Here is a 282,869-nt window from a genome sequence, read left to right on the forward strand (position 1 = left end):
CCGAGCCCTCGCCGACGCGCGGTGAGTTGTGGCCCGCGGGGAACGGGCAGAGGGGACCGTGCCCTCCGGCCTCTGGGGCACGAGCTGCGGCGGGGACTCCAGGGCTCGGGGATGTGGCCTTTGACAAGCTCCCGGGCTCGGGGCTGCCCAGAGGGCCGGCGGACCGGAGCTTTCGGGGCTGGAGGGCGCGGGACCCGGGCTAGAGGGTCTCCCCTCGGGGCTGGGGCCGGCTGTCCCACCGCCCCGAGACAGGCAGTAGGGCAGCGGCTCTTTCGCGGGCCTGGGGGAAAGTGTCTCTGTGCCTGGGGTTGTTTCGGGTTCCCCCGATTGGGGGGTCGAGCCCGCGCTCAGGTGGGGGCGGCGGCATCAGAGCGCCCCCTCTGCGGAGAGGCAGGGCGGGCGGGGGCGCGGGCCGTTCTTTGCCCCCGTTCCCCGCGGTCTCCCGGCGGGAGAGCAGCGCCAGCCTCGCGCGCCTCTGCTCCCTGACCCACGCCAGCCCCGCGTCCCGCTCCCGTGGCCGCCCCAGCGTCGCCTTCGTCTCCGACCGACCCCGGCGCCGGAGGCTTGCTCTCGGCGGAGGCTGGATGGGACGGCACCCCAGGGTCTGGGGTCTCCCCGCGGCCCCGGGACTTCACGGTCAGGTGCTTCTCGGATATTCGGGACCGACCCTCTCCGGGACCCTGATGAACCTTTGCTTCTACGCGGCCGCGGGGCGGGCAGCCGGGCCGAGTGTCTGTGTGTGTGTCTGTGTGTGCGTGTTTTGTGTGTGTGGGGGGGTCCCCTCCGGGGTCGGCTTTCCCCGGCGCTCAGGAGCTGAAAGCGCCCCCTCCCCGCGCGGGGGCGGGGCTGGGAGGGGGAGGCCGCGACTGCGAGAGGCGCCCCCGCACCGGGACGGTCTGAGGCTGTTTGTGCTGAAATGGGGCGGCAGTGGCGGCGGCAGGGAGTCCTGAGGCCCGAACCCAAGAGCGCCCCCTCCCCCAGGCCGCGAGTGACACCCCCGCCTTCAGACTTTCCGTCCTTTTTGGAGGAGGCTTCTTGTCTCTTTCCCTACTCCGGTCACCCTCCCTGCCCCTGGTGCGGAAGAAAGCTGCTTTGCGGGACTGAGCTGGTCTTGCTTAATGGGGTGCCCCAAGCCACGTGTCTGTTGGAGCCGTGGTTAGTCTGTCTGCTCCTCTGTCAGTCTGGCAGAAAGCCAGATGATGGTGGAGGGAGGATTGTGTGTGTGTGTGTGTGTGTGTGTGTGTGTGTGTGTGTGTGTGTGTTCCTCATAGTCCCTCCTCTCCTCCATTCTGGGGGGAGGTTGGGGACTGAGGGCTGGCAGGGCGGCCAGCTCTGTAAGAGTCTCCACACGGGGCACCCCATTCCCACAGCCTCCCATCCCTGGGCCAGCTCATGGTGGAAGTGAAGAATGTTCTAGTTCCCATTGCCCCTTCCCCAGGATGTGTCCTGGGTCTGCCTTGCTTTCTCCCTGGCTCCACATTGGATGCTGGGCCCCAGGCTCTGGGTGGGCACCTCTGCTCCTCAGAGGCCTCAGGGCGTAAGGTGGTGGGAGAACTTCCATGAAAAGGTGAGGACTTGCAGGAGCTTTTCTGATGACCCCTCCTGACGTGGCAGAGAGAATTCCCACAGAGCAGTCTGGAGGCTCCTGGGTGTGGACATCCAACGGACAGGGCAGGGGGCTTATCTCCTCTCCTGGGCAGGCCCTGGGACTAGTAGCAAGGGCCCCCAAAGAGGCTACAGAGGGGAGTAGGGGTCAGAGCCCTTGCCCCTCTCCCTGATCCCCTAGAGGACCACTTCCTGGAGGGCCTTCCCAGCCCCTAGTGTTCTGTCCTTGGGATGGGGTTGGGAACCTTTGGGGATGGTGCCTCTGAGCCTCTGCTTAGCCCTGGATGGGCATGCCTGTCCACTTGTGAATTTGGTGACCACTGTCTTCATCTCCCCCCAACTTTTGTCATTCTAGCCCTCAACTTTCCCTTAAATGTCAACATCTTCACACATGTCAGGGACAAAAACATCATAAAGTTCTTCCCTCCTGAGATCTTGCTCACTTCTAGGGCTACCCATCCCAGGGGCATTTGCTGTGAAGAGAGATTCAGAGAGGAAGAAGGCAATGCTTAACCCAAAGGAATGCTCTACCGGTGGTGGATTTTCAGGAGAGAGATGTATGGGATGTTGGGGGTGGGGCATGCAGCACATCCCATAAAATAGGTCCTGAGCTGGTAGAAGGGGAGGAGGGAGCATGCCAGGAGTTGAGCTGCCTTCTTGGCCTCAGTGGTCCAGCATAGGCTGCTCCTCCCACCTCCCTCCTCTCTCCTCCCCCAACTTTCCTCTGTGTGGCTTCATTCTGTTGGAGGCTTGACATCTCCAGGAGGGAGCGCCTTGCACAGCGGCAGGCAGGCAGCTGAGGTAGGTGAGAGAGTCAGCGAGCAAGCCTGTGAATGAGCAGTGTGCTGGCCAGACAGGTTGGGGGTGGGCCCAGACCAGAAGGGCTCTGCAGCCCCCACCTGCTTCCTGAGGGGTCCCCTGCCCAGCTTCCAGGATGCTTGGCCACACCCGAACCTGTCCCGCTGCAGGGGGACAGCTGGCAGGAAACGATGGCACCAGGACCATGGGCTTCTGAGCTTTATAATTACAGCCACTAGACACATCCTCTCCCTTAGACAAGTGTGGGGCTGGCAGCCCCTAATTACCAGTGACCCCAAGACATCTGCCCACCCCTGCTGTCCTCCTCTGCTCAGTCTAGCACCCCATTTTCCAGTGGGCAGGCCCCACTGGCAGCCTGGGTAGCTGGGCCTGCCAGCTGCTGGATGGGAGATTATCTCACTTCTGCAGAGTGAGGCCGCCTTTGCCACCCAGAGAAGGCACGGGGGAGCTGGCATCTGGGCTCTGGCCCTGCTCACTGGGGCTGGCAGAGCTGCTGGCTGCCCAGGCCAACCTGAGGGAGGAGGCCGAGGGGCTTCCCCTGGTGGGCAGCGGGCCCGAGTGGAGGGCACCAGCTTTCTGTTCCCCCCCCACCCCCCCACCGCCCAGCCTGGTGGCGGCTCCTGGAAAGAGCAGGAAGGGCTTGTTTCCGTGTCCACTCTGCCCTAGTTAGCAGGGGACTATCAAAAATTAATTTCAAGATCTCACTGCCTTTGGTCCTTGCCAGAGTGCAGGCTGCCTTTTCTCTGGCTCCTGGGAGCTCTGTTTCTTTCCTGGCTGTGCAGCTTCTGGCCTCCCTCTGTCCTCTGCTCTGCTTCTCTTCCACTGTCTCCCTGCTGCCTCTCAGCCCAACCCCAGGCATATAGCTTTGCCTTCCCAGCGAGCTTCTGCTCCCCGCCAGTCCTGGAGTCAAGCTCTGGGGGCTTCTGCCTCAGTACCGCCCCCCCTCTGCTCCCCCAACCTCTCTTTCCCTGCCTGAGCTTTGCTCCTGAAAGGGAGGCTTATAAAGGGAACCTGCTTAGGAAAGATGAAGCCTGCCCTGCAGCCCTGCCTCCCAGCCCCCCAGCCCACAGGGCAGAGAGAGTCTCTAGCCGCTTGTCCAAGTTTCTCTTGGCTCCTTGGAAAAACGAGCACCACAAGGATAGTAAAAATCACCCTGAAATGAAAGCTGATGACTCCCGTCGAAATGTTTTATAATTAACCTCACCGTTTAGCAATCTCGTGGCAGCAGTGAGGCATAAATATATGTGTACACACATATATTAAATAAATTGGGGAATGCAGTGCATAATGACATTATCTGGACCCCATTCAATTAAGGTAGATATTATCTGCAGTAATTGGGAAATGCCAGCCCATAATGACAGCCCGTGCCATTTCGGCTGGAGCCATGCTGACGAGCAAGCTGTGGTGTCTCCCTAAGCCTCCCTCTTCTCCTGGAGAAAGCCCTGGCCGCCCAGGGGCTGTGATGACGCCCTGGGGAGCTCAGCTGGCTGGTGGTCCCAGGCTGGGCCACCTGCATCGGGACCAGGAGGTTGAGTCCTCCCCGGGTCCCCCACACTCAACCCGCCCAGCCACCCCTCTGTCCCTCAGGGGGACAGACTAGTCTCTGGACCCGTGTTCTGGTTGGGCTATGACTTCTAGTAAAAACACTTCATCGCTACAGGGTTATTTTTAGATTTGAATATAGAAATAAAGATTGGGGACTTGACCTGGATTCTTAAGTTTTTGGCAGGTGATTGCTTCTCAGATGTCACGGCCCCTTCTTTGTGCCTGGCCTCAGGGTGCCTTAGGGTGGGAAGTCTCCCCCACCGCTGTGGTTCTGTTCGTGGCTGTGCAAGGCAGTAGGGTTTGGACATGGACTCCCTAAGCCAGTGGGCCCCCGCTTTCCAGGGCAGTGCCGGGGTTCAGGAGGGGAGACAGGAAGAAGGAGGAGAGAGGAAGAAACAGCATTAGCAGGAAGCCCACAATAGCAACAACTGCAAACAAAGGCACTTGCCCACTTGGATGTTGTGCTGGAAAACTGGATGGTCCTGGCAAGTGGGGGTGGGGTGAGTTGGGGCCAGAAGGAGAGGCCTGGGGGTCTGCATGGGGGCTGCTGGTTGGAGGAGACCTTGAGCAAGCGTGAGCTTGGTGGCTGGCCCTCTGGCTCTGGGAGAGTGGGAAGGTCAAGGCTGGGCATTTTCTGAGCTGAACTGGTGGGACCCAGTGCCAATGAGGTTTGCTTGCTTTGCCTTCCAACTGATGGGAGCTGCTGTGGCCTTAGCAGGTGGCTGCCTTTGAGCCTCTGGTTTCTCTAGTCCCGAGTCCCTGCCTGCTGTGCTCACAGTGGGCCCTCCTTTTTGCATCCACACCATGGCCCACAAGGTCCTGCTTGATCTTGTGCTTGGAGCCCTCTCTGACCTCCTCTCCTGCCTCTCTCCCTTCCCACTGCCCTCCAGTCATGCTGACCTCCTTGCTGTTCCTTGAACAATGAATGCTAATCATATGCCCACCCCAGGGCCTTTGCACTTGCTGTTCTCTCTACCTGGGATGTTTTCCTCCCAGATACATGGCTCATGCCTTTACTGTTTTTAATCTCTGCTCTAATGCCACCTCCTCTGAGAAGCCTTCCCTGACTATCTTTTTCTGAAAAAGCTCCTCTGAGTCATTCCCTTTCTGCTTACCTGCCTTGTGTGTCTTCATAGCCCCTTGATCCCCTGAAGTGCCACCCATCTGTGTGTAGATGTATTTATTGTCTCTCCTGCGCCACTCCCCACTGGGATGTTGGCTTCACAGGGCAGGTGTTTGTATCTGTTTTCACTTCCAGCGTTTCCCCAGTGCTCAGAACAGAGTCTGGCACACAGCAGGAGCTCAGCACGTATTCGGATGGCACCTTGGATAACTGAATGGTCATGGATTATATTCCATGACTGCCCACACAAGAGGGTTGTAAGAATTCAGGGTAAGGTCTGAGTCCCACTCCGGGAACCTGGAATGCTGCTGCAGACCCCCACTCCCTGCCCTGGGCTCCACACTGGTGAGGGTGGTGCTGTGCTGGCTCTGGGCAGGGACCTGGCTTTGTCTGGTTGTTGATTGAGAATTTCCTGCATTCTGAGCCTTGGGCTGGGCACTGGGACACCGAGATGAGGGCGGCCCTTAACGTGCTCCCAGGCTTATCAGTGCCAAATAACAACACACAGAGAGAGGCTTTATGGCATTGGCTGTGGAGGAAGGAGATAAGGGGAACTAGAATCATCAGGGCAGGCTTCCTGGAAGAAGAAGTATCTCAGTTGCTCACTTGAAGGGTAAGCCCCACAGGGAGGAGGCTGGAGGGAATCCAAGGGTCAGGGAAGCATGGGCAATTGGTTTGTTTCCCCCTTCTTAGTTTCCGTTGGCATGAAGCTCAGGAATTATGTCCTCCATCCCTTCCTTCTTTCCTTCCACACTCATTTCTCAGTGCCCACCGCATGCCCAGCACAGAGCCAGTCACTTTTGAACCAGGCCCTTGTTTTGGAACAGGGAGAGGATGGCTTTTGAAGTGAGGTCTGGGGTGTCTGAACTTGGGAGGTTCCTGATCAGGCCAGGGAGCTGGAACAGCTCAGGGAATTGAAGGGAAGGGGGCATGGGGTCCAGACCCCCACTCTTCCCTCCTTCTTGCTCTTAGAACATGGCTCGGGCTGGGTCAGTGCCTGGAGCAAGGCTACTCTTCCTATTATTCTAGAAATAGATTATCTGGGAGAGAAGGGTGGAAAGACCCCAGGGATCATTCAGTCACTTCCACAGACCCTGGTGGGGGATGCGAGGCACCGTGCAGGCTGGGATGCAGAGATATCAAGATGAGGATGATGTGATCCCCCCAAGTTGTGGTCCAGGTGGGGAGAGGGTTGTTCTGCTGGGGTTTGAGGGAGATAATTGGTCACCCCCTTTCCTTAAGGACCCAAATCATACAGGTGGAGATTTGTTGCTGGTGCAGCTGGTGGGGAGCGGGCTTCTGATGACCTGCTTCCTGGGTTAGGCTTTGTCCATTTGAAAGGAGACTGTCTAGCAAACCACACCTCTGCCCAGCCAGCGCAAGTCCCCAGGGGGATAGGAGAGAGGGGGGCCTTAGAGGTGACCTGCAGTCCCAAGGGGGTGGGGGTGGTGTAGGAAGGAGGGGAGAGGCCTCAGGTTCTCCCTCACTGTCCCCTTTGGGGAGTGGAGCTGCCAGCCGCTCCTTTTGTGGAAATGTGAGATGTGGGCAATGAGGCGTCTAAACAGCTCAGGGGGTTCAAACCCCACTCCACCCCTCCATTCACAATCCCTGAGTTCTCCCAGCACCTGGGCTGGGCTGGGCCCAGCAGAGGTCAAGGTGAAGAGAGCTGAAGTAGGTGCTGGAGGGAACTGGGGCAAGCAGAGGGGGAGGGCCACCATAGGTCCGGAGGCCTGGCTCAGGAATGTCGGGAGGGTGTGCTGGGGACCCCGGGCAGGCGGGGAGTCCTCTCTGGACCTGGCTTTCCTCGTTCCACACGCTCATCCCTAGGGGCTGGGCTGCTGGCCTGCAGAGGAGCCAGGAGGCTGAGCGTCCCCTCGGAGGGCTGGAGGGGAGACGGAGCCGCTCTGGTTGTGGCCCCCACCCCTGGAAGCAAAGCGCAGGGTCCCTCCCTCCGACTCTGCCCTTTATTTCGTGTTTGGGAGAATTCTATTTCTTTAGCTTTGGGAGAAGAAAAAGCAGCTCAGTGAAAACTAAATTGGAGCTTACTAAGTCACAGTAGCTCTCTTCTGGTTGTTGTTTTGTGGTTTGTGGTTCTTTCTGGCCCAGGCCCTGGCTGGAGAGGGAAGGGTTGAGGTCAGGCAGGAGAAAAGCCTGGAATCCTGCTTGTTAAGACTCGGAAAGGGTCACTGAGGTAGGTTTGGCCAGTTCCTCGGGCGTCTGAGAGACCCTCAGGTGGTGGGGCTGGCTGGGCTAAGGGAGGGGCCAACTGCAGCTCTTCCCCCAGCCTCCCCTCCCCCATCCCCTTTCACTGAGGAGAATGTTCTGGAAAATGCCATTGGCCAGTGAACTATTGCTCTACCCTGTGCTCCTCATCCCTCCCTGTCTAGTTCTGTCCTCCCCAGAGCGAAAGGATCTAGCAGGGACAACAGAGGGAAGTGAGTAAGGGGCTGAGGAGGGAGGTGGGAAAGGGAGACTGAGGACGGGAGAGGAGACCCATCTGGGGGTGGGTGGCCATCCTGGTGATTTCACCCCCTCTAACTGTCCCGGTTTGAGCCTTCCTGGCTGTTTTGGACCTGGGGGGTGGTGGTCTGAGGGCTCCCAGCTCCCTCCTCCCCTGCAGGTGGAGGTGCCCCGTGGGGGAGGGAGGATCAGCCTGGCTCCCCGTCCGCCCCACCCCCAGCCTCTGCTCTCCTGGCTCCTTTCACTCCCAGGTATTTTTACTTTTCCCTGGTGCCTGTTATGCAGGATCAAAGGAAGGAGGGGAGGCTGAAAGAGGCAGTGGTTTGCCCAGCTCTTGGAGAAGCTCGGAAAAGGCAGGCCTGTTAGGTCTGAGGGCTGGAGGGGACTCGCTGCAGGCAGGCTGGGACCCAGTCCAATGGAGGGAGGCCTTGCGGGTGTCTGAGTAGCTTGGGGCAGGGCCTGGGGCCTTGCGGTCGTGATTCTCATCTTGCAAGTATTTGCCTTTCTCCTCACTGAGGCCTCCTTCTCCTGTGTGGCCTCTGTCCTTCCCCTGCCTATGGTGTGTGTGTGTCTGTGTGTGTCTGTGTGCGGGCACTGATCAGCCCAGAGGTGCTCAGGCTTCAAGAGAAGCCAGTGTTGAGCCCTCACAAAGGATCTGGAAGCCTGAGCAGGGCCTGACTGTCAGAAGCTGCTGTGCATTGGTTTCCCAGCCTGAATCTGCCCTGTTGCAGCCTCGGCTCACCACCTTGTCCTGATGCCAAAAATCCCTCCATTTGAAATTCAAGAAAACCAAGCCTGACTTCCTAGGATGTGGGAACTGGGCAGGGCCTGAGAGACCCTCGGGGCCAGCGTGGTGGGGTGGTCAGGGCCTGGGCGGCCTGCACAAGCTCTGTGTCCCTGGGCTGTGTCACTGTTTGACGTTTGGTGCCTCAGCTTCGTCATCTGTGTGATGGGGATAAAAGTCCCAACTGGCTCATAGGGACGTGAGTGTCACCTGAGAAGCACTTGCATGGTGGCTGGCACACAGCACTGTGTTGTCCTTTGCTGTTATTTCTCCAAGGGGCACAACTGGCATTTGGACAAGACAGTGTTTCATTGTGCGGGCTGTCTCGCCCATGCCATCTCTGACCCTGCCTGGACGCAGACTAGTAGGTGACTCTCTCCCATCATTGTGACAACTGAAATGCCCCCACAGGGACGGGATGGCCTCCAGACTGGGTCTTATTCCAGCCCATCCATTTTACAGATGTTGAAACTGAGGACTCCCCGGGGGGACAAGTGTGGCCTCCAGCAGGGCAGCAGCAGGACTGCGGGGTGGTCTGAGGCTTCTGCTGTTTCTCTTCTGAATCCCCTAGAACTGGCCTCAGCAGCTAGTATCCCCCATCCCCTCACTCCCCTCAGCCCCCTGGGAGAGAGATCTGATACCTTACTCACACAAAGGGGTGAGTGCTGATGAGGGTTCCACACAGGTGTGGCTGCCCCTCTCCTGTATTTTAACAGCTCTTAAGCCTTCCCCAAAGCACAGACCGCCAGCCCTAGGTCACTGAGTCCTGGCTTCCTGCCAGCTTCCCCAGGCTCTCGCAGCGTGACCGGTGCTGGCTTTGAATCCTCACCCGCCTTGACTTGCTGTTTGACTTTGGCACAGTTACATGGTCCCTCTGGGCTACTGGTTCACCTGCAGAAGGGGGCTGAGGAGAATTAAGAGCCATACTCTTGGCCTCTGAGGAGCTAATGGAGGAGGGAGCATTCTGATGCGGGGGTAAGATGTGAGGTGAGGGTTTAGAAGAAACCCGGGAGCTGAGGCTGGATCCTGGGCTGTGCCCCCTCTCCTCCTCTACCCCTTGCACAGACCTGGAGCAGTCAGGGACTCTGTGGGGTGGGGGATGGGTGGTTCTGAGACCACCACTTGGTCTTGATAGAGGGACCATATTTCCAGGGACACCTCCCAACCCAAACACAAGCTCTTCTTCCAAATGGCTAGGGAAACTGAGGCACAGAATGGGCAAGTGGCTGCTGGTCTTCATTTGACAAACCCATGGGGAAGGGGGCCTTGGGGTCTCCCCCTAGCCAAGCCCTGGCTCAGCTTTCCGCCTTTCTCCCTGGGGCCTCCTGAGTCGAGGGGAGGGAGGTTGCTGGTGGTAAGGGAAGGCTGGGCCCACACAAGGAAGTCCTGGGGAAATTAGCCCAAATTAGCCATGAGAATGAGGAAGAGCTGGTACTCTCTCCTCCACCCTTGCAGATAAATATTTAATCACAACAACAATAATTAACGACGATCATCATCACAATGTGCACTAGCTCAGGCCAGAACCCAAGCCCCACTCTCAGAGGGAGGAAGTGGGGAAGAGAGAAGGAGCAAAGAGAAACTAAGAGAGAAAGACCCTTAGAGAGGGGGAGGGGAGGGGGAGGGGAGGGGGAGGCCCAGCAAGAGAAAATGAGCCTCAGTTGGGTTGACCGCCCCCCACCCCCCGCCCGGGGTGGGGGTGCAGCTGGGGTGGAAATGGGAGGGTCCACCTAGCCCTCCCCAATTCAGCAGAAGAACCCCAAACCCCGGCAGCCCCAGCTTCTCCCTGGCCTTCAGGCTGAGCAGCTCTCAGCCAGACTTCTCCTGGGGCTTTGTTGGCTTTCCTTGTCTCTGAGTCCTCAAGGAGCCCAAGTGTGTCTGGTTCCAGAGCTGGGAGCCAGAAAGCTGGGTTCCAGGCGGCGTTCTGCTGCTCGCCCCCTAGTGTGACTCGGGTCAGGTGCTCTCCTGCTCTGGGCCTTGGTTTCCTCATCTCTGAAATGGGCTGTGCCCTGTGGGACCGGTTTCTGCCTGCTCCTTCCTGTGGGTGAGTGTTGAGAGGGGTCTCTCTTCTTCCCAAGCCTCCCAGGCTGTTGCCTGGGGAGAGTGCTCTCTGAGGCCTCGGGTTTGATGGTAGTGGGCACAGGCCTTAAGAAATCTTCAAACACCACCCAATTTCTGCCTCAAGTTCTCCCATTTGGACCAAAGTCGAGCAGCAGCTGGGAGGAAACCAAGTTCAGGAGATTTGTGGAGTCTTTGGCTATAACCTCCAGCATCTCCTGCTCTCAGGCTCCTGATGAGAGATCCGAATTGCTAATGTCTTCTTTGGGCTTCTCTTTGATTCTCTCTCTCTCTCTCTCTTTAAGGTTGGTAAGAGGAGAGCATTGGAGCTGTTTTCTCCTTGATGCCAAGATCTGCCAAGCTAGGAGCACTCTCCTGCTTTCACAGTCATCCGCCAAGAACAGGCCTGCAGGACGTGGGGACCAAGCCCAGAGCTTTGCTGCACCCCAGGCACTCCCTGCCGTCTGGGAGCATGGCCTGTGCCCGTAACTGAGCGTTGCCTGCGGGGCGAGGACCACCAGTATGGTTCAGCCTGTTGGCTGCCATCAGCCGCCCTGCTGCTGAAGCTGTGCTGGAGAGACTTGTGGGGGCTGCTCTGCCCCTGCTCCCCCAGGCTGTGGGCCAGGGGCCCACCACGGCTAGGAGGGAGGCCTGCCGTTCATGGGTCCCTAGGGATTTCCGAGATGCCTGGGAAGAGGGGCTGGGGCTGGCAGTGGGCCCGGCTGCTCCTTTGCCTGCTCCTCAGCCTGTCTGGGCCCTGGGTGCCTTCCTCCCTGGGGAAGCCCAAAGGCCACCCTCAAATGAATTCCATCCGCATAGATGGTGACATCACTCTGGGAGGCCTGTTCCCGGTGCACGGCCGGGGCTCAGAGGGCAAGGCCTGCGGAGAACTCAAGAAGGAAAAGGGCATCCACCGGCTGGAGGCCATGCTCTTTGCTCTAGATCGCATTAACAATGACCCGGACCTGCTGCCCAACATCACGTTGGGCGCCCGCATACTGGACACCTGCTCCAGGGACACCCATGCCCTGGAGCAGTCGCTGACCTTTGTGCAGGCGCTCATTGAGAAGGATGGCACGGAGGTCCGCTGTGGCAGTGGCGGCCCCCCCATCATCACTAAACCTGAGCGCGTGGTGGGTGTCATCGGTGCTTCAGGGAGTTCGGTCTCCATCATGGTGGCCAACATCCTTCGCCTCTTCAAGGTTAGTGCCTGCCCAGCTCCTTTCTCTTCTTCTCCTCCTGAATCCGAGGGAGAGAGTGTGTTTCCCAGCACCCCCAGCAATATCTGAGAATTTGGGGCTGACCTGTGGTGAGGAGGGACCCAGCCCCGTGGTGCTGACCGTGGTGCTGAAACAGCACCTGCTGCAGGCAGCTCCTTGATCAACTCCGCTCCTCTGCGGGGAATTCTGAACCAGGAGGGGAAAGGAAGTACTGGCGAACAACAGAAGGGAGGCGGAGATGGGCAGACAGAAATATAAAAAACCCAGACAGATGGACGAATAGAAATTTAGGTAGATAGAAAGGTAGACAGGTTAAAAGCTAAACATAGAATGGGAATGTGAATGTTGGAGATTGCCAGGGAGAAAAAGCAAGACTTTTGTTTTGACATTGTTTTTCAATAATTGCAATTGCCAAGAAAGATCTGTTTTTCTCCTGGGTAGTTGAGAAAGCCCCGCGTGGCCCTCCTGCTCCACCTCAAGATTATAGTCAGAAGATGTGTCCTGATTTTTTGGATGAGGTGTTGGCTACTGAGCCCGCAGTGAATGGAGATGAGGACGGGAAAAGGCCTGGAGGAGCGGGCAGTCCCTGTTTCTGGTGCCCTTGGCCCTGAACTTAGCTTCCCTGGCTCATTACCTTCCTTCTGCCCCTCTTCCTTGCACACCTTTCTCCCTTTCCTTCTGGAATCCCTCCCTGCCCCCTCTTTGCCGCCTCCCTTCCTCTCTTCCTGGGGCCGGAGCTGCTGATTTGCAATTCAATTGGAACCAAGTGCTTCGCTAAGCTGCTAAAACTACTGAAAGCTACTGGGTAGAGAGAAAAACATTACAAGCATTTTACCAATAATTATGTGCCTGCTCCTCTCTGGGAGCCTCCTCGTTTGCTGCGTGTGCGTGTGCGTGTGTGTGCGTGTGCGTGTGTGTGTGTGTGTGTGTGTGTGTGAGAGAGAGAGAGAGAGACAGAGAGAGAGAGAGACAGAGAGAGAGGGAGAGAGAATAGGGTGAGGAGGAGGAAGGGAGGCACAAAGGGAGCCTCTGGGTCCCTTCTTCACTCTGGTGTTAGATTCTTGGCCTCTGGAATTGGCCCCTTGTCTCCTCAAAGGCTCCAGAGTTAGGGAGTGGACGGAGAGAGGCTGTTTGGCCTCATGCAGGATGGGAAGTGCTGAGGCTGGAGCCGCCTCTCCTGGACCCTTTCTGGAACACGTTTGCCCAATCCCATGATGCCTCAGTACTTGGGGGGCATTTCTGGGGAGTGGGGTAGAAGTGGGGATGAATGGTGCGAATGTCCCTGTGTTGGCTGCGGGGGTAGGTGGGAAAGAAAGGTGGTTGGAGGTGTCCTGTCACAGCAGGGGCGGGGTTGGAACTTTGCCATAGGCTGGTCTGGGCCACGTGTGCTGTGCAGTCCTTGCCTTGGGGCCTTCTTCCTGTAGTGCTGGTTTTGCTTGATGATCCAGATGAAAACACTATTTTAATTTAAAAACAAATGGCTGCATTCTGAAGGATGCAAAATCATGCTGAAGCCGGAGACTTGAAGGAGACTTTGCCTTTGTAGTGAGCAATCTGAACAACCCCTGGGGAACAGTGTTGCTCGTGGGCATTTGTTGCTGGGATGGTTGGGGAATGGGAAACCGGTCCAGTCCCTCCACCTGCCCGATTCTGCAGTGAGGAGTAGAGACCCAGAGGGGAGGGGGAGCAAGGCTCTGTGGTCCCAGGGCCTAGTGATGGCTTTCGTGAGCTGTGTCATCAATTCAGCCTGCCTTCCCTGGGCTTGGGAGGTGAGGCGACCTGGGTCAGCAGATGTCATCCTATCTGAGTGGGGCACAGTCCCCCAGCCTTTGAGAAGGCCAGACTACAGGTGGGGCTGCTGCAGTGTCCTTTTCTGAGCTTTGTATTAAACACCTTGGTGAGTCTGGGTGTTTTAAAAAGTGTTTTATAAAGATGATAAATCAACGTGATTGGGCCCTTGGGGCTATGACATTGGTGAGGGTCCTTCCCCACCATGTCCCAGAAGGGAACCAGTACCCACTTTATAGGGAGGTGGAAAAGATCAAAGGAGCTGAGAGGTGTCACCAGACACATGGCAAAGGCTCTAAGAAAGGTCGCTGCCAGCGTTAGGCCTTGAAGCGGGCTCTTGGAAGCCCCACGCAGCAGTGGGCTGTGACTGCTATGCTGACCTCTCCCAGGATGGGGAAGGTCGCTGGTGGGGTGAGGGGGTGTGGGGCCAAAGGGCCTCACCAGCCGAGAGCTCTTCCGCTGCCCATCTGGTCACATATGAATGTGGCCGTGGCCTGGGTTTTGTCTGAGCCTCCTCAGATCACAGGGAGATGAGTGGGTGGGGAGGTGGCGGGTCGGGATTCCCCCAGCCTGCGCAGAGAGCAAGATGGGACTGGGAGGTAGAGGCCTAGGGAGGGGAGAAGGAAGGGGGACGGAAGGGGCCTGTTGGGAAAGGAAAGGGAACGGGCGGTGGGGGAGATGGGGAGAGAGCCAGCAGGAGACAGCTGGCTATGGTCCGAAGTCCCTGGGTCCCTTTTAACAGCGTTGATGTTCCAGGCTGGCGACAAGAGGGCTCCTCAATAATTAAACTGATAGAAATGAGAGGCTGGGCCAGAAACTGAAAAGCCATTTACAGAGACCAAAAGGTTGAACTTTGAGGAGGGAGGTCAGGTGCAGAGCCTCAGGCAGGGAAGGATGAGGGAGGGGCATCTTGGGGGCCGGGGGAGCTGCGGTGTCAGGTGTCTGTTTCAAAGGGCATCACTGCGCCCCAGTCCCGCTCTCCGCCAAGGCTATTAGTGGGGTCTGCTGGGAACTTCTCCCAGAGGCTGTGATTACAGCTCTCTGTCCTCCGTGAGGTGGATTTCCTGTGCAAAGCTTAGAGAGGAGCTCTGGGTTTGGGGGCACGAGGGGTAATTTCCTGCCTGGAGAATGCTGATGGGGTTCCGTCAAGGCCAGGGTATGAGCAAAACTCACACCTGCCAGAGCTGGGAGGGGCCAACTTCCTGTCGTACAGATGTGGAAACTGAGCCCTGATTAAGGGACGGGTCAGGGCTGTGGTCAGGCCCCAGCTCCCAGAACTGACTCCTTCCAGACTGCCTGCCCAAAGCAACTGGGTTGGAAGTGGGCCTCAAACCCAGGCCTTCATTAGGGATCAGAAGCCCTGACTTTGGGAAGTTGTGGGTCTGACAGCTTATATCCTTTACTCCCCTGTTCCCACCCTCTCCTTCATCTTCAGTTTGGCTCCATTCTCCTTGTTAAGGGAATATTGATGGAGGTAAAGAATACTTTTCAGAGGAGAGCCTAACGCAGAGGACGTGGCCTCTACAATACTATGTCGTGGGGACAGCCCAGGTTCTGAAGCCAGTCAGATCTGGGTTTGAATCGCTGCGCCACCAGAGTTACCTCAGCATATCCACCATATCTACTCACCCTACCAGTCACTTACACCATAGTATGAACGAGCCAGTGAGATCTTCTCCTGAGAGCAGTTATTGTTGGGGGGAAAAAGAACATAGTAAGTGCCCTGGAAGGAAACAGTTTTCAAATCCTTGACCTGTAAGAGCTCAGAAGGATCCAGAAATCATTGCATTGAGTCCCTCATTAATCTTGCAGTGGAGAAAAAAACAACAACAACAAAAACTGAGGCTTGAAGATGGGAATATGGCCTAGCATGGTGGTTAAGAATCTGGACACTGGAGCCAGACAGCTTTCGCCACCTTGGCAAATCGTTTAGCCTGTTTGTGCGTCAGTTTCCTCCTTTGTAAAATGGGGATGATAGTGGTCTCCTAGGCCTGGTGTGGGAATTAAGGGTTAATGTCCAGAAAAGGCCTAGCCTGGTGCCTGGCACACAGTCAGCCTGCAGGAAATGTCATTGCACAGCTTGTAGCTGGGCCTTAAGTCAGCATGGGAGACTCCGTTGATGTGGAGAGGCTGGACCGGGTGGGCAGGGACAGATGGTGACCTTTGAGGCTGATCCTGGAGAGGACCGACCATCTGCTGGGCCTCAGGTGTCTCCCTGCAGTGTGGAGACTGAGTGGCCAACTTAACTTGCAGGTAATGAGGGTTTTCTGGCTGTCACCACAGTGGGGTTTGAGCACTAAGAGTGGGGTGGAGTGGAGGGAGGGCAGGAAGGGGCAGGTGGGAGAGGGGATGCCAGCCAGCAGGTGGAGGGCAGGTGCCCAGCTTCCTAGGAGAGGCTGGGCCAGGGACACTGGTGGGCGACATTGGCTCTCTGGGCCACGTCAGCCTGGCCTGTGAGGGCTTGTCCCTCGCAGGGCTGTGAGTGCTGTAAGGGTTTGTGGTGCTTTTTAGAGAAAGCTGCCTGCCAGGTGCTTGGCTTGTCTGCCCCTCAGTGCCAGGCCCAGGGCTCCTGGGGAACCTTTGTGGCTCAGCTGATACCCCATGTTCTGTTGAGGATGTGGCTTTCCTGTCTTGAAAGTGTTTTCACTGCACAACCAGGAGGAACTTTCAAGAGGGTCCACCCACTCTCCCACAGCCTGCCTGTCTTCCTTGAAGACAGCTCTGTCCTTGCAGCGCCCAGGCCAAGAAACTTGGTGGCATTTTTGACCTCTGCCTTTCTACCATCTGCAAATCCTGCAGGCTCTCCTTTAGGACACGTTCTCATGCTGGAGTCTCCTCGACCCCCACCTTGTGCGCTCTCACCCGGATCCAGAAGAAACCTCTCTCCTCTCCCTGCTTCCAGACAGGCCTTTCCACAGCCCAACCTTTGCTCAGCTAACAGAGTGATCTTGCTAAAAGCCAAATCCAATCTGCTCCCCACCCTGCTTAAACTTTTTCTTGACTTTGCATTGCTCTTAGATTAAAACGCAAACTTCCAAAATGCTTGCCAGTCTGACAGACCCTGTGCTACCTGGTGCCCTGACCACATCGTTTTGCCTCTCCTGGGTGCACTCCATACCAGTCCTACTGTTTTCTTTATGTTCCTTGAAGACACTGTGCTGTTTGCCCACCACAGGGCCTTTGTACCTGCTGTCCCGTCTCTATTGGAATGTTCTCCTCCTACTCTTTGAGGCTGGATCCTTCTCATTCAACCTAAAGTTTAAGTGGACTCTCTTCAGAGAAACACCCTCCATCCCCCAGTTATTCTATATTATTTTCCCATCTTCCCCTTCATGACCCTCACCACAGTTTGTAGTCATGTCCATATTTCTTTGTTTGTTTTCTTGTTTCTCTTGGCTTTGCCTCTGGCCTGCTGCCTGTTTTTGTATGGCCCATGGGCTAAGAATGGTCTCCGTGTTTTAAATAGTTGAAAAAAAATTAAAAGCAATATGTCATGACACAGGAAAATTATATGAAATTCAAATTTCAGTGTCTGTAAAGTTTTATGGGAGCGCAGCCATGCCTGTTCATTTACACATTGTCTAGCACTGCTCTTGAGCTATGCCCTTGGAATTAAGTAGATGAGACAGAGACCATCAGCTGACCCCTGCTGGCCTCTAAGTTGCGCCTATAGGACCCCAACAGATGCCAGATCCATGGGGGGCCCTCAGGAAATCATGGCTGAAGGGACTCATGGAGAGTGAGCCATTTGCAGCCCCCATGTCTCCCCAAACTCTGCGGTGACAGCAGGGTGGCCCCCGTCTGCAGAGCCTGCATGAGCTCCTGGCTATGGGGATAAGTGTAGCTAAGCTCACCTTACCATGGGGTCCAGCCACTGGCCACCAGTGCCCACCACTTTGGTGACCCCTGGGCCACCTGTTTCCTCCCCCCAAATACCTCCAGCTCCTCGCTGACTTAACGGAATTCTTTTCGCTTAATGCTTTGTTCCCCGTTAAAGGGTATCCCCATGTCCCACTGTTGGCTGTTATTAGAGATTTGTCCCAAGACTTACTCAGTAAATGTTCGGGAGTGAATGAGGGACCCTCCTGAAGAGGTCGTTGGGGTAAAATAATCACAGCATTTACATGGCATGTATCCTGTGTCAGGGTCTGCCCCAATCCTCACAGCAACCCCCAGGGGTAGGTGCACAGTGGTTATCCCCATTTTACAGACGGAGAACTGAGGCTCAGAGAAGCTAAGCAAATTCCCCAAGGTCACACAGCTAGTAAGTGGTGGAGCTGGGATATGAACCCAGGCTGTTTGGCCCTGAATCTACCGTTTTCACTGCTCTGCTCTCCTTTCTCTTGGTCATCAGATATTCTTGGGTGAGATCTGGCCCAATACTCACTGTGTGGCCTTTCTGAGCCTCAGTTTCTGTATCTGTAAAAAGGAGTGTAATGATACTCATTTGGCAGCAGTGATAAAGTATGCAAAGCCTTTAGCGGGTGCTTAGGGGATGCTGGTGTTACAAGAACAGGTTGGATAGACATTAAGGTGTCTAGCCAAGCAGCCGAGGGGGGCGGGGAGGGATGGAAGAGGTGCAGGAAGTGGTCTTGCTGAGGGTGACTGTCAGGGCCTGTTCTCCTGAGGTGAGGACCACACAGCCCTCCCTCTGCTTTTACAGCATTTCTCTTTCCCCCAAACCCTAGGTGTCCCTTTGTGGTGGGAGTCTGGGTAGGGGGCCTCAAGACCCAGGGTCAGGCCAGCATCTAAACAGAGTGGGGAAGGAGGTGAGGGGAGGGAAAACGTGGCCCTGGGCAACAGCCCTGACCACTGAGTTGCCAATTCTCTCTGTGCTCCCGGCAAGTCCTTCCCTGTGGGTGGGGCACTGGGGTACAGATTGCATCGCCTGGTGGTTCTCAAGCCTGGCAGCTCATCATAGTCACCTGGGGAGCGTTGGATTCCTGGGCCGCCAGTGGTGAGGAGCCCTGGGGCTGGGTCTGTATTTGCACACCTGCTGGGAGGCTCCGCTGGCCGCTGGCTGAATGCTCTGGGTCCTCGTGGGCGTCCCGGTATTCCCGTCCCATCTGGCTTCTCCAGCGAGCGCCCCCGCCCACCCCGCAGCCCTCTCAAGCCCACTTCCTCTGATGTGCACCTTCGGGTTGCAGGACCTCTCTGAACACGGGAAGTTTGGGAGTGGAAACAAGAGGGTTTCAGCTCTGATCACTGGACTGGCAAACAGGCTCATTACTGGGAATGAAAAGGAGTGGAGGCCTTTGGGGGGCCTCTGGGTAGATTTCCTGGAGATGCCCTGGAGGGAGGCCTGGTGGGCTCCTGGAGCCTGGGTAGGGCTGACAGGGCCCCTGGGCGAGGTGTGTGACATTGTGGAGGGGCCAAGGTGGGGCTGAGCCTGGGGAAGCTCAAGTTCATGACTGCTGGTTTCTGGCTCGCTGTCCCCCATCTGGACCTTGGTTGGCCCATCTGTAAGAATCCATTCATTCGTTCACTCACCAAGTGTGTATTGAACATCTCCTCTGGGCCTCGCTCTGCTAGAGCTGTGGCCTCCATCTGGCTGCACATTGGAATCAGCTGGGGAATTTAAAATTCCCGGGTACCCGAGCCCCACCTCAGGATTTTGGATTTAATTGATGTGAGATGGGGCCTGGGCTCCCCAGGTGATACTCACGTGGAACCCCAGGTGGAGAACCGCCACGCTAAGCAACTTTACAAAGCAGGCAACAAAGCAGATGGAGGCCTGGCCCTCGTGGGCTTCCACGTTTGAAGGGAAGGCAGGCAGTGAACAGGTAAAACACATAAACGTATAATTGTCACGGGAGAGCAGTTCCTTGCAGGACAAAGCAAGGAAGTGGCTAGAAAGCCATGGGGGGTGGGGGTGCCAACTTAGGATGGTTGGAGGTGGACTTTTTGAAGTGGGACATTTGTGCATAAACTTGAGTCGAGTGAAGGAGGTCGCCCTACAAATATCTGGAGGAAGAGTTTTCCAGGTAGAGGGAACAGCAAGTGCAAAGGCCCTGGGGCAGGACTGTGCTTGGTTGATGACTTGACCTAGGAGCTCAAGAGGGAGGACCCAGACAGCCCTGGGGGCAGGGAGAGGAGGATCAAGGGGGCTCCAAAACCCACATCTGCTCCTTCTAGCTGCAAAGGGTATTGGGGGAGGAGGGTTACCAGGATTCTGGTGACCTTGGGCAAGTCACTGAACCTCTCAGGGCTTCAGTTTCCTCACCTGTAAAATAGGTAGGTGGTTCTTGACCAGTCCTTGTGAAGCCACAGAGGTGATGGGCAGGAGATGTAAGGGTAGAGCCCATGTGAGAGGCTAGTTCTTTCTCCTGGCTCTCCCCGTGCTGGCCTCTGGCCTCCCCCTCCCAAGCCCCCTGTACCTCTTCTAACTCCTCCCCCTTCATTTCCCTGCTCCCCGCTCCCTGACCTGAGGATGAACAGAGCTGGAGACAGGAGGGAGGCAGACGGGGACCCTGAGGGGCAGTAGCTTTCAGTAGTCAAAGCATGGGCCCTGGGCCAGATGGCCTGGTTCATACCCCTGCTCTGCCATTTATTACCTGGGAGGCCCCTCTCTGTGCCTCAGTTTCCTTGTCTGTAAAATGGGGACCCTTGTAGCCCCCACCTCATAGGGCCTTGTGAGGATTACATGAGGAATACACAGAAAGAGCTCAGGGCAGTGCCTGGCATGGGACTCTGGATATTGGCTGAGTGCCTGGCCCTGGGGGGGACAGCCCAGAGCAATGGCCTTGCAGGCAGCCACACAGTAGGTCACTCAGATCCTGGCCCCAGATCACTGGGCCTCTCTGGACCTCACCATCTCATCTATAAAACGGGCAGAATCACATGCACCTTTCAGGGTGCGGATGCAGAATGATAAGAATGGGGAGCGGGTGGCAGGGTGGGCGCACAGTAGGGTCAATAATATTTGTCCTCATCTCTTGCTGACAGAGTATCCAAGGGGCCTTCGAGGAGGGGTGTGGTCTGGGCCATGCTGGGTGGGGGGCTCTGTGGGGCAGAGAGGCAGGTCGCTGGCTTTGGGCAGAGGAATGACTCTGGTGAGTGTACCCGAGTCCCCCTGTGTGACGGTCCTGGGGTCCTCCCGACCCTCCCAGTTAGGTGTGGGGGATGGTAGGGAGATCTCCGGCTCCCCCCTTGGGGAGGGCTGAGGGTCGCCTTACCAGAAGTCTCCCATAGCTTAGGGACCTGCGCTCTGGGCCTGGCTCTGCTGCTGACTCACTATGTGACCTTGGGTGGGTTGGCTGCCCTCTCTGTGAGCCGAGGGCGTTGGATTAAGTGGGCTCTGACCCCGGTCCTTTACCTGGAGCCTTTCCTGCAGAAGGAGCGACGAGCTGACTCCTCAGGGTTCAGGCTGACCACCCGTGGCCTTCCTTGATCGTGGGCCGTGCTTTCCAAAGCCTGCCTCCCCGCCTTTGCCTGGGCCATGCCCTCCTCCTGGAATGTCCTCCTTGATGCCTGACGGGCAGAGTTGGGCTCCTCCTCCAAGCCCTGACTCAACATCCAAGACTTTCCTGACCCTCCAAGGTCTGAAATCCTGGGGTACATGGGGTTTCTCGTGTGGCATTCTTGGGTCTCCCCAAAGTTCATGAGCACGTTGAGGGCAGGACTGGGTTGGACCTCTCTTGGTGCCCGGCCTGGATACAGACAGAAAGACAAATCAGGGAGCCTGCCATCCTTGGGACCAGGAGTTGGACCACACGAGGGAGCTGTGCCTGCCGTGTGGGTGGGGCGCACAGGCTGCAGGGCTAAGCCCACTTTACTTCCCTCTGCCCAGCCCGGTTTGAACTGTGTACTTTTCGGTTTCCCCCGAATTATTAAACTAGCATTTTTATGACCAAGACATGTTGGAAATGAAAAGAAGGAGAATTCTGCTTTATATTCCAATTGACCTTTTCACTTGCCACCCGCTCAGGGGGCCTGGGCTGGGGCGAGGTGATGAGACACAGGCCCAGGCCTCGCCTCCTGGCGCTGGTGCTGGGGCTGCTGTGGAGAGTCCTGGCCGGAAGCTCTGTCGGGGGAGGGGAGCAGGGACACCCTTAGTCTGAGGCCCTCTTTCTCTGTACATGTGTCCCCAGCCCTCTGACTCATTCTGTCTCGCTCTGCAGCTTTCTCTGTTTCCCTCTCATGGCCTCCCCCATCTCTCTCTTCCTCCTGGTCCCTTTTGGACTCTCTCTGGCTCTGTCTGGGTCTCTCCCCGGGTGACCTGGGGCAGCCTCATCCCGGGGCCCCGTGGTTCAGGTAGGATGTAAAGCGGCTGCCAAGCCCACCTGCTCCCGGCCGGGCACCCCCCAGCCTCGTGCCAACTCTGGACACCCACCTGCCTCACACCTGGATTACGGTCGTCGGTATCTCAGCGCTGAGCACTTCCTAGTGGGTGCCCAACCCACCCAGGCCCCCACTCCTGACTCAGGTTGCCTCCCACAGAGCTCCAGAAATTTCCTTGGAGGTATGGCCTGGCCGCGGGTACACCTTGATGCTGCTCTGGGCTGCGCTTTGCTTGCCCGTGGGGTGACAAAGGCTGGCTCTGTGTGCTTCGCAGGGCTGTGGGGAGACCAGGCCAGGCACAGGGGTGTGGACCTGCTTCAAAAAGGGAAAATCCTGGCTCTGCCACGTACTGCTCTGTGACCTTGGGCAGGTCACGTAACCTCTCTGAGCCCAGTTCCTGGTCTGTGAAATGGAGAGGGTGGTTGTGAGGGTTAAATGGGATGATGTAGAGTGGCCAGCACAGGGCCTCGTGCCCAGAGGTGCTCAAGGACAGTAGCTGCGGCGCCCTGTGTTCATGCGCTACTCTCCCCACCCCCTCCTTTCATCCCTCATTCCTGGACCTCCATCCTCCCTGGGCCTCCCTTTCTCCCTGGGGTCTGCTGAGAGGTGCCCCAGGGTGACCAGGAGGCCTGCGCTCTGCTCAGCCCTGGCCCAGCGCAGGGACAGTGAGGGTGCCACCAGGCCGGGGGCCCAGGGAAATTTTAAACTCATCACAGCTGAACTGTCTGGAGGGCGGGAGCCCCCTGGGTCCTACCCCCGCCCTGGGCAGAGTGGAGAGGGGCCCTGATGGTCCTCCATGTCTCCTTTTAGGGCTGCAGAGCAAAGAGAGGCAGCTCTTACCTCATTCTCCATCGCCCTGGGGCTGTGGTTTAGGGGAGAAGACAGGGCTGCGTTAGCCTCTGTCAGGGCTGCAGGCGGCAGGGGGCGTCTGTGTTCAGTGTAGCTTCCTCCCAGGCTGAGCAGCCTACCCCCTTCCAGGCTCAGGTTCTGGAAACTGCCAGGGAATCCAATGTGGCCCCCACCCCAGAGGGGCAGGAAGAGGGCAAAGCTTAACCCTTAGGAGTGAATTCCAGGTGGGAGACATTTGAAGTTTAGGCCTGGGGGGGTGGGGCTGTGAGGGGCGTGGCTTCCACCATCAGCTCAGTTCAGAGAGGAGACCTACGGAAAGTGGGGTGCAGGGAAGTGGGGTGCACCCAGCTCTCACAAAGAGTCTTTTATTTTACTAAAGATGAATGGCATCTCCCATGTGGGTCTGAGAGGAAGGGGTTTCCCTCGTTCACCGGGCATCATATATTTTAATAATGCACTCTTTCAAGCATATGGAAAATTATAGAGAATAATATAATGAACTGCCCTTGTAACCACCCCCTGGCTTGGTCAAATATTGATATTTTTACTCTAATTGTGTCAAAACTTGTTTTCTTTTTAAAAAAGAAAACATTGCAAATATAATCAGAGGCCCCTGCTTGCGTCTCCTCATCCCACTCCTTTTCTTCCCCCCACAGAGACGGCCCCAGCACTGTCCTGTATGGGTTGTTTTTAATTCCTTTAATTCCTGTGCACTTGAAAAAATATATATATATACATATATCTCTCCATAAATAATACTTAGTTCTGTTTTGCCTGTTGTACACGTGATAGACACAGGATCACACTGTGTGTTCTGCAGGTGCTCAATGTCACATTGCTCTGTGGTTTTCTTTGTTCCTTTCCTTTTCCAGGTAGCTCTCCACTGCAACAGTGCCCAGTGTGATTGCTGTCCGTTTTGTGTGGTCACCTAGGCAGGTCCCCCGAAACTGGTTCTGTGTAACCATCCTTGCCAGCGTCTCCTTGTGCTCTTGGAGAGTTTCTCCTGGGTCACACCCAGGAGCGGAATTGCAGACTCATGGGGAATAAACCTCCTGAACTCTCCCAGAGGCTGCCATGTTGCTCCCCACTTTCTGTGCCAGGGCACTGGTTTCCAGACCTGCCTCACCACTGGGATCCCCAGGGGCTTGTTAACACAGGTGTTCCCGGGGTGCCTGGGCCTAAGCCAGCCCTTCTAAGGAGACAGTCATGGTGTAGAGTCTTATTTCATCAAGGCCCCGGGGGCTTCTTGGACCTGCATTTGGAAGTGCCCCTCCTGGCTCTGCCACAGACTTGCTGTGTGGCTTTGGACCAGTTGCTAGATCTCTCTGAGCTAGGATACCCTAATCTATAAAATGAGGATGACGATGATGGTGAAGACTCAGTCAGGGCTGGCCTTTACTCCCTAGGGTATAGCCTGTGGTGTCTCCAGGGTGGCCGCAGCCTGGCTGGGCTCTGGCTTCATCCAGAGGAGGGATGTCCTCTTTGACGCCATCTGTGAAGTCATGCTTGGATTCATTGTTTTGCTTAACAAACATCAGGGCCCCCTGCTTTGTGCAGACTGTGCCATGCTTTAGAAACTCGGAGTCTAGGCCAAGGACCCTGACCTTGGGAGTTGAATGGGGCAGTAATTCAATGACAATGATGTGAGTGCTCTAATGGGGGTGGACAAGGTGCCCTGGGGGTGGGTGAGGGGGGCCTCTAACCTGCCTGGGGGGGAGGTATCAGGGAAGGCTTCCTGTAAGAGGACAACTAGCTGAGGCTTACCAGCCAGGACACAATTAGCTAGGTCAAGGGGAGTGCTGGTGGGCAGGGGAGGGCATTCCAGGCAGAGGGATCTGCGTCCAATGGCCTGGTGGTGAGAGAGAGAGAGAGAGAGAGAGAGAAAGAGAGAGAGAGAGAGAGAGAGTGAGCCTGGTGTGCTTGTGGGGGCCTGGCTCTCACACCTGCCTGGGGCTGCAGGAGCTGGGCCTGACCAGGCGGCTGCCTTCCCCACAGGGGTCGCTCTTGACAGCAGGATGGCCTTGGGTCGCAGCTGGAAGGGGTTTATGGGAAGCCTGAAGTGTGAGGAAACGTTAAGTGCCTTCTAAGTACTTTGATTATTTTAAATTGCTTAAGTGGTTTCTAAGATGGTCCTAAGTATCCCGGTGACATAGACACAGAATCAATTAGGAAAGTACAACAAACTCAATAAGAGGAGAGTAGCCCCCTCACCTGCCTTCTCTGCCCCCATTCCCACCTGGGCCTGGCCGCTCAGCCTGGACCAGGATCCCCTCCTCTCGCCTCCCAACACCAGACTGGGGATCCCCCACCGCCTGTGCTGGGCTCTCCCGGCCTTGAGTCCTGACCCCTCTCTCAAGCATTTCAGTTGGGGGTCGGGGAGAGAGGGCGTGTGTGTTTGGGGACCTGACAGGGTCTCCTTTAAAGATGCTTCTCTCTCCGGAATGAGCCTTTTGTCTGGCCGCTGGGGGACCTGGAGCACCCTAGGCACGGCCTCCTTTTCAGTGACGGCATTATTGCGTGAGTGCATCAGACCTTCCCCTGGGTGTTCAAAGGAGCCAGAGGACGTACCCCAGCCCCAGCCTCGCCTGCGTGCCACCGCTCCCTGCGTGCCTTCCAGAGAGCTCTCAGCCAGGGCGTGGCTGCCGTGTCACCCACTCCAGGCAACATTCACCAGCACGTGGGGGGTGTGTGCACACGTGTGTTCTCCCGCTCCATTTTCACACATCCGCAGCCCCTGCTGGGTGAGCTCCCAGTGCTCTTGGGGTTCGCCTCTGTCAGCGCGAAAGGGCTTTGTGTGGCCCCCAGGACTGCCTGCTTCCTGTTTCCTCAGGACGGACACTTAGTAGTTTCTGATCTTGTGCTTTTACAAAGAACCACGATGGGTAATTTTGTGATTGGCCACTCCGCGGGTCTCTGTAGGGTGAATTCCTACAGATACATGCTGGGGCAAAGGGCAAGTGTGTTTGTAATTTTTTGTACTCTTGCCAGCAAGGGGTGACGGCTGGACTCGGTGGCGCCCTGTGGCCAGGAGCGTGGCCCCAGAGGAGGTCCTGTGGCTGATTCTGACTTGACCTCCGTGCAGCCTCGTGTAGTGGATCGTGGGAGGTAGGGCCAAGCTGGCCCCTGGGCCTCAGCTCAGGAGCTGCCCAGAGGAACGAGTGGGCTTCTGTCATGTCTCACTGGTGGCTGGTGGGGTGTGAGGTTTCTGAGCCGCTTCCTCGGCCGTGTCTGTGCACGTCCAGGGGGCTCTCCCTCCACAAGGAGTCGTGGCAGTGAAGGCTGGGGTTCTGGGTGCTGGGAAGCAGGAGGTGGCAGGGTCCTACCTAATTGGAGCGGTTATCCTGGGAGTGACGGGTGTTCAGGTGCTCCCTTTGGGGGTGGGTGGAAAGGTGGATGTGGCAGGTGCAGCATAGGAGGCAGAACCAGGTGTCCTCCGTGATGCCGTGGGCATAGAGCACGGGGGTGGGGAGAGGTGCCCAGCTGGACTGCCGGCCTGAGGCTGGGGGACTGTGGCTTCACTTGATTCCTCCTCAGGAGGAAAGCCCCCAAAGCCCAGGAAATTCAGCTCCAGGACTGCAATCCAGCATGGTGGCTGAGGGAGGGCGTGGGCAGGGGGCCAGTCCAGCAGGGAGGGGAGATGACCTCACTCGCACCATTTGCTGTGGCAGCAGGAGGAGTCTGGGAGAAGGAGGCAGGAGCCCCAGGGCTCCCAGGGTGGCCTTGCCTTGGTACCCTTCTCGCCCACCTCAACTCCAGCCCTCCCTCCAGCCCCTGCCAGCTCCAGCCCAGTTCCCCTGGGTCATTCCCTGACCACACCCCCTGCAATGTCCAATCTGCTAACCTCTGCTTCTGATGTTCCCTCAGCCCCTGAAGAATGCTCTGTCTACCTTTTCTTTACATAAAAAATAATTGAAGTATAACTTATACACAGTGAAGTACACAAATTTCAGGGGCATTACTTGATGAGCTTCTATAAATTAAGATACAGAACATTTTCAGTCCCCTAGAACATTCCCTTGAGCCCCTCCCAGCCCACATCCCTCCCTCCCCAAGGCTAATCAGTAGCCTGATTTCTAAAAGCATAGATTAGTTTTGTCTGGTTTTGAGCTTCATACAACCAGAGTCACACAGTCAGTCTTTTGTGTGTGGCTTCTTTCACTCACGTTATCTGTGAGATTCCCCCATGTGGTTGGGTATTTTGATGATTTGCTCTTTTTCATTGCTCTGCACTATTCCACTGTGTCATTGTTTGTGTAGGTCAGCATTCATTTACCCATTCTGCTGCTGCTGGACATCTGGGCTGAATTCAGTGTTTAACTATTAGGAATAAAGCTCTTCTGAACATTTGTGTACATGTCTTTTAGTGGACATTAGTGCTCATTTATATTATATATATAAATATGAGTAGATATGATTGCTGGCTCTTTGGCTGCATGAATGATTAGATTTAGGAGAAACTGCCAAACATTTCCCTAAAGGGATTATAGCTTCCTGCCACATTTTTTTTGCTTTGGAAATTCCACCTGTGCTTCAAAGGCCCATCTTGAATGCCACCTCTCCTGACATCCTGATGGATAACAGCATTGGTCACTTGGATGTCAGCTCTACAGGGCACGGTTGTGTCCCTTTTCTTGTCTGCTCTATCTCTAGGGCCTGGAACCTGATAGGTGCTTCATAAAATGAATAGTTGAATTTATGTGCCTGGCCCTGTGTCAGGAGTTTCACATAGGTTATCTAATGTAAGTCACTGGCTAGGAAGTCTGTCGCACTGGCCCTATTCTACAGGTGAGGAAACTGAGGCTTGTCCAGAAAGCAGCGGAGGCCTTCAGCACTGCCTATCCCTGAAGCCTCTGCTCATTCCACAGTTCTCAGCGGCATGTGTTTGGAATTTCTTGCTCTTTTTCAGCTCGCCCACTTTGATTTCACTCGGCCTCATATTCTAGTCCGGGGGTTGTTGAATTAAATCTCGTGGGTGACCTAGTTAGCTTGTGACCCAGCCAGCTCCTGAAGGATCTGTCAGCTTTTTCTTCATCCTGAGCCTGTGCCCTAGAATCAGGGTTTTCCAGGTTGGGATAGGGGTGGGAAGGCTGAAGAAACCCACCCGTATGAAATTAAAGCCCTCTTTTGGCATGGCCAACATTTGTACCTTGTCAAAATCCCTTTCCATTGGTTGTGACAATCCCTGAGGTCACAGCCTGGCCACCCTCATTTGCATTTTCCGAGTGAAAACATTGGAGCCCAGGGAGGTGGTGTGACCTGCCTAGAGTTGTCAAGGAGCCTGGGGAAGAGCTGGGGTGAGGGCCTTGAACTCCTGCCTTCCAGCCATGTGCTGTGGTATTGTAGCGGTGGGCTGGGAGCGGATGGAGAATGGGAGTTAGGCTAAGAACCCACCGAGGCTTGTCCCAGGGCCGCTTTGGGAATCTGGAAAGGCTCTTTCAGGTCATCGATTTACTAAATGGTCTTTTAGAGCCCTGAAAGGTGTGCTGGGTGTCTCAGGGGCAGAGCCCCAGAGGAGCCTGGAGGCCACTGTCCATGGTGCTGAAGCAGGACTTGGCTGTTGGGAAGCAGAGGAGGGGGCAGTAGAGCTGGCCTTGGGGGCGCTATAGCTTCCCAGGAGGTGCTATCCTGCCAGTTTTGGTGGGAGCTGGGCATGTGGCTGGGCAGACGGTGCAGGCGCCTTGATATTTTAATTGAAGCCTGGAGACACGGTTACTCTGTCTGCTGTGCTAACAATGTACGGAATAAATAATTCATTGGTGGCTGTGTTGTGCCTGCTGTTCTCACCCATGGGGGTGGCCACACGTGTGCTCAACATGCAAGCTGCTGGGTGGGCCAGGAGCTGCTATAATGGGCTGGTGGCTGGACCAGAGGCGGTGCGTTGCCATTTTAACAGGGCCCTGGTCACCTCTCAACCGCCGTGAATCGGTTTCCTCCCAGGCAACCCCCAAGGAGAGGTGAGCGGAATGCGGGGCCAGCTGCTCCTGTGTGTTGCAATTAAGTGACACTTAAAGGTCCATTTGTCCTCAGAGCAGCCTGAAATGGCAGCAACCTGGAGGAAAGGCCCCTCTTAATGGGCACTCTCCCTGGGCTGTGTTTGAACTGGTTCCATTGGATTCAGCAAATATGTATGGAGCTCCAAGTTTGTGCAAGCTACCGGAGCAGGTGGTGGGGATGGGAGAGATTGCCAGTGAATAAATCTGGGTCCTTCCTGGATGCGGAGGTATGACATGCATATGATTTGTCACAGCTCAAGTTGGGGGTGTGGGAGGGCTGTGGTGGAGGTACAGGAGAGGGTGTGTGGGGGCTCAGAGTAGGGAGAGGTCGGTTCTGACAGGGCATACATGGGGTGGCTGCCTGGAAGAGGTGTCCTGCAGGCAGAGAGGGAGCCATGACAGTGCTCCAGTGGAAAGGACAGGTATGGTTGGAACTTCAGGTATGTCTGGCATGGATGCAGCAGGGCTCTTGGCATGGGAGAGGGTCAGTGGAGAGGGAGTTGGGGTGGATTAGGGGCTGAGGCCAAGAGTGTGGGCTTGATCCTGCAGGATGGTGCCTTGGTCCGATTTGGGGGTTAAAATATTCCTTTGGGTGTGGAGTGGAGGTTTGGTTGCAGGCCGAGGCCTGAGGCTGAGAGAATGGTTAGGAGACTGATGGAACATTTCAGACTGGAGGGCCATATGGTGGCCCGAATGATGGCCTTAAGCATAGTGTCATTCATTCATTCGTTCATTCACCAATCAAATAATTAGTGAGTCATATGTTAGGCTAGGTTAGGAATAGAGCAGGGAACAAAAGCACGCGCAAGCACGCGCAATCCTTGCCCACGTGGAGCTGACCTTCTAAAGGGGGAGAAAGACAGTAAACAAGCAGTAATTCAAGAGGTGACAGGTGCTGTTGAGGAAAATTGCAGAGGGCCAGGGGTTTCGAGAGTGATGGAGGAGGTGAAGAGCTCTTTTAAACCAGGTGGTCAGGGAAGGGGCATTTGAATACAGACCCAGGCAAGTAAGGAAGGGAACCAGGTGCCTGGATGGTATTGTGGGTGAAGGGCACAGCCAGTGCCAAGGCCCCGAAGCAGGAACATTCTTGGTGCATCTGAAGAACAAGGAGCCTGTTCAGAGAGGAGGAGAAGAGGTGGCAGGGCTGGGTCAGCAGGAGCTCTGGGTCCCAGGACAGTGTGGCTGTTCACTCCAGATGCATGAGTGGCCTGTGGAGGGCTTTAAGCAGAAAGTGATGGGTTCAGATTTATATTGTCAAAGGCCCCCTGGCTGCCCTGTGTGGGCTGAAGGTGTAGCCGTGTCAGAGGCAGGCATGGAGGAGTTTATGTGTAATAACCCTCCCTCCCTCTCCCCTCCTCCCAGGGGGCAGTCAGCCCCCAGCCCTCCTCCGCAGAAAACCCCTGAGGAGGCTTCCAGGAGGCCTGGCAATTCTGCAGAGCCCTGTTCTTCCCGCCCCCCTGCCCCACACCCCTGGTCCCCAATCCCTGACGCGCTGCAGCTGTGACCCTCAGCCACTGCTGGATGTGCCTTGTTCAGGGCCCTCTCTGGGCCTCAGTCACCATAAGGTGAGCCTCGTGGCAAACGACTTCCTCACTGAGTTGATGTGAAGTTTAAATGGGAGAATGTCTGTGAAGCTGTAGAGGGAAGGCCATTATTATTACAAATTTCAAAGCTAGAGGGCAGACAGAAGGGAATGGTTGAAGGGGGCCCTGAGAGTAGTTATTTAAAAACCTGTGACTCCAGGTGGTGGCCCTGGCTGAAATATGCATGGATTCAAAAGCTGCAGGGAAGAGATATTTAGGGAAGCACATGCCAGACAGACTGCCCAAGGAAGTGGTGGGTGTGGGGTGTACCCTTGCCCTGAGGGTGACGCCGTGACCCCCTGATGCCTGAGCCCTGGGCTGAGTCCTGTCCTCACAGGAGGTCCTTCTTCAGCTTCCCCTGAACCCTGTGCCCCCTCCGGCCCCTTCCCACCAAGAGGTTGGGGCCAGGAGGGTGTTTCCAGCTGGAACCTGCTGTGGGCACCAGACTGTCCTCATCTGGGGGGCTGCTCACGCTCCCCACCTTCCATACCAAGCCTTTCTCTCCCCCACAGAGAACCTGGGGACTCCCCAGCCTCCAATCAGCTCAGGCCCAACCTCAGGAACCTCCCTCCGTCCCTCCTCGGGAGGGTGGTTGAGTTATCTGCCGCTCATATGTTTGGCAGAGAGCTGGCGGTGAGACCCAGACTGGCAGTGCGTTCACTGTGGGGCTCCTTCTGGGGAAGCCCCTCTGATTGCTGTCGGGAGCCGTGGATCTGCTGAGGTCCTCCAGGAGCTGCTTATAGAGCTGTGAGCGGGAGACACTGCCTCCCTGGGGCTGGGGGAGAGGACTCAAAGTAAGGACCTGTTTAATTTAATTCTGTGTTCTATTGCGCGTTGGATAAATAACCTTCATTGAGATGGAAGGTGGGGGGATGGACAGGGAAGTTTGATTAATTTCGAGCTGGTTTCTCATTTGCTAATTTTCTCCCAGTTCAGCAGGATTATTAAAACAAATTACTGACACTGCTCTCTCCTCCCTGGGCTGGAGCGGGGCTTGGTTCACAGGAGCGATCCTGCCCCTCTTTTCCACTACAGATATTTAGGTACGACTTGCAGTGAGGGATGAGGCCTCCCCTGTCTTGGGGTCTCTGGGCAAGGCCCCCATTTCTTGTTGGGGATCTTCACGTCCCTGCAGCCTCATGGAAGTGCTGGACACCCGGGGAACAGTGGGAGGTGCTGGCCAGCCAGTGCGCTCTCCCTCCAGCAGTGCCAGTTACCTGGGTGGGCTGGGGCCTGGAGTGAGGGACAGGCCTGCCAACTCGAGCCCTCTCCCCAACCCATGGTATCCAAGGGAGCGGGACAGGTGGACGAGCATGGCAGGCGGGCTCACAGTCTCTGGGCTGCCCCTCCCCGTGGTGCCCAGTCCTTCGGTCCCCCTCAAACCCCACTGACCCTGTCTAGGCTCATCAGCCCTCGCCCACCTTGAGCTCTGCCCCTGCCAGGCTGGATCTCCTATTGGTTGGATCAACCCTGCAGAAAAACCGCCCCTTGCCGGGTGGTAAGGGGGGAGAGTGATCGGCACTTTCCTGCTCACTGTGGGCAGTTGAGAGTTCCAGCTGCTTGATGGGCAGCTGGGCAGGGTGGTGACAGTTCAGGGGGTGTTATGAACATTCTTTTGTGCTCCCCAAAATGCACAGTAAATGCTGTCCCTGCCCATCCTGATTATACAGGAGCGTGTGTGTGTGTGCACGTGCACACACACACACACATTCAGGTATATTTAGCACCATGAGCCACTGTCAGCATGTGTGCTTGTGTGTCCAGGATGTGTGTGTGGGACTCAGGGCGTGCTTGTGTGAGCTTGTGCTCCTGAATATGGGGGCGGGTGTCTCAGGTACACTCAGGTAGACCTGGTGTGCATGCCTGGCTCAGAGCATACCGTCTGCCTCTAGGTGTATCTGTGTGTGACTCATGTAATTCTGTGTGTGGAGTGTGTGCTCTCGTGTCTGTGTACCTGGGTGTATGTGGAGTGGGCAGGGGCGAGCACTTGTGTGTGTGTGTGTGTGTGTGTGTGTGTGTGTGTGTGCACGCGACGCCCTCGGCACATGAATGTGAGCGGGTCCTTCAGTTTTGGTGGACTGAATCTGCCGGCTCCTGGCAGGGCTGCCAGGTGTGTCCATGTCTGTGTCCGTGTGTGCGTGTTTCCTCCTCCCTGGTCCCTGCCCCCATCGGCTGATACTCTGGAGCCTGAGATTGGATTACCTGGAGTGTCCACCTGGGCAGGACTTGGCTGCCCTGAAGGTGACCATGGGGGGACCTGTCTCTGCTTGGCTCCGTGTTGCCTGGGGGACACAGGGGTCCCCTGGAGAGAGGCTGTTCCCTGTGGCCTCCTGACCCTCCACTCCCCCAGCCCGCCCTAAAGGACCTTCTTGCAGTCTTCATCTCCAGGCCTGAGCTGGAGGAAGGGGCGGGTGAAGGAGAGCTGCCAGGCAGGATAGATGGCCCTGAAGCCTGGGCTAGGGGAGGGGCACCAGCTCGACCTCTAACTCCTGAGGCTGGGCGGTGGGTGCGGGACGCCCCAGCCCCTGTGACTCACAGGCTGTTGAGGCTGCCAATCCTGTGAGGCACAGCACCCTCCAGACACTTCCTCCAGCAGAGATGTGTTATATCAAGTCGAGTGAGAAGGGCCATGGGTCAGGGGCCAGGGAGGGGTGTGGGGCTGCTTGAGATGAGCTGTTCAGTGACAGCCTCTGAGAAGGTGATGTTTGATCAGAGATGTGAATGAGTGAAGGGGTGTATGTACTCTGTGGCTCTGCGGGGGGAAGCCAGCCGGGCAGAGGGCACGGCACATGCAAAGGCTGTGAGGCTGGACCATGCTTGGGGCTCAGGGGCTGTTTAAGGAGGCCAGTGTGGCCAGAGGGAAGTGAGTGGGGGGAGGGTTGGTAAGAGCTGAAGTCGGCCAGGCAGCAGGTGTTGGGGACATGCTTGGGAGGCTTTGGGCCCTTCTGAATTGTCCCTGCAGGTGCCCGCTGTCTGCTGGGCCTGGCTGCGCTGGGAGACGGGACCCCTCTCCGGGCACTGCTCCCAGCGGCTGCCCCCAGTGGGACCTGCTGAGGCCCGGGCTCACGGGCAGACCTTTGTCAACTCTCTGGCTTTATGGAGATTCTGGGGAAGGGGCTTGAGTCGGGGGGACCAGATGGGAGGGGTCAAGATCCGCTCCGGGCTTCCCTCTCAGAGAGAAGTGTCAGCTCAGATCACCAGTTGCTGGAAACTGGACACGTGGGCTGGGACAGGGGGAGTCTGTGGGCATGTCCTGCCTGTCCCCTCATTGTCTGGACAGGCCCCAGATGTGCTGGTGGCTCTTGCTGTGGGCTTGGAGGGAGGCCGGGCAGCAGGATGGAAGGATTCCTGCTCTGGCATTGGTGGGCCTGGGTTTCCATCAGTAGTTGAGGGATTGAGGGCCAACGACTTCTTTCCTGTCTCCAGATCCTTGCCCATAAAGTGCAGAGAGCAATGTCCACCTGGAAGGGGTGTTGTCAGAATTAAATTAGTGAGGTTAGAAGGCCCAGTCACAGGTCAGACCCCAGAGCAGACCTGAGATGAGCATGGCGGGCAGCTTTCCTGGGAGGTGCCCTCAGGATGGAGGAGAAGAAAGAAGGGAAGTTCCAGGGCCACTGCCTTCATGAGCTGGTACCTCGGTGGGTGCCCGGGACTCATCCCACCTGGGCTGCTGGGGGAAGAGCACAGAGCAGGTCCTCAGTACTGGGCAGGACCGTGCTGTCCCCATCCCATCACAGTACCAGGCACACTGTGGGCAGGTGGGCTGTGGTCGCTGAACGGAATCAGACATCTGCAGGTTTCTGCAGTAGATGGAAGGAAGCAGAAGGGTCTGGGGAGAGATTCCCCCCCAAATCCTACCTGCCATCCTTTGGGAGGAGCTGGGACCTTCCAGGCTGGAGGCCGAATTTCTGGGCTGAGAGGCACAGAGGCAGCACAACAGAGCTGGGGTGTCTCAGAGGTGATTCAGGTCAATCCTTACTTCCACGGGGAGGTGGCAGAGGCTGGTGGCAGGTGGAGCCCAGCAGCGAGAGTTCAGATGCATGTCTTTGGGCAAGTAATTCAACTTCTCTGGACCTCGGTTTCCTCACCTGTAAAGTAGGCGGAATGCTAGTACCTTGATGACAGGTGTCTGGTGAGGACGAAATAAATGAATGCTGAGAACAGAGCCTGGCACATAGTAAGCATTCAGTAAATGTCAGTTATTACTGTGATTGTTATTTTATGATTATTAGATGAGAAACCTGGGGCACAGGATGGAAGAGGGTCTAGTTTGAGGTCACACGATGAGTTAGTGACAGACTAGAATTCAGGCTCTTTCCACCCTGGCCAGATCTCAGAGCGGTAGAAGGTGCCAGCAATGGGGGTGAGAGGCGGGGTAGCTTCCCCTCCACTCTGGGCTGAGTCTCTGGCCCCTCCTCAACCTGCTATGTCACTGGGGCAGCTGGAGAATCCCCAGGAGCCCACTTATCTTGAAGGAATGGGCTTGGCCCAGAGGAGAAGCGGGCAGCTGACCCCGGAGAACTTGTTTGCCTGGCTCCTGGCTTCAGGCTCTTCATTTGGTCTTGGGTGCGCTCAGAGTTCAGGGGAGGGCTCACTGAGAGTTTTGTCACAGAGGGAGACACTTGGAGCTGGAGGGCTTTTGGCGGGGGGGTCATACGTTTCTCTATCTCCACACACACCCCTGGGCCAGGCCACCCTCACCTCTTACCTGGACTAGTGCAGTAGCCTTCCCAATGCACTTGGTGGTTCCCATCTTGCCCCGGATCTGTTTCCAGTACAACCATGTCTCATGCTATATTCTCCCATCCTCTCTGTGTTTTTGCCTTTCCTTGAACCAGCCACAGGGCCTTTGCACCTGTCTCACCTTCTATCTAGGTTGTTCTTCCCTCTTTACCTGGGTATTGCCTACCCATCCTTCAGGTGTCAGCTCACTGCCCCTCCTCAGGGAGCACTCCTTGGGTGCCCTGACCGGATTCAGGCCCTTATTCCAGGCTGTCACAGTTGCCCCCCCGCACTCCCCCGACCTCTTCCCAGCCCATCTCAGAGGTTGTGATTATGTATGTGTTGGTGTGCGTATCTGGTTAGAGACCGTCTCTCCCACGGGACTCAGCTCCACGGGAACAGCGGTTTGTCTGCTTTTGCTCACTGTGGTCTCCCCGGTGCCTACCATGGCACTGGACACAGAATGAGTGCTCAGTAAATATATTTTATTTTTGTTTAATAAATTTATTTGTTTATTTTTGACTGCACTGGGTCTTCGTTGCTGCGCACGAGCTTTCTCTAGTGGCGGCGAGTGGGGGCTTCTCTTCGTTGCGGTGTGCGGGCTTCTCATTGTGGTGGCTTCTCTTGTTGTGGAGCACGGGCTCTAGGCGCACGGGCTTAGTTGCTTCGCGGCATGTGGGATCTTCCCAGACAGGGATTGAACCCATGTGCTCTGCATTGGCAGGCAGATTCTTAACCACTGCACCACCAGAGAAATCCTGTAAATATATTTTAAATGAATGCACGATGGGATGGGAGGCCCATATCACCTCCACCCTTGCCAGGGCCCAGAAACCCTTGTTTTGCAGATGGAGATGGGGCTTCCACAGCAAACGTCCCCCAAGAGGGAACCCTGGGTTAGAACAGCACCCCAGGTACACCTGCATGGGGCCCCCTTCCTGAGGGTGCTGGTGAGAGATGGGTCAGTGCCAGGGGCTGCCAGTGCCTGAGGACAGCGGTGGGGGCAGCTAGGAATCAGAGAAGCCCCTGGAGGTTGGCGGTGCCCCCTGCAGGCTGGGTTCTCAGCAGCTGGCTCCATCCCAGGGCCCCGGGAGGCAGTGCTGGGTCAGAGGGGGGTGGGCAGGGGAGAGATGAGCTCTGCAGGTGGCTAGTTGTCAGCCTGCCCTGTGGTCTTGGCTAAATTGCTGCACTTGGCCCACCCATTCCCCTGTCCAGCCCAGGGCTCAGGCTCCCTCGCTCCAGTGGGGCCTCCTCCCTGCCAGCCTGGCTGTGGCTGAGCTGTGATGTAAATTACCTGAAGTGATGGTGATGTGACTTTTATCGGCTTGTGTGTTCGATAATGTTCGTACATCCCATTATATCATATTATATTAATACAGAGCCATATATTCCACGCAGCGCAGCACATTTACCTGACTTGGGAGAACACTGGGCAGACGCTGTGGTTCATCTCTCCCCGCCTGGCCACGCCCCCATCGCTGGCCAGCAGGACAGTTCCGTTACAGATGCTCCAGGGGCACCCCGTTCACTGAGGTCGTCCCGGCCCCACCCCCGACACCCGCAGCTTGGGGGTGGGCTCAGCGGGTTCTGTGGAAGAGGCTTCTGGATGTCACCCCCACATCGTGGAGGCCCCGTCCTCTATCCTTACTTGTGAGTCCAGGGCTCATTAAACCTCCATTGAACAGATGTGGAAACTGAGCCTCGGACACGGGAAGTGTGTGTCCAAGAGATGTGGTGAGGAAAGGCCAGGAGCAAGGACTCTTGGCTCCCCATCCTGGCTGCTTCCCAGGGGCAGGGATGGTGTGGGCAGAGGGCAGGAGGCTGGCAACGAAAACGGAGTATGTGCCAGGCGGGGCGTAGGGGTGAGAGCGCCCAGGTGCCGGAGTCAGACAGACCTGGGTTCAAATCCTGCCTTGCCACTTGCTGTGTGATTTTGTTTCCATATTTTCTTGGGCCTCAGCTGTCTTATCTGCAAAATGAAGGTAATAATAGCATTCACTTCGTGGGGTTATTGTGTGCAGATTAAATGAGAGAATCCCTGTGGAGCGCTGGGCGTGGTGTAGGAGCTTCTGAAACGGTAGCTCCTGGACCTGCTTGGATTCCGCTAATACCTGCGCAGCCTCCTGCCTTCTGCCGCCCTACCCGGCTCTCAGGATGCCCGGCCCCGGCCCGGCTGGTTCTGAGTGCCCGGTCCCTGCTCAGCCGCACCCTCACCTCGACGCCCTGGGTGGGGTACGGCAGCCCCCTGGGCTGGTCCCGAGCCCCTGCCCCTTGGACACTTGGGTGTGGCCTGGTGCCCGGTGCTGCCCGGCTCCCTGGCCCACAGGCAGCCTCATGGCATGGAGAAAGCCCAGCTTGGCCATTAGGTGGGCCTGGGTGTGGCTCCTGGCCCCAACGCTAGGTGACCCCAGGCATGGGCCTCAGCTCTGAGCTGCAGCCTCTTGTGTCAATCGGGGCGAAGGAAACCTTCGTGCTCCCTCAGGGTGTGGTGAGAATCAACAGGAGAGTCTGTATCAGTAGCTGCCGCACCTGGTATGTATCAGACACAATAATGGCTCCTGGCAGCTTGGATGTTTGTGTCTCTTTCCAAGCTTTCATGTCTGTGGACAGAGGCTGGTTCTCACCACTGTGCCCACTGGACAGATGAGGAGACTGAGGCTAACAGGGGCGGTGACTTGCCTGCAGTCTTGCAGCGAGGCAGTGGGCAGAGGGTGTGGTGGCCTGCTTCTCACCTCCGGAAACCTGGGCTTTGGGCCCTTCTAGGAGAAGGGGGTGCAGGCACTGCAGCCCCATGGGGCTCCCCTGGCCCCCACCCTTCCTCCCCAGACTCTGGGCTCCTCCGTCCCTCGGCCTCCCCCCACATGTTACTCTTGACAAGGTTACGGAGTCAGCATGTAAAACCTGCAAAAGTGAGTGTAATTTATTGATCTAAATTTTGCTTATGAAATAGGACAAGTGCTGATTTGAGGATCTTGTTTCCTCTCGCCCTTACGCCGCCTGCTCCCCCGCCGGCTCTTATCTGCGGTAATTCCCCCGAGCCTGCATCAGAACCTGCTCCTTTGTCAGCCCTGCGAGGCTCTCCACTCTGCGCCCTCTATTCTTTTCCAGGCTCCGTGCCTTATCGGCACCCCCCCTTTTTTCCTGGGCTCCTAAGAAAACATATAATGTTTAAAAGGGTGAGACAAGGTACTGAATAAAGCACTTTCTGGGGAAATATTTGTTCAAAGGCGTGTTGCCTGCATCTGTCTGGTTCTCTCCTGGAAAACATAATTCAGAGCAGGCCTGGAAATTAATCCAAGTGTCCCCTTGCTTTCCTGATAAGAGGCTGGGTGGGTTCCCGGGAGGGAGAGACATAGGTGGGTGGGGGATGGCCCCCCAACGAGTGCCTTCTAGGATATCACTGTGAAATCAGGGGGATAGGGCCCCAGGAGGTGCATGAGCTGAGCCCTGGGGTGGGAGGAGGGAGACCTCAGAGCATCTTCCGTGAGCAGGGCGCTGCTGTGGAGTGGCCCCCTTCCGCAGAGCAATGCCCTCCACTTACCCAGGTGAAGTGTCAGACCATGTGAGAATCAGAACTCGGTCGTCTCTGTCACCTTGGCAAGGCCCCAAGGCTCTGAGCCTCGGTTTCCTCACCTGTCTAAGGTGCTTGCGGCCCTGCTGAGCTTGTCCTCAGGCTGGCTGTGTGGAGGGAATGAAGTGGCCCTTGAGTTTATTGAGCCAAGTGCTGTGCCAGGCATCCGAAGACACAGTGAGGAATAAAAAAAGGCCCCTGGATTCATGGAGCTGATGTTTTAGGGGGAGGCGGATAATAAATGAAATAAGCAAGTAAATCTAGAGCATGTTAGAAAGTGATCATTGTTACGGGGAAAATCAAAGCAAGGGAGGTGGAGATAGGGTGCAGGAAAGGGACGCTGGATTGGTATTAAATAGGGTGGTCTGAGAAGGTGATATTTGAGTAGTCTTGAAGGGAAGGATGTGAGAGAGCGAGCCACATGGGTCTCTGGGGAGACCTGGGGGAAGAGCAGTCAGGCAGAGGGAACAGCCAGTGCAAAGGCCCTGAGGCAGAGTGTGCCTGGCATGTTCAAGGGAACAGCAAGGAGGCCAGTGTGGCTGGAGCCACGTGAGCGAGGCCAGGATGGTAGCTGGAGATGAAGTCAGAGGTAATGTGTTGAAAATGCTTTGTTAAAATGCCAAGTGTTGTTGATCATTTTGACAGATGGCCCTAAGCTGAGCTGTAAAGGGCATTTTATTAGCACCCAGCAGGGGGTCCCAGAAGAAGGCTGGTGTGTGAGTTTCTCAGGAAGAGGGGAGACCTGTTATCTCTCCTGTCTTCTGCCACCTTAAACATTTCAGTCCTTCCAGCTGCAAGATGATACGAACTCTTCCCAAACTATTTCCCCATTACGATGCCAGCAGGAAAAAGATGCCCCTTGTGACTGTGGGGCCGTGCTGTGGGTGGGAGGTAGGTGAGGGTCCTGGTGAGGGGCCCTGACCTGGGCAGCGGGGCCCTGGTGGCAGTGGAGGGACCTACACATGCTGGCTGTGCCTGGGGCCTCGGGGGGAGTCAGGGGCCATGAACCCACTCTCTGGCAGCCATGGGTGGGGTTGGTGACCCTAATTAAAAGCTTGGATCCAAAAGGCTTGATGATGGAATTTCTAATTAAATCAATTTCATCTCGTCTGGGAGACAGAGGTTTGCATATGATAAGCATGAAATTAATAATTATGTTCAGAAATTAGCTGTTGCTCAAAGCAGAGCCATTTACACAACCCTCTGGGGCCCCTGGCCCCCACCCCCCCTGCCCGATCCTTTGTGATGGGGATGGATGGACCATTTCAGCCCATAGTGTGATAGCCAGGAGTGGAGGTGCTGGCTGAACACAGAGGGGTAGTAGGGCTGGCTCTCCCCGCTGCGGCCACAGTCGATGTGGGCGGCCCTCCTTGTCACTGGAGGCTACTGCCGTCACTCTCAGATTCTGTGTGTGTGTGTGTGTGTGTGTGTGTGTGTACGTGTACATGTATGTGTAGGCCCACTTGTGAAGGGGGGAGGCTGAGGTTTTACATGGTAGTAAAATGGGCTCTGGAGCTCGTTCCTCTGGGTTCAAATCATAGCTCAATCACTAGCTGTGTGCCCTTGCACAACTTACTTAATGTCTCTGTACCTAAGTTTTGGGAAAATGGGGAGAATAAGAGGGCCCACTTCATATACAGTTATTGTAAGTTTAAAGGTGTTAGTCGTGTAAAACCACTTTGCACAGTTCTTGGCACACAGTAAGCACTCAACAAATGCTCATTCTCAGGATGACGATGATTACATCTCTGTGTGTATGTGTGTGTGTGTGTGTGTGTGTGTGTGTGTGTGTGTGTGTGAATTTTATTCAGTTCAGCCCAAGCCAGCCTGTGATGGGTGTGAACCAGACACATCCAGGCTCTTGAAGTGGAGGTAAATAAGACCCATTCCTTGCTCTCCTGGAGCTAGAGCTTACGCCCCCTGTGTCTGTCAGCATCAGGAGGAGGTGCTGCAAGAACAAACAGCCCCCGCATCTCTGTGGCTTAAAATACGTAAACTGAATACTTGCTATGTTACATGGCCACATGATTTGGCTGAGTGCTCTGCCCACCTCCTCAGGGACCAGGCTGGCCTGGAACATTGCTGGTCATGGTAGCAGGGGAAACATGTACCCTGTAGGGTCTCACAATGGCAATGAGGTGCTCTGGACTAGAAATGGTAGCATTTTCTGCTCCCAGCTCAGTGGCCAGAACATGGCAGGTGGCCCCGGCCAAGCATAAAGGGCAGGTGGTTGGATTTTGCCAGGTGCCAGGAAGTCAGGGAGCTGGAAGTGCCTCTAAGGACGAGCACCTATGTTAGTCACGTGCGGGCTCATTTGGTGGCATCTCTCCCGCTGGAATGTCAGCTCCATGAAAGCGGGGATTGGTCTCTGTGTGTTTACCCCAGTGCCAAAGATTGTGCAGGGTGCTTAGTAGGTGCTCAGGAAAGCACTGAGTGAGTGAATTCATGATGGAATCAACAGAGTTTCTGAGGTGTGTGGGTGGGCTGGGAGCCTGTGGGGGGAGGGGAGGCTGGTGACCACAGAGCGGCCCAGGCGAAGGGACCACATGGCCTTGTGGGCAGATTTTACTGTCTTTTAAGATAGCACTTGCAGCCTTGGAGACTGATGTCCATTTCTCGGTCAAGGAGGGGAACGACTGCTGGCCTGAGGGGCCTGTGTGACTCGGGCAGAGGAGGACACCCCATCTCCGGGCCTGGGGAGGGGGCAGAGCCGGGGAGGCCGAGTGCCCTGGGCAGCAAGAGGGGCAGAAGGCCTAGTCAGGGCGCCCAGGGTGGGCTGGGCAGGCTGATGGACTGTGCTGGGGCAGAGGTCGGCGGGCCCAGGCCAGGCCGGGGCACGTGGCCCGGCCCCCAGTGACCTGGTGCTCGGGGTCCGGAGCTGGCGGCTGGGCTGTGTCCGCAGGGTAATGGGATCTGATTAATGACGGTGTCCTGAAGTGAGTCGCCCTGGACCGGCCTGTCCTTAATTCCCACAGGGTCTGTGGGAAAGTGGCCAGTGGCCCCCAAATGGCCCAGTGGGTTGGGGGGAAGGTGGTTGTTGAGGGGAAAGGCCACAGCGTGTGGCTGGGATGAGGCCCAGGGCAGCTGGCAGACCATCCTTCCATCTGGGACCCATCCCAGCCCTTCCACAGACCACGCTGACCACAGACCTCCCAGACGCCAGCCCAGCCCCCTGCTCAGGGCATCCCCCACTTTCCAGGCTTTGGAAGCCTGCTTCTCTGCTCTTGAACCCTGGGGTCCCTCTCAGAGTCGGGCTGGGTCAGGACTGAGGGCAGGTGCCCCTCTGCGTGCTGGGTCCCCCCACTGTACCCCCCTCTGCCGTACCCCAATTCCTTCACCTGACTGCCCTTCCCAGCTGCCTTGAACTCCCCCTGACCCCCCTCTCTGCACCGCCCCATTTCTCCTCTTCAATCTGTCTACACCCTTGACCCACCCTGCCAGCCTCTGCTCTCTCCTCAGGACCCACAGTCTGACTCTCCCCGCAGTGAATCCCTGTTGCCCCCAACCCGGCACTTCAGCCTGGAGGCATTTCACTCCGAGGACCTCCTCCCCCCACCCCCCCAGCAGGCTGGTTCTCTGAAGGTGGGTTATTTATTTATTTTTTAAAAATAAATTTATTTACTTATTTTTGGCTGCGTTGGGTCTTCGTTGCTGCATGCGGGCTTTCTCTAGTTGTAGCGAGCAGGGGCTACTCTTCTCTGCGGGGCACAGGCTTCTCATTGAGGTGGCTTCTCTTGTTGCGGAGCACGTGCTCTAGGCACTCAGGCTCAGTAGTTGTGGCGCACGGGCTTAGTTGCTCCACGGCATGTGGGATCTTCCCAGACCAGGGCTCAAACCCGTGCCCCCTGCAATGGCAGGCGGATTCTTAACCACTGCGCCACCAGGAAAGCCCGGAAGATGGGTTATTTAAATCCGTGTCTTCAGCGCCTGGCTGAGAGGAGGTGGTCGCTGATCCACAAGGGTATGGGGGGCGCCTACTGTGTGCCTGGCTCTCAGTGAGATGCCCTCCTGTCCCCGAGGCCCTGGGGAGGGAGGGAGGTGGGCTGGCAGCACCTCTGCTCCTCCCAGGCACCGTCTCTGCAGCAGAGGGCGTGTGGCTGAGGCCATGAGAGGGGTCGGGTGGGAAACGACGGCGCCCCAGGCCTTTGGAAGCTGGCCTTCTGCCCTCTCGCTGGCTCTCTGAACCGTACATTCCTGCCTGAGCAGCTTTCATGTACCTAAAACCTGGCTGCCTTTTATCTGCAAAGAAAACAGCCGATGCTGAGAGCTGGGCAGTCGAGGCCTCATGCAGCCAGGATCAGAAGGGCAAGGAGCAGGCAGCCATTACGGGGTCTGACCGGCCCCATGCAGGGTCCTCTGCTCCCCGAGTGAGAGGGGCTGCGCCAGGCAGGTGGGGGTCCTGGGGTCTGCCTGGGTCCTGGCCTGGGTTGGGCTGGTGGCCAGAGGGGGCTTCAGGATCCCGGCCTCAATGTGTGGCTGCCCGGCCTGGCTTGTGGGTGGAACAGAAAGAGCAGAGTCGGCTGGGAGGGTGTGCAGGGTCTGAGGCCAGGACTGGGGGATGGTAAACAGGGAGGCAGGGGAGCTGGGTCTGTGCCTTGTTTCTGATTTCTCCTGGCTCTGATACTCAGAGGGCAGTTTCATCTCTCCGAGTCTCAGTTTCCTCATCTGAAAAATGGGCACAACGGTCCCAGTCTTGCCTCCCTCTCTAATAAATATCTAGTATTTGCTGAGGGCCCCCATGTGCTGGGCACAGTTTTCAGCCCTGTGTGTGTTCTCACTAATGCAGTCCTCTCTGTTGTTACTGTGACTGCTTTATAGGGGTGGAAACTGAGGCCCAGAGAGGCTGCCTGCTTGTCTAAGGTGGCACAGCTGGATGGCAAAGCTGGGTGGCACAGCCCTGGGCAGGTTGGCTCCAGAGAGTGCTGAGGCAAGGGTTAGGGAAGAGGAGGGAGGAGGAGGGGCTTTTAAACACTCACGCTCACAGGAAGAGCATTGGGGTTCCTGTCAGGTGGCCCTAGGTGTCCGTGGTGACGGCCCCGGACATCCAGCTGCTTGACTCGGGGTTCCCCAGGCCTTGCACAGGTCAGGGTTGGGGGTTCACCCCTGACTGCTATGAACAAAACCCTGGCCTTGACAGAGCCCTGGCCTTCAGAGGCCGTGGGGACTGGGCCCTTGGGGCACTCTGAGATGTTGGGCAGCTTGCTTATCCCCTGACACTCCTCTGGATGGGGTGGGATGGGGACCGGCCATTCTCAGGGGGTCCTCAGATTCTGCTGGTTGGGGAGCCAGTGACCCAGAGCCTGAGCTGTTGGCACCTGGGGCACCACGTTCATCCCAGCCAGTGTCTCTGTGCCCCGGGGGGTGTTTGGGGCTGCTGGCCAGGCCTGGGGCAGGTTCAGAACAGATTCAGGTTGGAACACACAGATACACATGCATGTACATGCTTACACACATGTGCATACACGTACATACGCGTGTTCCCTCTGCCTAAAAAGCCCTCCTTCAAATACCCAGGGCTGCCTCCTTTACCTCCTTGGGGTCTTGACTCAAATGTCACCCTGCCAGAGGGGCTTCCCTAGGCCTTCTCCCTAACAGTCCCCTGAACTCTCCTGATTTCTTTTTCCTCCTGGGCCCCATCCCCATCTACCAGCTCTGCATCGCCTTTCCATCGCCTGCCCCTGTCTACATGGGGTGCCCCACAGGGCAGTGTCCACCGCCTACCCCTGCTCTCAGAGCTGTGCCTGGCAGGTTGTTGGCGCTCGGTGACTATTGGTAAGAGGAATAAATCAATGAGTGTGCTGTGTGCTCAGGGCATATGCTCCAGCATGTGCTCGCACGTGCACATGTCACACAAACACACATGTGCTTGACATTCATCTTCACTGTTGCTCAAGCCCGGAAGCAGCTTTTGTCTCCCATGTGGCAGGGACCTCCTTGTCACTCCAGAAGCCAGAGAGAGAGAAAGAGAGGGAGGGAGAGAGAGTGTTTATTCATGTATTTCCCCCTTCAGTCACTCACCCCTTTCGTACTTTTGTAGGTGTGAGGCTCTGCTGGGTGCCAGCTGCAGACACACTGTGTGCCACTCATGGGCATCCCACCTGCCTCCTCCCCAGGGTGTCCCCCAGATGCAGTGAGTTTTGGGTTTGGGGGTGGAATGAGCCCAGTTCCCCTCAGTGTCTCCCCAGTGGCCTTGCCCAGCACAACGCGGGGTGCCTCAGAATGCTTGTTGAATTGTTAAGTGGCCAAATACCTAACACCTGGGAGGACGGGGAAGATGTGCTCAGTGCCCCTGGAGCAGCCCGACTTGGTGCTGTGGGAGGTCTGAGCAGGCTCTCTGGAGGATGAAGGCTCCTGGGGGGCTGCTTGGAGGAGGTGGCACTTGAGCTGGGCCTTGAGCACCAGGAAGATTTGGATGTGGGGAGATGAGGTCTTGGGCTTTGTGGGCAGAGGAAGGCAGGCAGAGAGGAAAGAGAAACAGGCGGACAGATGGCCCCAGAGTAGGACAGCCGTCGTTGGTCAGGGCTGCTGGAGTCTGACTTCTTGCTGACTCTTGTCCCATGAGGGCGCAATAGGAAGGTGTGGCATCCCCAGCACCTGGAACAGTGCCCAACACACAGTTTGGTGCTCTAAGTGTTGGGCGACAGCAGGAGGGAGGCGGAGAGGGAGGAGCTGGCGGTGGGACAGGATGGGCATGGCTGTTGTGAAGGAGAGGAACGTTTTCTGAGGAGGATGTAAGCCAGCGCCTCCCTCCCTCTCGGCTGGGCTGCGGGGACAGTGAGAGCTGCGGAGATGCCAGAGCCCCACTAGGGCCAGGTTGTCACAATCCCCCTGCCCATGGGGTCCCCAAGGCAGTCCTTGCCTCTGCCCCTCCACTCCAGGCTGGGGTGGGGACGGGAGGGAGGGGAGCCTGGGGGGACCTGCCAGCCCCAGGAGGTGTCCCCACTAAGCAATAACTCTGTGACTACAGAGAGAGAGCTGGGGGTGGGAGGGGGAGGCACCAGGGACAGTCCTAGAGCGTAAAAACAGAGAGAGAGCTGCCAGGAGGAAGTGCAGGGGGCGGGATAATAAGCCATATCAGCGCTAACCCTTGAGTGCTGACTGCCCGCCAGGCGCTGCCCCAGCACCTCCCGTGAGTTCCCACACGTGACCCTCAACCTTATGAGAAAGGGATTGGAATTATTCCCATTTTGCAGAGGAGGAAACTGAGGCCCAGAGAGGTGAAGTAACCTGCCCCAGGTTTCCCAGCCGGTGCGTGGCAGACCTGGGATTTGAACCTGAGCAGTTTAACTCCCAAATCACTGCTTCAGGCCATCCTCCTGGGCGCCTCAGGAGGGCCTGGAGCTGAGGAGGGAGCCTGAAGGGGGCAGGGTAGGAGGAGCTGGCAGAGGCGATGTGTAAGAGGATGCTGGCTTATCCCCTGGACCCTGTTCAGGAAGCTGGCTCTACCCCTCCCCAACCCTCATCATCTCAGGGCAGGGTCCCTGTTCCAGGATCTCAAGAATGGTTGGGGGCAGCGCAGGGGCCCCTCCTGGGCTTCAGAAATCAGAGGCCCTGAGCACTCCTGCAGGCTGACACACACACACACCTGCAGGAACCCCATGCTTGGCCCTCCCACCCTTTATGGAAATGAGGGTGTGCAGGGGGCAGGGGCGGCGCCTGGGTCTGAAGCCGGCTGACGCAGGCTGAGCTCACTGGGGGAGGCTCTGTGTCCCGGCACCTGGACAGCCAGCTGTCCATCCGCTGTCCCTGCCCAGGCCGAGTGCCCGGATGGGAGGGGAGGGGGGAGGTGGCTTGGAAGGAGGACCGAGGGATGAGAAGTTGCCTCATGTGAGCTTCTCTGGCCTGTTCGGCCACCAGCCCCAAGACCTCCCTGCACCTGCTGCCCCTCCTCTGAGCGGGCACTTTTGACTCCGGCCCTATGGCCCTGTGTTGGGAGAACACATCAGAAGTAGGAGACAAGCTGCTTCTAATCAGGAGGCGAGTGGATTTCTGGGTGTGTGATTAGGGCTGGCAGAGGTGAGCTGGCAAACAAACAAACACGGCCATCTTCTCTCAGGGACCTGCTGTGGTGGCCCTGCATCTCCATTGCCAGCTCCAGATTCAGGGCGCTTCTCTTCAGAGGGATGACCCCAAGGGTGACATTTATTTTGTTCTGTTTTACTGTCAAAAATGTTAAATGTAGACATTTCAGACACGCACAAAAGTACAACAAACAGGGCAGTGTACCTTCACGTCCACACCAGTCAACAGTTGGCAGCTCTTGGCCAGTGTTATTTCTTCTTCCACGTGTTCCCACAGCGATTATTTTGAAGCAAATCCCAGACCTCATCATATCACTTCATGCCTAAATATTTTAGTACGTATCTCTGAAATGATGGGTCTCAACTGGAGACAGTTTTGTCTCCCGGGGTACATTTGGCAATGTCTAGAGACATTTTTGGTTGTCACAACTTGGGGAGGGGTGTGCTACTGGCATCTAGTGGGTAGGGGACAAGGGTGCGGCTAAACATCCTACAAGGCACAGGACAGCCCGCCAACAAAGAATCACACCCCACTCCCCTCCACAAGCGTTAACAGTGCTGAGGTGGGGAAACCGCGCTCTAAGAGCTAGGGACTCAAAAACCAGCCAGCCAACCGCACCTATAATACCATCGTCAGACCTTAAAAATAGCGATACTTTTTGAATGAATCATCAAATGTCCAACAAGAGTCCGCATTGTAGGGGGTGCTGCTTTCATGCTAAGTGTCCTCCAGGGCCGAGAGGACTGGGCTAGTTTTCAGACACTGCTGACTCAGGCAGGCAGAGGGATGCATGTGCTCTGGAACATTCCAGTGAGGTTTGCTTTCTAAACATGTGCTGTATTTGCGTGGTTCTACATGGAAAACATACAGAGAGTCTAAGGTGGAAGGTCCTGCCCAACCCCGCCTCTAGCTCCTGGCTCTCTCCCGGGAGGCAGCTTTGCCCCTGTTTAGTTTCAGAGCAGGTTGAGTATATACCCCAGTGGAAGGTGGATCCCCCCACTATCCCTGAGGATAGCCACACCCTAGGCAGACGCCAGGTGGGCAAACCCATGTGCAGGGGGCTCCTGGAGTCCTCTGGCTCCCGGAATATTTTCCCACCCTCAGTTGCCATGTGGACTAAAATTCTGGCCATTAATTTTTTTCTGCCAGGATTGAATCTTAATTATTCCTTAGGGGGATCAATCTTCGATTTGACATCAGCCCAGATCAGTATGCCCAGCCCTTCACCCTGTCACCGTGGACGACTGAGAGCAGGGTAAAGGGCACACAGGAAGGGTACATGTCGGTGTGGACCAAGGCAGGGGGTGGAGAGCACGGGCCACTGGCTGGTCCTGGGGAGCCGGGAGCAGACGAGAGCCCTGTGAGGAGGGCACCGGGGATGTGGGTGGGGGGAAGGTGGGGGAGGCTCAGGAGGGTCCACACGGCCCCTTTCATGTCCCTTGGGGATGTTGGATGTCAACCACAGGAGGAAGGGCAGCTTGAGAGCTCCGTGTCCCACCTTTGCCTGGGGGGCCAGGTGGGAGGTGTGAGGGCAGGAAGGTGCCCTGTGACTGGGGGAGCCGGGCTGGGGCCAGGAGGCCCGGAGTCTGCCGTTGAGAGGCTGTGGCACCGGGTGGGTCCTGTGTCCCAGGCTGCAGAGAGAGGGTTTCCTGGAGGCCCCACTCTCTCTGGCCTTCTGGGATTCAATCTGTGGGGTGGGGCGAGGGCTGTGGGAATTGGAACCTGGGCTCTGTCCCCTCTGAGCTGGCCAGGAGGAAGGAGCCTGGGCCCAGAGGGAGCTGTGGGGATGGGGTCTGCTGGGGGGTGACAAGAAAGGCTGCCTGGGGGCAGGGAGTGGACCAGATAAACCCTCAGGCTCCTCTCACCACCCTCATCCCCACCCCATCCCAATTCCCACTCCATCCCTGGGCCAACCGTCTCAGCCACCTGGGGATTCTCTCCAGCTGGGATGTTCCAGCTCTTTATGTAAATTGAGGCACCCAGAGGATCCCGTGGGGTGTGTGTGTGTGTGTGTGTTCGCACGTGCATGTATGTGTGTACATGCATGTGCGTTATCCCCTATGACTCTGGGGTGTGTACGTGTGTGTTATTGAGGGACCACCGGCCACAAGACCCAGGTGAGGTGGGTTGGGAGACTTTCTAGAGGGCTTGATGCTGACATGCCTCTCACTTCTCACCCTGATGCCAGCCTCACTCCTGCTGGGAGTCGGGAGAGGCCTGGGGAGAGATGGGAGCAGGGGAGCTGAGTGGGGGTGGGAGGCATTGGGACCCTGGGTAGAGCCAGGGGCGGGGCTGACCAACCATTTGCCCACCCTCTCTGGGCCTCAGTTTCCTCCTCTGTCAAGTGGGGCTGGGACCTATTCAGCCCATGTCAAGGGGTGTCCCCCAGGACGAGAGGAGGCAGTGCCCATGGGAAGGGCTGGGGGTGGGGTCCCAAGGCCATGGGGTGGGAGGCAGGTTGGGGTGTAGGGGCTGGTGCTGGCCAGGCAGGGTGAGGTGCCAGCCGCCCCCATCAGTGGCCCCTCTCGCCCCCAGATCCCCCAGATCAGCTACGCCTCCACAGCCCCCGACCTGAGTGACAACAGCCGCTACGACTTCTTCTCCCGCGTGGTGCCCTCAGACACGTACCAGGCCCAGGCCATGGTGGACATCGTCCGTGCCCTCAAGTGGAACTACGTGTCCACGCTAGCCTCAGAGGGCAGCTACGGTGAGAGCGGTGTGGAGGCCTTCATCCAGAAGTCCCGTGAGGACGGTGAGTCCGGCGCCCGCCTGCAGGGTCGTGCTTGGGGCCGGGGGGATGTCACAGCGTGGTGGCCGAGCACTGCTATGGAGCCAGTCCCTGGGTTCTGCCTTGGACTCTCCTGCCCCGGGCCACCCCCTCATGGGCCTGAGTCTCTCCTCTGAGCCTGTGGCCTTGTGGGCGGGTGGCTGGGTGACTGCTGGGGCCTGGGGGTGGATGTGAATGACTTTTGCGGACATGGCTGGGCAGACGGAGGGACTGTCAATATTCCCAGCATGGAAGCTGATGGAACAGCCCCTGTTCTCAGGCAGAGAGGAGGAGAAGGAGGTGGGGATGGAGGTGGGCTTGTTCAATGACGTCTCAGGGACCCAGGAGCCAGAGGCCAACCAGCAGCTTCTTGGAGCAAGGATTTGTTTGAGGGACTGGGAATTCAGAATCCTTAAACTTGGGCCGTGTGGTGAGGGGCAGGGGCTGCGGTGGGGCTGTGCCGGCCTCAGGGAAGTAGGTGCCCTGTGGGTGGGATTCGGGGAAGGGTGGGAAAGTGACTTGCTCTCCTCCCCACTTACCACAGGCCCCCTTGCCCGCCGAGCTCACTGCATTCCTGAATTGCCATCCTCAAAGTGATAAAGCTTCTGGTTATCAGCAAGCAAGGAGAGGCTAAGCAAGCAAGGGTTACCTCCACGGCAGGCCCAGACCTGGGCCTCTGGCCGGTCCTTTCCGATGGTCACACTGAGGCAGGACAGCCTGCGTGGGACTGTGTGTGTGTGGGCGTCTGGGGCAGCAGACAGGCCCCTGGGTTGGGGGCTCCACCTGGGCTGGTGAGCCCTGCCAAGCTGATTCAGAGCTGTGGGGGCCAAGGGATGGCTCCCGTGCTGCGTGGGGCATGGAAGGAAGCAGGGAGGCCCTTCCGCTCCTGGCGGACCCTCCTCCCCGCAGACGGGGCCCCTCTGCCTCCTCTCCTGGCCTCTCCCAAGGCCCTGTCTCTAAATAGCTCACTGTGGCGCCCTTGACCTTGGGGGATGGCGTCTCTATATTTATACCCGAAGAGCCCCGGGACTCTAATTGCCTTTCCTAAGGACCACAGAGTGTCCAGAGGCTGGCGTTGGTAACACCCTGCAGGCGTAATCCTGCTATAAATCTCAGACAAGCCCCTTTAATTGTACAGCCGAAGCAGCTCGGGTGCTTGTAACCTGGCGGCGAGGGCGGTGGGGTGGCGGAAGTGGGGCAGTGTGACTGATGGCTGCGGCTCCAGCAGCTGGGCCCCCGCGGAAGGAAGCAGGGGGTGGACAGACCCCACTCCCACCTGCAGGCAGGCTGGGCAGTGTCAGACCCCAGCCCCCCCGCCCCTCCCTCTGACTGCCCACAAATCCTTTCTTTCTTTGCTCAGACTTGGGTACCTCTCTGCACTGGCTCCACCCATCCTGCTCTGCAGGTTCCTCTCCTCCTTGATGGCTTGAGTCCTTCCCCAAACAAGCCCACTGCCTTCCTGATTCAGGTGCAACCTCTGTTGGATTTGGGGACAAAAGTGCTGGATGGGGGCAGGGACAGAGGTCCAGAATCTTAGTGTTCAGTTGTGTTTGGTCCCTGCCATAGGGACCTGGAAGCCACCCCCTGTGCTCAACATAGCCTTCCCTATGCCACTGGCACATGCTGAGCCTCTGTTTATACCGGGTGTTCTGGGTAATCTGTCCTACCAGATGAAGCAGGTACCCCTGTTTTACAGGGAAGGAAGCTGAGGCTCAGAGACACCAAATAATAACTGGCACCAGGTCACAGAGCAAGTTAGAGGTGGAGAAGGGATTTGAATCCAGGCGAGCTGGCTCCAGGACTAGAGGTCTTAACTACTTTGCATTTTTGTCACTCTGTCTTCTGCCCATTTCCCACTGCAGTAACTGAGACCCATGTGGACCAGTCCTGTGCAAGGGATGGGGGTATGACAGTCACGCGTGCACACACACACACACACACACACACACTTGGCCTGGTGGGACACATGCTGATGTGTTAAGCGTGGGAGAGGCATGGGTTTGGGGTGAGGTCAGGGCATTGCGTTTTGGCTGAAGCTAAGGTTACTGTTTGAATTTTCTGCAAGCATCTAATCAGGCATTGAGTAGTTAGAAAATAGAAAGTCTACTCAAGATTTTTAAAAGGACCCCTAGAAAAGTAAGAGAACTAGCTGCTCTGCCCGGGCCCAGCGCAGGGGCACAGCTGTGCCCCTGCCCCCTGCACTCCTTCCCATTGCTGAGGGTCTGGCCTCCCACCTGGCCGGACCTTCCTCATCCGCAGACCCCCTGGCAGGGTGTGCAGCCCCGGGGGCCCTGGCTGGGCATCTAGGTCTTCCCGCCCCGCCTGCTAAATGAAATTTGATTTGGAGAACCATCTTTAGGCAAATGAAAAGAAAAAGAGAGAGAAAGCCACGCTCCAGCTGCCCAAATTGAAATCAGAATCGAGCGGCCAGTAGAAAGGGGCCGCTGTACCTTTTGCCTAATCCCTGTGAAAGATTAAAGATGTCTTTGCTGTATATCGTATTGATTCGTCCTCTGAAGTATAAATCATCTTCGCGTTGCTCAGAGGAGTGCCAGGGAGCGGGGAGGACGGGAGGGTGCGCTCGCCAGGCTGAGGGTGTACGTCAGAGCCCTGGTGAGAGCTCAGCCAGCAAGTCCTGGGTGCCTCCTGTGTGCTGGGCTCTGGGTCCTTCAGGGAGCATAATTATGGCCTTTTTATAGATGAGGAAACTGAGGCCAGAGAGGGTAGGTCACTTTCCCAAGGCTACACAGCCAGAACGTGGAGGAGCTGGGGTTGGAACACAGCTCCATCCTCTGGGTGGGGAGCTCCTGGGTAGCACCCAGCACTATTGAGCCGTTGGCACAGGGCTTAGAGAAAGCTCTGGCGCTGCACTTTCCAGTCCCCATCAGCAGTGCCCTCCCACCCCAGTCACTTGGTCATGTGGATTATGCCCTGAGCCAGCCTATGGCCCTTGACTGAACCCTGCACTGTGCCAGGCAGCCTCACTGCACTTTTGTGAATCCTGATGACAATCTTGTGGGCCCAGTGTTTTGTCCCCCTTTTACAGATGAGGAAACTGAGGCTCAGAGGGGTGAAGTGGCTGGACCAGGCTCACACGTTGAGGTGTTGGAGCAGGACTTGGAGCCAGGCTGTGAGACCTAGGCCCTTTACCCCACGCTATCCATCTCCCCCAGCTTATATCGCAGAGATGGCAGTGCATGGTTAAGGAACAGGCCTCGACAGACAGACCTGGGCTCCGACTCAGCCACTTACTGGCCACGTGATTCTGGGAAAGTCACTCAGCCTCTCTCGGTTTTGGTTTCCTCATCTGCGAAATAGGGATGAAACTTGTTGTTATCAGAATGAAATGTGCTCCCGGCCCATGGAGGTAGGCGCTCAGGAATGCACATAGGAGGGTTGTTATTAGGGGTCTGGCTGCCTGGGCCCCAGCCCTCCCTGGTGCCAGCCGCTCTTGGGGAGGCCCGGGGAGTGATGGAAGGCCCGAGGGGGTGGTTCTGGGCCCTGCGTGGGGCCACAGGCAGTGTCCAAGGACAGGATGAGGGACAAAATCACAGGAGCCCAGGCCAGCCTGCTTGCCCTGGTGTCTGCAGCAGGTCGTGGGCATGTGTGTGCTTTTGTGAGGTGTCGGGCGCATCCCCCATCTGTGTGGTGTGCGCTGCCTTCTGGCTGCAGGGCTCCCCCTCTCCCTGCCAGGCAGAGGCTGCCCAAGGGAAAGGCTAGGGACACAACCAGGCCTGGGATTAGGTATGTAGAGCAGGCCCTGCCTGGGCTCCAGAGATAATGTGAGTGAGTCACCCTTGGAGGGAGATGAAGGCTAGAGGGGGTGGCACAGATGCGGCCCCGCCCTCGGTGCCTCCCACCACTGTCCTGAGCGCTCTCGGGGGTTGGGGTCTGGAGTATAAACTTTTATACCCCCACAGCCTTTCCGTATCAGTGGGGCCCTGTGTGAGCCTCAGTTTACTTGTACTAGTGCTCCATTTCACAGATGAGGACAACCAAGGCTCAGGGAAGTCAAGGAGCCTGTCTAAGATCACAAGGAAGTGTTGAGTGTCAGAGCCCAGGGCTCCTGTGTGGGTGACAGGACAATGGATAATATTAGTAGGTAACATTTATGGAGCCCTCCTGTGGACCAGACCCCATTTTATGTGCTTCATACATGTTAACTCATTTGTCTTTCAAGACAACTCCATTATACAGATGGCAATACTGAGGCTCAGAGAGGTTAAGTAACTCCCCTGAGGCCACACAGCTGGAAAGTAGCAGGAGTGGGATTTGAATCCAGCATGGCCTCCTGATCTCTGGTGCACGTCATAGGAAGGACACACAGGTCAGCTCTGGGCAGGGGCATCTCCATGGGGCCACCTTGGGAGTTTGGTTCTCTAATGAGTGATTCCAGCACCCTGGGCACATCTAGGCCTGTACTCCTAGGGTGAGAATGGGAGGGCCTTTCTAGGTGTGGCGGGAAGGGGCGTGGGAGCCTCAGGCCTGCTCCTTGAAGGATGTCCTGTCCCTCACACGGTGGAAAATTTAAAGCCTCATCTCCCTGCTGTGTCCCCGCATCCACCATTGGTATTCCGGAGATGTTGGTGAGTCAAGCTGTTGCTGGTCTGACCTCCAGCTCCAACTCCCAGGGCTGAGCGTCAGACTTGCATTTAGATGGGCCCGTCCGTGCAGCAGAGTGGCAGGGCTGGCAGCTGGAGGCCCAAGGCTGGGGCACCTCATCCCTCTGGCTCTGTGACATCTCTAGACTCAGCTTCTCCAGCCATAAATGGAGGTTCCAAGGGGAGCAGGGAGGAGCTGGCCATCTGGAAAGAGCCGTGCCACCCGGAGGGGCTGGCACTGCTCATCTTTCCAGGAGACCAGAAAGGAGAGAAGTTTGCACCAGGGCACCCCCAGGATCCAGAAGCTCCCCTTTCTGCTGCCTCCCCTCCCGGGCCTTGTCTCCTTCTACTCCCCTCTCAGCCTCTTCTCCAGTCACACCAGCCTCCTCATGGCTCCTCTAACACTCCAGGCACAAGCCCACCTCAGGGCCTTTGCACTGGCTGCTCCCTCTGCCCAGAAAGCTCTGTCCCTGGCTGTCCATGTGGCTGCATTCTCAGTGCATTCAGCTGCCTTCCCAGGGGTCCCCTCTTCAGAGGGGCCTCTCTGACCACTGCGTCCCCAGTCCACTACTCTCCATTCCATGCTCCCTGCTGTGTTTTTCTTTATAGCAATTGACAAGTACATTTTTATTTGTTTATGGTCCATGACAGCAGAGATTTTTTGCCTGTTTTGTTCTCTGGTGCCTCCCCAGCCTCTAGCACAGTCCCTGGCACACAGTAGTTGCTCAGTAAATGTTTGTGGGATGGGTGATCATGAAATCCAGCCACCTACTCACTACTTTAGCCCTTCTTCCCATCCTAGGCCTGAAAGGTTGCTCTCCCAGTCTATAGAAGGGCAGACTGAGGCTGACAGAGCACGGGCTTCTGGGATCAGGCCGCCCTGGGACCCTGCCCTCCCCTCTGAGCTCCTTGCTACCCCCAACCCTATCCTGACTCATTGAGGACAGATATCCTTTCCACTGCAGCGCCTGCCTTGGGATGCTTTGTTCTGAGGTGCTGCCTGCCCCAGAGGGCAGGAACGGGAAGAGGTTCAGCCTTCCAGACCCCGCTCGAGTCTCCCACTGGCCTGGACTTCATGGATTTATTTCACATCCACTGGGTACCCAGCCCCTGCGCGAGGAGAGGAGAGAGGCAGTGGGCTCTGCCAGCGCTCAGCGGGCGTGGGAAGAGCAGTGCCCAGCCAGACCTGGCACCCTGCCCTCCTGCAGGAGGTGCCCAGGAGAATTTGCCTTAATAATTGAATGAAGGGATGTGATGACGCATGTGTTGAGGTGAAGAGATGAACTCCAGGGTTGCAAGGGGCCCAGCGCATCAAGATGGGCAGTCCAGCAGGGCTTGGAGGAGGGGTACTTGGACAAGTGGAGAGGAAGGAAGGGGTGTGCCAGGCGGGGGAACAGCGTGAGCAGGAGCCTGGAGGAAGGAGTGAGCAGGCAGATGGGACCCCAGTGAGGGGCCTGGCCTGGTCCTAGTAGCCGTGGGATGGGGACCCATGTGAGATGGAGCTGAGCGGTTTCTTTCAGGTCAACCCTGCATTTAACAGTTTTTTGGCACTTGGGATTGTTGTGTCCACCTGCCATGTCCAAGTTACTTAGGGCCCTGGGGAGTCTTCTCTGCCCAACACGGCTCAGTGCCAAGGCCCCTCCTCCCTGCAGACTTGCTTACCCAGGGAGGCATGTGATCTTCCCCTAGGCTGGCCTCCTGGGAACCCCAATCATACCTGCCCCAGTGCCTGTTGAATTTCCCCTCTTCCTCTTCCACTTGACTGGGCCCCTTGAGGCCGTGGAAGCCAGGACCCCCTTGGCTCTGTGTCCTTCGCCGTCCCTCGCACACAGTGGGGCCTCAATAGATGTTTGTAGGATGAACAGATGACCAGCCCTGTGCCCTTGGGCACGTCATTGCCCTTCTGGGGCCTCCGTCTCTCATCTGTGACAGGAGTGGGCACGTCAGCTCATCTGCAGGTCCAGCTCTGACATCTGGCAGGCTGGGTCCTCCTAGGCCGAGGCCCCTGACGCCAGGCATCCTTCTCGTAAGCAAAGGCTCATCATGGGGGCCCTTCAGGCTTGGTCTTTTGGTTCAGGGACGAGTGGGTCCAACTGTATGGGGACAGAGCCTGGAGCATGCGACCTTCTCACCCTCAGTCAGGTGAAATGTGGTTGAGATTAGCCGACGGGGCAGGGCACTGGAAGCAGGGAGGCGTCCTGCCACTGGCTTTGGGTTGGTGTATAAGAGAACAGAATGGCTTGTAGCATCTTCTTGAGGGGAGATCTCTGGGCCTCTCAGCCCAGGGACCCACAGCCCTGCCCACTGACCATGCATTTTCCAAGAATGTGGGCGGGGAGTGGACCCCACCCCGGAGTCAGTCCCCACCATTCTAGCTTATCAACCAGGCTGCCCCCAACTTGAGACAAATTGCATCTTCCTCTCCCTTGGTCTGCTGCCCGTCACTGCTCTGTGGGTGGAAATTCAGTGGACTTGGTATGGGCATCCCCTGCCAAGCTGTGAGGCCCACCACGTACCAGCTCGGTCTCCGGGCTGCTCTGGGAGATTGGCAAGGTGCTGGCATCAGTGTGACTGTTCAGTGATTACCCAGTCAGTCTCTGTCCCGCTTTGAAGGTGAACCCTGAGCTGTCTGGCCTGCCGTGGGGACTTCGCCTGTCCGTTCTAATTTCTCTGCCCTTCTGGCCTTCGGTGCGGTGCTGGCACTTCTTGATTTTGTGAGTCCCGTGGGTTGGGTGTCATCAGGCCACTTTTCCTCTCTCTCTCTGACTCATCTCTGATGTGTTCGCCCTGGCCTATCACAATGGGGACATGCGCCTATCCGAGTTTGCCTCTAAGCTTGACGGGATTGACAGGAGGAAGGAGACAGAATGGACACTGAACCCTTTTTGCTCTGAGTTTGCACCCCTTCCCTCTTGGACAAGAAGCAACATTTTCTTTCACTGGGCTTCTTTGTGGAACATGTTTGAAGATTTCTTCCAGGTCTAAAAAAGTTTTCCTTGGCTGGTTGCAGCCCCTTTGTGAATCCTGTCCTCCCTGGATGATACAGTAGAGTGGAGGGCTTAAGAGCCCAGATGCTGGCTTGGCCACCATGAACTGTGCAATCTTGAGCAGTCACTTAGGGGCTCTGGGCCTCAGTTTCCACCTCATGAAATGGGAATATTTATAGCACTTCCCTGGACTTTCCTGGCAGTCCAGGGGTTAAGACTCCATGCTTCCATTGCAGGGGGCCCAGGTTCGATCCCTGGTCAGGGAACTAAGCACATCCCGCAAGCCATGCTGTGCTGCAGAAAAAAAAAAAAAAAAAAAAAAGAAGCACTTGCCTTCCAGGTTGCCATGAGCATTAAATGAGTTAATACATGTAACGCACTAACTAGCACAGTCTGGGCCCTGCACTAAGCACTAAGCTTCTGGAGGTGTAATTTTCACCATTATTCATCAGAGTAGGAAGTGGGGATCAGGACCCCGTTGTAGTCCTGGCTCTGTCTCTGGGTGGCTGTGTAACACTGGGCTGGTCACTTTCCCTCTCTGAGCCTCAGCTTCATCACCAATGTGAAGGCGATGGGTCAGGGGACCTCTGAGGTCCCCCATGATGTGGGTCTTTGCATCTCTCACCCATCTCTCTTGGCTTTTCTGTCCTCACCACATGGAGGTCCGGGTACCATGGGGTTGGCCTCTGGCTTCTGCTGTGTCTGTTCTTGAGCCCAGACCTGAGCCCACAGAGTAGCCACATCCACAGCATCTGTTTCCTCAGCTCCTTTGGCCTCTTTGGTTTATATATATATTTTTTACCTCTGAGCCTTTTGACAAACACATCTCTAAACCTGGTCTGAACCCCATTGTCTTCAAGTTCCTTTTCCTGCCCTTGTTTCTTTTTCCTCCCCTTCCTTGAGCCTCTGCACTGGAGCACGTTGGGATCTGTCCTCCGAGGCTCCCACATTTAGGGATCCCTTCTGATTTCTTCCCCTTTGTTAAAGAACAGGTGGCAAAGGCTGTTGACCTTTCCCTGCCCCCCACCACCCCCAGCTCCGGGCTGGGCCTGGACCTCCAGGAAGCCCTCTTCACCTGTTTGCTGACTACTGGGTTTGAGCCTGTTTTCCTATCTGAGGCAGGGTTCCAGCACCCACAGCCCCCCACTCTGAGCTTCTTGGAGGTGTCACCAAAGCAAGCCCTATCCCCCCTTTCCCTGCACTGTGGCTTCCTTCCCACCCTACCCTGAGGTTCCTACTTCAGGCCAGTATGGGGCTGCTGAGTGTCCTGGGCGGGTTCTGGTTTCAGCCTCATCCCCTACTCCTCTGTGACCTTAGGCAAGTCACTGCCCCTCCCCGAGCCTCCAGTTCTTCATCGTAAGACCGGGAAGGGGCTGTGCGCCTTTTTCAATGGGCGCATGCATGTCGTGGACACACGGAGGGATGCCCGCAGCCATCTTTGCCTTATTATCCTGTGTCACCCACCCAGCCCTCTTCCCAGAGCCTTTTAGCCCCAGGCTCTGCCTCCTGCGCCAGCCCCTCAGCCAGCCCGGCCTGGTCTGTGTGAAGACCCCTGGACCTCCTTTTGTTTTAATATACAATTTTCTAGGGAACATTTCGTTACCCATCCTCATCGAAGCTACCAGACCCTGGCCCCAGCTCCTACACAGCCGTCCTGAGAATTGTCCCCGTTTTACAGAGGAGGTGACCGTGGCTCAGGCTGCCCAAGGACTGGTGCAGTCCCTCACAGCTTGTCGGATGCAGAGCTGGGATGTGCATTCTGGTCTGTGTGACTCCCGGAGCTCAGCTGGAGGGAAGGAAGGTGGGTGGAGCCCTCCTTTCAATGAGGTGTCTGATGCCTTTCACCTGGCTTCTCCAGGGAAGCGTTGGTGGGTCAGTCAGATGGATGGACCTCGGAGGACCCCCCCTTCCCCCTCCCCCCCGACACCGCCGCACACAGAGGCCAGAGGTTCTCTCAGAGCCAGGGAAGGAGGAGGGGGAGCGGCTCCTGTGACGGACAATGTGTGTGTGACAGGAGTCACCAAGTCACGTGTGGCCTTGCATGAACCTGTGAGGGGCTCTGTCTAAAAGTGGGTGTAACGGGGCCTGGAGATCAGGAGGAATGCATCCCCTGATGCTCACCTTTTCAGTGATGGCTTCCCTCGTGCTCCTGGGGTTTTTAGGGACTCAGAAGGAGAGAGTCCAGGCCTCCAGATCACAGAGCCTTCTCTGGGGGGATGTGGCTGGTAAGGAGGGCAGTGGGGGCATTTCTTCAGCCCTTTCACCCCTCACGTCTATACAGTAATTAATTCATTTGCTGGGTACATATTTACTGAGCACCTATTATGTGCCAGGCATTGAACCAGGACATGGGGGATGCAGCAGTGAACTAAACAGATGAAGATCCCTGACCTTGTGAGCTCATATTTGGGGAGAGAGATAGAGGCAGCTTATAGTAAACAAGTAAATACATCACCGTATAATAGAATTTCAGATAGGAACTGATGGGCATTTCTATGAACAAGAACAAAACAGCATAAGTAGACAGAAGGCGCAGGTAGGGGAGACTATAACACAGGTGGTCAAGGAAGGCTTTTCTGCAGAGGTGACATTCGGGCAGAGCCCTAAATACAGTGAGGGAGTGAGCCATGCAGAGATCTGTGGGAAGAGTGCCCCAGGCAGGAGAATCAGCAAGTGCAAAGGCCCTGAGGTAGCAGCCTGCCTGGCATTTGGGGACTATAGCCAAGAAGAAAGAAGGAGCAGAGTGAATGAGGGAGAGAGAAGTAGAAGGGGAGGAGCATATCACAGGGGGCCTTCTGGGCCACTGTGAGGACTTTGGCTTTTGCTTTGAGTGAGATGGGAACCATGGGAGCGTTGTGAGCAGAAGAGGGACGTGAATGGACTTGGGTTTACTAGGATCCCTCTGGCCATTGTGTGGGGGAGAGACTGTGGGCCTGAGGCAGGAAGGCCAGTGAGGAGGCTGCTGCCGTCCTCCAGGCTAGAAGGGATGATGACTGGGACCAAGGGGCTGGGAGTGGTGAGAAGAGACAGATCCGGGGTATGTTTTGAAGCTCGAGCCCACAGGACTTGCTCCCGGGTTGCGTGTGGGCAGAGGGCAGGGGCGTCGCCCAGGCGTTCCTGGCTTCAGCACCACGGACAGCGCCAGCACCAGACACCGGGGAAGCCCTGGTTGGCTCAGGTCCCCAACAAATAAATGGCCAGTCCCTGGATGCTGATCGGAGCCTCATCTGTAAAGTGCTGGTCCCTTCCCCTCGATTTTGTTATCCATTTCTCTTTTAGCCAAATATGTTTATTTCTGGGCACTGCTGCGAATCCATTTTGGGATGAGGCAGGTCTGAATGCAATTATATAGCTGGGATGAGAGGTTTGGAAGCAGTTGTCTCCAAAAATCTCTGCATCTGGCTAAATTGTTGTTGTATGGAGGGGGGTGCCAGGATGGGAACTGGGGGAAGGGGAGCTTCCTTGAGGAGGGGGTGATGGGAAGAGAGCCTTGAAGAACGGTGGGCCGGTCTCAGAGGAGCAGCAGGGTGCTCTGGGTAGGGGAGCTGAGTGACTGACTGTGGTTATTCACGATGCCCTCCTTCTGAGAGTGAGGAGGGGGCAGCATTCCTGACAGTGAGCGTGGTAGGTCGGCCCATGGCAGACAGTGCTGACCCTCAGGGCTTCTACGGACTTGCTGTGTGTCTGTTCTTTGGCTCTCAGTTTCTCCAACTGTAAAATGGGGTAATTGTAGTCCCTACAGTGCTGGTTATTGTAAGAATGACAAAAATGGGTGAATTAACCATCAGAAAGGCCAAGAAAGGGCTGGAGGGGTGAGGGGCTGCCTCTGAGGCCTCAGACCCCAGGGGTGAGCACTTGACCTCTTCCTGGTTGGGTGCTCCCGGTCCCTTTGTGACCGTCCTCCTTGTTCTCCCTGACTCATGTGGCGGGTTATATCTGTGCCCCATTTTGCTATAGACAGAATGATCATATGGATATTCTATGCAAATTCTCATTTTTAATGAGCCAGAAGGAAAGCTAACGACCATCTTGCAGATGTATTGGGGCCCGAGGGAGGCCTTAAGATGGGGGAGGAAGCAGGGGACAAAGGGACAAGCAAGAGGAGAGAGGAGGGAGGAAGGGGAAAGGAAATGGAGCGGGGTTGGGGTGGACACAGTAGGGGCTGCAGAGTGGTGGAGGGGAAGCACGGGCTCTGTTTACCATCTCTCAGAACCTCTCTGCCTGCCCCATTTTAAGATGGGGAAACAGGCTCGGAGAGAGGTGGAAACGTGCCAGATATCCCAGAAGCTGGGAGAGAGAGAGAGAGAAAGGCAGAGGAGAGGGAGCAGATGGGCTGGAGAAAGGGAAGGTGGAGGCAGCTGGGACTAGGCTCTGGGACTCGGTTTCCTTATCTGTATGATGGTCGTAGCACCTAAGACGTGGGCTGATTGGGAGGAGCTAATGAGAGAACATGTGCAAACATTATTCGACTGAAGAGTGCTGCCTGAATGTGAGGGGCCGTGGAGTAATGTGTGTGCGGGAGAGGGAGAGGATGGGGCAGGGGACCGAGTGGGGGAGACAGGAAGACGAGGGTGGAGGGACATGAGCTGGAGATGGGGGTAAGAGGCCTTCTGGACAATAGGCCAGCTCTTAATTAATTAGTCCATTCAGTCATTTGTTCATTTATTCATTCATTCATTCATTCCTCAGCATCTATAGTCTACTTCATAGAGGGAAGTCAGCTCCCAGAGGGCAGGATTCTTGTCTGTCCTATCCGTGGCTGTCCCCGTAGTGTTGAGGGCAGCACCTGGCACCAGGAAGAGTTTAAATTGTTGCTGAATCAGTGGCTGTTCTGTGCCCGGCAGTGGGCCCAGCAGTGGCCATCTCCCTGGAGCTCAGAGGCATCTAGTCCAGTAATTTCCCTTCCCTGTGCTAAGTGCAGTGCTTGAGACATTGCGATCGTTACCGGCACCCAGGGGAGAAGGAGCCTGGGGACAACTACGAAGGCTTCCTGGAGGAGGGGGCCTGAGTTGAATCCTCAAGAACTGACAGGAGCTGACTTGAAGGAGTCTGGGAAGGGGAACTGGGCATAAAGGCAGAGGGAACAGTCTAGTGTTGGGAACTGCAGGTGCCCTTGGAGGTGGGGAGTGATGGGAGCTGAGACCGCAGGGCCTCAGGACTGGGCTGAGGGGTTTGGATTTTGCCCTGAGCCCTGAGGGAGGTGAGAGCCAGCGAAGGTGGGAGGGAGGGGTGTGCTGGGGTGGGATCAGTTTTGGTGGAGAGGTGGGGTGGCCAGGCTGGGCAGGCTGAGGTTTGCATGCAGGTGTGGGGCTCTGGTCTGGTCAGGCAGTGTCGACAGGAGTCGGGGGACACAGGGGATTCGGGCCTGAGGGGTCAGCTGGCTGCTGCCAGGTGAGGCTGGACCCCCACCCCTGCCCGGGGCATGGAGCCAGCCTGGAGAGGGGCCAGGGCTCTGGTTTAGATTAATTAAAAGACCTCTTAACTTTGGGCAGTCCCACCGGGGCTGGAGTGCCTGGAGAGCATTTAAATGTCAACATAAATATCACAATGACCCGAGTCCCTCCTGATACTTAGTGCCCAGATTCCCAGGATGTCCCTTGTATTACAACATGGGACAGTCTCTCACTATGAAAAATGTCCGACCCCAAATGCCTATTGAGAAAAACTAGCAGATGGTAGCATCCCCTGCCCCAGCTCTGGCCTTCCAGAGGAAGGGCAAGATCAGCTGAGCACGCTTCTCCCACCCCCCCTCCCCGGATGCCCTCCTGAGGCCCACTCAGGGCTGCTCCCAGGATCCAGGCCTGGAGTCCCCTTTCCAGCCCTCCCTGGTTCCTGTCTCTGCACTCCCAGATCTGGCCAAGCAGGCCCTCAGGCTGTGGGGCCCCAAGCTTTTCCCCAACAGCGTCGGGAAAGCCTGGGGCAGGTTTTGGGGGGTGGGGTGAGCGCTTCTCCAGCTCAGGGCCACATCTGGGCCTCTGTCCCTGACCTTTGTCTACCAACTCTTAACTAACCCGAGTCCCAGGCAGCCCAGCAGCTCAGGAAAGCCTCCGGCGGTCCACAGGGTCGGGCTGGTGTCTGCGCTGTCCTCACCGCCCTCCTGCACCACAGGCAGTTTATGGAGAACACTCACGCCCACCGTCTCATCCTCCTTCCCAGCCGGGGGCGTCAGCAGCCCCATTTTCTGGCTGAGGAAGCTGAGGCCTCACCCCAGGTACATCCAGAGCCAAGGCTGGGCCCAGACCCCCCCATTCCTTGCATTTCCTGCTGTTCTTCCATCAAAAGTGTCGGCTTGGAGGAGCCAGAGCTGGGCTCCTCACCGTCCCTCCCCCTGCCCTGGCCTGAAGAGGAGGGCTGGTGTGGGAGAGGGTCCGGGAGGACTTCATTACCCAGTGCCTGCTTGTGGCACGTTGGGGGGGCCTGAGCCCGCCGCCGGTGGGGAGACATGCTTGGCCTATCTGGGTAATTACATCTCAACATTTCATTTTACTTGTCAGTTTCCACTTCCTGGGGATGTGGGCTCCTAAATATTTCATCCCAGCCTGCAGCTGCCTGTTCCTCTCTGGCCAAACCGCAGGCCCGGCTGCCGACCCCGAACCCTGGCTCCTCCCTGCCCAACTGAGCCTCGCTTCCTGTTCTGGGCTGGAGCTGGCCAGAGGTCATCTTCTCCATGCCCCTACCCCACACAGAGGTCTCTACCACCAGCCCAGCGCTGTCTTCTCTTCCCAAGGGGTTTGGGGTGAAGAGGCCAGGCAGACAACATTGCCAGAAATTAGGCTCAGTTCAACCAACATTGATTGAGCACCTCCTGTATGCCTGACACTCTGCTGGAAACCAGGGAGTTAGTTAGGAAAGAGAAAGGTACAGTCAAGAAAGAAAGTCCCTTGAAGGGGCTTATGGGCTAATGGAGGAAACGGACAACCGTGTTAAAACAGCAAACACTTATTGAGTACTTATGTGCCAGGCACTGTTACACGTATTAACTCACTTATTCTTCATGCTTTGTTATGAGGAGACAAGGCCCAGAGAGGTGAGTAGCTTGTCTAGAGTCACACAGCTAAGAAGTGGCAGAGCCAGGATCTGAACTCAGGCAACCTGGCTCCAGCCTTCATGCCCTGAAGCACGAGAGTCACAAACCGACAGCCTAGGCAGAGGATGGTGGGTGCCAGCGGAGAGGGGTGAGGTGAGAGCCGGGGTGGGTAGTGATGAGTCCCCACTCTGGGATGTTTTGTAGGGGAGGAGGTGGAGAAACTGAGCCCCGAGGTGGGGTTGGGCAGGTGGGGAAGCAGGAGGGGTATTTCTGGCAGAGGGACCAGCAAAAGCTCCAGGGTGGGAAAATTTGAGTTGCGTTGGAGAAAGTGGTCTTGCTGTAGAGTGTGGAGTCGTGAGGCTGAGGAAGGGGCTGAAAAGCTGCTACGTGATCTCAGCCCCTAGGTGTGTCGCTGGAGCTGGGCCGTCTTGTTCTGAAAGGGGTTTTTCAGCAGAGGACTCTGAACTAACACTCAGCAGTCCTGTTTCTGGCTGCTGGCTGGCCTGACTTGCTGTGTGAGCCTTGGGCAGACTCCTTTCCCTCTCTGAACAAAATCTGAGGAATGGGGGTGATTCCCTCAGTTGAAGAATGCCCGGTATGGCCACTGAGAGTGGGGGGAGGTGGGCCGGGGGGACAGGGGTCTCCTGGGAGGCCTTGGGGTGGGGGCGGGCCAGAAATCAGTCTTAGGGCCCCTCCCCCCTCAGTCCCCTCCTGCCACCACCTGCCTCCAAACACCTTTGCTTCCTTCTCTCTCTCTCTCTCCTTTTTTCTGCTTTTCTTGCTTCAAAGGTGTTTTACCTAAATGGGTTTGTGTTAAGATATTAGGTCGATCACTCAGCAAATTTCCCTCTGCTCAGAGCTGAGTGCCATGAATAATGCAGCTCTGAACAGCTTGCGCTGCTTAGCGGCCTTCCAGCGAGGGGACAGCAGCACTCAGCTCAGGGGCTCTGAGCCCCACAGCTGCCCTGGCTGCCCCCTCCCCAAAATATCCCCCCAGGGGCCAGGCCTGTCCACAGGTGATCCCTTTAATCCTCACAACACCCCTGTAATGTCTCGGGAGTGGCGAGAAGGCCGTCCCATTTTACAGATGCAGATGTGGAGGTTCAGAGAGGTTGGGTGACTTGGCTCTTATCACATAAGGGATTGAGGTGGGATGAGGGCCCCATCTGTGCCCAGCCTCGGCCTCCTGTGTCACAGCAGGCCAGCTCTCTGATGCCTGTGCCCCCGTATCTGCAGGTCCAGCCTGATTCTCTATGGGGGCAGGTGGGTGTGAGTGGACGGCCTGGTTTCAGAGGAAAGTTGAGGACTTTGCCCGGATGGGGGCACTGAGGCTCCTCGGTAAATAGCTGTGGATGACAGAGGTGCCGTAACCCTCCACCCTGTCACTACCCCATCCCCGTTAGCACCCCCCAGCCAGGCTCCCCTGCACCAGTAGCAAAGGCGAGGTGTTGATGGTGCTAAGGTGTGGCCGGGCTGGCTGGCGGAGATGTGGACAGCTGACTTGTGCGCCTGGGTCTGCGGCTGTGTGGCTGTGTGGAGGGTGTGACTTTGGGAGGTTGGGCGTGGTGAGTGTGGCTGTGTGGGGCGGTGTGGTTAGTGTGTGAGCCTGTGTGGCTGTGAGATTGTGTGAGGTTGTAGTGATGTGTGGTATGTGACTGTGTGAGGGGGTGTGTCACCACGTGTGTGTGGCGGGGCGGGGCTGGGAGTGATGCAGGGGTGGGGAGATGAGCTGAGCGTGTTCAGGAAAGAAAGGCTGTGTGTCCTGCCTTGCATAGTCCCTGGGCCTCTAGGCTAAGGCCCCAGGTTCTGCCCAGCACTCTGTCCCTGGGGACAGCTCTCAGTTTCAGCTGGTGTCTCTGGTCCCCAGAGCATCTCTCACCAGCCCTGGGTCCCGACCCGAGCTGGGTGATGAGGTCCCTGCCCCCCGGCCTCAGCAGCCCCCACCCCCACTAGGACTTGCTCCCCAGCGGCTTTGGCTCCAGGAGGCCAACCCAGGCCTTCACAAACACCATCGCATTTGACCCTCACTCCAGCCCCACTGGGCTTTTTTCCCATTTTACTGATGGGAAGCCTGATGCTCAGAGAGGCTAAGTAACTTGTCCAAAGTCACACAGCCAGGAAGCAGTGGAGCAGGCATGTTCCCCTCTGTCTCAGACTGGAGGGGAGGGGAAAGCTGAGGGCAGGTGCAGTATCCACGCTTTGCACAAACCTTTGATGGGGTATATCAGGGAGACATCTGCAGCTGGGAAACCGGAGTGACTGTTTCCCCCTCATTGTCCCTTGGTACCTGGGTCTTCCTGACTCCAGCCAAATCTCTCACAGTGGGCCCACCGTGTCCACAGGGCTGGAGTCGCCCTGCCCTCATGCCCTTCTCTACTGGCCCAGCTATCTTCGGCTCTGGGCCCTTGGGGCCCGGCCAGTTTGCATGGCTATCTTATACTTCTCCACTTGTTCTCTTGCATGTGCATTTCTTGAGCGCTCGTAGCAAGGAATTTGCATCAAGGTGGAGAAGTAAATTCCCAGCAGAAGGCAGGACTGAGAGAGAGGTCCCGGTGTGCATGACGCCCAGCACCATGTGTACTTGGAGCTCACCAGTGTGTCCTGCAGGCGCTGTGCATGGATAACCTTTGCAGCCCAGAGCCCGGCACAAAGTGGGTGCCCAGAGCCTGTGCATGCAGACATTCGGGCACTTCGTGTGACCAGGTGGTGGCTCAGAGGGGAGGTCATAGTGGGCTTTGGGGGTCAGGGAGGTTCCCAAAGGAAGTGGGAAGGTTTGAGCAGGTGGCTACCTCAGATTCCTACAGAGCCTCTGCCCCTCTGCCCGTGCCTGCGGCTCCTGCCCCGCCAGCCCTCCCATCCCTGTCAGTCGGGCACTCAGTGACTCATTCAACTGGCAAGCGTGGGTCACTGCCTGACCCAAGCAGGCAGAGCATGTGTGCTGGGCCCCATGAGGGATGGGGTGGAGAGACAGACACCGAGGAGAAACTGGGACCCAGCAAGGGAAGGGCTGGCCGAGGGAACAGCCTCTGCTAAGGCCTGTTGGGGCAGCAGACATGGTTGGATGGTGGATTTTTGTAGGGACCAGACCTGAGGAGGAGATGTGGCCTTGAATGTCACACACACACACACACACACACACACACACACACACACACACACACGCAATGGTGGGGAACCACCAAGGGTTGCAGGCAGGGAGCCACGTGTCAGAGGGATTTGTGCTTTAGAAAGAGGCTGGAGTGGACACCGGAGGGTGGGGAGTCGGGCCAGGAGTGGAGCAGACAGGGGGATGGTGGGCGTGAACCAGGCTTGAGTTGCCTCCCGGAGAGCCCTCAAGCCCTCTGTGGGGCCAGAGCCAGCCAGAGTGCGGGTCCACCCCTCGCTGTGCCCCCCAGCCCCGCTCACCCCGGACAGCCACAGGTTAGGGGGCATTCGCTCAGGGCCTGGGTGCCTTCCTGACCTCAGACGCCCTTTTAGCCACAGCTCTGCTGCCTGGAATCTGCCACATGGCTCCATTTACTTAGACAAGGACTTCCTTCCTGGTTGAAAACAAAAGTAACACCATGTTAGTCACTGAGTCCTCTGAGTAACTCCCTTTCCTGACAGCAGGTTTGTGGGTAGGGCCTGGCTTTGGAGTGGGAGGGAAAGAAGGGAGGACCAGGGAGAAAGACCTCTGTGTGTGAGTGTGTGTGTGTGAGTGTGTGTGTGTGTGTGTGAGTGTTTGTGTGTGTCTGTGAGGCCATACAGTCCAGGGTAACTCCCAGCCTCCTTCATGCCTTCCCCCCCAACTCCCTCTCTGGCAGGAACCTAGCGGAGCCTGGGGGACCCCCTTGGGTTGTTAACAATCCCCACTTTCTCTCCATGTTGCAATTTGCTGCCTTCACGTTGTTTTGCCATAATGTAGATTTTTTCCACTTGGTTTCCTCGGATTTGTCTTTCATTGTTTTTCTCCCTTTTTAAATTTAAAAAGACAAAAAAAAAAAAAAAAGAAAGAAAGAAAGAAAGAAGAGGGAAAGAGAGAGAGAGGAGAAGAGCCCAGTCTTGCTGGCCTCCTGCCCTGTTTGTCTGCAGGGAAATTGCTCGATGCTCTGGAGGAGGATTTTCTCCACCCACCCTGGTCTGGAGCCCAGAGCCCGGGCTGCTGCTTGGGATGAGGGAACAGCCTGGGTTGCAGAATGTGATCCCAGGGCCCTGGGTGTTAGAGCAAGAGGGCTTTGGAGCTGTGGACACAGTGCCCTGTCTGGGTCACCTCGCTGCCCACCGCCTGCGGGCTGGCTGCTTAGCTGCTTCCTGGCGAGGGTGGGTTTCTTGGTGAGTGAGAGGATGAAGGATGGGGGAGCAAGAGGATTCCCAAGCCTGGAGGATGTGGCTGAGGGCTCTGGGAAGGCACAGCGGAGCCCAGGTCCCCAATTGCCCCCTACCTGGGGTGAGCTTGGGCAGAAGCGGGCTGCTCCAGGGGGAGGCTTTTTCTTTTTGCCTGCTCTGGGCCACCGGGCTAAGCTCAGCCCACAGGTTGGCGTGTCGTGAAGGCAGGGGGTCTGGGGGCTGCTTGGAGCGAGTGGGGAGGACTTATTTAGATGGGTGGAGTGGAGAGAGCCATCCCGTGGGGGACAGGGAGGTGCCAAGAGAAGAAGGAAGCTGAGCACAGGTGCAGTGATCATACTTGGTGTAACCTGAGTCCACCAGGACATTAGGGAGACACCTCAGGCGGGAAACTGGGCTGATGACCAACCCCCCGCCCCCCCCCCCACCCTGCTGAGTCCTTAGTGCCTGCAGGTCTCCGTGGCCCTGCCCTCAAATAAGCTCCCTGGGTCATCTCTGCTGATGGAGGGAGCCAAGTGTGGACAATCCCACGCAGCGAAGGGTAGAAAAATGAGGGCATTTCAGCAGCGATCTCTCACTTGCGGGTGGAATTTACAAGTCCAAAGTGTCTTCAATTCCTGGCTCTCAGGCCAGGCAGTAGCTCCTGGAAAAAAGTCTGAGTAGAGTCCACATCTGCTGCTGCCACTGTGTGGCCCGGCCTGAGCCTCCCTGCCCCTAGGATGCAGCCCCCAGCTTCCCTCCATCACTTCACTCCACCTGTTTCCTCCTCTGCCCTGCAATGAGAGCTGTATGGGAGGAGGGGCTCTGTCCTCCTCACGGCTGCATCCCAGCATCTAAACAGTGCTCAGTAAACACTTGACTCAGTGAAGGAAAAGCAGCGGTAGCACGCAGGACAGGGTGCGTTGTTGGATGGCTGGTGTCTGGGGAAGCGTGCGGTGGGCCTGGCACCCAGGGGGCCTTCCCCACCACCAGTGTGGCCAGCAGTGCTGTCTCCTGTGCCCCTCCTAGGGCTGGTCGCTCTCTCTTCCTGTCTTGCTTCCCAACTAGACTGAGCTCCCAAGGAAGGGGTTTTACTTGCTATTGTTTCTTTCTTTTCTTTCCTTTTTTAAAAATTTTATTTATTTATCTATTTATTTACTTTTGGTTGAGTTGGGTCTTTTGTTGCTGCGCGCGGGCTTTCTCTAGTTGCGGTGAGCAGGGGCTACTCTTCGTTGTGGTGCGCGGGCTTCTCATTGCGGTGGCTTCTCTTGTTGCAGAGCACGAGCTCTAGGTGCGCGGGCTTCAGTAGCTGTGGCACGCGGCTCAGTAGTTGTGGCTCGTGGGCTCTAGAGCGCAGGCTCAGTAGTTGTGGTGCACAGGCTTAGTTGCTCCGCGGCATGTGGGATCTTCCCGGAGCAGGGCTAGAACCCGTGTCCCCTGCATTGGCAGGCGGATTTTTAACCACTGCGCCACTAGGGCAGTCCCTACTTGCTCTTGTTTCTTAAGGACCAAATGTGCCAGGAACTGAGCAGGACACTTCTTGAATGAATGAATGAACGAGTGAACGAATGAACAAACATGCAGAGCTGGCCCTGCCCTTGGGGAGTGCAGCTGGAGGCAGACACTGACACAGATATATTGGCTGGACCCACGGAACACCGGGAAAGGTCACCAGACTGCAAATGGAAAGGGCGCAGAGACCACAAAATACAAGAGGAAACCCATATCAAGTTTCACTAGTGGAGTCTCCATGTCACGTTCAAGTCAGGGCAGGTGCCTGGAGCCTGGGGGAGGCGCAGGGTTCCAGCGCCGGGGAGGGCTGGCCAGGAAAGAGCCTGTCCCCAGGGGGAGGTAGGATTTCGGGAGCCAGATGGCTGGCAGGAGGAGGGCAGCCCCAGGTGAGCTCCCCACGTGCTTCCCCTCCAGTGTCCTGTGGATTCCACCGGGCCGGGAGTGGCCGAGTGACCCCGTGTCACGGATGAACAAAGAGGCTCAGGGCAGCACACAGAGGGACTGAATGCCTTCACTGTCACTCGTGTCTGAAAGTTTGGTCTGGCCTGGGTTCTGGGGTCCACATTTACCAAGCATTTACATCTTTACATCCTGTATTTGCTTCTGATTTTTTTTTTCCAAGAAATAAAATGGGGATTGCCTGGAAGCCCTTTCACGGAGCCCTCAATCTTGTTCCATCCCTGCCTCCCTTGAGGTACCCTCTACCCACGACTCTGAAGGGGATGAGTTCCCTTCTTGTCCCTGTTTAGTCATTCAACAAGCATTTATGGAGCACCTAATGGCACTGGGAGATCGCAGTGCATACAATAGACCAAATCTGCCTTCATGCAGCTTTTGCTCGTATATATGTGTGTGTCCATATAGAATAAATCTTATTATATGTGGCTTTGAATTTCTACATAAATGGGACAGATTGTGCTGCACTTTGCTTTATCAGCCAACTATGTTTTCAGGGTTTTGTCGTGCTGATACATGAGAGCTACATAATATTCCATTGTGCAAACACACCACAGATATTAGCTATTCTTCTGTTGTAAAATGTTTAAGTGGTTTCCATTTTTTTGCTGTTTCAAACAGCGCCACAGTGACCATCTTTGGGCATGTTCCCTTGCACCCGTGTGTGACTTTCTCTTGGAAGGATGTGGAGGGGGACACGCTGGCTTGTAGGATTCTAGACCCGCTGGTGCGGTCTGCCCTCAGTCTCCTTGTTCCCAGAGCACTTGGGCCAGGAGCTCTCCAAGGTCCCTACTGCCCTCAGGCACTCAGATGCTCCTGGCAAGTGCTTGTGGCTTCCTGCCCCTGGCCCTGCACGGAGGCACTGGCTGGGCGGACGGTGGAGCTTGCAGCTGGCATGTGGCAACTGGTGCTGGACAGGGGGCTGGGGCTGTGTGTGGGGTGAGAGGCTTGCCAAGGGCGACCCAGGAAGGCCTAGGGGAGCCACGGGGAACCCCAGACTCCTTCATGCCCCCCTTCTTATAATCCTGTTCCTGGAGCCTGGGACAGGTGGAGGGTTCCAGCTTCTGTGCAGAGATAGTGCATGGGCTCGTTCCTTGCTGCTTGGGTTTAATTTGATTATATTTGCTCTCAGTATGGACTCATGGATTTTTTTTTTTAAATCCAAAGAGAAGGTCCTTGTGGTAAAGGAGGAGGGGTGCAGAGAAGTGCCCCCGCCCTGGTGGAGAGGTTTGAAGAGGGCGTCCCAGGGGAGTGCTAGTCATGGTCCCCACAGTGATGGGGCTGCAGAGGCAGGGGCTGGACATGAGAGGGCTGGCGGGCTTGGCATGAGACTTGGGATCTTCCCAGGGGTGGGGAGAGGCTGCAGGAGATGGGGGTTAACAGAGACTCAGCGACTGGGGCCTTCCCTTTCTCTGCCGGAGGGAGGCTCTGGACACAGACCTGGATTACAGGCCCACTGACCGGCCATGTGACCTCCGTCAGGCTACTTAGCACCTCCAAGCCTCAGTTTCCACATCTGTAAGATGGGGCCATTAGCCCCTGCCCCAGGTTGTGTGAGGATTCACTGAGTGCCAGACATGCCGTGGGTGCTTAGTAAATGCGGTCCCTCTTGGGCCACTCCAGTCCTCTCTGGCTGTGGCATGGGGTCAGGAGGGCCGTGGAGACACTTGGTTTCTCACTGTGGGGCCAGTGACACCAGTGGTACTTAGCCCAGGGTAAGCCTTGTGCCCAGCCATATTTATGGGTCCCAGGTGGTCCCTGACTCCACGTGACCGGTCGTGACACATTGGACTGGGCGAAGGGGTGGTCTCGGGAGCCAGACAGCCTGCATTCAAACCCCACTCTGTGCCTGACTGTGTGACCTTGGGGAAGCCACTTAACCTCTCTGCATTTCTGCGTCCTCATCTCTAAATTGGAGCTGTGCTGATGATACTGACCTCAGATGAGTGAATCCATGCAAAATATGCAGAATAATATTCAAAGGCATTAGGCACTTTATAAACGTTCACTGGTATTGAGCTCTGCATAAACCCCCAAACTCCCCTCCAGTCCCCCCACCCTTGTGGTTGTAAGAATATCGCATCCCGCTCAGACCAGCTCTCATCTCGAGTACCTTGTGACTCGCTCACATTTGAGCTGACCGAGCTGTGGTCACCTAATTCTTCTTTCACCAGCAAAACGAAGCCTGCAAGATATACCCTGGCGTGTCAGGTGGGGCCATTCTATGGAACTTCTTAGGGGAGCATTGCCCAGAAATATGACTTAATCTAAAAGTTTCTCCCTCCTTGAGAACAATTAACTCCTATTCTATGCCTGCCTCCCCTCTGCCCCTTGGCCGCCTCCTCCCTCCTGGAGCCAGGTGGCACGTCCTAACCCCTCAGCCAGCCTCCTCCTCTTGTCCATCTGTCTCCCCAGATAGGGGGAGAAATGTAGCAATTGGGCCAATTTCTAACTGGAAAGGAACCATATGGAGGGTTTAGCTGGGAGCCGAGTGTCTGCCCGGCCTCTGTTAGGGCAGAGCCAGCGCTGTGGGCAGCAGACTGGCTCCCCGGGCTCTCTCTGTGAGCCGGGACCAGAGGGGCCCCATCCTGCCCCCAGACCCTCCCTCCTTCTCTCCTTCTCTCCCTCCCCCATGAGCCCCTGGTCGACCTGCTTTTCTCCTGTGCTTGGGGCTTCTTTGGGTGTCTTAGGAGGTCTTGAGGAGCTTGGTCTGCCCGGAAGTGGCAGAAAGTAAGGGAGGTGGGTGCTGGTCAGGGCAGGGGGCAGAGGGCCGTGGCTGCCTTGACTGGTGCAGAGAACCAGGGGGACTATTTCCTGGCGATGTGAGAATGTGTCTGTGTCGTGTGGCTCCAGGCCTTGCAGGTGCCTGGCACAGAGCAGCCCCCATTCTAGTGTGAGTACCTTGTTCTCCCAGAATGCCCCACCCCCGGCTGCTTGCGCCTCCTCCTGCTAAGACTCGGCTCAGGGTCACCGCCCTTGGGCAGCCTTCCCTGGTTGCCACCTACGCCCAGGAGTAAAGGGCCCTCCTTGGGTGGAGCCGGGGGCTGGCACCTTTCCCCGGGGGGCAGGTGGGTGTGTTACATCTCCCTGCGCTGGGAGCCCCTTGCAGCCAGTCCTCCATGCAGAGGCGCCTGGAGTCTGTGCGGAAGGCTCGGGGGTGCCCAGGGGTGACAGCCAGGTGCGCAGCAAGGTGGATAGTTTGGCTGGGCCCTAAAGGGCTCCTGTGTGAGGTGGAGTTGGGCTGAGACCCTTGAGTGGGACCCAGAGGAAGGTAGTGGTCTCAGATAAAGGATCTGCTTTCATCAAGAGTAATCCCTCATGTTTTTCCATCAGCTGAGCCCTGACTCTGCCACCTGGGGTCCTGGGGGGGGGTCTTACTCCCTGGAGGCCCCCCCATTCTGTACCTCAGTAGGGCAGGGAATTGTGTGGCTTTGGGTAAACCACTTCTCTTTTCTGAGCCTCGGTTTCCTCATCTGTCAAATGCAGTTGATAGAAACAGTGGTCCACAGTGCTTTTGTAGCAGGAGATGAGGGGAGATTGAAATACACGCATGATACCTGTCCCCCGCCAGCACTGGAGAGACATGTCTGAGGCTGGGGACTGGCTGGGTGAAGTGGAAAGTGCTCCCAGGGTTTCTGTAAGCCACATGGCCAGGCTGTGAATTCCCGGGTGTGTTGACTGCATCCTGGCTCCTGCAGACTTGGGGGCTGGGCTTCTTGTAGAGGCATGAGCTTGAGAGGCAGGTAGGCCCTGGGTCCCCTCCCCCAGGACCCAGCCAGGTAGGCGGTGGCCCAGAGAAGAAGGAGTGACAGGAGGGCCCCTAAAGACCTTCTGACCCCAATCAGAGCTCTTCCAGTCCCTCCACCCAAAGCACTCCGGTTAGAATGACCTTCTGGGGCTCTCCTGAGCTCCCTGCTAGGAATCTGATCACAAATAAGATGGGCGGGGCCTCGAGTATCAAGGCACCCTGCCAGGCCAGGGTGGGAGCTGGAGAGACTTACACACTGAGTGGCCTGTGGGTTCCTGGAAGGGAACCTGGGAAGACCTGGATGAGGACTATAGCTGGGCTTGCAGCATCGCTGCCCAGGATGTGTGGGCATGAGTCAGCAGCTGTGCGTGCACTGCTCTTACCAAGGGGCCTGCTGATGAGCATGGGGCCCGGGGACAAGAGCCCTGGTAGGTGTGTGTGGATGTGGGTGCCAGAGGCACTAATGGCCCAGGGTGGGCAATTTGCTCTTGTTCTCAGATTTACTCCTCCAAAAAGCCTTATGAGGTGGTTACATTGAAAAGAACCAATGTTTACTGAGCACTTACTATGTGCCAGATATTATTGTATTTATATGCATGAACTCACTTAGCTTTATAACAACACTATGAAATAGGTAGTATCACTATCTTCACTTTATAGATGATGTATTTGAGGCACAGAGAGGTTCAGTAACCAGCCTGAGATCACACAGCGGTAAGTAGCAGAGCTGAGATTTGAACCCAGGCAGTCTAACTTTAAGCACAATGCTGCATTGCCTCTTGCTAACAACCTATCTTATTTATGAAAACTGAGGCACAGAGAACCTAAGTGACATGTCCAGGGTCACCAACCTTGTGAGTTGTGGAGCCGAAATTCCCACTGTGGCTATGCTGACTGCACAGCCCGTGCCCAGAGATGGGGACCTGGGAGCTAAGAGTCAGACTACAGGGCCGTGAGCAGCCCCCAGGAGTGTGGGTTGGGGTAGAGACTCTGTCCGCCCCAGGCTGACTGGTACCCTTCTTGCAGGGGGTGTGTGCATTGCCCAGTCGGTCAAGATACCTCGGGAACCCAAGCCTGGGGAGTTCGACAAGATCATCCGGCGCCTCCTGGAGACCTCGAACGCCAGGGCGGTCATCATCTTTGCCAATGAGGATGATATCAGGTGAGGGCAGGTGGGGCTTGGGGTGGGGCTTGGGAGCTGGGGATCCCTGCTGGAGACCTTCCTAGGCAAGCCTGACCCACCCTGGGGTCCAGAGAGATGGGGTGGGCCAGTGAGTGGGTGGTGGGGAGACCCTTCTTGCTGGGGCACAGGCTACTGCTAATGGGCTCCCCTTCCCCTCGCTGTTTCCTGCATCCATTCTACCAACTGGGGATGGTAAGCAGGTACTTTTACAGAGGGGCTAAGGCCATGGGCTTTGGGTCAGAGCACCTAGGTTCCTCGCCTGCTCTCCCTCCTACTAGCTGTGTGACCTCAGGCAAGTTTCTCAACCTCTCAGGGCTTCTATTCTGCTTTTAAAAAAGAGAGAAGCTAATTATGCTTGCTTGATGGTGTTGCTTGAGTACTGAATGCAGGAATGTTCATAAGGGGCTTAGAGCAGAGGCTGGCAAGGTTGGCCACCTCTCAGCCCCTCCCTCCTTTCTTCCGTGAGCTCAGAGTAGTGGGAGGAGGCCTGGGCTGAGGTTTTAGTCCTGATTTGGGCACGCACTCACTGTGGGCAGTATTGTCCCCTCCCTGGTCCTCAGTCTCCACATCTGCAGATTGGGGGCAGGTGGACTCCGGGTGCCAGAACCATGCAGCGCAGAAACCCTGGACCACCCCACCTCTCTGCACATCTGCCCCTGGGTCCTGAGTCGCAGGTCAGAAACTCAGGTGCCCTTAAAAGGTGACCCCTGAGCACCCCTCCTAACCCACTTCCCTTCTTCCTGCCTTTTCTCTCACTACTACCCCTCTGAGACTGTATGTTAGGGCCAAGAGGGGCCGGCCTCCTTGATTCCCTAGTCTGAGTGGGAGACACAGCCCCTGCTCAGAGTCTGACTGGCAGAGGAGATGTGGTTCTCCCCAGGCCTCCTCCCTCAGATAGTTGGCCTGAGCTGTCAGAGCCCGCTGTGTCCTCCGGTTGACCTGCCCACCTGCCTAGCCCAGCCTGCCTGGTCCACCCCCCGTACACCCATCTCCCCATTGCTAACCAGCATCTTCTCTGGGTCGCATTCTTTCCAGCACTCTTTCCCACTTGTGAAGACCCCATCCTGGACTCCTGAGTTTCAGCAAAACAGATATCCCCCCAGGAGACATTGTTGGGTCCCTGGAGGGGTGGAGGGGGAAGTTTGGGAAGGTCATTAAGGCCTCAAAAGCCACAAGGACCAACTCTAATAGGTGTTTCTCAGGCCTCGAAGGACCAGGGTGTGGGAGTCCTCAGGATCCATCTGGCACCTCCAAGCTGAAAACAGAGGCTGCTCCTGACCCCCTCCAAAGCTTTCAGGTCCCCTAAATTCCTGTTGCCACAGGTCTGCTGGCAACTGGGGCAGGAGGGGCTCCTTCTGAGCTCTTTCCCTCCCTGCAGTCACCAGTTGCTGCCCCCCTGCCCCTACTCCCACCCCGAAGCCCAGCACTACTTGGGTCCCACTGCACCCCGGGACGCACCCCACTCCAGGCCTCCTGTGCGGCTCTGATGGACCCACACGCGGGGAGGGGAGGATGAAGGTGCCACGAGTCCCAGAGAAGAGGCCCCTGGGGGAGAGGGGGAAGGGCCTGAGACTGACTCCCTGAGCAGCTGCGGGGGGTGGGGGTGTGTGAGGGAGGGGGGCACATTTCTGGAAATCCACAGGCGGTTCAGAAGCAAACAGAAGTAAAAATAAACCCAGGTGACTTTACAGAGATGGAGCCTTGGGAGCTCTGGTCGTCTCTGGCTGGCCGGATGCAGGCGGGTATCAATAGGCTGTGGTGTGGGTTCTGAGAGCAGCCTCACCTACAATTACTGGGTCCTGCCTGGGCTGCGGCAGCTTTGGGGGTCTGGGAACGTACATCAGGAGACGATGGAGGAGGGCAGGTGTGGGCCCCGGGGCTGGGAAACATGTTTCTCCCTGGCAGCCCCAGGCGGTCCTGCCCCAGCTGGCCACCTCCTGCTCAGGCCCGGCAGCCACCCCAAGCCCTGGAGTCTGTCCTGGCCTTGTCCATGGGAAGGGCCTGGACAGTTTCTAGTATCCTGGCCTCTCGCTGTGTGATCTTGAGCAAGTTGCTTGCTCCAGTCTCTCCTCGTGGAAGGAGGTGCTTTGGGAGAATTCTTCCCAGTCCTTCCTATTTTTCTCCTCCTAGATGTCTCTGAGGGGCCGCTTAGTTCAAGCATCCGTTAAGCACCGACTGAAAGCCTCCTGTGGGCTGGGCCCTGTGCTGGGCTCCAGGGCCCCTGACTTGACTAGGACCACTGTCACTGGGGGCCTGGGGAGGGGTGAGGCCCTGGCTGCCCGCACCCTTTCATCCATCCAGGAGGGTGTGGGGAGCAGCTCTTTGAAGCACCTGGACTTTTGGCACAGAAGGAGGTGGCATGCAGAGGGGGAAGGGTGTAGTGAGGTGTGTGTGTGTATGTGTGTGTGAGAGAGAGAGACAGTGGATATAAATGTGAGAAAGGGCCAAGGGATGTGGGTCTGGGCTTAGGACCAGGGTGGCATGTACCTGAGAGGACAGAGCCTGGGCAGATGTGGTTCTGGGGACCTGAGTCAGACATGGAGCAGGTCCAAACTGAGGGAAACAGCTGTGGTCTTTGCAGGGACTGAGGTAGCCCTAGGGTACAGGAGTGGGTCTGGGAGACAGAGAGGGGCTAGGGGTGCCGTATGGGTGAGAGGGGAAGCCGTGGGCCTATGGGCAGGTGTGGGCCAGGGCAGCAGGGAACTGTGGGCCTGGGGGTACGACATGGGTGCTGGGGCGGCTATGGGCCCTGGGCTCATGTGGGTCAGGATGGGGGATCCAGGCACAGGCTGGGAGGGGGACAGGTGTGGGCCTCGGGGAAGGGGGTCAGCCAAGGGCAGGCGTGGCCAGGGTGGCGGCAGCCGCGTGGGCAGACACGGCTGGGTTGGGCTGGGCTGGTGCGTGTTCCCACAGGCGTGTGCTGGAGGCGGCCCGGAAGGCCAACCAGACCGGCCACTTCTTCTGGATGGGCTCGGACAGCTGGGGCTCCAAGATCGCCCCTGTGCTGCACCTGGAGGAGGTGGCCGAGGGTGCCGTCACTATCCTCCCCAAGAGGATGTCCGTGCGAGGTAGGCCCGGCAGCCCGGACGGCACGCCCACCGCCCTCACCCGGCACCATCCACCACCGCTGTCACTGTCACCCCGGTGGTTCCTTCTTATCGTCGCCCCGTGCCCTTCCTCTCCCGCTCCTCGTCTCCCTGCATCCTGTCTTTCCTCTTCCTTGGCTCACAGCTTCTTTGTGCTCGGGTTCTGGGATAGGAAGCCTTTCTGGCCACAGTTAACCCAGCGGGATTCAAATCCAGATTCAGGACCTTTCTTCCTTCCGTCTCAGATATTTGTGGGTGTGGGAGATGGTGGCAAGTATAGGAGGCTCATTTATCAAGGACTCTCCTTCATCCCTGTATACTCTCATCCCTTCTCCCATCTGGGATAGAAGAGGTGAGATCCCTGCCCTGCCTGGAGTGCATCCTCTGCCAGAATGGGGCCGGGCACTGCCAGCAAGCTACAAGAAGAGGGTGCCATGCCAGGGGGCAGGGGCCTCCCTGCAGAGCCCGCCTGGGTCTGGCAGGCCCCGGGTGTGGGGGCAGGGGTTGCGCCTGCCCTGCCCGGCCTCCCATCCTCTTGGGGCAGAACCCAGTCACCCTGGGCAGGAACAGATTGCTCTGGCCAGAACCTTGCTGTGCGTGAGGCGTGAAGTTCCTATTAATGGCTCAGTTTGGCAGGGACCTCACTGTCCTCCCCATGGGGGAGGCAGGCTCCCAGGGCCTTCTCCCCTGCTCTTGCTCCGGTCAATAGAATCCAGCATTGATGGAGGGGGAAAGGCCTGCAGACATCTGCTTCCTCCAAACTTTCCAAGAGACCTGAGCAGGGGAGGGATGTGGGTCACACCGCCGTGTCCTCTACTCACCCTGAGGCAGAGGGAGCATAGGCCGCAGAAGTTTCCACACCTCCCCTCTCAGCCTCAAGCCATAATAAACACAAAATAACAATAACTAAGGCTCTTGGTACCCGCAAACACCAGGCCCCTTACAGACATCTCATTCAATCTTCCCTGCAACCCCAAAAGAAACTTTTATCCACATTTAGTGGGTGAATACGTTTAAGGATCAGAGAGATTTAGTGACATGTAGTGGCAGTAAGTGACACATACTTGCTATTAAGTGGCAGAACTGGGATCTGAACCCTGGACTTACCAGACAAATCCCTTTACTCTCTGGGACATTAGAGGAGCCTTTAGAGCAGTGGTTCTCATCTGGGGGTGATTTTGATCCCTAAGGGACGTTTGGCAATGTTTGGAGACATTTTCGGTTGTCACGATTAGGGAGTGATGCTTCTGGCATCTAGTGGGTAGAGGCCGGGGATGTTGCTCAATATCCTGAAATGTACAGGACAGCCCCCTGCCGCTCCCGCCCCCCACCCCAGCAAAGAATGATCGGGCCTAGTGTCAATGGGTCAAGGTTGAGAAACTCTGCTCTAAGGCCAGTCCCCCACCAGTGCCAGCACCTCCCTGACAGCTCCGACAGTCAGACAACTGTGCCCATGACACGGAATGATCATGATATATATAGAAGGGGCACTGGTAGGAGACAGAAGGCGATATTCACTCACCAGCCTGCCTACCCTGGGATGGGGTTTTCTAGGCTTAGAGCAGAGTGGGTAAGCCCTTAGGAGCATTTGGAGAAGGAGGCTGCCTCTGTCAGTGATGGGGAAGTTCTGGACTTGAAGGAGGAAGATCCAGCTCCCCATCTTATCTGTGTGACCTGGGTCATTCCCTACCCTCTCTGGTCCGGTCTCCTCTTCAGAACTAGAATGCTCAGGTGCTCCCAGGATTGGGTGCCTGCCCCCCACCAGCCTCTCTGCTCTTATCTCAGGGCCCCCAGGTGACTCCTTCTCAAAGAGGCCCCATATTACCATTTTGGTGGTTAAGAAGCAGCGGAAGCACCCTCATCCTGTACGTCTTCCATAAAGGAAGCAGTTGTAAGATTACACAGGCTCTCCCTGGAATTTAATACAGCTCTTTTCATTGTGCAGAAAATGAAATGGTCCACATTTTGTTTTTTCCGGCTGGGCCCTGGATCAGAGGATGTGCTCTTTCCTTCCGCCTCCCTCTGCCTGGGCCACATGAAAGCTGCGGGAAGCGGGAAGGGGAGGGGGCGGGTGGGGAAGGGAGGCGCGAGGTCCTGATGTCCTGGTTCCCTGCCAGGCTTCGACCGCTACTTCTCCAGCCGCACGCTGGACAACAACCGGCGCAACATCTGGTTTGCTGAGTTCTGGGAGGACAACTTCCATTGCAAGTTGAGCCGCCACGCGCTCAAGAAAGGCAGCCATGTCAAGAAGTGCACCAGTGAGCACGCGCGTGGGGCGGGGCGTGGGACTGAGCCTCAGGGGGCGGGGCCAGGGTGGGCCCTGAGTGGGTGGGGCTATGGGGGAGAAGGCTGAGAGTGTCAAGTGGGGTGGGCTACGGGACACTACCGCAGGGCTAGCAGTTTCAAGGGGCCCAGGCGGTGCTGCCTGGGGGCAGAGTTAGGGGCCAGAAGGGGCGGGGCCAGGACTGACTCAAGGTCTGACACCAGGGCCTTGCCGATGGGTGGGCTTAGGGTAGCTGAAACCTCCTCGATCTCTCAGACCATCAGCCGTAGGACGCTGCTGAGTAGGGGAAGGGGCTCCTGGGTCTGGGCAGAGGTGCCGTCTGGCTGCTCACCTTGGGCTTCATCTGGACGCCCCTCTGGCAAGCCCACAGAACTGACTGACCCCAGCTGCCCTGTGAATCCTAATGCTCACCGGTCTGAGCACTTTAGAGAGAAACGATCTCTAACCCCTCCAGGTTCCCACAGTCACTCAACAGACACCAGTTTGACTCCCAATCCCTGGCCCTTTTCTTTTTTTTTTTTTTAAACACAGTCCCTACCATTTATTTATTTATTTATTTTTATAAATTTACTTATTTTATTTTATTTATTTTTGGCTGCTTTGCGTCTTTGTTGCTGCGTGCGGGCTTTCTCTAGTTGCAGTGAACAGGGGCTACTCTTCGTTGTGGTCCACGGGCTTCTTATTGCAGTGGCTTCCCTTGTTGTGGAGCACGGGCTCTAGGCACACGGGCCTCAGTAGTTGCGGCATGTGGGCTCAGTAGTTGTGGCTCGCGGGCTCTAGAGCACAGGCTCAGTAGTTGTGGTGCACAGGCTTAGTTGCTCCATGGCATGTGGGATCCTCCCAGACCAGGGCTCGAACCCGTGTCCCCTGCATTGACAGGCGGATTCTTAACCACTGTGCCACCAGGGAAGCCCTCCCTGGCCCTTTTCTAAGCACCATGGATATAGCAGTGAATGAAAGAGCCAAAAAGCTCTTGGAGTTTTTATTTTAACAGGGAGACAGACAATAAACAAGATAAGTAAGTAAACTATAGACTATGTCAGAAGGAAAAAGTGCAGTAGAAACAAAATAGATAAGAAAGAGGATGGCCTCCCTGCAAGGTAACGTTTCAGCAGAGTCCTGAAAAGGACAGGGAATGAGCCATGGGAGGCTGGGATGATGGGTCTATTTTACAGATTGGAAAACAGAGGCTCAGAGAAGGTAAGTAAAGGGACCTGAGTTCCCGCGGATGAAAGGTGGTGGAGCAGGATGTGGACCCAGGTCTGAGCTCTAGGCCCTCAGACCCCTACGGTAGCCATCTTGGCACGTTCACCTTTGATACAGTTGGATGTGGGTCCTTGTACGCTCTTTGTCTGGGTAGCTCTGCAGCAGGACCTGGCATCAGGGACATTAGGAGGGCTCTGTGTACCCCTCAACCGTGAGTGGTGCCCATGCAAGGATGATGAACTCCCTCTTATAGTCTCCTGATCTGATGGGTGCAGCTTGGGCAGAGGGCCAGATGAGCAAGGGCCACTGGATCAGCTGCATGGACATGCTGCATGCAATCACTGGCAGCTGGGGGCGGGGGGGTTGGTCCACTAGGGCCAGGGGAGGAGGGAGCATGGTGAGGTGGGTGGGCCAGTGGGGAGCATGCTGACTTCTGGTGGCCAGGGCAATCGTGGCTACTTAGGACTGTGGGTATCCCCTGGGGACGCAGGCAAACTCCTGTGGGTGTAGGCAGCAGTGTGTGTACACCTTTGTGTGTGTGACTGTGTATGTACATGAGTGTCTAAAAGAGAAGGTATATATGTGCATGTCTGTCTTACGTAGGGGCGACGTTCTTGGGTGAGCTAATAACCATAAACACCTCTCTTTACTATGCATTTACTATGTTCCAGACATTTTAACATCATCTCATTTCACCCTCACAACAACTCTAGGGGCTCTTATGACCCCCATATTATGGAGGCTATGGAGAGTCAGAGAGGTCAAGCAACCTGCCCAAGGCTGCACAGCAAAGGTCTTTATGAGGCAGTAATCACAACAAAGGTGTAAGAAGTACAAACATGCCTGGGTATGGGAGGCTGGGCCCTCATGGGTAGGAGCATCCTGTGTACTTCTCTTTTCCTGGCATAATTATTGAGAGCATCCCCTTTTATTCTCAAAAGTGCCCAAGTGGGGATGGAAGATTGTATGTTCACCCTGATTATAGGTCACGAGACCTGGCTTGGAGATGGGGCTGGGTGAGACTGAAAGTGGGGGCAACATGGATAAGGGGGTGTCTCGGCCCCTGTGTCTGGCTCGCCAAGGGAGAGGGGCTTTCTGGAGTCTCCTCTTGGTCTGGGAGGGGCAGGCAGGGAGAAGGCCTTGGTCAGTCCCTGTAAGCTCTTTCCAGACTCCCAGTCCTCATCAGGACTCCCCAGCTGCTGGTGAACTGGGCGGGGGGGGGGTGGGCACCTCTCTAGGTGCCCTCAGGGAGGTGTGTGGGCTGTCAGAGCAGGTGGGGAAGGAGGGCTTGATCAGGATTCAGGAGAGTGTAGAGCCTCACTGGGAACCTGAGGTCAGCTGTACCCTGTCAGGACCTTAGCTTTCTCATCTGAGAAATGGGATTGGTGGTGAGCCAGCCCAGAGTGTGTCTGGGGATGCAGATGAGAAAGCTGATTGGAGGCACTTGGTGAACTGTAAGAGGGAGGTGCTCAAGCCTGGCTGTGCATCAGAATCACCTAGAACTTTTAGAGCTCTACTAGGGCCCCACCCCCAGACCCACTAAGCAGAACCTCAGGGGTGGATTGTTTTTCAAGCTCTCCCGGTGGATTTTATGTGTATTTAGGGCTGGGAACCTCAGGCAAGAGCAGCTTTGTTCACAACGAATCACCTGGGGATCTTTTCAAATGCTGACGCCTGGCTCCCAGCCCCAGACATTCTGATGTAATTGGCCCTGGGTACCACCTGGGCATCAGGATTTTTAAAAGGTGCCCTTGTGGTTTACTGTGCAGCCAGGTATGGGAACCACTGCCTCAGAAGGAGAGGTGGGTGATAGAAGGGGTGACGGCGTGCACCCCAGGCAGTGGGGAAGGCGTGAGCAAAGCATCAGAGCCTGGAATGAGCCTGGGGTTGTGTCACAGGGAAGGGTGGAAGGACAGCATATTCCAGCTGACCTGGATCCTTCTCGCTGCATCTGAAGCCCCAGCAGAGGCTGGTAAGTGTCCTTGGGTGGCCCCACGTCAGGCACAGTGAGCCCGTCCATCTCTGGGTGAGATGAGGGGCGGGGGAGCTGCTGGGAATGTTTGTGGGCTCTCAGACCCACCCTGGGTGAGGGGGAGGCAGCTCTGGCTTCTCATGGCCCCACCCAGGTTTGAGCTGAGCTTGTCCCTTAGGCCAGGAGGGCTGGGGTGACACCCATGGAGTACGGGCTCTGGACCGGGCACCTGTCAACGTGTCAGGGTCTGGGTCCGACTCTGCCTCCTCCCTGCTGTGTGACCTTGGACATGTTATTTAGCCTCTCTGAGTCTCAGAGAAGGCAGGGAAGTCACCACCCATCTCAATGGGTTGTTGGGAGGATTGGTGATGTGTTTGAAGAGTATGAAGAAGCTGGCTGAAAAAAGATGTGTATGATCAGCGCTGATAAAATGGTGGTTGTTGTTGATAGAGAGGGAGGGGGAGAGGTGGGATTTACCTGCAGCTGGGTAATTTAACAGCTCAAGTCTGCCGTAAGGATTCTGTCGGTTGTAGGATCCCCGATGGGGAGGACACCATCCTGAGGGTGGGTGGTATAGGCTGTCACAAGTGTTGCATCCATTTTACAGAAGAGGACGCTGAGGTGATTGGTGAACATCGCAGTGCTAGAGAATTGGCAGAGCTGGATTCATACCCAGGCAGCCTGGCTCTCCAGCTGGTGCCCCACCTGCCTCTCCCACTTCCTTTCCTCCCACGCCCCCAGCCACCCTCTCGCTTGCCCTCAGCTTGCCCTCAGCTAGCCCTGTATTCTCCACCTGCCTCACTCTGTCTCCCGAGCCTAGCTTCATGCTCACTTCTTCCAGGCTGCCTGCCCATCCACACTGGGTGGGCCCACTCTGGTCCCCTCAATGCTAACGGTTTCAATGGTCAGCCTCTGCCTGTCTCAGTCCCTCAGGCCCTGCCCACGATCTCAGCATGAGCGAGTGCCACTCCTGTGTTCCACTGCCCTTTGCTGTGCCAAGTCCGTGCCTTCCCTCCCCAGGGCAACAGATGGGCCTGATGACCTTCTCAGAGGGTGGGAAGGACCTTCTCATGCTGGGGTCTTACACTTGGGAAGATCCGATCCATCCTTCAAGGCTGTGTTAAGTTGAATTCCCCTCAGGAATTCCCTGGTGGTCTGGTGGTTAGGACTCCACACTTTCACTGCCAAGAGCTCGGGTTCGATCCCTGGTTGGGGAGCTAGGATCCCACAGGTCGTGCAGCGCGGCCAAGAAAAAAAAGTTGAATTCCCCTCAAGACAAGGAATTGAGAGCCAGTCGTTTCTTTGGGAGAGAATCCCAGGAAACATTGGTAGGCGAGGGAAGGCAGACATAAAGGGTGTGATACCAAGCAGGTTACCACTGTGAACAGCTGGAGCTTCACTCCCCCCGGGGGCTCTGGAGACAGAAAGGAGCACGCCTGGCAGTCATCCCACTGGAGGTGTGAGGGAGCTGGGGTGTGTGTACACCAACTCCTGTCAATCATTGCTGGCTGTTCCCAGAGGGTGTTAATTCCTCAGTGCCTCCAGATGCCAAATGGCTGGCAAAGAGGGCTTCTGTGGCCAGAGAGTCTCAGAAGAGTGGCAGTTACTGGCAGTTGGAGACTGGGCTGGTGTGGGCTGGTGTGTCTCAAAGTGGCAAGGGGTCGTGGGCACCCATTCTTTCTCAAATACACAACTGTGAGAGTCCCCCTGAACTGGGTGTGAATCCTCGTGCTGCCACTTCCTAGCCGTGCGACCTGGGGCAGGTCACTTCTTGAGGCCTCAGTTTCCTCATCTGTAAAATGGGGATCATACTACCCACTTCCATCTCCCAGAGCCCTGTCCCTAGCAGAGCTGCCTCGCCCATGGTTTCCCAGAGAAGGAGTGGAGGTGATCTGCTGGAAGCACTAGAAGATGGCCTGCGGGCTGCTGCACACCTGAGCGAGATAGGGGTCACTGAGCAGGGCGTCTCTGCAGCTGTCAAGGCCTGCGGGAGGGCAGTGCCCACCTCCCACCTCCTCTCCTGGCCCCCTCCCCAGGAGCCTGCAGAGCAGGACTTGGGAATTAAAGCTGTAAACAAGGCAGATGTGGCATCCGTCTTTTTGACAGGACTGCCAGCCAGGTGATGGCTGAGCAGAGGAAGGCCTGGTTTATGAGGAGATAGGAGAAATTTACTGCCTGCTGCTCCCAGGGGCCGGGAGTTCTGAGAGGGACGGTGGCCACATGGCAGCTGGGGATGTGTGGGGAGATGCTGATCACCCAGCCTGGGCTAGCAGCAATAACAATAATAACAGCTGATATTTATATAGCATTTATTACATGTCAAGCTCTGTTTTAGTGTTTTGCATTTGCTTTTCACAGCAACCCATTTTACAGATGAAAAAGCCGAGGCACAGAGAAGTTAAAGACTTTCCCAAGGTCATACAGGTAGTAAATGGCAGAGCTGGGATTTGAACTCTGGCCATCTGGCTCCAGGGATGTCCTGCCTCAGGCCAGCTGATATCCCAGCCCCATGGCCCTCTGGCTATTCCAGCCTGGCTTTGTGGCTCTTTTCACCTCCACATTCCTAAAGGAACCTGGGGAAAGGAAGGAAGACCCACATTTGGGATTACCTACTATGCGCCAGGTTGTGCCACTCATTAGAGGAACTCACATTTGCCCAAGCCGACAGCCACCTGGTGGCCACAGGGGTCCTGAGCCCTTCCCCTCAGTGCTGTTTCTTACTTGTTCAGCTGGCATTTACTCAGAGGCTGACTGTGTCCCCAGCCCTATGCTGGGCTCTGTGAAGGGGACAGACCTGCCCTGGGGAGCTCCCCCTGCAGGTGGGAGATGATATGGCCTTGAAGACAAGGTGGTACATGATGGTGTGGTCCCAGTAGTCAGAGCTGAGGTCCTCCAGAGAGCTTAATCATGAGACCAGAGAGGACAGATCCAGGAGGCCTCCTGGAGTGTTCTGGGAGACTAGGGATGTTGCACCTTTAAATCAGGAGGTCAGAAGTCCTCACTGGGAAGGTGACTGGGAAAGAGCATGCCAGGCAGAGGGCACAGCATGTGCAAAGACTCTGAGGTAGGCTCAGGCCTGGCAGGTCTGGGGAGCAGTGAGGAGACCCATGTGGTTGGAGCAGAGAGATCAACAGGTAGGAGATGAAGTCTGAGAGTGGGGCGGGGTGGCACAGGTCTGTGGGCCTTGTTGGCAATTTGTAAGGATTTAGTCTTTTAATGCCAAATGAGACAAAGCCATGGCAGGGTTTGAAAAAGGATTGACGTGATCAGATTTATGTTATAATGGTCTCACTCTGGCTGCCTCCTGGAGCAGAGATGGGGGTGAGGGCAGAGCTGGAGATCAGTCAGGGGCCGGGGCTGTAGTTCAGGTGGGAGGTGATGGGAACTTGGAGCAGGTGGTGGCCATGGAGATGGTGAGAAGGAGTCTGATTCTTTATCAGTTTGGAGTGTGGCCTCAGAGTTTGCTAAAGGATTTGAGGTGAGAGAAAGATGACAGAAAATCAAGGATGACTCTGAGGTTCTTGGTGGTGTGCTGAGATGGGGGGGGTGGGTGGAGGGTCAGGCATAGCCACGTGGAGATTCCTGGGAGAGGTGGGTGCAAAACCCAGACTGGAGTTGGTCAGGAGAAAAATGGAGGAGAGAAAAATTGATGACAGTGAGTAAGGACAACCCTTCTGAGAAGTTTTGTTGTAAACAGGGAGAGAGGGATGCTAGCTGGGGGAAAAGTGGGGTCGAGAAACGGTTTCTGTTTAAATGGAAGAAATTAAAACATATTTCTATGTTGACAGCAAAGATCCAGTAGAGGAAAAACTAGATGCTCCTGGAAGGAAAAGGAGCATGGCTGGGTGATGGGGGAGAAGGGGCATCCACATGGGGAGTTGGCTGTGACTTCGGCCCCGCGAGCTGCCTCCCCTTCACCCCTGGCCCTAGTCTGACCCTGTCTGGGAGAGCTAAGCCCAGGCCCCTGGGCTGGGCAGAACCAGTGAGGGGTAGAGAACGGCCTTCCCTGGGAGCTGGCCTGTGCAGGTGCCGAGTGTGGCTTCTGCTGCAGGTATCACTCTTCTCTAATGGTCCCGGGAGCCGACCTCATTACAGACAAGGGGATCGAAGCTCAGAGATGCTAAGCAACTCGGCAGGCCAGTGAGAGGCTGAATGGGGGGGCGGGGGAGTGGGGTGTCAAGTTGCTCCCATCTGGCCGGACGTCCACGTTCTGTTTCTTGAACTAGGGTCTGTGGACATCTGGGGATATGTTCTTGAGGTCAGACTCTCAGGGACCTAGGAGTTCCATCCATGACGATTCTTGAACTTGGCATTTTCATTCGACGGCCTTCCGAAAGCGGTCTTTACAGATTGCAAAGACAACTTCTCTGCTCCTGTGATCATTAGCAGTTGGCAGTAGCTGTCACTGCCAGGGCTTCAGCCTCTGACATCAGTATTTTCATCCTGGGGCCATATTCATCCTAGGATCATCCTGGGACAGAATTGTTTTCCTTCAAAAGGGGCCTGAGGCTGGCTCAAGTTCGGGGAGCCCTGGGCTGTACCACCACTGAGAGCCAGAAAGAGAGCACCTGGGAGACAGTCAGGAGCCGCCACCCCCCGCCCCCGCTGCTGGGCAAGACCCTTCACCTCCCCGCCCCCGAGGGGGTGACCGTTACGGGCCCCCACCCCTAACCCCCCAAGACACTGGGGCTGGCTCAGGGGTCCCCAGGACGGGAGTTGGCGGAGAGCTGTGGCAGAGTTTGGCGGAACAGATCTAGGGGTGGGGGGACCAGGCTGAGTTGTTTAGAGGTGCCCTACCCGGAAAGCAGGTGGTTTGATGGAGGTTGAAAGTTCAAGGGGAGGGGCTGGCAGACACCGTGGTGTGAGTGGGGTTGAAGAACAAGGGTGCGACTCCAGACAAGGAGGGGGAGCCTGCTCTGTGACTTCTGGGGATGCCGGGGTGGTGGAGCCTGGCCTCCGGAGAGGACTCAGGGACCCTCAGAAAGACCTGCGTGTTCCAGGGAGGTGACGAGGAGAATGGCTCAACCACAGGCAGAGTCAGGAAAGAGGGGGACTGGCCAGGAAGCACAGGTGGCAGCTTCCTCCCCCATCTGAGTGTCAGTGGGTAAGCTGACCTGGGCCCCCCACCCTCATCTTTTGGGGGTCTGGGAAGACCCAGCACATGCCGGGCTGCAGACAGGATGGAGGGGCGGCCAAGGGCTGCGGGGGGAGGCCTCCGGGGGTGGGGAGTTATCCACGGGGAAGTGTTAGGGAGGAGAGGGAAACGGAGGCTTAGAGAGCCCTATGTATAAGGCACGATGCTGTGTGTTTTACGTCTGCGCCTCCTTGAATCCTCTCAGTGGCCCCTCAAGGTAAGTATTATTACCCTGGATTTACATCTGGGGGATGTAAATTTTACTTGACCAGGGTCTTATGGCTGGTCCAGGGCAGAACCACACACTAGACAGCTCTCCCTGGGGGGGGGCATCCTAGGACCCTCTTATCCTGCTCCCTGGAAGTTTGCACAAGGGATGAAAACCGGTGTGTATGTTTGCGCATTTGTATGTAGGTGCAAGTTTATATGTGTGTAGATGTGTGTGGTATGTCCACACACCTACGCCGATTACACGTGTGGACTTGAACCTGTGGGTGTGGTGCCCCAGGTCCCCTCGGCGCTCCCGAGCCCTGCTTTGGCAATGGAGTTAATGCCCCCGGGAGCAGTCTGCAGCCTGAGACTGGTGGGAGTGGGGCTATTTATCCCCTCAGATGGGACAGCCCTGAGGCATAGGCTACACAGTTTTCTAGAGCCCCCCACGGGGTTGAGCCTCACACCTGGCGTTAGTGTCTTCCCATCCCTTCCCGTCTCCGCCTCACTTCCTCACCACCGATTTGTGCTTCCAGCCATCACCACCCAGATGAAACACTTGTACTCACATCCTTGTCAGGACCTGCTTGTGGGGCTTCTCAGCCGACAGTGAATCTGAATGACCACATGCTTGTAGGAGTGTCATGCTAATTGTGTAGCTGTGTATTGGGTTGGCCAAAAAGTTTGTTCGGGTTTTCGTAAGATGTTACAAGAACCCGAACGAGTGACTTCCTTTATGGGCCAGTGGTTAAGACTTCGCCTTCCAGTGCAGGGGGTGTAGGTTCGATTCCTGGTCGGGGAGCTAAGATCCCACATGCCTCGCGCCAAAAAACCAAAACATAAAAACAGAAGCAATATTGTAACAAATTCAATAAAGACTTTAAAAATGGTCCACATTAAAAAAAAAAAGAATCTTAAAAAAAGCCCGAACGAACTTTTGGTCAACCCAATATATAGAGTATGTGTTTATATGGACACTTATGTTTCTACATGTTTGAACATAGATGTGTGTATAGGGATGTATATAAATGCATGCAGGTTTGTGTGTTGCTACTTTATATGTGTAGATGTGAAAATATGTGAGTGTATATGTGGCTGATTTTGTATACCTTTATGTGAGGGAGTGTGTGTGTGTGTGTGTGTGTGTGTGTGTGTGTGTGTGTGTATACATGAGCCTAGAACTCAGGAGGATTGTGGCTGGGTGGGGTGAGTAGTCGTGGAGAGGTGAGCAGGGAGACAGGGAGGAACTCTGATTATTTCAACCTTGAAAACTCATTTCAATTACAATTTACAACCTGCAGACAAAGGCTGCAGTCGCTGTAGTAACCACAGCTGCGGGGTTTGGACGGAGAAAATCCTCTCCCGGATGGTTCCGGGGCTGGCTGTCATCCGTGGCCGAGCCAAACACATCTCCGGCTCACTGTGCCTCGGGACACAATTAGGACATCTTCAAACTGTTGCTGCTGTCATTGCTGCCATGTGTCTGGAATTTATCTCCTCTAGGAGCTCTCAGAAATGTGTGTCTTGTTTCCTGCCAGAACTGTGGTTCCCCTGTCTGGGCCTGGGGGTCCCAACCACTCATGAAAGGGGATTCTCTGACCCCCACCCCCCGCTTCCCTCCATGGCCATCTGCCTCCTCCAGCCCTGGCGACAGGGATCCTTAGCTCCTGGTTAGGCCTGGCCAGACAATTGGGGCAAGGCCTGAGCCCCAGAGAAGGGGAAAGGCAGGTCGGGGCTGGATGGAGGGAGAAGAAGGAGGCAGACAGTTCAGGGTGGTGGAAATTCTTTGGGAGCCAGAGAGATCCAGGTTCAAATCCCAGCTACTCACCAGCCAGGCTAATCCCCAGGTGGGTAGGAACACCTGCTGGGGGCCAGGATTCCCTCAAGGCTCTGGGTACCGTACTCGACCACCTGCAAATCTCAGTTACCTCCTCTGTGATGGGGGCCAGTCTGGCCTACATCCCAGAGGCTCGGGGGAGAGGAAGCACCAGCCATGCTGCAGGGTTATTTGCTGAAGAGTCGAGGCTGTGCGGAGAGCTGCACTGGTTATGGGCACAGCTTCCGACGTTCAGGACAGCATGTCCTGACCTTGTTTGACTTGTGTTTGTGATCCCTTCCCCCTCCCCCAAAGGGAGCACACTTAGGCTCTGTCATTGTTGCTTCCTGTGGGGCTCAGGGGAAGTGCCCTTGGAGTTTGAGGGGTGTGTGTGTGTGTGTGTGTGTAGGGAGTCACACTCAAGGCCCGCCGCTCCCTTTCAAATTAAGACCCTTTGCAGGGCACCTCACTGCCCTGTTATCTCATTTGTATTTGGGGGCAGACTTGAGACAAAAGTCAAGGACATGAAAGTGTGTTGGGAAATCTCTAGAAGTCCATGGCTGGCACCATGACAACTCTGGGGTGGAGATCCCAAAGGGGCAGTGCTCAAGGGCTGCTGACAGCCCACAGCCCACAGGACCCCAAAGCCCTTCCCACGGGAACCTCCCCAGGCAGAGGTGGGCTCCCCTGGTGAGGACCTCCTGTGGGGTCATCTGTATTCCAGTGCCAGTGCAGGTGGCTTCGTGACCCCAGTGAGAGCACGTGGTCCTGGACCTGAGTGGCCCAGGGATGGATGCTTCAGCTGGACCACTGAGGAGGGATCCCTGGGAAGATAGGGAGAGGAGGGGGCTGAGGGCAGCTCAGCCAGGGTCCCTTGGCCTGGTGTGTCTTTGGCCTTGGGATAGAGCTGCTTCTTCTCTGCAGTGGCTGCAGCCTCCCCCTCCGTCCTGGTTAGTAATTCAGTCTCTCATCCATATGAAATGAGGGCGTGATGGGAGCTTTGGGAGCATGGAGCAGCGGAATACAGAGGGCAGGACCTGGGGGCTGGGGGTGATGGTGGGGTCTGGGGCTGGAGCCTTCCATGCAACCCTGCCTCAGGCCCCTCTGTCACCCTTTGGGGACAGGATTGTCCCTTGCGCTTCTCTCCTGGCTCTCAGAAGCTGTGATCAGAAGCCTTGAACAAGAGGGCAGGCTGCTGAGGCTGGAGAACTCGCCTCTCTTGTCCATCCATCTCTGTTTGTGCCGTGGCCTAGAGAGAGCTTTGCCTGTTAGCAAAGCTCTGTTGTCCCAGGAGCTCCGAGGCAGGCAGGGCTTAGAACTCTTTGTACCCTTGTGTTTAACAAACTTCTGCAGCACCTGGCAAGCATCAGGCCCCTCCTTATGACCCGTTGTGAATATAAACCCATTTATCCTCATAGGGACCCTATCCCGACCTATGAGGTAAGTACCATCATTATCCTCATTTTGCAGATGAGGAAACTGAAGCCCGATAGATGAGGTGGCAGGTCCAAGATCACAGCTAGAGTACGTGGTAGAGCTGGGGTTTCAGCCCAGACAGTCTTGTGTGAATGAAGTGTAGTGAGTAGCCAGGGGCTTAGCTGACCCCTGAGAGAGTCAGGTGAGCCCCCTTGAAGAATATGCTGTCTCCAGCCCCAAGGCCATGCCGTAAAAGCTGTGGGCTCTCTCTGGACCCAGCAGTGCCCCCAGAGCCAACTGGGCATCTGCCCCTAAACTGTCCAGTCTGTGTACTGGGGACCTTTGATCTCTGACCCTGAGGTTGGGGTACTGGAGTCAGGTTCTGACCTTGGTCACAGAGTCTTGGTGGCCAAGACAGGGATATGAGATGTGCCATCAGCTCCATGCGAGCCCTGGGCAGCAGGGCACAGTGACCATGCATTGGCTAAAAATAGAGGAATCTAGGGGGTGATCTGTGGATCCCTGGGGCCTCAACCTGACCCCCCACATGACAGACATGGGACACCCAGGCCCGTGGCCCATGGGGTGGGACACAGGTGCAGCCACTCACCCTGCTGGCCGCTGGGGAATTACTTCTGTAAGGTGCCGCACTGGCCCTCTAACAGGGAGGCATGGGTGTGTGTGTGTGTGTGTTGTGTGTGTGTGTGTGTGTGTGTGTGTGTGTGTATGAGGGTAAATTTCATTGTCCTGGCCTTGAGGGAGGAGGCTGCAGGCCATGCTGTATGCAGGGGCTGTGGGAGGGGAAGCTGGGGTTCCCTAGCACTCTCCCTTCCTCTCCTCTGTCATCCTCCGGCCCCTCTGTCCTCACCTCAGAGCCCCTGCCCCATACCCCCCCCCCACTTTCCTGCCCTCCCCCTGCAGTCAGGCTCTTACAATCTCTCAGGTGTAGTGTGGTGCACAGGCTGGGATCTGGAGCACCTGGTCAAATCCAGCTCTTTGTGGTCCTGGAATGCCAGTGAGCTTTTCTGTGCCTCAGTTTTTCCATCTCTATAATGGGGATAATTACTCACGTCATAGCATTGTTCTGAGTATTCAATGACTTAATATACATAAAGAGCTTAGAAGAGTGCCTGACACAGAGTGGATGCTCCATAGAAGTTAGCAGCCCCTGGGACTTCCCTGATGGTGCAGTGGTTAAGAATCCACCTGCCAATGCAGGGGACACGGGTTCGATCCCTGGTCTGGGAAGATCCCACATGCTGCGGAGCAACTAAGCCCGTGTGCCACAACTACTGAGCCTGTGAGCCACAACTACTGAGCCTGTGTGCCACAACTACTGAAGCCCATGTGCCCTAGAGCCCACGCGCCACAACTGCTGAGCCCACGTGCCGCAACTATTGAAGCCCGCGTGCTCTAGGGCCCGCATGCTGCAACTACTGAGCCCACATGCTGCAACTACCAAAGCCCATGTGCCTAGAGCCCGTGCTCTGCAGCAAGAGAAGCCACCACAGTGAGAAGCCTGTGCACCGCAAGGAAGAGTAGCCCCTGCTCGCCACAACTAGAGAAAGCCCATGTGTAGCCACGAAGACCCAATGTAGCCAAAAATAAATTAAAAATTAAAAAAAAATAAACAGGAGCAAGTTAAAAAAAAAAAAAGAAGTTAGCAGTCCTTATTCTTCATCATCATTATTACCCAGGGCCCAGGCCAGGAGCTCCTTCTCCTCCAGAAAGCCTTCCTGGCCTGCTCTGTCCCCGGGACCTCTGTAGCCCACCTTAGAAACCCTCTATTCTGACCACTTAAGCATAATAACAATGTGGCTTAGTCAGCCACTATGTGCCACATGTTTTCTGTATCTCATCTCATTTAAGCCTCACAGCACTTCTGTGAGGCAGGATGATGATCTTTTTACCAAGAGGACATCGAGACCTCCGGCAGCCAAAGAGTTTGCACAGGGCCCAGAGCAGAGGGGTTGGGTGTGCCCAGAGCCCAGAGGGTGAGGATGGGAGGCCACGGTGCCCTGGGGAGCCACTGCTGTTTGCAGTGAGAAGGGGGTGAGTGGGGTGGGTTCCCCATTTTGCAAAGCTCACTCACTGTGGCTAATGGGGGGATGTCACTGACATGGGGGAGGAGTGGATGGGGATGATGGTGCCTTCTGGTGTCTGGGGCATCTGGAAGTCATTGAGGGCATCTGGTGTCCTGAATCTTGAGGGACCTGTGGCAGGTCCCTCACCCTCTCTGGGCCTCAGTTTCCCCACCCCTACCCTGTGCTGGGGCTACCCATGGGTGAGCTGCTGTAGGGCACCACTGCCCTCATCGACAGTCACAGCTCCTGCCTGTTTGAGGGCCAGCTGCTCCCGTGTTTGGTCCAGGCCAGGCTGGGGGAGGGCAGGCAAGCACCACGGCCACAGGGAGACCCGCAGGCTCACTGCCCTCCAAGGGTGATGGGGACAAGGGAGCCTGCCCTGGCTGTTCTGGGGCCTCAGGGCACAGGGTCCAGTGGTACAGTAGGGAGGGCAGCAGACCTTCAGGACCATCCCCCAGGCCCTCCACAAGACCATCTCCTGGGGTGATGGAGCAAGCACTGGGCCAGGGGCCCGGAGACCTAGGTGTGCCCAGGTGGGCTCTCCGGGCCCCACGGGGCTGCTGTGGTTCCCACCATACATCTGTGAGGATGGTGAGCCTCATGGGCGCCCCCACTCTGAATATTTCGTTGCAGACCGCGAGCGCATTGGGCAGGACTCGGCGTACGAGCAGGAGGGGAAGGTGCAGTTTGTGATTGACGCCGTGTACGCCATGGGCCACGCGCTGCATGCCATGCACCGTGACCTGTGTCCGGGCCGCGTGGGGCTCTGCCCGCGCATGGACCCTGTGGACGGCACCCAGCTGCTCAAGTACATCCGCAGCGTCAATTTCTCAGGTGGGGGCACCACACAACCCTGGGGAAGGGGTCCTGGGGCTCCATGGGGTGGGAGTGTGGGGGGGTCTCTTCAGATACTTCCAAGGGGGTTCCATACAGAGGTGTCTCTGCCCTGGGTTCACGATCCTTCCTGACTCTGGGTGAAGGCTCAGCAAAGAAACTGAGTGTGTGACCCCCACGGGCCCCCGCAGGCATCGCGGGGAACCCTGTGACCTTCAATGAGAACGGAGACGCACCTGGGCGCTATGACATCTACCAGTACCAGCTGCACAACGGCTCTGCCGAGTACAAGGTCATCGGCTCCTGGACTGACCACCTGCACCTCAGAGTAAGCACCTGGCGGGAGGGCAGGGAGGGGTCCCGGGGGGCTAGGGGGCAGAGAGAGGCCACCCCAACCCCGAGAGGGGAGGCCAAGGGGAGGCAGCTGCTGACTAGCCCTGCCCCCCAGGTTTGCTGCTGTCAAGTTGGGGCTTCCTTCCATGTCCCACCGTAGACCTCAGAGGGCCCTGAGCCCCCCAACCCTGAAACAGAAGAACAGGGCGGCTGGGCTTCTGCTGCCCTTCCTGCCCCTGCCCTTTCCCTTGGCCTGGGGTCTTCTTGCCTGCTGCCCCTTCGCAGGGCAAGAACTCTGGATAGATGAAGTCACGCTGGAGTTCAGGGGCTCAAAGTTTTGGGGGGGTTGGGGGGGAGAGAGGTGAGGAAGGGGAGGACTGCGTCTGGACAGAGGAGGACGACATCTTAAGGCAAAGAGCACAGCCTGCTGTTCTCTAAGCATGAACTCTCCTAAGAGCCACTTATTTAGAACTGATGCTTTGAATACGGCTCCCAGGTGTAGTCAGGCGCCATTTGCCCAGTGCCTGGAGCTCTATGGGGCTCTCGCTTACTTTCCAGAACTTTGTGACACATTCAGTAGGGCGTGCCAGCTTCTGTCGCTCCTTAGCTTGCAGCAGTTGTGTCTTCAGAGACATGTAACAGTGACTAGCACTCATTTAGAGCAAGATGCAAAGAAACGCTAACCCGTGGGCACACATTAGTGGTCCTCTGATTGAATGTTTATTCGTTGTTCTCTTCTGAACCCAAGTCCCTGTGCCGCCTGGGGGAGGCCCAGTGGGCTGAGCCACAGCACATTTCTACTTGAGGGTGCACAGGAGTCACCCGCAGGGTCTTGTTAAAACTCAGATTCTGTGTCAGTGGGTCTGGGGTGGACCAAAAATTTCCATTTCCAACAAGCTCCTGGGTGATGCTGATGTGGCCGGTCTGGGGACCACTTTGAGTAGCAAGGCCTCATGGGGCTGGGAGTTGGGACTGCTGGGTTCTCTCCACTCTGCCATGTGACCCTAGGTTGTCACTGCCAGTCTCTGGGCGTTTCTCCATATGACCCTTGGGAGTTTTGTATTCCAGCAGGATTCCCCCATGGTCAGCTGGGTCTGAATCCTGCCCCGGGGAGCTTATTTAAATGCAACTGTTGGATTCAGCTGATCCTGGCAGGGCCCGGGCAGCTGGATTTTAGCCATCTAACTAAAATCACTAACTAAGTGATTCAGATTGGTGCCACCAGTGGGGCGGTCCAGGGCACTTGGCGGCACGTCCTGAGGCCCGCTCCTCTGCGCTGTTGTTGCCAGATAGAGCGGATGCAATGGCCGGGGAGCGGGCAGCAGCTGCCCCGCTCCATCTGCAGCCTGCCCTGCCAGCCGGGTGAGCGGAAGAAGACGGTGAAGGGCATGCCCTGCTGCTGGCACTGCGAGCCCTGCACGGGGTACCAGTACCAGGTGGACCGCTACACCTGCAAGACGTGTCCCTACGACATGCGGCCCACAGAGAACCGCACGGGCTGCCAGCCCATCCCCATCATCAAGCTTGAGTGGGACTCACCCTGGGCCGTGCTGCCCCTCTTCCTGGCTGTGGTGGGCATCGCTGCCACGCTCTTCGTGGTGGTCACCTTCGTGCGCTACAACGACACGCCCATCGTCAAGGCCTCGGGCCGCGAGCTGAGTTACGTGCTGCTGGCGGGCATCTTCCTGTGCTACGCCACCACCTTCCTCATGATCGCCGAGCCCGACCTGGGTACCTGCTCTCTGCGCCGGATCTTCCTGGGGCTCGGCATGAGCATCAGCTATGCGGCCCTCCTCACCAAGACCAACCGCATCTATCGCATCTTCGAGCAGGGCAAGCGGTCGGTCAGCGCCCCGCGCTTCATCAGCCCCGCCTCGCAGCTGGCCATAACCTTCAGCCTCATCTCCCTGCAGCTGCTGGGCATCTGCGTGTGGTTTGTAGTGGACCCCTCCCATTCGGTGGTGGACTTCCAGGACCAGCGGACGCTCGACCCCCGCTTCGCCAGGGGCGTGCTCAAGTGTGACATCTCGGACCTGTCGCTCATCTGCCTGCTGGGCTACAGCATGCTGCTCATGGTCACGTGCACCGTGTACGCCATCAAGACGCGCGGAGTGCCTGAGACCTTCAATGAGGCCAAGCCCATTGGCTTCACCATGTACACCACCTGCATCGTCTGGCTCGCCTTTATCCCCATCTTCTTTGGTACCTCGCAGTCGGCTGACAAGGTGAGCGGCAGGGGCTGGGGGTGGGTGAGGGCGGTAAGCAGGGGGCAGCCTCCTGGGGCTAGTTGGCCTCCCACCTTGCTCTGGAAGTGCCTTCATTCCTGCCTCATTCTGTCTTCTCTCTGTCTCAGTTTTCTCTCGAGGTTCTGGGTTTCTCTCCTCTCTCTCTCCCTTTCTCTTCTCCTGCCTCCTCTCCCTTTTCTCTCTGCCCCCCACCACCTTCCGCTTCCTCATCTCTCTCCTTCCTGCTCCTTCCCACCCTCTCTCTACCCTCCGCCTCTCCTCTTTCCCTCTCCTCTCTCGTTCCCTATCTCTCAATCCCTGCCTCTCCCGCCCCACCTTTTTCTCCTCCCCATCTCTTTCCCACCTTCCTCTCTCCTCTCTGCCAGCCTGGGATGCTGCCCCCGCTTTCATTCTTTTTTTTGGCTGTGCCACGTGGCTTGCGGGATCTTAGTTCCCTGACCAGGGATCAAACCCCGGGCCCTCAGCAGTGAGAGCGTGGAGTCCTAACCACTGGACTGCCAGGGAATTCCCCATTCTTTTCTATACTCTCCCTTACCTCTCTCCCTACTCAGCCCATCTTCCTTTCTGTCCACTCCTCTTTTCTTCCTCCTCTCTCCACCCTCTTCTCTGCCCTTGCAGGATACCCATGGGTCCCTGAGGTGGGTGATGTATTGGGCACTCGCTCCCTCTCTCCCTGGCCCCAAGCCAGCCCGAAGGCCAGGCGGGGGTACCTGGCAGCATCAGCTGAGGGTCCACCCTCCACTGGCCGGAGCTGCCGATGAGCCGCCTCTTGCTGGCTCTGTCAGGCCATCCTGCCAGCCTGGCCTGAGGGTCTAGATACACCCCAAGGGCCCCGTGGACTTTGCCCACATCACTGCCCCAGTGCTTCCTGGGTGCTGGGGGGGTTTATCTTGAAGGATTGGGAGTCACTGAAGTCAGAGGCCAGAGATAGGGAGAATCAGAGGGACCGAGGACCCCAGCTCTGTGTCTAACTGTGGGATCCTGGGCAAGCCAGCTGGCCTCTCTGCTTCAGTTTCTTCATCAATAGATTGGGGCCATGACCCTTCCTCTGCAGTCCTTACAGGTGTTGTAACAATCACACAACATGAGGGGTGTAAAAGCCGTTTACCCACTGTAAGGAGGCTGGGGCTGGGAAGGAGGGTGGAGGGGACGAGGTCAAGGGGCAGACAGAGCGGATGGTGTAGGACCCAGAGGCTGTGGGAAGGACGTTGGCTTTTACCGGGAGTGAGAAGGGAGCCACTGTGGGGTTCTGGGCAGGGAGGGATGCGTTGGGACACAGGTTTAAAAGGATCCCTCTGGCTGCTGGGTGGAGCCCTGCTGGAGGTGGTTGTAATGATCCCGACAGGAGCTGCTGGCAGCAGGAGTGGTGAGGAGCGGGGATTCCTGCTGTGTCAGGGGGTGGGGCTGGCTGGGCTTCCGATGGAGTGCATGTGGGATGAGAGGCGCAGAGGGGAGTCAGGATGACTCCACAGTCGTTGGTGTGAGCGATGGGAAGGAAGGAGTGTCTGCACTGGGGTGGGGGGGGGGGTTGCGGGGCGGGGTAGAGACGGCAGCGGAGCCTATGGGGGGCGGTGATCCGGAAGTCCTCTGGAGGTGCTGAGTTTGGGATGCCCATGAGACGTCCAAGTGCAGCTGTTGAGTCAGTGGTTGACTATGTGAGTCTGGGGTTCAGGGATGAGGGCTGGGTTAGATCTGTACCTGGGGGAGTCACCATCCTGTGGACAGCATTTGAAGAGTGAGCCTGGGTGTGAGCTCCTAGGGATGCTTGGCCTCAGTGAGGCGGCAGTCAAAGCAACCACGGATGGCTGCTTGTCATGTGTTAGGCACTTCACCAGGTGGTCAGCAGACACCACAAGAGTGGGCTAGGGTAGATTCACCATCCCTGTTTACAGATGAGGACGTGGAGGCACAGAGAGGTGAAGTGACTTGTCTAAGGTCACACAGCCAGTAGGAGGCACGGCTGGACTACTTGAACCTACTCTGTCTAACTCAGGAGCCCCTCCCAAGCCCACACCACTCCCTGCAGCTCTGGGGCACCTCTCCCGGTGGGCCTTCCTTGGTAGGCGCCCACCCCTTCTCCAGCAGCTCCTCAAGGGCAGGAGCTGCGCCCTCCACCCCAAATCCCTTGGGTCTGGTGCAGAGAGGCCTGTGGCCTGTCTTGCAATGGTGACCCAGCAGGCTGGGGGTTCTGAGAAGCAGACCTTGAGGCTGGCAGTGAGCGCCCTGAGGTCTGAGACCAGACCTGGCTCCAGCCCATCCTGCACACTTGAGCCAAAGCCACCGCCGCTGAGGAACAGCTCACATGGTGGGCTGGGTCTCCACCCCCAGCAGGCCAGCGAAAGGCCTTCCCCGCTGCAGGCAGAAGCCCGCACGCCCCACAGCACCCAGGGGGCCCATGGAGCCATCAGGGGAGGCCGCCCACGCCCCAGGAAGCTGGCAGCTTGAGACATTACCCTCAACAATCCCAGGAGGCCCCTTCCCTCGCCTCCTCAGGGTGTAAAGGTACACAGCCAGGTGGCCGACAGCATGGTGGTTCAGGCCCTTGCTCTGCCTTCCCATTACTTCCCCTGGCTGCCTGCCAGCACGCTGCTCCCAGTGCGGTCCCTGTCATCCTGCTACCAGACCCTCCCACCTCCAGGCTCTGGGGCCCAGCCCCCCTCTCGGCGCCCTCCCCGCATCTCTCCAGGCCACCCCACCTGCCTCTGATTTCTCGCTTTTTAGGAGGCTCCTCTCAGTACAGATTATGAAAAGGAGCCTCTGAGATGATCTCCTCTGAGGCCCAGAGAGGGCGAGGGACCTGCCCAGGGTCACAAAGCAGGCTGGCCCACACAAGCGTATGGTCCTGAGACCCAGCTCTGCCCCTGATGGTGTCAACATGGGATACGCCCCCTCCTTCTCTGGGCTTCTGAATGAGGCGAGGGTGGGAAGGGGAGCTCTGAAGTCCCTCCAGTTCAGACCACCAGGCTTCTTAGAGGCTCAGGCAACCCTGGGGCTCTATCTGTGCTGTGTCATGTCTGAGCTACAAACAGCCCCAATGACTGCTGGGTCCTGGGTGCTAGTGTTTGTGTGTGTGTGTGTGTGTGTGTGTGTGTGTGTGTGTGTGTGTGTGTGTGTTTGTGTAGATGGAGTGGAGTGGGGCTACTATGGGGAATTGTGTTATGGGTACAGAAGTGTGTGTGTACAGAATGTGTGTGTGCCTTTTTGTGCACATTGAGCAGTGGATGGGCAGTGTGTGTGTGTGTGTGTGTGTGTGTGTGCAGATTGAGTGGGGATGGACAGGTGTGTGCACTGAGGGTTCATGGCTGCTAGGGTGTATTTGGGTGTGCAGATTAAGTGTGCATGCTCAGCAGTGTATGTGCAGATGTTTGAGTGTAGGTGTGTGTGTGCACAGGTGTATGTGTGTGTTCAAGTATGTGTGCAGGTGTGTTGAGTGCATCTGTGTGTGTGCACACGTGTGTGTACCCAGGTACATGAAGGGGTGTGTGTGTGTGAGAACCCAGGTGTATCTGAGTCAGGTAGGAGTGTGCGGCTGTGAGTTCAGGTGTGTGTGTGTGAATGCAGGGTTGCATGGGTACATGAATGTGGATTTGTGAGCATCTGTGCGTGCCCTGGTGTGTGCGCACTCATACTTGCAACCCCGCCTGTCCCCCAGGCTGCAGGTGGCGCCGAGTGAAGCTGTCCATGTTGCTCTGGTGAGCAGGCGACCGGATCTCTCATGTTGGCCTGGATTTCCAGGGCTCACCTGCGTAGCCGCGTGCCATTACCCTGAGCTGACTGGGGCATCGTCTCTCCACCGGTTGGGGTTACTGCTCAGCCAGGCTGGGGCGGGCCGTGGCCTCAGAGGCCGGCCAGGTTGTGGGGAAGGTCATTTGTCTGGTTTGTTAGACTGAGGATCTCAGGACCCACCAGAGTCAGCCTGGGCAGAAACACGAAGCAGGCGGACTCCTCTGTGCCCCCCACCAGACCGAGCACAAGACAGGAACTGCCTTGTCCACCTCCACAGCAGCTCCTTTCTTTGCCTTTGGCCCACCCCAGGTGACCTTTGTCCTCCCCCATCAAACCCAGCTCTGACAACCTCCTTCACTCTGGGGAGCAGTGACTCGTGAGGCTAAGGCGGGATTCCTTGCAGAGGACGGAGTGTAGCAAGGGCCTGACCAAAGTCAAAGAGGGGAGCAGGAGGGGTGGCAGTTCAGGCTGGAGGATGGGTGGATGGGAGAGAAGACGAAATCACATCCTGGAAGAAGAGAGAAGGTAAAATCACATCCTGGAAGCCGCCTCTTACTCTGCATCCGTTTGAGACCTGCATCCGCGCCTGGGCCCCATCCCTGCAGGCTAGAGGTTCCAGAGGACCGCTGCTTCTCTGACAGGGTTAACACGCTACCACCTCCTGGTGATGACATGCACCTTCACCCCGGGGGGCCCCAGAACAATGCTGGAGCCAGTGGTGGGGTGAGAACTCCAGACCCTGGGGCAAGGAGAGGGGCTGGGGGTGCACAGCCCCACTTCTGTGCACAGGGCCAGCCGCCCCCAGCCTGGGCATGGCTAGAGGAGCCCCCAGGGCCCATGCTGGCGGGGAGGGGCCCCAGCAGACGGGGGCAGCTTTGTCCAAGTTTGATCTCTTTACACCCCTCCTTGTATTTTGTGTGCAGAAATGCTCCTAGGCCGAAAAGCAGATTAGAACAGAACACCGAGGCCTGCGCTCGGGGCTGGCTCCATAGTTTTCAGGGACAGGAGGAAAATGAAAACGAAGGCCCCTTGTTCAAAAATTATTCAGGATTCAAGGTGGCGGCCGCAAGGTATTAAACCGAGTGTGCATGCCCATGGAGCGAACTCTGCCTGTATTAGTGGAGGGGGCTCAGCATCCCTCAGTGGGTCAGGGCAGAGTGGAATCTGGAACCCAGCCCCCTGACCCCCATACAGGGCTGTGTCCACTGCAGGCCTCACTGTGCCCAGAGAGGGTACTTGACCCCTGTCCCACCATCCCCATATTGGCCCAACTATACCTCCTTCCCATCAACAAGTTGGGGGCAAAAGACCTAAGATGGATATCTGCCCTGGAAATACACCCTTATACCCAAGAACCCCCAGTGCAAAAGGAGAGACACCCCTGCCCTCAGGAAACCCCCAGTCTAATGAGGGAGACACACCTTGTCCCCACGGGACCCCCAGTCAATAGTGAAGACCCAGGTAACAAGCCCGTTCTTGCTTAGCCCAGATTTCCACTGTCTTCTCCAAGGGTCTGTTATGATATTCTGGAGACTGTCCCCCTTCACTCCTTCCGCCCTGGCCCCCAGTGCCATCCAGGGGGTAGGAGAGGTGGCCAGCACCCTCCTACTGGCTTGTCATGACCTCTCCCAACCACATGCTGGGCGGCAGCACTGTGCCTGTCGGTGAGAGTGTGGGTTGCATGTGAGGACAGAGGGTTGTGTGCTCACTAGGGAACAAGCTCTCATTTCCCCAGGCCTCTGAATGGTGGCAAATGAAACAGCCTCTCTACACTCCCAGCCTCCTTCCCCCCCACCCACCTCTGGTGCCCTGTAAGTTTCATGTGACCTCACAGTCTGCACTTGGGTAGCCTCATGGTTTGGGTAAGGTAGGTGCTATTATCCCATTGCGCTGTTGAGAAAACTGAGGGCCGGAGAGGGGATGAGACTTCCTCAGGGTCACACACCTCTCTCCTCTCGGACCCTAGAGCTTCTCCAGCCCCTCTCCCAAAGGAGACCCGGGGAAGGGTGGCTGGGATGAAGGCCTTCAGAACCAGGTCATGAGGTATTTACAAGAGGGGCGAGAGATGGGGAGGAATGTGAGAATGGGAGGACCTGGCCCCTCCTTTCGGGAGACTTCCAGATGAGCTCAGGGCTCCTGTGACCTCAGGAGGCAAGTCCAGACCTCGGTCCCCCACTGCTGGGCTGGGTGCAAGGAGTGAAGGCTATCATGGGGGATTGGCTAGAGCTGAGATTCAGGGAGAGCTTCCTGGAGGAGGTGGTACATTAGCCAGGCCCCAGGGGAGGGGCCCAGGCCCGGAAACGGCAGATCTGGGCGCAGAGCATTTCCTGCTTTCCCATACCCAGACCTGGGGGCCACAGCCTGGGCTTCCCCTGGCCCCACCCTGCCTGAGGGGGCCAGAGGGGCAGCTGAGGCCTGGAGGACCCGGAGGGAGGGAGGAGGTGGGGAGGGGATCCCAGGCGGGGGTGGTGGGAATTGTCGGGCCCTGCCTGGAAGGCCCCACTATTGAAGAATGGATTACCCGACACCCAGATTAATGGACTTTCATTTTGCTAAACATCTGTCACCGTTAGTGCTGGTGAGTGAGCGTGAAATGAGCTTTGACTGGGCTGCCATCAGTGGATCACAATCAGGCCACGGCTCCTGTGCCAGCGGCCTGCTCTGCACAGGGTGGCATGTGGGGGGACAGTCACTGAATGGGGGGCGCGGTTGAGGGGCTGTGCCATGGCCACTGGGAGTTACTACAAGGCACCGACAGATGTTCATCTCACTCCCAGCCCTGTGCAGGGGGCGCTGCCCCCAAGGAGGGTCAGCTGTCCCCTGAGGGCCCCTCCCTAGGGGCCTCTACCAAATAGCACATAACAGTGGTGAACACTTTTGTGCACTGACCATGTGCCAAATATTATTTTACATGTTTTTGCCATTTATTAAGTCATTTCAAACTCACAACAGCCCTATGAGGAAAGGGCTATAATTATCATGCCCATATTATACCCGAGGAAACTGAGGCCCAAGGATGTGACTTGCCCCAGATCACACAGTGACAGTGGTGAGCCCGGCTGAATCCAGGGATTCTGGTCTAAGGTCCCAGCTCTATACCACAACTCCCTTCTGCCCGAAGCCAGCGGGACACAGGGCAGTCCCTGGGTTTGTCCCGCACTGTGTCTGTCTAGGGCGTGGGCTTCAGACACGGCCCCCGAGAGGCCGGGGCGGAGCCCGCCCTGACACCGCCCCCGGCCTGCCCCCAGCTGTACATCCAGACGACGACGCTGACGGTCTCGGTGAGTCTGAGCGCCTCGGTATCCCTGGGGATGCTCTACATGCCCAAGGTCTACATCATCCTCTTCCACCCGGAGCAGAACGTGCCCAAGCGCAAGCGCAGCCTCAAAGCCGTCGTCACCGCCGCCACCATGTCCAACAAGTTCACGCAGAAGGGCAGCCTCCGGCCCAACGGCGAGGCCAAGTCTGAGCTCTGCGAGAACCTGGAAGCTCCAGGTGAGTGCCTGGCCCCGCCCCTCTCCCTCTGGGCCCGCCCAGGCCCCGCCCCCTTCCTGGAGAAGGTCAGCCCCCCCCAAGTCTGGTCCAATGAGGGCACTGGGAGAGCCCTGAGACCGCAGGTGAGCCGTCCCCACCCAGAGGAGAGGCTTGAGGCTCTAGCTTAGCCCCCCTCTGCCCCACTCTGTCTGGGTAATGGGGTCTCTCCAGGTCCCGCTCCACACACCTCCCTGCCCCGCTCCAGCCTCTCCTTTCCAGGGATCCCTGCCTACCTAGGGAGAGGTGGGGTGGGGGGGTGTTGGGGGGGCCTCGGTTCAGGCAGAGTGACCTGAGACTTCGGGATTTCTCTGCCCTGGAGTCCACATCTGGGCCTGTGCCCTTTCAGTCTCCCTGGGGAAGGGATTGTCTGGAGGGCCACTGCTCTGGGGCCCTTTGGTAACCTGGGAGCTGTGGCCCTGGTGCCAGAGCAGTTGAAACCCCTCAGCTTGGCTTTGCTCAGCCGCCCCCTGGCAGGGCCCTGAGAGATGGGGACTCAGGATACGGGCCCTGGGATGGGTAAGTGAGGGCTGGTGTGGGGAGGAGGGCCCGCAGAGCCATGGTTCTCGGGGAGGTGTCCAAGGAGACCTCAGCTGTAGAGGGTTGTGCTTTGAGAGGGTTGGGGGAGGGGAGGATGTGGGACCCTTAGCATCTGAGGGGCAGACCCAAAGCCTGGGCAGGACTTGGTCCCTCAGTGGTTGAGGGATGTGTACAGGAGGGAGCAGGGCCACCATCTTTGCCTACCTCCCTGTGCCCCCTGGAGCTGGCCCTTGGTGTGACGAGAAGGGACAGAGAGGTGAGAGGGGCAGGGCATGTGAGGGACAGGTTAGGCCTTGGGGGACCAGTAACAGTGGTGACCATTACTTGAACCCCAACTGTGGGCCACACCTGCTAGGAACCAGTTTTCATTTTCACAGCCACCTTGAAAGCAGTGATTTTTAGTTACTTGCTGCTACAGGTGAGGAAAGGGAGGCTCAGAAAGGCAAGGGACTCACCCAGGCCACACAGCAGCACGTGGTATCCCCGCTGCCTCTGAGCAGAGACCGAGGCCTCCGGCCTGTGGGCTGGGCCTCCAGGGGCCTCGCTTCTGGTTGCTCCCGGGCGGACAGGGTTGAGGTGTTGCTGTGGTCACCCCTGCCCCACTGCACACCTGACTCCCTCCCTGGACACCCTATAAGTGTCCACATGGTTAACATGGCAGTGCCTCCCCGCTCTCTGAGAGTCTTGGGGGGCTTCCGTTGGTGGGGGAGGAGGAGGAGAGCCCCTCTCCCCAGGAGAGTTTCAGATCCTGGAGGCACCTGGGGTTAGCACTCTGCTTTCTCCCTCTAGTACTGGGAGAAAGGCCAGAAGTGGACATTGTTGGTGGCAGCAGGAGGGACATTGGTGAGCGTAGGCTCCAGAGAGGAGCCCCTTTGTCACCCAGCAGGAGATCAGGAGAAACAGGAGACCTCCCCTCGCAGGTGTGTTTGGACTGGGACAGCCCCTCTTACAGGCTCCCCGCGCTGGGGCTCTGGGTGAAGCATCTTCCATTCTCAACATCATTCCCACGTGTAGAAGGAATATCAGCCGTGGAAAGGAGGAAAGTAGCTTCCCACATCCAAACAGGATTTTTCACTTCCCAGAGCTCTCTCCCCTGTGAGTGATCTTCACAGCAGTCCTGTGAGGCCCGGATTGGGCTGGATCCCCAGCTGAGGCCCAGAGAGGGTGAGTGACTCTCCTGAAGTCACATAGCAAGGTGGTGACTGGCTGGCCCCACCCAGTGTCTTTCCCTTGACCCTGACTTCATATGGCCTCCCTCTCTCTCTCTGCTGAGCAGTGTACCTGGCTTCCAGCACCACCCCCCCTTTTGATGGACACCCCTGATGACTCTGTTGGCCACACCCTCCACCAGATGACATCTGGTTCTCTCCAGTCCTGCTCTTTCTCCCAGAGCACCAGCTTCCCTGTACCTACAGCCTGGGATATTCCCTTCAGATGCCAGGTGGGCCCTCTACTTGCAATGGGAAGGGGCAGTGTCTTTGTGGGCCTCCCCACCTTTGGCCTTTCTTGTCGACGCGGATGTGCAGAAACCCCCACTGCCGCCCCTAACCAGGCCCTCCTATCCTAAGCACGGACCCCTCGCCACTCCCTGCCCCAGGCTCCTGACTTAGTTTTCCTCCTTCCCACGGACACTCGCCCTTGCTGGGTCCCATCCCTCCAGGCCCTACTCTGCTCCAGGGCTCTTGAGACTGAGTGGGGCATCAGCCCTCTGGAGACCATGGGTATCTAACAGGAGATAGCACCCTGATCCCAGAGGGTGGCCCTCATGGTGCTGTGACAGGCCAGAGGGGACCACAGGAACAGGGCTGTCACAGAGCGCTGATGTCACCTCATTGACACTGTTGCCTCTGCCTCTGCTCCGGCTGGTCACCTGGGGACAGGGGACAAGGAGGGGTGTGCAGGCATGGCGAGGGGAGACCCAGCCTTCCCAGCCCCTGCTTCCTGTGAGGGAAGGGTGAGAGCTGCCCCTCCCCATGGCGCCCTGCACTGAGGACCAGAGGCCAGTGCCCCTTGCCCCCACCGTCTCAGCTCGGTAACAACAGGGGCCGTGGAGGCGCTGGGCAGGAGCTGGGTGATTAATTCTGGGAACAGCCAGATGGAGGGGGTGTGAGCGGGAGGAGTGGGGAGGTGTCACTCCCGTGGAGCAGAGACATTTTTCACTCTGTCACTGGCAGGCCACGTATCTTTAAACAAACAACAGAATAAATAATTCAGGGAGGCGATTGCAGGCAGATTAGGCAAGGAAACATGGGGCCGACAAATGGGGGCTGACAGCTCTGCCTGCCGCTGCCCAGCTAATTGTTATCTGAGGCGGTGGGGACTGAAAGCCAGCAGCCAGGGCCTGTCGTCGGCGAGGGATGGGTCGGGGCCCTCTGCCCACACCCTCCCCCTCCCCCCCATGCTGAGGCTGCCCCTGGAGTGTCGCTGTCCCCATCCTGTCCTCATCACTGTGGTTATTCAGCCCTGCCCCTTCGCCTACTATTTTGCAGGGTTTAGAGAGTATTTCTATCCATGCCGTGGCTGAAAGCAGCTAAGGGTTTATGATCATCCCATCTAACATGAGGGAGTTGAGGCTCCGAGAGGTTCAATTTGTTAGAAAGGCCGCGTGGCAGGTGCTGAGATCCCCTACACCAGTGAGGGCAGGGCTGGACCTCAAGTGTCCTGACTCTTGGCCAGAACTCTTCCTTTTGAGCCTCACAGCTCCTGGGGGCCCCGGGCACAATCATTGCTCCCATTTTCCAGACGGTCAGACAGAGGCTCTGCTGAGGGACTCTGGGGCTCCTAGCTTACAGCTGAGGGCCGAATGTGCTTCTAGGTTCTGAAACCTACAGATTGGGTTTTCTAGAGGAGGCAGCTCTGGTGTTTCAGGGAGAAGAGGGGCCCAGCTGTCCCTCACCTCCCCGCCACTTTCTCTCGTCCCTACTGCTCTCGGTGCCGCTACGGCCGCCCTCAGGCTCCCGTTTCCCTGCAGTCAGTGGAGATTTTGCTGCTGCTGCTGCTGAGGTTTTCCTTCACCTCTGAGCCAGGAGCTGCTGACAGGTTTACAGGTTTAGAAACTCAATAATTATCAGTTCACCCAAGGGGTGATGGAGCCCTGGGGAATTGATTCTCACCAGCCTTGGCCTGCGGGCTCGTGATTCACAGAGCCAGCTGCCGGCTCTTTTTCTGGTGGTGGGGGAGAGAGTGGGATGGAGAGGTGGGGGTGGCCAAAGCCCCACAGGGAAAGAAGTCTAGGCAAAAAGGGCTACTCCTCTCCTGCTACTGGCAGGGAGACCACAGCCTCGCAGGGCAGGGGAGGAGCTGCTTGAAGTCACAGAGGGAGGCTGAGGCCCTGGTCTCCAGAGGCTGATCTGCGCTGGCCTCCCACCTTCCGCCTCCTTTTCAGCACCTTGTGCCACCCCCAGGTCCCAGCCTCCTGTCGCTCAGCTCTCTTCCCCTGGTGCCTCCCAGCCCAGGCCCCTCCTTAATGGTGCCCGGTCTGTGCTTCTTCTCCCCTCTTGGTCCTCCAGCATCCTGGAGGGACCTGGGCCATTTTAGAAATGAAGGTGGGCATTCTTCACAAACTGTAAGGCGCTGTGCTGTGTTCTTAATGTTGTCTTGTGTGTCGTGGGCACCATTTCCTTCCAGTAGCACCTAAAACATGAAACTTCCCTGCCCAGTGATTGTTCATCTTCCGCTTGAATATTTCTGCTGACAGGGAACATTTCAGCTCACCTACCGCACAAAGCGACCCACTTCGCTCTCAGCTCAGGCCAGGAGAGAGTTCTTCCTTTAGCTCAGCTGCACTCTGACCCTCATGCCTCCGCACTGGTCCCATGGTGTCCCCTCTGCTCACCCCACCCCGGCAACTTTGCTTCTTCCCACACTGGGGGGAACCCCTGAGAGGGTGACACAGTAGTCCTGCCTGTATGAGTGGGCTTCTAGTTACGCTGCTGTGACAAAGAGGCCCCAGGACAGAGTGGCTCAAATCAGACAGATGTTTGTTTTTCTCTGATATCGTAGTGCATGGGGGATGGGCAGGTGCAGGGACCCGGGTTCCTTCCATTTTGTCATTTCATCAGCTCCGAGAGGGTTGTCCTCATCCTCATGGCCGAGGCTGGTTGACCTCAAATGTCTGTTCTGGCCCTGGAAGGGAAAAGAGAGGAAGTACAGGGGAAGCAGTCTATTTTAATCAGATGACATGGAAGCTGCACACAGCCCTTGACACTTGTCATTAGCAGGAATGTAGTCACACAGGGCCACGTGGGGCTGCAAGGGAGTCTGGGAAATGTGGTCCTTAACTTGGCAGTGAAAAATGGGGAAAGAGGGTTGGGGGTGGTCAGCGTGCAGCCCACCACACTGCTCCCCTCCATGTCACCTTCTCCAGGCAGACACCCCTGGCTGCGCCTGGCAGATGTACCCTCTTTTCTGAGCTGTCAGGATCCTCACGGAGTCAAGGCAGTTTTATGACCAAGGGCACCAGGGCTTTCCCCCATCTAGTCTTCTCTCTCAGCGCCAGCAGACCAGCCTTAATTACTCTCACTGAGCTGTTCCCAGGCCACAGAGGGAGACCCTGAACCCTGGCAGGACAGGACAAAAACCAGGACCTGGCTGGGCTCCTCACCCCTCTGGCCTCAGCTCCTCATTTGTCAAATGGGGGTGCTGCTTATCTGGCCTCCTTGCGAGGCTGCCGTGAGGCGTGAACCCCGGCGGGGTGGAGGTGGGGGCACTCGTGCTGCCCAGGGGAGCTGACGTTGTCACCTGGCTGTGGCGGGGAGAGGAGACACCCAGAGAGGCAACGCTGGTCCCAGTGGGGGTGAGCAGGGGCCAGAGTGTTGGGTGCAGATAAGAGAGGCTCAAGGCTGAGGCGAGTCAGGACACCCGGAAATGGAAAGCGTGGCTGCACGGAGGCCTGAGGGGCCCTGGAGGACTTCCGTTTCCCTTGGGCATGGGGAGAGGGCCAAATCAGTCATACGCCTCAGTTTCTAGCCTTGCAAGACCCCTCTCTGGTTCCATTATTTATCTCCTTTGTTCCCATTTTCCACTCACTTCCGCTAGGCTGCCATCTACGTATATTCTTCACACGTGCTCTTCCAGAGTGTGTGTTGAACTTCTGAAAAACTCCCCCTTGATTATACTTGAAGACAGTATATCACAAATAAAAACGATTCTCTTAAAGTGTGGTGGAGCCAGGAGGTGGCAGGGACTCCGTGTGGGGTGTGACACTCACAGAGGGTTGGGGTCGGGAGGCAGTGCTCCTAGAGGGACAAAGTGAAGAGGGAAGTGCCCTCCCGGCCAGCAGCCCAGGTGTGGGTGTGGGTGGGATGAGTCTGGGGGAAGTGGTGCGAGGGGCGGGGTGGGACCCTGCCCCGGGCTGGGGGATGCTCACTTCAGGGGTCCGGACTTGATGCCGTGGGCAGGGCCACACCCCTGCGGAAGGGGCGTTGGAAGAAGACAGCCCCTGACTCCTCCTCCCCCTATCTCTCTCGTTCCAGCGCTGGCCACCAAACAGACCTACGTCGCCTACACCAACCATGCAATCTAGCTAGGCCACCGGAGCTGCACAGGAGGAGGAGAACAGACCCTTGTGGATGGTGCGTCGGGCCAGGCCCCCCGCCCCAGGGGGGCCCAGCTGATGTCCTACCTGCCCGTGGGCACCCACGGACGTGGCTTGGTGCTGAAGATAGCACAGCCCCCAGCGGTCACTGCTGGGTTGCCTGGGCAAGCCGGGCTGGTGACAGGAGGAGGATGAGGGGCCGGGGAAGCTTCAGGCCATCCCAAGACCCTGTGTCCTGGACCAAAGCCCCTCCCAGCCCCAAACCACAGGAGGGCCCCCACGCTGGTTTTCTCTCTCCCTCGTCTCTCTCTGTCCTATTGGTGACCTTCTCAGTCTGTCTCCATCCCTGTCCTTATTTTCTCTTCTCTCTTTGTATCGCCTGTTCTCTCTGTGTCTGTCTGCTTTTTCTGTATCTTCTTTCTTTCTGTCTCTGCCTTTTCTCTGCCGTCTCCAGCTTTCTCCTGTCTTTTCTCTTGTGCTCCACCCAGGTCTCTCCTCTTGCGCATTTTTGTTTCCTGTCCTCAGCCGCCTCCTCACCTTCATTTACATCCAACCTTTGCTCTCTCTCCCTGCCATCTTTTCCTAATTCACCAAATCTTACATGTCGCAAAAGAGAAAAAAGGAAAAAAAAAAAATCAAAACACAAAAAAGCCAAAACTAAAACAAATCTCGAGTGTCTTGCAAAGTGCTGCGTCCTCCTGGTGGCCTCTGTGTGTGTCCCCATGGCCCGCAGCTTGCCCGCCTGCCCCCGCCCGTCTGCCATGTGTCCTGCCCGCCTGCCCCTCCTGCTGATGACACGGAGTTCAGTGCCTGGGTGTTTGGTGATGGTTATTGATGACAATGTGTAGCGCATGATTGTTTTTATACCAAGAACATTTCTAATAAAAGTAAACACATGGTTTTGCACCCTGGCTTCACATCCACTGAGGGTCCTGCGGTGGGACCCCTGGCCCAGCCTGAAGCTGGAGAGCCTGGAGTTAGAGGGAAGGAGGAAATGGCTGATAGGGACATAGGGCTTGGGGGCAGTGGAGGCTGCTCCCTGGGCTGGCATCAGGTGGGGTCTTGGAGAGTCCTTGGGCAGGGAGGGTCCAGGACACTGTGGGAGGTTCCAGAAATCAGCCCCTGGTACTCCCCTAAGTAAGGGAGATGTTCTGTCCCTGTCCTCCGTCCTGCAGCCCCTAAGGAGGGTACCATTTCTGCCCTGCCTCTCTTCTGGCCCACATCCCTCATGCCTGAGCCCCACCCCCCCATCCCATAACCTGAGCTGCTCCTCCCCTTCCAGCCAGGAAACTCTGCTCTTGAGAAATCACCTTCCGGGGCTCCCAGCATCCACAGCCCTCCCCTCCTGCCTGTCCTGTCTTCAGGTCACAGGTGCTGGGCTGACGTGTGACTGTCTTGGTGATGAGTGTGCGGTGCGTGGCCAGGTGGGCCAGGTGCACGGCACAGGTGTGTGTGTGTGTGTGTGTGTGTGTGTCTTCCCCCATTCCTGTGCGTGTCTGTTTTATCTGTGTGGGGGTGCTCCTGCACTTCCATATTCAAGCTTGTTTGTCTTGTGGGAGTGTCTGTCTGTTTAGGCGCACGTGGGTGTGAGTCCACATCACACCCATGTCGTGAGGATGCCTGTCCTGGGCAAGTGTGAGAGTGCGTTCACAGCAGCTGGCTTCCGTGGCAGATTGGGAGATAGGGAGCGCGAGCCGCTCAGGGGCTGGGCCCTGCCAGGGGTAAATTATAGAGCCAGTAACACAATGAGCCCACAGGCAGCAGCTAGAGCCCTGGCTGCCTGTGCCGCCCCTTCCTGCCGCACCCCCAGGCCCGTACCCCCTTCCACCTCCTCTGCTACCTGACGGGGGGCGGGGCTTGGAGGGACCCGGTCGGAGCAGGAGGGGACTAGGTGTGGGCGTGTGTGAGAGGTGAGGCTGGGGCATTCAGTCATGCCACGTGTTAGTGCCCCTCTGTCAGCCCATCTACTCCTGGGGGCGGGCTGCACTTGGGAGTCCGTTCTCCCCGAGGGTCTGTGTGAGACTGCGTGTGTGTGCAGCGCCTACTGTATGCTCAGTAAATATGTGTGTAAGGGAAGGGGCGGGGAAGGAGGTCTCACACTGATCATCTTGCTTTCGAAGAATGGTCCCTGAGACTGCCACCCGGCATAGATTCTACCCAGTGCCCCAGGATAATCAGGCAAAACTAGGGTGTCAGTCCAAGAGCGTCCTCCAGAAGCTTCCAGGGAAGTATATGTGGGGGTGGGGTGGGGAGGAGCTGCATGTAGAAGGGGAGTGGGGCCAGCTCTCTGATAGCACCCCCAGCCTGGGCACCTTGTTCCCTCTCTGGTCCATGTCCCTCTACAGTGATCGCCATGCTGGGGCCCAAGTCTAGACTGAGGGTCTGGCCTAGACTGAGGGTCTGGCCTGGAACTCAAGGGTTTGATGCTCAGCCCAGGACTTTCCCAGGTCCCCCACATCTGTGGAGCCCCCTTTTAGGTTCTAGGGAGAATCACCTTCCTTCCAAGGCGGGTGCTGCCCCCTCTGCTCCCCTCCCTTCAAGGCCTCCTAGGGGGAGGAGGAGGCCGAGGGCCAGGCCAGGGTGGGCTCTCGGTGGGGCTTAGGCCCATCAGGCATCCCCGAGGCTTGGCCGAGTCCAGCCTGCCTGGGGCTCTGAGAAGGGGCAGGTGGGAGGCGGGCCATCCAGGCCCTGCCCTCAGGAGGCCACCAGTTGGATGGGGGAGACAGCCCTCAGGGAGCCAAACAGCCTAGAAATGCTGATGGTCCCAAAGAAACATAATTATGGGAACGAGTGAGTTAAGTGGGGAAGACTTGGGTGGGGTGTGAATGCTGAGCCACTGGGTCTGGTACAGAGGAGAGGTGTGCAGGCTCCGTGGTCCAGAGCTGGAGAGGAGGGGCCAGTCCCCAGCAGGACTTGTGGAAGTCAGGCCTGCAGCAGCAGTGTGGGACGGAAGACATCTAGGCCCATGAGGCCAGGGCTGGGATTCCACAGGTGGGCCCAGGTGGGGCCTGCCCTGATGCACATGGTGGGGAAGACCTTCCTGGGCTAGTTGGCTGCTCATCTTTGCTCTCCATCCCATATTATTAATTCACCAGGCTCATGGGACACCCAAGAAAGGTGGACAGATATTTGTATCTTCAGGATTTTCTATTTCAATGAGATGGGGGGTTTGCAGTGTCCCTGGCTCCCTGGAACAAGCCGGCAGCCCCCAGAAACCTTTGCTCTGCAAGAGGGGTGATGGGGTCTCCACAGGCTCTGTGCTCACCCCTCCTCTGGGGCCTCAGCCTCTGAGTGAGAGGCCCAGGGGTGAGGTCAGGGGCACACCCCATGGCTGCTCTCCTCAGGGCAGGATGAAAGGATTAGGCTAGTGGAGATTCTAACCCCACCAGAACTTTTAGACTATGCAGATGCTGGGCCCTCCTCAGAAGGATGATCTGAGGCCCTGTGGGTGGGTTGGCACAAGTGTGCTTTACAAGCTCCCCAGGAGATCGGGGGCAGCCCAGTGGGCCAGGTGAATCAACGTTCCAACAACAGAACCTTAAATCAGCATCAGCATCCCTGGGAACTTGTTAGAAAATCAAATTATGGGCTTCCTCCCCACCCCCACCCCAGGTGGGCTGAACTGGAAGCTCTGGGGGTGGGTCCTTAAGCCCATTTTATAGACCCTGCAGGTCACTTCTGTGCAAAACCAAGTTTGAGAACCACTGCCTAAGACTAACTGTGTGTTAAAAGACCAATGTGTGAGATTGAAATATGTTTGTGGGAGGGCAGGGGGAGGGTGGAGTTCAGGCCTAGGGTTCCTGGGGCCTGGGGGAGTTCCTGGGATGCAGGACTTTCAGTGCTAAAACCAAGAGAGTCCTGGAAAAATCTAGACAAATCTGATAAGACCCCTTTCCTTATTCATTCAACAGATATTAAGTACCTACTATGAGCCAGGCCCCGGGTATGCAGCGGTGAACGAGCCAAGTGTGGTATCAGACCTTGGGGTTTCTGCAGCCAGTAGAGAAGAATGCCATTCAAGAGCTTTTTGAGGCTCAAAACCAGGACCAGGCTACTACCTGCCCTGAGCAGGAGCCCACTGAGCTCCCAGGCTGGCTGGCACACGGGACACCTCTGGAACTCCCAGTATCCTGGGCACTCAGCTTCGGAAGCAGTATCTAAGCTTGGATACCTTCCAGCTCAGATGGGCTGGTTCTGAGTTCCAGTGTCCTATGGTCAGTTTCTCCCATCCTGTCTCCTTGGGCCCTAGAGGCGGAGGCAAGGGGGCCAGGGAGCCTGTTAGCACCACGCCAGGTCCCCTGTACCACTTCAGCCTCCAGGCCCAGGGAGGGGTCCTCGGGAGCCCGCAGGAGGAGGCTGAGCTTTTAGGAGGCTGTGGGACCCCTCCCCGGCCAGAGGTCAGACCATGGACCCTTGTTTTTGATGCTCTCACTTTTTTTGACGCTGCTCCCTCCCCCCAGCCTGGGGTTTCCATCCAGCCACTGAACACTGAGGGGAGACTGAGGGGCTCTCCCTGGCACGAGAGCCCCTCTCTACCCCTGTGCCTGCCCTGCCCTGCCCCACTGCCCCACAGGCCTTGGCCCTGGCACTCTGAGCTTCCCAGGGCTTCGACTTCCCTGCAGACACCCCGGCACTGAGTGGTACACGGTGCCAAAATCTCACTTCAGTTGGCTAAAGCAGCAATTAGCATCTAATGAGGCTTCTTGCTTTATTTTTAGGTAACGGCCAAGGCCCTGCCTGTGTAATTCAGCCCGCCATTGCTCGGCAGATAATTAAAGCATGTCACCGTAATTTGCCTTTTTTTTTTTTTTTATAAAGCCCATAATTAGAGGGAAAAAAGCCAAAAAGAAGAGGGAAAGAAAACAAAGAGAGATGGAGTTGGAGCAGGAAACGGGGCTTGGCTGCCCCAGCCAGGATCCTCTGCTCCATCGGCAGGACCAGGAGCCCCATTCTGGGAGCACGTACCCCTGGGGCCTCCCTAACTTCAGAGTCTGCCCCAGGTACTTCCTGCCCAAGACTCCCCCCTTGTTGGCTGCCCTTGCTTGCACTTCTGGAGTCTTCCTCTTCCAGGTTAGGTTTGGGGGAGACGAGCTTCCTGTTCTTCCAGTTCTTTCCTTATAAAACCAGCCCCAGTATTCCAGTAGTCCAGAAAGCCAGAGGATTCCAGTGGGCAGAAAGGGTGTGGAGCTGAAACCAGAGTAGCCCTGAGTTGATGGTTCTTGAGCTGCGCTTGGGCATCTGAGAATTCTTGATACTACTCTCCTGCTACAGATGTTTGAAAATTTCCTTAATAAATAAATAAAATTCCTTCACCAGGAAGGGGTCTGCTAACCGAGGCTGGCACCTGGTATCTGCTCTCAGGAGCACTTGTGACTTGATGTTCTCTCTAACTCTGAGCTCCTTATGCACCAGGAACTGCATTTCAGTCATTATTTTGGTGCCGGTGACTGGTGGTGGGTGATCCTCTTGGAGCCTGTAGGCCATGCTGGGAACAGACAGGGCAGCTGCCCATGTCATTTCAGGGAGGCCACTGCCCCCAAACGTCTTCCCACCTGCCATCTATGCTACCTCAAATTCTACCGCTAAAGCCTCAGGCTTCTGGGTCGAGGCATGTTCTCCTAAAACACGGCAATGGTTGGCAACCATATAGGAGTCAGGTTTCAAGACACCAGCTGCCCTGAAGGCATGGAACGGAGGGCACAGGTAAGTTTTGAAAGACTTGATTTTGAAAGAACTTCCCAGATCCCCTTAACTCAAGTAGCAAGCATTCCCTCCACCACTTTCTGGAGACCACCTCACCCCAGACATCATCTTACGTTCATGTGGTTTGTTCATTATCTTCATCCTCCCACCAGAAGGTCAGCCCCACCAGGACAGGGATTTTTGTCAGTTTGATCATAAATCACAAATGTCAGTTTGATCACAGCTGAATCTAGAACAGTCCCTGGCACACAGCAGGCATATAATGAATACTAGTTGAATGAATGGATTGGGGGGAGGGGGTGGGACTGGAGACCCAGAGGAACCTATTTAGCTGTATCCCCACCTCCACCGCCCCACCCCCAGCCCCCAGCCCTCAGCTCTATCACTGAGTCCCTGCCCAAAGTCCAATGGTTCATTTCTTCATTGTAGCTTCCCAAGGTCTTCCCCAGAGGCCTGAGGGGAGCATGGTTGTACAACTCTGGTCACTGGATAGGGAACTGGCCCCCATCTGCCCCCTCACCCCCACCCCAGGATGACAGGCAGCCTGGAATTGGAATCAGGAGACCTGGATTCTAAGTAAGGCTCGGCGGCTAACTCAATGTGTGCCATTGGGCAAGTTGCTTTCCCTTTCTAGGCCCCAGTTTCTTCATCCATTAAATGAGGTATTGAGCTCTGAGCCTTCAGAGGCTGGGTAAGCAGCCAGCATTCCAGCGGTACAGAAAGGTGAGGCAACTGCAAAGAAGAGTCTTTTAGGGTCAGTTGCTATGGCAACTGTGCACACACTAAGGCCTGCAAATCAGGCCCTTCGTTTGGCTTCCCCAGCCCTGGTGGTCTGTCTGTGATTGGAGGAAGAGGCTTTATTAACGTTGTGGGCAGTGGAAGAGGATGGAGAAATGATGGGGGTTGTTGGGGAGCTGGGGACCAGTCTAGGGTGGGCCTGCCAGCCCCGCCCTCCACCACAGTGTGGGAGATGGACTCGCTGGTGAAGTAGCTATAGAACTAGATGTCTGAGCTGGGCAGGACCCCAATGACCATGCACTCTACCCCCTCACATGTACAGTAGCCGAGGAGGAAATTGAGCCCAGAGAGTCAAGAGGTTTGTCAAGAACTGAGAGGCCCCAGAATGACCCTCCCCACCACCATCCTGGTCAACCTAGGAAGTTAGGGGAGGAGTGCTTTTCAGGGAGCCCCGCAAACCATCTTCCTGGTAAACGCTGTCCTTTCTGAGCTTGTACTTGGGAAAGCAGGGGGCCGAGCTTGGAAGGCAGGAGCCACCTGTGCACGCTGTCCGGGGAGGTAGACAGCTGTGCCAGGTCCTGGCTGTGCATAGGCGGGGGAGGGGACACAGATCCACTGAGGGGTCTGGGGCTAGAACCCTGGCTTTGGTCTCTGTTACTTGGGCACCAAAGTCACTCAGCTCTCCCAACTTTAGTTTCTGCATCTGCGAAATGGAGATAAATATCTACTGAAGATAATTACAGAAGCATCGTGAAAACACAGGAGGTCAGGAGGGGACATGAGCCCACCCTGGAGCCCTGGTTGCCTTACCCTCCAGGACAATGTGCCCTCCTTTCCTCCTCTGCCCACCCACCCACGCTCATCTGTGGTTTGGGGCTTCTTTTCTTCCAACCACTCCTCAAATGCTAGGGCTCCCTCTGGGGCTCCAGGCCAGTGTCCATTTGCTCTTTTCTTCTTCCACCTCAGTACTTTCCCAATATTCCATGTCCTCCCCCTACATGTCCCAGCCTCCCTTGCAGTTGGGTTGAGGCCATGTGACCAGTTCTGGCCAATGAGCTGTGGGCAGCGACAATGTCCATCACTTCCGGAAGAGCACAGGTGTACTTCCTCCAGACTTTTCTTCTCTTGCTGCGGCAACCTTGGAAGTCACATGTTGAGACGGTGGCACATAAGATGGAGGTCACCTGGCTCTCTGAATCACGGATTGGAGGAGAACTTCTGCCAACTTTGTATGCACAGGAAATAAATCTCTTTTTTACTAGGATGCTGAGATTTCAGGATTGGTTGCTAAGTTATAGCTTTTCCTATCCTGCCTAATAGATCATCAAATAAATGCCAAATTTATCTCTCTTCCAGCTTCCAAACCTCCTTCTGAGCACCGCACTAGCTACAATTCTCCAGGGTTCTCTCTCTGTGAATGGTCCACGGTGGAACTCAGTCTTCTCCTAAATGTGGTCCGCTTCCTTGCTTCCCATTTTGGTGATCAACAGCCATGAAAACCAGAAACCTGAACCTTCCCCTAGACCTCCCCTCCCCACTTCTCATGTGTGGCTAAGTCCCCACCATCTTCTCTGTGCCCACTTCTTCTTCTTCTCTCCTCCATGCCCACTGCCACCTCTGGACCTCACGCTCCCACCACCTCTCGCCCCTGGGTGGCGGGCACAGTCTCCCAGTGCCTCTCCCAGCTTCTAGCCTTTATCTTGGTTCTTTAAAGATGTTGCTCCCCATCTTCCAGCTTGTGTTGTTTCCAAGGAGAAATGTGCATCATCCTTATCTTTGTCCCTTTGTATATAATGTCACTTTCCTCTGGCTGCTTTTACGTTTTTCTCTTTATCACTGGTTTTAAGCAGTTTGACTATGACGTGCCTTGGTGTGGTTTTCTTCACGTTTCTTGTACTTGCATTTTGTTGAGCTTCTTGATCTGTAGGCTAATAGTCTTTGTTATATTTGGAAAATTTTTGGTCATTATTACTTCAGAACTGTTTCTGTCCTCCCTCTATCTTCTCTCCTTGGGGGACTTCTATTACATGTATATTAGACCTTGTTCCAATAACTCAGGGATGCTCTGTTCTTTTTTTTTCTTCAATCTTTTTTCTCATTGTGTTTCATTTTGTATAGTTTCTATTTTTTAAGTTAAAAATTATTTAAGTAAAATTGACTTACAATATTATATTAGTTTCAGGCATACAACATAGTGATTCGATATTTTTATACATTACAAAATGACCACCACGATATGTCTAGTTACCATCTGTTACCATACAAAGTTATTACAATATTATTGACTATATTCCATATGCTGTACATTATATCCCTGTGGCTTAGTTATTTTATAACTGGAAGTTTGTACCTCTTAATCTTCCACACCTATTTCACTCATCCCCCAACTCCTCTCCCCTCTGGCAACCACCAGTTTGTTCTCTGTATCTATGAGTGTGTTTCTGTTTTGTTCTGTGCATTCGTTTGTTTTGTTTTTTAGATTCCACATACAAGTGAAATCATATAGTATTTGTCTTTCTCTGTCTGACTTGTCTATTTTAGTTTAATATGCTCTAGGTCCATCCACGTTGTCTCAAATGGCAAGATTTCATTCCTTTTTATGGCTAAGTAATATTCCATTGTATATGTATACCACATCTTCTTTATCCATTCATCTATTGATAGGCACTTATGTTGCTTCCATGTCTTGACTTTAGTAAATAATGCTGCAGTGATATAGAGGTGCATATATATTTTTGGGTATTTAAAAATTTATTTATTTTATTATTTTTGGCTGCATTGGGTCTTCGTTGCTGTGCATGGCCTTTCTCTAGTTGCAGCGAGTGGGGGCTACTCTTCATTCTGGTGTGCGGGTTTCTCATTGCGGTGGCTTCTCCTGTTGCGGAGCACTGGCTCTAGGTGCGCGGGCTCAGTAGTTGTGGCTTGCGGGCTCCAGAGCACAGGCTCAGCAGCTGTGGCGTACGGGGTTAGTTGCTCGGCCGCATGTGGAATCTTCCTGGACCAGGGCTCGAACCGGTGTCCCCTGCATTGGCAGGCGGATTCTTAACCACTGTACCACCAGGGAAGCCCCTTTATTTTTGAATTAAAGTTTTTGTTTTCTTTGGAAAATGCCCAGAAGTGGAATTACTAGATTGTATGGTAGTTCTATTTTTAATTTTTTGAGGAACCTCCGTACTGTTTTCCACAGTGCTGCACCAATTTACATACTTGCCAATAGTGCATGAAGGTTCCCTTTTCTCTCACTGCTTTTCTCTCTTATTCTTTAATTTTTGCCATTTTAATGACCATGTGTCTTGGTGTGGACTTCTGAAGGCTAATCTTGTTTGTGACTCTTCGTGATTCCTGGACCTGGATGGATGTCTGTTTCCTTCTCCAGGCTAGGGAATTTTTCAGCTCTCATTTCTTCAAATAAATTCTCTGCCCCTTTCTCTCTCTCTTCTCCTGCTGGAACCCCTATAATTCAAATGTTAGTATGCTTGATCTTGTCCCAGAAGTCTCTTAAACTATCCTCATTAAAAAAAAATTTTTTTTTGTTCAGCTTGGGTGATTTCCACCTGTCTTTCAGTTCACTGATCCGTTCCTCTGTATCATCTAATCTACTGTTGATTCCTTCTAATATATTTTTTATTTCAGTTATTGTATTCTTCACCTCTGGTTCTTCTTTATATTTTTCAACTCTTTGTTAAGTTTCTCCCTGGGTTCATCCATTCTTCTCCTGAGTTCTTTAAACATCTTCATGATCATTACCTTGAGCTCTTTTTTTTTTTGGTAGGTAAGAAGTGGACATATTTAGAGATACACATTCCATAGACAGAATGTGGTTCATCTCAAAATGTGTGAATGGCCCTGGGAGAAACACTCTACAGATGTGGCCATCTCAGAAGGTGAGAGCACCTTGAACTCTTTATTGGGTAGATTGCTTATCTCCACTTAGCTTAATTCGTCTAGGATTTTGTCTTGTTTCTTCATTTGTGACATATTCCTCTGTCTCCTCATTTTGCCTAACTCTCTGTGTTTATTTTATGTATTAGGTATTAGGTAGGTTGGTTACATCTCCTAATCTTGGAAAAGTGGCCTCAGGCAGGAGATGTCCAATGGGGCCCAGCAGCATGCTCCCCTCCTGTCACCAGAGCTATATAGTCTAGGGTGCCCCCCATGTGGACTGCATGGGCCCCTCTGTTGTGGCAGGGCTGGCTACTGTGGGTGCACTGGTGGCAGGGCCGACCCCTGGCCTGGTTGGCTGCCCCCTGCTGGTGGGTGGGGCCAGGTCCTAGGGCTGGGGCCAGCCCATTGGTGTGCGGGGCCGGGTCTGGTGTGGCTGGCTACTTGGTCCAGGGGGTCCTTGGCCTGCTGGTTGGCAGGCAAGCCCCAGGCACTAACAGGCGAGATGGAGGACTCCAAAATGGTACTTGCCAGCACTAGTGTCCTTGTGGTAGAACAAGCCTCCCAAATGGCTGCCATCAGCATCCGTGTCCCCAGGGAGAGTCCCAGTTGCCTCCTGCCTCTCCAGGAGGCTCTCCAAGATCAGCAAGTGGGTCTGACAGTCCCTCTGTGCTGGGACTCGGAGCAGGTGAGATTTTGCGTGTGCCCTTTAAGAGCAGAATCTCTATTTCTTACAGCCCTTCACCTCTCCTGTAGGCAAGCCCCGCTGGCCTTCAAAGCCAGACATTCTGGAGGTTCGTCTTCCGGATGCAGAACCCCCAGGCTGAGGAGCCCAGTGTGGGGCTCCGCCCCCTCACTCCTTGGGGCAACCTCTGCAGTTGTAACTACACTCCTGTTTATGTGTCACCTACCCGAGTGTGGGCGTCTTGACTATACCATGTCTCCAACCCTCCTACCATCTCATTGTGGTTCTCTCTTTACATCGTTAATTGTGGAAAATCCTTTCTGCTAGGCTTCAGGTTGTTCTCATAGACAGTTGCTCTGTAAATAGTTGTAATTTTGATGTGCCTGTGGGAGGAGGTGAGGTCAGGGTCTTCCTACTCTGCCGTCTTGACCACACTCTCCATTGTATAGTTTCTATTGCTGTGTCTTCAAGTTCACTGACGTTTTCCTCTGCAATATCCAATCTGCTGTTGTTTGTGTCCAGTGCATTTTTAATCTCAGCGTTGTAACTTTCTTTTACTCTAGAAGCTTGATCGGGTCTTTTTTAAATTAATTAATTAATGTGACTGCCTCGGGTCTTAGTTGCAGCATGCGGGATCTTCGTTGTAGCATGCAGTATCTTTCGTTGCAGTGCGCGGACTCTTTGTTGCAGTGCGCTGGCTTCTCTCTAGTTGTGGTGCGTGGGCTCACTAGTTGCGGCATGCAGGCTTAGTTGCCCCGCAGCATGTGGGATCTTAGTTCCCCGACCAGGGATCGAACCTGTGTCCCCTGCATTGGAAGGTGGATTCTTAACCACTGGCCCACCAGGGAAGTTCCCTTGACTGGGTCTTTTTTTAATGTCTTTCATATCTCTAGTTAAATGTTCAATTTTTCCTCTACTTCCAGAACACATGGAATACAGTTATAATAACTTTTTGAATATCCTTGTCTACTAATTCTGTCATCATGTCATTTCTGGGTTGGTTTCAATTGATTGATTTCTTTTCTCATTATGGCCTGCATTTTCCTCTGTCTTTGTATACCTGGTAATTTCTTACTGGATTCCAGATACTGTAAATTTTACCTCCTAGGGGGCTGGTTATTTTTGTGTACATACAAATATTCTTGAGGTTTGTCCAGAATGTGGTTAAGTTACTTGGAAATGGTTCAATCCTTTCAAGTCTTGCTTTAAAGTTTTGTTAGATGGGACCAGAGCAGCATTTAGTCAAAGACCCCAAGGGGAGATCACCCAGGACCTGGCACCATGCAGGCAGAAAGCCACTGGAAAGCTTTAAGCAGGATGGGGCATGACATGCACTTTTAATGACCTCTGGATGCTTGTGTGTCCAGGGCTCAGGCCACAGACTCCTTTCCTTCTCCAGCTGTACCCTCTCCCTAGGGGCTAGTCCTGTGGCTTTGACTCCCAGACATGCATCTCCAGCTCTCTGTTCTTGCACCTGAACTTGACTTGTGTGGCTCCTTCCCCATTCCCCAGTTCTGCCAGCATAGGGGAGGGAAAGTTTTCCTTCAGCCTCTTAGGACCCCTGGCTGGGTCTGAAAATTAAACGGACAAAGACAGATTCCCATGAGAAAAGCATACACATTTATTTAATGTAAGCTTTACATGACATGGGAGCCTTCATAAGGAAAGAAGAGCCGAAGAAACAGAACCGAGTGTTTTTATGCTATATTTGATGAAGAGAAGCCAGCTGCATAGAAATATGACAGGTTAGAGGGACTTCCCCCATGGCGCAGTGGTTAAGAATCTGCCTGCCAGTGCAGGGGACACCGGTTCGAGCCCTGGTCCGGGAAGATCCCACATGCCGTGGAGCAACCAGGCGCATGCGCCACAACTACTGAGCCTGCGCTCTAGAGCCCGCGAGCCACAACTACTGAAGCTGGCGCGCCTAGAGCCCGTGCTCCGCAACAAGAGAAGCCCGCGCACCGAAACAAAGAGTAGCCCCCGCTCACCGCAACTAGAGAAAGCCCACGCCCAGCGATGAAGACTCAATGCAGCCAAAAATAGAAATTAATTAATTAATTTTAAAAAATCACTTTAGCCTCAGCTTTAAAAAAAAACAAAAATATGACAAGTTAGAGAGTAAGAGGTAAGTGTAATAAACTTAGGGGAACTTAGCAGGGCCTCTTTGTTAGGTTCCTTCTTGTCACCACTTTGTCTTCGGAGATGAGGAAGCTCCTTTCATGGGGCGTAGGGAGAGCACCTGTCTCAGGAAGGTTTTATGACCTGTTTCAGGGAAGGAAGGTGGGAGGTAGGTCAGGGTGACCTTCCTGCTTCTGCCGTTTTTAAACACACTCAGCTTAAAATATTCCATATGCCAAGGTGCCATATTTTGGGATGGCCTGTTCTGAACCCCATCACCAGGCACCTGCACCTTAGCATGTGCAGATCCAGACCTTCGACCACCCCTCAACCTGCTCCTCCCTCTTCTCTCCTCTCAATAAAAGGCCCCACCAGCCTCATGGTCAGAAACTATAGGATCAACCTTGACCCCTAACCCCCACCCCTCATCCAGTGTGTCAGCGAGTCCTGGTGGCTTGCCTTTAGGAGGTGTCTCAAAATCCAACCGCTCCTTCCCATCTGGTGCAAACCACCACTATCCTTATGAAATTGCACAATTCAGATGGGACTCAGCCAATACTCAGATTGGGACTTGAACTCACGGGCTGGGACTCGAACCCACTGTCTTTTAATTAAGATTGCACACCTGTTCTCAGGACTTAATGAAGCTCAGGTTCTTTATGTCTCAGTGCAGAAGAAATTCAGCGAGAGGCAAACTGAAAGGTAAGTGGATTTATTTAGAGACATACACATTCCATAGACAGCATGTGGTCCGTCTCAAAAGGCCAAGAGCAGCTCTGGGAGAAACACACCCCATAGACAGAGTGTGGACCATCTCAGGAGGTGAGGGGCCCCAAAATATGGGGTGGTTAGTTTTTATGGGCTGGGTAATTTCATAGGCTATTGAGTGGGAGGATTATTCCAACTATTTTGGTGAAGGGGCGGGGATTTCCAGGAATTGGGCCACTGCCCACTTTTTGGCCTTTTATGGTTGGCCTTGGAACTGTCCTGGCACCTGTGGGTGTGTCATTTAGTTAATGTATTACAATGAGCGTATAATGAGGCTCAAGGTCCACTGGAAGTCGAATCTTCCACCACCTTGGACTTAGTCCTAACCAGTTTATGTCATATCCACAACAGCTGTGTGGCTATGTAATTCTTAAAGAGTTGTGCCCTGCCCCCTTCCCTTGTCTTTCACTTAGCCTGGGTTATTTAGGCCCCCTGCTTCAGCTCTTGCTTCCTCATACAGGTCCTATGCAGCAGCAAGAGGGACCTTGTGAAAATGTAAATCGGATTCTTTCATGCCCCTGCTTTAAACCCTCCAGGTTTCCCATCACGGTGAAAATAAACCTCAGATCTCTAGCCAAGGCCCATGAGGCTCAATGGGGTGGGGCCCTAGTGTTTTTCCAGCTTCCTTTCCTTCCTTTGTTCCCCTTTCTCTTCCCGAACTTCCCTCCCCTCCACCAATTCTGGCGCACTTACTTTCACTGAACGAAGTTGTCTTCACAGAGAGGCATTTTCTGATGCCCCTCAAACGGCATTCCCACCCCCCCATTACTCCAGCCATAGATCTTATCACCCACCTGGCATAGTATATTGATTGTGTCTCTCCCAGGAGAATAAAAGCGCTGAGTGGGCAGGGACTTTCTTTTCTACTAAACTTCAGATGCTTGAAACGGTGCACACGGAGATATTCTACAAATATTTATTGAATGAATGAATGAATGGAGTGAATGACCTTGGAATTCCAGGGACTGCTCTGACCATAAAGACCTTGTTTTGCTCTTTCCAGGGAGAGTGTTGGGGGTTGCGGCAGTTTGAGTTTTTGGAGGTGGAGAATTAAGGCTTTGGAATGTGCTCCCTTTGCTTTGTCTGTCTTCATCCCAGGCTGGGCCCTGTATTTACAAACAAGCAAGAGTCCGCCCTATTTGTTCTCGGAGGAAACTGTAAAGTCACCACAAATTGGAGCACAGATACGGCAGTTTGCAAGGTTAAGTGAGCTGTTTAGTTATGGAAATCAGGAGCTCCTCTAGCCCGGCTGGCTGTGCCCTTGAAGCATTAGAGAAAAGTTTTCCCTAAATGTGCACTGTGGCTGTCCCAACGTGGTGTCACTTTGAAGTTGAATAACCCAGAAGCCAGGAAATGTACGTTCGCTTATTATAATGGCCTTGCTGGCTCCAGAAGCAGGGCCTCATTCATTCATTCAGCAAGTCAATACTGAGCATCTCTTGTGGGCCAGGCTCTGGATTCCAGAGTGGACAAGCCTGACACAGACTCTGAGGGATGGGATGCATATTCTTGCTGCAGGAATGACTGGGGTCTTGGGCTGGGGGGTGGTAAGGACATTCTCTCTGAGGTTGTGAGCGAGGGGGGTGAAGAGACCTGGAGGTCAGGGGAGGAGAGGTTGTGGAAGAGTAACAGCTATTGCCAAAGCAACTCTCTCCTCCAGTTGTGACAACCAGAAATGTCTTCTGGGGGACATGGTTGTCCAGGCCCAGAAACAAAGGCCTAGAGTCTTGTTAAAGGCTCCACAAGGAAGAAGGAGACAGGTTGTGGGCACTCATGGTGGGGAGCTGAAACTGAGACCTCTACACACACACAAAAAAAACGAAAAAACAAAAACCAGGACTCTCAAAGCTACACGTTTTGTGAAAGGATAGAGAAAAAAAGTCTCCAGTGGCAAAGAGAAATGATAAGAATATTTGTTTATTTCAGCTTGTGTTCTAGATAGAAAAAAAAAGCCTTTTTGTTTGTAACCACAGGCCTGCCCACACAAGGGTTTAGGATAAACATTTGCATTACCTGTGTTCAAGGAAACTTCAAGTAGTGAAATTAACTCCACGTGTATTGGTAGCCCCTGGGGCACAGGGCTGAAGCAAAAGCAAATTCTCTTGGGAGGGACACACCCTCAACTCCTGCTGTGCAGGAGTCCCATGTGTAGAACCCAGCTAAGCTTGAGTTTGCAATACAACATTACAAAGCACATGAGGAAACAACTGCTCATGAGTGAGTCAGTAAAAACAACAAATGGCCAAATTAGACCTTCAAGACTTAAGATACTGGAATGATCAGATCCAGAATATTAAAAAAACAAAAACAAACAAACAAAAACTTGTTAAAAGTGTTTAGAGAAATAAAGATGCTACCAGGAAAACCAGGCAAATATGAAAGTGAACACATAGACTCAGAAATGAAAACGATAACATTGAAATGTAAAACCCAATGCACAGGTTAAACACCAAATTAAATACAGTTGAAGAGATAGTTACTGAACTGGAAAACAGATTTGAAGAAATCATTAGCCATAACACAGCACAGAGAGAAAAATATGAACAAGAGGAAAAAAAGACATGGGTTATAGAATAAGGAATTTAACAAATGTCATCTAGGAATTCCATAGGAGATAATTGAGGGAATTGGGGGAGGCAACACTTAATGATATTGATTAGGAATTTTCCAGAAATGATAAAAAAGACAAATCCTGGGAAGGAAGCATGAAGAATTGAAGCAGAGTAAATAAAGAGAAACCCAGACCTAGAAACACTGTAGTGAAACAGCAGAAATCCAAAGAGATCTTAAGAGCAGCTGGATAGAAAAAAGTCAGATTACAAATGACTCCAGGATAAAACTGGAGACATGAACACTTGTCCTTGGGAGGCCCAGAAATTGTCTAGGGAAGTGTACCTCAGGAGAAATCCTGACTACTGCCAGCATGAGCAGGTTGGGCCTCAGACTGTTACTGGTAAATTATTAAAAGAAATATGATCTTAGTGTTCTCTCAAGCTGAGTCTGCTGGTTTCACAGCCCAGTCAGTGTGTGTGAGTGTGCAGGGTGGACACACTCGGTAACTTCTGGACAGAGGTCTGGTCCACAAGCTGTGGGAGGTTACTTTTGCCTGTAGAGGGCAGAGGGCCACTTTTGGAACACTGCCTGGACACAGCTGGGGGGTGGGCAGTGAACATGAGGCAGTGTGAGAATTAGGGTGCCTGGAGTGGGCCCTGGGGGCAACAGAGATGGCCAGGGAACTAACTCTCGACCTCCAGCCCTGTTTGTGGCCACTGCCTTCAAGGGACTCTGGAAGACACTAGGGGCCACTTTTCCAATCCCCAAAGGCTTCCTGGAGGAGGTGATGGGCTGCAAGAGGGAGCTGGGAACGGTGCATTGGGGGAAAGGAGAGGTGGGTCTGGGTGTGTGCTGGAAACTATGGAGGGCAGGAAAGAGGCTGAGAAGGCTGAAGGGAAGCCCAGGAACTGCCTCTATTTCTGGATAAGTGCACCATCTCCCACCCCCTTCACACACACACACACACACACACACACCCCTTATACACACACATCCCCTTCTCCATTTTTGCTATGAATTTCTCACCAAATAAGCTTCATTAATCATCTAATAACCAGATTAATTAAGGATGCTGAAAGTAAACAGCAAGAAGGTAATTTGCTCCTGATTACTGCGTAATTGTGGGAGGATGAATTTATTTGCATATGCAAAGAAGGCTCCACACACAGCCAATGACAATGAAGAGAAGTAATTGTGTATCTGACCCACACCCCTCCATCCCTCCCTTCTACTTCCTGCCTCCTCCAGCCCCCCTCAGCCTCTCTTGAAAGCTGGTGGAGAGGCCAGCCCTGCTCCCTGCCCGCAGCCACGTCAATCTGACTCCCTGCTTACCAAGCCCTCTGGCCCAGGCCGGCTCCTGCAGCTCCTTTCCCTCCCAGAGACGTGGGTCTCACAAAACAGAGACTGGGAATTCTAGCCTGGGCCCTGCCTGAGTGATCTTGGCAACACACCTCCTCCGCATCGAGTTCCTTAACTGTAAAACGGACTCACACACCCGCTGTCTGTAGCCCTTAGGAGGACTCAACTAAGAGCTAGCGAGGGAGCCTTTTATAAATTGTAAAGCGCTGGGCCAAAGCTCGCTGAGCATTATTTTTGCCTGGACCCAGTATTTGCTGAATGTGAGTTTTCAAAGGCCCCTCAGAATTCGGCCTCGTCCAGGAAGACTTCCGGTATTGTGCCCTTCAGGAGAACTGGCTTCCCTCTGGGGCAGTAATGTGCTCTTTTCTGTGGCAGAGCTGCCCCACGGCTAGATCCCCTTACCCTGGGGACTGGGGAGGGGTAAAGGCCCCAGGGTACCTCCTCCCGCCGCCCTCACCAAGGCTAAGCTCAGGCTTGGGGGATGGGCACCTCGTTCTAGGGCGCCCCCTGCCCCCCAGGGTCTTAGACGCCAAATTGTTTTCTGATGGCGGCCTCCGTCTCTCCTGAACTCAATTTGCGTTTTCAAAGCAGCTAATAGACGCATTAAAAAATCCATTTTCACTCGGGATTGAATCTGTCTGGCGCGAGATCAATGCGCAGAGGCCTCTCTCCTCCCCCTGCGTCTCCCCTCTTCCCCCAACCCCTCGCGTTGCCATGGAGACCGCGGAAGCCCGCCGCGCCCTACTCGACTCCCGCGGATCTGCCGGGGCCCCTCTGCTCCCCAACATCCTTTCAGCGCCTTCCTCCACTCCCCATCCCCGCAGTCGTGGTCAGCTTGGCTACTTGGGTCAGAAACCTGTGTCTGCCACTTAACTACTGTGTGGTCTTGGGCATGTTAGTTAACATCTCTGTGCCTCAGTTATCTCATCTGCAAAGTGGAGATAGTAATTGTACTGACCTCATAGCCCTGTCATGGGGATTAAATGAATCAAGTATACAGTACTTAGAACAGGGGTGGTACACAGCGAGTCTTCAAGAAGTGTAAGCTCTTATTACTCAAACTTCATGCCGCAGTTTTTAAGGAGGGGGAAGTCCCTGTGTGCAGGTCTGTCTCTCCTTTTCCTTCTGTTCTCTCAGAGCAGCCCCAGCCCAGGAGCTCGTGGGCCTCCTGCAACTTCTCTCTCCAGATGTCCTTGGCCAGAAGCACACAGAGGGCAAAAATCTCTAGTGCTTTCCATCTGTGTTCCAATCTTTGTGAAATAGGACACCTGTGTGGGCAGAGAGATCACCTCTCGTCACTATTCCACCACCCCTCTCTGGTCTCTGGCCTCTCTGACTGTCATCCTCTCCCCCCTGTGCTCCCTTAGTTTTGCCCTCAAGCCCTCTGGCTGCCTCTGAAGCCTCTTGCCTTTGCTCTGGTCTCCAGAGAGATCCTTAGTGGAAAGGTGGGGCTGGGAGGGGGGAATGATTGGCCTGGCCTGGGTTTTGGATGAAGCAGATTCTGGAGCTGGAGGGACCTGGGCTGCCCAGGTCACACCCCCGCTGGCAGCGGCTCCTCATTACCAAGCACCTTTGATTCTGTGTGGCTCAGCCCAACAATGCAACAACCTGGTGTCCCTCTGGGGAAAAAAAACTGCTTTTGATGCCTTAGGAAGCTGTTCCCACACACACACACACACACACACACACACACACACACACACACAGAGGACCAGCCCCTCTCACCAAAAGCTGGGTGAGTCCCCTTCCCCCATCATCTCCTTTCTCAGCCCCCTCCCTCCCTCTGGTGCCCATGATGGGACCAGGCTGGTTGGAGGGACAAAGAAAATCCTTTCTCCACTGAATTGCAGTGGTGTCTTTGTTGTAAATCAATTGACCATACATGGGTGGGTCTATTTTGGGGTTCTCTCTATTCTCTTATACTGGTCTATTTATTTACCCTTACACCAATATCACAGTGTCTTAATGGCTGTAGTTTTATAGAAAGTTTTAAAATCAGGTAGTTTAAGTCATTCGTCTTTGTCCTTCATGATCCTCTTGCCTATTTTAGGTATTTTGCACTTTCATGTATGTTTTAGAATAGGCTTGTCAATTTCCACAAAAAACTTGCTGGAACTTTGACTGGAATTTTGCTGAATCTACAGATCATTTTGGGGAGAATTGACACTATCGATATTGAGTCATCTAGTCTAGGAACATGGTGTAGCTCTCTATTTATGAATGTCTTCCTTAATTTCTCTCGGCATCCTGCTTTCTCTTTTTTTTTTAAACTTTTTTTATTGCAGTATAACAGAAATACATGCAGTTTGGGAAAAGAAAAATTGCTCATTTGTAATTTTTGTTAAATTAATGATGTAAATACTCTCTTAATGGTTAATTTTAAGCTACCAACAGTTTGACACTTGACTCGCAAATTCCTGTTTAACAATTGGCCCTCATGAACTAGGGTGAACCAGCTTTAGCACACCACTACAACATGTATACAGAAAAATGTACAAATCATTAGTTTATAGCTCATTGTATATCAGCAAAGTGAACACATCTACCACCCTGGTCAGTAAATATAATTATACCTTTCTTTCTTCCTTAAAGGTGACCACTGTCCTAACTTCTAACAACACCATAGCTAACTTACTTTTGAGATTTATTTTATTTTATTTAAGGGTGATTTATTTTACTTAAGGGTGGCAGTGGGAATAGTCATAGATTTCTAATACAAATCAAATACAAAAATCAAACCTGCTTTCTCTTTTAAACCCCACTGCATTCTGGCACTTGGTGGAAATTAACTTCCATCCCTGTGACTGCTGTTGCTTGAAGGGAGTTTGTTGTCCGGTTGCAGCTCTTCAGGGAGACACCAGGGACGAGGTCCTGGGAGAGGGAGAGGGGCAGGTGGAGAGATCTAAGAGGGAAGGGGACACCCGGGACCCCAGCCTCAGTCCTGACCATTGAACACCCCTCTTGTGGAAAGTCTGCTCTGTGGGAGGTCTCTGAACTCAGCAATTTCGCGGAACTCTTAACCTCAGTTTTCCTATCTGTGCTTGATAAATCATATTGGCGTTTGTTTCTGCCCTCAAGGGAAGACCGATGCCACCAACGTGGATATAGAACTGGAAAGCACCAGGCTCATGACTAGCACCCTCCAGTCGTGCTTTTTTCCCCCTTTTAAGGACAAACTGAGAGTGTGCCTTAGTAATCAAAGAGATGGAAAAAGAAAGATGATATCTGTGCAGAAAGTTTGAATAGACAGTGGAGGCCTGGTCCAAGTAGCTTGCTGACTTTCTATTCCTCTTGTTACTACTGGACTTTTCATTCTCTCAATACACTTGCATTGTGTTCCATCCATCCATCCAGGCCCTGGCACCCACAGTCCCCCTCGCCTTGGGCCTCCTTGGCTGTTGAGGGTCAGATGCCTACAGGCTGAGCCCCCGGCTCTGCCCATTCAACTCAGCGTGTTCACCGAGGCTGGGGTGGGGGGTCCCTGCCAGCTGATGCCCCTAAACCAGGGTGTGCTGGCCCCTCCCAGGCTAGTCACTGCTCCCACCTGTACAGGCCTCTGGGTTTGGCCTTAAGCGCTAAAAGGAACTAATTAAACTGTTGGCAACTCTTGCTTTGTTTCCTAATCACTGACTTTTGTGCTGACAGAAGCAGTTTCTTCCAGATTATTCTTAAAGGGGGTGAACCCTTTTCCTACCGAACATTTTCGATACAATTACATGGAAGAGAGTGATTTTAAAATACACTTCACTAAGCACTTTCCTTTTTACTTAAAAAACACTTTTATAGCACTTGTCATGGGCTAAGAACCTTACAGATATGATCTCATTTAGACCTCGCACTCACCCTGTTATTATCACCCCCATTTTTTAGGTGAGAGGCACCCACAGGGTAATCAACCTGCCCATAGTGGGCAGCTAGCGGGGGACAGAGCTGGAATTCAAGCCCAGGCCACCTGGCTCCACAGCCTTGTGGTTTAACCCTAGCCCTGGTGGCCTCCTTGGAAACATCGCCCTTGGCCAGCTGGCCTCAGAGTGGAACACTTGGGGGCTTCCCCTCCTGTAACCCTGTACTGGGCCTTTAGCCCCAAGCTCCAGGCCCTCTTCAGGAACAGGACTTGCCGCAGTCTGGTTCCTGGCCCACAAGATCCAGGCTGCGGAGTCCCATAACAGGCAGTTAGGCATTATGGCATTTGGCTTTGAGTAAAAAATCAGGGGACTTGGCAGGCAAAGAAGGCAATGGTCTGGATTCCTGGCACAAAGCAGCTTATGTGGATACCTATTAACTAGGGATGGCAGGCAGGGCTGGCAGAGGGGGTCCAGGGCTGTGGGTTGGGGGGACTCAAAGGGAGGAAGTCCCAGGGCAGCCTGCCTGATTCACTCCCTTTGAACCTCGTCCAACATTGTCCTTCTCCCTAGCTGCTGAAGAGAGCGAGGGAGACCGAGGATACACTCAGGATTCAGGATGCACCACCAGGTGCTAAGTAGACTCCTACCTCAGGACCTTTGCACTTGCTGTCACTTCTGCCTGGACCACTCTTTCCCCAGATACCCACATGGTTCACTTTTCACCTCCTTCTAGTCTCTGCTTAAATGTCATCTCCTCAGAGAGGAGCCCCCGACCACCCCATTTAAAATAGCACACACTCCCCAGGCCTCTATCCTCTGGCTTTGCTTTTTCTTCATAAGTGCTGTGAAAACATTATATGTATCTGTTGCTTATTTATTTATTGCCTGTCTCTTTCCCACTAGACTATAAGCTCCATGAGGGTAGGCACTTTCAACCATTCTTCATTACTGTATCCTCAGTGCCTGGAACATGTCTGACATAGTATGTGCTCAATGAATATTTGTTGAATGATTGATTGGTGAGTGCTGAGAGGCTGGATGTGCTGCCCTGTGTCTCTGTGCCCACATCTCCTCGACTACACAAAGGTGAGACGGTGGCTGTTCTCCTATCTGACCGGGCAGTGTCTGTAGTTGTCAAGATAGGTTGAGTTATGCTGTGGTAACAAACAAGCCCAGAACCTCGGTGCTGAGCTCTGATTTCCCTGGGTCTTTCCTCTATCTCATCTTTCATGGTGTTTCATGTCTTTCATCTCTCCTCATGATAAGAAAATGCTGAGAGAGGGTAATAGGGCAATGACATGCCATTGTTCTTTCTAGATCAGTCATATCTGTAGGTTGTGAGTTCTTGGAATTGCCCCTGATTGCCCTACCCTCCCAAATCTGACAGCTAGAAACTGAATCAACCACTTGTCCCACTTGAGTCTTTACACCTGGGCTTCTGACAGCTGTGTCTTCTTTTAAAGGAAGCACAGAGACAGACCCTTTCACGAGCAGGGGCAAATCCATGTTGATGGCTGAATAGTTATCAGTGAACTTAGGGCCTAATAGGAAAGACAGACAACAAGCCGCAGGAAGGCCACTTTCCCAACCCCTGCCACACACACACACACACACACATACACACACACACACGCACACACACACAGAGGACACAGCTAATGGGGGCCCCACCTTAAGCCAGGAGTTGCGACACACAGAGATAGGCTAGGGTGGGGCAAAGCCCGCGCAGAGTGGGCGCACAGAGAAGGGGCTCCTCACCCCTGGGTGGCGGTTCAGGTAGGGCTTCCTGGAGGAGGCGATGCCTGGGCTGAAGCTCAGAGGTTGCAGCTTTGAGCCTGGTGATGGGCAGGGAAGCTGCAGGAGGAGGATGGAAGGGAGGGAGAGGTAGAGGGACTGGGGCTTTGGAGCAGTGCCCCTGGCGACCCGAGGATTGAGCGAGGCTTCTCTGCAAATCCGCTGGGGGAAAATCAATACCTGGTCGGTCCCCAGGTACTGTGCCTTAGCACCATGTTCAGAAACTCTGGAACAAAGCAGGCTTCTCAAACCTCGCTGGAGGGAGCAGGAGGCTGCCACAGTCCCCACGGAGGGGAATTTAGCAATGCCTTTCCAAATTAAGAATGGCTTTCCCTCCCAGCCTCACATCCCACACCTCCCTGAGGGCCTGGGGAGTCTCTGTCCTCTTCAAGCTCGGATGGGGTGGACGCCCTCCCCCCAAAGCCTCCCTCGCGTGCCTGCCCGCACGGCGTCAAGGCCCTGTCCTCTCTCCCTCTGGGGCCTCCTGTCCTTCTGCTTCTTCCTCCCGACGCTGCGGCCGCCCCAGGCACACCACCGTTTCCTGACTGAGCCTGCCCCCTCCCACCCCCGGCCTTGCGGTAACGTGTTCCGTTCTCCACCTGCCAGAACCCTGCTACCATTTCAATACCTCACCAAGATGCTACCTCCTGCAGCCCCAGTCAGAGCCTCACCTCTGGAAAGGGCCACCAGGAGGACATTGGAGTCACCAGGAGGGCCGACTAGAAAGGCTGGCAAGGAAGCCCATGGGTTAGGAACCTAAAGAAAGGTCTGGACCAAGAGGACCAAGGGTCCAAGGAGAGCCCAGGAGGATACCTCCTGGCCCCATCTATCCTCAAGTATGCAGGAGCTGTGGGGTGGTGCAGGAGAGGGGCTTAGCAGTTACTGGGAAGGAACCAGCCAGGCTCCACAAGGCCCTGAGGTGGCAGGAAGGTTCTAAGAAGATGGTGGCAGTTTGCGGAGGGAGGGCATTAGATCTGATGGGACTCACTGAGCAGGCGGGGTGTGGGTCAGGGGCTGATGGGCAGCAGGGAAGCTATGGGGATCTTGAGGTGATGAGGGGAGGTCCCTAGAGGGGACCTCCTTTGATTGCCTGGGCCAGCTCCAGGGGGCAGTGGCTCCCAGGGGGGTTTTGATCAAGGGGTTTCTCTCAATCAAGGAGCAAGCAGTACAGGGAGCAGGCTGGTCTTGGGATAAGACAAAGACTGTTGTGTATGCGTTATGTTTGCACTTGCCTGGACCACTGTCAGTGGGATACACAGAAGCTGCTAGGAGGATTTGGGTGGCTAGAGGATGGGATGGAAGTCAAGGTGACCTTTTAACAAACATTTTATTATAAAATTTTTCAAGCATACAGAAAGGTTGAAAGAGTTGGACAGAGAACACCCATCTATCCACCACCTGAATTCTGCAATTGACATCTCACTAGGTTGACTTTATCCCACATCTCTCAGTTCACCCACCCATCTTATTTTTTGATGCATTTCAGAGTAAGTTGCAGACATCAGTATACCACACCCCCTACACTTCTGCTTGCGCATCATTAACTAGAGCTCAGTATTTGTTTACAGTTCTTCTTTTGTGTTTGTTAGCCATGTTTAGAGATAATGCATAAAATGAAATGCACAAATCTTAAGTAGATCATTCCTTGAGCTTTGAAAAATGTATGCACCTGTGTAATCCAACCTCTATCGAGATAGAGAACATTACATTACCCCAGAAAGTTCCCTCATGCCTGTCCTAGAGAATCTCCACCAGAGAGTCTTCACTGTACATCTTTTGTATGACTGATGTTCACCAATCTCTGCTCTCCCCTGGAGCACATGGCTGCGGAAGGGAAGACCACGTTTCCCAGTCTTCCTTGTAGCTTCATGGTTATGTGATTAAGTTCTAGTCTGTGGAGTGTAAATAGAAGCATCGTGAGGCAGCTTCTAAAAACCTTCCTTAAAGACAGCTGGTGTGTCCTTGGCCCCTTTCCTTGTCTTCTCTGCCTCCTTGCTGTTGCCTGGGACACAGCTATCATGGCCACCATAGTGGACCATGGAGGAGGGGACACACGCACGGTGGTGGAGCAGCGAGCCAGAAGGAGCCTGGGTCCCTGAACTCTCCGGGGTGTAGGACCGTCCTGGATCACTTGCTTACGCCAGACTTTCATGTGAGAGAGAAATAAACATCTACCTTGTCTCAGCCACTATCAGATGATGGTCTCTGTTACAGTCAAACCTAGTCTTTTTTTTTGGCCGTGCCTTGCAGTGTACGAGATCTCTGTTCCCTGACCAGGGATCGAACCTGTGCCCCCTGCATTGGGAGCGCGGAGTCTTAACCACTGGACTGCCATGGAAGTCCCCAAACCTAGTCTTAATGGCAAATTTTGTGCCTTTTAAATGTTGTACTATGTGCATTTATTACCTATTTTAAAAAGTAAATTATAATACAAGATTAAACAGAAAATAATAAAAAGAGATTCTGCTGTAGAGACTGTGACTGGCCTCTCCCACCCAGGCAGAGGAGTGATAAAGGGGCAGTTGGTTCTGTTATTTACTACTGAGAATAGGTGTCGTGTGGCAGAAGCCCAAATTAAGAGGGGCTCAAACAAGATAGAAATGTATTTCTCTGCATGTGAAAACCCGAGCCAGCCAATACCACGGATTTGTGACCAGCTCCCACTGGCCCATATTTCACATCATGCAGTGGCCACAGTTTCTGAACACTGGGCCTCACACCTGAGGTGGCCACAGGGCATTGTTACCTTCCAGGACACGTAGGTCCCCCTCTGGTCCACACCGTGGGAAACCCTCTGACACCTGCCTGGACCCTGGGCAGGGGACTTTCCCGCCTGAGGCAGAATCTTCCGAATGTGGGCGGCTCCTAACACGGACGTCTCAGTCTGGACCAGCTCCTAGCCTGTGCCTGTGGTCTGGTTCCAGGCTGCCATCTCTGTCCCCAGACAACCCTCTTGGGCTTCCAGGGCCCTCTTTCTGGGGCTTTAGGGATTTGGAGGTGAGGTTTCCTTATCCAGTCCCTCAGCAGGTTATCGACTGGACTCTTGCACTCTTGCTAATGTTTGGTGATGTTCACTCGCCAAATCTTAATATTCTTAGGCCAGCCTCACTTGCAGCTGTCGGATCCCGTGTCCTCTGCCCTCTCAGACTTACCCTCTGTTCCCAGCTGTGATGGTTCCACTCCCTCCTCACTCCCCCAGCCAAGTTGGGGGAGTCTGAGCCTTGGCTAATGGCTCTCGTTCTGGGGCCATCAGAGAGGCTGTTTGTCTGGCAAAACTACCCCTTAAAAATCACTCTTGGAGGGGCTTCCCTGGTGGCGCAGTGGTTAAGAATCCGCCTGCCAATGCAGGAGACACGGGTTCAAACCCTGATCTGGGAAGATCCCACATGCCACGGAGCAACTAGGCCCGTGTGCCACAACTACTGATCCTGTGCTCTAGATCCCACGAGCCACAACTGCTGAGCCCGTGTGCCACAACTACTGAAGCCCGTGCGCCTAGAGCCCGTGCTCCACAACAAGAGAAGCCACCACAATGAGAAGCCCATGCACCACAACGAAGAGTAGCCCCTGCTCACCGCAACTAGAGAAAGCCTGTGCGCAGAAACAAAGACCCAACACGGCCAAAAAAAAAAAAAAAAATCACTCTTGGAATTGGGGACTGTCATCAGACTGGCAACAATAATTTTAGTAATAGTAATAATAATAACATTATTATTACCAGTGTCAGTGGGATATTATCATTATTGTTATTAGAGCTACTGCTTTGTAAAATACCTGCTAGATGACAGATGCCTCTCTGAGGCAGGGGTTGTTTGCTCCCATTTTACAGATGAAGCAACTGAGGCTCAAAGCTGTTAACAGACATTCCCAAGGGTTGAAATCCAGGTCCAAAGTGTTTGGCTGCTCTGCAGCTGTGTCCTTCCCAAGGTCAGGAAACAGGCCTGGAGTCCAGGCCAGCTCAGCTGCTTGCCAGCTGTGTCACCATGGGCAAGCCCTTTGCCTTGCCAGCCTCGGTTTCCTCACCTGAAAAAGTGGGAGGGAGGATGCCTGGGACACAGTGACGTGACAGAGCCCTTCCTCCGTCATGGTGTGATCCTCCCGTCTGTCTGCTGGGCTCTTCAGAGCAGGGCTTCCTCAGGGCCTGGGTCCCCATAACCTCAGTCGGTGCTGCGTCTTGATAGATAGACACACCTTGGGGGGATCCAAGGGCGGGGAAAGTGGGTGTCATAGGGGCTCCTTAGAGTGGGATGGGGAGGAGGACCCGGAGGTGAGAACAGGGAGGGTGTGGTCATGAGGGGTAGGATGGAACAGAGATCTGAAGAAGCTGGGGTGGCAAGAAATTGGGGCAGAGAGAGGAGAGTTTCAGCTCAGGCCAGAGGGCCCTGGGCAGCCTTGGGGAGGTGACTCTGGGTAGCATGCCGCCGCAGAACAGGCCAAGACGCAGGGGACCACGACATTGGGGTTTGGCTCCTTGTGAGCCTCTTTTAGCATGGGGTCCCCTGGTCCTGGCTGGCAACCCACCCCCTCAGGAAAGCCTTCCCCACCACCCTGGATTCCTCCCACCCCTGCACCCTGACAGCACATGAGGTGGGGGAGGGGAGGAGCAGTGGTGACGGGGAATCCAGGGCCATGAATTACAGATAAACCTGTCAGTCCTTGGTGCAGCCTTCGGGGTGGGGCGGGTGGCAATTTGGAGAGCAAACTCTAGGTTGTTTACCCAATGGAGAATCTCAGGGTGGTTATTTACTTTTCTACGATTCTGGGAGGGGGAGAAAATGAGCACGGAGCTTCGAGGGGCCTCAGCAAACAGAGGAGAGGCGTCTGTGTATTAACTGATTCTGTCAGCGGGCTCCCGGAGGCGATTGGCATGCACGGCGGGTGTGGGGAGCCAGAGGGAAATGTGGAATCAGTGAGGCTGGGCCACCATCCACCAACCCACTGTCTAGATGAGGAGACTGTGGTCCAGAGAGGGGAGGTCATTCCTCTGAGGTCACACAGCCCAACCAGAGCTGGACCTGTCCACGGGGCCTGGGTCCCAGGATGGGGAGGAGGAGAGTGGAGGGGATGCATTTTGGGGTGAGGGGCTGGGGCTGCTTAGTCACTGGGCACCCGGGGCCAGGCTGGGCACTGCTGCCGGAGCCCTGCTTTGCTAGCTCTGTTGTCCGGGACCCTGGCAGACGTGGGCTCTAGTCCCAGACCTCTTGGCTTCTCTGTTTCTCTGACTGCAGTGTAGGGATGAGAAGGAGCGAGAAGATTTCCTAGCTGTCGAGGAGTGCCTGGGAGGTTCCCAGGTACTGATGGAGTTCTGTAGAATTTGAAGAGCTGACTAGAAACGTACAGTGTAATCATTTTCCAGCCTCGTTTTGGAGGTCGGCACGATTCTCTTTTGAACAGAGAGGTCGCTCTGTGCCTCAGTCCCCTCACCTGTGAAATGGGCGTGATACTAAAACTACCCGCCTCAAAAGCTGTTGTGAGGGTGATGAATCGGGTTCCCAGTGAGTGCTCAGCACTGCTGACTGTTACTCTGCACCATCTCTGTGCCGAGGACCCAGGGACAAAGTGTTATAGCTTCTACTTTCAGGGGCTCAGTCCTCAAGGTGTGGTCCCAAGACCCTTTCGGGGGGCTGAGAGGTCAAAACTATTTTCGTAGTGATACGAAGACATGTTATTCGCCGTTTTCACCGTGTTGATATTTGGAACTGATGGTGCAAATCTGTAGTGCTTAAAAATGTTGTTGCCTTAGCACAGATCTAGGTGGTGGCATCAGACCGCACCCGGAGTCATGGCATCCTTCACCAGCAAGCATGGCAGGAAAGGAAAAAGCCAGTTTCACTAAGAATGTGCTTGATGAGCCAATAAAAATCATTAACTTTATTAAATCTTTGTCCCTGAGTACACATCTTCTTAATATTCTGTGTGATAGAATGGGAAGCACATAGAAAGTATTTCTGCCGCATCCTAAAGTACAGTAGCCCCCCCTTGTATGCGGGGGATACGTCCCAAGACCCCCAGTGGGCAGTGGGTGCCTGAAACCACGGATAGTGCTGAACCCTGTATATAGTATGTTTTTTCCTGTGCATACATACCTATGATAAAGTTTAATTTATAAATTAGGCACAGTAACAGAGTAACGATAATAAAATAGAGCAATTAGAACAATACACTGTAATAAAAGTTATGTGAATGTGGTCTCTCTGTCTCTCTCAAAATATCTTATGATATAAAAGTAATGTCTTTTCCATCTCAGCACACACTGTGGCCATAACTTTTGCAGTTTGAGGTGTGACAGCAAAACTAGCACGAGGTTCTTTTTCCTTCATCACAATTTCACCAATAGAAGATTCGTTCTGGGACTTCCCTGGTGGCACAGTGGTTAAGAATCCGCCTGCCAATGCAGGGGACACGGGTTCAATTCCTGGTCCGGGAAGATCCCACATGCCGCAGAGCAACAAAACCCCTGCGCCACAACTACTGAAGCCCACACCCCTAGAGCCCGTGCTCTGCAACAAGAGAAGCCACCGCAATGAGAAGCCCATGCACCGCAACGAGGAGTAGCCCCTGCTCGCGGCAACTAGAGAAAGCCCGCGCGCAGCAACGAAGACCCAACGCAGCCTAAATAAATAAATAAATAACTTAAAACAAAAAGAAGATTTGTTCTTACCGTAGATCTTAGCAACCTTAGCATACGATTTTTCTTCTTTTCTGATCCAGTTGAGAACTTTCACCTTTTCACTTTAAGGAAGCACTTTACAGCTTCTCTTTGGTGTATCTGAAGTGCCAGCATCACTGCTCTTGTATTATTAAGTAAAATAAAGGTCACTTGAACACAAGGACTGCGATACCGATACCTTGACAGTCGATCTGATAACTGAGATGGTTACTAAGTGACTAACAGGTGGGAAAGGCTGGACAAAGGGATGATTTAGGACCCGGCTGGAGGGAGTGGGATGACGAGAGTTTTCATCACACTACTCAAAATGGTGAGCAAGTTAAAACTTACGAATTGTTTATTTCTGGAATTTTCCATTTAATATTTTTGGACTGCAGTTGACTGTGGGTAACGAACTGAGAAAAGTGAAACCATAGATAAGGGGGGCACTATTGTTCGGTAATTGTCTCCAAGGATAGCACTTATGTGATTGTTTGAATTGTAAGCTGAAACAGCCATTTTTTTTCATGGGGCACCAATTTTACTTGAAAAAAAAAAAAAACTGTAGACAAACTATAGATTTTCAGTCTTAAGCATTTGACATAAGTGTTCTTGAAAATGAGTGAAGGGAACTTGTCACTTCAAGGAAAACAACTGACAGTATTTGTTGCCGGTGGTAAAGTTTGAGATTTCAAACAAAAATTTGGATTTTGGACAACTTTTATCTACTACTATGAGCCTCCCAATACTTCAAGACTTTTGTCTCTAAATGACCAATGCAGATGTCACAAAATCATCCATGGGTAAAAGATTCATTCAAAGTGCAAGATAGACCAGTGGATTTGAATGTAACAGAATTAAGCAACTGAAAATTTTCAGATTCCAGAATCTACCACATGTCAAGGTTTGGTGTAGTATCAGAGAAGAATGCCCACAACAACGGAAAAGGCTACCAGAATTCCCCTCTTTTTCCACTCCATTATCTGGCGGAGGCCAGATTTTCTTTATCTACTTCAACCAAAACAACATATTGCAGGAGACTGAATGTAGAAGCAGATACGAGGACCCAGCTGCCATCTATTAAGCCAGACATTTAAAGAGATCTGCAAAAATATAAAACATGGCTACTCTTCTCTCTTCTGTTTTGTCTTATCTTTTGCAAAAATATATTACTTTTATTAGCATGTACTGAGTTTATGGAGAAAAATCCCACATACTGGGATGGGTGTCAGAATTGTAACTGGACACAGAATGGACTGTGGGTGGGCAACTAGCTCTGACGGGTACAGACATCTTCTCTTGGAGAACCTGTCTCCTCCTGTGGGCCCCTCCATGCCAATGCCTCCTAAGTTGGTTTGAACCACCAGCTTCTCTCCTGATCAGTAATTCCAGCTGCCTGGTCCAGTTTCACCTTTAAACCACAGGTCCCAAACCCAACCAACCAAGACAAGCTTCTCTTTGTAGTTCAATAACCCTTCAGTTCCTTGGCCATCCAGATTGGAAATAGCAGCCCACTTTCTCTCTGTCCCCCGCATCCAACGCCATGCTTCTTCCCTGGCAATGTCCTCCCAGGGCAGTCAGCTCTGGTCCCGACTCTCCCACTGCCCCATCCCAGATCCCCATGCCACCTCTCTGCCTCTAGCCTCTCTCCACTCCACACTGGGCCAGATCAGTCTAGGACACCCTAGACATCTGTTCATGGTGCTTCCTGATGTTCCTGTTCCCCATGATCTGGCACAGTCCACCCTTCCGGCCTCTTATCCCATTCCAGATTCTGATCCTCCACATCTTCAAACTCCCTAGGGACACAGGCTCACATGTGTGCACATGCGCCCCACATACCTGCTCTGCTCTCGCCTGGGTGGACCACTCACCATCCCCATTCTGGGGACACTTCCTATAACTTCCTTGCCTTTGTATCTTTACCCATGTTGTGCCCACTGCCAGGATGCCTTTCCTGCACAAGTCCTAGTTCAGATATTTTGGTTGCGAATGTTAAAAAGAAACAACAGGCCCCAAGTGGAGTCACTTATGCTAAGCTCCATCAAGACTTATTAACTAACCTGATTGCAGCTTCAGCCTCTCCTAGGAGTAAAATTTTAAGCCAACTAGTCTGGGAATTCCTGATCAACACTAGTGAGGTAATCTGAGAGAAGGTGGTCTTGCCTTTGCACGGGGCACCGGCCCCATGCCACCCCTTCATTCATCCTCAGGACCTGCTGCCCTGTGGGAGCTGAGTTTTCAAGCCCTGCTGGCTCCACCTGATTCTCTTACAGAGGATGCTGAGGCCCAGAGACCTCTGCCGGTGTCAGCTGCCATGCCCGTGGGGGCCGGGCCCAGGACCTCTGACCCCTGGCAGAGCGCTGGCAGCCCCAGGGTTTTCCCTCCCACCCCAGGGCTTGCTGGTGGCTGGGCCTCTCTGCCTCAGGAACATGGCCCCTTTCCCCTCTTCCCAGCTGGCTCAGGACAAAGTCCAGTACATAACATGCTGCCTATCGATTGGAGGTCGCTCGGGCCAGGGCTGATCGATGGCCACAGACAGCTGGGCAGGCGGGTAATGAAGTGCCAGCTCTTTGGCGGGGGCGTGGCTGGCCCTGGGCTTTAATCCCCTCACCTCCTTGACAAGGCTCCAGCTCTGGTGACAGGAGGGAAGACCGATGAGGCTCTGAGGCCAGTGTGGGGGGTGGAGCTGTGGGTGGGAAGGGGTGGGGCGCATGGACTTGGTGAAGCTCCCTGGGAGCTCGAGCCCCCTTCACTCCTGTGGGCCCCCTCCCCAGGCACGCTTCCCTTAGCGACGTCCCAGAGGAACTCTCACTCCCCATCCCCACCCCTGCCCACCCTCCATGGCATATTCCATACCACGTACCTGTCCTGTGGGCCTGAGGCTGTCTGCATCTCTAAAACGACGCTGCTTTGAAGGCAGGGAAGGACACAGGAAACAGTACGTGCCAGCTCAGTATCATCTTATTTGGTTTTCATAGCAGTCAGTCTTGATAAATATTATGCCCATTCTACAGATAAGGAAACAGGCTCACAGAGATGTTTAACAATTAGAGCTGCTCCATCATGGACCGGACTGGACCAGGCAGCCTCATAATGTGAGTTCTCCGTCACTTCGGGCATTCAAGCAGAGGCTGGAGGACTAGCTGTTGAGGGGCTATGGAGGAATTCCTGCACAAGGTGGGTTTTGGTCTACGTAGCCCTAGAATCCTTCCCAACTTTGAGGGAAGCAAGGAATGAACTAGATTTGGGGGGCAGGACCCTGGCCCCAAGAGGAGGGATCGCTAAGTGAGACGTGGCTGCAAAGTCCGTGGCTTACAAACCACGTCTGCAGATCCCTGGGGCACTCTGGAGGCCCTGCAGATTCCACAAATGTTTGACTCACGTTCATTTACAATACCATTTTTTATGATAGGACATTATTTCAAAACAAATATAGGCTGGCAATTATGTTACACAACTTTTAACCCATGCGAAATCACCAGAAAGGTTGCTTTGAGTGGATCTGTATTTAACTGAAGAGCATTGCAAGGAGAGATAATAAAGAAACAGAACCCTCTTTTAACTTGCAGTTACTTATCTGTATGAATAAGTAATAATGTACAACAGAAACAAAATGTGGAAACAGGTTGGAGGCTGAGGACAGAAACCATCACTGAATATCCCTTATTTTTATCTTATGTTCAACCAAACAGCCTTGTTCCCATCTAACCTTACTGTAATTGTTCTCTGTTATTACAATCAGAATATGGCATCCGTGTGAGCGTATCAAGTGCATTTGTACTAACAAAATCTGACTTTTATCTGTTTTGCAACATGGTGATTCTACCTAGATTTCATTTGAGAAAAGAGCTCGGCTTTGAAAATCCTGGAATGTCACCATAGCCAAGTGACCAGGCTGCACCCTTTCCAAGCAAGGTGGGGTGAGGTGGGTGGGATTTGAGTTTATAGCCCCTGCCTCTCCTTCCACACAGGCCGCAGCCTTGGCGAGCCTGGCCCTTGGCACCCATGGTGGACCCCTGACTCTGAGCCCCAAGCCCATGGCCAGCGGCCGGGGAGGAGCTTGACGGGTACACTGTGTGGGCAGGGATGAACAGGGGGCCGCTGAATGAACAACCTTTCCTAGGAGGGAGGGCTAGGACAGAGGCGGTGGTGGTGGAGGAAGCTCGGTCACCCACAGAGAAGGCTGTGTGCTGCTTCCTGACATAGGGAGCACGTGTAAGCAAAAGAGATGCGGGAGCAGAAGCCACCGGAGGGCTTGTGAAGGATGGCGAGAGTTTGAGTTGGTGAAGGAAGAACAGCACCCTAAGTTAAGAGACTGCATGGGCAAAGGCGAAGACCTCAGACTGAGCAGAGAACATCAGGAAAGGGTGTCTAGGCTGGTGTGGCTGGCCTGGAGGAGCCCGTGGGGTCGGGAAGGAGAAGCAGAGGGACAGCAGGCCACGAGGGAGCCAGTGTTTTGCCAGGTGATGGGGAGGTTGAGGGGGCTGAGACCAGGGTGCCCACCCAGGTGGCGCAGGAGGTGGGGGATGCCAGGGTCCAGAGGGATTGACAGAAATGTGTTTCCTCTGCCCCCCTTGCCTCCTCTAACATGCCATACTTTCATCTGGGCTCACCCCGCCCACCTCCCCACTTCTAATCTCACTTAGTACGGCAATTAAATTTTAAAGGCCCATCAGCCTGGTCCCTCGCAGGCCAGGTTCTTCCCAGATAGAATTATTTGATAGACTGGATGGCAACTCTGCAGGCTCCAGCTGGGGCTGCAGACCCACTGAGGCAGAAAATTAATAAACACGGCGGCTGCCCCCACCACCCTCTGGTGGCTGTGCCTGGACTGTCTGCTCTCTCTCCCTTGCCATGGAGGGGCTGGCAGGGACATTTTTCCAGGCAGAGGGCACGGGGGTTTGTGGGAGGAGGGACAGGAAAGCCTCAGGAACTTGGCAGATCATCTTGGGGTATTGGGGCCGCTCTGGAAGCCCCATCTGCCACTTTTTAGCTGAGCGGCATGGGACAGGTTACTTAACCTCTCTGGCCTCAGTCCACTCATCCGTGTAATGGGGTCATGGCAAGGCTCATGGAGGTGATGTATGTAAAACATTCGGCATGATAACCAGCCCATGGCAGGAACTCAATAGACAAAAGTTTTTCCCGTTCCCTCAAATAATCACCACTGCTGTGCTGAGCTCTGGCCACCTGGCTGGGGGAAGGGGTGAGTGGGGAGCGATAACCACACTTGTAATCAGGTGGTTCCTGACTTACCCGGCCTAAGGGCTCACAGGTCTGTGGGCGGACTGGAATTTGGGGCTGCGGCATCAGGAAAAAAGGCCCCCGCATCCAGCAGTATGGGTGGGAATCTCACTCTCATAGTATATCTTTGGGTAGGTCACTTAAGCCTCTTGGGCCTCAGTTTCCTCACCTGTGAAGTGGGCACAGGCACCAACTTCACGTAGTATTATTGTGAGACTTGGTGAGTTGACAAGGCTGAGCACCTGGCATAGCAATAGGAGCCCTGGTGATTCTGTCAGCCCTCATGTGGGGAACCCCCCAGGGAGAGCAGCAGCTTGGAAAGGGTGGTGGGGGACCAGGAGAGGGGGAGGCACACTGCCGAGGAAATGTGGAGTGTGATTCTGGGGGACAAGGGCCTGGCCTGAGTCCCAGGCTTGTGTCTGGGGGCAGTGGCTCACCCCCTGCCTCCCTCCCCACCTTATTCTCCATCCAACCTCCCTCCTTGGTGGGTGGTGGGTGAGGTGTGAAGATGGGGGGGTGGGAATCTGTGGGAGCGGGAGTCCTGACCTGGGATCCTCGTATTCATCTAACAAATATGGATTGAGCACCTCCTGTGTGTCAGGCACTGCTCTGGGTGCTGGGAACACAGCAGTGACCACAGCTCCTCATGGGGCTGATGTTAAACAAAGGCTTAAGTGATGGTCAGCACCATGGACAGCGAAGGGGGGGGAAACACTTCGTGCAGTGGCAGGAGGAGGGCAACTTTTCACGTTGGGGCCATTAGGGACGGCCTCTCTGGGAAGGTGACATTTGAGCAGAGCCCTGAAGCAGGCGAGGGAGCCTTGTGGATATCTGGGGGAAAAGCATCCAGCAGAGGGAACAGCCAGCGCCAAAGCCTGAGGTTGGTCTGTTTGAGCAGGAAAGAGACTGAGGAAGTGGGAGTGCAGTGCTTGAGGGGAGATGGCGGGGGGGGGGGCGGGGAGCCGAGGCCAGGGGGGTACTAGGGTGCAGGTCTTGTGTGCACTGTTTCACTCAGAAGAAATGGGGAACAGGGGAGGGTTCTGAGCAGGAGAGGGACAGGATCTGACAAGGTTTCAACAGGTTTCTGTGGCTTCTGAGGGGAAATTGAGTGGCGAGGGCAGACCAAGAAGCCAGGGACCAGTGAGGAAGCTACCTGGACTGTCCAGGTGGGAGGTGATGGGGCCTGGATGAGGGTGGGGACAGTGGAGGTAAGAGAAGGTCTGGGATTCTGGATTTTTGTTTTTTAATTGAGATATAGTTGATGTACAACTTGATATGTTTTGAGAGTAAAACCGACTGGAAGCACAGACCCAGGGTTGAGTCAGGGGTGGGCTGTGTCCCTCAGGCCTCCCACCCCACTGTCCACCTCCCTCAGCACCTCAACTCTTAGTTGGATGACTGGCCCCTCTGCCCCTTCCAGGAACCTTCAGGGGCCTTCTGGAGGCAGCCTGTGGTCTGGGAGAATCTTCCACCGGGGCCTTTCCCTTCTGTTCATCACCCACGATCCTGCAGTGAGGGGTAGTGAAGGCTCTTTAAGGCTGAGGCGGGGTAAGGGAGGAGGGGCGGCCTTGGGGGACAGTGTCCCTACTGGGGCCCCACAGTCTCCTCACCCCCAGCCTTCAGTGGGGCACCCCGATCCTGACTGTCCACAGCCTGGACGCCACCCTAAGCCCCGCATCCCAGCCTGGCTCCCGGACCCCTCCCCCCCCTCCCCCGCCCGCTACAGGTTGGGAGGGAGGCGGAGGCCGCGGGGCGCAGGCCCAGGAGGGACTATCGCACCGCCAGCCCTGAAAGCCAGCAAATTGCCTGGTGCGCTCAAACCTGCCATTTCCCGTGCTCTTCGGTGCCCCGACAATTATGTGGAGAGAAATCAGCCTTGTTTTCCTTTTTCCTCACAAAGGAAGAAATGAAAAGGTTTCCAAATTGCTTTCAAAGAGGGGGCTCGGCCCTGTGCTTCCCCCGGGCGCCTATCCGAAGCTGCCCCCACGTGGGCTCCGCGCCAAGAGGAGAGTGCGGAGACGGGGCAGTGCCTCCCAGACAGAGGTCCCAAGACCACCCGAGGCCTCTGGGGTCTGGCAGAAATACAGATTCCCCACATCTAACCTCCTGGGTTAGATGCTCTATATCCGCATTCCTCGGTATCTCTCCACCTATCACCCCCAACCCCCAACCCGCCGGTTTTTGAAGATCCCTGGTGAGGGGTACGTTCTGAGGTTTACTTTGCAATCTACATTTTAAACTCATAGTCCTTGGGGACCTTGACAAGTTCAGAGGTGATTGGGGCAGAGGAGGGGAGAGATGAACCCGGTAGGCTGGGGGAAAAGCCGCCCACCAGTTTGGGGGTGCTGGAAAAGAGGTTAGAGTGTGCCTCTTCACACACTCCCTTCCTGCAACTCACAAATGCTGGCTGCAGAGAAGCGGAAGGAAGCCTCCAGGCAAGGGGACCCAGCATGGGCAAAGGCCCTGAGGTAAGAGAGAGCCTGCATCTTCAAAGAACTGAGGAAAGGCTAATATGCCTGGGATGCAGAATGAAGGGTTGCAGGTGGGAGAGGAGGATGGCTGATGGGCTGGAGACCCTGCCTTTGAGGAGTTTGGCTTTTGTCCAAGACCACTGGGAAGCCATGAAAGATTTTCAGCAGGAGAATGACAGGGTCAAATTAAAACATTAAAAAGAAAGTTAATGTATGGTAAAAAATGGACTTTGGGGCGGGTTGTACTGTTCTATGAGTTTTCATACATATTAAATTTCTGTACGATCACAATCAGGATTCTGAACAATTCCATCAGCTCCAAACTCCCTTGTGTTGACCCTTTGTAGTCACCCCATCTTCTGCTGCCACTGATCTGTCCCCCCTACAACCCCTGATCTGTTCTCCATTGCTGTAGTTTTGCCTTCTCCACAATGTCATATGAATGGAATCTTACATATATAACCTTTTGAGATTGGCTTCTGTCACTCAGCATAATGCCTTTGAAATTTACCCAAGTTGTTGAATCAATAGTCTCTTTTTATTGCTGAGTAGTATTCTATTGAATAAATATGTTGTTTTAGTTCTAGTGTTTGGAGACTTACCAGTTACCTTGTTCATTGTTAACTTTTAATTTAATTCCATTATGGTCAGGGAACATACTTTGTATAACTTCAATTTTTAAAATTTGTTAAGATCTATTTTATGACTCAGGATATGGTCTATATTGGTGGATGTTCTATGTGCACTTGAAAAGAATGTGTATTCTGTTGTTTATGGGTAGAGTGTTCTATAGATGCTAATTAGACCTAGTTTGTGAAGGTTGTTGTTCAGTTCTATATCCTTACTGATCTACTTTTTCCATCAACTGCTGAAAGAAGAGTGTTGAAATCAACTATGATTGTAGAACTTATCTATTTCTCTGTTCACTTCTATCAGTTTTTGCTTCATGCATTTTGAAGCTCTGTTGCTAAGTACATACACTTTTAGGGGTGTTACCTTCTTGGTGAATTGACCCTTTTATCATTATAAAATGTCCCTCTTTATCCATGGTAATTTTACTTACTCTGAAATCTACCTTGTCTGATATTAAAATAGCCACTCCAGCTTTCTTTTGATTACTGTTTGCAAGGTATATCTTTTCCCAACCTTTTACTATTACGTTATAAAGTGGATTTCTTTGTAGACAACATATTATTGTCTTGTTAGTTTTTTTATTCATTAAATAACTCTGATTTTTAATTGGTAAGTTTAGATCATTTATATTTAATGTAATTATTGATATGCTTGGATTAGAATTTCCATTTTATGATTTGATTTCCATTTGTAACCTCTGTTATCAGGTCCCCTGTTTCCCCCTTTCTGCTTTCTTTTGGGTTATTTGACTATTTTTCTGTATTATGGGGGTATTTTAAATTTATTTTTTATTGACGTATAGTTGAATTACAGTGTTTTTTGTTTTACTTTAGGAAGGCTGAGTAGATTCTAAACTATTTTCCTAAGTTTTCACAAGAGCTTCTTGAGACATTACAGACTGCCTCCTAAGTCTATCAAAGAATCTGTCTAGATCCTCATTTTTTAGACTTCTCAGAGAAGCACAAGCTACCACTTGAAAACACACCATTTTATTTTACTGTCTGCATGCCTTTGAGGAACTGGGTCCACCTGGATTTCCCTGAGCTGGGAGGAAGGTGCTCTACTTAAAAAGCTATGTGAACTTCCTCCAGACTTTGGTATTCCATTTTGCAGATGTTGACTTCAGTACATCGTGAAGATTTTCCACAAGAACCTTTGCCCTGGGAATTAGGGATCTAATGTCTGCTCTGTCCTTGGATTTCTGGGGTCCCTATAAAAGTTTCTGAATCCATTGCCATTCTTACAGAATCATACTAAGTTGACCACATTTCCTCTAGTCCAGTGATGATAAATCTTCTCCTCTCAGAGATATGAAGTTAGGAACTTTTTTATTTTTATAGAAGTACAGTAAAAACTAGTATATTCAGCATTCTCTCAACAGAAACACCATTAGTCAGCACTTCTTCAATCTATTACACTATAAGTTAATTGAATCAGAGCCAAAAGAGCCCTTAGAGATAGATCATTTAGTCTAGCTCCTTGTTTTATAGACAAGGAAACTGCAGTGGAGAGAAGTGATTTGCCTCAATCCAACAACAAGGCGTGAGTGAGACTGGACCAGACCTCCGTGTCCCTGGCACTCAGCCCTGTGTGCTTTCCAGATCCTAGGTTAATGTTTATGCGCCTCTAAGATGCTTTATACAGGTAACCCTGACACATCCTATGGTTTCAAAATGCTGAATTCAGTCTTAGTGCTGCTTAGATTGTTATATTATAATCCTTGCTAATAGAGATGCCACAGGTGTGATCTATATTTCCTATGATAACTTGGCTCATTGGAATATTTGGTTAAATGGAACATTTCATTTTCTAGGCATGCCTGGTACACAATAGGCATTTAATATAGTATTAACTGATTTAAGTTGATGCTAGTAACCGAATTTTCTGTACTTTTAATTTTTTTTTTAACTGAGGAGTGTTTTTTCCCCTAGCTTTTGATTTGTTTTATTTTATTGAAGTATAGTTGATTTACAATGTTGTGTTAATTTCTTCTGTACAGCAAAGTGATTCAGTTATATATATATATATACACATTCTTTTCTAATATTCTTTTCCATTAGAGTGTATCACAGGATATTGAACATAATTCCCTGTGCTATACAGTAAGACCTTGTTGTTTATCCACTCTCTATATAATTGTTTGCATCTGCTAATCCCAAACTCCCACTCCATCCCTCCCTATACTTTTAAGTTTTTAATATTTATTTATTTTTTTCCTGAAAAAGAAAAAATTTATTTTATTTGTTATTTTTTAAAAACTGAGATATAATTGACATATAACATCATATTAGTTTCAGGTGTACAACATATTGATTTGATATTTGTATCTATTGCAAAATGATCACCTAGGGGACTTGCCTGGTGGTGCAGTGGTTAAGAATCTGCCTGCCAATGCAGGGGACACAGGTCCGATCCCTAGTCCTGGAAGATCCCGCATGCTGCAGAGCAACTAAGCTCGTGCGCCACAACTAGTGAGCCTGTGCTCTAGAGCCCGTGGGCCACAACTACTGAGCCCGTGTGCCACAACTACTGAAGCCCGCGAGCCTAGAGCCCATGCTCCGCAACAAGAGAAGCCACCGCAATGAGAAGCCTGCGCACCGCAACGAAAAGTAGACCCTGCTCGCCGCAACTAGAGAAAGCCCGCGTGCAGCAACAAAGACCCAATGCAGCCAAAAATAAATAAATAAAAATAAATTAATTTAAAAAAAATGATCACCTATAATAAGTCTAGTTAACATCCATCACCACCATATTTCCAAATTTTTTTTCTTGTGATGAGAACTTTTAAGATCTACTCTCTTGGCAGCTTTCAAATATACAATACAGTATTATTAACTATAGTCATTGTGTTATACATTTCATGTATTTTTGTTAAGAGGTGAATCTAGTGATTACAATATACATACTTCCCTTCACTGTCTACTTAGCAAAGTTTGTTTGAACAAGATCATCAGGCCACAGTGTGGAGATGCAGGGAGATCAGTTAGGATTAGGATTGCCAGTTTTTGCAAATAAAAATACAAGACTATCCTTGAAATAGTTCAAGGATTTCATGGAATTTTAACTAGAAAAGGACATTAAAAAAATACAGGCTGTTGAGTTACCCTTGAATTTCAAATAAATAATAAATAATTATTTAGTATATCTCATGTAATATTTGGGATATGCTTATATTTTTAAAAATCATTGTTTATCTGAAATGCAAATTTAATTGGGCATTCTGTATTTGATCCAGTAATCCTAGTTCAAATCCAATTTTGAGTGCCCAGGACTAGCTTGGTGGTGATGAGATGAGTACAAGCAGACTAATCTAGAAAAGGCTTAGGAGGCAAAATCTAGAGGACTCGTGATAGATTGGACATGGGGGTGAGGGATAAGAACAAGGATGACCCCATGCTGGTGTGGGACCTGTGCCCTCATTGGATGGAGACTGGTACCCGCACTGAGATGGGGAACCCAGAAGAAGGAGCAGGTTGAGGCTGTGGTGGGATGTTTGGATGTACTGATTTTGTGTCTTTGACCCATCCAAGTAGAGATGAAAGGCAGGTGGTTGGATATCTGGGTGTGTGCTTGGGGAAGAGGTCTGGGTTGGACACACAGGTGCAGATGCTGGGGGCTCTGGCAGACCTCCAGAAAGAGAGCACGCCTTGCGGGGACAGGAGGACCCAGGGCCCTGCCTGAGGAGTCCCTGCATGTTGAGGAGGAGGACCTGGCAGGGGAGTCTGAGAAGAGGCATCCCTGAGAGGGCGGGTGGGGGGAAACCAGAGCGAGTGTGTCTCGAGGTGTAGGGAGTGGGCAGTGGTGCCAGACGCACCAGCACCAGCGAGGTGGAGCCAGATGAGTCCCAGAAGCCAGAAGGGATGTGAGGTTGAAGGATGTTTCATCTTTCCTTCTGCTGGGAGAGACTTGAGCCTGTTTCAGTGTAAACGATCCAGAAGAGAGGGAATATGTGCACGTGGCGGAGAGAGCGGTGGCTGGATTGGGGAGGATTCTCCAGGAGGTGGGGGTGGGAGTACAGGTGTGACCTGGGCAGGGAGGAGGGACCCCTCTCTCATTGTGTAACAACAGGGACTGGATTAATTTGGGTTCGCTGAAAGCAGAGCCTGAGAAAAGACTTGGTGCAAGTTAAACTTCACGTTTAACTTGGAGACAAGTTTATTTGGGAGGTGACCCCAGGAAATACGAATGAGGGAGTAGAAGGAACAAGAGGAAGAAGGAAGAAAAGCTAACGTGGGGCCAGTGTTATTGAGCTAGTTGCCACTCCGGGCAGCTGGAGGTCAGTCCTGCGGGGACCCGCCAAGGAGCCTGCATGGTGCCCCTCAGCATCATCTGTCAGAAGGACGTTTATCTGCCTGCTCCCACCTTCCATGATGAGGCTGCCCCTGGGGCTATTGACCCCCAGCGCTTTGGTCTGCTGGGCTGCAGGCTGCCTGAGTCCCACCCTTGTCCCACCCCATCCGCAGCACAGAGAGTGGATGAGCCCCGAGGTGGGATGCTTCAGTGTGGAGCACTGCGTACACAGCTGCACCTGGAATCCCAGGAGGGCCGACGGGATGTGGATTATTACAGGGATGGGGTGGGTGGAGAAGAGGCAGGGAAGTGTGGAGATCCATGGGGGGGTTCCCCTCTTTTGGCTTCTTTGGTTTGGGGGTAGGAGGAATGAAGGGCTGTGTTGAAGGTGGAAGGAGGTGGCGGAGAGGTCAAGGGGCAGAGGGTAGAGGGCATGGAAGGATGGACCTGTTCATTGTAGGAGTGGGAGGGGCCAGACCAGGTAGCTTTGAGGGTACCGTGAGGCTGGGCAGGGCTTCCACTGCAGTCTTTGCGGGCCCCCAGGATCTGGCCCTGGTTCCTCCCTGACCTCATCTCCTTCTATCCGCCCCCTCACTCACCCTGTTCCAGCCTCACTGGTGTCCTCACTGTCCCTGGGACCCACTAAGCGTGGGTCCCACTATTTCTTCTATTTGGAACTTCATCCCCGCTCCCGGGCCCCAGCAGGGCTCCCTCCTGCTTCCTCCAGGCTCTGCTCAATGTCCCCTTATCAAAGGGGCCCTGCTGATGATCCCATCTAAGATCTAAGGCAACATCACCGTCACTCTCTTTCTCCTGACCTGCTTCATAGCATATATCACAGTTGGACATTATCACACGTTCTTATTAGTTCGCATGCTTGTCATCCCCTCCTTCTGCCCACTGCAATCACTGAGGCCAGAGTTTGTGTCTGGCTGGGTCCCGGCTGCATGGAAGGTGCCTGCTCAGCGCCTGGCACAGAGTAAGCGCCCAGCATGTGCTGCTGAACGAATAAGCCATAAGACTGAGGTCCAGAGAGGGGAAGTGACTTTAGTGCCCCAGGGGTCAGTGCACCCCCTGCTGCACCAGGAGGCTTTGTGCTGGATGCTGAGGAGACCACGAGGCAGACAAGTGGGCAATCAGAGCCACCGCTCTGAGAGATGCCCTCGAGGCTGTGGGCACAGGGGGAGGCTTCGTGGAGGAGGTGGCACCTGAGTTCTAAAGATGACAGGGGTTAACTGGATGAAGAATGGGGGAAAGAGCATTCCAGCAGCAGAAACAGTGTATGCAGAAACACAGAGCATGAAACAGGCTGTTTCTGGGAATGAAAAGAATCGGTGGTGAGGCCGAGGGTGGGGAGTGAGAGGGGCAGGGAAGGCATGGCTTGGCGTGATTTCTAGATACATAGGCAGAGGCTGGATCAGGAAGTGTTCTGTGCACTGGGCCACAGAAGCTTGGAATTTATAACTTAAGCTGCAGGGAGCCCCTGAAGTGTTATAAGCAGGTGAGAGACATGATCGGATTTGTAATTTAGAAAGATCTTGGTGGCTGCCGTGCAGAGGAGGGAGAGGGTCGGCGCTATTACAGTCAGTCATCCAGGCTGAGGTGGGAATCTGAACCCAGGAGGTGGCCGTGGGAAGAGGTGCTTGGGAGGCTCTGCGGTGGGCGAGTGGGGGAGGTGTCCAGGTGTTCAAGTCTGAGGGCGGCACCTGCTGGAACCAGGGGAGGGATGTACATGTGCTCTGGTCTGTGCTGGGGAGAACAGGAAGCTGCGTCCAGGCAGCCTGGGTGAAGAGCAGGCCTGGCTACTCAATCAGCGGGGCCCAGTGGGCCCCCTTGTTGAAAAATCATTAAGAATTTCAAGAAGGCAAGAGCAGAGTGATAAGTGAAGCGTGGGAACCTGTGTGACTGTACAGGGGACACACCCGTGAAGCCAGCCTGGGAAGGGGAAGCTTTGGCTCACAGAATCCAGCAGATGACTCAAAGTCCAAGAGGTCCGGGGTTCTACCTGGCCTGGAGACAGCCGGCATCAAGGAATGGAAATGCTCATGGGACCCTCAGCCACCAGTTTTTACCAAGGAGAAGGGTATGGAACTTCACAGCAGAAATAGGGAAATGGCTCTTAGATGGTTTGGAGGTGAGATTGAGGTGCACAGAGCTTGGTCTTATGCTGCCCTGGGCACCTGCAAGGACATCCCATTTGCAGCCTGTTCATGCTGGAATCCCCTCTGCAGCAGGCATAGCTTTGGCCCTCTGAGCCAAGACTGTGCTGAAGAAGACGGGTGGGTGTCTCCCCTCTCCCCCCCGCTACCATCCAGACCATGCAGACGGCAGCCCCTCCCCACCACCCAGCTGGTGTGCCAGAGGCGAACGTGGTACCCCATCCTCCAGAGGCTCCAGATCCTTCCAGGCCTTCACATTCACCCTGGCTCCGTACAGGCTCCTCCGTGCCTGCTTTTCAGCCCCTGCCTTCTGCTGAAGGCACCTACTCTTCATCAGCTGAGTGTCAGAAAAGCCAACTCAAAGGGGCTTAGCCAATATGAGTTTTTATTATTTCTCTTTATTTAACACCAATATTTCCAGGCATATGTGCAGGCATATCTTTAAGAGCCTTACAAATAATAACTCACTTTTATCCTCATAACTGCCTATGAGGTAGGTGTTATTATTGGTTTTTTTGCAAATGAGGAGGCAGAAGCAGCTTGCTCAAGGTCACAAGCTTGCTTAACAAAATGCCAAGAGCTTGGGTAGATACAGTACATTATCCTGGACCTCATTTCTGCTCATCATTCCACTCAGCTATTCTCAGAGTGTCAGCCAGGTTTTCGCTCATGATCACAAAATGGCTGCCACATCACATACTCACACCACAGTATCCAAAAGCAGGTAACGAGGGCTCCTCTCCTAGCATATGGTTCTCTTTTTATCAGGGAGTAAAATCTTTCCCAGAATCTTTCCTGAAAACTTCTCTTTATGACTTATTGGCCAAAATTGGGCCACGGGCCCACCTTTAACCCAATCACTGGCAAAAGGGAGCAACGGACTTGGCATGATTGGCTTTGGCAATGGTGGGCGGCCCTGGGGGAGGAGGCTTCTTTCCTGAGCCCCCACATGGGAAGATGGGGGCATGTCTGTTGGGTGGGTGTCTGTCACAGCTCACCTTCTCAAAGGGTCAAACCCTTTTGTTTCCAACATTTTTGAAACCATCGGGCGAAACCCAAACAAGCGTTTAACAGCGTCAAAAATGGCTTCTTCCCAGTCATGAATGACTATGGCATATCTGGGGGAAATTAAATCAGAGTGGTTGGCTGCAGCAGCAGGTTTTTCAGTGAGGAAAGAGCAGATAAATAGTTGGGAAGGGAGGCTGCGGGAGATTAGGGAGGGCTCTGCCTGGGAGCACAAGGCGTCTGGGACTTCGTTTTGGGCAACGGGGAGCCAATGAGTGATTCAGAGTATGGGAGGTGAGGTGTGGTGTAGAGGACACCTTGGAGAGGGAGCGGGGTCGTGGTGGTCCACAGTCTGAGCAGTAGAAATGGAGGAGAGGGAGTCGTCTCACCTCTTCAGTCTCCCCCACTCCTGGTTACGTTCATGCTCCCATCCCGCCTCCCCACCCAAAGAAAATCATTTCCTCAACCCCACTTCCTATTCCCACCCCTTCCCTCCCCTTCCCCTCCAGACACCTGGAAAGAGCTCCCCAAGTATACTTCCTCAACTCCCACCCGCTCCTCAATTCCTCACAATGTGGCTTCTGACCCCAACTTGTACTGACAGTGATCTCAGGAAGCCCACCAAGGAGCTCAGTGAATAAGGGAGCCCTCGAGGAAATCGAGATGAAGATAAAATTCCATTTCCGTATGTGCGTCAGAAGGATGCTGCGGGCTGCTGGTAGCCTCCTAGAAGGACGGGAGGGTTTGTCCCAGGGCACTCCATCCCCAAGGACATCCGACACCCCCTCACCCCATCTGACCCTGCAGTGCTCTCCGTGACACTGCTGCCATCACCGAGGGACAGTTCTGCCCCTGTCCCTTCCTGCTTCTCACACCTTTCCTTGGGCTGGTTTTCCTCTGTCCACCCCTTAAATGTCAGGGTTCCCCAGTGTTCACCCTGGGACCCCCTTCTCCTCTCTGTCTACATCCTCCTACCCATCTCCCCTGTGGCTGGAATTCCCACCTCTGGGCCAGCATGTCCCAGTCTTCCTCCTGTGCTCCAGATGCCAGTCTGCACCTGCCTATGGATGCCTCTACCTGGACGACCCCCAAGACCTCAAACCAACGAACCAATTTGGAATCATCACCTCCCTCCTTGTTCCTGCTCTTCCCCTTTCTTTCTTGTCTCCACCAGTGGCTTGTTTCTTCTACCAGCCACGTGAGCCAGGAGATTGGGGGCATTTTTTAATCCCTCTCCCATCTACACCCAAATAGACTGATGAGCCTAGTGAACTCCTCAGAATTGTCTTTCAAATCTATTCTCAGATCCCCAGTCTGCAGCCACCGCCCTGCTTCAAGCCTTTATCCATCTCTTGCCTTGACCGCTCCTGAAGCCTCCCTGCTAGCCTCTATTTCCAGCCATCCAGGTGTTAATCTAGTCCTTGGAAGGGCCTGAAAGAATGATGCCCACACCACACTGCAGAACTGGCCTGCCAGGGGAGCTGCTGCCTCTGCTCCATCGTGAAGGTGGGGAATCCCAAGGCCACCATTAGAGCCGTTAGTTAATAACACAGCCTGAGTCCTAGGGCTGAGACCAGGGCTCAGGAAGCCAGGATGAGGACGCCACTGTCTCCACTGCTGTGGTCTCTCCAGGAAGCTGGATGCTGGATCACTGATGCAGAACTACTCAATGTCTTCTCTCCCTGCTTGCCAGTGGAGGACAGACAAGGAGGAAGATGGCCTCACCTCACTGTATTTTCCAGATCATGGGCAACGGCTTCCACCTGGCAGAACCTAATTCATATTCCAAAACTCAGCTGCAAGCAAGTCTGGAAATATAGTGTCAGCTTGCCAGGCCCTGCAGTACTTGGTGGGCATGCAGGACGGGAGAGAGAAAGGATGCTGAGGGCCAGTCCCTTGCTCTGTTCTAACCCACTCTCCTTTTTGCACCCAAGGAATATTCTGAAATTCAGGTCAGATAACATCACTTCCTTGTGCTAGCCCATCCCCTCCAGAGGCTCCCCGTGCTCCCAGGAGAAAGCCTGACTCTTTCTGTCCTGATAGTGTGACCACAACTACGCATGGGTCTGGCGGTAGCCATGCCCCCGTGAAGCCAGGACGTGGAATCCCCTCTCCACCTGATCAATTGCCACCAATACTTGAGACTCAGCCCCACGTCCCCTCCCAGCCCCTCACTTCCTCTAGCCTGTCCCACGGCACCTTGAAAGTACCTCAGGTGCGGCACATTCTGAATGATGGTGGGTGAGTTATGTGTCTCTACCACCCTCCTCTGTGGGGTCCTCACACATGCGGAATGTGTCTAATTAGCCATCGTATTCACAGAACTAGTGTAGGCACACACAGTAATCATGGCAGTCGCTTATAGGATATTTACCATGTGCCAAGTGCTAAGGGTTTTATATGTATTAACTCATTAGATCTTCCTAACAACCCTCTGAGGGCATGTGGTAGAGGCTGCACTGCTCCGTCATTGTCCCCTCGTTCCTCTCTGGGCACACAGCTTGACTACATCTCCTGGCCTCCCTTGCAGCCATGTGTGTCTGTGTTACCCCTTCTCACCCATGTGAACTGAGGGACGTGATTTCCAGCCAGGGCTCTCAGGAAGGCAGTCATGCTTCCCCCATGCTCCTTCCCCTCTGCCAGTGGGACATCGGCTATGGGGACCCAGCCAGGAGCACCAGGACAATGACAGAGCCCCCTGGGGCAGGGGGAGCAACAAGAGGGAAAGAGCCTGGGTCCTTGGAGTCATTGCACTGCAGGGACCCGCCTACTGGCAGGTGAGAAATACGTCGCTATCGAGTTCGAGCCATTGCATTTTGGATTTGTTAGGGCAGGTTAGCCCATCCTGACTGAGGCAGTGGAGGCAATGATTATGCCCCATGTGACTGTCCCCATCACAGAAGTGGGGAAACTAAGGCATGGGGTGTCGAGTAATCGGCCCAGGGTCACACAGCTGGTAAGTGGAGTGCTGGGGTGAACCCAGGCTCTGATGGAGCTGGAAGCAAAGACAGGGGCAGTCAGGACCTGGGGGCTGGTAGCTGACAGAATTGGAATGGGAGGCTGGGAGAAGCAAGAGGTCAGAATCAGAACCGGAAGTTGGATCTGAGCTCTGGGGATCCCCCATGGGAAGGAGCAGGAGGAAGAAATGGGGCCTGAGAAGGAGGTGCTGGAATAATTGGCAACGAGGGGACAGGGAGGCCAGTGGAGGGGAGAGACATGTAGGGTTTGTGGTTTACAAAGAGGGGACTGTGTGGAGCCCAGGAGGACCCTGGGTGCGGCAATTAGCAGGGCAGGGGGGTCAATACAGGTCTGAATGTCACTTGCAGAACCCATGCGTTTAGTACTCCGAGGAACCTTGGTGTCATCTGGCCTGCCCCCTCCTGAGGAAGAAGCCGGCTGGGAGGGGTTAAGTGGCTTGCTCAAAATTGCAGTGTGTTTTTGTCTTTTTCTTTTTAAACTGCAGAAGATGGCTTGTGTGGCACATGCTCAGCTCCAGACTCACATCTGGAGCCCGGGAAACCCAGGGCGCCCCTGCCAGCCCGCGGCTCATCCTGGCGTCACTGTGTTATTATTTTAACTGTCGTGCTCATAGAGAAATGCTGCCAGCATGTTAAAGACTGCGTTAATTAATTAACCAGGCACTTCATTGAGAGTCAATGGCGTAATTGTTGTTCGTGGTGGATAAATACTAATTGAATATCAAGAACATATTTGTGCAGAAGGAGCTGCTTCCAACGAGCCATGCCCTTTGTCAGCCAGATGTTTGGGCTTGTTTTGGAGGCTGATTCATTAGCTGGGAGCGCCCTGGCATTTGGGCTGTGTTGTTCTGTATCTGAGAAGGAAGGCGGGCAGCCTGTGAAGGACTGGCTCCCAGGCTGTAAGAGGTGGGGTGTGGGGGGGACCTCCACAGACAGATCTGGAAATAACAGTCGTATTAAGCAGATGACAGATATGTATTAAGCTTTTTTTTTTAAACTGAAATATAATTGATTTACAATGTTAGTTTCAGGTGTACAGCAAAGTGATTCAGCTATATATATATATATATATATATATATATATATATATATTTCACATTCTTTTCCCATATAGGTTATTACAAAATATTGAATATAGTTCCTTGTGCTATACAGTAGGTCCTTGTTGTTTATCTATTTTATATATAGTAGCGTGTATATGTTAATCCCGAACTCCTAATTTATCCTTCCCACCTATTAAGCTGTTTTTATTTTTATTTTAATTATTTTTTTAAATTAAATTTATTTATTTATTTTTGGCTGCTTTGGGTCTTCGTTGCTGCACGCGGGCTTTCTCTAGTTGCGGCGAGCGGGGGCTACTTTTCGTTGCAGTGTGCAGGCTTCTCACTGCTGTGGCTTCTCTTGTTGCAGAGCACCGGCTCTAGGCACGCGGGCTTCAGTAGTTGTGGCACGTGGGCTCTAGAGCTCAGGCTCAGTAGTTGTGGCGCACGGGCTTAGTTGCTCTGCGGCATGTGGGATTTTCCCAGACCAGGGCTCGAACTCGTGTCCCCTGCATGGGCAGGCGGATTCTTAACCACTGCGCCACCAGGGAAACCCTAAGCTGTTTTTAAATTTAAACACTCTATTCTTTTAATTTTTAATTTTTTTTGGCTGTGCAGCATGTGGGATCCTAATTCCCAACCAGGGATGGAACCCTTGCCCCCTGCACTGGAAGCACGGAGTCTTAACCACTGGACTGCCAGGGAAGTCCCCCACCTATTAAGCTTTAACTGAGGCAATTCTAGGTGTGATTTTAGGTATTGGAGAAGACCTCCTTCTCTTTCAAATCCTCCAAACAGATGGTTAAATCCTGGCCCATGAGGCAGGCAGGGTGGGGCCTGTCAACCCCATTTTACAGGTGGGGAAACTGAGGCTCTATGAAGCAAGGTGACTTTCTCGGAATCACGAAGCCACAGAATCCCAGTCTCCGAGCTTCCAGCTACAGCCATATTCCCCCTGTGGAGGGTGGCTCAGGCCCCCAGACCCCTGATGAGCCGAGGGGAGATGACTCGGGGTCCCTGAGTCTCAGAACTGACTGGGCCCCAGCAGTCAGGGCCCTCAGCAGATTTCCAGCTCTTGTGACTGGCTCATCCCTGCCAAGGCTATATGAGGCAGTGTCGCAAGGAGTGCGGGCTCTGAAGCCAGAATTCTTGGCTTCAGAGCTCAGCTCCGAATCTTGGTCAAATCTTGGGCAAATGACTGAAGCTCTCTGTGTCTCAGTTTTCCAAATGATAAAATGGAGATAATAATAGGCCTTACCTCAATAACCATGAATGGTCCATACTGTGTCTTTACATAAATTAAGAAAAGCTTCCGTCTCCCCTCCAAGAGACACAGGTATATGCCGGGTATGCTGCTTGGTTAGATCATGGACTGCTCTCTTAGCCAGATACCCTTGTTTAGTGAACAACCTTCCCAACTGTACATGGCAGCCCTACCTACAGGGTTGTCATGAGAGTAAAAAAGATATAACACAGTAAGCGCCTAGCATGTGTTAGAATCTTCCAGTTTTCTGACCCCACCTCCTCAAGAACTGGGCATGATTTGCTGCCACCTACGTACTGCTGGCAGCCTCCTTCAGAAAGACTGATAAGAGGATGTTGAAACATGAACCAAGAACATGACAGGAGACAGATCCTGTCACTGCACCAAAGGCAGCAGAGGGTCAGCAGAGCTTGATAACAAAGCGTCTCCTCACAGCCCTGGCCCCGGGGCACTCGCAGAGGCTTCGGGAGGACCCCTCCCTCCACCCCGGCTCCAGCCTCTTAGTCACTGATCTTGGGGAGAGCTCGCTCACAGCTGTGCAGAGCTCAGACCAGGGCCCGGAGACAAGGATTCAAGTCCAACTGTGCTCAAGTTGAATTGGGAGGTGATCCCAGGAAACGCTGGGAGCGGGCTGGGGAAGGAGACAGGGAGGGAGGGCAGCGCCGTAGGCCACGGGGGCTCTGCGGACCCCTGGGAGAGGCCAGGGCTCTACACGGGGTGGGGCTGCCCCAGGGCTGCTGCTGGGGGGCGGCGCTGACTCCAGTCATCACTCCTGGGCCAGGAGGTCCCCATCCAGCAGAAGAATTGGAAGTGGAGGCCCCAGGGCCTCGGTCCTAAGGACAATCCTTGCTGTGTGCCAGGCACTGTTGTATTAGGTCATCCCCGTGTTGCAGGTCCCTCAGGGGGAAAGCGAGGTTCAGAGAGGCTGAGTGCCTTTCCTGGCATCACAGAGCCAGTAAGCGGCAGAGTCGCGTGCTCGCTGTTCTGTGTGAGCCTCACTGTTGGAAACCTACCAGGCACGAAGGGGTCTGCAGGGGGCAGCCCTCCTTGCCTGTCGCACAGTCCCCCAGTCCCCTCCTCTGAAGGCATTTGAGTCCATCTCCCCAGGGGGAGGGAGGCTCCCCCTCCGTCCTGATTCAGCTCCGAGGCTATGGGAGGGAGGCTCCGGCCTTCGGCAGCGGCCCAGTGCCCGTCTCCTGTTCAAACCTCAGCCCTGCCCACTGTGGTCACAGGCCATTCTTATCAGTCAGGGTCTGGGAGAACCTCTAGCAGCTCCTGTCACCCCCCAGGGACTTTCCGGGCCTGATCAGGGCACCACCAGCAGGCCAGCAGGACCTCCTTCATAGGAGGGAGACTCCAGTTTGAGGAGGGGGCAGTACCACCTGCCCTTAAGGACCACCCTGCCCCCCCCCACCAGTTTGATGGGCAGAGCAGCATCTCTGGGAGCTCCCAGTCAGATGGGGGAGGCACAGCCCCAGACCCGGGGCAGCTCTGTCTCCTCTACCTTCTTGACAGGGTAGCAGGGTTTGAAGAAACCCACGTGGACACTCAGAAATACCAGACAGAAGCTGGGAACGTGGGGCGGGGTGCTGGGGTGGGTGTGAGGGGAAAGCTTTGTGCTCTCAGTTCTGGAGGTGACGGAACCGGGTCCTGGAGACCCAGGCAGGGCCTTGCCGGGGAGGGTGAGGCCAGTGTGGCAAGAGCCAGGGGCTATCTGTATCTCTCACCAAAATCGTTGTCATTGCTCTTACTTGGACCCATCTCACGAGAAGTGGGGATCTAAAGGACGTTACCATCTCCTCATGGTCCCCCAGGGCGGCCTCCAGGACCAGTGAGGCGCCCGGGCTCAGTGGGGTCAGCTGACAGATTCGGGGGTGACGTCAAGGAAGGGTCCCTTTGTAGGTATCTCAGAGGTGCACAAGCCATCGCCTGACAGCCCAGGTGTGGGTCTGTGGCAGCCAAGAAAATACTTGGGAGAGGCCAGAAGTGCCCAAGGCATTGGCCCCCGAGGAGTGTTGGCTTAGGCCCCCAGCACTGCTGCCTCCCCATCTCAGACACTATCATAGGCCCTCACCTCACCCCAGCAAAACTCTCCTGGGAAGCTGATGACATCAGAAGTGCCCCAGGAAGCCACCCACCCCCAGGGCGACAGACGGGACTATTTATATGGAGGAAGCGCAGCCCTGTCACCCTCCAGCTCCAAGTTGCCTTCTGCTTCCCCTGCTTCCCCCGCTTGGCACCAGGGCTGCTGCTGCCTATATTAGGAGCGCTCGGCAGATGGAAGGGGCGGGACCCTCCCCCACGCCCCTGGGCTCTCTGCACGTGCCAGCCTGGCCCTGAGCCATTAAGGTCCTGGCCCACCTTCCCTGGACTACCTGCACCTACCTCAGACCCTATGGGGTAAGGACTCTGTGTCAGTCTGATTCTGGGGACACAAACCAGAGGGTCCCATAGAGGGTGGGTACGGAGAGGGTGGGATCATGGCTAGAAGAAAAGGAGCAAGGAAGGAGTGGAGGAAACAAAGTGTTGAGACAGGGGTGGGGGACCCAGGAGCAGGGAGGAGAGGTAAGATCTGAAAGGAAGGTGTCGAGCAGAAGAAAGAGGAGTCTGGGGTCTGAGGGGCCCCCAACCTCTACAGTGACTGTGCAAACTGGGAAAAGGCGCCCTCTGCGGGTGGATGAATTAGGAAAAGGTGTAAGTCAAGTGTGTCTGTGTGTGAAGAAAAAGACACCCTCCTTTCTTCCCAGAGGATTGGGCCCCAGGCCAAGCCACCCAGCTTGGGGAGCAGGGCATGGGCCCGAAGACGGCAGCGCCCTCATGACCTGCACAGCTGTGCCTGGCAGCCTGGCAGCCTGCTCCTGAGCCCATGGTTAGAAGAGAGGCTGAGGGGCGCAGGCCTGCCCCTGGGCCTGAGCTCCCAGCTGAGGGCTGCTCTCGGGACACCCCAATGCTCTGCCCCCAGCAGCCGAGTTCTGACCACCTAAGAGGCAATCCGTTTAACCAGGTCGGCAAGCAGACAAACAATTCTTACCATCTCCCAGCTGAGGGCTCCAGGCTCACCAGGGAGACCAGGCCCATTAGGAAACCACACAGCGTGTTGCCCCAGCCAGGCAGGAAGCCAGCAGGCCACCTGTGGCAAGTTCCAGCCTGATCTCCTCTGGGGGTGACAGCCCAGACCTCCAGCTCCCACTTCTGGCATCAGTGGTTGCTTCTCCCTCCGGGAAGCCCTGGAGGCAGGACCTGCATCCGGCTCAGCATCCCAAGCCCACCCGGGGCCCATCCTCCGTCCTCCATTGATTCATATGCCAGCAAGTGGGGTCTCTTGCCATCCTGGGTGACTGGGGGGTCCTGCAGCTTTGATTCCTGATTGTGTTCTGTGGCTTTGGCACTTGGGAGGTGTCAGAGACTGAAGTGCAATTTGCATTTTAATAAAGAAAGTTGTATTTCAGTGATTTGCATTTAAATAAGGTGCTGCTTCCTCCCTCCCTTCCTTCCCTGCTGGTGGTGGCACCTTTGGGAAAAGAAGCCTCCCCAGGCCTTTGGCTCCCCGCACAGCCTCCCCAGCCAGCTTCAGGGGGGATGATGGGAACAGCAGGGATCCTCCCCCATCCCCTTCCTCAGTCACTGTCTCTGCAGGGCTTTCCAGCACACACATGCACACGCGTGCATACAGGTGCATGTACACGGCCTGTGCACCCACACACCTCATGCCACAGAACGCATGCACATACACACATGCACACACCGTGTGTACATGCAAACACACACGCACTGGCCCATGCATGAAGACGTGCACACACGTCTAGTACACACATGCACACACATGCATAAGCACACACATGCATAAGCGCACACAAACACCTAGCCACCAAAAGTGACACGATGCCCTCATGCCTTGTGCTCTAACCCCAGCTACCCAGCCCTGGTAAACCAGCCCTCAGAAACTTACACCGGTACAGCAACACCCACGAACCATTGCATCTGATGGTCCCTGGGTCCTCTGGACCCTGGAAGGCAGGAGGGGCTGAGATGCCTGGAGGCCAGGTCTGGCAGGGGAGGGATGGCGAGTGGTGGGGCTCATGGCCCAGCATCATCCCAGGGTCCCTAGGAGTCCCCTCCTCACCCCAGCTTTGCCGCAAGCATTGTTGGCTCCCGAGGGTGCAGATGCTCTGGCAGCTTCCTTCTTCCTTTGGCTTACCGCGTGCCTCCCGGGGGGGTGCCGGCTTGCTTTTCCTGGCTAAAGCTCTGTCTCCTGCAGCAGCCACCAGCCCTGGCCTCCCTTCCAGCGCCCCAGTCCCCAAACTCACAGTTTCTTCAAGACAAGCATCCTCTCTCCTCTCCACGTGAGCTGTCCTCTGGTCCCCGCCTCCCGGCAGTGCTGCGGGAGGGGCACAGACTTTCTCATCTCCAGAACCAGGCTTGACTCCTGGTGCTGGCTCTGCTTCCTCATCCCAGCCTGGGACACCTATTCCTGGACTTGTGAGGTCTGACAAGTCCCAGAGTCAAATGCTCAGCACGTGGTTGGGGTTTCATAAATGAAGGCTGGCATCACTGCAGACCCCCGAACGCACACAGCCCTGCTCTCGGCATAGTGATGGGGCCCCAGGACAACCTCAGAACCCACGTGAGTCTAAGTGGATGCCCCCTCAGTCCAGCACAAGGGCTGTGGCGAGGAGCATACAGCCCTACGCAGGGGCAAAGACCCGGACTCTGTGTCACCTTGTCCCTGAAAGCCTCGAATTCCCCATCTGTAAAATGGGCACAATGATGTTGGCCCACTTCCCTCCAAGGACGTTAGGGGGAGCCAATGAGCAAAAGCTTGCTCTTGTGCTGGGGAGGCTGTAAGGCAGAGCTGGAAGATGGGCCAGGTCCACTTGAGGTCCAAGAGGGATGAGCCTCTTCCTGGATGGAGATCCCAGTCCAGAACAACAGGCAGGAAACCCAGGCAGAGGCTGGGTGGGGCCACTGGTCATCCCAGGGCCCCAGTTGCCTTGTGCCTGCTCCACTCAGGGGTGCCCAGACACCATCTCTGTCCTCACGGCCAACCCCAGGAAGCCAATGGTACTGTCCTATTTACAGATGAACAATTCCGAAGCCAGGATCTTTCCACCACCTCAGACCTCTGGCAGGTCATGGAGACGGCTGGAACTTGGGCCGAGATGAGAGGAAGTGGCGGTGATAGAACATGTGAACATTTGGACATAGGGCAGAGGGCCTGGCAAGGGTGAGGACCCCGAGGCAGGAGGACCCTGGACTGTTTAGGGTCAAGGAGGCTGCTGCGAAGTACGTCTTCGGCCCTCAGGGTGCTGGCGAGGCTGGTTGCCTCTGGATTCCTTGTCCTTGTTCACAGTGTGCCTTGAAAATGGCTGTCATTTTCCGTGTGTGTTGTGATGGTGTTGTGATGGGCAGAAGGTCGGGAAGTAGGGCCTCAGGCAAGAGGCCAACCTGAGCTCCCTGAGCAGGAAGGACGAGGGTGCCGGCCCCTGGGATGCAGCCTTAGAGTAAGTAAGACAGGGAAACTCAGACCACAGGGCGGTGGGGATGGATCTTGGCCAGTAGAGCCAAGTTTGCCTCAGGCCCTCCTTCCGAATGGTTTGTCCCAGATGCCTTCCTGGCATGACCAGTCTCATAAATGCTCTCAGACTCACAAGTTAGGGTCTTGGAGGACTTCCTGTCTAGGGGCATGATTCGAATTCTACCCACACCCCCCTATGCAAGCACGTCTGCGCAGGCACAACCCTCAGCCCAGCTGTGATGGACAGTTCTCCCTGTTTCCAGCCCCTGCCCGTGGCCCAGTCCTGCCAGCCTATCTGGAGTGGGGCTCCGTCTCCTTAGAACGCCCTGGACCTCTGCAGAGGGGGAGAGCTCTGTGGGATGCTTTTGCCTTCCTGGCTGGGAAGCCAGATCCTTGGGCAAAAGCCCAGAACTGGGGAAGCCACGGCATTGACCAAAATATGTTATAATTTATTGAGCATTCACCATGCACCAGGCCGGATACCAAGCATACTATTTTATCTTCACAACTATAGAAGCAGGTGTGATTGACTCCATCTTATAGATGAGGAAACTGAGGCTCTGCCCGGTTCCAAGATGCACCCGGGGCTCTACACTGAGCATGTTGTGGAGCTGGGTTCACCCAGGGCAGTTTGATTCAGGCTCTGTCTCACCACTAAGCCTTATTCACTTCTATGCTGGCTCCTTCCCTCCCTCCCTCTCCCCACCTTCCTCTCTTCCACTTACCTTTATTTTGCTTCTACTTTGTGTCAGGCCCTCTTTGCATGGAGTTTCCATTTAGAACAGAGGCTCCTCACTGATGCGATGCCTGGACCCCTCTGCCGCCTGGGGAAACCTATAGATCCCTTTTCAGAATAACATTTGTAAATCCACACAATAAAATTTCTAAGATTCAAAGGAAACCAATTACATTAAAATGCAGTTATCAAAATATTAAGAAAAAATTGTGATGGAGTAATACATGTGCTTCTTTATTAATGCGCTAAATAATAAGATCGAGCAGTGGGTCTAATAAAACTACCATCCTTTTGAAGTAGGGTTGAGTATAAATGATATTTCAAGATTTCTGCTGCAATATAATATGATTTGAAATGATCTGCACTTTCTACGTGTGACAGAGCCACAGTTTCTGTGACGAATACTGTGGTTCCCTGCTGACATGCACAAGGGAAGGAAGTGCTCAATTTTAACTAAAGATGAGTGAAATAAAAATGTGATTTTTTCCCCGTCCACACTGACAGACCCCCAGAATTCTATACAGGGATCCTTGGGGATCTGTAGACCCCAGGCCATTCCTAGTAGCAGAAGACAACCTGGAAATAGATAAACTAGCTGGAAGGGTGAAATGCAGGGAAGACAAATGAGGAGGAGGTGGGGGGAAGGAGCCAAGTCAGTGAGGGGCCACCTGGAGGAAGTGAGGGAGCAAGCCTGGGGGTGCCTGGGAGAAGCTGATCAGCAGGAAATAGGGAGGCCAGTGCAGTGGGTGTGTCTGAGTAGGGAGAGAGTGGTGGACACGAGGTTGTAGGGTTTCTGAAAATTTGGATGCATTCTAGGGATGGCAGGGCCGTGGGACCACAGAGACCAGGGAGGGTCGCTCTGGCTGCATGTGGAGGACCCGCTGTGGGGCAGGGGGATCCCTGAGGAGTCGACTGCATTCTTCCAGGCTCATCCAGGGCGGCAGCAGCATGGGGAGAAGTGGTCAGATTTGGGGCACATTTTCAAAGTAGAGCCAGCAGGATTTCTGAGTTGAAGGTATGGGATGAGAGGAGTTCATGTCCCCACCCAGTGGCCTGGTGCTCCCATTGATGGCTCTGGGGCCTCGGCCCTGCTGCTCGAGACTTGATGGCGAGCTCTGGTTCTGCCACCTGTCCCCAGCCCGACAAAGTGCCCCGAGGAAGCTGAGGCAGGGACAAGGGGGGAGCACCCAACAGGGGCCAGATGGCAAAGTCACCTCTTGGTTTTTCAAAGCTAACACTTTCTCTTTCCCGTCAATCAGTATTGCCTTTAACATGAAGCCTTCGGGGACACCTTCCCACTGCCTCTACATAGGACTGGTTTTGCTAAATTACTTGCTTTGCCAACATCCAGGGATTCCCTCAAGAGACTACTTACCTGCTCTGTTGACATGGATGTCCTCTATTTACTCTCACTTCCCAGGCAGCTCAGGACCGTCCTTGGCAACCCAAAACACAATACTTCCCCTCGCCCAGGGTCATTTCCAAAGACAGCTGCAAGGCTAGGAGGCTTTGTCTCAGACTGAAAACCAAGCCACCCTTAGTAGATGCAAAGAAAATGTTGACTGAATGAATGAGGTGAATAGGGGTGAGGAAAGAAAGACAACTTCTCGGCTCCCTCTGAGTCTATTCTCTTATTTACCTTGACGTCCCAGAACATCAGAGGCACCCACAGTCCCATGTGAGGGCAGGAGGCTGTCCTGGTTCCAGACGCTGAGGCCCGACCTCCACTTTGGATTGTCCATGTCCTGCCCCCAAACCAGCTGGGCTGTGGGAGAGTGGCTGCATCACTCCCATCCATGTCTGTTTGTCTGTCTGCACTCACATCCTGCCTCTAAGCCTCTTTCTGTCCCTCATGGGCCATCCTTTGGAGCCATTTGATTCTCTGGTGAAACCAGGGCTGCACCTTCACTTTTTTGCCCCCCTGCCTCCACCAGCGAGGCTATGTGGTGGGACTTTAGGTTCCTGGCTCCCTCTGGAGGGGTCATACCCCAGGAAAGTTCTCTTTGGGATGCCCAGGGAGTCCCAAAGATTTCTGAAGCCTAGATCAGGGTTGGCAAACTCTGGGCTGTGGGCAACGCCTGGCCCGCCACTTGTTTTTATATGGTCTTGGGGTGAAAAATAGTTTTTACACTTTTAAGCGACTGAAAAAGAACCAAGAAAATTTTGTGACATGTGAAAATTATTTGAAATTAAAATTTTATTGTCTGTAAATAAAATTTTATTGGCACACGGCCTCGATCGGTTATGTATTGCCTACGTTGTTTTTGCACCATGTCAGCAGAGTTGGATGGTCATGACACAGACTGTATGGGGCCTGTAAAACACAAATATTTACTGCCTGGCCCTTTTATGAATAAGTTTGCCCCCGTGGCCTAGAGCCCGCATGGCCTGTAGAGCCTGGCCCTGGGCTCGAGTCCAGCCCCTGACTGGCTGAGAGGGATGAAGTTACACAAGCTTGTTCCTTCACCCTTCCCTCCAGGTGCGAGTGTTTCCCCACCTTTACCTCAAACTTCCCGCTAAGGTCGGTTGGAAGATATCACAGGATCAGCTCGGGCGGTATCTGGCCCTCGTGGGCTCACTAGTGCCAGAGCCTTTTGGAAGCTCACACAGCGACCCCCGAAAGTTTCCCTTAAGAGGCACGGCCACTCCCAGGCGGGTGTGGCACATTCCATCCCTGAGAAAGCAGCTGCAGGGACTGTGGTGGGGCGGAGTCACACCGGCTTCTCTTAGAGGCTTCTTGGACTTGGGTCGAGGAGGAGACCCATCAGGCCTGGCCATTGCCTGGCTGTGGGGGACAGGCGGGGGGAGCAATGGTGTGGGCTGTGTGGTCCAAAGAGCACTGTGCAGGTGGTCCCTGGGGATTTGGGCAGCCCACCCCCCTCCCCTCCTGGGACTATGGTCTCTTGGCATCGTAGGGATGGACTTGCAGCACCCCTCCCCTCCCAGGTCTGAGGCTGAGCAGATGCTGCCAGCACTGTCCCCCTGGATCTCTCTACCACCTCCCAGGCACCTATCATTCCTAACCACCCGCCCCCAGGGCAGGGCCATCTGTGTGTATCTGGGCCTCGGCGCCCAGGAGCTGGCAGAGCTGGCCCAGGCTGGGGCATTGAATCCTCCCCGCTTGCCCCCCACAGTGGCTTTATTAATTGTTTATATTAGAGTCTGTTAATTGGCAATAACCAGCGTGCTGAAGTGTCTTTTAATGACACCCCCACACACACACAGGGCCCTAAGGCTGTGAAGGATTGGAGGATTCAATAAAGTGAGAAGGAATTAGCACCTCATCCTCTTTATTAGCCAGTTAGATAAACTGCCAACACCTGTCACACAAATCGAGCCAGAAAGAAGTGGTCCCTCAGGAACTTCCATGGGCGAGGTGAGGTGCAGGCCAGACCACACTGGGCGTTGCACACCCACCCCCACCCGCATGCGGGCACACAAAGGGGCATGCATAGGTGTATACAGACCCCCGGGATCGCCTCCTGTGCTGGCCTGGAGCGCACCTGTTCATTCAATAGGCATTGCTTCGGCACCTACTATGTGCCAGGTGCGGTGCTCCCTGGGGGTGTGACAATAATCTGTCCCAACCTTTGAGGAAACTGCAGTCCTCCAGGAAGACAGACCAGCCCAGACCTCCCTCTGGACTCTGGAGATACACTCTCTATCCGGTTTCCCACTGGACACGTCTGCTTGGAGAGCAGGTACGCACGCCACCTGCCGCACATCCTAGATTGAACACGTCCGCCCCCGCCCCCATCATAGCCCGCTGTCCCCTCCGTCATCCTCCACCCCTCCTTCCAGCCCGCCCCCCCCATCCGCCAAGCCCCGTCCTGGCAGGCCCACCCTGTGTTCTTGCTTCCCTTTACCCTACCTGGGCCACTGCTGCAGCACATGACAGCGTTAACGCCCTCACACCCTCCCCCAACCTCCAGGCTGGCCCTCTCCCCACCCATCCATGGCCCAGCTGCTGGGGAGTCATTCTAAACACAGGTTTCTTTGGGACAGACTCTCTCTTTGGTCTCTGATCCTCAGGGAGAGTACCGTCCTCTGGTGGGACTGCTCTGAATGCCTGGTACGTGGGTGTCTCAAACAGGAGACGCCGTGGCTCCAGCCTCCTGCAGAGGGAGGTGGAAATCTAGCGCCATCTTGGAGATGCCCTCAAGGATGAACTGTCCAGAGAGAAGACGTCCCATCCTGCCTACTGTGAGTTAGATTTGGCTGAGCCTTGTTGGGCCCTAGGGGATGGGAGGGGGGTGGAATAACTGACACCCTCATGTGAAGGGAAAATATAAGGGCCTGGAGGAGCCTAATGAAACAGCACCTGCCTTCCCAAGAGGCTTTCTCAGCCAACGTGGAGTTCCTTGTCATAAGCGGGGATACATGCAGGAGGGAGAGTACACCTATCCCTCACTCCATGACTTTAATTTCTGAACACCCTGCTCCTGGATGAAAAACCATAAAATGCAAAAATATTTTCATTAATTTTAATGAAAAAAGGACGGTACGTTCTATCCGCTGCCAAGGCACCCAATTTCTCACAGAAAGACACAGCCATTGAACAAGGAAAACAAGTTTACGTAAGGAATAAACAAAGACCTAAAATTAAATACTGTGGCTCGTAACTAAAATGTAATGTGATAAAGATTTCTCTTTCCCGCACGGGAGATGGGCAGTGCTTTGCAGGGCTCACGGTTATTGTGTGCTGAAAAACAGAGTTCTAGCAGAGAACAAACACTTCGGGGCAAAGTGAAAGCTTACCAGAGAACACTTTCAAGCAGATGGAAACAGGAAACGGCTCCCTCGCCCCGCACCGCCTGGCTCATGACAACGAGCAAAGCAGTTGGTCCCTGCAAACGTGGCTCGGGACACAGAGGTGTCCCATAGGACCATCTCTGCATGAGATGAGACAGCAGAGTCCAGTAAACATGACAAGTATGTCTTTGTTGAAAACTGTAATGCAGAAATATAACTTTTAAAAGTGTGTTTCATTAGTGGGCTTTGGCGTGAAATGTTTTCATAACGAAAAAGGGGGGCTGTTGTGAAAAGTGGTATAACTTTCAAGTCTCCAAGCGCAGAACCTGAGCCAAAGGCCTGTGTTTCCCCAGGACTTGGTTCCCAGGTTCGCAGCCTTATTAGTAGAATTCAGGAAAAACAACCGAAGTTGAAGCTCTGAGGTTTTCCCCACTTCCCTCCACCCAGGGGCCATGGCTCCCTTCCCCTCCTCACAGCTTGCAGAGGCCTCAAAGAAGGAAAAACCGCAAGAACATGGTTGGAGTCTGGGAGTTTATAAGATTCAAGCCAAAATAAGGGACTATGATTCTGTAATCAACGCTGATTCTCCTCCCCTCCCCTGTCCCCTGTGTGAAGTCTGCTGTTTACAGGGCTCAGCATCCATTCCCCCCACTTTATGCCAATAAAGACCCCATTTCCTTTGGACCACTTCCCCCATCCCCACCCCCCAACTCTTGGTCATGTTACTAGGATAGGATTGGCTCCCTTCAGCCCCAGGGGTGGGGCCTGGATGTCTGCTGCCCATCAGTGAAGCTCCTCAGCCACAGGAATTGGTCCACGGATGGGCACATGACCCAGTTCAGGCCAAGGAGACACAGGATGTTGGAGGATTCTGGGAAAGGAGCTCCTCTGCTTTCCCAAGAGTTGCCACCAGACTTGAAGGAGGAAGCAGAGTAGCACCAGGAATGCCGACAGCCATCCTGGCCAGAGAGGGCAACGTCAGGATAATGTTGACACCATGGAAAGCAGAGAGGAGAGGCAGGAACAAGGTCTCTGGTGATATCACTGGGCTGCTGGATCCAGCCTCACCTGAAGCAGTTAACTTTGTATTTTTTTAATGAGCCTTTCTACTTTTTAAGTCAGTGTTTTCTGTTACAACTAAAATATTCCTTTCTGATACTCCTGGTCTCTGCTCCCTAGAGTGTAAAAGGTCATTCCCATGTGGGACAGAAAGGAGAGGCCCTGGTGTAGGTTATGCACAGGGTTACTGAAGACAGAGGCTGCTGGGTACGCCCCATATGGGGTCAGGGAGACCAACGACATCTGGTTCATGATGGACATCTCAGGCCCCTGCTGCTTGGTGACTCAAGGTCAGGTATTCAGTCTCTCTGGAGCCCATGGCAAGAATCCTCAAAGGATTAGATTTACTTACTCAAAAGCTCTAGAGACTCGGCTGGGGCTTTCCCACTGGGGCTTGCTGCAGGTGGGCCCCGCTCAGCATCGTGCCCTGCCCTGGACAATCTGAGTACCACTGGCTCAGGGCTAAGGGCAGAGGGGCTTACAGCACAGCTGGGGCCCTGCAGAGCCTCCGCTGCTCGGGGCCCCTCAAAGCTGGGTTCTCTCAGGTTCCTTAGAAAAGGTGTCAGAAGAGTTGATCTTCAGGCTGCTTTTTTAGAGGTAGAGGGTTCAAGTGGCAGCAAATTCTCTTTCACTTTGAAGAAAGTATTCCAACAGGCCTCAGACCACCAACCAGCAGGACTCGCTGAGGCGACAGGCCCTGTCACACATACATCTTACCAAAACATCCAGGGCACTTGTGACTTCCTTCTGGTCAGACCCTATCAGTGTTTTGCTACCAATACAGAACATAAGCCCATTGGCAGGGTGATGCCCATGGGGAGGTGGTCCAAGGCTGCGGGAGGAGCTAGAAAGACAGCATCCCTGAGGCAGGGCAGTAACATTCTGCTACCGTCCTGATCAGGTGCAAGCAAACAGCTTCTGGTGTTTTCTGTTTATCACGTGGAGTACATTCCATTTTCCAGATCTGTAACTGAATACCAAGCGCCGGGGCTGAATTAATTTGCTCTACCACGGAGACTACATCTGGAACAGCAGCTGCAAACAAAGCCACCGCCCGCTTAAGTTTACAATGCACCACTGTTGCTGGCTAAGATCGAGCTATTCTTCACACTAGTTGGTCTGTGTGATAGAATGCGGGTGTGACCAGGGTCATCACAACTCCACCTTTCTGGTGTCTGATGGGATGCTCATCTTCGTGGGCTCCTTGGGGTTGCGTTGTTGCTTTGGTTCACTGTATTTGTAGGTAGTAGGAGTGTAAATGGCTTCCTCCTGGCTTTTCCTTTTGTAATAAGCCCTAGTCTTCTGGTCAGGAAGGTGATGTGGGCTTTCTGTCACCCACAAGGATCTCGATTCCTCTCAGGAACTTGGGAAGTAACTCCTGGAGGGGGTTGAGGTCCCACCGACCTAGTGTAGGGTGAATTCAGGTGAGATCCAGCATTATTCCTGAGCTGTTGAAGTGCCCCTCCGACCCCCAGACCACGTGGCATTCCTGTCCCCAGGAGTCAGAGTTAGCCAGTCACTCATCTAATCGTCCCCTCCGCTTCTCCTGTGCTCAGCGACCCAGGTAAAGGGCAGCAGCTTCCTTCGGGGGAAGTTGGAAGGAAGATGCATCATGTCCTCTGTTCTGTGGCAACAGGTCCTTGTCCAAAGGCACTGCCCACCCCTTTATTTGAGGGTCTCTAGGTCCAAACCAGCCCTGGACTGGGAACACTATCCCAGTTACAGGTACTTGAGGGAGCCCATGATTCACGAAACCTAGAGGATTTGGGTTGTAGACTCAGGTGAGGCCTCAGTGGGCTGCTCTCTCATTTCATCCCGAGGGACCCTTGATCAATTTCTAAAGTCCAGCGATCTCTGCCCCCTGTGACTCTCTTAGTCCCGCCCCCCGGCCCTCTGCCTGTTAGGGGATGGTCGTGCCCACTAATTTCACAGGACTCCACCTGCGCAGGCCCGCCAAGCTCCTCCTACCCACCCTAAGATTAGAAATCCCGTTGCAACAGCAGCCCTTCTGCCAGAGTTCCCAGACTACGGAGAGGAAATAGCTGAGCCTATTCTAAAGATTTGGGAGGTGACAGTTAATAAGGAGTTTGATTGTTTTGGGCCATGTTTCATCTGTGGCCGTGAAAATGTGCACCTCCTACTGCACATCATTGACTGATGACCCCCTACTGCTGCACTGAGTCTTCCTCTGGATTTGTGTCAAGGCCTCACTTCCCAGGCAGCACCCATCCCGAGTGGGCCTGGCAGGGATACCAGGCAACCCCGCAATCCCCACCCACCACCCCACTCCCACTCCTGTCCTCTCTGGGAGGACTTTGGCTCCAGGACTTCCCTGCGGCCTTGCTGAAACTTTCTCCGAACTGCGCGGCTGTCTGGGACTCTTCCTCCCTTCCTTCTGTCCTTCCCAGGGGTCAGACTGTGTGGTGATCTGATGACCCTCCCACCCCCTCTGCCTCCCCAGCATTTTCCTTTGCAGGCGTTTTCTAATCCCATCTTGGTGTCTGCTTTCCGGAGGACTCGAACTCCCGCATTTCATATCTTAAGTTGGATAAGAAGTTCACAGATGTTTGTTGTGTTCTTCTTTATGCCTTTTGTATATCTGAAACACGTCACTAATTTTTTGATTATAAAAGACAAGGTTATTACTTTATCTCACTGATAGCATCCTCAAGGGGAGTAGGAAGGGAGAGTGTCCTGGAATTGGTGCCGATCGATAGATCCATTCAGTGTTCCCGTCTCTGGTTGTTTTGCCTTCATTCCCCTAATTATGCCAGGGATTTTCTGGTCCTTTTTAGCCAATTAGTGCAGATCGTCATTTGGTTCAGATTCGCATTAGTGACTTGTGCAAATGTCAGAACATCTGCCAACTGCCTGAAAAAGCACCTCCAATGTGAAATTTCTGGTGATGGCACCCATATCAATAACCGCAGCCCGGTCCTCACCGGTATCCCTCCCGGCTTGATCAAGACATTCTCAAAATCCTCCCCACACTAATTTATATTGAGAAATATAAATTAGTGAACTCCTGCAATTCTTTCTGGGCATACCTCTTCTCTTCCCCTGATTCTGCGTTGTATCATCTGGACCACGCGGAGTCTGGATTCTGACGACTGCGGGAGAAAACGTGAGGGACGCGTCAGGAGGGACCGCAAGGGTGGGACAGCGAGCTGCTTAGGCTTGGGGTCCTCGTCATCCCCCCAGATACCACCGCTCCAATAAGACACTAACGTTTTCCTGACCAGCGCCCTCCCATTCACCAAAGGGACCAAGTGGGGTTGTAAATTCAACCGACACTGTAATTCAGTAACTTCAAAATCAATCTCTAAGTTCAGTCTTCAGCAATTTCAGCTCTGTAGCTATATGCAATAAAAGATTCTTTCATATAATGGCCCTGAATTTTATTTCGTGCCTTAAGGTGAACATTTTGATTTGAGCCTGTCATTTTCTTGCTTTAAATTATCCAGTGTTAGGAACAACCATCCAGCCGATGGTCCCAGCTTTCCTCATCCTTTATAAATTGGCCCACAGCAGCTGCTGGAGTCTCTCACGTTCAGTTGGCACATGGTCCCCGGTGACTGGAGGGTGTAGCACGATTACCTGTTCACCACTGCCTACCATCAGTAACCTCTTTTCTGTCGAATAATATGAACCAGAGTCCTACTGATTTCGGCCCCATGGAGTTAAGAAAACCAATATCAAGTAGCTCACACATCCCTAAGGGTTGTGTCGTGAATCCCACTGCTGGTACTAATTTCTGAAATCAGATTCTTTGGTTGCAAGTACCAAAAATTGACTCTGAAAGAGTGAAACAAGAACAGGGGATTTATCGAAGAGACAGTGAAGCAGGGCACAGAATGGAAGGAAAAGCTAGACACTGGGTCTCAGGATGGACAGGACCCAGGGCAGCTCTGGGCATCTAAGTAGCCTGGATACTCTCTTCAGGGCACTGCTGCAGGGTGCCTCAGCCCTTACCACCTTCCACCCCTGTGTGTCTCCATTAGAGATGCAGACCCTTGAGGGAGGTGCTGATTGGGCTAGACTGGGTCGTGGACCTAACCCTATGGTGAGGGACATGGTGGTGGTGACTGACCATCTCCCAGAAGCAACATGGGGCCAGGGAAGCTGAGGCCCCCATCCCCAAGGAACCTTGGGGACAAAATCCCCAAGGTTTTGTCTGCCAAGCAGACAAAACCAGCATGTGGATTCCACACATCACTCCCTTTCAGTTCTGAGCCCTTTCACGTTCTGTTTCCTCTTCCTGGAGGGCTTTACTCTCCTGTCGGCCTCGGCATAGTTGTCATCTCCCCTAGAGAGTTTCTGGGAGCTTCCCTTCCTGGGATAAGTGCCCCTCCTAAGTGATTCCATAGCACTTATCTCCCTGTATTGTAATTGTTTACTTGTCTTTCTTTCTCAAGAGATTTTGAGCTCAGTGATAGGAGGGATTATGTTTGCCTTGTTTACAGTTATAACCCCCAAATGGACACAATTCATGGCACAGAGTAGGTCCTCAATAGCTATTTGTTACATGAATAAAGGATGAAGACCTCCCTCTTTCACTAACCTGCTGTGACCTTAGGGAAACTCCTTGCCTCTGGGCTTATTCATAAAACTCAGAGTAGCGGCATGTCTTGTTCAAGGACAGTTTGATGGCAAGAAGTAGAAATCCACTCAAGCTATCAACATAAGGGGGTATTATGAGAAATCAGGGATGTCTCACAGAACTGGAGGGGTTCAGCAGGAGCTGGAAAGTGTCAGGAATCAGAACAGTTTCTTCTGCTCCCTCCCTGGGCTCTCGCTGAGCTCCAGGCTCTTGGCTGTGGATGACATGGTCTCTTCAGCCCGTGTCTCAGGTCCTTCTAGCTCTTGTGTCATGGGTTGGGTCCCCCTGGGAGGCAGCTCTGAGTTGGAGTTTATCCTGGAGGATGTTCATTAGGAAGGTTCTCAAGACCAACACCTGTGGAAGGAAAGGAAGGATGCAGGAGCAGACAGAGGGAGAGGTCGAGTTGTGATACTGTCCCCCAAATGTCCTCAGCAGATCTCACGGGAAGCTCTGGACCTGAGATTGTGAGAGGACTGGGTCTTTAACACACCCCCACCGCCCCCCTCCCCCACCCCTCTCCTCCACCATTAGCCATTGGATTGGGCTGCCCTGGGAAGAGGGCGTGACTTCGGGCAAGGCATCTCTCTTCAGCTGAGGCTGTCTTTGAAGGGGTGACAGCAAAGAGACATCTCCTATCAGCGGCACTTCCAGCAGCTGGGGGGGAACACGCCCTCCATTCCTAAAGAGGGATCCGGGTAGGGCATCATAATGTTCTCCACCTGAGACCGAGTGCCGGGCTTGGTTCAAGTTCTTGAGAAAGAATCTGATTGGCTTGGCTCTTGGTCAGGTGTCTGCTTTAAAACCAATGAGCTGTGCTCAGGCAGACGCCCAGTTACTCGGCATAAATAGCCCTTCAGTTCTGGGGGGGAGGGAACCCCAAAGAGGATGTATCGTGAAGAGCCTCCAAAATGTCCTCTACAAATTCAGTGATAGGTAGTACCAGATTGCTAAGATCGGGGGCTCTGGAACCAAACTGTTGTGTTTGAATCTTATTAGCTAGGAGTGCATTTGGCAGTGAGTAACAGGAAATGATGATAGAGAGGCTTAAACAAGTGAGTGGTTTATTTGGCTCATCCAAGAACGAGTCTGGGAGAAGGTAGCCCTGAGCTGGTACAGTAGCTCAAGGATGTCACTGGGACTTGGGATCCTTCGATTTTCCTGCTCCATCATATTTAGTTACTGATTTTCTCCTCATGGTTACAAGGTGACTGCTGCACCTCTGGTCATCATGTCTGTGTCCCCCTTAAATAACCAGAAGGAAAAGGGGCAACCAGAGAGGAGCAGGGAAAGGGGGACAAAGGGTTCTCCTCTAGCTAGGCTTTTTCTTTTTGTTTGAAAAGAGGTGCTCCGAAGACTTTTACCTCTTGTTCATTGACCAAAATTGTGTTGCGGGCTACTTCCCAGCAGCAGGGGGGGCTGGGAAGTTGAGCCTTTCAGCTTTCCAGCCATAAAGGAAGGAAGAGAAAGGGGGCTTGATAATAGCTTTTGGGTAGTACATCCATTATGCGTGCCGCAACCACGTGCTGCCTGTGTGACCTTGGGGAAGCTCTCCAGCCTCCGTGTCTCCACTGATACAAGGGAGATAATCATAGTATCTACATCATTAGGTGAGTTCATACAACAGCACCTGGTATATGGGGAACTCTCAATAGAGGTTAGCCAGTATTGTCATTGCTCTGATGACCTGTGGTTCCAAAGGTAGCATCCGAGGCACAGTGGTGGAGTGGGGGAGTTAGGTGTCTGTCTCGCCCCTGTCCTGTGGGGTTCTGCCTTGGAAAGCACAGCTCACTGAAGTGTAAATGATGTGACGTCTTCTGGAGCAGTAGGTGGGGCCAGGATATGGTTCCAATTCGAAATGTTTGGGGTCAGAGAGGGGCCCCAGGGTTCAGGATGCAGCTGGGGGTGGGCGTGTCCCCATCTCCTGGGGCCTTTGGTCAGCCTTCAGATTGGGGGCTGGAACAGCTCAGTGAAGGGCGGGGCAGGTGGCACGTGACAGACTGGCAGGGCCCCCTCTGGTTGACGCAGGTTCATGTGAATGAGTGAAATTTGGCCCTGGGACCCCAGTGCCTCATTTCTCTTCTTCACTGTTGGAGAATCAGACCAAATTGATTGTAAGCAACTTTAATAAATTGATTCAATCTGGTGAACAAAAAAGGCAAAAGAGAGGGGAAAAAGGCAAAATACATATTCCTTCCAGCCACAGGGCCAATGGTTAATTTCAGCTTCATAACCCTGTCCTGGTGGCTGGCGGCTTAAATAATTAAGTGGAGTGAGCGCTGGCTAAACGATGCTTCCTCCCCATACTGGCTTATTCGTAGGGGAACCAATGGCCCGTGCAGTCGGAGCACTCTGCCTCCCACTGCCCTTGGGGGCCTGGGGTGGCGTGCGTGCCAGGCATCCAGGTGGGCTCAGGACACACATGCTCCCCCCAACGCCTGCAGACCTGCACACACACGCCTGCGCACCCCACACCTCAGGGCACACATGCACCCAGACAGGGAGGAAGTGCTGTGCACATTCTTGCATGCGGGCCCACCCCAACCCCTACTCGCCCTGAAGTGGGCCTGGCCCCTCCCCACTCCCAGGCTCGGTTTCCCCATCAGTAATGCAGGCATTGGAACAGGCCTCCGAAGGCCTCGAGGTGACTGGTGGAAAGAAAGCTCTGTGTGAACTGCCAGGGCCTTTGATCAGGCTTGCCTGGGCTTGTTTTCACATCCCCTGCTCTCTCCCTCTGAACCCCACCGCTCCCCAGGACCCAACTCAAGTTCGTTGCATCTGTTCCCAGAAAGAGACCTGGTTCCTGGTCCTGTGTCTCCTCCCAAAGGACCTGCATCTTGAGCCTTTCTCTTCATCAGTTACTTCCCTATGGTAGGCTCCAGGCAGAGTGGTTAAGAGCCCAGCTTTGGAGCCCCACTGCCTGTGTTTGTGTGACCTTGGGCAAGTTACTTAACCCCTCTGTTCCTCAGTTTCCCCATATAAACTGGAGCATACCAGTTGGGTCGCTGGGTCGTTGTGAGGGGTCAGTGAGTGTATAAAGCACCTAGAAGTGTACCTGGCCCGCGGTGAACACACATAAGTGTTAGCACCCTCGTGGGGAGCAGCCCGGTGCTGGTAGAGGTGAGGGGGCTCCCCTCGGTAGGGCAGGGCTGGGCTTCTCAACCCCGGCTGCATATTGGAAACACCTGGGAAACTAACACCATATTAACATCCACAACAAGGCCCTCTCCTGACCACTCAAATTAGGATCTCCAGGTGTGAGTAGGACATCAGGATCACTGAAAGTCTCTAGGTGATTCTAGTGTGCGGCAGGCCTGGGAACCCCCAGGCTAGACAATTACAGGGAGGGCAGCACGTCTGGATGACAAGCACAGTCCAAATGGAGATGGTCCGGGAGTCCCAGCCAAGTGTGACTGCCAGAAGTCTTCCTGGAGGAGGGGACAGAAGAGGTGAGGGAGTGGGAGCAGGGGGTAGGGAGAGGGGTTGGTGGTGGGAGGGGCTCTGAGGCCCAGGTGGCAGTGGGGCAGCCCCTCCTCTGTCCACCAGCCGCTCCACCCTCCTGGCTCCCCTGGCTGCCTCTGTTCTCTCCTCTTCTGTCTCCCAGGGCCCCTGCGCTACAGCTGGCACCCGCCTCCTTTATAAAGGCAGACTGCTGCTCAGCTCCTCCGCAGGACTCCTGACGGGGCCATTAATATTCCAGGGAAGATTAACTACCCCTCTGCTCCATCCCCTGCAGCCGCTGGGCCCTGCCTGACAGATGAGGGCCTCTGGCTCAGACAGATATGACGCTGGCACCCAGGCAGGGGGCTGCCTGAGATGGTCTCTAGAGCTTAGGTGCTTTCCTGCCTCTGCGGCCCCCTCCAGGTTTCACCTGAGAAAGTGGGAGAGCACGAATGAGAGGGAGAGGCTGAGTGTAGCCACGTGCCACCTGGGACTCTGGATGGAATCTTAGGGCTCTAATTCAGTCCTTTTATTTGGCTCAGAGAATGCAAATGAGGTACCCACAGCCACGTGGCAGGAGTGGAACCCAGGACTCCTGACTTCTGGCCGAGTGACATCTATCAGACCCCGGGGCCCAGGCAGGTGGGCAGTACCTCACACCCTCCCCGGAGGCCTCCTGTGACAAGAGCCATGTCCTCTGGGGCTGCTGGCGAGGCAGGGGCCTCCATGAGCCCTGCCCGCCTCACTTCGGAGAGCGAGGAGGGAGGTGGGCTGCCTGACAGCGGCCGGGGCAGCTCTGAAGGTGGCTGAGGCACGAAAGGAAGAAAGTGGGAGGCAGCAGAAAAGGGAATCCAACCCCTGAAGGCTAATTGAAAGGCACATCCCTCCCTTGAATCCCACTTATTCTCTGTCAACCTCCAGCGCCCAACCATGTACAGGCACATATACCCACCCCACACACCGCGCCTACCACACCGCACATACCACACACACACACACACCCGCCACATATACACACCCACACACACCACACGCACGCTCAAGTGCACACAGAGCTCCTCCGTTCCCGGGCTCTTGGTTAGCACTCATGCTGCTGCTGCTGCCCAAACGGTGTCTCTGGTCCAGCCTCCCTCCAAGCTCCAGACCCGTATCTCTGTGACACCACGTCTCCCAGTATTTGCACTCTGTGTAGTCCTCTGCCCTTGAACGTGGGCTGGCCCAAACCACATGGCAGGAGCCATGCCGTGCGACTTCCAAGACTGGGGCACTAGAAGCCTTGCGTCTCCTGCCTGGTCTCCTGGAGTGCTCACTCCTGGGACACTCCTTGGAATCCCACCTCCATGCTGTGAGAGGCCCCAGTGGGGGCTCCCATAGACAGCTCCAACTGAGCTCCCAGCCTTCACCACCTGCCAGCTGTGTGAGGAAGGCATTTTGGACGTCCAGCCCAGTCGCACCTTCAGATGACTCCTGCCCCAGCCCCTATCTGACTGCAACCTCATGGGGGATCCTAAGTTAGAAATGCCTGGTGAGCCCAGAAAATCCATGAGAGATAAATTGAAGTTTGAAGCTACTAAGTTTTGGGTGGTTGGCAGTAGATAACCAAACACAAGATGAGCCCAGGTGAGACTTAAGGCAGAATATCCTGGACTTTGGGGAATCCCGGCTGTTCCACTTCTGTGGGTTGTCTTGTGGGGCCACTGTCAGGGGTAAAGTTGGGCTTCTCCTGAAGGGAATCAACAGTCGCTCATCCTGGGCACAAATGGATCTGGGCAAAGGAAAGGAGGACCATGGGACTGGGTTTTAGACCTGGGGTGTTAGGGGTAGATCCAGCTGCAGATAGCAGATAATCCTCAAATAGCAGTTGCTCACAATGGAGTCTGTTTCTCTCTTATCTGCATGATGTTCAGAGGCAGGCAGCTGAGGCTGATATGGCACTCTGGTATCAGCAGCCCAAGCTCCAGGGCTGCTGCTTTGCAAACTCTGGGGGGTGCCTTTCACACTGTATTCTGTATTCTAGTCACCATAGACTATAACGTAAAGGGTGACCCCTGGAGTTGGGCAATGTAGATACTTCCAGGCTTCTTCTATCTTGTTGCTCCATTGTGTGTGGCTTCCATTCCCAAGGTCTCCCCCACCTCATGATCCAAAGTTGCTGCTGGAGCTCCAGACATTACATCTACATTCCAACTGTCAGGAAGGAGAAATGATGAAGGCCACACCTCCTTCCCTATAGACACTTGCAAATGACACCCACTTATACCCCCATTAGCAAGACTTAGTCATATGACCACATCCAACTGCAAGCAAGGTTGGGAAATGTTAAGTTATTCTGGATGGGTATGTGCCCTGCTGCACATCCCAGCCTTCAGTCCTTTCCTGTGTGTTCAGCCCAAGCCAGACACCTGGTGACATGCTAGACTGCTCCGTCTCACCCTCCCCCCACCCCACCCCCCAATCCCGTCACCAAACTGCCCCTCCACACCCTTAGCATCCTCTCCCTCTGCCTCCACCGGCCTCTTGTAATCCAGCTGCTCTGTCCAGGTAAGTTTTTACCTCCTCAGTCCTTCATACGTGCTGCCGTGCCCCGTTTGCTCTGCGGCAATGCTCTCCCCAGCTCCTTGCAGGGCCAGCTCCCTCTCATCTGTGAGGTCTCAGCTTCAATGTCACTTCCCTACAGAACGTACAATAGTGAGACTTTGGAAAACAGTGTGGCAGATTTTTAAAAAGTTACATGTACCGCGTGATCCAGCAATCCCACTTCTAGGAATCTACCGGAGAAATGGAAACACACGTCCACACAAAGACTAGCTGTGAAGTGTTTATAGCAGCTTCACTCATACTAGTCCCAAATTGGAAACAACCTAATTGTCCATCCCCTGGGGAATGAATGAACAAAATAGGGTCTGTCCGTACAATCGAGTATTATTCAGCAATAAAAAGGCATGAACTACTGGTCCATGCTCCAACATGGACCTTCAGAACATGCTAAGTGAAAGAAGCCAGACATATGAGATCATACACTGTGATTCCATTTATATAAAATTTCCAGAAAAGGCAAATCTAAAGGAACAGAAAGTAGATTAGTGGTTGCCAGGAACAGGACTAACTGTATATAGGATTAAAGAATCTTATTGGGGGGATGAAAGTGTTCCAAAACTGGATTATAGTGATGGTTGCACGACACGTAAATTTACTAAATATCATTGAATTGTAAATTTGAAATGGGCGAATTTTATGATATATAAAATATAACTCAGTAAAGCTGTAAAATAAAAAAGATATTTTAAAAAGTCACTTCCCCAGAGCAGCCTTCGCTGACACCTGTTCTTCAGTCATCCTTGCCTTGTCTCACGGCCTGCTCTGCTTTTCCGTCATAACCCTGTGTCAGGTGGAAACTATACGTTTGTGGGATGCTCTGTTTCATGCAGATTTCTTCTAGAATGGAACCTCCATGAGGAAGGGCTGGATCTATTTTGTTTTAAACTGTTTTGAGACATAATTTACGTACCATACAATCTACCCACTTAAAGTGTACAATTCATTAGTAGTATATTGAATTAGTATATTCACAGATAAGTTCAACCATCACCAGTCAATTTTAGAACATTTTCATCACGTCATGAAGAACCCCCATACCCTTAACAGCCCCCTAACCCTCCACTCCCTGCTAGCAACCACTAATCTACTTTGTCTTTATAGATTTCCCTACTCTGGACATTTCATATAGATGAATCACAATATGTGGTCTTTTGTGTTTGACTTCCCTCACTTAGCATGGTGTTTTTAAGGTTCATCCATGTTGTAGCATGTAACAGTACTTTATTCCTTTTTATGGCTGAATGAGATTCCATTGTATGGATATACCACATTTTATCCATTCATCAGACATTTGGGTTGTTTCCACGTTTGGCTATTGTAAATAATGCTGCTATAAATATTCATGTGCAAGTTTTTATGTGGACATGTTTTCATTTCTCTTAGGTATACACCTAGGTGTGGAATTGCTGGGTCACATGGCAACTCTGTTTAGCTTTTTATGCCCGACTGCTTTCCAAAGTGGCTACACCATTTCACATTCCCAACACAAGTGTCTGAGGGTTTACATCTCTCCATATCCTCATCAACACTTGTTATCTGATTTTTAGATGATAGTCCTTCTAGTGGGTGTGAAGTGGTACCTCACTGTGGTTTTGATTTGCATTTCCTGAATCCTAAGGATGTCAAGCACCTTTTCATGTGTTCATTGGCTATTTGTATATCTTCCTTGGAAAAATATCTATTCAGATCTGTTGTCCATTTTTAAATTGGGTTATTTGTCTTTTTATTATTGAGTTGTAAGAGTTCTTTATTCTAGATACAAGTCCCTTTTTGGATATCTGATTTGCAAAAATTTCCCCATATTCTATTGCTTGTCTTTTCACTTTCTTGATAGTGTCTTCTGAAGCACACGTGTTTTTAATTTTCATGAAGTCCAATTTATTTTTTCTTTTGTTGCTTGTGCTTTTGGTGTCATATCTAAGAATCCATTGGCAAATCTGATGTTATGAAGATTTATCCCTATGTTTCCTTCTAAGAATTTTATAGTTTTAGCTCTTACATTTTTTTTTTTGATGTGGACTATTTTTAAAGTCTTTATTGAATTTGTCACAATATTACTTTTGTTTTATGTTTTGGTTTTTTGGCCGTGAGGCATGTGGGCTCTTAGCTCCTTGATCAGGGATCGAACCTGCACTCCCTGTATTGGAAGACGAAGTCTTAACCACTGGACCGCCAGGGAAGTCCCCTTACATTTAGTTCTTTGATCCATTTCGTGTTTTTGTACATGATGTTGGGTAAGAGTCCAACTTCATTCTTTTGCATGTGGCTATCTAGTTGTCCCATCACCATTTGTTGAAAAAACTATTCTTTCCCCCCATTGAATGGTCTTGTTACCCTTGTTGAAATCACTTGACCATGGACACATGATTTTATTTCTGGACTCTCAATTCTATTCCATTGATCACATGTCTATTCTTAAGCCACACTGTTTGGGATTCCGTTGCTTTTCGTCACCGCCACGTTGCTTGGAACACTGTGGTTCGAATATTTGTGGGATGTTCAAAGCCCAACAACCAAATACCACCAGGAACACACCTGTAATAAAAAATTTAGGTTTATTTAGCTTGCTGCAGCAAAGGAGAACACACCTCCAGCGGATTCCCCGGAGCATCCGGAAAGTTAAATTCTGAGAGGTGCATCTTAGAGGGTCTGGGTCCGTGCTGAGTGATTTGGAGGAGAGGTTGGGGAAGCAGAGGCCAATCTAGGGTCGGTGCTGCCAAGAAGTGGGGCTATCCAGTGACTGGGATCTTAGTTTTTATCTGGGAGGTAAGAGGGTTAAAGTAGCGGGGAGAGCTGTCCCTGGGGGAAGAGAACTGTCCCTCTAAGAGGCTGTCCCGAATGGCCTTGTCTGTGTGCTCTCTGATCAGGGTCTTTGTTCCTTTGGGAAATTCTTGATCTGATAGTAGGCAGGGCTGTTTTCTACTTTCTGGAAGTAAACAAATGGTCCCTGCTAAGGAAGAACTAGAGAGCAGGCCAAGGCAGACGCCACCTATCCTATGACATCTACTCCGACGTTTGCTTTAGAGGCCAACCCCGGGATGAGGGGCATGTGGGGAATGTAGGAGGTGCCCTCAGTGTGCGATGGCCAGAGCCTAGACCGCTGACTTACCGTGTGGCTTGGCCCATCCTCCCTCCTTGGGCCTGTTTCCTCATCTGTGATATAAGGAGGTCTGATGGGACGGTGCCTGGGCCTCCTCCTAGTTTCTTATCCATGATCTAGCTGTCTTCCTGGGCTATTGCAGAGAGAGGGAAATCTCTACTGATAAACTTCCCTATTTCACCGGCCCCTACACACACACACACACACACACACACACACACACACACACACACACACACACAGCTGACTCATCTGGCCTCAAGTCCCTGATTCAGTCTTTTAGCTCAGCAGCTCCCAGACATTTGGATTTGATACCCTGGTAAAATTTCCAAAAACTATTTTGGGGATCCACATACGGTTGCCAATATTTTATTTTGTCAAATAGGACATTAAAAATCACAAGTACCACCACCTGTTGCAAGTCCTGTGTCATAAAAGAAAGGATAAATTAAAATAGAGGATAATACTCTCAAATTGCCCATGTTCCCCTCAAGTCTTGGATAACAGAGAAAACTGTTAGAATGAACAATTGCAGTCTTTACCTGGGTTTGGGAATGGCTGCTTTATCTTATAATGGCTTTAGCTTTCATTAAAATGCAAATACTGTGGGAGAGCCAGCCTCAATAGTCCATAAAGCAGTGACAGGCTCTAGGATGGGATGGGGGAGATGGCAGGTGAAAGTGGGGGCAGGAAGAACTCAGATCGGACTTTCTTTGAACACCAGGTCTCTGGCAGCTCCAGTGACCTGAGAGGGAAGGACCCGTGTCCCCAGGCACATCTCGACGGCCTCCCTAACTGTGAGACTGGAAACACTAGCCTGGGAGAAGAGGTTGGGAACTAGCGCTAATCAAGTGAAAGCAGAACTATTGATAGATAATCTCCCCCGGCTGTGAGGCTGAGCCCTCTTAACACCTCCTCGGCTGCCACCTACTACTTCCAGCCCTTTCCACCCCCAATGTTTATCCAAAGCCTGTGAGAAATACTCTATGTTGTGTGTGTTGTGTGTGTGTGTGTGTGTGTGTGTGTGACTCCAACAACTGCCACAGGTATTTTTTGTGGAAGGGAGTAGGAAGTGGAGAGTAAGTTGTCCACCCCCAGAACAATGTTGTGTGACTGTTTTTTAACTCTTGTGTCACAGGACAACACACGTCACCAGTGGGTTCACTCTGGACTGTGAGGAGCTGCATTCAAAGCCGGGACCCCTCCCACACCCAGCCCGTTCTCCCAGCGCCTAGAGGCACACTGTGCCACTGTTCCTTTAAAAAGTACGCCATGTTGCCAGAGGGAACCAATCAGCAGATGGGGGAGGAGCTACTTGGGGCCCAACCACCAGTCACAACAATAGAATCTGTGGGAGGGCCCCAAGAGTGATGGCATACTGAGGCAGCCTGGGCAAACCTGTTTAAAGGGAGAGTCTCCCAGATGCATTGCTCAGGTGGTGTAAGAATCCAGAGTCCCTGAGCTGACCAATGCATCCTCAAAGTGGCTGCTGTCCCCACCTTCCCACAAGATGATAATTTGCTGGGAAAGACGAGTGATTTATCTGTCTAATTGGGCTTTTATTTGCATTTTAAATCATGCTCTTTTGCTAAACTAATGGACCCCCTATTTATAGATGCCTCCAACACAAAGTGACTACTAATTACTACAATTAATATCACGTTAAGGGCTTGCCAGCCAACTTCACAGCAACTTTTATCGCCTACTCATTTTCAATTAAGGCACATTGACAGGGAGAATACGTGGTTATTAAGAGTGGGCCCTGGGGTGTAATTACTGCTCACAAGGTCATTAAGCAACTCCCCTGCAGGGTTGGCACCTTGGAGCCTGGGGGCTGGGGGCCCAGATCAGTGTCCCACCCAGGGGCCAGGAAGCCTCAGTGCCCCAGGTTGCCGGGTAGATGGGGGCCTGGCTCTGAGCTGTCTGGAGGTGGAACAGCTGATGCCTGGATGTCTTGGGGCTGGGATGGGAGAGCCAGGAAGGGAGGCTGAGGGGGGATGATTCACCCTTTCCAAAGACAGCAGTTTGTGGCAGCCACCAGAGAGCTGACAGAACTACGGTCTTCCTGGAGCAGCATTCAGGAAGTGTCTATGGAAGCCTCCTCCGGGACAAGCAGGGGGTTGGCAGCAGGGCCGCAGGGGTGAGGGGAGGAGAGGCCAGGAAGGAGACAGCTGCCAAGCACTGTGTGGGGGTGGGGCCGGGGAGCCTGGGAGGGAGAGGGCGGGCTCTGGGCTCCACTGCTGGGGAACAGTCCCTTCTGACAATGAGGAGGTAAGGAAAAGCCATGGCAGAACAAGAAAAGGCCTGGAAGGGGTGGCTAGTGGTGGCAGAGACCAGGGGGAGTGGACACCTCAAGAGGGTGCTCTTGTGGCTGACTGTCCCCTGATTCCTCTCTACACAGTGGCCACGGCTGACCTGCCAGGGACAAGGTACAGGCTGGTGGGAAGGCTCCGGGGCCCAGTGCCTACTTTCCCAGGGGCCAAACCCAGGCCAGGCAACCTGTGGGCTCAGGGCCAAGACACCGTGGTACGGGTGGGGACCTGCGACAGGTGATGAGAAGCCCCGATGGTGGTGTGCTGGAACCACCCCAAGAACCGATCTCAGGCCTGCCCAGTTCTGCTTTCAGGCACTTTGTGTTCAAGGCTTAGAATCGCCATGGTGGAGGATTTAGACCACGGAAATCTGCAAACACTACAAACCCAGAGAACTGGTTGTTAGGCATTTACTAGCACACCACTGTCCTGGCTCAGCCTGCCGGGGCAGTGTGCCCTGGGTGCTGCAGGGCAGGGCCTTCTCCGAGTTACGTCCTTAGCGCCTGGCCCCGTGTACATGTAGTGTACACAGCAGGGCTCTGTGTGTTCACTGACCTGAGTTCAATGGGGACCCATATAGTACTGGGAAGGGTTGCACTGACGAACCCTTCCCAGGCTCTGTCCTCCTCTGTGTGCACAGCCTCCATTGCCGAATTCCTTGGCACCCATGTCCTTTCTAAATCGCCTCTAGGAGCGTCCCATCCCTTCTCTGCTCTCCACGAGGCTGTCGGTGGAGGGAAGGGAGGAAGGAAGGGACCATCGCATTGTGTGTCAGGATCAGGTTTGCCCACACAAAAATGGTGTTGGTTTACATAAGATAGACGTTTCTCTCTCACCTTCACATGGACTGGTCCAGGGCTGGTTCTTGGTGGTGCCGTGGCTCTCCAGAGCCATTCTCACAACGTGGCTTCCACTGGTGGTCAGAGATGGCACCCAGTCACCTGGCCACTCCTGGCTGCCAAGGAGGACTGCGCAGTGGTGCTACCAGTTTGTTTCCACCTAAAAAGCAGATTCTATTGCTAAGAAAGGCAGGGGATAGCTGTCACATGGTGACAGCCTAACGATCCCTGACAATCAAGATGATCGATGTTGGTGAAGGGGGAAGGACTCCTGACCACAGCTGCTGCCAGCTGCCACACCCCACAGTGCCCGCTGCTCCCGGAGGGAGTGGGGGGATGGGCAGAAGTGCCTCAGAATCCAGGAACCTGGGGAGCCTGGGCAAGCTGACACCTCCTTAGGGTTTGAGCCACCAAGACCCTCCCTGCTTCCAGGGCTGGGACCCAGCATTCTCACCTGGTCCTCCTTGGAGCTGGGCAGCTTCCTTCAACAGCACAGGTGTGCTCGGCTGAGGACGCAGCAAGGAGCTGGCAGCATGGCCCCCAGGGCACTCCTGTAGGTGGGTGGGGAGGAGATCTGGAAGGAGCCAGGGAGGTAGCAATGGGCCTTAAATGGAGAAAGGGAAGGTTGGGAGGGTGGCATGAGGCAAGGTCAAGGACGAAGTCAAGGGCATTTCAGACCCACTGAGCTCAGATTAACAAAAAGCAGAGACCACAAAGGGGCAGGGGGCATCTGGAGAGAGGTTGGCAGTTTGGTGGGGCCAGAAGCGTGGGCTGGGTCGGGGGAGAGGCGGTGGAGAGGGAGGTTAGGGCATGTGTTCCGTGAACCCTGACTCCTACTGCGATTGTTCCAATTTCCCTGAGCACTTGTTATGTGTCAGGCATTATGCTTATAGTTGGAAATGCTTAGTCATGTTTTCTCCCTCACAGAGGTCCTATGAGAGGCATGCTGCTTCCATTTTACAGGGAAGGCTAGTGAGGCTAAGAGGGGTTAGGAAGAGCTGCCAAGCAGTGGGGCTGTCATTCACTCACTGCCGAGTTGCCTGCTGATGTGCCAGGCTCAGAGGCTGGAAAGTACCATGGAGGGCAACGGGGGGAGCCCAGAGGGCTGTCGCATAGCCCTGAGAGGTGCATCCCAGCCCTGCAGAGCCGGGGGCCATCCACCCAACCCCACCCACTCAGGCTCCACCCCCTCCAGCAGCTCCCTCCGCTCTTCCAGTGTAACTTCATGCTGGCTCCCCAGGGCTCCCACTGCCCTTCCACCTCCCTCCACCTCCCGGCAGATAAAACCTGCACCTCCTAGCATCTCCTCCCACCTCCTGGCTCGACTCCGGATTCAGAAGGCAGTCAGAAGGGAAAGGCTGCCAGGGTTGCACCTCCATCCCTGGGCCCAGAGGGGACAGGGTGTGACTCTGGGAAAAGAGCTGTCCCTTGCTCACTCGGAGTGGCCTAGAACTGGGAGGGAGCGGGGTGGGGAATGGGCTGTTGCTGCCCACCAGTGGGGAGGCGGCATATAGTAGGCACTAAATAAATGCTAATTACTCTTCCCACCTTTCTCTTCCCCATCAAAACACAAAGTGCTTTGTGAGAATTTCTGGTTATTCATAAAAATCTATGAATAACTATCTTCTTTTATGAGAGTTTAAACAAATGAGAGATTTTAATTTTTCCCCAAATTTCCATTTCATGTGCTAGTGAAGCTGAATATGTTTAGACACGCAGTTTTGAGGCCCAAACAGAGGTCTGTGTTCCACGATGGAGCAGAACCGGGTGCCTGGGTTTTGGAACGGTGAAGATGGGTGCTGTGGCGTGGCCGTGGGTACCCTCTTCCCAGGCCAGGCTCGGTGGCCACACCCCCTGCCAAATCCACCCGGCCTCTCCCACTCGCTGCTTCTGTTCTACCAGAAAGTGACCCACGTCCACTCCCATCTTCCCTCCTTCGGGGATCCTGACCTTACTGTGGTCCTCTGTGCCTCAGGCCACCGGGCCTGCTTCAACGCCCGCTGTCTTGGCCAAATCCCCATGTCCATCAAGTCAGTTCTCCAGCACCTGCGGCTGCCAGGCCCCTCTCCCCGAGCTGCTGGGCACCACTGCGACCAACCACACGTCCCAACAGGTCAGGCTGGCTCCTAGTTAGCTCTAGTTAGCACCTAGGTAGAGCCTAGTTAGTCCCGTCTGGTCCTCAGAGCCCTCCCTGACCTCCTACTTCACAGAGGAACAAGCAGCAGAGGAGAGGAACCCTGACCATCCTTCCATGTCGCCCCCCTTCATCCTCTCCTTCGTGAGGCCTCACCTCCCCAGTGGGAGCACTGCCCTCCATCCTCACAGGGCCTTAGACACAGGGGCCATGCTGAGGCCTGTCATCCTCCCAAGGACCCCGCAGCAGCTGAGGGAGCTGGGCCTGCCCTTGCTGCTTCTTCTGCCCAGCCTGCTCCCAGCCCCCGCCCCTACCCCATAGCCACGGGGCTCCCTCCTCTTCCAGGGCCAGGGGGGGCCCCGACCCCAGAGAAGAGTAGCTGCCTGCCTCCGCCTGCAGCCCTGCTCTACTATCCTTTGGTTTTAATTCTTTGGACACACACACAGCGGTCGGACATAATATTCATTTGTCTTGTCCCCCGCCCTCCCAGCTGGACTATCAGCTCTAGGAAGGTAGGAGCTTGTCTGTCTTGTTCAGAGATGAATCCCCAAGGCCTTAGGCCCGTGACTGCGGCCCGAAAATACTTGTTCAATGAATGAATGAATGAATGAGTGAATGATTCTTATTATCCTGTTTATACCAGTGAGGAAACAAAAGCAACTCTTCCCTTCCCTGGCTCCTCAGGTCTTCCAGCTTTGGCCCTGCGCACCCTGTTTTCCATCCTGGGCTCCTTTTCTGCCTCATCTGTGCCGGGACCCGGGAGGTCCTGCCCTCTCCAGGCTTACGTCGTCCCACGGAGCCCCTCATCAGTCCGTGGGACCACCTGGGACGCTTCCTCCCCACACTCCCGCTTGTGTGCAGGGTTCTTAACAAAAGCCCCTCGGGTTGGTTCAAGAGGAAAGGGGATTCATTAAGAGGTGCCCAGTAGCGCGCATGCTCTTGGGACTGGGCAGCAGGGACGTCTCAGGACAGACCGTGTGGGCTGTCCAGCAGCAGCAGTGCTCTGCCTCGCCTTGGGTCTGTGTTGACTAATCGCACCCCTCTCGCCTCTTGGTGCCTGAGACACTGGGGCTGGTCTTCAGAGGCTCTACCGCACCACCCACCCCTCAAAGACTCAAAGGCCCCTCATTTTCTGGAAAACAGAACTTCCTGGGCAGCCTCACAGCAGCACCTCTGAGCCTGGAACCCAGATCACTGCCTCCATCTGGCTCTAAAGGATCTAGTGGCAGGGATTTTTCTGGATTCCCCCTGGGGATGGCTGAGTCACACTACGGGAAGCTAACCCCCCAGTGCGCCCCAGAGTGAACTCCGTCTGTAATGGGTCAGAGCCTTGGTGGGTGTGGTCTGCAGCAAAATCCACTTCAGGGGGCCCCAGTCATCCAGAGCAGGGTGGGAGCTGCTTGCCCCTTACAGACCCCTTGAGAAACAGTCTGAGAGGCCCAAAGAGGCTGCCGCTGCCTCCCCTGCTACCTTCAAAGCCTCTCGACCAGACTCTTCCCACAGTGCAGCCAGGACCCTGGTGGGGCTGGGAGATGGGAAGGCAGTATAGATCAAGGGGTGGGGTGGGGACAGGGAGGGAGAGCCCGAGGGAGACCTCCTGGATGCCCACCCAAGGCCCACCACCCAGGCTGAAAGGTGGCTCAAAGGAAAGCAAAGACCCTTTCTGCACCCTCTTCTTTCTCTTGTTTCCTGGTTGCCAGGGGCACAACGGTTTTGTCCCTAGTGACGGTGTCTGCACAGGGGACAGAACTGGAGGGCGGCTGAGTTCAGGCTGGAACTCTGTCGAGCTTCTGGACCAGATACTCACGACTACCACCTCTTCCTCAACGTGCTTGAATCCAGCCTCTGCGACCAGACATAGCCTCTCCCGGCTAGAATCAGCTCCTCCCTGTGTCCCCTCCCTCACTGAAGGCCACCACTGCCGCCCTGCCACTGCTTTCCTGGGCTAGCAGCTCTCTCTCTCTCTCTCTCTCTCTCTCTCTCTCTCTCTCCCTCTCCAGCCACTTGCGTGTGCTGCGTGCCCCTTCCTCACTCTCTGAGCCTGTAGGGTCTGTCTCCAGAGGCTCTCTCCATCTCCCTTATTTCCTGAGCTCAGGCCTCTGTCACCCCTGCCTTTCAAACTGCAGTCCTCTCCCCACTGGCCCTTTGCCCCCAGCCCAGCCTGCGCCCCCTGCAGGCCCAGGCCTGTCTCCAGCCCACGCTGAACCCCGCCTCTGCCCCGTGCGCCCTGGCCTGGCCCTGCCTCCTCTCCAGCTGAAATCATTCGGGTTTCTTGGTTGTGTCCGTTGCTACCCTCTGTGATTCCTTCCCCTCGCTTGCTTCTGTCCGTCTTGAGGGCTTAGCTCTGCGTCTCCACCAGGAGAAGCTCTCCCTGTCCTTCGCCCCCTCCACACTGGGGTTTGCACCACTCCTATTTGCTTCCCGATCCCCCCTGCGCTGCCCCAACCTGCACCTTATCGCACCGTGCCACCCGCTCCGTGCTGGCAGAGGCCACATCCGTCTTGCTTTCTGCCAATCAATACCGCCGGGGCCAGCGGGAAGTTCACTGAGCCACGACCCCGCCCTTAGTGTGAGGGCCTGCATGGGATGGAGGACGAGACAGGGAGGTGGCTATGCCGGGACACAACTAGCTGGGGTGCTGCCCTGCACCCCAAGGCCCTTCGTCCTCCCTGGCCACCCTCAGTGACTGCACAGAGGGATGACGTGTAAGCTGGGGCTGGTGATGAGCTGTAAGCAGAAGGTGTGAAGCCTAAAAAGGCCCAGTCTGTCCATCAGGCCTCCTGTCCCTCCCCTCTGGGCATGGTACCTAGAGGAGCATCAGCATCGTGTAACCACGAGGATGGAGGTGACACGCTAAGGATGGCAGAAAGGTGGACAACGTCCTGATGGCCTGGGCCCCAGCCCCAGCCCGTCAGCCTCCACACTTCCTCTCCCAGTAGATATGGGTGCTGTGCATGGACCACTGGCCAAGACCCTTGGGGAGACATCTGCCCCCCTCAATGTCCTGGCTGCCCACTGTGGACCAGAAGGCAAGTCCTCTCCCCACTGCTGTGCCATCCCCCCTGCTCAGGAGGCGCCACTCCAGGCACACTCCTGGGCTGAGAGCCCAGTTGGGATATTCCCAGGCTCTTACAGCCTTTTACAATTTTATGTTTTAATCCTCAGTCCGAGCTGAGGTTCCTTTGGTCCTACTAGCCCCCAGAGGAGGGGGTTAACATGCGGCCTGATCTCCAACTCTGGTTCGTCTGGCTCCCCTGCCTATCTTGGTTGTGGCTGCCAGAAACCCCCCTCCCACAAGGCTTGTCCCCTACACCTGGGGGTTCAGTTAGGAGGCCCTGAGCAGGCATTTTCCTGACCCAGCCTCCAGGGATTATCTGGACCTTGAGGTTGGGGGTTGGGGAGCAGCAGCCAGGCCCACCTCTCTGGCCCCAGGGCCAGATGGGCACGGTTGGCACACCCATGGTGGGCTTTTGGCCAAGGCCCATCTTGTAGGACCCAGGACTCTCGGCCCACGGCCGTTTGTGGACCCGGTCAGTATCAGCTCTTCGCTTTCTGTTTCTCAACACTAATGACCGTGTAAATATATTGAAAAGAACCTGGGGATGCTGGCAGCCAAGGTGGTCTCTTGGAGGTAGAAGTGCCACATCCCTGATTAACCGTGGTGGCTGATGGGGCAGGGCTGCAACATTTAACCAACACAGAGAAAATGAAATTTCTTTATTTGGTCTATAGCTTTAAAAAAAACCTGCACAAATGCCCAGTTTGACTTAAAGTTTAGCCCCAGGCCCAGATGTGGCCCGCTCTGGTCCCCACGGTGGGGCTCTTTGCCTCCCTGGGTGCAGGGTTGTGGCGCCTTCTGTGGCCTGAGCAGAGCTCCTCTGGGCACTCCGAGCCTCCACAGGGTCCAGCCTGGTATCCACACTGGAGTGACCCCACACCAGGCACCTCTGCAGCCAAACAGCTTCTGGGTCCTGCCTATCGCACGTGGGGACCAGGGCAGATCAAAACAGACTCAGCGACCCCTCAGCCTGCAGGAAAGGTGGCCCAGGGGCAGGTCTGTGCCCAGGTGGCCATGGGGCTGCTCGCCTTTGGTTTTGGCTTTCTCAGCTGGTAACGTGCTCCCTGCTCTGGGGCCGAACCCTGGAGAGGGGCTTCTCTTTCTCTCTTCTCCTTCCCAGAGTCCCCTGTTCAGGCAGCGCCAGGTTTGCACCTTCCTTTTCCGCCTGGGCCTCACTTAAGTAAAAATTCCATAGTCCAGCTCACCCAGCCTGGTCCTCAACATCCTACTGAGGATGATTAACGAAGTTAGACACTCTTCTTTCAGAACCAAAACCTAGTTTGTCAACTCCTGGAATTACAGCTAATGCACTGCTCAAAACCAGAAGCTGGTGATTACTTCCACTGCCTCTTTCCTTCTTTCTGGAACAAATCGGAACACTCCCACATTCCAACCTTAGCTGCAAAGTTGGGCCACACCTCTATCTGGATTTTATTCCTGGATTTGCTCCTTTGCTCCTAAGTGTTTTTTTCTGGCATGAAAGCTGGCTAGTCCACAATGGTAGCCGATGTTGCCCTAGTCCATTAAGACCCCAAAGCCTCATTCTACTCCCAAACCACCCTCATCCCTGTTCTTGTGTATATTCTCTTCCCAAGAAGTTGAGGCTAGTGGAACGTGAGTTCCCTGTGGAGGCCAAAGAGTCACTGGCCATCCAGGCCAAGTTCAAGGCCAGGTCATGATCCAGAGGAACCTGGCCCCATGGACAGTCCCGACTCAGGGCCCTGCCACCAGCTCCTCCATGCCTCCAAGCTCTTCATCCAGGGACAGTGTTTTAGTCCCCTTCCTGACTGCAACCCAGACGTTTAGAAAGCAATTCTTGTGCTCTCTCTGCTAGTAGGGGGCCCCAGAGTTCCCACTGTCACTCCTGCTCCTTCCCCGCTGTCAGGATCCCGAGTGCTGCAGACAGGTTTCTGCTTTGGTGGCTCTTTGAGGCTCACCGTTAGCCCTCCACCCCCTTGGCTTTACTTACTCTAACTTCTCAAGCCTACATATCCCCAGAAACCAGAATAGCAGCAATGCCAAACCTCAGATTCTCTGATCCCTACCAAAATGGCATTCCCACAAACCTTGGCAGCCAGATACCCCAGCTTGGATTCCATTACCCTTACTTATGAACCAGACTACCAGGCAGGATCAGTCCCAAAGTGGGGGGGTGGTCCCTTGTTTGAAGGCCTTTAGTGTGGGCATTCCTGCCTGGAAAATCCCCTCCCCCTAGACCATCCACGGAGGGTTGCATGAGACCCTTTACTAGGTCTTGCCTGATCGATGGGGGTCCAGGGGCTGCCAGGGAGGCTCGGGGACTGATGCATGGACCTGTCATGGCCCCATCGATCTCAGGCTGTCTGCCTCAGCTCCCACCATCTGGGACAGTGGTCCCACTTCTGGTGCTACTCCAACTGGCTGATTTTGGCCCCCTGACTTCCTGCAGCCTGTGAATCCACAAACAATATCCAGAACAAACTAGACCTCAGCTGACCTTCAGGAGACTCAAGAAAACCCTAAGAGGTAGGAAAGTGAAGACAGAGCCTGGGGACCCCAAAGAACACGATAGAAGAAAAGGCCTTCCCAGCCACTTCTTGGTCAGGGACATGCTCTGTGATCATCGTTTCTGAGATTTCTTGAACATCCTTATGTTGTTTGTTGCCCCACTGTTCTTAGCAGAGAGGCATTTAAAAGGGACTTGTTGGGTGGCAACTACTGAGGGCATGGAGAGGAGCCCCAGAAGATAGAGTAGGTGGTTGCAGCTGTGAAGAGAAGAGGATGCTGCACCAAGACCCTGAGGCCCGGGCAAGAAAGGGACCCACAGAGATTGGACCCAAGACCAGGAAGCAAGATGGGCTTAATTGGCAAGAGCCCCATTGCAAACCTAGGGGACAGGGACGAGGAGTGAGGAAGTGAGTAGGGTGGGGGAGTTGAAGGTATCACACGGGAAAGAGGGGCAAGTTTGGAGGACGGAGGGTCCATGTGGAGGAGATGCCCAGTGGGACCCCTTGCTCTGTGGGGATGGCGGTGTGGGAGGCCCCAGAAGCTCATCTGATCGATGCCCGGGGGACGAGGGTGGAGCACCCAAAGCCATGTCTCACTCTCCATTCCCTGTGCCCAGACGCCAAGGCCCAGAGGTCCCCCAAGGTTCAGGGTCAAGTGCTCTTTGGTGACACTCTGGGCTGCTTATAGACCTTCCATTAGGGGTGAAGTGCTCAGCCAAGGCTGGGCGGTCCAAGAGGACACGGATGGGGGAAAGAGCAGTCTGCCACCCCCATCCTTGCTCTGTGTATAATTTTGTCCGGCAGACACATTTGTATGAGCGGGGCTCTAGCCCCGAATATCCCCAACCCAGACCGGTATCAGCTTGAGGTTCTGCTTTCCAGCTCAGACATTTTCTTTCTTAAAATAAAAGATTGGAACTCCCTAGCATGTATAGAAAGAGGGAAGGAACGAAGCCCTTAGAAGAGAGAAAAAGGCATCATCAACCTATTCTAGAACCCGCCTTCACTGACGTTCTTGAGTTCCTCTCTGAGCTTCCCTGCCCCATTCCTGCCTCAGCTGATACTTCTTGAACTTTGAGGGGCCCCAGGGACCAGGGGGAAATCTCAAGGTACCTTCTATTCCTTTGGCTTCTCATTGTGTTGGCCAGGCTGGGGGTTCAGATGTAGTAGTGACAGTGCGATCAGCTGGAAAAAAGAGCGGGAAAATCAGCTGGAACCACCGTACTAAGGCTGGAAAGAGGTCCCAGGTAACGCCTCCATCCGGGACACCCAAATGCCTGGACAGGGGCAGTGTGACAGCCCCACCCTTCCTGCACCCAGGATAAGGCCCTCCCCTCTGCCCACTGCGGGACTAGCCAATGTCCCCCAAGGACTGTGACACCCCATAGGCTCCCTGTGCCCAGCGCCACCTGCACCCCCGACTCTGTCAGACAGCCTGGGGAGCATGCTTCTCCTTTCCCCTCGCTCAGAGACCCCTCGGGACTGTTGGGTCCCATACCTGGGCAGGCGGAACAGAACTACACATTTTTGGCCCTTCCTCTCCCTGCCTCCAGGGATCCAGGCTCAAATGAAACTGGAATTGCATTCCATTCCACAAATCTCTCAGCATGCCATCTGTCAGCAAATGCTGGCTGGCCTGGGCCCAGAACACGCTCTCTACCAGCGCCCGGTAGGCCCTGTCCCTGGCTGGGAGCTCCCCTGGATTGGGTCCTGGGATGAGAGTCAAGGAGGTTTGATCTGACCCCCATCCCACTCGAAACCTGTGTCTGTCCCTCTGTTGTCACCCACCCATTCATCCATTCAACAAATACTCATTGAGTGCCCATCGGTGTCAGGCCCCATTCTAGAAGATGAAGGTACAGCTGCAGCCAAGAATGACCAGACCCGGCCTGCATGGAGCTTAGCTGCCAGGGAGCAGAGACAGACGACCAACAAGGAAACAGAGATGGACAAGATAAATCCAGATAATGATAAGTGCTATGAAGAAAATAGGACAAGCAGGGTGACAGGATGGCCTTGGTGTGGGGAAGGAGGCCAGTGGAGCTGTGCAGCATCAGAGAAGACTTTTCTGAGGGGGTTATTTAAGCAGAGCCGGAAGGGTGAGGACGCCTGTCATTCAGGTCCATTTGGCCTGTATTCACTGGCCACCCTGTGCCCTGTGGCTGTGCCCCGTTTCCTGTCATCCTAGAGCTTGGCTGTGGACCACAGCTCTGGACCCTGGGAAGGACCTCATTCCTTCCCCTCCCTGTACCACAAACCCTATCACTCTTCTGCACAGCCCTCCCTCTGCGCTGACCTGGCTGGGACAGGACTGATTAAGGCCCCCCCCCCACCCCGGTCCCCGACACAAAGCAGCAGTTCCCAAGCCCAGCCCGCCCACTTAGACAACAGTCTGGCTTAGAAAACCCTGGGGTCTGTCCCCTCAGCCCAGTTCTTGAGCCTACTTCCTTCCCAAGCAGGTCTTCCCCTCTCGGTCCCCTCATCCCCCTGCCTCACTCCCACCTCAACCCCTGGGTCTGAACTTCCCCTACATTCCCTTGGTCCTGAGAGGGTCCTAAGTACCAGGTCTAGCTTCTTCATTGCCCTTGGAGAACCCCTCTCTTCCACCCCCACTGAGATGCCATCAGTCGTTGGAGCCAATGTCATTGCTGCTTCCAGCCAGTGCCCAGGCTCACTCAGCACCCTTTAGTACTGAGCCATCAGCACCACTGCACAGGCAGCTAGCACACAGGCCAGCTTCCCTCGAAACTCTTTATCCCCCAGGGTGAGGGGTGAAGGGCTTTAAAAGAAATGCAGGTCAGGCCTATCCTCAAGGAGTTTATTATCTTGCTAGATAGAGAAAAGAATGCCCAAGAAACTACTCTTTAGAGATTAAAACAGAGCTAAGCCATCGGTGGAGTATAATAAAGCACTAAATAAAATATGGGATGCAGGCAATAAAAGCTCTATGTAGTCAGAAGACTGGGGAGATGGTGGGCTGCAGCGGACCAGGAAAGCTTCCTGGAGGAGAAGGGCCCCAGGCAGGCCATGGAGAGTGGGCAGAGTGATAAGGAGAAGCGAGGGGTGGGGTGGGAAGCTGTAGATAACTAGATAACAAAAAAATCAAGAGAACCAAACCAAAAGAAAAAAAGCCACTGCACTCTTTTTTTTAAAAATAAATTTATTTATTTTATTATTTTATTTTATTTATTTATTGTTTCTGGCTGCGTTGGGTCTTTGTTGCTGCTTCGTTGCTCTTCTCTAGTTGCAGCGAGCAGGGGCTACTCTTCGTTGCAGTGCACGGGCTTCTCATTGCGGTGGCCTCTCCTGTTGCGGAGCATGGGCTCCAGGCACACGGGCTTCAGTAGTTGTGGCACGTGGGCTCAGTAGTTGTGGCTCGAGGGCGCTAGAGCACAGGCTCAGTAGTTGTGGCGCACGGGCCTAGTTGCTCCACGGCTTGTGGGATCCTCCCGGGCTGGGACTCGAACCCGTGTCCCCTGCATTGGCAGGCGGATTCCCAACCACTGAGCCACCAGGGAAGCCCGCCACTGCACTCTTTAGAGCCACTACAGAATGATTCCTGGGGCCAGGACATCAGAGGACCCCTCTGGAGGCCTGTTTCCTGCTGTTTCCTTGTTGCTTTTCTGAAGGCATCTGGAGGTTGGGCTGGAGAGGCCCAAGCGGCCCTCCACTCTTTTTCCTGTCCAAGAGGACACACCAGCTGAGGGCTGGGCCAGGTTCTGGAGAGAGTCAGCTTGCAGGGGATAAGGAAGCAAGTGGGGAAAGGCCCTGGCAGGGAGGGGCTGTGGTCATTTGGCTTTGGGGGCAGGCAGCGCACGGCCACCTCCGTGCCCGGGCCAGAGGCTGACCGTGGACTCTGTCACAGGCTCAGGGGGAGGGGGAGGGAAGGCAGGAGCAGGAGTCACCGCCAAAGACAAGCCCTCCCAAAGTAGGCGTGAGGCAGCCCTGCCCCCGAGCAGCACAAGTGCGGCTGCCCCCAGAGAGGTTTCCATCAGTTCACCAATCATTGGCTCATATGTGGGCCACCATCTCCCAGACTTCCCTTCTCTGTTCCCAAGGCCCGGAACGCCTCTCCACTCAGCCACCCCATGTTGGCAGAGCATCTGCCCCAGCATGAACCTTCACGCCTCTTCTTCTCTCTCTGTATGTTGGGGTCTTCTACAGCCACCTCTCTCTGCCTCATCCTCTGTCTCCCCAGCCCCCTTAATTAACTTGCCCCTGAATTCTAGAACCCTCCAGCTCCAGATCAGTCCACACACAGCAAGGGCTTGCTGCTGCCCCCTCTGCCCCAGGTTATTCCTGGCTGGGCTCACCATCTCATCTTCCCCCTCCCCCTCTAGGCCTGCTATAGATTGACTTTCAACATCAGCGTTTCCATCCTACAATTTTCCTGCTCATCTCAGGTCCTCAGATGTAGGACACAAGACACGGCAGGGCCTGTGAGACTGAATGTGTGGGTTGAATGAATGGTTTTAAGTTGCTGGGAGTGAGACTCAAATGGAATCAGGGTAGTTTTTCAACTCAAATAGGAGAAAATGCCAATAGGCATCAACCTGTATGAGATTCTGATTGGTACCTACCCCATGACAGGCAGTGATCAGAAGGGAATGTAAAGGGATTTGAAGAAAATCGGGGTAACGATGAAATTTTCCCATGTAATCTGACAACCGACAGGCCCGGGAAGTGGCAGAAAAGCAAAGACAAAGTATGTAACTGTTTCTACACGCATGTCACAGGTGGAGAAATACAATGAATGACTCGGAATGCTTGGTGCATCCTTGACAGGAGTGAGTAGAAGAGACCAGGTGGAAGGCCACTGACCCACGGCTGCAGCTCTGACAGACTGGAAATTCTACAGGAAGGAAGAAAATAGGAGTGGCTACAACCCCTGGGCTGGTTAAACAGCCCAGCCTACCGTACACGGATAAGCCAACAGTTGTAACATAGCCAAAATGGATGGGTTTTCAGTAACTAAATCTCATTTCACTGATTGCCCTGAGGTGTCCCCAAAGCTGTCTAGAACTTTCTCTTTTCCAGTTGCACCATTTCCTGTATGATGAGTTCCATATGTTCTCCCCGTCAGTCAGCTACCATTTCACTATTCAAGATAAAACTCCCCTCTCTTGGCTCCGACTGCTGATTCCTCTTCAGGACGAGACCCTGAGGTGAGGCTCTTGGTTAAGATAAATGCCTCCTCCAATCCAGAGTTTTATCATCCGTAAAGAGAGGAAATAGGCTGGGTTCGTTCTCCAAAGAGACAGACCCTGGAGTGGGAGGGGTCCTCAGGATGGCGCCGAGGCTCTTAACACCTCCTGATAGTATTTAATGCTGTGGTGGCAGAGAGAAGGCCCAGATACGTCCCTGCAGATCCTCCATTTCAGGCAAATGAACTACGATGAAATGTGGCCAATAGTAAGGGGAAAAAAGAGCAAAAATCCCACAGGAAGCCTTGGAGAATACTTGAAAACAGGAAAAAACCCAAAAAATCGAAACCCTCAAAAAATGAGACTTGCAGAACAAAAAGTCCAGACCTGTGACCAGATGCTACCGGCAGCGGAACACAAGGCCACCATGAGGAGAGAGAGGGTCTGGGAGCTGGGAGCCCCTGACAAGGGCCCTCACAAACCTCAAAAGCAGGAACTAAAGAACAAGTGGGGTTGCAGGCGGAGTCCATCGGTGAAAGGATGCACAGAATCCTGGACACACACATCTTACAAACTAATGACAGCCGTCTGCTGGGGACACACAGAGGCGAGGGAGAAGGACTCTTGGCCACACTGTCTGAACCAGGCCTCTCATGGACACCTGGTCAGCTCCCAGGGAGTCACAGGAATCATGGCCAGAAGAGATGCTTCTGTCCTTCTTGCCAGAAGCTGAGCAAAGCCTTGGTCACAGATAATGCCCTCACAAGTGCCATGAAAAAGAAAAGGTTCTATACCCACCACAGGCACTGTCACTATTGTTAGTGTAACACTATGGTAAAACCTTCACGTTCACTTTTTTCTAGGCCAGACGTTGTAAGACCTAAAGAATATTTGCCCAGCAACTTCTAGCAGGATTGTTGAGAATCTCTTGGGCACCTTTGGGCAAATTAGAAAAAGGCATCCCACCCTGGGTGGATCCAGGCCAACTGGGCCCTGCACGACCTGCTGAGCAGGCTGGCCCCATCTGTAGGGCCATACTTATGGGCTCTGCCACAGGGGACATGGATACAAGGCCTGGAGAATTCCAGAGGGGAAATGGCCATTAGTATTCATGATGTGGTTAGTCATCTGGAACATTTTTCACTGTCACTGGCCAGGGCAGGGGGAGAAGACAGAGGTGGCAAGCTCTTCACCTGGTGCAGCACCTGGACTGGAAGAATGGCTGCCATATTGATGGTTGCTGTTTCCAGCTGGCCAGGAGGAGATCCAGCATCTTTTGGAGGTGACCTCAGAAGTGACTGGCCTTGGAGCCCAGTGGAACTGCTCCACGTTAGATAGTCTCTCCCTCTTTTTTAAAAGTAAACTTTTTATTGAAGTAGAACAAACACACAGAAAAATGTCCATGTTGTAAATGTACAGGCCAATGCTCCCATCCACCGAATGGACCCGTGAACTAGCCTGAGATCAGCAGATAGAATAGCAGCACCACCCGCCACCTTCCCGCCCCTGCCAGGAGCTCCTCGCATCCCTTTTTAGTGATCTCTCTCCCCAAGAGTAATCACTACCCTGAAATCTAACCCCATCGGTTACTTCACCTGTTTCTTGAGCTTTACATAAATGATTGCAAATAGTCCCTAGTCTTCTATGTCTGACCTCTTTTGCTCAACAGTTACATGGTTTTGTGATATATTCACACGGTTGCATGGAATTGTACGGCACCCCATTGTAGAAATATACCACGATATTTTTTATCCATTATACTGTTGATGGGCATTCAGGCCACTTTTCTTTTTAATCGCCTTTTTATTTGATTACAGAATTAAACAAATAGTTGTTATAAAAAATGTCCCCATTTTCAATCTCATGGAGAGCTCCAGGTCCTGGAGTGGCCTGGGGGTCTTGACATCTGGGCTTCACTCCTTTCCTTCGCTGCTTAGACCCCGTGTCTCACCAACATTCACACCTTTGGGCCCTTGCCCGCCTGTCTCAGTCTCCTTTCAATCCCCCAACACGGGAAGAGTCCCCACTACGTGCCACAGCACCTGCCTGCCTCTCTCCCAAGGCCTCCAGGATCTCGGGGGAGGGGTGTGTGTGTGTGGAGCCTTCCAGGGCCTGAGACCCCCTCCCTGCCCCCTCAGGACTCGCTCCTTTCAGTGTTCTCCCTCAATCCAGAAACTCAGCCCCTCCCTCTCTGAGGGCATCTCCCCCTCAGCTGCTAACCACCTTCATTCAGCCCCTTCCCCCGCTGCCGGGGCCACACAGCACCCCACAGCTGCAGCTCCAGCAGAGCTCACTAGCAGCCTTGCTAAGTCCACAGGATACGGCGCAGGCCTTCAAAAGGTAACCTCTGTATGGCATTTGACATGGTCACCTGTGCTCCCTCTACTGACACTCTTCCCATGACTTCTGGGACAGTGATTTTTCCTAACCTCTCTCTCCATTTCCACCTCTGCCCTTTCATAATCCTCCCGCACTGGTTCTCCTCCTGGGCCTGCCTCTTAAGTGTCAACTTTCACCTAAGTTCTGGGTTCATTTCCTTTTCTGGACCCCTCCTCTCAGCAACACCAACTATGGGACCCCCACCCCTCCCATCCCTGGTCCCACCTTGCCCCCCCATCCCCCACCCCTGCCAAGTTCAGGCTTCCTGTCTGGCCATTCCATCTGGAGGTCCCAGAAGAGCCTCAGCATCTCAGGGAGATGCCTTTTGAATAAGAGCATATTCTGGTTTGAATTTTACATTTGAAAATGAAACCAGCGAGTGTTTTCACAATACTAACCACACCGTGCAGAGCCCAGTAGAACCGGGCAGGTGGGCTGCAGAATGACAGTCTGTTCCTCCGGAGCATACACGGTGCCTGATCGTGCGGGCTGGGGGCCTCCCGCACTACCCGAGAGGTGCATCAGAATGCCTGGCTGGGCGCCAGGCCTGTGTGTTCACTGAAAGGAAACATGAGTTTAAGAAGCTGAGAAGCCACACTGGAGAGAAGCACCGCCCCGTCAGGGACTTTGAGCAAAGCTCAGCGATCCCACTCTCTATGACGGTGACTGGTGAGATTTAGGACATGCTTCAGGGAGAAATAGAAGACCTGAAATCAGGGGAGCATGCAGCTCTGAGACTCAGAGAGGACAGCTGTGTGCTGGAGAGGGCAGCCGGGCCAGCCGTAACCTCCCGCCGAGGGACCCCGGCCAGTGCCCGCTCTCTGCACCTTCATTCTCTCCTGATCATGGCCTTCACCTGGACCCCACTGGGAGACGTCCCTGTAGTCCATTCCGGCCAGCCCCCTGTGCCTGAGGCAGAGGGGCCTCGGAGGGGGTTGGAACGTGGCTCTGGAGAAGAACATGAGAAGGAGCAGGGACAGGGTGATGCATCCCCCTCCCATCAGTCATCAAATGAGGACGGAGGCCCGTCCCTGACGCTGCAGACCAGGAAGTAAAGCTGGGAGGACCCGGTGACATTCCCGGAGCCTTCGTACCTTCCCCTCATTCATCCTGTTTTCGTCTTGTCTGCAACAGTCACCAATCACACCCCTCACTAGAGAGGACTTGTGTGCTTGAACCAATGTCAGGAGAGCTAGGGCAAGGCTGGGGCAGGGTCAACCAGACCACCGTCCCTCTCCCTCTGCGACCAAGTGAGAAGGCCAGGAGAGGCAGATAGGAAAAGATGAAACAGGCAGGGCCCTGGGGGCTGGGTGTGAGGAGGAAGAGATCCAAGACAGAAAGAAGATGTGTCCAATACTTGTACGGGTAAGAGGAATGGGTCCCCAAAAGCAAAACTCAAAAGAAGAACTGAGCGTGGATGTTTCTGAATAGAGAACTGTGATCAATGGGGTGGTATGAGGAGCCCTGGTGGGCTGTATCTTATGTAAGAGGGGTGGGGAGGGAATGGGGCACAAAAAGAGAATAATTACATTCCCAGCTGCAGGAGGGGGAGGGGCTGCGGAGCCACAGCTCGGGGAGTAGGGAAGTGAGTGGCGGCAGACTTGAACTTCGTGGTGGACAGACTTATGGCCTCCAATGTGGTCTTGAGATAAGGACAAGGGTCTGGGCACCCCTGAGCACAGGAGGCCGGTGAAACGATGGGATCGTCGGCAGAAAGAAAAATAGAACCTCATCTGAGCCCGACACAAAGCCAGGAGCTTCCACACCCGAGGCCAACCTGAGGCTCTCTTCACTCTACCTCAAGCAACATATTATAGGGCTTTTTCTAGTCCAGAGAAGGGTGCCAGGAAGCTCAAAGGATTCAAGAAAGAAGAGGGCTGAGCTGGGCTGTGTGTAGCGTCTTCCAGTCTCTAAGGATATGTCAGCAGGGATCGAGGATCAGTTCCTGAAATCCTACGCCATCAGGACCAGGACACCCTTTGGGGCTGGAAAGACCCATTTTGCAAAGCAAATAGTTTCAGGAGTGTTTTCTAAGCTGAAAAGAAATTTAAAGTAGGGTTTAGATACATCGAGAGCATGAGAGAGCCCCCATAAAAGTTATGGGGGGAGCACTGGGAACCCCCGCTCCGCTCTGGGGCCACAAGTTGGCAGGGGGCCGGGCACGGCATTTCCGACATTCCAGGCCACTGTGGGGTGTGCAAGGCATTGTTGCCTATGAGCTCTTCCTGGGTGTGGTGAAGATAAGGCAGGTGAAGAGCTTTGGTCTGTGTAAGAAACCAGAGTGGTTTCCAAACAGCCGTGGGCCCGATAGTCTCAGCAGAAAAGCAGAGCTCATGAGCGCAAGGCTTGGGGTGAGGGGTGAGGGGCGGGTCGTCTGGCGGGAGCAGTGAGGGACCCCCCGCCATGCTCCCATGTCTCCAGTTCTGGTCCAGGTCTGAGGCCCCGAGGGCATCCCCCGGCACCGGTTGGGGGGCCATCGTGAGAACTGTAATGGCACAGCACCTGCCAGCACACGCACGGGGCTGCAGTGCAGAGAGGAGGAGGGGGCAAGTTGGGGGGCTGCTTCCCACCACTGTGCCGCTTCTCCCCCCTGACAAAGGGTCCTCCAGCAGGTTTAACTGCATGTAGAGGTGAATGTGTGTCCTTGTCCCATGCCACCAACCCCAGAAGCAAATCTGTTTCCAGCACTTTCTTTTTTCCACTTTTCTGTCTGGGACCCTCTTCTAAGAGTTGCAAGCTTTTTTGGCCTCTCCTGTTATTCTCCCCTAGGATTATCTGCTGCTACGCGCACGTGGCCACCTGCAGGTGGAAAGGCAGTGTTTCCTTCCAAAAGCCGTGGTCCCTTTCCTACCCCTCTACCCCTCAGGGCTGACGGTGTCCCTGCCCGGGGGGTTCCAGTTCCCGCTCCTCACTTCCTGCTGCCTTCTCTTCCCTTCCTGCCCATCTCAGCTGCTGTGCTTTTCCTTCTCCAGAAGCAGCAGTTGCTGAGCCAGGAGCCAGGAGAAGGGAGAGTGGCCTGACCACCTGCTGGCGGAGCTGAAGAGGTCCCAGCCCTCGCTGGCATTCCAAGGACTTTGAGGGCAAAAGGAGGGAAAAAGACATCCGTCCGCCAGGAGTTCAACTCCCCTCCTACCCTCAGATGGCTTCTGCATCCAGCTCTTCCAGAAAGACCATTCCAGACTCAGATTGGCCCTCTTCCAAGAGCAGAGCCTTCTTGGCCTGCAGGGGAAGTCAAAGGCCCCAGGTCATCCTGCCGGGAAGTTTCATCTGGAGCCTAAAAAACACAACTTGATTGCTAGTGCCGTGCAGACGGGCAGGTCTCGAGCACCTGGGGCTCCCCACGCCCACTCCCCAAGGGGGGAATGAAGACCAGGATGCTCAAGTCAAATGACAAGGTCAATAGTGTAGGGAATGGGACAGAGTGACAGCAGGTGACCCTAGAAAGTGGAGCTCAGTCTGGAAGGTGACATAATGGGAGAAGGCCAGGGTGTTCAAGTAGAAGGAAAGGTGTCCTCCCCGAGATTCCCGGGAGGGAACCCAGGTCACCAGGTCATTGCCACCCACCTCTCTCCAGGCCCTTTCTGCACCCCTGGCTCCACCACTGCCCCCAGACCTCTTCCTCCCACTGCTCCCCCACCCCCCCGTGGCTTCAAGATGGCCTGAAGGACAGGCAGGAGCCATCAGAGGGAGCTTTGCTGGCTAATGGGAACCCCTGAGACACGGCAGAACCAGATGTACCTGGTGGGTTACTGTCTCTCGTGTGTGGCCCCATTTCCCTCTGTGTACGAGCGTCATCCACCCCCTTCTCCCAGGAGTATCTTTGACATCCCTCCCGTTTCTCTCACTTCCACACAATGGCTGGGGGCCAGAATCCGGAGCTGAAGTCACAGGGAAGAGTGTCACAGTCCCGGGCCTAGAGGAAAGTCTTGCCTCTCCCCTTTCACCAGCCCCAAGCCGTTCTGTGAGGCCCGACGTGTGGGGGAAGGCGGCCAGGGGACAATGAGGAAGCCACGAAACACACTAACACCCACCTTCCCCTCATCTGAAGCCTGCTTTCCCTGACGGTGCTCCTCTTCCAACTCCTCTAAAAGAGTGAGGCGGCTCTTCTTCTGTCCATCCCAAGCCCGCCAGCGCCCCCCGGCTCCTTGCCCCATCTTCCTGACCATTCTAAGTCCTTCCCTGGTGACGCTTCCTCTTCCTCTTGGAGTCCCACCCCCTGACCCCTGCCACCGCCTGACCCTCTTCTTCCCATCTTCATCTATCAGCAGCCCCAGGGCCTCCTGCGTTCACCATCCTGAAAGGCTTAGAAGGGTGCCGGGCACATAGTAGGTGCTCAATAAATATTTGTTGAATGAATGAATTGAAGATCTGGCCTCAGATGGGTTTTATCTTTGCCCCAATACTGCCCCTACCTCAACAATTTTAACAACTCCCGAGGAACTCGGTCCCCACTCTTCTCCACCCATCCCCATAGCCAAACTTCGAACCCAGACATCCCCTAAGGGGTCCATCCCGGCTCTCCACAATTCTCTCCAATGCTCATCTCTGCAGTTGCTCATCCCAACTCGCAGGTCTCCAGTTCCATATCTTGTTTCTCTGCCTCATGGTCAACCCATTGAAAATTCTCCACTCCCCTCCCTTCATGCCATCCCCAGCCTTGGAACCGTGTGAACTTTCATTTTCTCTAGTCTTGCACTTGAGCTCTGCCTAGAGAAAGCAGAACTGCTGGTTGTTCCATTACAAAGGTGTGATTCACCAGGCAGTTGGGCCCTCCTCCACCGCCAGCGAGCTGGCCGTTCACGAACACTTTTTTCCCATTCCGAGACCTTTGCCCTCAAGACACTGTCCCCACTCCCAGCCGGCTCCCTTTCCGTGACATAGTCACTCTCAGTTCCCTGATAAGAACCAAGGTCTCATCAACTCTGAACTCCCTCCCTGGCCCTCCAACCTCAGGTTATCCATCCAAATCCCCCGCCCCCCCCAGCATGCTCCTCACCCTTTTTGGCTAATTCCTCCACTTGGGCCCTTGGGTTCACCCCAGGCTGGCCCTCCAACCAAATATCCCTCTCCCCAGTGTCCTGTGAAATTACTTCTGATCTTACCTCCCTCCCCTCAGCCCACCAACATGCCAACCCCTCCCATTAGCTATAAACCTTCCCTCCACCATGCCTCTTCCTTAAGCTAGCATCCTCTTTCAAAAATGGCACTCACCCAGAAAACTTCTGGAAAGATCCTCGCAGTCTGTAGACAGCTTGCCCATCCGTCCCCCCAACTCCACCCAGGCCATTGGCTTCTGTTCCCCGAAGCAAATGGATCTGAGCTCCCAGAGTGCAGGATTCCCTCTTCCTTCCACACCTTACAACCTTTCCTTTTCCTTTTTATCACAGAATACATATTTACCCAAATCATACCACAGAGAGGGTCAAATAGTGTGACTCCCCTCTTAGCCCACCCTGAATCCCATTCTCCAGAGGAAACAAGTGTTAAAAGAGTATGTATGTACCCTTTCAGACTATTTTCTATGCACAAACACACATAGTTTCATGCACACAGTAGAAGTTTGTTGTAAAAACAGAAATGGGATCCTAGTGCACACACTGTTCTGTAGCTTCAGTGAACGGATCAATGGATTTCCTGGTCAGCGGTCGCATCCCCATCACTCTTGGTGAGGCTGCATTGTATCCTACCCTACGGGTGTACCATGGATTTAGCCCCTCCCCAATTAATGACTTTTTTAACATTACAACGCTGCCACAACTATCCCTGCATGTAGGTCCTCACAAAGTTACTCAAGTATCTCTGTTGGAGAGGGTCCCCAAAGTGGAACTGCTTTTTATGTTTCAAACTGCCCTCCAACCAGGCTGTCCCAGCTTCCCTGCCCACCCACAGCACAGGGCAGCTTCTGCCCAGGCCTGGGCGGGACTTCCTGGCTTCTGCGGCAATGGCCCCGCCCCCCACTTCCGCCTTCAAACTCTGCAGTTGTGTTTCCTCTTCTTCTCAAACCTCCCCTGCCCCTCCACACTGGCCCATCTTCCTCTGCTGAGCTCTTGAAAGTTGTTTCCTGAGTTTCTCCGTTTGTTTTCTGAATGGCCTCCTGTATCATCTTTATGCTAATGGGTCTCAGATGGGCCTTTAACCTCCTCCATGCAGCTCCAGACCCCTTTCTTTACATGTACCTCATGGAGCCGGGCAGCCAAGCCATTCAGGTGAACTGCCCAATGAATGAGGGTTGCACAGGTGAGTGTGAGGAAAAGAACTCAGGTTGCCCCTTCCATTCATACATTCTACAAGTATTTATTGAGTACCTATTAAGTGCTGGGGCGTGGCAAGAAAGGCTAGGGAAAATGGTGAGCAGAACCAGGCAAGGCCCGTCTTGGCGGGGAGAGGGACATTAATCAAATAATCACACAAATAAATGTATGATTTCAAAGTGTGCTAAATGCCACAAGGGAGTGGCTCATGGAGATGTTCCTGATGGCTGCTGGGTCCAAGGGGCCAAGGAAGATGCTCCCCAGGGAATGACATTGGAACTGAGATCTGAATGATGGGTAGGCTTTGAGCAGATGAAGCAGGTCAGCGAAGAGTTCTCTGCACTGGAACAGAAGGCCTGGCCAGAGGGGAAGTAAGGCATTCCAGGGACCTCCAGAAGAGAGGACAGAGTTTGATATTTACCTGAGGGCTCGGGAAGCCTTGGGGGTAGAGAGGCAGGCAGTGGGCTAAATAAGATGTGTGTTTTGTGAGATTCCCGCTCTTAACCTTGCCTGCATTTCTAGCCACAGGAAATAACAGAAAAACACTTGTTTCCCCTGCTTTGCCCTCTCAGACCACAGGACCTCGGATTCAGGATGCACTGATGGGAGAGAAGCAGGAAGCAGAGGCCTTTGCCCTGCCTTTCAATGACTATCCTGGTTCCATCCCTATACTCTGCCTTTGCAGACGCAACCCAATTCCCTCAGCTGGACGCTCTAAACCTTCCTACAAGTCACTGGGGAGAGAAAGTTAGAATCTGGACCAAAGCGAGGGTGGGCAGTGTAGGTTGGGTTTTGACCAATCAATCTACTCTTCTGTTCTGCCAAGCCCACCTCTGGCCCCCAGAATGTGCTCTTCCCATCTCTGCGGATCTGTGCCAGGCTATGCTTTCTTACTGGGTGTGTGGACAGTTTCTGGTTTTTCTTTCACTGGTATTTTCTGCTCTTGGAATCTGGGCACCTCTCAAAAGAGGCTAAGAAATGCTGATCCCTGCACAGAAAAGAAAGCCACTTAACTTGGCCATTGGCCACCGGCCTCATCATCCATCTAACTTAAATCTCTCCAAATGGTGGTCTGACCACTGGCCACTCAGAGGATCCCACGGGCACCATCCTAAACAACAAAATAGGTGGCATAGGGTCTGGAGCCCCACCCCAGCCGCCCCTCAGCCTTTCACCCAAGAACCATCCATTATCTGCCCAGAGAGGCCACACTGACCTCCAGCCAAGGGACTGCCTCCTTGTCTGTGTAAGAGGGATGCCCTGCCTCTATCCCTCAAGAGATTAGCCCTCCTCCCCAACACCTCCACTGAATTTTGAAATACATTAGAGTGGCCCTTCTCCTTTACACAGCACCCACCCCCTTGTCTGCAGCTGAGACCCATGGTGTGAGGACTTAAAAGTTCTCCAAGAAATAGGCCACCCCCATTCCACAGCAGCCCTACACACATTAGTCAGCCCACTGTGACATCACTTGAGTTCACCCTCGCGCTGTCCACACTGATTATCAACCACCAAACCTTGCCTTCAGAGTCGAAAGCATCCGCCAAGGGCTGGGTCTCTAACTTTGACCTTGTAGGAAAGAGGGGAATCCCCAGGAGGGACTCACCTATCTGGGAGACCAACCCTCCTTTCTGGATTTTGGTTCTGAAAGTGTGGAATAAAGAGCCCAGTCCCATTCCATTTCAAAGACCTCTGATGAGAAGGCAGATGCTTATTGCAATAACAGCACTGAGAGATTCTGAAACAAAAATGGAGCTAAGCCGTACAGGAGACCAAAGCTTTCAGGAATTAAACGCTCAATTAATTCATGGAGAAAAAGGTGTGTGGGTGATTTCTGGACTCCTTTCACCTGGGCAGCCACGTAGCTCCCACCAGAGTTCTCGCACCTGCTGTTTGGGCCCCCCGTCCAGGTTTTGCTGCCTCCTGGCCCAGGCCGCATGCTGGCTTAGGGTCGAAATGGGCTGAAGTGCACTAGTGGAGATAGCCCTCAGTGACCCCAGTTCACCCACAGAACCTTGGGAACACTTCTCCCACGAGGGTAGCACCTTCTTATGGGTGCAGGGCCCAGGCCAGTTCCGGCAGCTCTTCTACTCCAGTCTTTAAGAAACTCTTCCAATATTTGATGAGAGTAGATATCAGAGGGTGTAAAGTACTTTTCCTGGGCATCCTTTCAATTCCCAGCTGGTCTCAGTGAGCTGCAAACTATTCAGAGAAGGTACGATGAACTCGCTTCTCTCTGCCCACTGACCAGGCCTGGCGAGAGCATCACCCCTCCTACTCCATGGAAACAGGAACTGGGCTGCCCAGTCCAAAGAAGTCAGCCATCCACTCTGTCCAGGCATGTAAATGCAAGGCCCCCTGATGGGCTCCCCAGAAGCCCTGCTCCTTCCAAAATTGAAAACAATGATGATCTGCTAAAAATGCCAAAACTCCAAAGGAAACTGCTGAGAAAAGGAGGCAAGGGACTTGGAAGCCCCAGAACACCAAGTTGGGAGGGGAGTGTCTCCTCAGGGTTGGTCTAAGATCTTCCCATCGCTGACCCCTGACTTCTGCCCATCGTCAGAGGGGTGTGTGTGTCTGTGGGCCCAGGTGAGGGGGGCTCGAGCAGAGCCTCCAGGCTGCATTCAGGACATGGTGTTTTCCCAGGCAAATAGTCGTCTGCCTGCTGGCGGGGGCAGGCGTGTGTGATGGAGTGGGTGGGGAGGGCACTGTCTTCCACCGCCTATTGTTCTAGGAGTCCACGGACAGCCCTCTTGTGGCTGTGGGCAGTGGCCAGCTGTGCTGGAGCAGCTGTCTCCAGGGGCGTTTCTGTGGGGCCGGTGGGAGGCTGGGGGGCGGGGGGGATGACTAAGGGACCAAAGGGGGAGACGCTCTGTCACAGCACTTTCTCCTCCACATCTGGGTGCGGGTTTTAGCGCACATTTCTTGGCAGAAAGGCATCTCAGTGCAGTTTTTAAGCTGCCATCCCCTCCTCCCAAGCCTTCTAATTAATATCTAGTATGTGAATTATTTATTGGGAACAGATGTTAGAGTTTAAAGAGTGTTGAGTGGAGATCCTTGGCTAATCAATTGATTTGAAGAGCCTTACGTATTTACTACAAACCAAACTGCAGATTTCCCTGGCCCTGGACGTCTGTGCTCCTACTAGCCTGTGCCGTGAGTATTTCCAGCTTGCCTCCAGCCTGCTGCCTGATCTTTTATTTCCCCTATCCCAGCCAAGGTGTCTCCTCCTATTGGGATCCTAATGTGATCTGAAGAAAGAATTGTCATCTGTCCTTTCCTCTCCAACCAGAAAAGATGAACCTCGGTCCTCGGCTTGGACCAAATGGTTACTCAGTGAGATGTGGGCGTTGGCACGCCAGGCTTCCAGCCAAGTTTTCCCAGGCCAGGCCATTAAAACATATTTGGGATCAAGAAGTAGCCTGAGGGCTTCCCTGGTGGCGCAGTGGTTGAGAATCTGCCTGCTATTGCAGGGGACACGGGTTCGCGCCCTGGTCTGGGAAGGTCCCACATGCCACGGAGCAACTAGGCCCGTGAGCCACAACTACCGAGCCTGCGCGTCTGGAGCCTGTGCTCCGCAACAAGAGAGGCCACGATAGTGAGAGGCCCGCGCACCGAGATGAAGAGTGGCCCCCGCTTGCCACAACTACAGAAAGCCCTAGCACAGAAACGAAGACCCAACATAGCAATCAATCATTCAATCAATCAAATAATCTTTAAAAAAAAAAAAAAAAAAAAAAAAAAAGTAGCCTGAAAATCCAAACAAGGGCTGCAGGACTAAATGACCCCGTGTGTGTCTCCCCACAGGGCTCTTCTCACGGGGGCAGTTGGGGGAAGCTGGGGAACACTTGCCCCTCCAGCCCTAAATCCACAGCAACCTTGGGGGCGGGCCGGATAAGCACTGGGGTAGCTTAAAGCATTTTGGGGTCAGGGTGCGGCGATAAATGATCCAAACAGTCAAAGGCCCTGTGCTCCACAAGAATTTACAGCCCAGGAGGTGGTCAAGCCTGTACCTCATGTTTTTCTGCCCAATCAGGGTGAAGGAAGGAAAGGTGAGCTCTCCCTCAGCAACCTCTTCTTCCCTGACCTCTGCCAGCCCCGAGCTTGGGGCCACGCTGGATCTGGAATTGCCCCTGGCTGGTGAGAAACAGAGGTGTTTTGGAAGTCCACAGGGATTCCCAGGTCCACCAGAGCCCCATTTCATCCTCCAGCAGGTGCCCTCTGGCCTCAGGGGCTCTGCAGCAGCAGACAGACGGTCTGAAGGGCAGGTGCAGGGAGCAGCGGCAGTAAAATCATGGCCGGGTGAGCCCCTCTGCCCCATTACTAATCTTCCCATCTCCCCAACACTAATCCCACCTAGAGCCATGGTCCAGAATTCACTGGTGGTTCTATAGTCTAAGGTGAGAGCAACTCCTCCTGAGAGTCCACATTTACTTGGGAGGCCTGGGGGAGGAGGGGCCCAAGGGAAGATGTGCTTTGCTTCTGCCTGGACCCCCAGGGGTATCACTGTCTCAGGACCACGTTTTTAGGTGAATTCCTCATTGTCTTATATTTGTGGCTAACGTTCATCTGTGGGCCCCACTGTAAATATTATAGACACGTATCCAGGGAAGGAGGAAAACTCTGCAGTAACTGGAGACGTCGGGCCAAGGAGGGATGGATGGATGTCTTGGGCCCAGAGGACGTACAAGGACCACACAAACAAAAGTAATCTGTTTCAAGTAGCTGACACCCAGCTTCCATTTGACCTCACGCACAGGTAAGGAGCCATCACATACTTTATTTTGCCTCCCCAAAAGGGGACTTGTGATCCTGGAGCTGAGGAGAGAAACGAGCATCCCTGCTTCTTCCCAGGCAGAGCTGCGAGGGGCTGGGGCTGGGGGCTCTGCCTCTGGCTAAAGTCTAAAGGAACCATGACTATGACCCCAGACATGACAGTCTCCCTTTGCCTTGTCTAGTATTTGATATTTGTCACTAGCTACTTGCAGGGGTCCCTGCGAGATAAGATGCTGCGCCCAGCCCCCAACACAGATCCTCACAGGGACTACTGTCCAGAATTCTCTGATAGTTCTCAGTTTTCTGGAGGCCTAATACTGCGGTTCTTATCTGCTCTTCTTGTGAGTGAGCTCATCTTTTGGGGGGCCTCTATCTGGGCAAAGTGGGAAACCACTGTCCCCGTGGGGGCCTGGGCCTGAGCCCCAAGGGCTGGGGCTACACTGAGCCAGGGGAAGCCTACTGAGTCCCTATGTCTCCACAGTGAACTTTGCAGAGCAGGTGAGGGAGTTTGCCTCGGAAAAGGGTCTGGAAAGCACTCATATTAACACAACCTTTATGTGTGGCATGTGATGACACCGGGGCCTGTAGCCCTGATCCACATCTGAGAATCTCCCACTTCGTAGCCTTTAAAGCCCTCATGGCACACATGAGTCCCTACGTTCCTGGAGCAGCAAGCTGTCTCGGGACCTTTTGGGGATGTTCTTGTGGGGGCTCTGTTTCCTGGGCTTTGGGGACCAAAGGTTCTGCCACGGCCAGTGAAAACAGGGCCAAGTAGAGAACAGCACAGCACACAGGGGAGGATGGCCTGTCACCCCTGGGGATGGGGCAACTCCAGAGAGCACAATGGGGTGGACGCTGAAGCTGGAGACTCAAGTCACCAGCAAGGGTACAGGGCCTTCACTTCCTTCCCAACTCTGAGATTCCGCCCAGTGTCAGGACCATTTGTCACCCACCTCAGAGACATTTCCCTTTCAACCCTGATCTCTTTGGGCAGGCAGGCCCAGGGCTTCCTTGGCTCCTGTCTATAGGAGGTTAGCCCAGGCTGATCGGGCAGGCGAGAATATATAATCTCCATGCATTTTTTAGGGAGTAGGAAGGTACCTTGGGGGATTTACTGCCATGGCTCATAGATAACCCAGTGTCCACCCAGAAATCCTTCACGGCCCAGTGGGAAGGGAACTTCCTACTGGCTCTTATATATTCCCGGAAGGCACATCCAAGTTATCTACAAGCGTGAGCAAAGGAAGCCTGCTCAGGCTCCATTCCCCAGTAGTTAAAGCTCACGTTGAGCTTCCTCCTTGGATACTTCACGTGATTTCAATCAGCTCCCCAGTGCCTCCCCCCTCTGCTGCTGCTGTGGATCGTATAAACGTGCCTATGGTTTGGGCCTTCAAAATACAGTAAGTATGTGCATCGCCAATGCCAACCCTGTGCCAGTTCAGTGCTTCAGCCGCAGGGGCCCAGAGGTAAATGAGGCCACCAGGGAGTCTGCCTCAGGTTGGAAAATCAGACGAATATAAGGGAATAGCATCGCCTCTGTGACCTTGCACATATCCACATACGCCACACAGGCAAAGTCTTGTCATGAGACAGTTATCACCTCTGGGTTCTAGCCAGAAGAGAGAATGTTGGTATGGAAAGAGCTCCTTTCCAGAGGCTCATGATGGAAAAACTAAGATGCGAACACTCATGCCTGCTGGATTCAAGGCCTGGATACCCAGAAGCTTTGGAACTCAGGGTCAGGCTCAAAGATTTTCCTGTACTCTGGATTAATCTGTGAAACAAAGATATTACTCTGAGGCTCTTAATATAGGGAGCCTGGTAAGGCCCCAAAACTTCCCCTCTTCCTCCATTTTGCTGACAAACAGGATTCCACGATCAGGACATGTCTCCCAAAGATAGCTGAGGACTCTTAGCAAAAAGCTGATGAGATGTCTGGTGCTGGGTGACCTGGAGCACTGCTTCACCCTCTTCCCTTCAAGCCCTCCCCAGCCTTTTACACCATGACACCCCACCCGATCCTCATGTAATAACCTTGGAGTTTGCCCATGTTGTCAGATGATTGAAGTCCATCAGATTTCCACCTTTCCCACCCCGAGGGCCTGTCTGCTGGAGATGCCACTGACTTCTGCTCTGTAAGAGCATGCTCCAGCCCATTCCCTGCACACATGCTCCTCTCTGCCTCTCCCCACAGCCCCTCCATGCCAGCATTTCTTCAGGATGCCCATAGTGGCCCCTGCAGAGGCAGTCCCAGCAAGCTCATTTCACGGGAACCAAGTTGTGGGCTGGGCTATACAGACTGCTAAGTGCAACTTGGATAAAGTTTGCAGATCCCGGCCCCCCAGAGCTCCTCACAGTGTTATGACCCGTTGGCGGGGTACAGCTGCTTGCTTTCCATTTGGGGTCCAAATCCTGCACCTCTGTGGTGAGCGCCCTCCACGCCAACATACTCCATCTAACTTGACGCCCCTGCAATGCCTCCCTTCCGCTCAGAAGCCCACAAGCCCCTTTAGTTCCAGCGTCGCCCTTCGCCTGCTTTGGGACCAGGCAGTGACCAAGAACAGACACTCCTGGCAGCAGCAGGACTGATGGCCCGCGACCCGCCGAGGGCACAGCCGGTGGCTGGTCCTCTCCCTCTGGGACCAAGGGGGTTCGCGAACCGAGAAGCGTGGGGGCCTCTCTCCCGTCTCCCCAGCCTCCAGGAAGGCGCCCCCCATCCACACTTCCTCCCGCACCCCATTCTCGGACCCTTCTGCTGGTCAAGACCCGCTTTCGCCCTCAGGGAGCTCTGGGTGGCTCTGCCGCGCGGCAGGACTGAGGAAGACGTTGGGGATGACAGTTACACCGAGGCCTCCGCGCGGGGCGGGGTGAGGAGGGGCTTCCCTCAACGCCCCGCCCCTGCCCGCCTCCAACGGCCAGCGCCGCCCAGAGCTCCCCCAACCGGGGGTGGAGCCGGCAGCGCCCCGCCCCGCGCCCCGCCTCGCCCCGCCCCGCGCCACACTACCCAGGCCCGCCCCACCACCGGTCACTGGCTCAGAGATTCCCAGATTCCCCGGGGGTGGGACTCTGGGGACCTCTGCCTCTCTGGACTCCTGGGCCCGGGGGTGAAGACCAACTTAGAGGGTTTCCCGAGACATCCCTGATTTCAAATATCCTGTCCTGTCGTCAGAGTGAGCTGTACTCCCTGTGATTTGGAGAACGGCGCGTTGCATGCACTCTCTAAAGAGCCTCAGATTGAGCAGAATAGACGCGATTGAGGATCGCTGTGGAAGGTCCCAGCTAATCCAGATATCTTGATCCACCAGATTTGTCCCTAGGGTCAGAAACATCTTTTTTTTGGGGGGGGGGATCCGGGAAGGGGACCTACAGACGTTATCTAACCAAGTCTTTGGCCTTGAGAAGGAATGGACAGTGCCAAGGCCAAGACCTTTGAGCAAGAGAGAGGTGGGTGTAGGGTCTGCCCGAGCTCTAGTATTTGCATCTCACCCAGTTAGACTGAGAGCCCTGCCCAGAATTTGGGGCACCTTCCAGCCCCACTCCTCTCCGAACCCTCCAGTTCCTCCCCATCATCCTTGAAGTCAAAGGATCTTCTTAGCTCCCTCAAGAAAAAAATGCAGGCCTCAAAAGAGTTTCTCCACCAGCCGCCTCCTCCCTCAGGGAGTGGGTGGGCTGCGTTTCCCACCATATTCTGTTCCAGACAGAGCCTTGGATAGTCCGCCGGGCCTCCACTCCCTGGAGCCCCTCCCTCCCTCCCTGCCCTTCTGCCTCACTTAGGTCCCAACTCCAGCTGAGGAGATGGAAAGTGAGGTGAAAAGACAGAAGATGAAAAGTAATTTCCTTTCCTTCTAACCCGTTCTAATAGGAAGGAACCTGGAGGAAATGGAATTTAATAAACTGAAAGTGGTTGCAACCAATCTCTGACATACTTCCCACCTCGCCCCCCTCCATCATTGCTTTTAAATAACTGAAGACCTTTTACAAAATGTAAAGTGAATTGGCTAGTCCTTGAGGCAAACAAAAGGTGGCTCTGAAATTATACCATTTGTGTTAGCATAAATCCATGAAAACAGAAAGTTTGTAACCATTCACATTTTCATTGAGGACCCCAATCCATCCACTTGCAGTAACCTTCTCCCTGCCCTCCCACCCAATCCATCTACGACAAACTTGCATAGAAAGTCATGGTGAATTGCAAGGGAGCGTAACCCAAAAGAGGGAAGGAAGGAAGGAGGGAAGGAAGGAAGGAAGGAAGGAAGGAAGGAAGGGGAAATCCATTTTTAATTAGAGCTTGGACTTTAAAGTAGCAAGAATTAGAGGGACTTACCTTTAAAATGCAGATGTGTGTTGTGATGGTCTGAAAGGGGAAGATACTGAGAGATGTAAAAAAAAGGTGGAGAATTTTCCCCAGGGCCTGTGACAATTAGGTTAATGTGGTCCATCCATATCTGAAGCCAGAGGGCGCCAGGAAAGAGGATGTCTCAGACTAGAAGGAAGCAGCATAGATTGTCTCTGGTAGAAGTGGGGGTGAAGGCAGGTCTGCTGTGTGTGTGTGTGTGTGTGTGTGTGTGTTTGAACCAAGCTGAGAAGGGGAGCTATGAGAAGAAAGGCTGGGTTTTGAGATGGGAAATTCACAGCCTCCCAGATTCTTTCCTCAGAATAGCCAAGTTCAGATCACCTGAAGACAGGCTCTTGGCTCCATTATGTCACTTCCCCAAAGTGAGTGTCCTTAGAAACCTTGGTAATGATAGAAAAGGGGCCGCTGCCTTGTGGGAGGGCTAACCAAGTATCAGTACTGGATAACCAGGCTTGGGGAGCTGGGATGGTGAGGTCCCAGCAGGAGGATTTCAGAATGCAGGGAGCATTTGCAGTTCACCATGATTCCCTCCAAAGCCCTCTGCCGGCTTCCTGGAGGGACAGGGTCAGGAAAGCCTCTGTAGAGGGGCAGCTTTGTGTCTTGGCTGGTACACCCTTAGTGTTAAAAGCAGAGGGCAGAGCTTCAGTGGTGCTTCCAGAAGGGAATCAGAAGCTATAAACTAGGGACCAGAACTGATGGAATCTTTGAAGAGCCTGTATCTTATCACTTCTGAATGTTCCTATTTTAGTCAACTCCTTTATTTCTCTGTAGATAAACCCTGAATACAGCAAGGAAGTGGGGAGCAGGAAGACCACCCTTCTAGCTGCTAGTCCTGAGTGGAGCCAAATCCCTCTCTAAGAAAACGGGAAGGACTGAACCCTGGGGACTTGCTGTATAAAGAAGGAAAGGTGGGTTGGAGGAATGTAGGCAGAAATGGGTGGTCTGCCCCTGTGGATATCACTGGCGGCCGGCGGCAAGTCACAATGAAGAAACCTGGGAACGGAGGATTTCGCAAAGAGGTCTGGGCGCCAAGAGTGACAAGGGAAGGAATGAGTGGGTCCGAGCAAGGGAGAAGCAGGGTCGTAATGGAGTGTAGTTTGATCTCTCCCTCCTCTGATTTGTCCCGTGAATTTGCAGACAGTCTGACTGATGCCCCAGGTAGACTGTTTGCCCCTCGGGAGTTGGGGCTTGGTCTTATTTTCCATTCCTGGTAGCCCTTTAGCTCAGTGCCTGTCACACTAAGTCAAATTTTATTTAAAACATTGAATTTGCCTTCAGTGGTATATTTGCAGATTCTTTCAGATCTCAGTTTATTCTTTTTTTCCAGTCTTTTAAAGGGATTCTCTCAGACCCTCTATTGGCTAAGGGAATTGATCTCACATCCCTTGAAACTTCCTTCCAGAATTCTCAGGAAATGGAGCTGACTGGCTTATGAGCTGTTTAATCCTATTCAGAATTAACATTGTCTCATAAGATGTGTGTATACACTCTGAGAGTGGGTGAAGTGCTCTACATGTGAAAGATGGTACACAAAATGGCTTTGATTATAATAGATTATTCTTTGCCAGACCCAGAAGGGTTAAATCAAGGCAGGTAGCTGGAAGGGGAGGTCCAAATCGCAGAACCAGAGTTTTACCAGAAGTTTACAGCTGGACTCATAGCATGGCAACAGGAAACTCACCTCCTGAGTTGGGGCTGACTGGGGCCAAGATTTGCCAAGGCCAGCGACTTCTGAAACATTACCCCAGTCTCTATCCCGGCCCCCACTGCACCCCAGGCATGCTGTCTGTCTAGAAGCTGCACCCCGGGGTGGCTCAAACCCCAAACTCAGCCAGCATTGGAGCCACCTGAGCCTGCTTTCTGTTAATAATTCAGATTGCTCTTTTCCAGCTGTAGCCTTGCTTCGGGGTGGCCCTTAAGAACATTACTTCCTAATTTAAGCTCAACGTGGAATTCTTTGGGGGTTTAAACACAGAGGGACCTGTACTCATATCTTGATAAATTGTAAAATATCTCCACCACATCTCGCTGTCTTCCTTTTACCCCCTCCTTTCTACCATTGCAACCTCTGGCACATAGCTTTTCAAAGGAAACATAGTAAAAACAAAGAAGAAAAGAAGAAAATGAAAAGCTTATTCTTTCTAATGTCCCCTAACGTTAAACACACACACACACACACACACACACGATTATACACTTAGTGTATTTTATTTTTTCAGGGAGGTGGTATCCTAAGAGGTCACACGTTGGTGTGTGATTTTGTGACCTACACTTGAACTGGGAATATGGATTTATTTGAACAGACTTTGAAAAGGTGACCCTGAAAAGAACTGCTCTGGCATTCGACCGGCCGGAGAGCGGAGTAGAGGGCTCTCTGTAGCCCCAGGACTCACCTTGGAAACTGTACCTGTTATTTTTTGGTGGGGGGAGGGGGTTACTTTTTATCAACAAAAGTCCAGACAGCACAGTTTCGACATTTATCAGTTTATCAATAAGGTTGAGTGCAAATTCTACCAAACTTGCCACCATCGGGGGCTCTCTCTGAGATGCAGCTGAGCCAGGAAGAGCCCGTTCTGATGCACCCCAGTCTCCTCCCCACCCCCAACCCCCAGCCTGACTCCCCTCCTCCCTCCTCTCCGCTCTGAGCTGGACAATGAGGCGAGGCACAGAGCCCATTTGGTACAATGCGCTTATTTTACAGATGAGGAAACTGAGGCCCAGAGAGGGATCACCCTCACCCAGTCCTGCACCCTCTACACTTTTCCCTCCTGCCTTCACTCCCTATACCTTCCGGTATGAGTGGCACCAACCTTGCCTCTCTCTGGTGCCATGCCACCCTCTTTTATTTGGCATGGTAGAAAGTAGGCCTCTTTCCTTCCCCCCAGAGCCCCCCCTCACCCCACCACTGTGAGTTCTGCAATGCTGGTCCCCATCCGTGTCCTTCCATTTATCACAAACTCAGCATGTGCTGCTTTATCTTTTACCACCTCGTATCCACAAAATCATGGCATGAGAAAGTCATGCCAGAGAAATGGATCAGGAAAATGGTAATTGACAATTTACTATAAGAATTATATGGAACAAAAATTCCCCTCTGTTGGAATAATGACAGGAGAGACAACATTGCTGCTGTTTTGCCTCTCCTTTGATCAGGATACAAAAAACTCAGTAAAAATATTATACCAAAGGCTCATGAGCATCATTCAAATCTGCCCTAATCCACTGCCTTCATTTGAAAGCCAGCATTTCCATAAAGACAGTAGTGTTGTGCGTAACACTGACAGTACATTAATTTGTTGTGTGAATCTGTTACTTTGCAAACAAATGCTTGAGTGTCCAGTGTGTGAGAAGTAACCTCTCTCGAGTTACAGCTTGGCAGCACTGGAAGGAACTCGGGAAGGCATCTGCTTTGTCCCCTTGACTTACAGATGAGGAAACTGGCCCCCAGTGAGAGGGAGAGACTTGCCTAGGGCCACTAACCAGTAGTAGAACCGAGACTAGTTCCACAAAGTCAAATGCAAAGTCAGGACCCTCCTCCACCTCACCCCACTCCCAGCCCAGCTTCTCACAGTGGTAGAACCACCGGATGCTGACAATGGAAAGTATGGTGGAGGTCTTCCTAACACTTTTCTTCCAAATACAAAAAGGCTGGACCATCCACACTGAGAGGAAGCTGACTCCCCTGAAGAGTTTGTCTTCATCAGACAGCTGCCTGAGTTAGAGGCCCAGGTTCCAGGAGGAGAGCCTCTCTCTTCCAGAAGCAGGCTTGACAAGCCCAAGCACACAGCGTGGAATCAGAGCATTACTTTCCTCTGGCTCATCCAAGCTACTCTAGGGCAGGCAGTAGGCTGTCCAACTTTGGTGTCACCTGCAGCAACCAGCGCCGATGCTTCCCTAGCCAACTAACAGGTGGTCACAGAAGCCCCCCAGTTGCTGGGTCAGTTACCAGGAATTTGAGGTGTCGACAGAGAAAGATAAAGACCAGGAAACTGTTTCTAATACCATTGGCCCAGAGCAGAGAGTAAGTCGCCAGAAATGGCCTGGAAGAGGCTATAAAACGAGAATAAAACAGGATGATAATTTATGATGCGCAGTAAAAAGATCAGGGGAGGCCGAGCAGCCAGTGACGGTTCATTTCTCTCCGCTCGGTGGCCCTTTAACCATGTTGAGCATTTCCTGCCCACCTCGGCAGTCCCCACACTTTGGAGAGCCCCTGTCCCTCCCCCATAGCATCCAACCCCTCCCCCCCGGCCCCCAAATCCCGACAATAAAGCCGCTTCTTGGTACAGCACCTGACAGATGGCGACGCCCTTTCCCACCCGTCACCTCATTGGATCCTTACAGACACTCTGTGAGGGGCCTTTTACAGAGATATCAAAGGACTGGCTCAAGGACACACAGCTAGTCAGTGACAAATCCAAGGCCTGGACCCAGGACTACCTATTTCAAGATCAAAGTTTTTTTCAAATCCACCCTATTTTCCTTGCCAGGAACAGAAGACTTGAATTTCAAGATCTAAGTGAGGGCTCTTCTCCACTTCCAATGTTCTCCCCACCCAGAAAGACCCAGAGGCCAGAGCCCAGGCCCAGGGGTCACCCACTTTAACTGCCATTGAGCCTCACAGTGGGCTGGGGCAGCCCCAGTGGGAGGCCAGCCAACCTCCCTGATGGCAGATCCTACAGGCTGCAATGGGGCAGGCTGCTTCTCTGCCTTGCCCACCACGCCCCCATGGATTTGGATCATCTACAAGTCACTGAGTTGGTGGAGCCCCTGGGCAGCCCCTGCTCCTAGAGGCTCTGTTGGATTTCCACAAGGGCTAACCAGGTACCCCAAGGGGCTCAGGCAGCCCTCTCCCCACTTACTGCCAGCTGTGAATTGTTCTAAGTGTTCTGATGAGTGGGAACACCTCTTGTCCCATGTAGCAACCAGCAACAGTGCCCCTGTCGCATCCTTCTAGGATGGATTTGCAAAGTGCCTGAATGGGAGGTGGGAGGGTGGGGAGGTGACCAGAAGCAGAGAGAGTGCTGGATTGCCTCTCATTCCAGTGACTCTCCCTTGGGGTGACTTGGAGACTCCCCATGGGACCGGCCCTTTGCAGCTGGGTAGAGGTGGGGTGGGCAGGAGGGCAAAGGGCCAGAAACGAGAACTCTGAGCGTGGAGTCTAGCGCTGACTCCATCACTAATCCATCACGTGACATCTCTTTGGAGAAGTCACCTCTTGGAGACCCAGTTGCCTCTCCTTGCCCATCTCAAAGTACCCTGGGAAAGCTCCAGTGAGGTAATGGATGTGATGGGACTTTTTGTGAATCTCCAAGCCCTTGAGTTGTAGGATGCTGTAACTATCATTGGCTGAGTGAAGAGGTCACCAGCAGGCCCGGCCCAGCCACCATCAGTCTTGAGGCTGTTATGGTCCATCCCCAGGCCTGTTGCTGTCTCTGTATCCCTGCCACATCAGGGACCTGCACCTTCTTGTGTACCTCCCCACCAAGGCAAGTCTAAAACTTAGAGAAAGCAAATGCAACTCCACCTGAGGCCAATGTGGAGAACCTGAGGGTCACCGATCCAGAGTATCCCCCCAAGAGCCACTCCCCCGTCATCCTTTCTTTTTACTCATCCTTTTCCCCATGATCCCTCAGAGGAGGAAGGAGGCCATCAGCTCCGAGCCCTGCTCTCTACCCTGCCTACCTACCTTAAGCTCAAATTGAACCCCACTCATTCTTAAGAATGGGTGTCTGGGGGCTTCCCTGGTGGCGCAGTGGTTGAGAATCTGCCTGCCAATGCAGGGGACACGGGTTCGAGCCCTGGTCTGGGAGGATCCCACATGCCGCGGAGCAACTGGGCCCGTGAGCCACAACTGCTGAGCCTGCGCGTCTGGAGCCTGTGCTCCGCAACAAGAGAGGCCGCGATAGTGAGAGGCCTGCGCGCCGCGATGAGGAGTGGCCCCCGCTTGCCGCAACTAGAGAAAGCCCTCACAGAAACTAAGACCCAACACAGCCAAAAAAATAATAAATAAATAAATTTAAAAATAATAATAATAATATACCCATGTCCATGAAAAAACACAGGGGGAAATAGTATGTTAAACATTTAAAAAAAAAAAAGAATGGGTGTCTGCAAGGACCCCAGCCTCCTTAGCAAGGGGCCTGTTGGTTCTGGTTGAGGTTGCTTGGCCCAGCAGCTGCCCAGAGGCATCCCCGAGTTCCTGAAGACCTTCTAGGTACCAGGCTGGGGCAGCAGCTGCCCTAAACCTCTCTCCAGTGATAACTTCCCAATCCACCCCAAGAACCCCAGATTCTTCTGCCTAGCTGGTTCCCCTTATTTAACCCAACGAGCCCTTGAATCAGTTGATACTTAAGGGGACAATTCTTTGTCAACCCAGAGCACAGAATTTCCAAAGTGATTTTTCAGGGGTGTGTGTGGATGCCACCACCAGGGGCTCGGGCAGCAGCCTCCCCTTGCTCTGCAGACACACAAGTCCCCCCTCCTGCTGAACTCTTGGGTGTCCAGCCCTGCCCTGCTGGTCTCCAAGAATTGCTTCTCTTTCCTCTCTCTCACTCTGCACCCCGCTTCCCTCATAAAACTTCTGTTCCTTGAGTGGGTTGACATAGCAAGGTAACAGTTATAAAGGAATCAAGTTTTTTTGTTTGTTTGTTTTTTAAATTTTATTTATTTATTTATTTATGGCTGTGTTGGGTCTTCGTTTCTGTGCGAGGGATTTCTCTAGTTGCGGCAAGCGGGGGCCACTCTTCATCGAGGTGCGTGGACCTCTCACTATCGCGGCCTCTCCCGTTGCAGAGCACAGGCTCCAGACGCGCAGGCTCAGTAATTGTGGCTCACGGGCCCAGTTGCTCCGCGGCATGTGGGATCTTCCAGACCAGGGCTCGAACCCGTGTCCCCTGCATTGGCAGGCAGATTCTCAACCACTGCGCCACCAGGGAAGCCCGGAATCAAGTTTTAAAGTAATTTTATTCAGAGAATTTGGGGACCTGGAGCACTTCCCAGAGGAATGAAAATTAGCAGTGTGGTGACCTCTTTGAAAAAGCCCTGCCATGTTTAATAAACCCTAGAATGTTCACCAGGCCTGTTAGCTTCCTCCTGTTTCCTTTAAAAAACATGATCAAAGGATACATGAGGGAGAATCCCCCCAAAATCCATCCACCTCCACAGAGGAGCCGTGCTATAAGAAACCCCCAAACCGTTTCTCCTTGGTCTGGGCATATTTTTCCAAACTCCCCAAGGGGAAGGACAGGGGCTTCTGTGGCCAAGCCCAGAAATGAACTCCCTGGAGTTTCCAGCCGACTGGTTATTTGGTATCCTGACAAGTTGCCCGTTCCCGTTTCCATCCCCTGAAGCTCTGCAAACAGGACCATCCAGGGTCATCCCAGGTGCTCCCTCGGCGGTGTGGGCAGCAGGCAGATGCCTCTCCAGGTGGATGCCTTTGGAGATGGGCCATGGCTGCTTCAAGCCACAGGTGGTTCCCATCACTCATCTCCATGAGAACTGCTGGCCTCCTGATCAAAGCCAAGGAGTTCTGACTCATTCCTTCCCTGCTTGACTGCTGCCTGGCTGGGCTGCTCCCAGTCAGCCAAGGTGGGGCCCTGGCTGTTTGCTGGGTGCTTGCGGCACAGTGGCATGATGTGCTGGGCAGAGGGGGCACGGGGTTGGCTCCTGGGGCTCCTGGGGCTCCCTGTCCCAGTCTCTGTTCTCATGGAACTTACAATCTGGTAAGGGACACAAGACAAAGATGGCCCCAAGAAGGGAATGGCTCGAAATCACATGCGGCGGGCCTGTGAGGCCAAAGTGGGAAGGCCTGCCTGCGGGAGACCCAGCTCAGCAAGCTCTGCAGACCCTTCTCCCCAGACCTAGAATAGAGGCAAACTTGCCTCTGTGCTGGATCTCAGGCATGGCGGGTTCCTAATTAGTGGGGCCTGAATTCATGAGTCTTTCCCTTCGTTGACAATGCAGGTGAGGTGCTTCCTGGATGGAGCTCAGCTGCTCCCCAGACAGGACTGTCTGGCTCTTTCCCTCCCAGAGCCCACTCAGCCCCCTGCCCCTGGCCCCCTCCACCTCCCTCTGTTTATGTTCGGCTTGACATTTCTATTGATGTATTGATCCCCGCTGGGCTGAGGAGCATTTCCACTGAACATGCTCACTGCTTGGTCTGGGGGCCCGAGGGGCAGGCTCTGGTTGTGGAGCGGGGACAGCAGCCTCCTGCCTGGGGCGGGGACCGGAACCGGGTTGGAGATTTTGGTGGGAAGCAGAGGAGTGATTACTTAGAGGGACAAAAGTGGGCAAGGCAGCTTCCTTTGAACACTGGGGCTGTGGCTGTTCTTAGGGGAAAGGGGACACGGGGTGGCACTGAGACGCAGGTCCACCTGGCATCTTTCTGCCCCACTCCGGAACTGTGTCAATCTCACCATCTGCAGAGGGAGGCTTTTTTTCTCCTTGCTCATCATCCATGGTGAAGAGGAGACTTCAGCAGCCATGGTCCATTTCCAAAGGCATCCACCTGGAGAAGCATCTGCCTGCTGCCCACACCGCCGGGGAATGTGCTTTAAAACCTGTAAAATGCCAAAGGAATAACTGTAGGCTAGGATTCCTTGTTGCCACCCCCCAAGGACCTGTGAGGTATTTAGCCAAGCATGGCCTTGAGAACACGGTTCTCTCTGCGGCACCCAGTCAGGCCGGCAGCCACAGGTTCAAAAAGTGGGTCCTTCAGGTGTCCAGACGGGATGCGTGGTCTCAGTTCCACGGTTCACAAAGCAGCTCCAGAACCATTTCCTCCCGACTGCCAGAGTTGCCTCCTACCCTCCATCCAGTGGAATTTGGAGTCATCCTGGCAAATTTTTGCACAAATCCCAAACAGGCATTGAACCAAAGGCAACATTCAGGCTGAGGGCAGAGAGAAGAAAAGGGAGCTGCTTCTTGGTCTTTATTTGTCTTTGCTCCCTTGAAACATTTCCTTTCTTTGGCTTTTTCCAGCTCTAGACCGCTGCTTGCATGGCCCCAGTCTTTCCACTCAAGGGGACCTCAGCTGATCTCGGGTGGGATGGTCTGAGACACTCCTTGGTCATTACGTGTAACAGAGTGAGGTGTTACATGAATTCTGGTGGCCAGGCACATTCACGCGCCCAGCCCTGCAAGACGTTAGCAGACCGCATGTCAGGAAATGCATGTTCTCATCTTAGTGGTGTGGGAAGGAAGCAGGGCCCTGGTCCTACTTCCAACTCTGCCATCGCTGAGTGGGTGTGCAGTCACTGATTGCCTGCAAGGCTTGGTTTCTTCCAGGGTTGGATTCCAGAACTTCCCTAGAGTCTCTTCTTTGGCTCTGAGAGTCTAGGTTGTAAGAACACTGGCGATCCAGCCATCAACTTTCAAGTCAACTCCATGAAGAATCATCTACCTGGAATTACCCACAGAGGCCCCACCTCAGCCCCCAGGTGGGCAGGGTCAGAATGAAATTTGAATTCACCCAGACTGCCTCTCCTCTCCAAAGAGCCCCGCGCCGATGCCTGTACACACCCATGGCGGAGAACTGGGTCCACCACCAGATACTTATGATCACTGTCTGCCTCCTTGTGGCCTCCACCCCAGGCCTCGTAGAAAGAGCTGGGCTCCCCTCCACACACTGGCGTCCATCAGGCACATCTTCAGACACGACACCCCCCACCCCTTCTCCACGTGGAATGTCCTCAGGGTAACCTGGTCTAGCCACCTGGGAAGGAGACCGCCCTACTTGGCACCACTGCAAGCCCCATATCTGGGTGTTAATTTCTCTGAACACTTACTTCCTGGTGGGTCTAGTGTAAAGCTGTAGAAGAAGCCCAAGGGAGGTGCATCTGATCAGCAAGGGGGCAGGAAAGCGAGCCATCCCATTTCTTATCCCCCTGCATGCCCCCTACTGTGGCACCCAAGGCCCTGCTTCCCAGACCTGGCCCAGCAACACATCTGGGCCTCTTGCACCCCACCTCACCCCACCCCACGTCACGCTCATCATCAGCAAGGGAAGCCGTTATTAGACATGAATGTTGTCACCACAGGAGTGAATAGGACTAAGATTTCTGCAGAGGACAGACCTGAAAACAATTTAAAATGAGAGCATGTGATACACATTTTTTAGGGGTCAGAGTGTTCTGCAGACAAGGAGAGGCCGGTGGCTTCCTGGAAGAGTTCACAGAGGTGATGCTTGAGCTGGGTCAGCGCAGCAGGATCGGAAGGGCGGCTCCATGGACTGGCTCAGCAAAGGCTGGGTCTGTCTAGGAACCCTCAGCAGAAAGCCCCGGGTGGGGACAGGAGCCTAAGAGCAGGCTGGAGAGAGAGCAGCTGCTCTGGCCAGGGAGACTGATGTGCCTGGAGTTTAGCACGGTGTGGCGTATGGCAGTGACCAGGCTGTGAACCAGTGTAAGTGAGGATCAGAGGGGGGACAATCGGTTTTGCCTGGGGAGGCCAGCAAGGCTTCACAAGATGCTTCATGGAGCTGGCCTGGCCAGAGGGGTCAGCCAGCGTAGGAGAGGAACAGAGCGTGGGAGAGGAGCAGGTCGTGGGCGACCAAATTTGATGTTGAGATGACTGTGAGGCTCTCCCTGCAGTCTCTTCTTCCTTCCCCGGTGCCCTGATGTCTCCGTAGTGACAAAACTCCCCTGCGGTGGGCTGGGGACCAGCACTGCGGGCTGGGGGAGTGCGGGGGGAGGTCAGGGCCTCAGTGAGCTCAGGGTGGGAAACCACGCCAGAGGAGGTGAGGGCGGGCCTGGGAGAGACTGGATGTGAGAGGGCAAACTGGCCCTGCGAGAGTGAGGGGGTGGGGGAGCGGCGGGGGCGGGCAGGGAGACTGAAGGAGTGAGCTTCTGGTCAGGGTGCGGGAGGGTAGAAATGATAAGCACCCACAAGAGTGAGCAAGAAATGGGCTTCCTCCCCTGCTCTGCATCCCCAGTACCTGGTGTGGTGTCATGGCTGAGGACAATTACTGTCCTTAAGAGCAGCAGGGAACACGGTCTGAGACCCCAGCCTGACCACAACGGCACCTACGGAAGTGAACGAGCCTTCGCCTCTGCCGGGAGGCCAGAGCTCCAAGCCTTTTGCAGCAGTCCCCGCATTGGCACTGACCGCCCCCTCACCGGGGCTCCCTCCTGCCCTTCCTAGCTGTCCCCTGCCCCAGTGGAGGAATCCCAGCAGCCCCGTGCAGCAGAGTCTGGCCCTCTTGAGGGTCTTCTGAGGAATGAGTCAGGACAGAAGGGGGAGAAGTGCTACCTGACCCAGGTGGCCCTGAACCGTGGCCGGGGTGCAGGTTGGGGAGGGGGATTGTCCACTCCAAGACGATGGCCTTTAGCCGCGAGGCAGCTTCCTCTCCGCTGCCGCCCCTTCCTGGGGAGGACTAGACTGGGGGGATGGGGTCTGGTGACAGAGGCTGTATCCATGGTTGAAAGTCACCTGGGAGAGGGCCCTGTTGCCTGGGTCCCTGGAGCAGAGGTGGAGTCAGCAGAAGAGCCCACCCTCTTGTTCTCTGCCCCAGGTCAAGTTTGGTTTCTGGTTTCCTTTCTCCTCAGCCTCCCTGACCATGCGTTTGAAGAAGTTTTTTTCTCTGATGGGTAAAAAGCCAAGTCGGTGGCTCCGAGTCCGCCAAGGTGAGAGAGACCCAGTGTTTCTTTCAGTGTTGCCTTGTTCAGCAAAAATCTCAAGAAGCCGTGTCGTCGTGCCAGTGAAAATGAAGTTCTTAGTCACCCCTGGACTCCCCTCCTGCCTGTTCCCACCTCCCCGCACGGCTCCCTCACCCAGCCCCACGCCAGCACTGGGGAAACTATACCTGGTGATTATCTGTTCATTCTCCTACTGGAGCCCTACAAGTCATTCTCAGAGCTTCTCCCTGAATCCCAGCTAGGGTGAACGATCCCCTTACCTGTCCCCAAATGATCGTTCTGCCTTTGGAACTGCTCAGGTTCTGATATTTGGGTCCTTGTTTTGAGAAGGTGCACCTACCTCCTGCCTCCATCCCTTTGAGCTTTCCTTCTCAAGGCCTTCCCTGAAGCTAACGGAAGTTGCAGCGGAAGGCTGAGCAGGGGAGGAGGGTTACACAGAAGGACAGAAAGCCGTGAGGGACACCGAGTGGGGTGGGTATTGGAGGGCAGGCGGAAGTCCCCCCCTCACCTCAGGATGGCCGCACACACCTGTTTCCTCCTCCTCCATCCTTTCCATGGTCTAGCTCCCCGTTTCCCCAGGCGACCTCTTCCTTCCAACGATTCTTTTCACCTTCAACTCCCGTTGCTATTCACCTCCTGCCCTGAGCACTTCCCAGATCAACCTTCTGAGAAGCAGAATCCTTTTGCCCTGTGTTCTCTCTTCACCCCGCCAGACACATCTCAAGTTGACTTGTCTCCATAGGCTGCCCTTAGGTCAGCTGGGACCGGGCATGCCACACAAAACTATGGCTCTCTCTCTGGGGCAGGGCAGTTGTCTTTACAGGTAACCATGAGCATGGCAAAGCGGCAACTGGTGGGTCTATTAAATTTTCATTGATTTGATAGACGCCTATTGAGCCCTTATCACAGGCCAGGCACTGTCCCAGGCTCGGGTATACCACGAGGTCAGGGAGCCCAACCTGGCCTCTGCGTTTCTTTCTCCAGCCCCAGACCCCTCTGGAGTCTGGCAGACTCTTCCCTAAGAGATAGGAGATGGGGGGGGGGGGGTGTCTGCAGAGCCCAGAGAACTCATCCTGCCCCTGCCGCTCGATGCGGTCAAGGAAATGGATGTCCTGGGAAGAGGAGTCACCAAGGGCTCCCGGTGTGGTGCTGGCCGTGGCCTGTCTGTCTTCATTTCAGGGAAGTGTCCGTCAGCTTTCTCCCTCAACTTGGAGGGATTAAGGGAAGCCCTGATCTCCTGATTCTGCAATTCTTCTGCCCTTGAGTCTTCTCCTTCCCTCCCACCCATCACCCCCAGCCCTCCCCAGACTGCACCCAGTTTCAGCTAATGTTGGTAGGTGTGGTGGGGAGGGTGCTCGAGGATGGAGGGCCCCAGGAACCCCCTCCCTTGCTGGCTGAGGAGCCCAGAGCCAGCCCTTGGCCCTCTGAAAAGCCACAAAGACCTCCTCCGTGGTGACTCAGACTCTGCCACCATCAGCTCGGGTTGCAGGGCCGGGGGTGGGGTGGGGGTGGGCGTAGGGGGCTCTTCTGTCACTGCGAGTTGATAACTGAGTTTGGAGCTCTGAAGGAGGTTCGCTAAAACAGGACACACCCCCCAACACACACACATACTGATGCATCCAGAAGACACCCACACTAGAGACCTGGGCTTCCCGGCCCTCAGGTCACAGGGGATTGTAAGCAGAAATGCTTCCAGGGGAATCCAGTCACTTCTTTCTAAGCCCCCAGTCATGGGTCTGGCTTCAGCCTACCAAATTTGCCCTCCAGTAGCCCTCCAGTAGCCCTCCAATTTGCTACTTCTTGTGCTTCTGTTCAAAGTTGTCTTGCTTTTTGTGCTCAGCTCCCCAACACTGCCCACGTCCTTACCCTGAGGCAGGAGTGTCTCCTGCCCCACCCCCCCAGCACCCTGTCCTTCTTACCACCCCAGCCCGGCCACACCCACTGTGCCGGATTGACCGGTGAGACGGAGAAAGAATGAGATGAGGGATCACCTCGACCGCCCACCCAGCGAGAGGGAGGCCCAGGCCTGGGCTCCCGGTCTGGACTGCAGGTCAGCACCACAGGAAACTCTTTCTAGAAACACAGGTGCCCAGACCGCCTCCCCGAGCTTTTGGCCAGCAAGTTTGGAGTGGGCCAAGTTGAGCTTGCGGGCCCTATGCAGGGGCCTCGAGGAGAAAAGAGGAAGCTCTCCTCTTACTCCACTGCCAGGCTCCAAACAGGGGAAAGAAAAGAAAAAAGAGGTGCAGAAATTGCGCTCGGGAACAGTCGTCTGTAATTGTTACCAAACTTTTGAAAAACAAGAAACAACAAAGAAATAAAAGCAGGAGATAATTAAGTACATCATTGTACACACCACTTGTTAATTAAGCTTTTACTCCGAGAACCTGACAGAATCTGCTTATAAGGTGAGAGCGTGCGGGAAGGTGGCATATGGCGAGCCATCTGCAATGCGAGCGCTCTGTCGAGGAGAACTTCCCTGCCCCACAAAGAGCAGGAGATGCTAAATGTGGTTTTCCGGAGCGAAGTGATTTATCTTCATTCTGTGCAGAAGATGAGTTGATGGTTTGGAGGGAGGATGAAAGAATGTTGTGAAGGGCAAGGGCGGAGGGGGCTCCGTCTGTCTATCCATAAGGGCTGTGGTGCCGCCTCCTCCCCGCAGACCACATGCCTCCGTGCTGCATGGCCCAGACCAGGAGCCTTCCGGGAACCCTTTGGGTTTACTTATCTGTCTGAGGGCCGATCCTTTAAGGACACGTGACACGCAGAGGAGAGGAGGCATAGCCATGGGCTCCAATCAGCTCCTCTCTGAAATGCTCCTGTTCTCGGGGTGCAGGGGGCACAGGGGGCACAGACCTGCGGAAGGTCTTGAGAAAAGTGAATGGGTGGGGGCGTCGATGGTCCCCTTATTTCTCAACTGTCAACCCACTGCCTGCCATCCCACCATTAGAGCTCCTGCTCTCAGAGGTCCTTAACCTCTTCTAGCCTGGTTCCTCAGCTGTAAAATGGAGATTAATTACCTACCCTGGTCACCGCCCTGGGTTGATGTAAGACCTGGTAAGATGATGCAAAAGGTGTGAGGTTTACATATGAATGGAATTATCATTATTAACAGTCAGCATGGAGCCCTGCGAGCTCACATCTCTGCTTTCAGTTAACCCCTGACCCGGGGAGCCGCACAGCACGCCAGGCCCTCGGTCCTTGGGCGGTGCCCTCGGCTCCCTTCATCCTAAGGGCCTTCCCAGCTCTGCTGCTCGAGCTCTAGGAATCTGACACAAGCAGCCCTGCAGAAAGCGGCTGCTGGAAGATGGGGGGCCACCTGGGAGACGGGGTTCTTGGGGGTCAACGGGTAGCTGGCCTCTAGGAGACAGGCTTGTCGTGGATACAGCAGGGCTGGGGGGTGGAGGCAGGCACAGCCCTGCCAGGCTCCTGGCTCACGTCACCTCCTTGGACTCTCGTCCCTACCCCCTCCGTCCTCAGAACACATCAGCACCCCAGCAGAGAGGGGCTGCTTTGGCCTCATGCTCGCCCCTGGCCCTGTCCCAGTGGGGTCACATAGTACAAAGCATGGTGACCTGTGTGTGTGGAAGCCTCCCACCCTTCCCCCATGGGTCCCCTAGCTCGGAACTGCCCTCTGCCCAGATTCAGGCCAGAACCGCAGCCTTTTGCTTCTAGACCCAAAAGTGGGGGGCGTATTCCCCTCCGCTTCTGCTGGCGTGCATCCACTGTACCCATCAAAGAATTTTCCTCCCCACAAGTACTCCGGGAAAGCCCCTATCGGGCCGAGGAGACATGGCTGCCCTGCTTCTGGGCTCCTCACCTCCCACCCCCTACCTGCCTCTCCACAGGGCTCCATGGTGGGCTCACCATCCCACATCTGCGACTGCCCTGGCCCTTTCGCCAGTAGTTAATTCTTCTTCACAGGGAGCTCCTGGGAGACCCCTGCTCCTGTCACATGAGAAAAGGACCCTGTGCAGACCTGAGTCTGCTCCCTAGAAGGCAGGGCCGTGCCCGGTCGTCATGACTGAACTGAACAGACACTAATCTCCGCGTTATCTGCCTGAACCTTTGCTGACAGGGCACCTGGACACAGAGCATCTCATTCCTTTCTTCCCTAGAGGGATGTGGGCAGCAGGAGGGATGTGGGGGAGGGGGATCGGGAGCCCCGGGTTCCGGGCTGGGCTGACACATGCGTTGGTCTGGCCCCTCCCTTCTTTGAAGGTAGATGACAGTGTTGATCCCAGAAAAGACAGAGGTAGCAGCCTTCATACTCAACATCTCCTGTCTCCGTGGATTTATTACTGTCTGCATTTTATCAACAAAGGAAACCACAACATAATCACAGAAACAGACTCTTAGCTGCAAGGAATCTCAGAGATGGTGGAGACCGCAACCCCTCATTTTACAGATGAGAATCAGGCCCTCCGGGCAGGAGGGACTTGCCCAAGGTCACCGAGGTGATGGGAGAACTCCCTGCCCCGGGACCCCACAGAGACCAGAAGTGCAGGGCCCGGCCAGTGAGCACCAAGCAGGTGGAGAAAGTGGCTGCAGTACGGAGGTGGCAGAGAGGAAAAGCCACTTTGGGAAGATGGTGTATCAGGACAGAACAGAAGGGTGCCCAGAAACAGGCAAATGGCTGCTGTATTTCTGAGAAAGAACCCCTGTTTATATGGCTAAGGGCCAGAGCTCCCTTCGGATATACTTTTTCTGACCAGTTGGGATGTCTTAGGAGAAAAAAGGTGGAATTAGGGCTTGGGGTGGGGTGGGAGGTGGGAAGTGGAGGCCAGAGAGCAGAGGTGGAAGGGAAGCTCAGTTCTAAGCCCAAATCCAGACGGTGGTGCAGAAGGACAGCTGAGGAGAGCCATCTGGGGGCCCCAAAGCCCATGCTCAGCTCTTGGCTGGGTAGGGTTTGCCAGTGTGGCATCCATCTCAGAGGTCTGCCCAGCTCTGGGGTAGAGCTGAATCTGCACAGATCCTGAGCCAAAGTACCCAGGACATTCACAGGAGGACCCCAGGGACCACGTACCCCTCTCGGGTCCAGAACCTTGGCATCTCTTGGCTGAAGGGGTGGAGGAGAGGAGCCCTTTTGCTGGCTTTGAAATGAAGCCAGTGGTTAAGAGGTGAGGATGCTGGTGGGGGAGGAGGGATGGGGCAGCATTCTGGGAAGGTGCCTCCAAGCAAGCGAGTGAGGGGTCGACAGGTGAGGGGCCCTTGCTCCAGGATTGAGACCCTCTCCCCTCCCACCTCACCCCTGCAGACAGTTTCAGAGTCCCTCCGCAGAGGAAGGGGGGGTCTGGGGTGGCAGACAGCAGCACAGACTTTCCACTGGCCCAACCAGCACCTCGTCTCCACCCCATCCCCCCTGCAGTCCCCAAGGGACATCTCTCCAGCCAGCACTAACACCCCTGGAAGGCTCAGACAGCCTGCCAGAATCCCATTTTGAGCTGCCACAGGTCCTGCAGGGGCCACCCTAAAGAGAGACGGCCCTCGCCCAGGAGCTCCAGGGAGCCGGGCCCCTCTCCTGGGGGCCTGCACCCCCCAGGCTCCTCTTCATACACTTGCCCCAGAGGCCCTCCAAGCCAGGCCTGATGGGGTGAGTTCTGTCCCTGGCAGGGCCCCCCTGGCTGTCCCACAGCTTTCCTCTGCGCAGCCAATGGGAAAGGCTCAGGTAAGAGCCCGGGGTCTGGTCCTCAAGACCTCAGCTGAGCACCACCCACCTAGGCAGCCCTTCCCAGTTTCCTCCTACTCCTACTCCCAGGTGGCTTCTTTCTCAGGCCAGCTCCAGAAAAAAGAAACACACTTATAGCCCTACTGATCAGTCTGAGCCTCCGAAAGCCTGCTGACCCACGCTGGCCACGGCCCTGCCTCGGTTCTCTGTCTCTCGCATCACCCTCCCCTCTGTTGAAGCCGCAGTGCCATCCCACTGCCCCTTTTCATGGGGCGAGGAATTCCTGTTCGGGGGGCCTCCCTCCTGTAGGCGCTCCTCATTTGCAGCTGCTTGTCATGGAAAATCTAGGCAGGTGGGAGGCAGGGGAGAAGGGTGGTATGGGGGCAAAGGAGGTGAAGCTTTAAACAATGCAGCCATAATGGCAAATATACTCCGCCAACCCCTGGATGTCAGAGATAAGTGTCCTATGGGATGCAGGGTGAATCTCCGAAGATCTTGCTCGGGAATAATATGAATTGCTCGCCCTGGGTATAGCACTCAAATGGGACAGCTCTACAGTATAAATACTTGTATTCTTTCTTTTTTTTTTAAATTTATTTATCTTATTTATTTATTTTTTACTGCGAGGGGTCTTTGTTGCTGCACGCGGGCTTTCTCTAGTTGCGGCGAGCGGGGGCTACTCTTCGTTGCAGTGCGCGGGGTTCTCATTGCAGTGGCTTCTCTTGTTGCAGAGCATGGACTCTAGGCACGCAGTCTTCAGCAGTTGTGGGGCAGGGGCTTAGTTGCTCCGCGGCATATGGGATCTTCCCCAACCAGGGCTCAAACCTGTGTCCCCTGCATTGGCAGGCAGATTCTTAACCACTGTGCCTCCAGGGAAGCCCTTGTATTCTTTCTTTATTAGAAGGAACACAGTTTGAAAGAAGAGCTTTCAAACTTCGCTCCTTGCTTTCCATGCATGAAGGGAAGATTTTTTGATGCCTTTGGTAAATCCCTAAAGACAATGTGCACAGGGATACTGGTCCTGTCACCTTCTGCTCGCCCATTACTTTTTTTTTTTTAATTTTGTTTATTTATTTATTTATTTATGGCTGTGTTGGGTCTTCGTTTCTGTGCAAGGGCTTTCTCTAGTTGTGGCGAGCGGGGGCCACTCTTCATCGCGGTACGCGGGCCTCTCACTGTCGCGGCCTCTCTTGTTGCGGAGCACAGGCTCCAGACGCGCAGGCTCAGTAGTTGTGGCTCACGGGCCTAGTTGCTCCGCAGCATGTGGGATCTTCCCAGACCAGGGCTCGAACCCGTGTCCCCTGCATTGGCAGGCAGATTCTCAACCACTGCGCCACCAGGGAAGCCCTGCTTTTTATCAGGTCTTGACTCTTTGGGCGTCTTCAGAGAAAATTCCCAGAAAGGGACCCAGGAAATCATCTCACCCATCCCCCTACCTCTGCTTAGACCCCAACTCGCCCCCCCAACCATCCCAGACAAAAGAGGAATAATCTCGTGCTCAAAGCTTTTCATAGCTGAGACTCATCTACTCCCAATCCTCCCTTCCCTGATGTTTTAGGATAGGAGGGCAGGCTCTCCATCTATTCATCTATCCATCCATCCATCCATCTGTCCGTCTGTCCGTCCATCCATCCATACTATAGCATGGAACTTGGAATTTCCCAGAGAGTCCCAATCGAATATAATTTCATTTTTTAAGGGAAGGTGATGTTTCAATAAAGCCCTTAATGGGCTTGATCTTTTTTAAACCTTTATGTGAGGGACTTCACAAAGGCTACAAGTGTGATTGCTGGTTCTGAAGGCACGGTGACTGAAGGAGGACACTGCCCAGTGCTTGTGTGAATGGGAAGGCACTGCTGGATCCGGGTCATGGGCAGGGCCAGCAGCTGTCCAGACAGCCCCATCCTGTCTCCAGGAACTGGGACCAGGTCGCCAGCCTTAGAAAAAGAGACCCTCGATGGCTGGTGACTCAGAAGGGACGGGGGCACTGGTTCATAGGCTATAATTTCACAAGGGATGAGTCCCTAAAAACCAGAATGCCAATTATTTATTTACATTGAGAAATATAACTGTCATGGGGACGACAGCCTAAGGTTGGACCCATCAGCGCATTTCCCCCTGGAGAATAGTCACTGTGGGAAGGTAAATCATAACTGAAAGTTTGGGGCAGGAATCAGACTGGAGGGGGAGGCCCTTGGAGCTGCATTTGTGTAGTTCTTTACCGAGAAAATATCAACACCAAACAAAACAGCTATGGAGGGGCTTCAGCCATCGGGCAGAGGGAGGTCTGTGGCCCCAGTGGGGTAGTTTGCCCTACTTCTTAGCTGCCCAGCCTCTGAACCCTTTTCTGATGCCTGGGGGCCCCTCTCCCCCTACTAAGCAGAAAGTTTGCCTCCTTTTACAGAAATGCAAACTACCAGATACTCACTTTTCACGCTCCTTTGCAGCTTGGTTGTGGCATGAGCCCCAGGCCCACCAGTGGCACACAGCATCCCAGGCCTCGAGTGGGAGGCTGGGGGTGGGAGAAGCTTCCTTTCCAGTGACAGTGGCGGCCTGGCCATTCTGGTTTCCAAGGCCAGCTGTTCTTCCAAGAGCATCCAGCAGCCCCCAGCATCCAGGCCTGTCTGTCTACTGTGTAAACCACAGGGGCTGGGACCTCAGGGGTGACAGTCGCGGCCTCCGGACCAGCTCTGCGGCTGAATTTCAGACACTGTTCCTAGTCGACTGCCTTGCAGAGTCTGAGCTTCCCGGTGTCCTTTTAATAAATTCCATTTCTGCTCACATCCACCAGCGTCATTCTCTGTGACCTGTAAATAAGAACCCTGCCTGATAGATGACCCCTTGGCACTGCTACCTGTCAGCTGTCCAGAGTCACACAGCTGGTGTGGCACACCTTGGACAAGTTCCGAGCTCCCCGCCTGCTCTGCTGTCAGCCCGGGGAGTCGTAGGGAGCCGTGAATGCCGCGTGTGTGCAGAAGAGGGACCCATCCTTGCCAGGCGTGGTGGCCAGAATAGGCTTCTTGGAGACGGTGGGCCAGAAGGGTGAGTAAACTAAATGGGCTGAGAGGAAAAGGGATGGTTTTCTGGGGAAAAGACATTAAACTAAGCCTGACCATTTGGACAGTAGTGTTAGGAAGTGGCTCAGGATTGGGGACGTGGCCCTTGTGCCAATATGTCACCCCCCAGCCCCTGGGCACTGAGCTGACAGCAATGGGGAACAGATAAATGAGCCCTTGGCAACAATTAATTGCTAAGATGCAAAGAAAAATTGTTTTGAATATTAAAATTATACATATAAAGCTATTAGGAGCATGATTCAGAGTTTATGAAAACATTATTTATATTGATTTATTCCCAGAGCCATCAAGACTCCTTGAAAATAATTAAAGTTGACATTTCCATCGCTGAAGCTAAATGTTGATATCATATAATGAAAATTATATGCTTGGGATGGACGGTGCGTCTAGAAAGCATTAAAAGAAACACCAGCATCTGCAGATCTCCTTCTACTGCCCCCCCGCCCCACCCCCGCTTATTATGTACCCAGCCACTGATGGACAGGCCTCTGAGGCTCTTTGCCCTCTGGCCTCTGGCCCAGCCCCCAGCCATCAGGCACCCCAGGGACTCTCAGAAATGATGAGGAGGGCGAGAAGCACACCCAGAGCCTTGAGCAAGGATGGGGCTCAGCCAGGGCCGTGAACCAGGGAGGGGTAGTGTCCAGACAGGGAGCCAACTCAACCAGGTCCTGGGTGGTGACTAAGCTGCTGAGTTCCTGCTGGCCTTGGAGGAAGAAAGGAAGTTAGGGAAGAGAAGGGAGAGAGGGGAAAGGCGGAGAGTGAGCAAGGCAGGGAGGCTGAAGGAAAGGGAGGGAGGGAAGGTCTTCCTCCCAGCCTTGGGAAATTGCTTACACTTCTATGACCTCCAGGCTGGCAGCTGAATGGCAGTCTCCACCTCTCTTGAGGCAGCCCATGGCGACCGGGTTCTTCATTTGCTGACGGCTTTATAAGAGCTGGTGGTCTCCTCTCAGGAGCCGCGTCCTGTGTCATCACCTCATCCGCCAAGGACCGTGGTGCTGTGTTCTCCGCCCTCCTCTCTCCACCAACCACATGGACAGCTGGCTTCTCATGTCCACTTTTACCAGACCCTAGAGCAGAGGAAAGTGCCTTAAAATGAGGAATTTCACACAGCAAGATGGGGACCCATTGGTGAGTAGTGAAATTAATTTCATGGGCTGCGACCAGAATTACCACACACACACACACACACACATACACACACACACAAAGTAGAATATATCAGCGGGTATGGCAAGCAGTGAAGAATAAATTTCTACGAAACCTTGTTTAAGTAAGTTATGTGGGTGCATGTATGGGTCCTGTGTAATATTTATTTTTCAAAAACAATGTGAAGCCTGTTTGTTGCTCGAGGATTTTGTCCAGATTTTAATGTTTCCATATGAATGTGGGTGAAAATGAGTACCTTCAACCCTATCATCCCTGTTAATTTCTATTTTGATTCCAGGATGTGTTCCTGAGGGCTAGGATGGGGTGGGGAGGGAAATAGAATCAGGTTAAACTACACACGCTCACCCACACATTCAAACACACTCACACACACAGACACACACACACTACAAACCAGCAGAGACTCGGGAATTGTGCTCTGTCTGCACAGCCCGCACAGGAAAAGTTAGTCAAAGGGACCATCCAATCACCTGGCTTTGTGCTCACTAAAAGCCCACGAACCTGTGGATTTGCTCTCATTGGTAATTTCCATAGGCAGCAAGTGCCAAAGCAGGAGCTCCGTGTTGCTGCCACGGAACCAGCAAATCCCCTTGCTCCTGAGGGTCACCCAGAGGGCTTTTGAATAGACTGAACCATCACTGTGCAATATTGTGTGCGTTCGTTCATTTTTTCAACTAACCTTCCTGAAACATCCACTGTGTCCCATGCTCCATGTGAAGGGTTGGTGATTTTGAGACATCGGAGCCAAGTCCTATCCTCGAGTTGTCTTCTCTGATGGGAGATAGAGCTGGGCAACCGTGACAACGCAGGATCCTACGGGCCCTGGCAGCCATGAGTGCCAAGGAGGGGAGGGCGGGTGCCAGGATTGTCCTGGCAAAGGGCAGCACCCTACGCAAAGGCGCAGAAGCCTCAGAGACCTGGCCGAGGGTGGAGTATGAGGAGGTCCGGCTGACAGAGGCCTCAGGAGCCCAGAGTAGGAGTGAAGTTCTTGGAAAAGCTGAGTGGCTCTGAGGGTGGGTGGGTGTGGGAGGCTCCAGAGGGAGCAGCTGCTCCCCAGCACTTGCAGGGAGGCTTGGTTTAGTTCTGACGAAAACAGGTGTCTGTGAGATGCTCAGACTGTGGGTCAAGTCACTGCCCTGATGTTTTAAGAAGGGCATTTTCATGAATGAAGGCACCCTGCCCCCCAGGGGAATGAGGTTCCAGGAAGGGAAAGGATCCACCACGGGAGATACGTGCCTCCTCAGATGCCTGTGTCTCTCCCTCAAGCTTCCTTACCTCCAAGTACTCAGACCTGCCCTCCGCCCCCAGCTCAGGCCCAAGAATGCTAGATAAGCCATGGGAGGTGGGACCGTGGGTGGCCTCCCGTCTGGGCAGGTGGGCAGAGGCTGATAGGGAAGGATGGGGGGTTAGTGGATGTGGAGACAACACAGGTTGCCTGAAGGGCCTTTTCCCTCGGATTCTGGGCCCCTCCCTTTAGCATGCTCCGCCCCCTACCCCCCCCCCGGCCCCCCGCCCCACACAAGGAAAGGCCCAGAGAGGAGAGACCCTTGGGAGTGGCCCTTGGGCATCCATGGGGAACACTGATTCTTCCCCTTAACTTGTGCCCTCCCCCTTCCCCTCTTCCCAAGAGCCTCTGATCTCTTTGGGGGGATCCTGGGCTCTGGGGAGGTACACGCTACCCCTGAGCTGGACCACATGACCTGGGCTGAGCCAGTTGTATGTCTTCTACAGTGATTGGATCAGGGCTAGTCACGTGACCTGCATCTGTCCAGTCCAATTGGAATGCAGCTTAGGACATTGGCTACTCTTTCTCACTTCCTTTCCTGCATAAATGAACTTGGAAGCACACAGCCCCTAGAGCTTCTGGAAGCCATCTTGGCAACTACTTAGTGGTATCAGGCTTGGAAACCAAACTGTGGAGGACAGGGGAGCTATGGAAAGAAGCCTGCCTGCTGGGCCCCTCCACAGTCCAGGAGAGGGTCCCTACTCTGCAGTGGGTTCAGATCCCAGTTTTGCCATTCACTAGATGTATGACCTAATGCAACTCAGAAGAGATGCTAATGATGGAACTTAACAAACAGGTGCAAGGCTTAAAGGACCCAGTGCAAGCACTTAGCACTTCCCTGGGCACACAGAAGAAGAGCTACCATCCTCTTGTGCCAGGCCCTGTTCTAAAGGCTTTTCTTGCTCTAATGTAAGCCTTACACACCAGGCAACCACTATGGCTGAGCTTTAAAAGGTGAGTAGGGGGAAAAATGAGTAGGAACTAAGAAAGGGAGATGGCAAAGGCCCAGAGAAGTATAAGGTCATTGTGATTGTAGGAAACTATGAGCAGCTCCTTATTATTGGAGCCAAGGAGAAACCCAGGAGGAGCAGGTGTTGGAGCAGAGCTGTGAGGAGGGGCCCATCACAGAAGACCTGGTGTACTTGGAGTTGAGACCATTCTCTGAACCAAGGATCACAAACCCAAACGCCAAAGTCGAACATGAGACCTAACTGAGGGAAGCAGGGCGTGTGTGAGAGAACAGAGAAAGCCCAGAGGCACTGAGGGGCAATAGGGAGTGGTGAGGACGGTGGCCAACTAGAGAGCACTAGGGTTCTCATGGGAGCCTCCCCCACTCAGCCCCTTTGCACTGTTGCCTGCAGAGATTTGGGCTCAATGGGGCCACATCCGGTTTTGTTTTTTCAAGTAAAGCCAGAACTCCAGATTCATGTGTGAAGTCCCCTGATTGTAAAAGATAATGCATTTAAATTTCTCAGAAATACTGGGCAGGCCAGTGCCAAGAAGGTCCTGACAAATCATGGCTGCGGGTTGTGTTCGACCCATGGGCCGCCAGTTTGAGGCTCTGATGTGGGCGATGGTGATGCCCTAACCAGCAGAGCAGCACGTTTAGCTTTGTCTTTTATAACAGGGACTCTGGCAGCTGTGAGAATAACTCCTTTAAGGGGAGCTGCCTGGTGGCTGGAAGGATGCTGGAATATTCCAGATGGGAGATAATAAAGACGTGGACAGGGATGAGGAACTGGATCTGAACTTGAGGAAGGTGTAAAAGGCACAATCAGCTGGGCCTGGTGGCCCACACCTCCCGCAGGATCCTGCATCCTCTGTGAGCCCTGGTGTGGGTACCACTCCCCCGGCACATGACCTGCCAGGTCATCCACGGCTCACAGGTGTGAGACACACCAGGCAGGGTGCAGTTCCTGAAGGGCAGGGGCTGTGCTTTCCTCCCCGCTCCTCAGGACCCCCACACACCACACAGAGCACCCGGCACACGGTGGACCTGCTCCAAACGTTAACCCCCTTGGGAGCAACAGCCATAAATCTATCCCGAGAGAGCCGTGCGCTCAGCCAGTCAAACACGCATGCACGGAACACCTCCTCTGTGCCAGGCTCTGGTCGCGCTCCGGGACAGCCAGGAATGTGTCATCTCAGCGAGGTGAGTGACTTGGTCGCCCTGCCCTCCTGGAGCAATGCGGGAGAGGTGGACGAGGAGCAGATGATTTGTCAAACATAGAGGGGAAAGAGACGTTGATCAGCTCTGGGGGAAACAAATCAGGCGAGGTGGGGATGGAGATGGAGTGACCAGGGATGCAGAGAGGCCCTCCTGAGAAGATGACTTGAAGGCACCAAGTAGAGGGGAACTGTGGGGGGGAAGGTTCCAGACAGAGAGAGCAGCACCTTCAAAGACGCAGAGGTGGGGTGTAGCTGGTGTGGCTGGACCAGAGTGAACGAGGTGGGAGAGGCAGGAGAGGAAGCACAGGGCTGAGGGTGGAGCAGATCGTGTGGGGCCCATCAGGAGGACTCGGACTCTGATGGGAGGCACCGCAGGGCTTAGAGCAAAGGAGTGGCATGATCCGACTTGGGGTTAACAAGATGGCCCAGCTGCTGTGTTGAGTGTGGCGTAAGGGCGGGAGCGGTGAGGCCAGGCTGTTGCCGTCCGTCCGGAGAGACAGGGAGCAGCCAGACCAGAGGGAGAAGCCGTGGAGGTGCTGAGACCCAGCTCACATCTGGAGGTGGAGCTGGTGGCCAGTTGATGGATTGGGTGTGGGCTGTGAGAGAGGAGTCGAGGACAGCTCCCAGGACGGGGTCTGACCGGAAGGGTGGAGCTGCCATTCAGTGAGATGGGGAAGCTTCAGGAGGAGCAGGTAGGGTTTTTTCCTTGGTTGGGGGGGGAGCAAGGGGGTGCGGACAGGACAGCAACACAGACGTGATAGCTGCCGGCAGGAACGGAACACAGCACACGTGTGAGGCTCCCGCCCGAGTACTCTGCAGGCATGATCTCATTTAATTCTCACAACAACCCGGGGAGAGAGGTGCTGCTTTTGCCCCCGGTGGCAGGACAATTGCTTAAGATACTGTCCTGCATTCCTCCTGCTCATTCTTGCCTCCCTATGCGCCCTCCCCATAACAAACCAAAACAAAATATGAGCAGCCAGGTCCCAGGTAGTGGAGGCAGAGAACAGAGAAGCTGCTTGAAGGGGCTTTTCTTGCCTTTGGTCAGAGCCTGAGCGCAAAGATGAGCTAGTATCTGGTGGGGCTTGGGGACGGGAGGCAGAGCCTCTGGTCAGGCTGTAGAGGGGCTGCGAGGGGCTCTCCGTCTCCCCCAGAGCCCCAAGCAGCAGAGCCCAGTCCAAAGAAACCACAAATGCCCCCACGTTACAATGAATGGAGACACCAGATACTTGCATGACCTTTATGGGGAGCCCAAGCATAACTGAGAAGGAGTTCCCTCCCAGAATAGCAAGACTGGGTATCCAGGTCAGATTTTTCTGGTCAGAAAACCTGGCCAGTGTGGCTTACACCCAACCTTGTGCAGAAGCTGGTCTGCAGGGACTTGCAAGAGCCAATTGTGTGTCTCTCTTCCCAACTCCATGTTCAATGTCATCCAGTTGGTAGCTTGTATCAGCCACAGTAGGAGTATTTACACTGTGGGAATCGGCAAACACTACACATCAGGACTTTCCTCCAGAATGCATGTTGGTAAACATTTACTAACACACTACTGCTTAAACCCTTGTCCTCAAAGTGTATTGTGACTTGTACTGGCTAACACCACTGGGACATCCAGGACTAGGACTGACTATGGGACACCCAAATGTCATCCCTAGGCCTCAGACTTTCTCTCCGCATCATGTACCTCCCAGGGTGGCAAAGTGGAGCTGGTATCTAGCTCCAGATCCTGGAAGTCCCAGCTTATTAGAGACCCCAGTGGAGGCAAAAGCTTCTGTGCCCCACAAGTCCTAGCAGAAGCCCCATAACTGAGCCTCATGGGTCCCACCAGACCGCCACATGCTCACCCTGAACCAATCATAATGACCAGGAAGAAGAAAATGCTGATGGGCCCAGCCTGGATCAGGAGGCATTTTGTGTGTGCCAGGGGGACTCCTACACAAACCAGCATACTGAGAGACGCGAAGGGCTGGTTCCTCAGAGGAAACCTGGAGGGCTCTTAGTGGTAGAAGGGGTAATGGACGTTGGGCGGGCAACACCACCAGCGTCTATCACACCTGCCCTAGTGACTGGTCCAAGGTCACTCAGCCAGCTCAGGATTCGCATAACCAGGACCCAGGTTCCTTCCATCGTCCTGCTCTGTCCTGCTCGGGGTCAGCCATGACTACTGAAACTCTGAGCTGTCACCCGCCCACCCAGACAGCCAAAGCCAGATTCAGGGGCACAGAGCTCCACCCCTGGGGGCTTTCCTTGTCAGGTGAAATCTTTCCGGAAGCCCCTCGCAGGCTTCCCCTCATATCTCATTGGCCAGGACTGAGTCACATGGCCACCCCTCCACCAAACACTGTTCACCTGTGGGGCTGGCCCTTTAAAACCCACCCAACATTGGGGGTTGGTCAGCCAGGAGGAGGGGACAGTGGCCAGGAGAGCCTGCCAGGGGAGAGAGATTGCCATGTGGTCAGCCACGGCGAGGTAAGAGATTGACGAGAGGCGTCTGCACTAAGGCTCATGCCTGCTTCTGAGCCTGGGGGTGGGGAGGGGGACGGGCCCCGCAGGGTCACCACTCTTAATGGTTTGTCCAGACACGGTGGTTTATGCCTGTTGTCCCAGTGTAACTTCTAATTGCACCCCCCTTTCCCTCTTGGAGCAGTCCTGGGCTGGTAGAGGGCAGCCATTGGCATCCCAGCAAGACTGGGGCATGGGCCGGCTGAGGTATCTCCAGGCTAGGACACAGGGCAGGAGGTGGAGTTTTCCAGAGGTCTTTTCACCAGGCTCCCAACCAGGCTGAGGGCAGGAGCATGGCGTTTAGGGTGGGATTTAATTCCCCACCCTGCTCTGGGAGCCTGGCAGAGGTTCCTTTACTGTGAACTGAGGCACTCGGGCACAGCTTGGCTGAAATCTCCCCCAGACAGTTGGGGACTATGCCCTGGTCCCTCAAGCCTCATTCCTGAGGATGAAGCACACAGTTGCAGCCCTCAGGCTAGGTGGGATGTCTCAGGCCAGGACAAGGCTGAGGAAAGAGAACGTCAGTGGCGTAAACGTGCTGCTGCCCCCGGGTCTTGGATGGTAAAATCCATGTCTTTGTTGGGGCATTAGGAAGGCTTTGGGGGAGCACCAAGCAACAGAGAAGCCTGGGACCATCAGGGAGTATTTTCCAGCTGTACATTACCACCTATGAGTGGGAGAGTCAATTTATGGTTTGCCACCAGCCTTTTTTTTAGGGGGGGATGAAAAAGGAAAGAGAACACAAAATATCAGAGTATAACACATATAGTAAGAGAAAGCATCGGTTCACAAGATTTTGTGTCAGTTCATGAAATTTTGTCTCAGTTTTAGGTTTTGTAGATACATATATTGTATATATTTTGTCCTGATACTAAAATGCATTTCAAAAAAATTTAGAAAATAGTAGTTCTGTCCGACCCTAAACAGAGAGGCAAAGTGATCTGCCCAAGGTCACACAGCAAACCGGTATGAGAACCATACCGTGGTTTTCTGGCCACCCATAGACTCAGCGGCTGATTTTTGGAGCAGCTGCTCTATGCCAGGCACCGTGCTAGATGCTGGGAGAGGGCTGCTTGGATGACACAGACACATGAGGTATTTTAATGCAAGAGGTGTGTTGGGAGCCCAGAGGAGACATCTGCGCCAATCCCCAGGCAGGGACTGGGAGTGGGGAAGGGAAAGGATGGGGACCAGGAAAGGATTCCTAGAGGAGGGGCCTGTGTGGTCAGCTGTGGTCAGCTGTGCATTTGTTCCCAAGGTTCTTTTCTAGAGGGCACAGTTCAGACAGGACGAGGTGCAATGTGCCTTTAGGGGGGCTGGCGGGGATGTTACTCTGTCTGAGGCTGGGGGTTCACCGCCTACACTGAACTCCATTTCAAGGCTCTGCCTCCCGAGTCCATTGCCCATCTCTGGTTCCGGCCAGGGAGGGGATCCCCAGACAGCCAACAACTCCGGGCTGGCGTGGGCCCTCGGCCAGGCTGAGAGAAGGCATCAGTTGCATCTTCTGTCCTGGGCCTGACCTCTGGCTCCCCCGGGCCCCTGTGCCCCCTCTGCCCTAACTCTGGGCCTCTGAGCTGTCCAGCCCACCCAGGCCCCGCCAGCCTGGGTGCTCCGGAGGACAGGGATGGTGCCGCAGAAGCTGGGAGGTGAGTGGTAAATGCTGAGTGGCTGGAACCAGGCCTGGAGGGGCCTGTGCCTCCCTGCGCCCCAGGGTCCTCACCCCTAGGCCAGACCCCCTTCCCAGGCACCCTAGGGGTGGGCGGCCTGGGCAGGGTGAACTAGGTCCCCCAGTACCCACCCTCCATGGAGGGGTGTCTCTGCTATTGAGGCAGGAGATAGATGGGCTTCAGGCTAAGCATTTACAACTGGCCTCCTGTTCACACCTCCTAGGGTGAGAAGAAGATGGGCTCCAGGCCGGACATTCATTCAGCACCCTGTTTACATTTCCTGAAGCAAGAGACAAACGGGCTCCAGGACTACATATTTATGACCGGACTCCTGTGTGTATTTCGAGATCTGCACCTCAATATTAAAACCAGCAACAGAAATAGGGTAAATAACCAGACACTGGACACTTTGATGGCAGGGACAAAGTGGGACTAAACCCTGTTAAAAGATCAAGAGGTCATACATTTCCCATCCTTGGGGCTAGGGAAATATTGCACATGCACAGAAAGGCTCCTTGGGGGGTCAAAAAGGAGGGGGCACTACCCCATAATATGTGATGCTAAGGCCATCCCATAGGCCTCTGGGCTGTAATCCATCTTGGAAAAAAAGTTGCGCACGCACGTTGGGGAGGGTCCTAAGGCAGGTCAGGTGTGGAAAAAGAAACCAGATAATTGGCCAGTGGTACACAAAGACCCGGAAGAACTGCCCTGCATAAATGATTTAACCGCCCCTTCACTGCGCTCCTCCTCATTAGGGAGAACGCCCACACCCTTTGTCTCCGGGTGGGCATCTCTGTCTTGCTTCCATCTTAACAAACTGTTTCTCTGTGTGCTCTCCCACTTGTTGTGCTATGTCTCTAATAGTAAACTTTGTACCTGTTTTTACAGTTTTGCCTCCATGAGAAATGCATTTTTCACTGGGGGCAAGAGTCAGGGGGTGTGGTGGCTAGGATTCCTAGTTTTTATCCAGGCTACCCAGGTTCAATTCCTGGGCAGGGAATTAAGATCTCGCTTCACGCCACCACTCACTGCTGCCTCTCTGAGATCACTCTCTCTCAGCGCCCCACTGGAGACAATCCTGGGCTTGGGGCAAGGCAGCAGGGAGGCCAGAAGCCTAATTAACGCAAAAGGCACTAAACTCAGGCTCCCCTGTCTGCCATGAGCAAGCCATGAGGTTTAGAGCCAGCAATTCCCCCACGCTGGACCCCGGGCCCCCAGCCACAAAAGGAGAACGATGTCCAAAGTTCCCGCCAGCCCCAGAGGCTGAAGACTCTCCTCAGTCGCAACCTCTTCCTCTGGAAGTCCTTCTAAGCATCTCACCTGCAACCCACTAGCTTGCGGCAATATCCATGAGCAACAGTTGTCTCCAGGCTGAGAAGCCAGGTGCTGGAACCCAAACCCCACCCAGCCTGGGCGCCACTCAGCAGCCCAGCAGCCACTCCCTCCCAGGAAGCCTGGTCCAGGTGGGCAGGTTGACGGAAGAGCTGGGGACTGGGTACTCACAGGCTGACAATGAAGCTCCGCTGTGCTGGTGTGAGTTCATTACCCTGGAGGCCAAGGACAGAGGAATGCTTCACAAAGCCAGAGCCGCCTGTGACTTATTCATCCTCCATCGTTGTAAGAGAGAGCCACGGGGGCACCCAGCCTGGGGGGATGCTCCAGGTGCTGCCTCTTGCCCAGAAGGACGCGCTCCTCTCACTCCCACCCCCAGCCCTGGCCTGAGCCCAAGGGGGACTTGGCCAGGGTCATTGGAGGGCCCTGGGTCCCTCCCTTGCCCTCTCTAGTCCTGGCAACGCTTCTGGACTAGGTGGCATGCTCTGACACGCTCCGTGCCATGTAACCTGGGGGTGGGGCCGGGGTCAAGACCTCGGCCTGCCACAGGAGGCACTAGCCTGGGAGAGAGAGTAACCTCGGGCTCAGTACAGTCGCAACCAGACCACAAGCAGGCAGCCGCACAGCACTGGCCACTGTGGGCTGGAGAGACGGGCATGGGCACGGTGTGACATTTGCCCAACTGTCACACACACACACACACACACACACACACACACACACACACACACAGTTGCAAGCGGTGGGGGTGGGTATCAGATGCCCTAGGGATCCACCCCCAGCACTTGTCCATGTCAGTTCCAGGATCCCCATGGCTTGGTCGTAGCAGAGGGAAGGGATGAATAGCCTTGTCCCGAAAGCCAGTGTCGCGCCCACAACCTGAGCATCCTCCACTGCCTCGTGAGCCCTCAGAACCTCCCATTCATCCGCCTAAACAACCTCCTTCCTTGCAACTTCCTAATAGGAAGCAGGTGGGCGTGCAGGTGAGGGCAGCCTCCTCCGTCCCTGCGTGGGCCCTGTGCCTGTTCATGTGTGTTCTGACCTGCCCAGACTGCTGGGGCAGGAGGCACTCTTGGGAATGCCGGGACCCCACCCCAGCCCCCAGCCCACATGCCCTGGAGCAGACCTGCCTCTCTGGGGACGGTCCCTCTCGCCATCTTGGTCCAGGCTCAGCCCAGGGGGTGGTCTGAAGCCCAGGCCTTTCCTGCTCCTCACCACACGCAGCTCAGTCCTAGCCCCAGAGGAACCTTCCTCCACAGCACAAAGCAATGCTGCACTCCAGCCTGGCCCTGGCACCCTGGGGCTGCCTTGGACAGGAGGGGGTGGGGGACAAGGAGGGAGATGCAAGCACAGGATACAGCCAGCCTGGGGCAGGGGGAGAGTGCCAGGGAGGGAGGGGAGGCTGTCCTGGGGAGGTCTCCCACTCCTCCCTCCCCTCCCACCCAGGCTACTGCCACTTCCGTTTACACAGCTTCCCTAGACTCTACTAGCAAGCTTCATTTCCAGGAACTGAGGTCCCGAGGGGAGGACACTCGGGGGTAGAGGGTGGGCAGGCATCCACCCTCAGGCCTGCTGCCTGGGACCTCATCCCCATCTCCAGCACTGTCCTGCCCTTGGGCCAGTCTCTGCCCTTCTCAGGACCTCAGTCTTCTTATCTGTAAAAAGGATGCTTTGGGCTTCATGATCTCTAGGGCCCCTTCCTGATTCTCCCTTCCCTCTGGGTGAGCTGCATCCTCCCAGCCTCTGACCTGGATTCCCTTTGGCCTCTAGCCAGCTGTGCTGCCTCAGGCAGGATTTCAGCCTCTCTGAGCTTGTTTACTTCTTTGTACACTGGGCTCATATCCCTTGCCCTGCTGACCTCTGAGCCTGTTGTGAGGGTCAAATGTTATCAAGGATGGGAATGTGCCTTTTTTTAAAATTTTTTTTTTATTGAAGTATAGTTGATTTACAACATTGTGCTAATTTATGCTGTACAGCAAAGTGATTCAGTTTTACATATATATATACTTTTTTTAATATTCTTTTCCATTATGGTTTATCTCAAGGTATTGAATACAGTTCCCTGTGCTCTACAGTAGGAACTTGTTTATCCATTCTATACATAATAGTTGGCATCTGCTAATCCCAAAATCCCAATACTTCCCTCTTCCACCCTCCTCCCCCTTGGCAACCACAAGTCTGTTCTCTATGTTTGTGAGTCTGTTTCTGTTTTGCAGATAGGTTCATTTGTGTCGTATTTCAGATTCCACATATAGGTGATATATGGTATTTATCTTTCTCTTTCTGACTTACTTCACTTCGTATGATAATCTCTAGTTGCATGCAAGTTGCTGCAAATGGCATTATTTCGTTCTTTTTTATGGCTGAGTAGTATTCCATTGTATACAGGTACCACATCTTTATCCATTCATCTGTTGATGGACATTTAAGTTGTTTCCATGTCTAGACTATTGTGAATAGTACTGCTATGAACATACAGGTGCATGTATCTTTTCGAATTATAGTTTTGTCTGGATATAGGCCCAGGAGTGGGATTGCTGGATCATATGGTAATTCTATTTTTTAAATTATTATTTATTTATTTATTTGGCCGCACCGGGTCTTAGTTGCGGCACACGGCATCTTCATTGTGGCATGCGGGATCTTTTAGTTGCGGCATGCGAACTCTTAGTTGTGGCATGCAGGACCTTTAGTTGCGGCATGTGGGATCTAGTTCCCTGACCAGTGATCGAACCTGGGCCCCCTGCATTGGGAGCACGGAGTCTTAGCCACTGGACCACCAGGGAAGTGCCCTCTAGTTTTTTGAGGAAACTTCATACTGTTTTCCATAGTGGCTGCACCAACTTACATTCCCACCAACAATGTAGGAGAGTTCCCTTTTCTCCACAAGGGATGGGAATGTGCTTTGAGACCATAAAGCCCCCTGCAGATGTGTTGTAGAGGGACTGCATAATTCTGAGGTCTCCAGGTGCCATCCTGGCTCTGTTTTGTTTGGCTGGCCTGGTGTCATCTTGTATTTGAATGCCATCAGGCAGAGCACACACTGTCCAGTATGAGCCAGGCCTCCCCACCACCTGTTCTCTCAGAGCGGCCAGCTGCGTCATATGGCTGCCTTTGTGTCTGGCCCCAAGTTTGGTGGCATCAAGTCCTCATTCCCAACTGGAAGCTTCTGGGGTCCTGTGGGTACCTCCCAACAGGAAGATCACACGCCTGGAACATACAGCTTGTGGAGGGCCCAGCAGGCCGCCTTTGCCTCCTGACCCCCTCCCCACATTCTCCAATGCCTGGAGGGTAGGAAGGGTAGGAAGGGTAGGAAGGGGCCCACAGGTTCTGTCTTCAGCCGCGGCTTATGACAAATTGCTCCCACGGGTTCTGAAATGACCGCACAGTTTTCCCTTTTTCCGGTTAGAAATTTGCCAAGTTTCCCCCAGCCTGGGCCCCCCCCACCCAGTCTACATCCTGCCTGTGCTCCTCAGACCTTAAAGAATATTTACACCTGTTAAATGATTTATCCCATTGAAGCTCCAGAGCTCAGGGCATCTCACGGGCCTCCTGGAGAATTAACTAGAGCCATAAATCAAAGCGACATTTGAGAAATTTCCAGCTGCCCCAGACAGTAGGCAGTGGCTCAGACCCAGACAGGGGAAATGGCATTTAGATGGGGCCAGGGTTGGGGGGGAAATGGCATTTAGGATGGAGATGCAAGAGTGCTGGCGGGAAGCGGCCTCCAGGCCGGCTCTGGAGGAGGTGGTGGGCCAAGGGCGTTCTGCTTCCACAGGGCTCTGTGGGGACTGCGGGCACATCCTCTTGGCTCTTTGTGTCAAATGCATGCAGCACCTTAACCCCTCACACATCGAGAGCCTGCAAAGAGCTTTCCCACCTGTTGTCTCGCCTGATTTCAGAACAGCCCAGGGAGACTGGCGTGAGGAATGAGGGCAGTTAGGCCTAATGGTGGGGTTCCCGGCAGCTGCCGTCCGGGGCGGGGCAGTCCTGACTTGTGGCAGCCCAAGAGTGACAAGTGTGGAGGGACGCAGGGACGAGACAGCGACTTGGGTCGAGGCCTGGTGGCAAAAGATGATCAGTTGAGGCATGTTCAGATTCTGGTTCAGGGTTCAAGGGCAGCAGAGGGAAGGAAGGTAGGAGAAGTTGATAATGAGCGCCAACTATGTGCTAAACCCAGAGCCAAGTTGCAGAGATGAACCCCTTAAATCCCACAAGAACCTAAGAAGGGGGGGGTTCGTTCTTTAAACCCCATTTTACAGATGGGTAAACTGAGTTAGCAAGTATCAGAGCTAGGAATTGAACCCAGAATGGTCAGACTTCAAATTCTGTGCTTTTCTTCCCCACTATGAGGTCTGCTAAAAAATGAAAACTAAAATGTACCGGTCACTTGACTGTGCCTGGCACTCCACTTACCTGCATTATCACCTAGAATCCTTACAGCAACCCCGGGAGGTTGGGTCTCTTATTCTTTCCATTTACAGATGAGGAAGCTGAGGCCCCTAAGCCCCCAGTTCTAAAAGACCCCCAACCAGTCTGACCCCAGAGTCCCTGGTCTGTACCCACCACACATACGGTCTCCAGTGTTTGGAGGCTCCGTGTGGAAGACTTGGCGGCAGTACCTTCCAGGCAAGAACGAGCCAACTGGACCATCAGGCCCTGTCTTGGAGGGAGAGGAGAGAATTCCACAGGGAGAGGGCCTCAAGCCAGATGCTCAAAGACCAGGCTGGGGCCAGCAGATAGAGTGCTGAGGATGGAGGCTGCAAGGAGTCCCTGGGGGTTCCATGGGCCCCTGTGCCAGAGCTCTTGTCAGCAGGCCTCAGTGGGCCCCAGGCACCCAGCCATCATCGGCTCCAAGGCAGAGGGGCGGGGCCGAGGCCTGGGCTCATCTCCATTCAGGAGGGCACCCCCAGGGAGGCGGCGGCTGCACCCCGCTGTTTCTCTGCAGTGGGGAGGAGTCACCCTGAGCCACTGTCTCTTCCACCCCTGGAGAGTGAAGGCTAGCGGGGCAGGCCCTCACTGCTGGGGTCAGAATCTGCAAGGAACCTGACTGTGGTCGCTGAGGCTCAGAGAGATTGAATAACTCGCCCAAGGTCAACAGTTGGTAAGGGGTGGCGCTCTGAGAAGGCCATGCCCACCGTGGATATGGGAGAAGGAATCAAGCTGTCATAGGGAGCCAAGGACATTATCGAGAGGCTCCAGTGTCATTCCTACAGGCAGCAGGCCCTGGTACAGGGACCCAGCTGCTGGCCTCCCACTCCTCAGCCTGGCTGGTCGGCCCAGGATGATCCCACCCAAAAACGTGCCCCTCCCCCAACTACCCCTTCCCAGGGTGTAAATTCAGCCAAGTTCTCAAAGAGACCAGCGCCGCCTAGTGTCTGCTCAGGGCACAGTCCAGTGTCCCCAGGCCGGGAGCCACTCACCCCCTCGGCAAAAGGGCGAGAGACCCAAACAGTGGTGAGGAGGGTGGAGTCTGTTCCAGATCCCACTTGCCCCCGCTGCGGGCCTCGTGCTGCCCTCTTACCAGCCTCTCCCCCTCTGAGTCCCCAACCTTCCACCCAATCACCCTCTCCCCTCCCCCCATCAGATCATTCCCATTCTGTGCCTCCGTTTCTCAGGCCAGATCCCAGTGGCTCAGAATGTCAGGGCCAGAAGGGGCTCAGGGACCCGCTGTCATATCGCAGATGTGAGGCCTGAGGCAACAGGGCCAAATGACGCCAAGGTCTGCATTCCTGGCACATGGTGAATGCTCCCTCGGCAGACGGTCTGCTTTCCAGAGCCCCGGTCCTGCTGTCGCTGGAGCCACTGTTGTAGCTGGGCTCGCCTCACTCATCCAGGACCCAGCTCCAGCCCCGCCCCCAGCCACCTCCCTGTCCCCAAGCCACAGGCCAGGCGGGGCTCCGAGGATTTAGGGAGGCCCGCTTCTGCCTTTGAGGTCCCTGAGAACAGATTTAGTAATGGATTCGTGGAGCAACAGCATTCCTAGCCAAAGCGGGAGTCACATTCCAGGTAGCTGGAGTGGGGAGGGTGCTGGGCCCTGGAGAGTAGACTCTGAGAGCCGCCACTCTGAGTGACAATATCAAAACACCCCCAGAGGATGGAAACAATTCAGGAGCTTCTAGACAAGGAAAGGGGAGGCTCATTCCTGTGTTAGCCTGTGCATGGTCACCTGTCCCTGCCAGGAGAAGGGCAGGTCTAAAGCCTTGTGCAGAAGGGGGCATGGGGTCGGGGGTAGGCGTGATGCACCCCAGACCTCAGACTCAAGGCCAGAAAGAAAGGCCCTGCGCCTCTTCATGGCTTTGCGAGTGGAGCCCCAGGGTCACCTGCCCCCAAGAGTGGCTTTAAGAGGCTGACAGGCTCTGACACCAGAATGGTGGGAGTTCCCCACTGAGCACTTATACGAGTCAGAGCCAGACCCTCTGATGTTGGCCACCATGAAGGTCCCATTCAACAGCTCACACCGCAGCAGGAAGGGTCTCTAGGGCTCTGGGAGGGGCTGGGGGAGCTGGGAGCTGTTGGGGGTGGTTGGGGGTGCGTCCTCCCTGCCACTCCTCGAGAGACTCAGAGGCAGCTCTGGTTCCCTCTTCCCAGCCCCCGAGCTCAGGAGTGGAGGAGATGCAGAGTGCAGCCAGAATCTCATGAGGACAAACTTCTGTTATTTGGGGGTGCAACTGAAGGAGGCTGATCTCCGGAGCAGCCAGCCCTGGAGACCCCACGTGCCAACAGCAGGATGTTGATCAAGTGAGCTAACGCCCTGCACCCCGCTGTCCCCATCTGTACAATGGGACCTACAGGTGCCCCAAGATGCTGGCAAAAGACTGGATGAGGCCAGGTTCGATGCCTGGCTTGTTGTAGGAGCTCCCTGGCCTTAGTTCCTTCCTCTGTCCCCACCGCATCTCTGGGGAGTCACCTCTGGGCAGCCCTTCTCTCCCCCACCTGCCTCTGTAGCCAGCAAACCCCTCAGGGCCACCCACTTACCTCTTGAATCTGGCCAGAGAGGATGCCTCGTTCACAGTGGTGAGGTGTGAAGATCGATACCCTGCGTCCTCAGGGATGACCCGGAAGGCCAGTAGAAAGTGCTCAGTCTGCCCACCTCTGGAACATCCTGGTGGACCACTCAGATGTGGCTGGCAAGGCCCCAGGGCCTGTGTGGAAACGCCCAAAGCTTGGGGTAACCCTGAAGGCCAAAGAATGAGGAGGGACCCTGGGGCACAGGACCTGGTAGAGGAGGCGAGGAAGGAGCTCTCTGGAGTGGAGACCCGAGCTGGGAGCCCGCAGTGCTCAGGGCCCAGATAGAGGAGCAGTCAGCTCTCCCCGGGGAAGGCAGAGGGTGATCCCACCAGGAGAAGACAAACGGCCAGATGGCAGAGAGAAGGCACTGGCTGCAGCCTCCACTGGGAAAATTAATTAAGCCTTCAATTAGCGCAGGCCTGCCCCTGTTGGTTCCAAGGGGCGCCCAGGGCCCTGGCTGCCCTGCCCAAGCCAAGAGTTAATAACTCAGCCTCTAAGTGAACTCAGCAGAGGCAGCCAGAACCACCGACCCTCCACGTGCCTGCCTGCCAGCCTGCCAGGACTCCAGGCTGGAAGGAGGGGTGGCGGTGCCTCTTTGGATCCCCTTGGCTACCAGGAGTCAAGTCACCTCATAGGCTAGCTGGAGGTGGGATGGCATGGTGGATCCTCTTACCCTTGGGACCTGTGTGTCCTTGTACTATTACTCCCAGAAAGAACCCCAGCATGTCAGGGTAGGGAGTCCCTGAGAGGTTTCAATGCAACATTTACTGTGCCTGATATGGTGTGGGGTGCTGGAAACAAAGATGAATGAGCCCAGGCCTGCCCTCCAGGAGCTCATGGTCAGCTAAAGGGGCGGGGCTACAGAGGAAATAGATATGAAACCGACGCTCGCCAGACTGTCCATGGCCAGTGCTGTCGACAGCAGCACCCTCCAAGAGGTATTCAGGGAAGGGTCTCAGCTTAAGAATAGGAGAGAGCTGCTTGCAGGTGGCAAGGTGAACACATGGTCCCACCCTTTGTATTACAGGTGAACAACCTAAGGCCCAGAGAGGGCAGGCGACTGCGCCAAGGGCACACAGTTATTCCAGGGCAGGACCAGAACTGGAACTCAAGCTAGAACCCACCTCTGAGGAGGTAAAGAGTTTGCCTCCCCACATCGCACGAGGCAAACTGAGGCCCAGAGAGTCACGTAATCAGGACCTTGAATGGAGCCCTCCTGGTACCCATGCCCCACCCTGAGAAAGGCTGGCCCTCCAAGGGTCATGCCTGGGAGTCCACTCACTGTCTTTTCTACTGTGAGTGCTCCGGAGAGCAGCCGCTCCCTCGGGTACACAGGCTTTTCCTGCCCCTTCCACCTCCCCATCTCCTGCTCACACCCCAAAACATTCCCCCAGCACCTCAAGCTGATGGGGCAGGCCACCAAGAACAGCCAAGCTCCACTCAACCCTCCCAGCGCTGGCCAGGGCCAGGCTTAAAGCCTGCTGCTCAGGCTCACCCAGGGAGCTGGTCAAAATGCAGACTCCCAGGTCCCTCCCAGGACCCGATGAATCAGACTCTCTGGAAATGGGGCATAAGAATCTGCACTTTCACATGAGCCCTGCAGGGACTTTTTTCATAAATGTTATTAGTGGATACATAAATACAGAAAAGCGTATAAGCCATAAGTGAATTATTCAATGCATTCTCACAAACTGCACATCTGTTTAATCTACACCAGATCAAGAAATAAAACATCAATAGCCCCTCAGAGACCCCCTCCTGCCCCCTTCCCACCAACCTCCCCAGAGGGTGCCACTACCCTTACTTCTAACAGCTTAGACCAGTCTTGCCGGCTTTTGAACTTCACGTGTATGGAATTCTACAGACACTTGGGTCTGGCTTTTCCTGCCCAGCATTGTTTCTGAGGCTCATTGATATTGTTACATGCAGAGGTGGTTTATTTCCCCTCACTGCCAAGTAGCTTTCCAACCTATGATTGTGCCACAATTTGTCTGCATTGGTGGGCATCGGGTTGTTTCTTAGCTTTAGGATAGCAAAAGAGGATTGCTATGAAAATTCTACTACGTGTACCCCTGTGGACGTTTGTATGCATTTCCAAAGGGTGCACATCTACGAGTGGAACGTTGCATCCTGGGGTTTGCTTGTGTGCATGTTCAACAGATACCGCGAATGATTTTCCAAAGTAGCTGTACCGATTTAGACTTCCACCCAAAGCGTCTGGGAGTTTCAGTTGATCCACAACCTCCCCGACAGTTGGTACATGTCTCTCTTCATTTGAGCCATTCTGGTGGGTGTGTAGTGGGATCATTTTATGCTTCAGCTTGCATTTCCCTGATGACTAATGATGTTGAGCACATTTTCTTCTGTTTATTGGCCATTTGGGCATCCTCTTTCATGAAGTGCCTGTTCAGATCTTTTGCCAGTTTTTTAATCAGATTTATAGGAGTTCTGTATATATTTGGAATTCCAGTCCTTTGTTGGAGATGTGTATTGTAAATATCTTCTTCAACTTGGTGTCTTGCCTTTTTACTCAATGATATCCTTTGATGAACAGAGTTTTTCATTTGAACATAGTCCAAATTATCCTTTGGGGTTTTTTTGGCGGAGAGGGGTAACATTTCTTGTGTTCTGTGTCCAGGTGATTTTATACACATGGAAGTTTGAGGGGTGTGAGTGGAGTTCTTCCAGATGGACGGCAATCCTTGTTATTGCGAACCTCCACTTCCTTCTCAACCAGAGACACAGAATTGCTTAATTATATCAGCTACACTTAACTGAGTATTTACCCTGCTTTCAGGCACTTTACATGTTGTAGGACATCCTTGTGGGCATCTGCTCAGCCGGTGTCCCTGTACCGTGTGTGCTGAGAACCACTCCTGAGACAGAAGGGCCACGGCACGTGGCACCAGGGTGACCCCGGCACCCTGGCCACAGATGATTGGACGGGAGCAGACACTTACGAGGCCAAGCCAATCAGGCTCTGTCTCTGGGGAATCGGAATTTGTCTGAGGGGCAGTCCTCTCAGTCCAGACCGCAGCAAGGAAGAGATGACGGGAACTCAGGAGCTGAGGCTGCCATGGGGGCTGCGGGTGAGCACATCCAGCCCCACACCCCTGGAAGCCACAAACATGGTCTGCAGAGGAAGCTAGAGGAAGCAGACGTACAGAGAGGAGCAGAGATGAAGGGTGGAGTATGGACACTGGCCCTCCTGCTGCACTCCCGCCTCGGGGGACCCGGAAAACTCTCAGCATCCTTCCAATAAATCCCCCTTTCTGTTTAACGTGAATCATGTTCTTGCAACCAAGAGTATCTTCACCTAGATATGATTATCACCTTGAATCCTCAGAGCCATGGATTCTTCCTTTTTTTAGAGATGAAACTGAGACTTGAAGGTTGCTAAATGCTTTTCCCCAGACCTGGCTGCCACTAAGAACCAGAGCCAGGACTCCAGCCTCATCTGCATGGCTCAAAGCCTGCTCTAAATAAGAAATACTCTACAGCATAGAACCACGCATGCTGGGCCTGAGATCACGGTTTCCCAAAGTGTGTTCGGTAGAACCCAGGGCTCAGGGAATGAGTCACTGGGGGGAAAAAAGCATTTCGGTTCCCAGATCCAGCCTGGGGCACACTGGGCCAAACATATACAGTATCGAACAAAATACTTTTTACTTCAGGGCATTTCAGAGCCTTTGCTAGAAAGAAACATATTGGAAATTTATAGAATGCAGAGTTTCTCTAACTAATTTGATCATGGAACCCCCTTTTGTAAGGAGCATTTCATGAGATAACGTTTTCTGGAAAATGCTGCAAGGAATCAAATTTCTCCTCCCTGCCCTTGATGCCCTGGAAGGGCACGTCCTGGGCAAATAACTGGAAATGTCCATCCCACTGGGTATGTGACCCCACATTAGATACATTGAGGGAAGGGGTCTGTTTTCTGAATCTGCTTCCTAAGGGTTTGACTAACCTGAAGCAACTCCCCTGGGCCTGTACGTGCTGGATGAATCAGTTATAACTGAATTTCAGAATCTTCCAAGTGGTTGAAGGGTCTCACCACACTCGCTGGAGACTCCAGACCCCACGGGACCACCAGCCCCTTCCCAGCAGGAATGAGACCCGGGAGGGGCAAAAGAGAAAAGATGAGGACAGGAAAAGGACCAAAGGAAGGATAGAGGACCAGAGAGGAAGGAAACAGTCCCTCAAACGGGTACGATCTGCCATAGGTGCAACACTGGACTCTGGAAACCAACAAGGGTGGTGCATACTTGGGGGCTGGCGGCACGGGGAGCCATGACCACCCGTAGACCTGAAGAGGCACGGGGGAGAGCAGCCCGGAAAGGGTGGGTGTGGAGGAGCTGACCCGCAGGAGCTGGCAGGGCCTGATGCTGTCAACTATAGATGCCCCACCCTCTTGCCCGCACACTCTTTGAGCTCCTGCTGGTACCTCCCCATTGGCGAACCCAATCAGTCCCACAAGGCAGGATGCCTGCTGGTGCCAATGGCACTGGGCACGTGGAGAGGGTAAAGAGCCGGGCTGAGGGGCAAATGCAGACTGTCCAGTGGAGGGAGGATTGGGAGAAACCTGTGGGAAGCGGAAGACGGAGAGGGGAGATGAAAACCTGGGCCGGAGCAAAACAGAGGGCCTTGAAAGGAGCAAGAGGAGAGAGGAGAGGGGAGAGGGCCTGGAGGGTGGAAGCAGCTTTGCTCTGCCCCACCTAGAAACACTGGCTTGTTGCCAATGTCCAAAGCCCCAGATCTCTGTGTCAGAACAGCGCACCCTAGGAAGCTGATATGTGAGCACGTGGTTGAGGGGGGATGGGGAGGCGGAGGCACAGGGGCGCTCAGCTCAGCCTCCTCCGCACCCGCGACAGCTCCCTCGTATCTGGTAGGCAGACGGATCTCCGCTGAGATCAGCTCCACAGACCCGCCTCTGATGTGCACGGTCCTCCGTTTATACAAGCCATGAGTGCCTGAAAGGTTGGGAGCATAAATCAATGCCAGGCAGAAAACTCCTCGTTTAAATTCAACAGGAAAACGCATCGCTGAGGATCCTAGAGTGAGTTCCACTGTGAGGAGAACAGTTGTCCCCCATTCGGTTTTTGTCTAAAAGCAGATGCTCATACATTGGAGCTATTGAAAGTGGGCCTGCTCTGTCTATACGATTTCATCATGGCGACATTCTGGCCCCACCAAGATGGGTGACAGCCCCCTCTGCCTCCCAGACCCCCGGGTTTGGGTGAAGCTTGCCAGCACTCTCACCTCTCTCTCTGCTTCACCCCTGCAAGTGTTAGTCCCTCCAAGAGGGAGAAGTACCGTGTGCCTCTCCCCATTCTGCAGAGAGGTAAACAGATGGATCAGCACTGAGACACCACTCAGGCCTGCCAGTCAGCAGCCCTGCCATCAGTGGGGCCTGACTCCCTCACCGTCTGCTGCCTCCAGGACCTGGCTGGCCGGGGACACGGGGAGAGTCACCTTCCCTGTTTATTCCAAGCACAGCAGCACCAGCTCCTTCAGCAAGATGAATCCAGCAACACTGTGACCAGTCCAGGGAAAGTGATATGTGAGGCTGGGAAATCCATCATGGAGGGAGGCAGCTGCTGTAGATCAAAGCCTGCTCTCTGTGCCTCTACATCATCATTAGCAGAGGGCAGAGATGGGGGGAGGCCAGGGTAGGGGGAGGGCAGGAGCAGAGCTGGAGGAGAGATCTTTGGAGCCCTGGGGTAAAGCTGGATGGCCCAGAGGTACCCAGTGGAGGTGAGCGGGGCAGCTCCAATGCCTTCTGAGCCCAGGGTGTGGCGGGGGCCAAAGGACGGGTTCCAGGCCCAAGACATGTGCCAAGGAAGGCTTCCTGGAGGAGGAAGCATCTGAACTGAGTCCTGAGAAGGCACTGCTGATATCCAGACCCTGCTTGAGTAGGCAGGCCTCTAACTGGGGGAATCTTCACCCTTGGAGGCTGAACAGAAAGACAAACACCACCAGGAGAAGTCTTGAATCCAGAGACCCATCATGTAGTGCCCATTAATGGGGTATATGGATGGGCAGTCAGGGAAGGCTTCCTGGAGGAGGTGAGCCTAAGCAGAGCTTTAAAGGAAGAGAGTGGAGAGAGACTGAGACCTGGCCGACCCACCATCTCCATGTCCTTCTCAGCTGTTGTCTCAGTTTGAGATTGTGTACACTTCTCTAATTGTTCAATTAATGTCTGCCATCCATGGACTGTGGGCTCAGTTTTGCTCACCATTGTGCCATAGTGAATGCTCAATCGGTGTTTTCAGAATGAATGAATGAGTGAATGAATGAATGAATAGCTCTAAGTCTCATGGTGGCCTGAAGGTGTAGTGGGTCTGTCCCGTGGAGGGAGCGGAAGGCAGCAGAAGGCCCTGGAGATTTCTAAGCATAGTGGAGCCAGTATGGTTGAGTTGGGCAAAGGACAGTTTGGGGCAGTAGGACAATAAACACAGTGTTCATTGTACTTATTTCAGGAGGACGAAGGAACACCTCAGCAGGGAACTGGGAAGGGGGTGCAAGGTTAGGACTGAATACAGAACAGGTCACCTGGAGCTGTTGGGTGGCTGAGCTTGCAGGAGGCAGGCTTGGAGGGAAAAGAGGGCCCATGATGGAGCCAAACCTCACACCATCAGCACCCCAACCCCGTGGCGCCCCTCCCCAGACTGCTCCAGGAGCCACTGTGTCCCGCCTCCCGTCTCCCCCACCGCCTCCTTGGTCTGATTGCGCAGAGTGATTTGTGGCCCTGACAAGGTGAATTGTGGGTAAAGCGTCCGTCCAAATGGGGAGCAAATTGGAACTGCGGCTCCAGCCGGCAGGCCATCCATCACGGGGAAAAGGCTCTGTCAGCACCTCGCTGCCCCAGCCTGGCCAGACCCAGCCCCTCACCGTGCCTGCCCGGGGGTGCAGGGGGTGCCTCCTCTCTCTACCTCCGGTCTAAGGGTAGACTGGGGGAGGCCTGGGCTGGGGGTCGGGTTGGGGGAGAGACAGGGAAGAGGAGGACTGAGATCACCATTCCCCACAGTGTTTACATTTACAGGGTCTGCTTTGGGCTTCTTCATAGCATTTTTATGCTGGTAAATGCATTTACACTTTGGGAAACTGAGGCACAGTGCACTTGGGTGACGCCCCAAACTTGTTCGCCATTAGCAGAAACTGGGGCTGGAAATTTGCTGCTGGGATACCTGGAATTCTTAAACAAAGCAGTTGTTTCCTGCAACATGGAAAAATTCAAAAGCAAATAAACATTCCATCTGGCCAAACTCCTAGATCCTGGAGGTGACATGGCAGTGACTCCACTACGGACCAATGAGGTGAAGGAACCACAAAAGCCCCGTAAAGCACAGACCCTGCCTTAAGAGATTTGCCACCTGTGAAGGAAGCAGGGTGCTCTGGGGACTAGATGCGTCTGCTGGGCCTCCACCTGCAGCCCCTGCTAACCCTCTGAGGTGTGGTACCCATGGCTCCATCCATGTGACTCAGCTCCCGGCCAAGGCTGCTCAGACCAGAGGTGGCCACCAGAGCCAAAGACTGTTTCCTCAGAGGCTCGTCACTGACCTTGACTTGGGGCCTGGCTGGAAAAGATCAGCTAAGCCAATCAGATTGGAGGAATTTGGAATTAGGACTCTGAGCAACCCTATCAGGTAGCAGAGTGAGCCAAGCTGAAAGGCCACATGTGACCTCAGGACTCATCTTTCTCAGGGACCCAAGTCCTGCTTGGTTTCCCTCTGCCTTTCCCTCAAGTCCTAGTTCAGAAAACTGTGCTGGGGGAGAAAGCAGGGGTAGGAAGTATGTTCTGTGTCATCCACCTGCCCTGATCTCCTGAACTGTTAACCACGTGAGCCGTTTCCGTCTCCCTTTGAGGGCTGTGATTTCGAACTCAGAAGTCAGGCCAGGACTGCTTGTTTCTTTATGCTGATTCATCTCTTCCCTGAGACAGCAGCTGTCCTGCCAGCTACTGAAGGGGAGACAGTCAAGGTCAGGATGGGGGTTACCACAGAATACAAATGAACGTTTTGACGTGTCATCCTGCCACACGAGGCCACGTGTGGCCAGGTGCCCCAAACACTGAAGCATCAGGAAGGGAGAAAGCGCCCCTGTGCCTCCTCCCACTGGGTAGGGTGGAGGGGGGGCCATTTCTGCAGATTCTACTCCCGAATTCACTTTTTTTTGGCCTTTCATAGTTACCGTGGTCCTGGGGCCCCTCTTGACCTGCTAACTTCATGCTAAAAGTCCCAACTGTTAGCACAAAGTGCATTTGTGTCTGTTCCAATCAGGGTCCAGTGCAGGAAACAGAAGCAGCCTTGGGATTTTAAGCAGAGAGGGAATTAATACAGGGAATCAGATGCTTACAAAGCCATGGGAAGTACTGTAGGAGCTGGCTCCCGTCTGGGCGTCCAGGAATGACAGGACAGCACTGCTGAACTGGCCCATCAGGAAGGTGGGGAGTCCAGAGCCACCACTGGGACACAGGGCTGCAGCTGCCATCCCAGGATCTGGAAGCTGCCGTCAGCAACCTACCTGCATCTGGGCTCCCACAGAGCTGGCGACTGGACATAGGAACGCTGCTGAAGGAAAATCCATGTGCCATCAGCAAATAGCCAAAGGACCAGGAAGCTGGCTGCGTTTCACTTCTGCCTTCCAAGTCTCATGCAGGTGCATCTATTTAGCAGAACCTTACTCATGAACCCCTCAGTGCACAGGAGTCTGGGAAACACAGTCTTTAGCTTTGCAGCCTCTGCAGCACCAGAAGGGATAGAATACCATGGCGTCCAAGCACGGATCTCGGAGCCTAATTCCAGATTCCCTAGAGACCCCACAGGCTGACTTGGTCCATCTTTTACAGCCAGTGGGGGCTGACTGCCCTTGGTTGAGGCCTGGCTCCAGGGAAAGCTGTGTAAACACAAGAGGGTTTATCTGTCCATGGAGGGCAGGGGACTGGAGAGCTAGGTACATGTCTATGATTGTGTGTGTGTGTGTGTGTGTGTGTGTGTGTGTACATGTACGCGCACATGCCCATGCCTATCTGGGAAAGAGGCGCGAGGGCATCTTAGGGGCTGGGAGATGGAGCCCGGCTCTACCCACACTCTCATCAGGCCTCTGATAACTGGAGCAGCGAAGGCAGTTAAAATCGAGTGGCAAAGTCAGAGGTGGAGGCGGGGGATGGGGGGAGAACCTCACAAATTCCAGGGTCTCCCTCCAGCTCTCCTGTGTCATTACAGTCATTTCTGATAAGCCAAAGTCTTTGTCTCTCCCTGACCTGTATTTGTTGGGGGTCTCAGCGTCTCCAATTCAAAAACCAGGCCACCCAGAGCATCCCTCTCTTCAAAATATAATTGCAATACAAACACTCTGGCCTCAGGTTGCCACAAGGGGAAACTCTGTGGGAATGGGGCACACCAGCATTGGGGCTCAGGTCACCCTCTACCCCCAACAGTGATAGTGGCCGACTCTCTGCAGGTCACTGGCCCTGGGCAGGACAGAGAGGGCGAGAGATGCCAGACCCAGGAGTGGAGAGGCCTTGTGGCATGGGCATCCTCTGCCGAAGCCCTTGGTGGAATTGCTCTCTCTCCGGCACTTATTAAATAGTTCAGCTGCTGCCACTCACTGCTCCCTGGGAAGATGAAGGGGCCGCAGCTCCAGAGGAGGGAGGGCACACTCCAGTCTGCTGGAGGATAGGGACAGGCCACCCAGGAATGCCACCCGCTGTGAGGCAGAGACGACGCGCTCTCTCCACCCTCCTCCCCTCGGAGAGGGTTCCAGCTCATCTGTGACGAGCCCCTGGCCCAGTGCCCCCAGAGGAGCCACTCAGTGTGTCCCGAATGGGAAAGCCCCTCCTCCCTCTGCCCCCAAACGGCTTCCTCCTACTTCCTCCTCCCAACTGCCCTGTCTGTGCCACGGGGGCTCCCAGGTCTCCAGTCTCTGAGGTCTGCGGCTCTACCTTCCAGATGTGGCCCCTCCTCACTCCCACCCTTGGGCCCTCTTGCAGACCCTCCTCTCCTCTGCGCCGCCCCCATCCTCACTCAAGCCGCATCGCCCATCCCCCCTCAGCCCCCTCTCTCCCATCCCCCTTAAAGCCCTGTCTGGGTCCCATGACTCCCCTGCTCTATCACCCCTGGGGCCCTGTGGTTTCTAAATAAAGCCCCAGAGCCTCAGTCTGACCTCAGGCTCTCTACAGCCCCCCCTCAACAAACCTGTTCTCAGGCTATCTCCCACACAGCCCCTACATTCTTGCCAAACAGGATCACTTACTACCTCTAGAATGGTGGTTAAGACTTGGGCACCTACCTCCTGGGTTCAAATCCTGCCTCCATGCTTCTTAGCTGTGAGAAATTGGGAAGTTGCTTCATCTCTTTGTGACTCAGTTTCCTCATCTGTAAAAATGGCAATAACAACAGTACGTCTGTGTCATAAGGAATCGTAAGTCATCAATGAGTTAGTACATGCAAAATGCTGAGAATAGTGTCTGGCACATTTAAGGACTCAGTAAATGTGGGCAGTTGTTATTATCACTCTTGATTCTCTCAGTTCTGAGCCTTTGCTCACACTGTATCTCCATCTAGAATCCCCATCAGATCCCCTCCCATCCCTGGAGGACATGCATTTTGCCTGCCCAGCATCCCATTCTTTGGGGAGCTGCCCTTCCTCCATCCCACAGTGATACCACTCTGTCCATGTGATTAGGTGGAGCTGGCTGGCCCCACTCTCCAGCTGCAAGGTTAGGTGTGTAACCCAGGGCAGGCCAACTGGAAGTCCTCTGTGCTCTGGCCACAGTGATCAGCTTAGGAATGGGCATGTGACTCCAGCTGGCCAATCAGAGCCCTCCCCTGGGATCCTCTGGTATCCTGGGCAGTAGGGATGGTATGGTAGCCTGAAAATGCCTCCCTTCCAAAGATATATTTACTTCCTAATGTTTAGGAATGTTTACAGAGCCTGTAAGCATTACATTATATGCCCAAAGGGTGAATATTAACTTAAGATGCCAAAAGGTATGATTAAGTTAAGGATCTTGAGAGGAAAAGCTTATCTTAGATTATCCAGGTGGGCCCTAAGTGCCATCACAAGTATCCTTATAAGAGAAATCAGACACACACAGAGGAGAGATTAAACACAGAAAGGAGAAGGCGATGTGAAAACCTAGCAGAGATGCGGCCACAAGCCAAGAAATGCCATCAGTCCACAGAAGCCGAGCAGACAAGGAATGGATTCTTCCCTAGAGCCTCCGGAGGGAGCACAGCCCTGACGACACCTTGATTTCAGACTTCTGGCCTCCAGAACCATGAAAGATTGCATTTCTGCTGCCTGAAGCCACCACGTTTGTTGTCATTTATTACAGCAGCCCTAGGAAACTAGACTGTGAGCCTGTAGATGCTGGCGGCCATCCTGTGCCATGAGAAGAGGGGCTGCCTGCCTGCGATGAGTCAGAGGAAAGCAGAAGTGAGGGATGGAGAGAGGGGGACTAGTCCCCAAGGACTCTGGGTCACCCCTGAAGGCAGCCTTCCTTCCCCGGCCTTTTCAGCAACATAAGCCAACACATGTCCCTTCTTAAGCCAGTTTGAACTGGTCTGTCACTAGTAACCCAAAGAGTTCTGGCTAACGCTCCACCCAATAATTATCAAGAGCCTTAAAAATAGCTCAAATCTTTGACCCAGCTTTCTGCCCTAAGGAAATAATTCGTATAAGGACACTCATTACCGTGTGAAAAAAATAGTAAAAAACCTATATAGGTAATCACAGGACATGGCTTCATAAATTACAACACATCCCTTTGGGGGGATATTATGCAGCCATTAAAAATCATGTTTTCATGCTCATTATAATACATTAAGTGAACAGCAGGACATTAAAGAAACAGAGAGAGACACAAAACACCCATATACCTACATTTATGTATTTATATATATAAACAGAATGATCCTCATTTTATTTTTATTTTGCTTTAGATCATTTTAAAAGAGGTAAAGATTACACATGCAGCTGAAATCCTCCGTGTACCTCTCCCCAGTTCCTTATATAGCCCCCTTACCTCTGTCCCTCTCAGCTGGTATCATTCCCATGCATGATTGTAAACATTTACTTCCTGGGAATGTATCCATAAGTAATGCATAATATTTGTACATGTTTTTACATATTAATAAACAGCACGAGACTTTCTGCAACCTGCTTTTTTTCAAAGAACAGTATGCTTGTGCACTTAATCCATCTTGATAACGCGTAACATTAATTTTAACTGCTGTCGAGAATTCCATTTCTGAGTATCCCACACTTTATTTATCCTTTCTCTGGTTAATAAACGGTGAGATTATCGACAATATTTTTTCCCATAAAATGCTGCGGCTCTTAGGTCTTCTTGTGCGTACGCGCGTGCACACACACACACACACACACACACACACACACGTGAGACTGTCTCTGGGGATTTACGTGCAGTAGCTGGGTAGCAAGGGGCTCATCATCTTTACAAGGACTGCTGAGTGCGCTGCTGAAGAGTGATACCAAGTTCAAGTGAAGAGTTCCCGTTTCCCACATCCTTGACGGAGAGACATTTTCATTTTTGTCAATCCAACGGGTAGGAAATTGTATCTCATTGTGGTTTTCAAGTGCGCTTCCCTGTTTACGGTGCTATCCATCATCGTTCCACGTGTGTCCATTTCACTTTGCTCTTCTGTTAAATGCCTTCACCTATTGAGGCGTTTTGAACAGAAAATACATTAGCATGAACTACACCCCAGTGTTAACAGTGGTTTAACAAGTAATTTGTATATTCTTTATAGTAATAGGACACAATCTGCGGAGGCGTCCCTGTCTGCATTTCCCCACCCCCAATTTAGGCAACACCCCCCCCCACCCCCAGCCCCCAGTCTTCACCCTCCCACCCGCTATCGCCATGTGGACCAATGGGAACTGCTAGCCTCTTACCTGATTCTGCCCCGTGATTGGCCTGGGCTTAGGCATGTGACCCAAGCCAGACCAATCAGAGCGCTTCCCTGTGGTTTCCAGAACTGGAGCTGGAGTAGAGCGCTCCTCTCTTCCCTCAACCCTGAGGTTGTGAGGAGGTGAGGCCGTCGTTCTAGCCTTACCGAGATAAGGAGCCTGAGACCAAGAGAGTCACATGCTGAAGAGAAAAGAAGCAGTGAAGGTGAAGCGGGCCCGCCAGACATGTCTAACACACCTCAGCCCTCCGGTCACTACGGTGACACCCCCTCCTGCCCCGGGGACGGGCTCCAGTCGGTGCCCCCTCATGTGCACCCACGAGGTCTCGCGCTAACATGGAAGACTTGTCTGCGTTTTTCATGTTTTCTACTGTAGGCACATACGTTACTAATATGTACCATCAGAAATTTAACGCTTACTCTCATTGTTTAATCTTCCTCATCTTTCACTGTTAGATACAAACATCTGTCTTCCATGAAGGTTTTCTAATCACCCAGCCAGAAGCCCGGACCAGCTGCCATCAGAGCTGAGGCCTGGCCTGGAGCATGGGAAACAAGGTCAGTAGTGGCTCCTCCCCAGGAAGGGGTCCCCATGGAGATGGGGAGGGGAGGGACAGAGGAGGGGAAGGTCTTTTAGGGAAGTGGGGGCCCAAGTGGGCCTCTGATCTCCACTGAATGGCACGGATTTGGGAGATGAGGCCTGACCAGACACCTCTCCCTGCAGCCTAGGGTTGCCAGCCTTCTGCAGGGCACCCGCCAGGCTCTGACCCACCTAGTGTTGGGGGAGACTGCGCAGACTCTGGCCCTTTAGCTAGAAGGATGGGGAGAAGCCTGCTCCAGGGGCCGGGGCTTCTGGGCAGGACCTGGGCCTGCTGACCTGTGGGGAGATGCTTGCCGAGGTGACCCTCGACGCCCACCCCTGCCCCCACGGGTCTTGACCTTCTCCTTCTCACTGAGTCTAGAGGCTTAAAATGAGAAGCGTGTTCCAAAAGATGGGGCTTATGAGAAAACTTCAGCCAAATCAATTAACGATAAAAACCCTTGAGCAAACACAGCTACTTTTATCATTTTAGAATGTGGTGATTTGAGCGGCAAAAGAAATTAAAAACACAGAGGTCAGGATCAGAACCCCAGCCGCTCTCGTTGGTTTTTAATCTCCTGTTAAACAATATATCTTCTGATGGCTTTTGTCAGTTTATTCAATGTAATAACCCAGGACATGTGGCCCGCTGACCCTCCTCATTCCCTCTATGTGGCTGAGGGAGAGGATGCTGCTGGCAGCCGGTCAACTAACAAGCTTAAAGTGGGGATGGGCAGGTGGGCCGGAGTCAGGGGAAATGACAGGGGGCCGCACGGGACCCTGGAGGCTGGATGTCACCAGAGCTGTGATGGCAAAGGGCAGGGCCGTGAGGTGCCCTGGGGCCAGCTAACCCCTCACATTACAGATAAGCTACCTGGACCCCCAAAATCAAACGTTTTTCTAAGTCACACTGAATCAAGACTGGAACTCAGATGTCCTTAGGCCCAACCCACAGCTCATTCTGTTGGGCACCCACACAGGTCACCAGGAAGGGGAGTGTGGTCCTCAGCTCTCTGTCTTCTCTCGGGGCATTATCAGTGGGGCCTGTTGAGCTCAGTCTGGGAGACAGAGTTAGGCTCCATCTTTGGGAAGATCCTGACCTGATGAGAGAGGCAGTTCTCAAGGTTGGGAACTTCAGTCTGGTGAGGGAGACACAACCCTGCCCTCAGAAAGCGCTCAGTCTGATGGCGACACAGGCAAATAGAGACAGCCAAGCCTATAAGTAAATCGTTTTGGTGAAAACACCCCATGACAAGACAGGGTAGCCTAGAATTTCTGGTGGCTTCACCAAGGAAGGCTTCTGGGAGGAGGCTGAGACACAAGGAAAAGAAGCTGTTCTCAAGACAGCTTAGGCAGAGAATCTGAGGCAAGAGAGAGGCTGGAGCTGGTGAGGGAGATGACACACAGAGTGAGTTGCCTCTGTGAGTTGTCTGTACCCACACACAGGCACACTGATAAACATGCAGGCCTGTTTGCACACACTCGCGCCTACTTACAGACTCCGCCATGTACACTCATAACCACATGCTTGCGTGCCAGGTGTAAGTACATAGGAGCTTTCTCCTACCTCCATGTGCACACACGTACGTGCACACATGCATTTATGTACATGTACCCATACACGTGAACATCTACAGACCTACACACTGGCCAACCCCCGGCTTTGTGCATAGCTCACATATGCTCTGTTGTGCACATAGGTGAGGAGCCTGCAGTTATATCACCTGGGGTAGCCACACTTGGGGTCCCCCAGCAGTTATATCACCTGCCAGATGTCCCTGGGTCCCCCTGCCTGGGCTCTGTCTGCATCCCCTGCCCCTGCCATGGTCCGTGTATCTGCTGCCTCTCCTCTGGGTCGGTGGATGGGCAGGGAGCTGAGGTAGACCTGGAGGAAACTCCTGGGGAGTCCCCTAGAGCTCCCCCCCGAGCCTAGAGGACCCACAGGCTAGGGAGGAGTCTCCAGGGCCTCAGAGCGGAACTGTCTGCTTCCCTCTTGTTTACTCAGGGTCTCTGTGACAGGTCAGGCTCCTGTGAAACAGACTCTGAAATGGAGATTCGTGTGTAGATTTCCTGGGAGCAGCACCTGTGGGGAGTGAAGGAGGCAGGACTGGGCAGAGCGAGAAGCTGGGCTGTGATGCGGTCACAGCCAAGGCCTCAGCCACCCCTGGCCCTGCAGGTGGTCCCACACGGTGCAAGGGGGACCATCCTTTATGCTGTCCATTTACCAGTCACTGGATGTGGGCTGCCTCCAGAAAATGGGGTAACCTTGAGGGAGGAGGCTCCCTTCAGCCAAGAACACTCACAAGGAAGAGGGGCTCACCTTGGAGCAGTCCGCTGCCCACACTCCCCACTGCTGGGAGAACAGGCACTCGGGCCTTGAAGGGGGGTGTGGGCAACATGGTGGTACCCGCCATAGTCTGCAAAGGATGAGACATCACTTCCTTCCTACTGCAGGTCTCACTCCAGTCCTTCCTGCTGCAGGCAGATGCTCCTCTCTTGAGTTTTTCTGGGCCCCACTCCCTTGTCTGTCCTTCCCATGTCACCCCATCTCCCTGGACTGGTGTTGACAGCTCCAGGTTGCAGGCTTCTGTTTCCCTCTCAGAAAGCAGCGGACGAGGCTCCCTCCAGCGCCCTCCTCTGCTGGGGGCCGAGAGCCTCTCCGAACACAGAACACAGGGGGCTGCGTAATCCCGGGAGGGCTGAGGACAGTCCTCTCCCACTCGCTAGTCCTCCGTGACTCAGATCAGTGGGACAGGGGCTGAGGCCACCCGTTTTGCTCTGAGCTCACAAGGCAGCAGCGTGGGCTTGTGACTTTATTATTCAGCAGGCTCTGTGGGGGGCAGATGGCTTCCCACTTTCAGCTGACAGGACCCCCTTCTCCACTTCCCTGGGTCCTCTGTTCTATCACCCCCTTCACCGTCTCCTCTCACACACACAACCCCAGCAAGAGTGGGAGCCAAAAGCCTTTGGATCCAAGACAAACCTTTTATCCCTTCCTTTCCAGGGAAGATGTGAGCCAGAGAGTGTCGGTTTGGAGAGGAAAGGGCTCTACCCAGACTCCACCCAGACTAGGACTGTATTTCATCTAAGATACACATGTATTTTCACATTTTAATACCCCTGAAACTGGAATATGTCTAACAATCGATGCCTTATCCTGGTTTAATCAGTAGCATTTTTTCCCCTTCCTGGTACCTAACGTAATGGTTACTTTTTCAAGGAATGGTATCTTAGGTTTGACGCAGCTGAGAGGTGACACCCACTCTCCACCAGAGGTGGGGGAGGGGAGAGGACTGGAGCTGGACAACCTTTCAGCACCTCCTGCGTCAGCTTTTCATGGTACAACTTCAGGATCTAGGCCCTCCCAAGGCTTCCTGCAGGCAGATGAAGAGCAGAACCAGGTTCTGGAACCAAATAGAAAATTATTTTTAGAGACTCGGGGCTGAGGTTCGCTTCCAGGGCCCTGCAGACCTCATCTGCCAGCAGCCACAATCCTTCTGAAGCCTAAATAAAAGTAGCTGGAAGCAGTTTCCGCTGCTTTGCAGCTGGGAGGATGTCAGAGATGTAAACGTGGGTGCGGAACTTCTGGGGAGGAGGGCTTGGGGCTCTCTTTTAAAAATGAGGCCTTTTAAAGTGGTGATGGGCCTGGCACTGTCTCTAGGTAAGAGTATCAGCCCTCTGGGGGGCCAGATGTTAAAAGCCTGGGAATCAAGAAAGAGAGCGCCATGTGGAGGAGAGGCGAGGCAGGGGGAGCTGAGGGCAGAGAAGCACATTCTGGACCTCATCTGGCCACCTGCAGCCAGGAGACCCCAGAGGCAGACTCCCTGGGGATGGCCTGCCTACCGGGCACCCAGGCACTGGCTCTCTCTGCCCTCCAGAGCCTTGGTGAACTCCCAAATGGCCATCTGAGTAGACTTCTGGGGAAGGAGGTGGCAGATGGAAGACATTGAGATCCAAGCCTTGAAATTTCAATGAGCAGCAGAGACTGGAGGAAGCCATTCCAGGGGCAGGGTTGAGCAAGGCCCAGAGGGAGACACCAGGTGCTGAGGAGGCTGGAGGGCCGCTGAGCAGTGATGCTCCCTCCTCGCCCTCTAATCGGAGCCAGAAGCCCCTGGCAAGGAGCCCTGGGAAGTGTAGTTCCCAGGAGAAAGGCAGGAGGGCTCTGAAGGAGCTCTGGCAGCATCCCCGCCCTGCAAGGCTCCCCAGCCCAGGCCAGCCCGCACTCGTTCCTCCACTCCACCAACTTGTACTGAGCACCCACTGCAGGCCAGGCACTGAGTTGGGTGCTGGGGATTCGAGAAAACAGGCAAAAATCCCTGCTCTCAAGAAGTCTGTTAGAGATGTTATCTCTAATTGGGAGAGAGATAATAAAGTAAACATATAGAATGTCAGTGCTAAGTGTCATGGAGAAAGATGCAGCAGGATAAGGGGGTTGGGGAGGGACAGGAATGCTGCTTTCTGTAGCGTGGTCATGGAAGCCCCTCTGAAAAGATTTGACTACAGCCTAAATGAAATGAGGGAGTAGCCAGGAGGGTATCTGCAAGCAGTGTGCTTTAGGCTCAGCAAGCGGTAGGTGCAAAGGCCCTGGGGTAGGAGTGAAGTTGGGATGGTCAAGAACTAACAGGAAGACCATTGGCCAGAGTGGAGAGAGTTGAGGAGAGAGGAGGAGGAAACGAGGGCAGGGAGGAAAGCAGCATCAGAGCCCACAAGGCTTTATGGGCCGTGGAAAGGACCCTGGCTTTCACTGTGAGTGAAACGGGGAGCCTGTAGAGGTTTGAGCAGAAGGGTGGGATCTGACTTCGATTTTAGCAGGACAACGGACTGTAGGGGGCAAGGGGCCGGAGGCAGGGTTGGTTTCTTGCAATCTTCCAAGCAAAAGATGATGGAGGTTGGATTTGGGTATATTTAGAAGGCAGAGCTGACAAGATTTGCTGACAGACTGGATTCAGGGGTGTTCCAGTTTTATACTGCTACATAACAAACCACCCCCAATTCTTGGTGACTTCAAACCGCCACAGTCATTTATTTTGCTCATGAGAATGCAAGTTGGCAGGGCTCAACAAGGAAGGCTCGTCTGCTGCATGTGACATTGGCTGGGGCAGCCTGGCATGAGGTGCTGGAGCCACTGCCAAGGTGAGTCAGTGTCAGCAAGTGTGTGCTGACGGGGCTGGGAGCTTAGCCTGGGCTATTGGCCCGAGGTCTCAGTTCCTCTTTCGGGGCTTCTCATAACACAGCAGCTGGGTAGCAAGAGCAGGTGTTCCAGGAGACCAATGTGCATTGTGACCAAGGGTCAAGTCCCAGAACATAATTCCACCTTCTCCTTTGGTTAAACGACTCGCCAAGCCCAGCCCTGACTCAGGGGAGGGAGATTTGATGCCACCTTCATCTTTCAGTGGCAGGAGGAACAGAGAATTTTCAGCCATCATTGACCTCCATAGGAGAGAAAGTCGGAGAGACTCCAGGATTTGGGGGCTGGGCCACTTACCTCCTGATAGGGGATGCTGTTTACATCCCAGTTATCTTACACTCAAGAGACAAAGCTGTGTGACCTTAGCCAAGTCCCTTCCCCTTGCTGGACCTGTCAAGTGAAGGGTTTGGATTAGAAGACAGCTGTCCCTTCCAGCCCAGGGACACCAGCTACAGAGGCTGGGAGCTGCCTTCCCTGAGGGCTCCCAGGAGACAGATCACCTCTCCTCCCAGGGTTGCTCCCAGAATGTTGGTCGGGAGGCTTGAGACTAGGCCTGGGCAGCTCTTGGGAGGCACCACAGAGCAGGATCCCAGCTCTCAGCCCATCTCCCTGCTATCCTGACGCTGCTTCTGGGCTGGGCTCAGGTGCACTCCTCCCCTGGCGCAGGGGGCTTGGCCCAGGCCACAGTCAGGAAAAAGGTAGAAGGGCCCAGCCAGGTTGTGGTCTCCAGACATCTCCGAGCCCTTATTCATCAGGGCATAATCAAGCATCAAGAGACCCTGAGGCAACCAGCCAAGCCTCTGCCCACTGCCACCCTGCTCTGGGCCAGCAGCCTGGTGGGGACTCTGACATGCTTTCCCAGGTGCAGAAGAGGGGCGGGGAGTGGGGTGCCGCAGCGGCTGTGAGCACACTCCTGGGACGGCTGAGGGGTATACAGACATACAAGACTAGCGGGATGTAGACCCTCCCCTGAAAGCACTCCAGCGCAAACGCTCGTGCACCCATGACTCTCCTGGGCGATATTGTTAAAATGCTGAAACTAATTCAAAAGGTCTCAGGCTGGAGGGGGCCTGGGGTCGGGGGTGAGACTCTGCATTTCTAACCAGCTCCCAGGTGACCCTGATGCTGCTGGTCCACAGAGCAAGGGTCTGATCTAGCTGACCTGTGGCTTCCTAGGTGGACACTGCAACCCAGACAACCCAGTCCGAGGGCCCATCTGTGCTGCAGACACAGAAACGGGAGCCACGGGCCCTGAGCACCTATAATGTCACAAACCACCCAAGGGGATGAGCTATGTGACCTTGGGCAAGTTCCTTCTGTCTCTGTTTGCTCATCTGCAAAACCGGGAGAGGCCTAGAAAGCGGGAGAGAGAAGGAAGGGTTGAGGGAGGAGGGGAGAGGAGAGAATGGGGAGGAAAGGAGGGGTAGGATTGAAAAGGAAGAGGGGAGGGCAGAGTGAAAGTGAGTGGCAGTTAAGAGACCTTGAAGACAAAGGGATTTAGCTGAGAAAACGAGAGTGAGGAGGGGAATGAAGCGGGGGTGGGGTGGGGTGGGGGTGGGGGGTACTGGGGGCCCCGGGGGACCAGGGTATAAGAGGAGGTGGGCAGGGGAGGGTGGGCCGGAGGGGCCGCAGTATCTCTCGTCTCATCCCAAGCTCTCAGGCACTAGGGAGAAATGAGATTCTAGCTGCAACCCTTCTGGGAAACATCTGCCTTTTCATTTATGAGGAAAAAGTAGAAAAATGACCGGGGGAAGTGCTGCTACTGTTTTTTTAAGCAACGCAGCAAAAATGTCACCGCTGGGAGCGTAAAGCCCATCAGGCTGGTTAAGTAATAGCCTGGCCGCCTTCATCAAGCGTAGGTGCCCACAAGCCTCCCGTTCCCTGGGCTATATTTCACCCCGGGGCCCTGTGGCCCAGACTTGCCTATAAGCCCGTAATGAGCTGCAGGATGGATGTAAAACCCCCACCCCGTCTCACTGGCAAGCCAGGCCCTTCTGATGCAAGATCCAGAGCTCGAAAGGCCTTGACTTTCTCACCCCAGTTCCATAACACAACTCCAAGAAGGGAAACAGCACAGGAATATTCCCGAGTCCTTTCTGGACCACCAGACCTGCTCATTGTTCTGGCTTTCCCAGCCCACTCAGGGACCTGCAGGGGACCAGAGTTGTCCTTGAGATCATGGAATGACAGTTTTGGGGTCTCCTTGAAGAAAAGAGAAATGATATCTGTGCCTTCCTGTAGTCCACCCCCCAGATAGAAACTTTCTCTTTGGATTTTGCTGGAAACAGCTCTTTGTTGGGTAAGGCTGGCAGTGGGGAGGGGAAGGTGAGGCCTGGGAGGAAACAAAGGAAGGTCATCAATGTCCTGCCAAGGGTAGAGGCTGGCATCACAGGCCTCTAAAAGGTGCCAGGGCAGGGAGGGCTCTGTGCCGGCAGCACCCGCCAAGCTCAGATGAGGGGCTGGGGCAGCCCATCCCCTCCTGCACCGGGGCCGGGGTGGGTGGAGCAGCCCCTGCCGCACCTTGGCTCACACTGTACCTTGGTCTGGGGTGCCCTCTCCCTCCTGTGCAATTGTGAGTTTACTCATCCTTCAAGGCCCAGCCCAGATGCCACCTCCTCTAGGAAGCCCACTCTGAAGCCTCCAACCTGCTGACTCCCTCCTTCCCGACCTGTCTGAAGCCAGCTCGTGAAGGGAATCCTGTCCAGGGGAGAATCCCACAGGGCCCTGAGGCCAGTCTAGTGTATTTCTCTAAATACACCAGAAGCCCCTTAAGGGCAGAGCCTGACACTCACCATGGCTCAGGTGAGGAACGTTTGGAGATTTCCTCCTCCAGTTGCACAGGAGGGGCCTGGCCTGCTGGCTCTGTGCTCCGAGAGCCAATCCCACCCAGCCCACCCCGCCCACTCTCTTCCTCTCCTCAGCCCTTCTCCCCCACACTCTCTCTACATAGTTCTTTATTTGTTTATTATCTGTTTCTCCAGACTAGAATGTAAACTCCATCAGGACAGCTATTTTTGCCCATTTTTTTCACTGCTGTATCCATAGCATCTTCAATAGTGCCTGGCACATAGTAGGTGCTGAAGAAACGTTTGTTACATCCTATTCTTTCCAAAGAGTGAATTTATGCGGCAGAGTTTTTCTTTGCCTTGATCCACGAACTCGGGCACACGGGCTATGATGGGCAGGGTGTGTCCACACTGGGACAGCGCAGGGGAGAAGTAAGCCCTTTCGTGTCACTTCCGGGTCTTGCCCCTCCCCTTGAAAATCTAGAAACTGGTGGCATCTCCCCATAAAATTCCCTGTATCTGGACCGCAAGCACTCAGAGAGCTCAAAGCACAGATTTTTGTTATCGTTCATGTATTTGCTTGGGCACATTGGAGAATATCTAGAGAGTCATTGCCTTTTTGAGATGAGGGGAGTACAGCGATTTGCCGAATCAAGTTAGTGGCCCAGCCAGAGCCCCATCCCCGACCCCAGCCTGGACCCCCAGGGGAGGGCGCTGGCCACCAGCCCACTGGCTCTCTTCTGCCACCCACTGAGGCTGAAGGAGGCAAAAGACAGGAAATTAGCTGACTTGGGGTTTTGCTCCAAACTCCTGTGGTGGGGGCTGTAGCTGCCTCACCTCCACTCCTGCCTGGACCAGGACTCATGGAGCTTGTTCTCAGGCTGGGACTCCAGTGCTTCTCTCCTACAGATAGAGTGCAGGGCCCCAAATCTGCACTACCAACAAAGGCCCACGCAGCTGGAAGGGGCACCAGCTCTGAGAACTACCAGCCAGGCAAAAACTCTCCCCTCCGTTCACAGGCTCGAGCTAGGGGTTTAGATCTGGAGGGAGAGAAGGATGAGGGATTTCTGCTTTTTATTTATCCACTTCGGTACGGTCATGGACGTTTAAAAGCCCATAGGGGACTTCCCTGGTGGTCCAGTGGTTATGACTCCACGCTTCCAATGCAGGGGGCACGGGTTCAATCCCTGGCTGGGGACGATCCCACATGCCGCGTGGCACGGCCAAAAAAAGAAAAAAGAAAAAAAAAAAAAAGCCTGTAGGGATGATTTTTGTAATAACTTTTTAAAGTTTTTAAGGAAAAGAAGTGATTCACGCATGGTGCAAATGGCATTTATCTGTTCAACCTAACAAGCGTTTATTATGCGCTTACTGTGTGCCTGGCAAAATCTTAAAGAATAAGACCCAGAATCCCATTGTCTGGAAACGGAAGAGTCACGATGGGGAGTGAGACAGACAGAACAGCGCTAAGGAAAGAAGGAGGGACCTCGTTCGAGGCGTTGACTGGCACAGTGGGCACGCAGGTGGCAATTAATCCCACCTGAGGCAGCAGGGACGCTGCCAGAGGGAAGGTAGCATTTTCGCTCAGCCTTGAAGGACCCCAGCCAAGGGGACCAGCATGAGCAGAGCCTGAAGAAACCGGTACCTGAGTGTTTAGGGAGCTGGACCAAAAGGCTGGGGTGCCGGGAGGCCTCCAGGATTGGGGGATAGAAGGCACTGGAGGCAAGCCAGAAAAAGTGGGGCAGGGCAGGTGGCAGAAGTCCCTGTCTATGGAGCTAAGTGGCTGTGACTTCACAGAGAGCCCTCCAAGTGCTGAAGTAGAAAGGTGAGCCTCTCAGCTCTTTCAGAAGGACATTTCAGAGGCTGTGCTGGTAGATGGATGGGAGGAGGCAGAAAAGAGAGGCTGGAGACCAGAGAGGGGTAATGGGGCCCTGGGCTGGGGGACAGTGTGGGTGCGGATGCCTGGCCTCGGGAAGGGAGAGCGAAAAGGAGGAGCAGACGTGCTCTGAGGCTCCAGCTTGGACACAGGGCTGCGGTGGCGCCACGGTCTGTGTCCTGTGACTTGGCCCTATTTCCCCACAGCCACTCGGTCCACATCCAGGCATATGATCCAATTGGTGGGGGAAACACCTGGGGGGATGGAGACCTACTCCAGAATATTCCTTTGCAAAATATGTATAATTAAGGGCTCAGCTCTG

The 282,869-nt window shown here is 54.3% G+C and overlaps 1 protein-coding gene and 1 long non-coding RNA gene across 10 annotated transcripts; one reads left to right on the top strand and one right to left on the bottom strand.

Annotated features, from left to right (window-relative positions):
• The first annotated feature begins 10,769 nt into the window (after positions 1-10,769).
• Positions 10,770-111,868, top strand: GRM4 (glutamate metabotropic receptor 4). 9 transcript variants are annotated; one of them, XM_082415059.1, is made up of 12 exons: positions 10,992-11,599; positions 48,961-49,177; positions 74,852-74,987; positions 77,922-78,076; positions 80,212-80,352; positions 94,850-95,050; positions 95,242-95,378; positions 96,673-97,608; positions 104,604-104,636; positions 104,715-104,850; positions 106,216-106,346; positions 110,901-111,868. In XM_082415059.1, the coding sequence occupies exons 1-12, from the start codon at positions 11,081-11,083 to the stop codon at positions 110,952-110,954; spliced, it is 2,796 nt and encodes a 931-aa protein (XP_082271185.1). In that variant the 5' UTR covers positions 10,992-11,080; the 3' UTR covers positions 110,955-111,868. The 9 variants fall into 9 exon arrangements, 7 of the variants coding, with proteins under 7 accessions (XP_082271187.1, XP_082271184.1, XP_082271185.1 ...); XM_082415061.1 differs by having other exon boundaries at positions 10,770-11,599; positions 104,604-104,850; XR_014251253.1 differs by lacking the exon at positions 106,216-106,346 and adding an exon at positions 106,703-106,867 and having other exon boundaries at positions 104,604-104,850.
• A 22,168-nt stretch (positions 111,869-134,036) lies between these two features.
• Positions 134,037-140,521, bottom strand: LOC309638765. The gene is made up of 2 exons (XR_014251267.1): positions 134,588-140,521; positions 134,037-134,467 (listed from the first exon to the last, which is right to left on the bottom strand). It is a non-coding gene; the product is annotated as an uncharacterized lncRNA (long non-coding RNA).
• Between the last annotated feature and the right edge of the window lie 142,348 nt (positions 140,522-282,869).

Source organism: Balaenoptera physalus (genome assembly GCF_965194825.1).
Source record: "Balaenoptera physalus genome assembly, chromosome: 11".
Taxonomy (NCBI): domain Eukaryota; kingdom Metazoa; phylum Chordata; class Mammalia; order Artiodactyla; family Balaenopteridae; genus Balaenoptera; species Balaenoptera physalus.

Bases quoted from the DNA above. Each gene is read 5' to 3' on its own strand.
- GRM4 (XM_082415061.1), top strand. From the start codon at position 11,081: ATGCCTGGGAAGAGGGGCTGGGGCTGGCAGTGGGCCCGGCTGCTCCTT. The intron at 11,600-48,960 runs GTTAGTGCCTGC...TCTCGCCCCCAG, and splicing joins ACATCCTTCGCCTCTTCAAG to ATCCCCCAGATCAGCTACGC. The intron at 106,347-110,900 runs GTGTGTTTGGAC...CTCTCGTTCCAG, and splicing joins CAGGAGACCTCCCCTCGCAG to CGCTGGCCACCAAACAGACC.